General features: G+C 33.5%; 15 protein-coding genes and 1 long non-coding RNA gene across 24 annotated transcripts; 3 read left to right on the top strand and 13 right to left on the bottom strand.

Annotated features, from left to right (window-relative positions):
* Positions 1 to 12,088: 12,088 nt before the first annotated feature.
* On the bottom strand, positions 12,089 to 14,063 carry LOC120344951 (uncharacterized). The gene is made up of 3 exons (XM_039414295.2): positions 13,877 to 14,063; positions 13,281 to 13,547; positions 12,089 to 13,151 (listed from the first exon to the last, which is right to left on the bottom strand). Exons 1-3 carry the CDS (start codon positions 14,032 to 14,034, stop codon positions 12,956 to 12,958), a joined length of 621 nt encoding a protein of 206 aa, XP_039270229.2. The 5' UTR covers positions 14,035 to 14,063; the 3' UTR covers positions 12,089 to 12,955.
* Positions 14,064 to 20,288: 6,225 nt separating this feature from the next.
* LOC120344838 (uncharacterized) lies at positions 20,289 to 21,174 on the bottom strand. The gene is made up of 2 exons (XM_039414153.2): positions 20,930 to 21,174; positions 20,289 to 20,716 (listed from the first exon to the last, which is right to left on the bottom strand). Exons 1-2 carry the CDS (start codon positions 21,133 to 21,135, stop codon positions 20,461 to 20,463), a joined length of 462 nt encoding a protein of 153 aa, XP_039270087.2. The 5' UTR covers positions 21,136 to 21,174; the 3' UTR covers positions 20,289 to 20,460.
* Positions 21,175 to 27,956: 6,782 nt separating this feature from the next.
* Positions 27,957 to 30,858, bottom strand: LOC120345004 (uncharacterized). Its single transcript, XM_039414365.2, has 4 exons — positions 30,689 to 30,858; positions 29,143 to 29,305; positions 28,667 to 28,924; positions 27,957 to 28,279 (listed from the first exon to the last, which is right to left on the bottom strand). The coding sequence occupies exons 1-4, from the start codon at positions 30,738 to 30,740 to the stop codon at positions 28,030 to 28,032; spliced, it is 723 nt and encodes a 240-aa protein (XP_039270299.2). The 5' UTR covers positions 30,741 to 30,858; the 3' UTR covers positions 27,957 to 28,029.
* Positions 30,859 to 33,306: 2,448 nt separating this feature from the next.
* On the bottom strand, positions 33,307 to 39,544 carry LOC120345181 (DBH-like monooxygenase protein 1 homolog). The gene is made up of 15 exons (XM_039414609.2): positions 39,347 to 39,544; positions 38,969 to 39,079; positions 38,653 to 38,805; positions 38,493 to 38,583; positions 37,914 to 38,092; positions 37,445 to 37,522; positions 37,099 to 37,188; positions 36,654 to 36,756; positions 36,343 to 36,512; positions 36,124 to 36,218; positions 35,739 to 35,895; positions 35,354 to 35,493; positions 34,776 to 34,869; positions 34,607 to 34,702; positions 33,307 to 34,410 (listed from the first exon to the last, which is right to left on the bottom strand). Exons 1-15 carry the CDS (start codon positions 39,506 to 39,508, stop codon positions 34,231 to 34,233), a joined length of 1,899 nt encoding a protein of 632 aa, XP_039270543.2. The 5' UTR covers positions 39,509 to 39,544; the 3' UTR covers positions 33,307 to 34,230.
* A 2,270-nt stretch (positions 39,545 to 41,814) lies between these two features.
* Positions 41,815 to 48,598, bottom strand: LOC120345182 (DBH-like monooxygenase protein 1 homolog). Its single transcript, XM_039414610.2, has 15 exons — positions 48,435 to 48,598; positions 48,145 to 48,255; positions 47,852 to 48,004; positions 47,691 to 47,781; positions 46,492 to 46,670; positions 46,027 to 46,104; positions 45,613 to 45,714; positions 45,156 to 45,258; positions 44,517 to 44,686; positions 44,289 to 44,383; positions 43,805 to 43,961; positions 43,391 to 43,530; positions 42,921 to 43,014; positions 42,752 to 42,847; positions 41,815 to 42,512 (listed from the first exon to the last, which is right to left on the bottom strand). The coding sequence occupies exons 1-15, from the start codon at positions 48,594 to 48,596 to the stop codon at positions 42,342 to 42,344; spliced, it is 1,902 nt and encodes a 633-aa protein (XP_039270544.2). The 5' UTR covers positions 48,597 to 48,598; the 3' UTR covers positions 41,815 to 42,341.
* Positions 48,599 to 57,376: 8,778 nt separating this feature from the next.
* Positions 57,377 to 62,076, bottom strand: LOC144423057 (DBH-like monooxygenase protein 1). The gene is made up of 11 exons (XM_078113252.1): positions 61,945 to 62,076; positions 61,513 to 61,590; positions 61,123 to 61,224; positions 60,741 to 60,843; positions 60,091 to 60,260; positions 59,859 to 59,953; positions 59,370 to 59,526; positions 58,992 to 59,131; positions 58,438 to 58,531; positions 58,269 to 58,364; positions 57,377 to 58,115 (listed from the first exon to the last, which is right to left on the bottom strand). Exons 2-11 carry the CDS (start codon positions 61,543 to 61,545, stop codon positions 57,936 to 57,938), a joined length of 1,170 nt encoding a protein of 389 aa, XP_077969378.1. The 5' UTR covers positions 61,546 to 61,590; positions 61,945 to 62,076; the 3' UTR covers positions 57,377 to 57,935.
* A 2,872-nt stretch (positions 62,077 to 64,948) lies between these two features.
* Positions 64,949 to 72,439, top strand: LOC120344839 (uncharacterized). Its single transcript, XM_078113083.1, has 13 exons — positions 64,949 to 65,047; positions 65,282 to 65,443; positions 66,039 to 66,249; positions 67,081 to 67,181; positions 67,422 to 67,536; positions 67,821 to 68,010; positions 68,499 to 68,610; positions 69,170 to 69,317; positions 69,529 to 69,662; positions 70,202 to 70,502; positions 70,662 to 70,919; positions 71,694 to 71,931; positions 72,048 to 72,439. The coding sequence occupies exons 1-13, from the start codon at positions 64,971 to 64,973 to the stop codon at positions 72,167 to 72,169; spliced, it is 2,169 nt and encodes a 722-aa protein (XP_077969209.1). The 5' UTR covers positions 64,949 to 64,970; the 3' UTR covers positions 72,170 to 72,439.
* Positions 72,440 to 73,488: 1,049 nt separating this feature from the next.
* LOC120344394 (3-galactosyl-N-acetylglucosaminide 4-alpha-L-fucosyltransferase FUT3-like) lies at positions 73,489 to 79,508 on the bottom strand. Of its 2 annotated transcripts, XM_039413602.2 has the most exons (4): positions 79,422 to 79,508; positions 78,738 to 78,794; positions 76,316 to 76,908; positions 73,489 to 74,948 (listed from the first exon to the last, which is right to left on the bottom strand). In XM_039413602.2, the coding sequence occupies exons 2-4, from the start codon at positions 78,741 to 78,743 to the stop codon at positions 74,126 to 74,128; spliced, it is 1,422 nt and encodes a 473-aa protein (XP_039269536.2). In that variant the 5' UTR covers positions 78,744 to 78,794; positions 79,422 to 79,508; the 3' UTR covers positions 73,489 to 74,125. The 2 variants fall into 2 exon arrangements, with proteins under 2 accessions (XP_039269536.2, XP_039269535.2); XM_039413601.2 differs by lacking the exons at positions 78,738 to 78,794; positions 79,422 to 79,508 and adding an exon at positions 77,091 to 77,204.
* A 5,147-nt stretch (positions 79,509 to 84,655) lies between these two features.
* LOC120344388 (3-galactosyl-N-acetylglucosaminide 4-alpha-L-fucosyltransferase FUT3-like) lies at positions 84,656 to 87,962 on the bottom strand. The gene is made up of 3 exons (XM_078112740.1): positions 87,740 to 87,962; positions 86,088 to 86,632; positions 84,656 to 85,924 (listed from the first exon to the last, which is right to left on the bottom strand). Exons 1-3 carry the CDS (start codon positions 87,743 to 87,745, stop codon positions 85,102 to 85,104), a joined length of 1,374 nt encoding a protein of 457 aa, XP_077968866.1. The 5' UTR covers positions 87,746 to 87,962; the 3' UTR covers positions 84,656 to 85,101.
* A 3,168-nt stretch (positions 87,963 to 91,130) lies between these two features.
* Positions 91,131 to 96,842, bottom strand: LOC120345042 (3-galactosyl-N-acetylglucosaminide 4-alpha-L-fucosyltransferase FUT3-like). 3 transcript variants are annotated; one of them, XM_039414417.2, is made up of 3 exons: positions 96,708 to 96,842; positions 92,641 to 93,311; positions 91,131 to 92,386 (listed from the first exon to the last, which is right to left on the bottom strand). In XM_039414417.2, exons 1-3 carry the CDS (start codon positions 96,753 to 96,755, stop codon positions 91,558 to 91,560), a joined length of 1,548 nt encoding a protein of 515 aa, XP_039270351.2. In that variant the 5' UTR covers positions 96,756 to 96,842; the 3' UTR covers positions 91,131 to 91,557. The 3 variants fall into 3 exon arrangements, with proteins under 3 accessions (XP_039270351.2, XP_039270349.2, XP_039270350.2); XM_039414415.2 differs by lacking the exon at positions 96,708 to 96,842 and adding an exon at positions 94,733 to 95,014; XM_039414416.2 differs by lacking the exon at positions 96,708 to 96,842 and adding an exon at positions 94,097 to 94,686.
* Positions 96,843 to 98,438: 1,596 nt separating this feature from the next.
* LOC120344594 (uncharacterized) lies at positions 98,439 to 104,876 on the bottom strand. Its single transcript, XM_039413890.2, has 2 exons — positions 104,551 to 104,876; positions 98,439 to 101,851 (listed from the first exon to the last, which is right to left on the bottom strand). The coding sequence occupies exons 1-2, from the start codon at positions 104,555 to 104,557 to the stop codon at positions 98,532 to 98,534; spliced, it is 3,327 nt and encodes a 1,108-aa protein (XP_039269824.2). The 5' UTR covers positions 104,558 to 104,876; the 3' UTR covers positions 98,439 to 98,531.
* Positions 104,877 to 111,660: 6,784 nt separating this feature from the next.
* LOC120344302 (inactive rhomboid protein 1-like) lies at positions 111,661 to 141,653 on the top strand. Of its 2 annotated transcripts, XM_039413443.2 has the most exons (21): positions 111,661 to 111,915; positions 113,546 to 113,649; positions 114,920 to 115,018; positions 115,564 to 115,712; positions 118,753 to 118,848; positions 121,366 to 121,474; positions 126,260 to 126,441; positions 127,437 to 127,539; positions 128,305 to 128,436; positions 129,065 to 129,156; positions 129,225 to 129,440; positions 130,134 to 130,245; positions 131,288 to 131,362; positions 132,800 to 132,961; positions 133,345 to 133,408; positions 134,878 to 134,990; positions 135,427 to 135,524; positions 136,510 to 136,686; positions 137,323 to 137,476; positions 137,816 to 138,007; positions 139,124 to 141,653. In XM_039413443.2, exons 1-21 carry the CDS (start codon positions 111,840 to 111,842, stop codon positions 139,358 to 139,360), a joined length of 2,742 nt encoding a protein of 913 aa, XP_039269377.1. In that variant the 5' UTR covers positions 111,661 to 111,839; the 3' UTR covers positions 139,361 to 141,653. The 2 variants fall into 2 exon arrangements, with proteins under 2 accessions (XP_039269377.1, XP_077968712.1); XM_078112586.1 differs by lacking the exon at positions 114,920 to 115,018.
* Positions 141,654 to 145,345: 3,692 nt separating this feature from the next.
* LOC120345045 (uncharacterized) lies at positions 145,346 to 171,968 on the top strand. Its single transcript, XM_039414421.2, has 15 exons — positions 145,346 to 146,452; positions 147,423 to 147,574; positions 149,953 to 150,137; positions 152,527 to 152,661; positions 155,707 to 155,821; positions 156,695 to 156,844; positions 159,082 to 159,183; positions 159,755 to 159,935; positions 160,072 to 160,168; positions 165,738 to 165,889; positions 166,225 to 166,472; positions 167,291 to 167,423; positions 168,022 to 168,189; positions 168,708 to 168,844; positions 169,488 to 171,968. The coding sequence occupies exons 1-15, from the start codon at positions 145,894 to 145,896 to the stop codon at positions 169,656 to 169,658; spliced, it is 2,685 nt and encodes an 894-aa protein (XP_039270355.2). The 5' UTR covers positions 145,346 to 145,893; the 3' UTR covers positions 169,659 to 171,968.
* A 261-nt stretch (positions 171,969 to 172,229) lies between these two features.
* LOC120344841 (uncharacterized) lies at positions 172,230 to 183,673 on the bottom strand. Its single transcript, XM_078113148.1, has 12 exons — positions 183,176 to 183,673; positions 182,421 to 182,627; positions 181,496 to 181,785; positions 180,645 to 180,879; positions 180,079 to 180,171; positions 178,879 to 179,136; positions 175,948 to 176,400; positions 175,526 to 175,732; positions 174,890 to 175,167; positions 173,731 to 173,965; positions 173,212 to 173,304; positions 172,230 to 172,746 (listed from the first exon to the last, which is right to left on the bottom strand). The coding sequence occupies exons 1-12, from the start codon at positions 183,619 to 183,621 to the stop codon at positions 172,491 to 172,493; spliced, it is 3,051 nt and encodes a 1,016-aa protein (XP_077969274.1). The 5' UTR covers positions 183,622 to 183,673; the 3' UTR covers positions 172,230 to 172,490.
* A 5,494-nt stretch (positions 183,674 to 189,167) lies between these two features.
* LOC144422938 (uncharacterized) lies at positions 189,168 to 191,981 on the bottom strand. Its single transcript, XR_013475460.1, has 5 exons — positions 191,946 to 191,981; positions 191,465 to 191,544; positions 191,313 to 191,382; positions 190,979 to 191,091; positions 189,168 to 189,564 (listed from the first exon to the last, which is right to left on the bottom strand). It is a non-coding gene; the product is annotated as an uncharacterized LOC144422938 (long non-coding RNA).
* A 6,032-nt stretch (positions 191,982 to 198,013) lies between these two features.
* On the bottom strand, positions 198,014 to 255,015 carry LOC120344578 (proto-oncogene vav-like). 5 transcript variants are annotated; one of them, XM_078112807.1, is made up of 28 exons: positions 254,707 to 255,015; positions 254,058 to 254,174; positions 251,711 to 251,766; positions 245,170 to 245,256; positions 244,171 to 244,297; positions 240,866 to 241,015; positions 240,242 to 240,340; positions 239,345 to 239,446; positions 238,391 to 238,486; positions 237,334 to 237,405; positions 236,062 to 236,154; positions 235,287 to 235,418; positions 233,581 to 233,667; positions 231,443 to 231,555; positions 225,022 to 225,155; positions 224,786 to 224,869; positions 223,036 to 223,085; positions 222,841 to 222,901; positions 221,035 to 221,162; positions 216,015 to 216,074; positions 215,426 to 215,446; positions 210,130 to 210,323; positions 206,318 to 206,428; positions 205,677 to 205,767; positions 204,436 to 204,592; positions 202,734 to 202,787; positions 201,763 to 201,926; positions 198,014 to 201,303 (listed from the first exon to the last, which is right to left on the bottom strand). In XM_078112807.1, the coding sequence occupies exons 1-28, from the start codon at positions 254,917 to 254,919 to the stop codon at positions 201,265 to 201,267; spliced, it is 2,892 nt and encodes a 963-aa protein (XP_077968933.1). In that variant the 5' UTR covers positions 254,920 to 255,015; the 3' UTR covers positions 198,014 to 201,264. The 5 variants fall into 5 exon arrangements, with proteins under 5 accessions (XP_077968933.1, XP_077968932.1, XP_077968935.1 ...); XM_078112806.1 differs by lacking the exon at positions 215,426 to 215,446 and adding an exon at positions 214,506 to 214,565; XM_078112809.1 differs by lacking the exons at positions 210,130 to 210,323; positions 215,426 to 215,446 and adding exons at positions 210,852 to 210,973; positions 214,506 to 214,565 and having other exon boundaries at positions 254,707 to 255,014.
* Between the last annotated feature and the right edge of the window lie 290 nt (positions 255,016 to 255,305).

Genomic DNA, 255,305 nt, shown 5'->3' with positions numbered 1-255,305 from the left:
AGATATGATTCAATGTCAAAACTAGGATCGTTCAATCTCATGGGTTCGTTTTTACAATCTCCATTTCTACATTCTGGTTTAGGTTTGCATTGAAATGTTTCCTTTTCCGACTGGATTTGTACAACTACGCATGAAATTAAAATGTATTGAATTTCAGAAAGCCACATTTCGACATGAATATCTATCTCTTTAGCCGTTCTAAAATTAAGAATACTTGCAAAAAACAAAATTATATACTGTGAGTTACAAGAATGGAAATAGGTTGCTTTAATGAAAATAAACTTGTTTGACATTTCTAATACAAATCACAACCTGGACCCAAGCTAACGTAAGCGTGTAACGTATTCTATTATTAATCTGTCTTCAAAATGATAAAAAAGATGAAGAAATTAGGCTTTTTAAATATTCTACCAAGAACTCCAAAATCACCATATTTCAATTTGTTATTGCAACATATTTGGAAAATTTCAACACGATATTTTTAGTGATACAGTGAATCACATCAATCTCTACAATTTTACTGTAACAAATAACCTTTGTTATTTATACACTTCTCCCCTCCAAAATTTTTATCGAATTTCTTCAACGTGAATCTATACCTGATACATGACCATTTCCCACTTACCAAACCATTCATTGTATTGTGGTCAACTCTAGATATCTCAGATTGCTTTGCCTAAGGCTAGTTGATTTGACTCTATTTTATAACATTGCACCTTATCAAAAATTGAATCAAATGGAAATATTCTGCGTCAAAAATCTTGTCCCAAATGATGTATCGTCCGTGGAAGCACCCGAAATACACTCCAAGTCATATGTGCAAATGCATAAACCATATACGCAATAAAAACAATTTTACTCTTTTGCAGGCAAGTCAGGTATTGACAAACTATTTCATAGAGCCAATTAGATTATTACGGTTAGGGTTTTGATTTTTATCAATTCTAAACAAAAACATCGTGTTTTAAAACAAGAGCTTGTTTTAAATCAAATTTTTTCTGTATTTTCTGTCAAAAACGTTGCATTCTGGCATCTGCACACGCAGTAGGAATTATAATTTCAAAAATGTGAGTAAAAAATGTAAGATATCAGAGAGACGTTTTGAGTTATAAAAATCATGAAAATTAGCTCACGAGCCTACTACAAAAGCAATCAGATCAAGTGCAGCCCTTCGGCAAAACGAGTGGGTTGCGATAATGAAGAATATGCTTATATCGGCGGTAATCTACTGATATGAACGATGAGACAGCCTAGCCTATGTTTATTGTAAGAGTCCTCTGATGCAAAGACGCCTCAACTAATCTGTTATGACGGCATAATATGGATTTCGAGTTCATGTATTGACATTTTTCTCATAATATGAAGGAATTATTACAGTCAATACTGTTCGGTTAATTTATGCTTAGCTTATTTGGTTTTTAAGATTGAAGTGATAGATTTTTTCAAAGTTGTAAAAACTCATTTATTTGATTGCATTTCAATTTTCGTGAGGTGGCTTCATCGCAGCAGGGTCGTTCACGTAATGGCTTATCGGTTGCGTCTTACTGCACCAACCACTGAGCTAGAGCTTGACAAGGTGTGTATGAGCCTCTATCGATATCTGTGGTGTTTTTAAAGATTTATTGCAAATAAGAAGTGCTTGGCAAGTATTTACATTCATTTTTCTTTAACCTATTTAATACAAAAAAATCAGTTAGTACAGCCATTTTGAACAAAACAGGCAAAAAAAAAACTTGACTTAAAACAGTTATTTTAAAACAATTCTTTTTGAACAAATCCCTAATTACGGTTGGCGATAACTTGCATGAACCGAGCATGAGCGTTTTTGCCAGTATCTGATTACTAATTTTAAATCTTGGTGCTTTTTGGGCACGAAATGGACACTCATATTGTTTGATTTGCCCAATTCTTGTTATCGTTGGGGGTAATTTTCTTTTCTCTGCAACTAATGGACCAGTCGAGTTCATTGGTTTTATTTCAGTTCGATGGTTCACCTATAATTTGGCTGCTTAATTTTGATTATTCATTTGAATGCGCATTGAGCACATGGTGTATCTATGCAAAACAACATGCAGTTCTAGGAGCAACGAAACCTTCCTGACCTTTGATTGAACTAATTATTAAAAGTGGGCCGTAGGTTAAGGAAACTTACCATAGAATAGAACTGACGTTAGTCATTGTGAAACTACAACAAATACACTGCACCAAAATTTTCAAATGTCACCGGAAAGTAAACTTTTGTAGTTTGTAAATTGCACTAACAAATATCCCAAATGGAATTCCCAAACATCATCATATCCAAACTGTTGTCAACAACAAACATTTTATTTGCTATAGTAAGTTTACATCTGAGTTGGAATCCAATTCTTTGTTCGAAATGTCGAGGAGATATCTTGCTTTGAGAGGTATAATGGTAGTTTTATTGTTTATTTCGTGTCAACAAGATGAAAAAATCGTAACAAAAAAAATATAACGAACAACAAAAAGTCGGTGCACCCCGTCTGCACCTGTTCAGGTAAACTACATTTTAATTTTCTGCTTGCTATATCCATGTTGAAATACTATCGTGATAAAACCAACGTTGTTTGGAAAGTCAAAAGGAGATTTAATCTTGTATTTTCCCTCTTTCCTTCTGTAGGACAATGATTAAGTCGTCTGTTTGTACAATATATGTATGCGGGGAGAAGCAATATCCTTTTTCATCATAATCCGCATTTTGAGTCGTCAAGAAAATGGAAAGATATTTGATTATACAATCAATTCTTTGATAATTATCAAATTATAATTTGTGTAGTATTGTAGATATATATACCTGAAGTTTATGTGACTCAAGATGTCAGGGAAATATCATATAAAGTATTCAGGGATGATATCGGTTTGTATATCTCAAGTATTGTTCTTGGTCCGTTGACGGTAGGATATACAGTTTGCATGCGGCCAAGGATTTACAAACAAGCGTAAAAATTATGGCATGAGTCAAGTTTCGTTTCATTGATATCATGTGGTATCCATTTTGTTTTCACATATTACTTTTCTCGTAGTGGGATGCGACTAGTTTTATTTTTTGTGGTGTTTATTTTTTATAGGTTTGATTATGTTTATTTTTATTAGACACCACCTGTATATATGGATCGTTTTCTTCTTGTCGTGAAAAATTTCGCAACTGATGAATTAATGGATTTCAGTACTTGAAGATGACAGAATTCGCTAGAAGACTACTACTTTTATTTATAGTTCAAATCTAATTTTATTCGACTGATATGTGAGCCTAGATTTCACCCAAATTTTCGCTTTTTCAGATCAATTCATGACAACATCTTATTACATATTATATGGAATCATTTCATTCTGTCACGTTTGTCTGTCGATACTGTGTACTTCCTTGTGACATTGTGTTCCGAACCAGTCCCGAAACCAGTGATCGATCTTTTTGTTATGCAAAAGAAACAGATAGAATTAAATGATTATTTTCATATAGCCTACCAATTTATTTGATCGAAAACCAATATGTTTGAACAAAATGTAAAATTGCTTCCTCGTTGAATTAAATATGAAGGATATAACAGTCAGTTAATGCATCTGTCATTTTGAATTATCGAATGAATTCAATAATTCACCAGTAGGCTAATTCTTCTTCTTCTTTTCATCGTGGTGAGCATTTAAATGCAGTACCATAACCAACCGTTCGGTAATAGTATTCAAATTTGAAAATGGCAACGTGCAGACATGAGTCATGCTGGTGGTGGTGGCGACGAAGCGCAATAAATAAAAAAGGCGTAGCAATAGACTACTAGACCAGTGCTCGTCAACCGGGTGTATAGTACACCCCAGGGTGTACCAAAAAGTTCAAAGGGTGTACCACATCGATAGGGTGTACCAGGGATGTACCGTACCAAATGCTGTAGGGTACACATTAACACATGATAAGCTAATTGCATACGATATGGCAATGGTATGTAATACCTATCTAACTGACCTATACGTGTTTATTTATGCATAACGAATGTCTGGCATTTCTGATATCTGCTTATTCTGATTTTCACGTCACAATACCATTTATATCAGTTTGATACTTTTTTGCGTATGGTATGTATCAAGTCTTGCGCTCTGGTGGACATCGATGTTTGTTTTTAAGTTTAAGAAACTGCGCGTTCTGTTCGACAAACTACTGTGCGATCATCGGCGACAAAACGCTAAGGAAAATTATAGGAATTATTTGGCAACCCAAATTTCCAAATTAGATTTCCTATTTATTATTATCTCTTGACGGTTTTGATCGTCCTTATCGCCAACATATAATAAAAAGTGAACAATATCTTTACTACTGGCTTCGGGGTCGTTGTATTATTCTGTTGTGTTCATGTTATTTTGCGTTAAATACAATAAAACTCATGAAATGTCGTCTCTGCGAATCGGTTAAAAATTATGATAAAATTAACTTAATTAATGGCGTTTTTCCATATTCAAATTTATATATCCTTTCGGAAATCGTAGAAATGTTGCCTTGTGAGTAACTTGTATTGATGTTTGATTGAGCACAACCTGCTCATTTGAGAATTGAAACAACATTATAGCAACTAAAAACAAAAAAAACATTATAACGTGGATATAACACTCAATTTTAACGTATTTGTCTGTTAGCGAAAAGTGTCCGCAAATCCGCAAGTGCGTTGTGCTGTACAAGCGTTTGACTCATCCCCGCGCAAGTGACGTCCCATGTCCAGGCCACCTGTTACCAGACATTGGAACAGTAAACTGCAAATATGACACTCAATTTTGACGTCTTGGCTGGTGTTCAAGTTCGTTATAAACGTTTGCGGGCCGCAATGAATTTCCTCGTGTGAAAGTGGCCCGCGACACTAAAAATGTTGGAGGTCCTGATGCAGATTCTCTAATGCAGTGGTTCTCAGCCGAGCAGCTTTGAATCATTGCAACAATTAACTTTCGAGTTATGCCAGCAACGCTTTCTTTTTATCGTTCATTTCATACTGTATGTATTCGCTGAACGAGTTTATAGTACTACCATAAATTGAAGCGAGACGGGCATGTTTTCGCCCGTGTTGCATTTTACGTCCAAAATGCATTGAAAAACGGCAACGAATGGAGCGTTCAACGGGAATGATCGGCGCGTAGTGAGATGATAGCTTGATAGCGGTTTCATACATCATCTGTTATATGTGTTGATTAATAAACATATTCTACAGTTTTATGGGCCATTAATTAAGTTTTTTATTTCTTCCATACCGCGGCTTTCATTCTTGAGGTTTTGTTCTCCGTCCCAAAAAAAAGAAGTTTTGTTGGTGGTACGCGGCCGGAGTAAAAAAAACAAAAAATGGTGGTACTCCCGAAGTATGTGAACCAAGATAGCGGATACCGGAGCGTAATATGTGTACCAGGTTAGGGTAAGATCATAATTTCAGGTATAAATACTAAGGAAGTCACTTGGCTATTCCCCGAACTCGCAATAGAACAAAAATGAGGAAAATTGGAATAAGATGATGGCCTAAGTCTAACCGGGTACACATACTACGTTGCGGTGTCTGCCATTTTGGTTCACATACTTCGGGAATACCAAAATGTACGTTGTCAGTAAAAGGTTGATAACCACTGCTCTAATGAAAGAGGCACTGGGAACAAGGGTATTACCTCGCTTTGCACAAATGCCCGATGGAATCAAAGAGCAACGTTCACATTGACTAAATAATAACTATTGCGCCGACATAAACATATATATACAACATCTAAAAAACAATGAGTTTTTCACGTATTAAAAATATAGGATGGACGGGGTGTACCAGATTTAGAGAAAGTGTTAAAAGGGTGTACCATTAAAAAAAGGTTGACGAGCACTGGACTAGACTCTAGTCACTAGAGCAGTGTTTCCCAACCCGAGTCCGCGGTCTCAAATGAGTCCGCGGAGCGTTTGAATGAGTCCGCAACGAGCCAGAAATTCGCTGCGGATTGCAAACGTTTTTGCGAAACTTAACTATCAGCCAAGTTACGATTTAAGTTAGAATTTACATAAAATATAAAAGGCAAGTTTATTCACATAACAATATTATAACAGCCAAGTTACGATTAAAGTTAGAATTTACATAAAACATAAAATAGACAATAAATTTATTTCGTCGTGCAAGAAATCACAACACAAATTCAAAATAGGAAAAAGTAATATTGTGTTACAGACTACAGTAACGGATTTCATTGCAATTACCTGAAAGTCGCGAAGGACCAGAGATGGTCATCATAAGTCTGCGACACCAAGATTAAAAACGAGTTAATAAAGAGGCAAGTTTATTCACATAAAAATATTCGAGACAAAATTACTGGTTAATGAGTAGGACTGGACATATATTCGAATACTCAACTATCAGAATAGCAATTTACTATTCGAAAATTTGGTAACAGGTGACGTGTCGCCTGATCAAACGATTGGATTTCCCAACTCACTTGCAGATTTCCGACGAAAACACGAGTCTGCGCACGCTTCGATAGATACCTTAGTGGTGTTTCTCGCGGGTTCAAACAACGAGGAATAATTTTTTTTGGTAGGTGTCAATGGTGGCAATTTAAATTTTTTAAATTGAAAAGCGGCAATACAAAATACTAAAAATAAAACAGAAACACCATAATTTTTGTTTTATTATGGTCCGCAACCGATTAAAAACGTTTTTTTTAAACATTGCAAATCGCAAAATTTCGGGTGCTACCCAGTGGTGGGATTCAAATTTTTTTGTCAGCCGGTTCCATCACAAAAGTCATGTTTTTCGGCCGGTCCTGTTACATGTTTTTTTTTAGCAAGGCTTACCGGTTCGCTGATCTCATAAAATTCCGTGAGACGGTTCTATAGAACGGGGTGGAATCGGCTGAATCCCACTACTGGTGCTACCGTAGTATACGTACCAGGGCATATTTCCTTAGGATTCCTTGCTTTACTGCCTCCACATGGGTACGTACAGTACTGGAGCGCCATAAGTGTTGTACGCACAGCTCAGATTTGTCGAAATTACAAAAATACGAATCAAAACAAAATATAATCGGACACTACCACGCGTTGCTTATTTTTCACAACTGCAGATCGAAATCACCACAATTAAATTAATAGTGAAGCAAGGCGATGAATTTGTATTTTTGATTTACTAATATAGTTTAAATATATTTTTAATGAGTGCTAAATCAAGTTATACTTTCTGGAATTTTATAGCAGATAGTAGGATTTTTCTAGCAGCGATAACAAATTCGCAAGATCGCAAAAAATATGTATCAAAACTAAATATAATCGGGCAATATCATTTTTACATTATCATGTTTGCAGATTGCCGTGGCATTTTAAAGAAGTAATGCTTTCATCTTACGGTAAGTCGACGCAACCGTGGGTTACCATGAACACAGTTAAACTAAAAAGATATTTTATATTCTCGTCGTTGTCATGGATTGAATATTGTGCGACGGAAACGGCCATTATACAATAAAAAAAAGTCGGCTGTTTTAACGAGCACGTAATTGCTTCTTCACACAGAGTACGGTTGCAATAAACGCACCTTGAGTCCGCAGAGGTTTTCGCAGGTGAGAAAATAGTCCGCGACCAAAAAAGGTTGGGAAACGCTGCACTAGAGCATTTTAAATGCATGTTTGCTCAAATCGCAATCACCAGGTTACGATTGTTCGTGACATAACTCTGCCTACTTTTTATCTATTTGCACCCACAGACATTAGATAAACTTACTTTCAGCATGTGAACTGTCAGAACAGTACGAAAACACATATGTCTGTAGGTTATTTACTTTTCGTTTGACGAAGGCAACGAAATGATGAACTTCTAAAATTCGGTGGTTCCCAACCTTTCTACCCAGGCGGACCGGTAAAATTAAATAAAATGAACCCGCGGACCGGCTAGAAATCGAAATTTGTGAAACCCAAAATAATTACATAATATTTAACAAAGTCGTCGGTAACTCGGTAACATGCCCAAAATCCTGCTGTGCATCACCTGGAAAATAACTCTGCTGCCCATGCTTTTGTTGCGTGTCTCGTGACCACATGCAGGGTCGCAACAAGTTCCTATGTTACTGGATGCAAAGCGAAGCCCTGGAATATTATACTGTTCGTGACTGTTATCAAGTTTAAACAGGGAAATTTTCATTTCGGGTGGTCATATTAAACAGGTAAAGCATGAAAAAACAGAAAAACAGAAAAAAACACGCGTGCCGATCTTTAGGTTTCCTATTCTTGCGAGATTTGACGGAGCGCTTTTGTGATGAATCGGAACCGAAAAAACGAAAAGTGTGATTACTCGTGTCCTGGTCCCAGGAAATTTGAAAGTTTAAGTTCCGAATCGAGGTCACTGCATCCCCGAATCGCCATTCAAGTCGCTGCTGTTTTGTGTACACAGTCACATCCGAGTTATATTACACTTCATAAAAAACAGTTGAATGGACAAATATGAGTCAGACTGAAACCAGGATTTTCATTTTGCGTTAAACCGACTCTCATTCGATTCAATCGAAATTGACAACATTCATTAATATTGCGATTTATTTCAAGTCATTGCTGCAACAAGGATGAAAATTTCGGATTTTTTAAATACAACGCGTCGCAGAATAACGACAGTACAGGTCAGGGTGGCCCAAACCCAGGCCCACGGGCCGCATGTGACCCGCCACTAAAACTTATATGTAAATTTTAGGCATTGCGGAAACTGGAAGTACAAGCGGAAAAGAAACTAGAAACATGTAAACTGAAGGAAATGGCGTTAAACAGGATGAGGTCGTTGTCACTTTGTTTCACCAACTTAGCATGACTCAACACTTCTGATAATGAATAACTTTCTATTCATTATGTGACGTATGAATAAAATTACTTAACTTGATTTGAAGAGTCATGAAATATAATATTCAACAGAAAATAAAAAAAAATAAAAATACATTCGAACTGTACAATTACAGCCAATGGAATTGCAAAACCAATCGATGATTGAGAGAGAGGGAGAGAGATTAAAATAATATAACAATATATATATACAAGTATACAACCGTTCTGTTATAATACTTATGGAAATTTTGAAAGATAGATAGCGATCAAAAATATTATAAAATACAGCTTAGTGGTTCTTTATGGAAATATAATAATTGAACGCCAGATTGCCTAAAGTGGATACGCATATATTATGAAAAGCATCTCAACGTACCAAAATATAACAAGTGCAGCTATCAATACCAACCTTGCATCAGTTAATTTGAATGATGGCTAGGATGGTATTAACATATTTATGCCGGAGAACAGGAAATCCGATAAACCATATGTCTGTCGTCCAGTTACCATTCCGTGCCGTCTGTATGGGCTTAATTAGTCAGGTGTTCGTTTTAGATGCATGAACTTGATGGCGGAGGTAGGCGTAACCGACCAACGATTACGTGAACCACCCGAAGAGTCCAGCAATCCTCCCGCACATAATTATCCCCGCAGGATTCGAACCTGCGAATCCACGCAGGGTAATCCGAGCTGTGGTGGCGATTGTATTCTTTGTAACGCTTCGCACGATGCATCGCACGTGGTGCGCAATGGTGTTCAGAGACAATCAAGAATAATGAATTCGATCGCACTTGGAATATATATAAGCCGTAACTTTGGGTCTGACACCGCACACCCCTGTACATATAACCTTTGACCCGAAATAATATAAATAAGTAATAAAAACTGGAAACGCATTTTCAAATGTAGATTGCCACGATTGTCAGTCTCATCGATCCTTTCACCAAACTCGGTGCTCTGACTCTTGCGGCACCTGTACCGACGCGCGACTTTCGTGTCCATATATTTGAGCATTGCTGTCTAGTTTTTTATAATGAGTAAATCATTGCGTTTAATTTTTTCACCCGAGTCGGGTATTTAGAAAATGCGTTTTAGAATTATTGCTAAAAATTAATAAATATGGTTCAATGATGAGGGGTCATGGAGAGGTGAATTCAATCGGTAGAATCATGTCACATACAAATAAACCACCTTACAGTTCGCTAATTTCACTTTCTGCATATTACGCTTTTTCAGAGTGAAATGAATAGATCGTTACTTCCTTCCGACACGACAGATGACTCTTAAGCTAGAAGCCATTATTATGCTTTCTGTATCACGATTTGCTTGGAAGGAACGTAGAGATAACAACGCATTTTCATGTATCTTTGTCAATGACATATTTGGTGGAAATAACATACGGATGATACGAGCATACAAAGTCGTAACATAATATGACGGTTAGCGATTAAGGTTTTTTGCAAGCAAAAATTCTCCCCTTTTGGATTGCCGATGGAATTTCTGGATAATAAAAATAATATTTGATGTTATTGTATTCAAATTAAACGACTAATAACAATATGCTATAGTCATGTCATTTACATCCTTCGCGTCATTTCATTTCAATTTAACATTATTAACACGGTGTTTAGATACATGTAAAACAACACGTGCTTCTTGTATGAGTTCTTCTATATATATAACCAAGGAAAAGGTGGTCAACGGCTTACAATTGTCATAAATTATTATTCAAAGCCTTGGCCAATCTTGATTAATACATGAGACTTTTTGGGGTTTGTCAGAGACATTTTACAAACGTATAAACCAAATTGGAGCATCGTTCTTTTGACATTTGTCAACCTATGACGCAGGGAGTAGGGTACCTTGATTGGCGTCTGATGACGTTGCATGATGTAAATAATGTTCTTCGATTAAAGTCTAAAATCCTAATAATAAGCATTCTTAATTTAGCTGTTTAGTTTCGACTAATATTGAAAAATAAGTATGATTGGAGAAAAGAAATCAAGGCATGACGTGGTAATATTTTTACCATCTGGGTGAAAATAATTTGTTTAAAAGTACGTCAGAACATGGCACCAGACGAATGTAACCTCGTGATGTCGGGAGCATTGCAGTCGACAGTTCATTATAAACAATTTAATTTTATTTTTTGTTGCGTCGATAGTTTTTAACATAGTAATTACACATTAGGAAAATTTTTTACAGAAATAGTTTAAATAAGAGATTGATAATATATATATCAATTCTACTAGTTTCGACATTGGATTTTGAATACATTTGATGTGCACTCAAAATTAAACTAAAGACATTACATCACATCTATGATGCTGGTTAACCGACATGAGTTTGAATCATTACATATGGCGGTGAAACCTTCGAATAATATAGTTAAACCATGTTATGGTATTTATAACATATATATTGTGCAATCGTTTTTTTTTTTTTTATAAATAACAAAGCCAGTAAACAAATTGGTGTGAAACAGCCCATGATAACGTGTTGGACCAATCAAATTACGTAATATGCTTTTTGTGAACAGTTCTTTTTATATGGATTCAAGTTTATCTGATATATTGATTCTAACTACATTTATTATTATTTCAGGAAATGTAATTTTCCAATAATATCAGATATACGTAAAACATACATTTAAAAAAAAAATTCTTTCTTGTGTATAGTGTGTATATATTTACAGGCTTGTCCATGGGACATATTTTTCTGTCCTATCCCATCCCATAGCAAATTTAAGCCTGTCCCATCTCATGGGATTTCCATTGGAAATAATTTTCATTAAAGAATTCTAAATTTAGGTTCAGAGTTTACTAAACAGAACTACATGGACAAAGAGGCATGCAAAACGACGAAATTTATTGACTTTGTTAAATTAAAAATTATTATATAATTAAACTATTATATAACTAACAAGAGAGCCAAGCTCAAACATATGGACATAAAGTCCATAACGAAATGTTTTGCCATCAATTCCCATAAAATTATACGTCATCCTGAACGAACCTGAACAGCAACGGTAACTTACCAGTACCTGTATCAGGGTACCGGTGCGCATACTTTCCTAGCCTTTCCAGGTTCTGTGAATTGAGATTCTATGCTATATGATTCAGATTTTTAAACCGTGTTCCCATGAGTAAAAAATAATACAGCGAAATTTCGGATGAAATATCAGATCTCATAGCATTTATAGAAAATTTATTAGCAAATAAAAGTAATAGTTTAGGAGAAAAGCTATTATTTTTAACGATAAGAAGAGAAATTCGTGTCCCACGTGTCTCCTGGGAAATACAAATGTGTACTGTCCCATCCCATCCCATGGGATGTTTCCCATGGACAAACGTGTCACGAAACAATATTATAATGTGAGTCGCATAAATTAAATTAAAAGCTGTATAAAGTATACTCATACGGAATAAATATCTACTGATAAATTATATTAAATATAGCAATTAATAATTTTTTTAAACAATCATAGAAATACTAAAGGTTGATAAAGCACCGTGTGACATTATTAAATAATTAAAAAAAAAATGAAAGTTCAAAATTTATACAGCTCCGTGTCTTTTGTTAAATATAAACAAACGCAATGAAAATTCTACAATTGTCTCTTGAGGAGGGAAAAAGGGATGGGAACTTGAATCTAGTGCTGCCCGAAACAACAGCGCAAAATACCATGACCCAATCCCAAGTATCCCATAACATATTCAACTGTGAATTAGTCATAATTTCTAAATGAACAGTATCAGTCATTTCATAACATGTCACTGGCTATAGCTAATAAAAGTCTTCATTTTTCAATGCGGTGTCCAACTGCGTTTATACCCCCTGACATTAAAACCTAATTTAGGAAAACAGATAAATTGAGTGCATGAAACTATATTATATATGTAGCAAAATAGTGTGACAAAATACAGATTTTCGTATTGTTACAAAAAATATATAAATTTGCATAAATTAACGACCCATCGGGCATTTGTGAACAGTGTGTGCGAATAAAATATACTTAATTTGCACATAAAAAGTTATATTATTGTAAAAATATAAAATATTGATTGATAAAAAAATAAATTAACATTTTGAATATAAAGATTAATAAATTCGAATGATGATAGAATCGATTAACGTTCCAGGTCTAGGCATCTTCTGTTATGGCAACGGCGCAAGTACATCCTAGATGAACTTCTTCCGTCGTCAGTTTGGAATTTTTCGTAACGGGAACCGTCAGTGGCAAACGAACACTGATTAAATTGTCGACATCTTCTGTTAATGTTCTAATATCGATACATCCATCACATAAACAACGCGTATCAACCATTCTTTGTGGAACTCTGTAATAATAAATTCATCATATTTAGTTTTTAATTTGTTATTTGGCTTGTTTTTGTGAAACTAGAATTTTTACTTATAAAACAATTCGTTCAATACAGCCTTTCTTTATTTTTTTTGTAAAATATTACCTGTTTGCTTTGTAAGTGATGAAAAACGTCCACGGAGAAATGCTTCTTTGCTTCCATGCTTTGTTGTTTTTCAAGTATTCCTCGTTGAAAACGGGGCATTCGTTTGACCCGGCACTTCGCTTCGGTCTGGAGATACCTCCTTCTGATTGATTTGAGTTATCTTCAGTGATGTTTAGAACTTCTAAATCTTTAACAAAACTCTCGTCGGCAAGCATTTTCTCTGACCATTTCACGTATTCGTTGCGAAAAACAATTTCACAATCTTGCCTATGAAAAACGGTACGTTATTGATAAGGTTACAGAAACGATGCGTTATTTTAAAACATTAATTTACACTAATGCGGATTCCAGATGTGCATTGTGATGGGTTTGTTTGACAAAAATGTTATTTTTCTGTTTGTTGATGATTTTAACGTTGCAAATAATATCACCAAACAAACTAAATATTCAGAGAGTAATAATATTGTCGTTACGGCCTGGTGGATTACAGATCTCTGGGTAACTCGTACATTAAAAACGATCCAATCCGAACAGCAATTATTAAAGATTCAAATAAAGCTAGGATTCCAATATCATCTACATTGCACAATTTATACCTTTTATGATATGTGTCCATATTATCCTTTCCGGCTATATTTTGACACTCAATAGGATGATCTTCAATATCTTCTCCGAGTTCCTCTAGTTGAATGGGAATGCATTCATAACATAGAGCAAACGCTAAAACCAGTCCGAGTACCTTTACTGTATTCATTTTGATTCTATTTGATTTTGATTCTAAGTTGGATCTATCTATTCCGTAGTAAATGAAGTTAATGATGAATTGCCGGTCTGTTCACTCTATTTATCCTTTAAATCACTTGCGATGATTGGTTTCCTGCATATTGACGCATAACATGCTGTTTTCTAATACTATCATAAATTGACTCAAAGGACGGTTGTTTCGATGTTCACGTCATCGTGGTGGTGCTTTTTTAGAAAAAAAAATGTTGGTGGTTGAATTCATGGTGGATTAATTTTTGAAATAAGGTAAGGCGCCAATTATATCTCGAAATGTGTAATCAGCATCCAGATATCTTAAAAACTTAGGTACCCCTCTCTGCTAAAAATAAATTATTTGTTGACAATTAATTATGTACCAAAATGTAGGTTTTCTAACCAAATTTTATTCAGCTTCCCAAAACAAAGTAATTCCGTTATTCACTTAACAAAGCTAACTGTCTTAACACGAAATCCATCGAATAATCTAATAAGATTGAAACGTTTAGCATTGGATATAATAATAATTTGAATATAATGTATATATTTAGCTCTAAAACTTAAGTCCAAACGTTATTGAGACGTATGGATGTTTTGTTTTGATACAATTTCGTTGTTACTGGGGCAAACATTACCTGTTTATTTACTTCATTTTATATTACTCTTTTTTGTCATATCTTGCTATCGGATCCATACTTTTTCTTCCAATTTTGCCTCAAGAGCAGGTAAGTTTTTCGGAGTGGCGTGTTTTACTGTACTAGTAACCACGTGTTCAAACATTTCTTCGTTTCCTTCGTGTTATTTTTGCTGACAATTTCACGTCCTTTCAACCTTATTTTGATCTGCTTACTTTTTTACAAACTCAAAAGGTAATGGCAATATGGTATGATTATTAGAAATGTTGCAGGGCCATTCATAATTTGTTTGCTTTCAACAAAAAATAAATAAATGACATACATTACTTTACCAACCTTTGTGTTCCTAGTGTATGGGAACATTACATAAAAGTTGTTTCTAACATGCAGTAGTAATTTAAATCGGGGTTCTGGCTATTTCGATTAAAAAATAAATAAAATGCATTATATGCCTAAAATGTAGGTCATCAAAATCATTGCATTGAGTCTCAATCATAGTTTGGTATTATTACTAGAGAGCAATGCTCAGATATATGGACACGAAAGCCGTACATCGATACCGGTACTGTAAGACCGGTACTCAAGACAACGATTTTTTTGAAGAAATCATCGGAAAGCGTAAAGAAATAAAAATGTGTTTCGTTTTACTTCAGATAAAGTAGCAACATTTCTGGTAAAAAATCAGGAATCATGAAAATCAAGAAAAAAAATAAAAGTAACAGCCTTAAAGTGGCTTTTATTCATTTTTAGGTAATGAAAATTAAAAAATGATTGACCTAATAATTGCAAAGAAAAGCGATGTTTTTTTCAACAACAACGAAAAAATAACAACTAGAATTTTGCCAAACAATTCACATGTAACTTAGTGTCAAATAAGAATTCGGTGGAGGTTAATATCAATATCTCAATCTTTATCGCAAAAATTCATTCCATCGTGCATGTGAAAGAAAAATTCAATTTTTGCCCTTCGTCAATTATTTTTGTTCACCCCTCTTTAAAAAGTAGATACGTGAATTGATGGCTGATTTTTATGAAGATATGTGAAAATTGTACTGAAAGGTATCGGGAATGAAGGCTAAAATCACCACTGACATAAATTTAAGTGAGAGAAACTCATACGTGGAATCCTAGACAATATGCTAAACTGTATTCTTTTGCTTTTCCGGTTTCTCTGATCTGAAACAAAAAAAAAATGCAAGTAAATATTCTCAAAATAGAGTGGGGAATTACAATTTATGATATATATCAATTATCACTCAGAATTGAAAGCAGACGAGAAGGCTATTATTGTATTCCCACGCTAGACTCACGCAAAACGTCGGTTGCGTCAAGTATACGTTGCGTCGGCACGTAAGATGACGCATAATGTAGCTCTGATAGAATTGTCGATAGACATAGAAAGTATAGCTATGGGTTTTATTGTATGAATATAAACCAAGTGAGTCAAAGGAAGTACCTATAAATAACTTACCGCCATTTGAATTGCGACGTATGTTATTTTTAGATTAACTAGAATTTCAAATTTTTATTCTCTAATTATAAATTCCCGATTTCAGGATCGTTGGAAACTCATTTTACGTGATTTTTTTTATGATATCCGGTAGCTTGTCCTATTTTCGATTGCTGCGAGATAACAAAACTTTGTGACTTTAAATCTTTGTTAAAAGATTTGTTTTGTCTTGGGAATAATATTTACAAAAATAACTCAAGTCAAAGACATCTGAAGGCGTTTGAATCGATTCAATACAGCTGACATTTAAAAATCTAATATAACGTATCTTTGGCGCTAATCTACTTATAAATGTACACATATACCTGATAATGGTTCTAACGAAACCTTCCAAATATTGTGGCCGAACGGTTTTTTGGTAGTTTTTACTTCTGTTTTACGTCCCAATTTCTAATGATTGAGCTGAATTTTGTATATTCAAAAAATTTAGTCTTTTTCTTGGAAGCATTTTTTTTATTTTGCGTAATTGTAGTATATGTATCACACACACATAAGGTTGGCTATTATAGCGGTAGCCAAAACAGGAAGTTGTAGATAAAAAAATCTGTCTCTTGTTTGGATTTTATCAGCCACCAAGTGAAAATATGGATCGTTATGTTATATTGTTGTTGTTGTTGATAGTATTTTTCTCGTTGTTGTTTTATTGTGAGAAAATCGATTTTCTCTTAAGCACTGGATTGAGTGCTTTAAAATTTTCAGTTGATGAAAATTGTTGTTAACGCCAGGAGTCTGTCCATAACACTTTAATTTACTCCAAAAGATTTTTGGGGCTCTATGGTATTCATTTTTCACTTTGAAATTTTGTGGGATGAAGTCATCAAAATTGCAAATTGCGCAACGTGTGTCAGTTTCGCGATCGCGTTTCAGCGATCTGGTGGTCAGCGACGTCGGGAGTTTTTTTTGATACCGGACTACCGGTACCGGTATTGTAAAAGATTTGATACTACCTCGTTTTTGTCTACGTGTCAATAAAATTGAACATTGGTCTCTTGTTAAAATGAAATTCTCACAAACAGCGCGAAATTCACAAATATGGGGTGATATAATTTAATGGATTTTTATTTCTAGTTTTGTACATTTTTGTTGCTATTGCTTGTTGCACATTTCACCTGGGTTTGGGTGTCTGGGCACTAATGAATATGAGTGATTGAACCACAGCAAGTGTATAATGTCGCAAAATATCATACAATATTTTTAATACTTTGACCAACTATAGGACACAGAACGCCTAAAGCAATTTCCTACTCTATTTGTATTTTCAATAATTATTCAAAAATTTTAGTTTGTTTATACAGAATGTTAAGAGTATGTGCTGCAGTATTTCTAGATTGACTTTGCAACGCAAGAAAAACGAATACCAAATCAAAAATATATTTATAAATGAAAAATCTCATCGACCTTATAGTTTTCTATTTAATCCAGATATTTCTGAAAAGCTCCATTCATCTATTTTTCAATTGGAAATAATAAGGGGTTATATTAATATTGTGGATTATTTTGGTATCACGAATCAAGCATTTGCTCATGCTCGCGAATGAGAAATACTTTTCCTTTTCCTACTTCACCGGGTGCTTTCCTTGTTACTAGGAAAGCTATTTTTGAGGGTTTTTCGTTCAAGTGAGTAGTGCATGTGTTTGTCAAAATCATTGGATAAAAAGTTGCCAGTAGATAAATATGGCAATGAAAATTATCCATCAGAACGGGTTTCCAGTGAAAAAAAATTCCCCGACGATCGTGATTTCGTTTCGACCATATACTGCAGACTAAACACTTATTTATGAGTATACATATGAGTAATGTATAATTCCGGTGTTTTCTAATAATATATAAAGTAATAAAATAAAACATTCCTCAAACCCACGTAACAAACGTGAGTGGAGTAGGAATATTGTAACTCTATTTTACCAGCGGTTATGGCTGTCGTCCAAGGTTTCAAGGTTCCAAGTTTTCCATCTTATGGAATTTGCATTTCCCTATTTTTAATATCAGTTTCGAAATCGTTATTCTACTCGATTATTATATAGTGCGCTTAGTCTATATTTAAAAAGAATTGAAGAGCAATATCGAACATCTATAACCCATCAATTCTTTGAAATGGCCAGATAAGAAGGATGCCATGCGCTGCAACCGTTAACTACTTGATGATTGTGATTTCATTCTTACAAAATTGAATTTCGTATGCAAGTATTTATAAGAACTTATTTACAGTACCCTGGTTTTTGTAGATGTATGAAACGTTTAAAACAAGTTTACCTTTTGATGAATTTTTTGTTGTAAGCAATTCACTTTAGTGTTATTTTACTAAAATATACCTTGAATCTCTGGTGTCGCATCGACATAGGTGCAACTAGAAACGAGGCAAAAATTTGGATATAAATTATACTTTTATGAAAACTTTTCCATGGGGAAAAGGCAGAAAATTCATACAAATATCGTTTGCTCTAAAAAATTTTTGAAATAACATTATTGGAATATTGATTATCATTAGGTTAGGAGCATATTCACGATCATTGTAAAAACGAGTCGGCAGGTATCAGATATGTCAAGCAGGTCGTCAGTTAGTGTAACATTTCAACATTAGAAAATAATTAAAAATACTCTGGTAAACAAATGTCTTACTAAATTGATTACATAATTAGGTAAATTAGATCAGTTATCGTTCTTTTGTGTATCATTATTTTTAATTACAAAATGCACCCAGCTGATCGTAAAATAATTTAAAATTGCGTGTCACGGCGTAGAACAATACGTAGCACGCGTCGGCATGTTATGACCAACCGGCTTAAATATGCGTAAGTATACAACTACCCTACGTAACCATATGTTGAATAGAATCTGGAAAGTTTCCCTGTCAGCAACTCCCGACAAATATTTTCTTTGTCTGCCTGTCTGTCAGTTTGGCACAAATTGAATCATCGTTTTATCACAATGTATAGGTACTGCTTAAATTTTTTTACGACACAATAAACTAATTTTCACATATTGGAATCAATTTGATAATAAAATAAGCAATAAACCGATAAGATTTTGTATGATTTTTATTTTATGTTTGTACGTCTTTTACCTGGGAGATAGTTTGTAGAGGATAGTTGTTTTTGCTCGTTGCTGATTTCTTGCCGAACACTGCGGCCAGGAAATATCGTTTTTTAGCAATTTTTTTCAATATTTTGATATATATCAATTTTAAACAAAGAGGTGTGTTCACTATGTACAGTATATTACTTTTCATGGTAACATTATTGAGAGAAGTTAAAAAATAAACCATGAAAAATCACGCAATTACTAATAAAATTAATTTTAACCAATGCATAATGCATGACATAACTGTGGGAGCATGCTATGACCAGCCAGCGTTCTAACTCAGCACGCATATACGTAACGATTTCTGATTAAAAAAATCGGGATATTTCCCCTATTGATATTACCCGACATAATATTCCCTTTGTCTGTCTTCTACGGTAGATTAATATGTACGTAAATTGCAATGTTGTAATTACTTTCGACTCTTTTCACATGGACTGATTTCGAGGTTCGTGTAAGACATATATATATATTTCTTTCGTATAAAAATAAAACTCTATGCTTTGTTCCTATGGCCGTTTATGCCATAACTATCCCAATTCATTATTGAGTAAAATATTTTCAATCGACTAGACTAGACAAGACTCGAATTATGAGGGACTGATGCTTCCAGCCTTTATGTAAATCACTCACTGTTTCAGCCCAAAGTTAAATTTAGTTTCTTCCGGGCATTAGATTTCATCCGAGAAAAGGAAAATATTCAAAAACGAACGAAAATGAGGGAACAACAAATGGTTAGTCTCTGTAACGGAATGAGGAAACAAAATGTATTTTGCGAACAATTTAATAGTGAACTTTACAAAGAAATGAGGTGCCATAAAAGAGATACAGCCCGCGATTGCTTGATGGGCCATTTCCTACTCTATTCCTCACTTTTGTCTCAAACATGTTTTAAATTATACCCTGTAAATGGAACAATCCCTGGAGCGAATTCCATTTTCGCATTTCCATGAATGCCTAAACCCAGTCCAAGCACTCTGAAAAGAAGATCAACATTCAACTCAACGACAATACGATGGAATGAATATTCTTTTATGTTTTGGTTGCAAATAATCTAAGCTGGACGAAGAATAATGAAATTTTTTTAAAAGAAAAGAACAAACTAAATAAATGAAAGAACATTTTGTTCAAATAAATGAAAATGCATGTTATATTGTTCTGTTAAATCTTTCAACAATCGTCGCTTTTAACGACATCAGCAAGTTCGGCGATTTCGGCGTTTTCTATATCTACGTCTCCTTCTACGAGGCTTCTTTATGTTAATGTCAAATGTTTTAGGTATGAAACAACCGCAGCCGGCATATACGGTTTCTTTTACTGTCTCGTTGTTTTTCATCACTTTGACTTGATAGGGAATTGGCCCGCTGATGACGCTGTTGTCCTCTTCAAGAGTTGCCACATTAATGCATCCCCGGCAAAGACATCGGCGAGTAACTAACTGTTTAGGAATTCTGAAATAAACCATGAAAATAAATGAATAGAAACAAAAACCCAAGTCTGTGTGAAAATTCGACCTGACGCTGCGTTGAAAGACGATGTTTGACAAATGAAAACCAGGCCCCCTGACTTTTATTGCCATTGGAATATTTAGCATCACATTTAAAGTCTGATCAAAGAAAATATTATATTTTATCGAATTTCATTGTTTTCAATAATTCACAAACCTGTTCGCATCAAAAGTAATGTATCTCTCATACGGCGACGTACTACGAAGGCCCCATGGTAGAGATGTATTTTTGTAATGTTCCTTAGTAAATTTGCACTTCTTTCTTCTATTTGATTGCCGCTGTTCTCTTGATATTTGCGCACCGCCGGTATCCGAAACGTCCACTGTCTCTAAATTCTTAATAAATTTATTGTTCGAAAGCATCTTCTCTGACCATTTGATGTAGGGATTTGAAAGCACAAGTTCGCACTGTCTTCTGTAAAGAGATGACAGATAAAGTGCAATTGGAACAAAATTTGCTACCTTTTGAATCGAACATTTGTGATTTTATACGTTTGTACATGGTACAAACTAGCAGGTGTTACATCATAATTTTTGTTTTAGTACTCAACATCGGCACTACTGTAATGAGCCTAATTTTGTATATTAGTTCTGTGTCATAATTCATACGACGGCGTCTGACAGCGGCATTGTTTGACAAATGTTTTATGCCCAGAAAAGTGGTGAGCAAAAAACTCGTTCCCGTGATGTCACCTAACTAAATCGGGGTTGAACGCAGATATTATACCACTGAATTTAAAGTATCCGTGCAATAACAGTTATTAAACGTTCATGATAATAGACTATTTATGCTCTCTTATAATAAATTAATACCTTCGGTCAGCTCTCTTGAAGGCTTGGCATTCGGAATGAGATTCGACCCCTTTTCGTTTGATCATCTTTCTTCCATTTGGTTTCACTTTTAGCGATGAGCAAATGGCAGCGATCGCAAGTATGATAAAAACCATACGCATTATTATAATTTTCATGAAAACTTCCAAATATATAAAAATTCTTTTCGACAATGTTTACGGATTCTGGCAGTTTATATATAATGTTGATATGTAGACTTCGGCGGATGTATATATACGTTATCAGCAATAAGAATTCGTTTATTACGTTCATGAGAAAATTTCCAAATAATTTAGTGATTGTTCATGAATAAACCCCCAAAAATCAAGGAATTTTGTTTTCCTTTATGCCAGTATGTTTACCCGTCCGATTCTACCTTCGGCGTATTTTTGTGGTTGCGTTGCGTCTATTGTTTCTGGAGCATCCACGGTCACCAATGGTCAAAAAATCACCAACATGGGAATATGACCAGTTAGGAAGGTCATATTATTTCAGTGTTATGATTTTTAATTTTGAAAAGCCACATGAATTTCTTTCGATAATGATAGAAAATACATACCTATATGTACTTTCACGTTTTTATGTTATTTGAATCGAAAACCGATTTGAATTTTCTGGAGTCATGAATATTCAGAATCAAACTTTCGAGCTCAGATTTGTCGATTGAATATTTCAGATCTTTGAACGTTTGAAGCCGAAAACGTTTCTTAAGACAACTTAAATACCAGCCCAGTTTCGATTTACGTTAGAATTCGAGCGTCGCTAAAGTTAGCAATTTTTATTTTCACCTATTGTGAAACTTGCTTTTGATTGTCATTGCTCAACTGTTTAATATCAACGGGTAGTTTTGATACCGCACAACGTAACTGGCTTGTCAAATTGTCGTTCGTCAGCTTACTCCTATATGCTTCGACTTCATAATTTTCAATTTCGAAAAGAAAGATTCGCACAAATATGTTGTTTCGATTGCCACCGCAACACGCATTGCCATTTGTTTCAGGATGGGAAACTTATCTTTATCGATATACTCACTGTAGAATTCAAGTTTCCTATTTCTTTGAAACAAGTGTTTCAGTTCCGTACTTCCGTATTTTAGTTGCATATATTCTGTGACCTCGTCTACCCGAATGTCAAATGGACACATTAAAATTTCAAAGAGACTGTCGAATTTTTGTAAGTAAGTGAATCTCTCTTTAAATGCTTTCAACAACTTCTGTAACATCATATTCTGTGGCGCTCAACAACGCTCTTCTTATGGCGGAGCCACGTGAAATTAAAGCCTCAAAGATTTGATATCATACCAGGAAATTTTTATGTTAAATATGTTTATACATCTGTATTTTAATAAAAACTTCAAGTGGGCCGCACTAAAGAGAAGATGAGATTCCCACTTCATTTCTGTGTAATTTCCAGAATAAGAATTTCCATTCAGAAATAAATCAATAAATCAACCTTTCATATCAATATATATTTATGATATATATACAGAGGCTTGTTTGGAATGAAATGCCTAGAATGACAAAGCACACTCTTCAAGGTCAATACCATATTTATAATACGAGACATCAAATAAACATTTATTTACATGAATGAATTACATAAGATAAAAATTTGTGGCTGCTTACTAAAATGCCATAGACAAGAAAATGTTAAAAATAAATCAAAGCTGATTTGATAAACTGCGTCAGGTATTGTTGTTTTGGGTTGTGGGCAGAAGTTTTCATGTCCATTAAAATAATTTTAGGGCTTAAACGATCCTTCAAATAAGAGGCCTGCTTTTAGTTGAATTGAGCTATCAGAACAGGTTAGTTGGAAAAACTCGATCCGTAGTTTTCTTCTAGTTTCCTGCTTTGGGACCGACCCATCACCGTGAATTCTGCAGTAACCACCAATTACACATCCGCTAGTGTTTAAAAGCACATGTATGCTAATTCTTATATAGTCTTTATATACCGTCAATACAACAAAAGAACTGGTTACAGAATCAGAAAAAAAACATATAAATTATAAAATCTAGATAATTCGAGACAAAAATAGCTATATCACTGGAAAATAAGTTACAGCAAAAGGTCCGGCACAGAGATCGACTATATCTTGACCTCGGTTCGTTATGTTTACTGCAATTCCTAATAATGCAACGATATTATATGAAGATATTGGTATGTATATAAAACGCAGCAGCGTTTGCAAAATGCACTGTCCATTAGAACCAGCATACGGTTAAAAATAAGTACACAGAATGTATAATTGCCTATGCCCTAATAATGCAAAATTACGCGCCGAGTTCTCAGTACCACGTCATCAACGAGACATACTAATTTGATTGACTTTTGAAAATTCGAGTTTCGCAAATCAAGTCCACTTTATGCAAACGGTAAACGTCAAGAATCTTGAAAAATTATATAGAATCAAATTTGCCACAAAAATATTTGCGTGATAACCCACTTTTAAAAATCAATTGGTGTAGCACAGTTTCCGATTGTTTTCGTCAGCTTGACGTGTTATTTAAGCCGTAATAATCTTTATTCCGGTGTTTATTATCCCTAAATAAGAAATTTTCCTCGACATATGTTTCGTGCCGCGAAGACGATGATAAATACATTTTTCGTTCTCGCGTAGAACCATGGTACCTATGAGGAAAACAAGTTTTTATTAAATAATCCTAAGCGATGGGATGCTGAAAATTAGGCTTGCACGTAATTTACGGATTTACGTAATTACGTAATTATTTTGAGTTACGGAAGGGAAGTTACGAATTACGTAAAGTCGTAATTATTGCATTGAAACGAGCTTTCTTCAAAGCAGTCAATTTCGTCGATTGCGAAAAATGAAAGCTCAACAAGTAGAAGTTAGAGTTCCGGTATTCGCAGCCGTTTTTCTCTCTTTTACCTTTCTTGCTACGTAGGTGAAGGAGGGCATGACGCGTTGCCATTCACTAACCTATTATCAACTTCTCTGACATGGCCAGTGTAAATTATTAACGTAGTTAAGGGGGAAGAACTGAGTAGGGCCGTTTGACGCCAACACACCTGGTTTTAACTTCTCCCGTAACTTAACCGTAGATAAGGGATAGAATTGCGTTGAGACCGATTGACGCCACACCTGGTTTCAACTTCTCTCGCATCTTATCTAGCTTGGCCATGGCCAATGTACATAATAACCGTAGATAGGGGGAAGAATTGTGTTAAGACCGATGGACGCTAACACGCCCGGTTTCAACTTCTTCGGGTGAAATGACTAATGAACGCAGGAGATCAATCTTTCAAACATGGTCTATCAAACATTTGTATCCATTTTACTTTTATTTATTATTTACTTGTTCCAGTTTTCCGTTACTTATGGTATATATGTTCCGTTTCTATTTTATTCTATTTTATAGTCACGCGTTTAAATAGTGGGAATTCCCCACCAAGTGTGGATTAGCAATGCTTAACCATTCTTTATTGTTAATATCAACACTTGATATATGAACATGGAATATCATACTGTTTTTGGCTGTTTTATTTTAGACTTGGGGTATAAACAGGAAAATATCCATAACCTTTCAACACGACGATCTTGTGAAATTTAACGAAGAGCTTTCGCGACGAATTAGAACCAAATAAGCGAAAAGAGCGATTGATCACTCGCGCCAATACCTCGCCGTGATAATTAATGTCGCGCTTATCAAATAGCAACATGACGACAAAAGAGAGATTGCGTAATGAACCAACACAACTTCGTCTTCTCGGCATCGGTAAAGCGATTGAGACGGCAGAGAAACAGCAAAACGACGGATTCCTCGCGGACCGCAAATAATTTAACTGCTATCATATAGAATCAAATATGAGCCAGTGTGTTTATTCTGTGCGAGATCCATTTTCTATTACAAAATCTTGATGTTCTGTTAACGGTTTTATCGTTATATATCAGTCCGGATGATGTTATATATCAGTCCGCATGATGTTTTTCACAATTCCTCTCAATATTTCGGCCATATATGATTAACTGTCTTACCAAATGCGCCAACTTATTTTGATTTATCGTCGACTTGAATACCACCGGCACTCGACCAAACTTGTGTCAATCTTGGCCGATAGGATCGCCGACTTGAGTTAGCAAATAAATGTCGTGAGTGTAAAATAAATGTCACAAAATGCATTGTTTTGCGATATAACTTTTGTATTTTCGGAGAATGCATATCATATAAGTTCGATATTTAAATTATACTCAAATAAATAATATTTGTTCTAAATTTATCGCAAATAATGTTATAAACATTCAGTCAGCGAGATGATTAAATGTAAAATGAAGCATGGTAATCGGAATATCGTCAATAAGTCGACATCAATAATTATTATTATAAAATGCTTAACAAGGCAGTAATGTCGGATAATGCAGAAGACGCTGCAAAAACAAGTCTTCGTCGCGAGGAAATCGCAAGTATAATCAAACGAGTGAATACGCTCGTCGTTGGTTAATAAATTAGAAACCCGTAATTTTTATTCAGTATTAAGGTGGTTTTAAAAAACTATCGTTTCCATAAATATCCGTATACCAGTGTCGGTAATGATAAAATAAAATTGATCGCATAAAAATGGGACGGTTAATTTGCGAAGGTGATAAAGGAAAACCAAAGCTAACACAAAAGATAAAAATCAGAATAAAATTCATTTGAATTCACTCCTTGATATTTGTCTTTAACATCTGTCGACGGCGTGTAGTACTGCCAAGAATATGAAAACCCAACTTCAATGTCCCATTCGGAAAAGAAGTGGATTCAATTGGTTGTTATGATAGGTTTAAATGCGTGGAAAAATATCGCAATTACGGGGTCATTACGTAATTGATTTTGCCGTAATTACGGAATTGATTTTTGTCAATTACGTGCAAGCCTACTGAAAATAGAATAAAGAAGTGAATCCCCAACTAAAAATTTCTTGATTGAAAAAGCGAAATTATAAAATATTAAAAATCAAACGAAAAAGGCCATGAGTTTTGTTATGGGATAGACGAGAAAGATTAAAAACACTTTCTTAAACTTTGCAAACCTCAAAAAATTCCTTGTGCCTGTGGCACACCTGTAGTGTTCTAAAACTACGGACTTTAAATAAATTTTACTTCGTGGGAATCGCAAACTTGGGAATTTCTCTAACAGTGATTTCTTAAAATTAATCGAGTGGCAGCATTTCGACGGCGCGGAGTAAGGGTTGCAGGGACAGCTCATATTGGTCTAATTTGCAAGAATATGAATCAAAACAAAATGTAATCGGGCAGTTTACAACACATTTTTATGTCCGCGGATTGCTGTGGTATTTTGGAGTAGTGGTGCTTTTATTTTATCGACGCAATCGCAAATTAATTTATCACAATTAAATAAATAAAGCTACCATCTTAAATATGTATATCGGTCATAGATTGAATATTTTATTCAACCATTACATATTGAAAAAGTCGGGTCCTTGAAGGAGTGGCGTAATCTCAACTACTGACTCAGGATCCGTACCGCGGGGATTCCGAGGAGATAAATATGTAATTTTGATTTACTAATAAACTCTACATGTATTTTCCTTGTAGTAAATTAAATTATACTTTCTGGGATTTTATACCAGATCTTTCTAACGACGATAACGAATTCGCATGAGCGCAATATATATCAAAACTAAATATAATCGGGAAGTTGATTGTTACTGATTGATTGAATATTACTTATAGATTTTAATCGGTAAGTATGTTGATAAGTATATGTCTGTCTGTATGTATGTTAGATGCACGCTATATCTCACAAAAGCGAGATTGAATCTGCTCCAGATTTAGCATGTGCATTCATCATATCTCGGACCAGAAGTATATTGATTTTGGGCGCATTATGTCATATAATTAGCGAGTTATTAATTAATTAGTGATGGGATACAAGGTGTCACTATGGAGTAATAGCGCTGTTTTGGGGGATCCCTAACTTTCGATAGATAAGTCTTCGGTCTCTGACCGATATTCTCATTTTATTATCACATTATTATATATTATATCCTTGAATTGGCGTGGTATTTTAGATCAGTAATGAGTTCAATTTGTCGTTAGTCGACGCAACCGCAAGTTACCTTGGACACAAATGGATTAAAATAGAGAGACATTCTGAAAGCCGGCATTTTTAACAAACGCGGGGACCGTTTCAGGAGTCGTTTCATGGAAATTTCCGATTCCATTTTGTGACCTCTCGCGCGACTGCTGTTTAGCAACCTGTTTCAACAATCAACTCAAGGACAATATCCTCGAATGTATATTCTGTATGTTTCCGTGGGAAATTATCTAAACTGGACGCAAATTAATGAAATTTTATTACAAGGAGAGAACAAAATAAAAAAATACATTTCGTTTAAATAAATGAAAATTCATATTATCAAACTATCGTGTAAAATGTTTCAACAAGTATCGCTGTCAACAACATCAACCGGTTCGGCGATTTCGGCGCTTTCTATTTCTAGGTCTCCCTCTAGGACGATTCTTTATGTTGAATGTTTTGGGTATAAAACAGCTGCAACCAACATATACAGTCTCTCGTACTTTCGCTTTGTTTCTCATCACTTCGACTGGAACTTGAACTCGCTGACTAACGACGTTGTTGTCTTCTTCAAGAGTTGCCACATTAATGCATCCCCGGCAAAGACATCGGTGACTAATTATCCGAACAGGAATTCTGAAATAAGCCACGGATAGGAATAAATAAAAACGAAAATCAAATAATTGCATGAAATTAATACTGCAACATGCTATCCGCACCAGTCCGTGTTATATATATATGACTGTCTTCCAGTGATGCAGTTACTTGTCCCGCCAAAGTATGCATAAATGGGTGGGCACTTTTATGATTAATTTTTTTACCATTGCAGTTTGCTGGATTGCGTTATCTCTAAATTTTTAATATTGTATGCAAATACCGAAGCAAGACTTGAGACGTATGATTTGTCGAGAAATAGTCACAGATGGAAATTAGGCCCAACTGACTTTTGGAATCATTAAAATATTTAAAGATACATCTCTAAACGTATCGGGGGAATTTTAATGTTATTAATATTTCACCAACCTATTCGCATCAAAAGTAATGTAACTCTCATACGGTGACGTACTACGCAGTCCCTTTGGTAGAGATGTATTTTTGTAATGCTCCATGGTAAATTTGCATTTCTTTATCTTTTGTGCTCGTCGCTTTTTTCTTGTTATTTGCGCACCGTCGTTATCCGAAACGTCTACTGTCTCTAGATTTTCGATATATTTATCGTCCGAAAGCATCTTCTCTGACCATGCGATGTAGGGATTTGAGAACACAAGTTCGCACTGTCTTCTGTAAAGTAATGACATTGCGACAAAATTGTTAAATTTTGAATAGAACATGTGTGGTTTTATAGGTTTATACATGGTACAAAATAGCAAGTGTTATATCGTGATTTTTGTTTTAGTTAGACATAAATATTAAACTACTGAACACCGAGTGTCTGTACAATAACATTATTGAACTTCACGATAATAGACCATTTATGCTCTTATATTATAAGTTCTTACCTTTCGTTAGTTTTTTTGAAAGTTCGGCATTCGGGATGAGATTCGGCACCTTTTCTTTTGATCTTCTTCCTTCCATTTGGCTTCACTTTCAGTGATGAGCATATGGCGGTGATTGCAAGTATGATAAAAACCATACGCATTATTATGGTCTTCATGAAAACTTCTAAATATACAAAAATTCTTCTCGACAAAGTTTACTGATTCTGGAAGTTTATAATGTTGGTATGTCGACTTCGAGACGTGTATATATACGTTATAACAATAATATAAATTCAATTACATTCATGAAAAAATTTCTAAAATTTTCAAATTATTCAGGGAATATTCGTGAATAATCCCCCAAAAAATCGAAACTTTCATCCTCACTTATGCCAGTATGTTTGACAGCCCGATTCTACCTTCGACGTTTTTTTGTGGTTGCGTACACATATTGTTTCTGGAGCATCCACGGTGACAAATGTTCAAGAAATCACCAGCATGAGAATATGACCAGTAAGGAAGGTCATATTATTTCAGTGTTGTGTTTTTTAGTTTTGTAAATCTACCTGCACTTCTTGCGATAATGATAGAAATCTGTACTTTCGCTCTTTTATGTTATTGGAGTCGAAAACCGATTTAAATTTTGATTCAGAGTCGAACATCCGAGCTTAGATTTGTTGAATTAGGAGTTTCTTATCTTTAAATGTTGAAGCCGAAAACGTTTTTTGAAAGACAATGCTTGTTAAGTTGCAATTGCAATCTGGGCTCGAGACATAATTGAATATTTGGAAATGAAGTTCAGATCCGAAGTCCTACTTGAAATTTTGTCAAGAATCGGAGCGCGAGTTTCAACATGAAGCTGGTATCGTGGTATGATATGTAATTTCATTTATGCTCGAGAGTCGGAAATTGAATTTATTATACAACTGGCATGATCTGTAATTCAATATGACACTGCATACTGGTTACAAACGAGTCGCAAATTGTTTGTCGTATTCCTTCTGTGGATGGCAGATATTGTAGTAACCGGATACAAAAATTGTAGATTGGCAACTTTCTATAATAATGCGAGCCAGAAGTTGGTAGTGAGACGAGTTTCACTATAATAAATTCTCTATCACTCTCATCTACCTTACACACTTTCTAATTTTCAGGCAGGCCTGAACAAAACTGATACAATTATTCCATCCATCCAATGATTCCATGTTCTATAAGACATCACGTAGATGCGAACATTGTTTTGCAGATCGACTGCCAGCTCAAGCACGTTCGCAATCGTTATTTTGTATATATATGAACATTTTTTCCTAGATCTACCGAATGATTTTTGCTGCTGAACATATAAATATTCTGCGTTCTTTCCAAGTTCTTCTTGATCAAAATTTATGACATATTCGTTTTTTTGCCAAATAGTGACTGATTTACACCAGATATAACATTTCAGCCACACAGGAAAATAGGGGTTTTCGCAATGAACTGACAACACCGAAATTTCCAATGGTCAAAATGTGACTTATTTTTTATAAGTTCAAAATAATAGCCTTTTCAACCTAGTGTATTCTTTCACCTTTAAAGTCGATTGGTGCAGTAGTTTCTTTCCGTTTTCGGCGCAGCACCATAGATAGACCAACATTAAGCAGAAATAGTCTGTGTCAACCACGGGAACCGTATCGTGTTTGCTCATCCGGCGTCTGCAATCGTTAACTGCAGTGTCTCCGTTTAATTGGCAGAACTGAATTCTTCTTACAAAAAAAAAAATTCGTTCCTATTTTAATAGTCTATCCTTCGATGACAAAAATTGATGATAGTTAATCGTCTTTATGTTGAACATAACCACGCAATCGAATACAACAGTTCAGTGCATGAAAAAAAGCGAATCATCGGTGGATATACATTTATTTATATGGACCCTTAGTTTGTTTGAACTTTCACAAAACTCTTCAAATTAGCTATGTTTATTTTTGAGAAAATATCAAGTATTTTGCCTTCAATATCAAGTATGCCCTTAATACAGCGATACAATAATTCTTTATACCTTTCAGTCCCTGATGAATTGTTTTTTCAAATATTGAATATATACCAGTGAATAGTCAAAATTAGTCTATTTCCTACTTCTTATTTTCACTTCTATTGTGTCGTTCTGATCTGCGTAACTCTTATTAGCGGACACAAAAAATTAAATTCATAATTATATATTTTAAAGAATCTAAGCAATGACAGAAAGCATTATTTTAACGAGACATCGACTTATTTTGTTTTGTATTTTTGTTTCCTGATTCTCAATTGTTATCAAACATAAATCGCAATGAGACTTGGTATCAAGTTCCCTGCACACTACAAACATCCATGAAATAAATATCATCTGTTTTCACCACCTGAACTTCCATTTTGGTTATGTATCAAACCTACTGTCAACAATCTAGCTTCTAGATAAACACACTGTTATTTGTAGATCTATAAAAGCAGATGATACTGACCAAATATTTAAACCTTGATTGCCTCTCCAAAGGCAAACAGAGGTTCGTACGAAGACATGGCTTACTACTTAACACTTGACCAATTTTTTGCAAATAATTCCTGGATGCTGGAATAATTAGTCGTAGTGCTGAGAACAAATTTCCGGTTGATATACCGAATTGGGCGGAGTTGTTGATATTTCAGATACCGTATAATCACAGAATATCTATTTGATTCATTTTTCATGTTTTCACATTGTTCAATTTCTGAAAGTCATTGAATTATAAAAAAAAAAGTATTCTTATCTGTAGTGCTGATATAATTGTTCTCATTAGCTAGGAAATCGAAGGTCAGAAATTCCTATAGCTTATATATGCATGCTCGATATATACATTATATGTTTAGATCTGACTACGTATAAACAGATGATCTACCCAGTGACAGAGACCCAGTCTCTTCGTGGACTTTGATTCTAATTTTAAAACTGGATTTAATGTTATTGCATTTGCAAATACAGACCCCTGTTTATACGCCAGTAAGTGCAGTTTTCCATTGTTTTGATAACACTTCACTTCTGCAAACAATCTGATAAGAAGCTTGCTCGGCCGTCTCTCGCCAAATTTTGTATCTTTTCTATTATGATTGTTAAGGATTAATAAAGTATGAAGGATCAGAGTCATCTCATTCAAAAATAAAAGTGCCACTGCTCTGCTGTGATGGTTTTCTGTTGACTTGGAATTAGTGATTTGATAACCCAAAGAGCAAATGCACATTCAGTCTTTTTATCAATGATAAAGTCGTCGCTCATTACATCAGAACATCGACGTACTTTTCCAGATACCGATGGCAATTTTGAAACTATCATTAAATCAATTCGCTAAACTACCTATTTCATTTCAGCAAAATTTTATCTACCAGACCCAGAGTTTGGCGAAAGCTCATTTTTTTTTTCTGTGTTTAATCCATAATCATCAAAAATATCATGGTTGTTCCTGTTGAAACGTTCTGTCCCATAGTTAAATTAACAGAAAATAAATACGACTGGATTTATTTGAATTTACAAAACTTTATTATTTTTAAAAAGTTATTGCAATTGTGCTGCTGTTACCATCACGAAAAAAATATCTTCGATTTGAAATTAACTGACTTCGAAATCGTTTTACTGCACATTTGTAATTACACTAGGTTGTGTTCAAGGAAAGTCTTTTGCTATGTCCATTTCTGTAGTCGTGCCAGTCTTGCGATAATCATTTATTTTGATAAACGCAGTAGATTCATCTTTGGGTAAATGAATTGATTCCTTATCCAAAATTTCATACTAATACTTAATTGCATATATTATTTCCATTCTTTATAACACAAGCGTTCCAAGTATATTTAATTGAGCTAACTTGACTGTCTGTTCCGACGAATAATCTGGCATCAGTGAGTTCTCCCGCAGGACGCTCTCTCTTCTTTCTGTGTTTTTAGTGAGCGCACATCCCCTCTGCTCTGGACTTTTATTATTTGTAGGTTATATTTTTTATGTTTGTTTTATTTATTTAGCTAATATTAGAAGTGATGGTAATTTAAATAGGTCAAATTTTGTGTAACTGCCGGAATAAACTGGCCTACTGATGTCCATTACTGCAATCAACGTCCAAGCAACAGAGGTTGGATGGTTAATTCGGGATCGAGCTTTTTCAGGTTTCTGGTATCACCCGTACATTAACACACAATATCACTCCATTTAAAGTCAGGTGTTAGCACCGCACCAGTTATTATTTACATCATGAATCTTAATATCAAAGTATATAGTTGATTTCAACATCTCCAAGGGTTTGATTTGGAATGAATATATACCGTCAGTGCCTCGATTTGCATCTCGTGCTCGCTGTTATTTGTCCCACAGATGCATACTTCACTTTTACAAATTACTGGCACGTCCACGCATGGCTTATTGTTGTTGTCTCATTTAGGTAGCGCTGCCATGGTCGTCTCGATTTTTTATACCAAATTTCAATAAACAGCATCTAATATTCTGATTGGCGTCTCTTTTCAGGCAAAGGAATGTAGTGTTTCTGTGCAAATGTTACATATACTAAAACGGACTGTGTCCCTTATACGGACTTTTTTCTTTCAATAATGTTTTCAGTTGCCAATCTGTTAATGTATCTACCAGCAGTGCAATTTTTCGTAGCTTGAAACGTTTTTTAGACCCTCAAGACCAGGGATGGACAAACTACGACCATTGGACAGAATCCGGCCTATTGAGAAATTCAATCTGGCCCGCCCGATGATGCCACAACGAAAACTAAAACCAAATTGTGATGTTTTAGCTAAAAAATAGCTCAAAAAATTTGTTGGGATTGCGATGAAACTTTGTTTTATCACGGGGCGTATTGTTTATTGTTTGCTTACTGTTTGTGCAGATGAAAGTAGTATTATAACAATATTATATTTAAACAATACAATCGAGTTGATTGATTTGTTTTTTGTTATCTTGATTCATATATTTCTGCTTTTTACAAATTTAAGCAGGTAACCCAAATGATTCCTAATGTATGTATGCCTCGATATAAGCAAACTACACTTCCTAAATTAGGCATAAACTATAAAAAAAAAAACGATTCAAATGTCATGTTCTCTAGATATTGTATCAGATTTTGGCTTTCAATTGTTGGAGTAACCTATATAGGCGAAAAACAACAACCAGACTATAATGATAAAAAGAGGCGATTTGACTGCATGGCCATGGCTAGTTGTCGTTTGACTTGTTGTAGCAACCAGACATTCTTTCGCTGGAGGAATGTATGGAGTTGTTATATTGGCTGGAACTAACGCAGATACGACCTGAAATGCATATGCCAAATGTTCTTAAATAATCACATGCAACACACTTTTCTACCAAAATGTTCTTGAAAAAAAGATTTTGCTCATTTTCCAATTTTTGTGACGCATTTAGTATATATACAATGGAAATAATTGGAAATTTAGAATGTAGCATTTGTAAGTGATTCAAAAAAAACAAAAAAACATCGAAACTTACTATTTGACTCCGGTTTGCTGGAATACACAACGCCAGGTGCTGTGCTGAATTGTAAAAACTTTCAAAGTTTGTGATGTTTTCCTGATTCCAGTCGAGCTGTAATAAAAGATTTCTGTGACAAATGAAAATATTTCATAAAGTACTCATATTCTAGTTAGTTATATATCACCTCGCTCATATATTCTGAAAGCGTCTTTCCGGCAACCTCTTCTGGACCAGTCAAAATGAAATGAGAAAGATGATCTCCGGCGGTGTTGTTTATTCTGTAGGATATATAGGGCATTATGAGTAGTGCAGTTTTATGTATTTTGTTGCGTCTGAAGTTGCCGCAAACCCAAGGCGGCTGACTTTTTAGCTGCCACAAACCAATGGCGTGAGGCGGGCTAACACGGCAGAAAATTAAAAATCTTGTTGGGTAAAATGCGACAAACCAGGGCACATAGGCTTTAATCAAAGTACTGCCCTTGACGGTGACAAACTTTGGGTAGGTTTTTCATGTGGATACAGTTCTGATGGATTTCGGGTTAGGTTTCAGGTTTATGTACGGTAGATATTATTGCGCATGATAAACAGAAATCTGGTACATGACTTTGTGAATATAGCGCCATAAAACCATGGAGACGCCGCGGCTCGTTCGTGGCAAGAGCCGCCTTGATGTGGTGAGAATTGCGCCTCTATGAAGAAGTGACTACTGTACTGTATTCTTGAAAAACAAACATTGTAATATACGAAAAAAAATGATCTTACTGCTGTATATGTTTCGCATTAATTCCGAGGTATGGCCACGAAACGTATTGACTGACAGTTGATTGACAGGACGTTAAATCAAACTTTGGATAGTACGAAACAAACCCCATACACATCTCCTCCATAGTACCATATCCTCCCTAAAAATAAAACGATATTTCAGCATAAAAAAATATTTAGAAATTCTAGTTCTTGACAACCCACTTAAATATCGATCGTCAATGCAAATTAGATAGAGTGTCGTTAAACATTGTTGGGTTCGTAAATTGTAAAGAGGTGAACGGATGCAAAAGATTTAAGAAGAGATTGCAATAAAACATTTGTTCTCTATGTGGTATATATGAAAAATAATCATCGTAAATGGCTGTCGTATGAAATAACAAACCTCTGTCATTACAGTTCGAGACTTAGTGCTATAATCACACTCCATTTGAAAATAGTCAGTATTTTTCATGATAACTCCTGGATTGAAGAATCGTGCCTCTTGATAATTGAAATCATAATTCTCATCATTGCCTAAGTACGGAAGTTCAACGCCACCTCTACACAAAAACATTTGCATTGGTTGGCACAAAGTTTTCTATGAATTTTATAGATATAGATAGATAGTCAATAAATTTTACTTATTTGATGTGATATCAAGTCGCATTGTATAGTGTGTATAAGAAAGTGCTTTGTTTGGATATGACTATACTTTTTGATCTACACGTGAAGAAAAAATTGACACTAACAACCCATTAATTCTATATATATATATTCAAACTCTCTACCTCATGTGTCTCAATCTTAATTTTCTCCCAGCAAGATGAGAATGTAAAACAACACTGAACACAGTAACGTTATCAACACCAGACGCCGCCATTCTCTGAAATAGGAAATATTTTGATCAAATAATTTGGAAATGTCTCTTGATTGAATTAACGTTATTTAATACAATAAATGAATATTAACCCAACGGTAGATTTTTATTGTTAAATCTGGTAACTTACATATGTGACACATTCTTCTGTACAATGACCTATGCTGTTGAAACTTTCGGCTCCAGGAGGAATGAAATGATGAAGACTATTAACAAGAGTTCCAATTTGAATGATGCCAATTTCATATTTCCTTAATGTCGAAGTGTAAGTAAATCTGATTCCAGAACTGTCACGTACTCCTTTAAATTAAACTTCTGTTACGACTTACGACAAATAAAATTAGAAATTCTCAAGTAAACATATATTAAATTCCACTTTCCTATACAATTTCAGTTATTCATAAATTTTAAAATATATACATTGCCGACTAAAGAATTCACCAGATAGCACATTCGGATTATCGTAGTGTGTTTCCAACTGTACGTACACTGGATCTCCCGGTCCACCCACAGATAAACCAGCTTCCGTTGGGTATATCATTTCCTGAAACGGATCGATTTAAAAAAATTGTTTTTATAACTTATTTGTGATTAAATATTTTTCGAAGTGAATATAAGAAACGAGGACAAATTGAGTAATTTACCACATGTTGCCCCACTTTTTACAATACTTTCAGGAGGTACAAAAAGTTTTATCACTCAATTACGGAAAAAGACAAATGAAAATGACAATGCATGGTGGGTAGGTATAAAATGTGTTTGAAATCGTTGAAAATATATAGCAAAGGCTATATATGATGAGTATTTCAGATCTTTAAATCGTTATTTTGCTACTATCAAACTACCCATCGAAAATCACTTAGCAGTATATAATGAATAAGTTTACCTCTGCTCCGACTGCCCATTCAAGAATAATAACCGTGCAAGAGGAAAAAAGAGCCATATTTGATGTGTAACAACGAGCTTCTGTTTCGTTCTAAATTTGTTTTCAAAAAGATTTTTAAGAAGGAACACTACAGTAGAAAAAATTGTAATATGTTATAATATTATCATAACTTATAGATAACTTGGTTTATAGCACGAGTGGGACAAACTAGCATTTGTCACTATCGAAAACGAAAATTGCATGGACATCGTTTGCTTAATGACGAATAATAAAGTAGGCCCACAGTATTTGTTTTATATTAGTTATTGATTACCGGAAAAGGAATTCAAATAAATAAATAAATCACCGTTTGTATGTCTCCACAAGTGTAAACAATCATGTGATGTACGAAAAGTTCATTTCCAGATTGGATGATCGGTTCCCACTGTAGCGTGAAAGAAAAATTCGTGACGCACAAAAATGTATCAAATTACAGCGATAAAATTAGCAAAATTCACGCAGGCCGTTTCACAAGTAAATCGTGAAAACTCAATGTAAACAATTATTAATAAAACTTGGGGAAAAGTCCAGAGGAATTAAAGTTATAAAATTTATATGTTCGATTCATTGTGAGATTGAATAATGAGTGGATTTTAACTGTGTATAAAATATATATAGAAAACTGTCATGATAGTTTGTGAAGATAGTGAATTGTTCTGACAAATAATCGGAGATAAATAAGATATTAACATCATATTTACATGCAAAAAGACCCTGCAATGTCAAAATATAGTTAGATGGTGACACGTCAATGTCTAATGTAATGTCTGTAATACCTTAACAATATGCTGTTTCCCACCGAAGTCCGGAAGCCTAAAAAGTTTGCAATTGTAATATGTATCTTCTGATGGAATAGTAAATTCTGTTGCACGGACTTCGAACGTGTTGTATTCAGGCCCTACTGGAAAGCCAGATGGAGTTCCGGAAGATTGCAGAAAATACATGCTTTCAGCTCCTTGAAGTAAAATAATCAGAATCAGTAATTATGAAATTTATAAAAACAAATATTAATCAAAATCATGAGTAGTTTGCTTTTGCGAATACAAATAAACTAAAAATTTAGTTGAATAAGTTGAGTACGACTTATTTTGTTTTTACAACAGAATAATACATAATTTGTTGCTATTATACAGCATTCGCATCACCCAACATTTTTGTCCAAAGTCGCCCCATTTCCGCATGCGTGGTTTTTTATTGTTTTTATGGCATCGCACAATCTTTTGTAATCTATGCCATCCCTAGATCCCCAGCTTCACGTAATTTCATAGAAGAAAGTATAATTATATAGTTTAAAGTATCCGTCCTATTCGTTCAGTAAACCTTCAGTAAATTATTCAAATATATATGGATATTACCTCTTTTGGTTCCATGGTAATCACCTGAAGCAAGATCGTCTCCTGATGGATCAGTGTCGCCATACGCCCAAATTATTTTTTCTGTGTTGGACTATATTTAAAAACAAAACTGTTACTTATATCTATTATAATATTGAAAAATAAGAATTAAAATTTATACCGTGATTTCTCTATCGTAATCACTCTCGCAGGCAGCAATCTGACGTGAAAATTTGTACATTGTCCACCCATTTGATTCTGCACCTCCCAGTACTTCAATATTTTGTTCAGGATCAAGAGGTGGGTAAATGTTAGATGAGCCTCCGTGTCTGTCCTGCAAAAGAGAATGGTGTAAAAACTAATCTATTTCAAGACTGTCTCCAATATTAAAATGATCACAATGATAGATTGTCTTTGTGTCGTTTGAAAAGAGATAAGAATAGGAGTAAGTGTTTTAGTGAAGCACAAAGTGTCCAATTCAAAAAATGATATATTACCGTCACTGTAGCGATTCCATTTTTTACCCATCCTACTATAATGTCAGATGCTGTCATAGCTCCGTTTGGTGAAAATCCGATCCCAATCCATCCTGTTGTCTGCCCGATTACCTGAAAAATATTAATTAGTAACAAACAAAATTAAACAAAATAACTTTTTGGTCATTTGTGGGCATTCGACAGATTAGTTTCAATTAAAAGAATCACACAAAGATTGAGTTTTAAGGTAAAAGAATACGTATAAATTATATTTATTTATAAACCACATATATATTTCCTGCCAATGAAAACAAAAATTGCGAATTCTGGAATTCAAAACTAACCCATATAACCTTATTCAGTAAATTTAAAATTAAATTTTATTTTAACGATACTTGCTTCGAAAGTAATATAGATGTCATCAAATTTCCAATACAATAAAATATTCCCAGATCGCAGCGTTGCTGAATGTGTATAACTTTCACTTGGACTCATTTGACATTCTACACTCACCACCGTCAATAACGCAATGCATGTATAAAAGAGCATTAGCTGTACCATTTTTATGCTGCAAGAAATAATATATACATATCGTAAATCAACAGTAGTGAGTAAGTGTACTCTTGAATATTGCATGTAACTGGGGTTATTGATACTTCATAATTTAATCTCGTTATGGTTACCAACCAGTAAACAGATAGCAAGACACTTGAGCAGTCAAGCATTTGGCCGCAATTGCGTTTTTTTCTCAAATACTGTAGCTTGATGCGTGTATCCGGCTGCTTTGGACAGTCTTGTTCAGAAAAAAAGAACATGTGAAGCATCTGCACAGATTTATTGGTCCCTATCAAAAATACGCAATTACAATCTGCTCTGATTTCCGTTCATGATTGTTTGTGACTCTTCAAGGAAAGCAGTAATTACTAAATCTGCAATTGAATTCTTCGAAATACATCAAAACGGATTCGGAAAAAACGGCATTAAATCGTTTGCTAAATTAACAATTCTGATATCACTTAATACAGTAGGGTAGTCCAAAAGCTCACTCATTAATTAAATGATAATTACAAACACTTTTTACCTTGTTCATTTTAAATACAAAAATGCGAAATTAAAAATTAAGTACACTAAATGCGATACCCTGGATAGCTGCAGACTTATATGGTGAAATATAGAATATTTCTCTATTTAAATATACGATTTTTATGATAAAAATGATTATTTTCACATGATTGTTGCTTTCGTAATTAAAAGTATGCGACAAAGAGGAGAAATTCTCCATACCACAAGGATAGATTGACCGATAAACTGTACTCGGCAGTGTTGTTCAGCAAACCATACAAATTGATAAAATAATTTAACAATACGGCCTCGACTCGAAGTATCGACTATTCAACTATTTATTATTAACCGATATGTAAAAGTAAATGCAATAACTGTCCTCAAAAATAACCCCGAGGGCTAATACAAAATTTTCAACAAATTTGTTTTATTTTTTGCGTAAAAATTTTTATAACGAAAGGCACCGAAAGTTACACAGCGTAGCCAAATATCATGCGCATAGTCGTGAAAAATATGAGATCATAGTCACGAGATCTTAAATTCACCAACGTCACTAGACGCCAGTAAATGTTAGGTGTTATATTTTTAGACGGAAATAAGGTAACGGTATGTTGTACAAGTCATTCAAGTTTAAAAAGAGCATGGCAAGTATTCTGATATCAAGATCACGTTTGGTCTTGTCTAAACGAGATTCGAAAATTTGGCAAACATTCAATAAGAACAGAGTCATATGCTTATACATTTGAACTATGACACACTTTCGTCTGAACTTCTTGAATATCGCAAATAATTTGTCAATACAATTTTATTTGGAAATATTTCTACCAAACTGAACTAATATTCACTAAATTATTTATATAAACAGTTGGTTTACTGTTCACACATAATTGAGTTAGTTTGATAGACTCAACTTTGTAATTTGCTGAGTTCAGAATAATTTTGTACCACCTGTTAATGACATAGCAAGGGGAACATGAAAGACTAAAGATGAGAGCGTGTCCCTTATTTAACTTTTCAATAGCATGTTTGTTATATAGAGGCATTGAGACTGGCAAACGATACACTAGGTATAAAAACAGTACGTTTGATAATATTTCTGCAACATTGATAATTTCCGAAAAAATACGCTTTACTTTGTGCCAGTACCTAATCTATTCCATGCATATAGCGAAAAAATAAAAATGTACGAGAAGATATCTAATTTTTATAAACGCATTTTCTCTCCGTCAGTACTATATTGTGCATGCTATTCCTTCTGAAGCTGTGACCCCACGATAATAGGCCATATAGGCCGTATGGGTGCTGCTGTCAATGTTCGCATTGGCAAGCTGAAGATAAACCGTTACGTATACTTTCTTTGGGGTCTCAAATTAGGAATATCGGTTTGCTACCCCATGCCCAGTCACACTCAGCATGAACTAAATTGGGTAGTATGTTATGGAAAGGTCAGAATTTCTCCCGAAGCAGCAAAGACTACCCAATTTAGTTCAGGCTGAGTGAGTGAGTCACACTCAGCATGAACTAAATTGGGTAGTCTTTGCTGCTTCGGGAGAAATTCTGACCTTTCCATAACATACCATGTAGAGCTGCTTGTTTGGAACCTTGTTATCACCGAGGGTGTTATGTATTCCATAAAAATAATTCGTTCAAACAAGATTTAAAATTACTTCTGAGTCGGTTCATCGCCTTATTTGCGCGCTGTATGTCTTCAGGAGAAAGTTCTCCACGGGTTGGATTCTTTAACATTGTAGTTGTTGCATAGCCAAACACATAAGGCACATATATAAGGAGGCTTTATATATTTTTCAGCAAGCATTTATTACGGATGACTTTTAATCAACTGAAACTACCAGATTAGAAAACAACTACAACATCCTATCACAGAAGCAGAATACTACGACACAACCACACATCATGTCAACACAGTACATATCTCTGAGCGTGGAGGTCATCTAACTAAGTGACCATCGACCTAACATGATGACTTTTCATAACAGTTGTGGACCAATTTGGTTCATTGTTGTGATATTTTCTGTAATGACTATTTGAACATGCACAACATAGAAAATAACTTCTTATAAATTTATGCGCAGATGAAAAATTATAGTAATATAACAATATGATATTATAACAATACAATCAAGTCACGTATTTCTTTTTCATCTTAATTCATATATTTCTGCTTTACAGAAATCTAAGCAATTTTTTATCCGAGTAACCTAAATGTTTCTTAATATATGCATGTATATAAGCAAATTGTATTTTCTTAATTAGGCATAAAATGCGAAAATTATTTTTCTAAAAAATGAATATTTCCGGATGTCATGTTTTTTCAGCTAGAGAATAGCTGAAGAAAAAACAACCATATTAGAATGATAACACGAGACGATTTGACTGCATGGCCATGGCTAGTTGTCGTTTGGCTTGTTGTAGCAACCAGACATTCTTTAGCTGGAGGGATGTATGGAGTTGTTATATTGAACGGACCGAGCTCCGATACGACCTGAAATGCAAGAGCAAAATGGGCCCAAATAACCACATGCAACACACTCCTTTACCAAATAGTTTTAGGAAGAAAAGATTTTGTTCATTTTTCTATATTTATGACGCAATTAGTACATATATATAAGTAGAAAATATATCAAAATTTAGCAATTTTATTGAACAATGTAACTGACCTGATTTTCTCGTGATCCCAGGGTTTGTAAGTAATTTTGTTAAAATATATACATCGAAACTTACTATTTGACTTCGGTTTTCTGGAAGACACAACGTCCAGTGCGGTGCTGAATTATAAAAACTTTCAAAGTTTGTGATATTTTGCTGATTCCAGTCGAGCTGCAATAAAAGATGTGTGTGACAGAGGAAAATACTTCATAAAGTCCAAATTTTTTAATTAGCTATCTGTCACCTCGCTCATGTATTCCAAAATCGTCTTTCCGGCAACCTCCTCTGGTCCAGTCAAGATGTAATGAGAAAGATGATCTCCGGCAGTGTTGTCTTTTCTGTAATATATAATACGACAATATCGGTCAGAGACCGAAGACTTATCGATCGAAAGTTAAGGGATCCTCCAAAACAGCGCTCTTACTCCATAGTGACACCTTGTGTCCCATCACTAATTAATTAATAACTCGCTAACTATACGACATAATCCATCCAAAATCAATAGGCTTCTAGTCCGACATATGATGAATGCACATGCAAAATCTGGAGCAGATTCAATTTCGCTTTCGTGAGATATCGCGTGCATCTAACAGACAAACAGACAAATACCTATCAACATACTTACCGATTGAAATTGATAAGTAATAAGTCATTATGAAGGAAGCAGTGACTATTATTGAAAAAAAATGTTATATATAAAAAATATAATCTTACTGTTGTATCTGTTTTTCATTAAGTCCGAAGTATGACCACGAAATGTGTTGAGGGACAGATGATTGACAGGCAGTTAAATCAAATTTTGGATAGTATGAAACAAACGCCATACACATCTCCTCCATAGTAGCATATCCTCCCTACAATTAAAAAATAATTCAAAATTCAAGCATAAAAATAAATATTCATAAGTTCTAGTATTCGACAAAGTATAAGGCTACTTCAATATCCATCGTCACTGCAAATGTGATAGAGTGTCGTTAACTAATGTTGGGTTCCTAAATTGTAAATATGAGAACGGATAAAAAAAAGATAAGAGTTTGCACTTAACCTTTGTTTTTTATGTTGGGGTATATGGAGAATAGATATATGAAGAATGATTAGCATAAATGGCTGATTCCCAAAATAACAAACCTCCGTCATCACAGTTCGAGACTTAGTGTTATAATCACACTCCATTTGGAAATAGTCAGTATTTTTCATGATAACTCCTGGATTGAAGTATCGTGCTTCTTGATAATTGAAATCGTAATTCTCATCATTGCCTAAGTACGGAAGTTCAACGCCATCTCTACACAAAACGTTTGCATTCATTGACATGGATTTTTTTATTGATTTCTTATATATTTATATATATATAGTGAATATTATGAAATTCAAAATTTTGGACTTTATCGATGTAATATCAAGTTGCATTAGATATGGTTCAAAAGAGGGTGGTTTCTTCTGAAATGTTCTGATCTACTTTCTTTCTGACACAATGAATAAAGAAAAATCGAAATTAACAACCGCTTGGTACTATAGCCTACTCAATCCCTTTCCAAAATATATGGACTTCGCGAATTAGTCATTAGCAGGGGAATTGGTCTGATTTTTCCAAAAATTCCAACTACTCTACCTCATGTGTCTCAGTCTTAATTTTTTCCCAACAAGATGAGAATGCAGAACAACACTAAACACAGTAACGTTGTTCAGACCAGATGCCGCCATTCTCTAAAAAAAATCAAATATTTGGATCAATTGATATGGAGAAGTATCTGAATGCATACATTTTTTGTCTTATTTAAAACAATAAAATGAATATTAGCCTAGCGGTAGATTCTTATTGTTAAACTTGGTAACTTACATTTGTGATGCATGCGTCTGTGCAATGCCCCATGCTATTGAAACTTTCGGCGCCCGGAGGAATGAAATGCTGAAGACCATTAGTAAGAGTTCCAATTTGAATGACGCCAATTTCATATTTTCTCAATGTTGAAGTGTAAGTAAATCGGATTCCAGAACTGTCAAGTACTCCTAAAAATTAAACTGCCGTTACCGTTACGACAAATAAAAGTAGAAACTCTAACTAAGTGATTTATGAGCCGTGGTGCAACAAATATATTTCTTAGTCTGAAATAACATTAGAAATAATGAAGTATAATCTAAATTTCTAAAATACTCACAAATCTTTTTGAGTGGACTTGGCAATAAAGTACATATCATGCCAATATCATTCAGAATGTTCAGATAATCATTTCAATATAGTATTCTCCATCGAATAAAGTTTTTTGTCTCGAAAGTAAAATCGTTTTTTAAATAGGATCAAACTTGTTTCGCCCCACTTTGTAGGCAATGCAGAACAGACACAAGTCAAATAGTGAAAATATGTAATTAAAACATTATTACGTTTTCCATTTTTTTTCAGTTCAACTGTCATTTCAAAAGTCTATATAATATTATTAAATTTCGTTTTTGATACTCATTTAATGACAAATAAACTTACCAGAATCCACATTCGGATTATCGTAGTGTGTTTCCAACTGTACGTACTTTGAATCTCCCGGTCCGCCCACAGATAGTCCAGCTTCTTCTGGGTATATCATTTTCTGAAAATGGGCCGATTAAAAATTTGTCTTTGTGGTTGAATATTTTTGGAGTGAATATATCGAAAACAGAGACTAATTGAATTATACACCACATGTTACCCCACCTAATATTTTTATGAAAAACAAAGTTTATTACTTATAGTTACGAACACAAGACAAATAAAAATTACAATATATATGCATGGTGCGTATATGTAAAGGGTGATTAATATCGTTGCAACTATAGGAAAATGAGAAATGAAATATATATATTTGAGTATTTCAGATTTTTAAATCGTTTTTTTTGCTGAGTAAATAAAAAGCGTTCAGCAATCTGACTGCCTGTAGAAAATTACCAAACAGTAAAAATGTTACTTCTGCTCCAACTGCCCATTCGAGAATGATAACAGTGCAAGTGGAAAGAAGAGCCATATTTGATGTGTAACAACGGGTGTTTTGTTCCAATTCTGATTCGTTCTGAAATTAATTTCGAAAAGATTTGTAAGAAGTATTATTATTATTATAAAATATTATATTCATATCATCCATACAATGGACAAAATTGTATTGGGTTAAATTATTATCATAACTTATAAAATAATTTGTCAATGGTATTGCCCAGGTGGAAAAAATTAGTATCCGTCACTGTAGAGAAGGTAACTGAGGAAAATTGCATAAACACCGTTTGCTCAATAAAGAGGATCAAAGTATTGTATCAATATGTTTTATATCGCTCATTGTTTCACTTGAAAAGGGAATCTAAAAATTTCAAATGAAAGAATAAATCACCGCCTGTATGTCTCCACAAGTGTAAACAATCATGTGATGTACGTAAAGTTCATTTCCAGTTTGGATGATCGGTTCCCACTGTAGTGTGAAACAAAAAACTCATGACGTACAAAAATGTATCAAACAACAGCGATAAAAGTTGACAAAAATAACGCTTGCCATTCTACAAGTAAATCGTGACAACTCAATATGAACAACTGTTATTAATAAAACTTGGAGAAAAAGTCGCGCAAAGAAAGTTATAAGATTTATAGGTTTGATGCATTGAAAGATTGAACACTGAGTGAACATAAAATATATAAAAAAATGTCAAGATAGTTTGTCTTTTGTAGCTTGTAGTTTGTCGTGCATATTCTGGAAGATAATAACCTCATGTTTAAATTTACATTTTATAAACCAAGGCTTTTGCGATACCAAAGTAGTTAGGTGATAATACGTTAATGTCCAATGTAATGGCTGTAATACCTTAACAACATGTTGTTTCCCACCAAAGTCCGGAAGCTTGAAAAGTTTGCAATTGTAGTATGTATCCTCTGATGGGATGGTAAATTCTGATGCACTAACTTCAAATGTGTTATATTCAGGCCCGACTGGAAGGCCGGTTGGATCTCCAGAAGATTGCAGAAAATACATGCTTTCAACCCCTGAAGTGGAATAATTACATTCAGTATAAGTTGGGAGTTTAACAACAAATATTAATCATGTGTTATTAGCTTTGGTGAATACAAATAAATTCCGGATTTATTCAAGCATCTCTCGCAGAGATTTTTGCATTAGAGGTGTCAATTTTAGTCTACAATAAATGGTAATTGTTTTTTCACAACAGATTTCGGACTAAGTTCTTGAATTATTTAGATTATAATGTCATTTGATGATTTTCGTTACTTCTGCTATTTATGAATGCTTTTTTTTTGGATCCTTGAAATATATGGGCTTATGATATGTTTGTCTATATGTGGTTGATGCATTTTTTTGTTTTTACGCCCGAAATAATAACGAGAATATTGGTCGTAGACCGAAGACTTATCGATCGAAATGCGGTTTCGATTCATGACTCTATAGTGACACCGCGTGTCCTATCACTAATTAATTAAAACTCGCTAATCATTCGACATAATTCATCTAAAATCAATACGCTTCTGGTCCGAGATATGATAAACTCACATGCAAAATTTGGCAGATTCAACCACGCCTTCGTGAGATATCGCGTGCATCTAACAGACAGACAAACAGACAGACAAACAGACAAACACCTATCAACAAACTTAACGATCTAAAGATCGATAAGTAATAATGTGTCACTATGACTAAGCATTCGCATCACCCCACATTTTTGTCCAAACTCGTCCCATTCTCGCACGCGTATTTTTTATTGTTTTTATGGCATCGCACAATCTTTTGTAATCTATATATCATCCACAATTTGCGGCTTTACGTAATTTCATAGAAGAAAGTATAGTTTAAAGTCCGGAATCAATAAACCGATCTGTTCAATTGATCGTGAATCAAAGGGAAAACTGGGACAAAGTTGAAAATATAACGAGAAAAACATTATGAAATGCAATTCATTTTAAATCACTTCTTATATTATGAGTGAATTATACGCCATATCCGCGCTATCCGTTCTGTAAACATTCAGTCAAATATTCAAGTAAAGAAATTACCTCTTTTGGTTCCATGGTAATCACCTGAGGCAAGATCGTCTCCTGTTGGATCAGTGTCTCCATACGCCCAAATTAATTTTTCCGTGTTTGACTACATTTTAAAACAAAACAACTTGTATCTGTTTCAATTTTGAAAAAAATATATGAATTAGTATGTATACCGTGATTTCTCTATCGTAATCACTCTCGCAGGCAGCAATCTGACGTGAAAATTTGTACATTGTCCACCCATTTGATTCTGCACCTCCCAGTACTTCAATATTTTGTTCAGGATCAAGAGGTGGGTAAATGTTAGATGAGCCTCCATGTCTGTCCTGCAAAAGAGAATTGTGTAAAAACTAATCTACTTCGGCGCGATGACAGATAGTCCTCCTATCATTTGAAAACAGAATAGAGATATGAAGAAGTGTTTTTAGTGAAGCACAAAAATCCAATTTATGAAAATATGTATTACCGTCACTGTGGGGATTCCATTTTTTACCCATCCTACAATAATATCAGATGCTGTCATAGCTCCGTTTGGTGAAAATCCGATCCCAATCCATCCCGTTGTCTGTCCAATCACCTGCAAAACATTAATTGGTGACGAACAAAATATGATTCCTGGTCATTATTGTGGATAAACGACAGATTAGTTTCAATTGAAAGAATCACACAAATATTGAGTTCAAGGGTAAAAAAGTACTCTTGAATTGAGAGTACTTTATTAAATTTAAGTTTAGATTCAATTTCAATGATACTTACCTCGAAAGTAATATAAATGTCATCAAATTTCCAATATAATAGAATATTCCCAGATCGCAGCGTTGAAGAATGTGTATAACTTTCACTTGGACTCATTTGACACTCTACACTCGACGCCGCCAATAACGCAATACATGTATAAAAAAGCATTATCTGTACCATTTTATGCTACAATGTAGAATATATATTTATTCGGAAAAATTAACATCAATTCGTTAGCTAGATTGGCAAATACCCTTTCAAAAATACTATAGTAATGACATACTATCCGAAAATCTGTTAGCAAATAAATGCGACACCCTGGGTATCTGCAGATGCATACGGTAAAGAAGAATTTTTCTCTATTTATATGTACGATTTTATGATGAAAATCATATTCTCACATGATTGTCGCTCTAGTTGTTAAACGCATGCGCCAAGAGTAGAAAGTCTTCACACCACGAGAGTAGATTTACCGATAAATTGTACTCGACAGCGTTGTTCTGCAAACCATAAAAATTGATCAAGTAATTCTACATTGATGTCCGCTGGAGATTCAACTATTTATTATTAACCGATTTGTAAAAGTAAATAGGATAATTCTTTTCAAAAATAACTCTGAGAGTTCCTACAAAATTCTCATTGCGTAAAAATAATGATAACAAAATGCAAATTGAATGCACTAAAGGTTACGTAGCGTGGCCAAATTTCACGCGAACATCATGCGGCATATTCGTGATAAATATGAGATCATGGTCAAGAGATCTTAAATTCACCAACGTAACTAGACGTCAATAAATGTTAGAGGTTATATTTTGAGCCGGTAATAAGGTAATAGTATGTAGTATATGCCATTCAGGTTCATAAAGTGCAAAGCAAGTATTCTGATATATCACAATCACGTTTGCTTTATTTTTACAGGTGAGTGGTGTGATCGTACATTTGAACTATGACACACTTTCGCCTGAACTTTATATCTATATCATTCGAAATACCATTCGAAAATATTACAAACAAACTGAAGTAATATTCACCAAATTAGTTCTATAAAACAGAAATTGGGGTTTAGTGGTTTACGTTTCACACATAATTGAGTTAGTTTGAAAGACTCAAAATTGTAATTTGTTGAGCCCAGAATAAATTTGTACAACCTGTTGTTGACATAGCACGGGGAACACTGAAGACTAAAGAGTAAAAGTATGTCCCGTGTTTTACTTTGGGATCGCCTTCTACTTATATAGAAGCATTGGGGACTGGCAAACTGTACAGTAGGCCTTAACACACAGTATGTTTGAATAATATTTCAGCAACATTGATAATCTCTGAAAATTTTGAAACTAGGGTTGAAATACACTTTATTTTGTGCCAGTATTTAATCTATTCCGTATAGCGAAGAAATGAAATTAGACCATATTTTTTCAAATACTGAAATTACACATCACACAAGTACCCAAAACAACAATATCTGGCGCAGTTTGTCAAAGTATAAAGGTACGTTTCATCATTTTTTTCATCTTTGAGTATGTGATACTTTCCAAGCGAGAACGAGCTCTAATAAATATATATAAATATTTTTTCTTGGTATTCTTCTTGTTGTTATTGTGAAAAAACGCTTCTTTTCTACAGGACCAATTGCGTAACAGTGGTGAACGATTAATGTTGGCGCCTCGAAACCTACTAATTTTTTATTATTTCAAAAAGTCATTGATGACGTCATCTCTAATAAACATGAAACCCAGACAATGTATTCTACCAGTCTTATGATGTTATGCCCAATTTCAACATATTCCATCTACAACATAGCGCTGGAAGGCTGTTCAGTGGGCAATACAATTGAGATATGGGTCCACATTGCAAATTTAAAATGCTGTGGCGGGCTGGACTAAGTAAAGTCAATCAACCTGCGCGTTTTTCATTGTATTTTTTTACACATTTAAATAAAACTGAGATGAGTGTATTCTCTGCTGCGCCTTAACATATCCTCGAATGTCAGGTCCAATGGCAGACTGGGTAATTCAGAGCTGGCTGAGATATCGACATACCGACTCGACTCATCAAAATTATACACGAGTAAAATTTACGGCCTGATTACTCTATTGATCAGTGATCATGTGCAAAAACAAGCGCTGATAATTTCCACAAAGTTGCCTGCATATAGCAGCTGGTACTATGGTATACAACAGTGATCTGCAAAGTTTTTTAAGAGAGGCCCAAATAGTACAATGAAAAATGTTTCAAGGCCCAACAATTTCAATGCAAATTTTTTATTTGTTAATAGACGTTTAATTTGTTTAGTTGAAATGAATGTAATGTATGATCATTTGTCCTGTGAACAAAAACTATTCAGCAAAAAATTTATATGTAATGTTGGATATATTGAACTTTTGGCGTTACTGGCCAACCCACAACTTGTATATCGGTGTTAAAAAAGATATCTTGACAATTGTGCATTCAAGCATTAGGCCCAGTTGCCTTTTTTTCAAATGTTGGAGCTTGATGCGTGTATACGGCTGATTTGAAGCGACATGTTCAGAGAAAAGAACATAATATGAAGCATCTGCACAGATTTAATGGTCCCTATCGAAATCTCAGCATGTAACAGACGTGAGAAATACGCAATTAGAATATGCTCTGATTTTCGTCTGTAGTTGTTTGCGACTCTTCCATGACTAATCACTGGAATTGAAGTTGAATCTTTCGATATACATCAAAAACAGATTTGGAAAAATTGACATTAATTTATTGGCTAAATTGGCAAATACCCTTTCAAAAATACTATAGTAATGAAATACTATCCAAAAACCTGTTAGCAAATAAATGCATAAATGCGACACCCTGGGTATCTGCAGATGCATACGGTAAAGAAGATTTTTTCTCTATTTATATGTACGATTTTTATGATAAAAATCATATTCTCACATGATTGCTGCTCTAGTGGTTAAAAGCATGCGTCAATGGGAGAAAGTCTTCATACCACGAGGGTCGATAAACTCTACTCGACAGCGTTGTTCAGCAAACCATAAAATGTGATGAAGTAATCCTACATTAATGTCTTAAGTATCGCTAGATGAACGTATATGCAGGATAACTCTTTCAAAAATAACCCTGAGAGTTCCTACAAAACTCACAACAAATTTTTTTTGCATAAAAATAATGATAACAAAATTCAAATTGAATGCACTAAAGGTTACGTAGCGTGGCAAAATTTCACGCGAAAATCATGCGGCATATCCGTGAAAAAGATGAGATTATGGTCACGAGATTTTAAATTCACCAACGTAACTAGACGTCAATAAATGATAAGGGTTATATTTTCAGACGGTAATGAGGTAATAGTATGTAGTATATGTGCTAGTGTTCATAAAGGGGAAAACAAGTATTCTGCTATATCATGATCACGTTTGCTTTATTTTTCAAGTGATACAAAAATTTGTCAATCATTAAATAAGATAAGAGTGTTGTGATCGTATACTTGAGCTATGACACACTTTTGCCTGAGAGCTTTAGATCTAGATTTTAGAATATCGCAAAATTTCAGAAAGTCATTTCAGTTTCAAAAAATTCCATTTGAAAAGGTTACAAATAAACTGAAGCAATATTCATCAAATTATTTCTATAAAACAGGAATTGGGGTTTATGAGTTTACTGTTCACACATAATTGAGTTAGTTTGAAAGACTCGAAATTTTAATTTGTAGAACCCAAAGTACAGCCTGTTAATGACATAGCAAGGGGAACATAAAGACTAAAGAAAGGGTAAGAGTGTCTCCCGTGTTTTACTCTTAGATAGCCTGCTAGTTATATGAAGGCATTGAGACTGGCAAACTGTACAGTAGGTCTTGAACGCAGTATGTTTGAATAATATTTCAGCAACATTGATAATTTCTGAAAATTTTGAAACTAGGGTTGAAATACACTTTATTTTGTGCCAGTACCTAATCTATTCCATATAGCGAGGAAATAAAATTAGACCATCTTTTTTCAAATACTGAAACTACACACAAAATACCCAAAACAACAGTAACTAGCGCAGTTTGTCAAAGCATAAATGTACGTTTAACTCATTTTTTTACTTCTTAGTGTGTTATAACTTTTCAGGCGAGAACGAGTTCTAATATCTTATTGTTGTTATTGTAAAAAATCTCGTTCCTCTTTGACTACTGGTCCAATTGTTTTCATTGATTAAACGTTGTTGTTGGCACTGGACTATTATTATAGTTTTTTCAAAAGGTTCCGTTGGCTCTATGTAGTGGCGTGCTTAGAGGGGCCAGCAGAGCCCAGCTGTAAGGTTTACGTTATTACACATGGTTTTCTCGATATGTTTTTATTTGATTAAATGCTGACATTATGTGTTTAGTTTTGTTTGAATGACTGTGGTGATGTTGAGTCAACGATGGATGTTTTCCCGACCCTTGATACGAAAAAAATTCTTCCTATATTTTACAACTGCCACATTTTTGGCGCCTATTTTAAGAGTGGTTTCACGAGTTAGCGTCTTAAACTGGTTTGAATGTTTTATACAACCATTGTATTTCAAAATACTCAACCCTGTTATTAAAAGTACTGTTAGAAAGTTTCTATCACATCTATTTCTAGAATAATTTTTGATTACGGCAATTAAATTATATAAGAAAACAGAATTATCATTGATTTATTTGATTCGTACTGAAATTTCCGGAACACGACCAAAAACTAACTAATAACATGCGAAAACGAGGTAATGTTTACAATCATACCAGAAAATTTGTATGTGCGGCTGCTGAAACGTCTACGTGGAAACATAATTTTTTAAAAGAAAATATGTAAATCTTATCTCATTAGAAAATGCTAACGATTTTCTTGCTTTAATGGTTGAGCTTGCCTGAGATGTTTTTCCAACTTTGTGCATTCCATATTGTTTTTTACTCAGTATTGGCTACTCAATTGCTAGTTGCGAACGATCTTTCTCAAAGTTTTCAAGAACAAAAACATATTTGAAGTCTTCGATGTCAAATTAGCGCCTGTCAATTTATCTTTGATAAGCATCAAAAAGAAATTTCTGACAAGCGAGGTGAAAGAGGCTGTCGTCCAGACATTTGTTGACAACAAAGTAGCAATTGGACATAGAAAATAAGTGACTTGCTTTTTGTTAATAAATGAGTTCGATCTTATACATGTGAGTTTGTTACTTAGTTTGATGTTTATTTGATAAAATAAACCTTCCTTTCTTACTTTACCTTCAGGTCAGGTTCAATGGCAGACTGGTTCAATGGCAGGTTCAATGGCATACTGGGTAATACAAAGCTGACTAGGCTAACGATATCTCGCTGTGTTAGCACACGACTCAAAGAGCGACTTATCAAAATCATACACTACGATTACTCTATTGATCATGTGATAAACAAGCGCTGATCCTTTTCACAAAGTTGCCTGCATAATATAGCAGCTGGTACTATGTTCTATAAGAGTGATTGGCAAAGTTTTTTTGAGTGAGATCTAGGCTTGCACGTAATTTACGGATTTACGGAATTACGTAATTATTTTGAGTTACGGAAGGGAAGTTACGAATTCCGTAAATTCGTAATTATTGCATTGAAACGAGCTTTCTTCAAAGCAGTCAATTTCGTCGATTGCGAAAAATGAAAGCTCAACAAGTAGAAGTTAGAGTTCCGGTATTCGCAGCCATTTTTCTCTCTCTTGTTACGTAGGTGAAGGAGGGCATGACGCGTTGCCATTCACTAACCTATTATCAACTTCTCTGGCATGGCCAATGTAAATTATTAACGTAGTTAAGGGGGAAGAACTGAGTAGGGCCGTTTAACGCCAACACACCTGGTTTTAACTTCTCCCGTAACTTAACCGTAGATAAGAGATAGAATTGCGTTGAGACCGATTGACGCTAACACACCTGGTTTTAACTTCTCCCGTAACTTAACCGTAGATAGGGGATAGAATTGCGTTAAGACCGTTTGACGCCAACACACCTGGTTTTAACTTCTCCCGTAACTTAACCGTAGATAAGAGATAGAATTGCGTTGAGACCGATTGACGCTAACACACCTGGTTTTAACTTCTCCCGTAACTTAACCGTAGATAGGGGATAGAATTGCGTTAAGACCGTTTGACGCCAACACACCTGGTTTTAACTTCTCCCGTAACTTAACCGTAGATAAGGGATAGAATTGCGTTAAGACCGATTGACGCCAACACACCTGGTTTCAACTTCTCTCGCATCTTATCTAGCATGGCCATGGCCAATGTACATAATAACCGTAGATAGGGGGAAGAATTGTGTTAAGACCGATGGACGCCAACACGCCCGGTTTCAACTTCTTCGGGTGAAATGACTAATGAACACAGGAGATCAATCTTTCAAACATGGTCTATCAAACATTTGTATCCATTTTACTTTTATTTATTATTTACTTGTTCCAGTTTTCCGTTACTTATGGTATATATGTTCCGTTTCTATTTCATTTTATTTTATAGTCACGCGTTTAAATAGTGGGAATTCCCCACCAAGTGTGGATTAGCAATGCTTAACCATTCTTTAATGTTAATATCAACACTTGATATATGAACATGGAATATCATACTGTTTTTGGCTGTTTTATTTCATACTTAGGGTATAAACAGGAAAATATCCATAACCTTTCAACACGACGATTTTGTGAAATTTAACGAAGAGCTTTCGCGACGAATTGGAACCAAATAAGCCAAAAGAGCGATTGATCACTCGCGCCAATACCTCGCCGTGATAATTAATGTCGCGCTTATCAAATAGCAATATGACGACAAAAGAGAGATTGCGTAATGAACCAACGCAACTTCGTCTTCTCGGCATCGGTAAAGCGATTGAGACGGCAGAGAAACAGCAAAACGACGGATTCCTCGCGGACCGCAAAAAAATTCAACTGCTATCATATATAATCAAATATGAGCCAGTGTGTTTATTCTGTGCGAGATCCATTTTCTATTACAAAATCTTGATGTTCTGTTAACGGTTTTATCGTTATATATCAGTCCGGACTTGGCCTTGCGCATGATGTTTTTCACAATTCCTCTCAATATTTCGGCCATGTATGATTAACTGTCTTACCAAATGCGGCAACTTATTTTGATTTATCGTCTACTTGAATACCACCGGCACTCGACCAAACTTGTGTCAATCTTGGCCGATAGGATCGCCGACTTGAGTTAGCAAATTAATGTCGTGAATGTAAAATAAATGTCACAAAATGCATTGTTTTGCGATATAACTTTTGTATTTTCGGAGAAGGCATATCATATAAGTTCGATATTTAAACTATACTCAAATAAATAATATTTAATCTAAATTTATCGCAAATAATGTTTTAAACATTCAGTCCGCGAAATGATTAAATGTAAAATGAAGCATGGTAATCGGAATATCGTCAATAAGTCGACATCAATAATTATTATTATAAAATGCTAACAAGGCAGTAATGTCGGATAATGCGGAAGACGCTGCAAAAACAAGTCTTCGTCGCGAGGAAATCGCAAGTATAATCAAATGAGTGAATACGCTCGTCGTTGGTTAATAAATTAGAAACCCTTAATTTTTATTCAGTACTAAGGTGGTTTTAAAAAACTATCGTTTCCATAAATAACCGTATACCAGTGTCGGTAATGATAAAATAAAATTGATCGCATAAAAATGGGACGGTTAATTTGCGAAGGTGATAAAGGAAATCAAAGCTAACACAAAAGATAAAAATCAGAATAAAATTAATTTGAATTCACTCCTTGATATTTGTCTTTAACATCTGCCGATGGCGTGTAGTACTGCCAAGAATATGAAAACCCAACTTCAATGTCCCATTCGGAAAAGAAGTGGATTCAATTGGTTGTTATGATAGGTTTAAATGCGTGGAAAAATATCACAATTACGGGGTCATTACGTAATTGATTTTGCCGTAATTACGGAATTGATTTTTGTCAATTACGTGCAAGCCTAGTGAGATCTAAATAATAAAATGAAATAGGTTTCTTTAAGGCCTAACATTTTCAATCGAAATTTTTATTTCAAACACTTGAAACACTTTTAAGAGACGTTTAATTTGTTTAGTTGAAATGAACGTAATGTAGAATCGTTTGATATATAAATAAAAACTATTTGGCCAAAAATTCATACGTAATGTTGGATTTTTAAAACTTTTTTGTATCAATGCTATAAATGTAATGTATTGGGGGCCCACTAGAAAAGACTCGGCGGCCCACGATTGGGCCACGGCCCACAGTCAGTCGACCACTGGTCTGTAAAACATCGCTACTAAATCACTGAATCTTATTACAATGAAAAAGTTTACAGTTAAAGTATATTTATATGTAAAGACAAATTTTCTTATTCTAGAAATCTGCTCCTAGGTCGAATAAAACATTTCCTTGGGCCGACTGCGGCCCGCAACTTGCCCAGGCCTGATTTAGATGATATAAATATAGGCATTCGGTTAGAGTGGGATTATTTACGGAAAGATATCTAATTTTAATAAACGCATTTTCTCTCCGTTAGTACTATTTTGTGCATGCGATTCCTTCTGGAGCTGTGACTCCACGATAATAGGCCATATAGGCAGTATGGGTGCTTCGGTCAATGTTCGCATTGCCCAGATGAAAATAAACAGTTACGTATAGTTTGTTCGGGGTCTTAAATTAGGGTTATCAGTTTGCTACCCCATGCCCAGTCACACTCAGCATGAACTAAATTGGGTAGTCTTTGCTGCATCGGGAGAAATTCTTACTTTTTCATAACATAGAATGGAAATTCTTGTTTAGAACTTCGTTACCACCGAGAGAGTGATATATGTATTCCATAAAAACAATTCGTTCAAACAAGATTTAAAATCACTTCTGAGTCGGTTCATTGCCTTATTTGCGCGCTGCATGCCTTCAGGTGAAAGTTATCCACGGGTTGGATTCTTTAACATTGTAGTTGTTGCATAGCCAAACACTTAAGGCATATATATAAAGAGGCTTTATATATTATTATTCAGCAAGCATTTATTACGGATGACTTCCTAGTCAACTGAAACTACCAGATTAGAACACAACTACAACATCCTATCACAAAAGCAGATTACTTCCACACATAAGTCAACACAGTACATATCTCTAAGCGTGAAGGTCATCTAACTAAGTGAGCTTCGACCTAACATGATGACTTTCCATAACAGTTGTGGGCCTATTTGGTTCATTGTTGTGATATTTCTATAATAGCTATTCGAACACGCATACCACAGAAAATAACTTCTTGTAAAATTTCTGTGCAAATGAGAAATTATAGTAATATAACAATATAAGATTATAACAATACAATCAAGTCACGTATTTTTTTTTATTTATTTCAATTCATATATTTCTGCTTTTTTACAAATTTAAGCAGGTAACCCAAATGTTTCTTAATGTATGTATGTCTCGATATAAAGCAAACTACACTTCCTAAATTAGGCATAAAATGCAAAAACTATTTTGAAAAAACGATTCAAATGTCATGTTTTCTAGATATTGTATCGTATTTTGGCTTTCAATTGTTAGAGTAACCTATATGGGCGAAAAACAACAACCAGACTACAATGATAAAAGGAGGCGATTTGATTGCATGGCCATGGCTAGTTGTCGTTTGACTTGTTGTAGCAACCAGACATTCTTTAGCTGGAGGGATGTATGGAGTTGTTATATTGGCTGGAACGAACGCAGATACGACCTGAAATGCATATGCCAAATGTTCTTAAAGAAAAAAATTTGCTCAATTTCCAAATTTTGTGACGCATTTAGTATATATACGATGAAAATATTTCAAAATTTAGCAATGTGGAATTTGTAAGTGATTCAAAAAAAAAAAAACATCGAAACTTACTATTTGACTCAGGTTTGCTGGAATACACAACTCCCAGTGCAGTGCTGAATTGTAAAAACTTTCAAAGTTTGTGATGTTTTCCTGATTCCAGTCGAGCTGTAATAAAAGATGTCTGTGATAAATGAAAATATTTCATAAAGTACTTATATTCTAGTTAGTTATATATCACCTCGCTCATATATTCTAAAAGCGTCTTTCCGGCAACCTCTTCTGGTCCAGTCAAAATGAAATGAGAAAGATGATCTCCGGCGGTGTTGTTTATTCTGTAATATATATATATGGGGCATCATGAGGAGTGCAGTTTTATGTATTTTGTTGCGTCCGAAGTTGCCGCAAACCCATGGCGGCTGACTATTTAGCTGCCACAAACCAATGGCGTGAGGCGGGGTAACACGGCAGAAAATTGAAAATCTTGTTGGGTAAAATGCGACAAACCAAGGCATATAGGCTGTAATAAAAGTACTGCCCTTGACGGTGACATACTTTGGGTAGATTTTCTTTGTGGATAAAGTTCTGATTGATTTCGGGTTATGTTTCAAGTTTATGTACGGTAAATTGAAATCTAGTACGTGACTTTGTGAATATAGCGCCATAAAACCATGGAAAGAGGCGCCGCGGCTCGTTCGTGGCAGGAGCTGCTTTGAAGTGGTGAGAATTGCGCCTCTATGAAGAATTGACTATTCTTGAAAAACAAACATTGTTATGTACGAAAAATGATCTTACTGCTGTATCTGTTCTGCATTAATTCCGAAGTATGGCCACGAAACGTATTGACTGACTGTTGATTCACAAAAAGATAAATCAAATTTCGGATAATATAAAACAAACGCCATACACATCTCCTCCCTAGTACCATATCCCCCCTACAAATAAAATAAAAATGCGAAACACCGACATAAAAATAGATATTCATAAATTCTACTAATGCAATATCTATTTTAATTGCAAATGAGATAAAGTGTCGTTACATAATGTTGAGTTTGGAAAATTTGAACGGATGCAGAATGTATAAGATATTGATGTAAAACCTTTGTTTTCTATGTTGGGGTGGGATATATGAAGAATGATTACCATAAATTGCTGATTTACGAAATAACCAACCTCCGTCATCACAGTTCGAGACTTAGTGTTATAATCACACTCCATTTGGAAATAGTCAGTATTTTTCATGATAACTCCTGGATTGAAGTATCGTGCTTCTTGATAATTGAAATCGTAATTCTCATCATTGCCTAAGTACGGAAGTTCAACGCCATCTCTACACAAAATATTTGCTTTCATTGGACTAAAATTTTCTATTGATTTCTTATATACATTTATATATATATAGTGGATAATTATTAAATTTGAAAAGTCAGATTTTTATCAATGTAATGTTAAGTTGCGTTAGATAGTGTTCATAAGAGGGTGCTTTGTTCTGATATGACTATTTTCCGACTAACTTACAAATAGAGAAACTAACAACCAATTGATATTAACTCAATTCCTTTCCAAAAATATGCTCACGATTAAACAATAAACAGGATTTCGCGAATCAGTCATTAGCAGAGAAATTTTGGCTGATTTTTCTAAAAATACCAACTACTCGACCTCATATGTCTCAGTCTTAATTTTCTCCCAGCAAGATGAGAATGCAGAACAACACTAAAGACCGTAACGTTATTAACATCAGCCGCCGCCATTCTCTAAAAATATTCAGATATTTGAATCAAATAATATGGAAAAATATCTTGACTGTCTAAATGTCTTGTTTTATTTAAAACAATAAATTGAATATTATTAGCCTAACGGTAGATTCTTATTGTAAAACTTGGTAACTTACATTTGTGACACATGCGTCTGTACAATGCCCTATGCTTTTAAAACTTTCGGCGCCAGGAGGAATAAAATGATGAAGACTATTAACAAAATTTCCAATTTGAATGATGCCAATTTCATATTTTCTCAATGTTGAAGTGTAAGTAAATCTGATTCCAGAACTGTCACGTATTCCTAAAGATTAAACTGCCGTTACCGTTACGACAAATAAAATTAGAAACTTTAACTAAGTGCTTTATGAGTCGTGGTGCAACAAATATATTTCATAATCTGAAATAATAATAGAAATAATGAAGTATAATCTAAAATACCCACAAATCTTTTTGAGTGGACTTGGCAATAAAGTCCATATCATGCCAATATTATTCAGAATGTTCAAGTAATCATTTCAATATAGTATTTTCCACCGAATAAAGTTTTTTGTCTTGGAAGTAAACTTGTTTTTCAAATAGGATCAAACGTTTTTCGTTTCAACTCCCACTTTGTAGGCAATGAAGAACAGACACAAGTCAAATAGTGAAAACGTTTTTATCTTTATTTTATTTTTTCAGATCAACTGTCAATTCAAAATTCTATATTTCATATAGAAAAAAATTATAGTATACACATATTAAATTTTGTTTCCGATACTTATTTAATGACAAATGAATTTACCAGAATCCACATTCGGATTATCGTAGTGTGTTTCCAACTGTACGTACTTTGGATCTCCCGGTCCACCCACAGATAATCCAGCTTCTTCTGGGTATATCATTTCCTGAAAACGGGCCGATTTAAAAAATTTGTCTGCGTCATTTATTTGTGGTTGAATATTTTTGTTTATTACTTAGTTACGAACACAAGACAAATAAAAATTAAAATATGCACGATGCGTATGTGTAAATAGTGTTTAAGATTGTTGGAACTACGAACAAAAGCTATACTCGTATATAATGAGTATTTCAGAATTTTAAATCGATGTTTTGCTGAGTAAATTCTTCCAGTAATCTAACTGCCTGTACAAAATTGCCAAACAGTAAATAGGTAAAAATATTACCTCTGCTCCAACTGCCCATTCAAGAATGATAACCGTGCAAGAGGAAAAATAAGCCACATTTGATGTGTAACAACGGGCGTCTTGTTCCAGATCTGTTTCGTTAGAATAGTAAGAAGTAATATTATTACAAAGTATTATATTGATATCATCAATACAATGGAGAAAATTATATTATATTATAATATTATCATAACTTATACATAATTATAAATAATTTGTCAATGATATCGCCCAAGGGGGAAAATAGCATACGTCATTGTTGAAAAGGTAACTGAGAAAAATTGCAGAAACACCATTCGCTTAATAACGAAAATTAAAGTACTTTTTTTATATTGCTTATTCATTCACTGGTAAAGGAATCAAATAATTTTAAATAAAGGAATAAATCACCGGCTGTATGTTTCCACAACTGTAAATTATCATATGATGTACGTAAAGTTCATTTCCACTTTGGATGATTGGTTCCCACTGTAGCGTGAAACAAATAAATCATGACGTACAAAAATGTATCAAATAATAGCGATAAAAGTTAACAAAACTAACGCTTGTCATTCTACAAATAAATCGTGAAAACTCATATACATTACTATTGAAACTTGGAGAAATAGCCGTGCTAATAAATGAAAGTTATAAGCTTTGTAAGTTCGATGCACTGAAAGATTGAACACTGAGTGAACATGAAATATATAAAAATTGTCAAGATAGTTTGTCTTTGTGCATATTCTGGAAAATAATAATTTCATATTTAAATTTACATTTCATAAACCAAGGCTCTTGCGATACCAAAGTAGTTAGGTGTAGACACGTTAACGTCTGTAATACCTTGACAATATGTTGTTTCCCACCAAAGTCCGGAAGTTTGAAAAGTTTGCAATTGTATTATGTATCTTCTGATGGGATGGTAAATTCTGATGCTCGAACTTCAATTGTGTTATATTTAGGCCCGACTGGAAGTCCGGTGACACCTTGTGTTAAATTACTAATTAATTAATAACTTGCTAATTATACGACATAATTCATCCAAAATCAATAGGCTTCTGGTCCGACATATGATGAATGCACATGCAAAATCTGGAGCAGATTCAATCTCGCTTTCGTGAGATATCGCGTGCATCTAACAGACAGACAAATACCTATCAATATACTTACCGATTAAATTATTAAATTCGATAAGTAGGCTAATAACCTTTATTATGAACAGGCTCCACAAAAATATGAAACAGAATCTTGCACGAAGTCGCCCGCGAAGACCACATGAGCCACCCGCAAGTCTGTTCTTAAATTAGAAAGTCGTCAAAGTCGCCGTCAAACAACAGCGCTTGTCGGCAAGCTGCATCTAATAATTACTTATCGATCTTTAGATCGATCCAGGTTTCCAGTTAACTGGCGAGATATTCGTGATCCGATAAAAGTGTTTGTAAAATGTAACATTTGGTAACACAAATGTGAAATTCATTTCATCTTTGGCTGGTGCACGGTGTTTGCGCATGGACATTGTGATTTCCTACGATGTTATGGAAGTGATCATTTTAAAAAGTTTAATTTTAAAAACACTAAATTCGAAAATGTGATATTGATATTATAATATTTTCTATGTTAGAATTGTTGATAATTAAAAAAAATATTTACATTATCAGTTTTTCCGTATGGCTAAACACCATTAATAGTAATAGTTAAAGCTTGATCGAGCAAATTGGCTCTTTAGAAGAGTAGCGTACATCAAACTTGTACCCCTTAGCTCAGGGGTTTCCAACCCCCGGTCTACGAGAAATTTCGTTTTGTTGAATTTCTGCCATCTCAATCGCTTTGTCGAAGTCGAAAAGACTAAGTTACGTTGGTTTATCGCGCAATTACTCTTCCGCCGTCATATTACTGTTTGATTAGTGCGGTATTAATGACCCGGCGACGTCCAGGCGCCGAGTAATCACACTTTTCGCTTTCTCGGTTCCGAATCATGGCGAAAGCGCTGTGGTAAATCTCGCAAGATTCAGAAACCTGACAATCAGCACGCGTGCTTTTTCCGTTCTGCATGATTTTTTTCATTAATATTACCATCCAAATAAAAGGTTATGAATATTTCTTTGTTTGAACCAAAAGCAGTATAATATTCCACAGCTTCGCTTTGGCTTCCAGCAAGATATGAACTTGTTGCGACCCTGCAGGCTGACATGAGAACCATGGGCCGTTGAGATCTTTTCCAGGTGATGCGCAGCAGGATTTTGACCCTGTTGCCAAGTTAGCAACGACTTTATCATTGTAATATAAATTCATTTTGTTTCGGACGTCGATCAATTGCAGAAAAATAAATATGATGAACTCTAATTTACAGATTTTTAAAAGAATCACAGTTACAAGTATTAAGCTCTCTTGATAACGAATACCCATCGCTAAGTAATCGAGCAATCAAACTGTTGTCCGAGTATTCAACCAGTCACTTGTACTAAAAAACTTTTTTCACTAATAGCTTTAATTAAGCAAAGATATCGATCGTGAGTCACTGCAGAGCTTTGTGTTTCAAAACCTTTTTTCATGCCTCGTTTGCAATCCTGTATTGGAAACGGAACAGCAGCAAATTCTCACTAGAGGTAATTGTGTTTGTTCATGAATTGGCATGTACATATTTTATGTGAGATATTTTTTGGGTGCTTTTTTACGCATAATGGGTGCCCAGCACTGCATTTTATTACGAAAATATATGTTAATATTTTATGTTCTAACCATTTCAATTTTTGGCCTGCACATCATTTAATATTTTTTCTTCATGTGAAATAATTTCAAGTGAGCAATTTTTTTCTAGAAACATTGAGAGTGCCCGACATTGCACTATATTGCGCAAATATAATATGGTATTATTTTCTGTTCCACTCATTTCAATTTTTGCCGGTCCGCGAGTACATTTTATTTAATTTTACCGGTCTGCCAGTTAGAAAGGTTGGGAATCACTGCCTTAGCTTAATCGGTACCCAAGAAGAAGCTCTCGCTTCATAAAGGTTGGTAATCTCTGATCTAGTATATAACACACGAACATGACGTTGTGTTAGTTGCAAACGTTTTATTAGCGATAAATATATATTGGTTGAAGGCTTTGAAATAGGAACACAATTTCAAAATGTTTAAGGAATATTTACCACCCATGCAATAATGGCAGAATTGCTTTGTCATTAGAAATTGTACAACAATGAGCCTAACCCTTTTGTTTGACGAACCTGTTTGCCTAACGTATGGTAACAATACCGAAACATGTTTTTGCGAATTGTCCAAATATGCATAAGAAAGTAATCATTAACTAACTAGACTCAATAATTCTGTACTCAACTGCGCAACAGAATCACGATAACCAGTGGAATGTTTTAGGAATATGTTTGCACACAAGTGAAAAGTCAAACTCGGTCGTGGTCTAGTTTTTAGCTTATTCAAATTAGAGTAGTGGCAGAAATGTTTTATGGGATATTACTAAGACCTGATTTATAAATTTTTGTATATCGATGAAACAAGACACGTTTGAAATTTGTATACAATAAAATAGGATCAGTTTCTCGCTTTCTCCAGCTTTTGTCAAAACGTGCTTTAGCTAATTTAATATTATCCAAGATGAAATCTTACGAATATATTGATTCTTATCAATAATTTTATAGGGCGTAAATGTGACTAATTTTAACTCCGCATTCCATCTTATAAGACGGTGGCACTCCACCTTATGTCTACAAAAATCACCCACGAATCAGGACGACGTTAAATAGTTTGCAAGTGGGAATGAAAAATGTTTGTGAACCGAAATAAACAACCATACATCTCAATGTACTTTGAATCATTTCTTATTAGATTTTTGCAGAAATAGAGTGAAGAAAATGAAGAACTATATTTTATTCTTAACTCTGATATCTGTATTTACAGTGTCCACCAGCGCTTGTCCTTCACAATGCAGGTAAATTGTTATTGTTAACTTATGAAGTTCACCCTCTATTGTAAAAATAATGTACGAGCGCAGTGAATTACCTTCGTCAAATAACTTATCAAAAATAACTAGGTATGTTTAATCGATTACAACCATCTCTCATAAGAGTGTAAATTAAGAAGGTTTATAACACTGAAAGAGAAAGTATACCATATAACTAATAAGAAATTTATATAACCCGAAAAAATTCTCCTACTGTTTTAGTTGCTTTGGTTGGGTGGGAGAGAGGATCGCTGACTGTGCTAGAAGAAGTTTGACTGAAGTAACGTTCAGCGATTTCGATGCCGATACCACAGAAATTCACCTCCAGTATAACAAAATTGAAACTCTGGATCCAGCGACGTTTGCCAATGTACCAAATCTAAAGTAAGATATATATATATATATAACAAATCTTCAATGTTGGTGAAAATCGTCAAATTAAACGATAGACCTCATAAAAATAGTAGTCTCTATGGATCAAAGAAGCAAGATGGGAAACGAATACCGAAAACTCACGAATTTGGGTGCTGGCGTCTATAGAGCACTAGCAATTGTTTACTCGCCCATTTTGCTTCTTTGTTCTTGCGCACCGGTAGAGGAAAATTTTTGTATTTGAAAGCCAGATGTCCGAACTTTTATGTTTCAAAATGCAGATTTTGACAAGCTGATTTTACAAAACTAATAGCTGCATGTACAGCGCTCGAAATAGCTATTAAAGTATATATATGATGCTAAATACTCCAAAATACAATACCAAGTTTTGTACAACGGTGCCAGCTTGGTGTAATTTGTTTCTTAAAATAGTTTTGAAAATATGATACTTGCTTAGATTGTCTGGATGGTATGGGTGTCCTCATTCTCCCGGCTAAATTTGCTTGCTAATTGTACCAATGCCGTATCGTAGGCAAAGTGGGAAACAGTAAGTAATTTTAAATTGGCGCTCTAGTGACGACATACTTTTCATTATATCATTTTACAGGCATTTGTATTTACAATCCAACAAAATCAGTGCACTTCCCGATGGAATCTTCGACAATTTACCAAATCTTCAAACTTTGCGGTTAAATGGTAACAGGATCGCTGACATTGGTGCGAACAAATTTGCCAACTTGAAAAAACTCATTTTACTATATATTCACGACAATGATATAAAGACTGTCGATGCTAGTGCATTCAATGGACTGGATTACGTAAGTGCGACGAGAATTTACATCAATATTTTCTTCATTATTTTTGTTTTACTAGTTAACGAATTACCACATTTCCGGTAGAATATGTGCTGAAAATTAGTTACCTATCGCTTACTTATAGCAGCGTTCGCAACAAATGAGAAATTCAATGATGTCAGGTCATAATTATCACTTAATATTGGAGTCAAAAATCACACATATATATTGTTCTAAGTGATTACTCAAAAGCAAAGAAGAAGGATAAGTAGTTAGTCTCGCAGAAACCAAATCATTAGCACAAGTATATATTGTTCTTCTTGATTTAGCGTCATAGTATTCATTCTAAAGCATTGTGACGAACGCAATTACCCCTATTCAACAATATTTTAGAACAAAAATTCAATTGAATCAGTTATTGAATCAAAAGAGTGATAAGTTGTATAATTCTGTAAAGATTAGGATTAGGAATGCAACCTACTCGAACAGGCTCATCGCATGCCTAAATAACGCCATACTCCCCCCGATCAGTTCACCCTTTGTGACGTTCGTCGCCTCCATAGTAACCAATTGCAACGAGGAACCCTCATGCGGTTCATTATATTTCAATTGATATTTGTGATACATGTCGAATACTGAATGTCCTATCCTACATTTCCTTATTGTATTAATAAGATTAATATTTGTTCTGCACGAAATGCATTCAATGCGAAGTACTTGTGATATATCCATATATTAAAGAAAAAAAATGCTAAAAGTACCTGGATATGATGTGTGTTTTTATCCTCCGAGCTTACCAACATGGAAATATTGTGAGACTTTTCGTTTTTATTTAAGTTTAATATTATTTAACAGATGGAGCAAGTATCAGTGGCAGGAAATCCTAATTTGAAAGATATTAATGTCGACGCTTTTGCTGGTAACACCAATTTGACCATGATTGACATGAGTGGAAGGTTAGTCATATTTTACTCATATCTAATAAAAGCTACTCATTTTCTTTCAGTCAGCATCACAGAATCAGAGAATATATCTCAACAAACTGAAAACTTGAATGATGTAGATAAATCTCATCAACTCACTATACAAATCCTCTGAAAGCATTATTCAAATAAAATAAAATAAAAAGTTATGTTGACTGTACTACAAGGCATTCAAAATAAAAACGGTCAAATCTATATTTTCATATTTCACAGCGCCCTGACTGGAATTAATCCTCGACTTGTTAATAGAAACGATAAATTGGAAAAAGTTTATACCTATGACATAAATACATTGATATGTGATTCAAGTTTGCAAGTATATCTCACGGTAAGGTTTTTTCACATTACTCAGAAAGTGTTTTAGCAGTATTTTCATAATTTTAAGCAATTTCGAATTTAATTACCACAAAAACTCATTTTTGTAGGAAAATCTGCTACTTTATCATCTAATTTCTATTTTGTTCCGTACTCAAGTCATATAAATGACTCTAAAACGAGAGTTAGTCATCTTCACCGCAACAGCATAATTATATTATCTATATGTATAGAGATCCACTATCCAAAGATGAGTAGTTAGTCCACTGTACTCTTTTCATTGCGTTTCTTTAATAGTGGATGAACACTCATCCCCGTATTGGTTTTGGCCGAGCAACTATGGTGTGTGCAGAGCCAGAAAATCTCAGGGGGAGGTCGGTTCTTTCGATTGACCCAGAACGACATTACACTGATGAAACAACGTGTCCGTTTGGATGTGATTGTATCAAATCAATGAACACAACAATTGTTGACTGTTCAAGCAGACGTAAGAAAATATTTTATTTTTTAATTAGACATCCTTGAAAGATTTTTTACATTTTGATCTTTAGAAACAACATCATTGCCCGATAAAGTTGGAAACCCGCTGTCAGATTTGTTACTGCTATGTGGTGTCACGTCGATAATCCTATACTCACAACTAGTTTTATGCCTTGCCTTAACAAAAATGGCATTACGTGACATGTTAAATACAGTTAACAGTACTTTTGCGTAACCAAGGACCAACTGAATAAAGTAGATAGAAATTGAGATTGGGTTTTAGCAATCTTTAGCAAAACTCAAGGCAATCTGTTAGATTCGGCATAGAAAGTGGGATTTGTGGACAAATTGGGGTTTCGCACAAATGGGGGTTTCGCACAAATGACTTTTCGCGCAAAAGACGTCCAAAAATCGCTCCAAAGAGTATACTTTGAATACTCGAGTGGATGAATAAAGATTATTTTTTCAATTTTAACTTATGTACGAAATGTTTAGAGTTGAACGCGGTGCCTGTTGGATTTCCACCAAGTACAACTGAAATTTTTCTGCAAGGAAATAATATTTCATCACTGCGTAATTACGACTTTCTTCATCTCACAAAACTTGAGTAAGTACATGTTAAATACATTTCATGAACAAAAATGTCTCGTGCAAAACAACAAACGATTAGTGCTTTTTGTGGTAATGATAATAAAACCAATGATATATACTAATTTTTTTTCTAATTGGTTGATATACGGAATATCTTGGTATTTAGCAAGTAATTCCAATTACCGTTTACAGAAAGTTTCGCTCTGTAGATAGACCACTTTTGATGAACCCAACTAGGGTTCATATCTTAGGCTTTTATTAGCTGAAACGAAGACTGCTATCTTAAGCAGCACAACCAAGAGAATGAATTTCACATCAAAATACCATCTTGTCAAATGACAGGCAGTATGCTTCAGCAGAGTCAAATGTCCTCGACATACATGGCGTTGCTATATTTTAACACACACGGCACCATGCCATTTTGATTAACCAGTTCAGCTGATGAATCAGCGCAGTAAATTTATTGAATATAAACTTAGAAAAACTCTTGCCACGTTAGCGCTTTCAAACCAAAACTATTTAGTTTTTAGTCGATGCCGTAGACTTTGATTTTACGTACTCCAAATTTTTTCCAGATACCTGTACCTTCATAATAATAGCATTGATTTCTGGGATATATTTGCGTTCACTGGACCCGAACAAACCTTAAAGCAACTGACTCTACATGATAATCTTTTCGATAATATTCCAACTGGAATTTTCAGAGGAATGAGAAATCTCGAGGTAACGTCCGTTGTCTTGAACCTTTTTTTCGTGAGAAGAGTGTCGACAATGGAAATTCCTTTGGACCATTTTAAAGCAGCTGTAAAACTATATCTTCAGACTAATGCACATGAGTGCCAACCAACAAAAATAAATTCATCTATATATTTTAATTTTATATCGATGTTATATATTATTTCTGTGTAAGTATTACGGTTTTTGATCAAAACAGGTTTTCAACATGAACGACAATCAAGTTTCTGTTATCCTACCAAACGCCTTTTCAGATATGGTATCTGTTATTCAATTTTCAATGAACTATAATTCTATCAGAATAATATCTTCGGACACATTTGCAAATTGCTTGTAAGTTCTATATTCAGCTTTTTATTATTGAATTGGTATTGTGATGAATTATTATAGTTCTTTATTGAAGTTTTCTTTTACATTACAATGTTGTTTTCTTTAAACTTACTCCATACAATGGCGATTAAAGCCGTATATCCATCCCTACAGCTACTCTTAACGACTTGTTATTTACGACAGGTGTCCGTGCCTCGTAAATCCGGTCGGAATCTGTACAATTGAGCAAACATGCTTCTTTTAATCATCATTTTATTCTATACCATTTTTGTACAACATATATTCTTTCATCGGAAAATATGATTAATATTTTTTATTTGTGTTAACGTACTGAACGTACGTACGTACTCACCTTGGCCGTTTGCAACAACTATTTTGATGTAGTCCTTGTGTTTGCTTCGCAATGGGCTATTCTCTGATGTAAAGTCGCGTATTCCTGTTTAAATAATTACTACACGCGGTTTTGATATTCAACACCGTGTAACGGTTAAATATATCGGGAAGATTAATTTTTATAATATCGAGTATTTTTTATATTACAGGAGTTTAAAATATGTTGGGCTGGCATACAACAAACTCTCAAACATGTCAGAAGATGTGTTCAGAAATTCTCCGGATATTTATTATATCGATCTATCCGGTAACGAATTGGACTATCTTCCAATCATCCCACCAGGCGTAACCTTGTTCGATGCTCGAGAATCTCGACTGAAAGCACTCAGAGCCTCCTCTTTCCAAAATGCTAAAAATCTCGAAATACTCAATGTGACTGACAATTATATTTACATTATCGAGGATGAAGCATTTGCTGGAGCTCCTAAATTACGTCAATTGCATTTAGGCGTGAGTAGAATATTTGTGATATTCTTTTGCCGCTGTATACCTTTTTTATGGAGGGTATATACTTTTGTACAAAATCAGATAACGTACAGAGAACAGACCCGGTATCGCTTGTGATAGTCTCAATACTTATTCAACAATTGTTTTATATTTTGTTCAAAGAGCAACAATATGGAAATTATCGACGACAAGACATTTTCATCCGCACCTATTCTGCAGTATATCGATTTAAGTTACAACAGTCGATTGATGAGTTTGTCCGAAAATGCATTTTTCACTCAAAGAAAGACGTTGCGAGGATTGTATTTGAACAATGGTGGATTGAAAACGATGAGTGGGAAGACATTGAGCATTGTGGAAAATCCTGGATTTTACGCAAGGTTATCTGACAATCCCTGGAATTGTGACTGTAAACTGCAGGTACATATTTTCAAATATTCATGAAACTTATTTATTTACACCCGCTATTTTAGAACCGTGGCTACCCTTACTCACTAAAACTGTGTGCGTACACCTAATTTGTGTACCAATTGGAAAAAATACGTGACTTGCACAGCAGAAGCCAACAACAATCACGAATTATCATAGACTCAATGGTGTGCAGAGTAAGTTTGGATGAAATTAGGGCGCAAAAAAGTTTGCATCAATGTTGTTTTTGAGCTTGAGAAGCGCTATTCTCTAATTAGGCCTCATAGACCTTTTGATTTTGAAAAATTCTTCAATATTAAAAAATTATTTATTTTCAGATTTTTTATATATGAAAATTAAACAGACTTGATAAATTACCGCACATAAAATTTATAATTAAAATATCACAATCGCAAACTGATATATGATTAATGTGATACACAAGAGCACAAATATTAATTTGAAATAATTTTTTCACAATATTAATTTTGAGTAGACTGACAACAGGACGTGCTCGTGAGGGGGCATTGAGATTGTCTCGCTTGAGGGTAAAGAGAATTACGCCAAGTTGCGTATTAAAAAGTCCCAATTTTATTTTATTTATGACCAATGACCACTTAGGCGGCCTGTGTAATTTTGTTTACTATTTTAGATTACGGTTAACTGATAAATCGCTACTGTGGTCGCACCTTTAATTTCATTTTCATCTTGCCCGTGTAAAGACACACTGCAAATGATAAAATCAGTATAATGACGGTTACTTATTCAGCAATATTGATTTTTCAGAATCTTGCAGACTACATAAACACCTATCCGGATACAGTTGATAGCCCAACATGCGCCGAACCAAAAGAAGAGATTGGTAAAGAAATATCACAAGTTACATTTGTTGAGGGCTGTGCCATTGCCACACCACAGGACGAGCATCGCGCTCTTATTATTTCACTCAGTATTGTTGGAGCAGTGCTCATATTTGTTGTGGTGCTCGGAGTCATTTTGTATAAATCACGAAAAGACACGAAAGGTAAAACTATTCGATATTTGAAAAAATATATCCTTGTGCTATAGGCCTTGGTGCATTTGCTAATTGTTGTGTAATGGGCGATTAACCTCTGTATGTAATAATTTGCTTTATTTCAGAAGCTATGATGTCAGCCGGAATGACAAATGGCGGTCACGAATCTAACGGAAAAGAAGAGATTGCCTATAAGAACGTCGCTTACGACAATGCCGATGAAAACCCAAGCGGAAGTGCGCTGTAACAGAAATAAAATCCACATATATAACATAATTGAATTTGTATAATTTTTGCCATTAACTATGTTTTACGTGTTGATTTAAACTACATCGTCTGTTAGAGAGCAAACTTTCAGTCTTCATGAAAATAATCCTTTTACTGGAAATCATTCATTTTTTCGTTCATCAATTAAACCCATTTTTTTTTTCAATTCAATTTTCGAAAACTGATTCAGTTGTAATTTTTCACAATGTATTACTGGCCAAAGGCAGAATAAATCGTTAAATCAGTTTAGAGTAGTTTCTGTGTCAAGCATTTATGTTTACGCATATCTTCCGCAATGCACTACGTTCCGAGTTTTGCAGCTTTAAACAATGTTAGAGATAACAAACCGATTGTAAATGCAATTCTGATGAAAATGGATGACGGAATCATTACTTAAAAGCAGGCTGTTTATCTATAGATTTATATTCTCTTCCTATCTTTTTACTTCAGTTATAATTGTACATTGTTCTGAGTCTTCCAACTCTGAGGACCATGATGGTACTATACACTAATGCAGAAATAAGGTGAACATTCAGAGGTTTCTTCTAATCACTTGTGGTAATGAAAAAAAGATTAAACGTTAAGTTAGTAAATTTTACGCTGATTGCAGTGGTGGCTTGTGGTTTATCTATATAGCTATAGGGTCGATGCCCATTAAAGTTCACGGTACAGATTTTGCAGTTTTTAGCAGCCCAACTCAATCATTTGAGCAGTACCAAAGGTCATTTAACTTTCAGTCAAAGATTTCTGATCATATCATACTTCCCACCTATCTGATAGTACTCAATGAGTTTATGCATATTATGGATCGATCACAGCAAAAAACGATGTATACAGTATGATCAGGATCGTGCCAAACTTTTCTACTACTCATGGGGTGTTTCTGATAATGATTCCTCTCATACCTAACTTCAAAAATAATTCGAGGTATAAATAAATTATAGATGTTGTTATACATAAAAATAAATTAAAAAGCAAGTGAGAGTGAAATATTTGTATTACTGCGCTACATCACGCAATGACCAGACGAGCAAATTGGCGGGAAAGTGCAGTCAACCATTGCTGACTAACTACCAACCCAACCAGTCACACAAGACTATACACGTAATGTCAGCCTTTAAAGACACATCGAAAAAACATGTGTAATAACGCGAACTCTACAGCTTGGATCTGTATCCCATTAAACAACGTGCTGCCGGGCGGTTCCCCCTATGGCCCTCCCCTAGGCCCGCCCATGAGTAAGATTCATGCCTTATGAAATATGAATCTAAATTACTCAATTGCAATTAACTCAATATATCCAGCATTATCAATTTATTATTGCACAATCAATAATAACCCACTAGGGAAAAGCATGAATGCATTATTCATTTTTCATAATGCGTTCGATCAAATGATAAAATGTTTTTTAATTGACTGCTACAAGCAAGCACACATTCATTTTGGTATTTGCATTGAAAGAGTTTTTTCAATCAAATTACAAGAAGAAGCAAAAAATGGGAACGGCATGATCGATTTGAAATTTCTCCATGTAGTACATTACTTTTCATATTCGGACAAATGGTTGCTGGCCCCAACAATTCTTTTCATTATGGTAAAATGAATTAAAATAACTGCGCTTTGATTTATTTACCAAGTATTCACATTTTTGGATCTTCATCATGAACACACTTGTTAATATAAAAATTTCTTTTAAGGTTTAATTCTATTTTCATTGCAAACTATCGATAGCGCGACAAGTTCACACCTTTTCTTTGAAATAAGCTGTAAACAAGCTGGCAATGGTACGTAAAGAGCCACAATTTTTAGAAAAAATGGAATCTTTTAGGTCAGAGTTGCGTATCCATTCATCGTTTATATAAATGTAAAGCTTGATTAAGTAGGGTGTATTTATAAAACTTACTTCATGACGACACTAAAAAGTAGTATATACAATTTATTTGAAACAAAGATCATCTGAATATCGTGTTTCATACAACCACTTATAAACGGATGGAATCGTTTTGTGAATTCGTGGTTTTTCGAATATTTTCTTACAAAGTCTGCACAGTGTTGATTTGTGATTTGGTTCAATATCATATTCAGAAATTGTATTGTCAACTGGTCGAAATCTCCAAGAGTGATATTCTTTATATGCTGTATCATTGGTATTCAAATAATTCAAATATTTGACTAGCTTTTCTGGTGTTTCAAAGTCTTCAGTATGAATATACGAATGCGGAGGGGCTTGTTTAGCAACGTCCTCGCGTCGGGGTCCCCAAACTATGGGAACTGCTCCCCCTCGGAAGCCGTTTCTCCAGAATTTTTCCGAAACATAATCAGGGCAGTGAACTGAGTTTTCGAAAGATAGATAAAATCTATGCCGCATTATTTCTTGGGTCATAGTTCTCGATTGATATCTGTTATTAAAACAATCCCCATATGTTGTTAGATTCAGTCCGGCTTCAATTAATGATTTTGCGTATTTCATTCTTTCTGTAGCGCCATATGTACTGTTGCAATTGCTGACAGCCCAAATAGCAAGACCGTTCTTTCGCTTCATTATCTTCTTCAACCAAATCCCGTCCCGATTCTTAGTTTGAAAAAATCTTAGCTCGTACTCAATATTTCCAAAATAATCTATGATATCAGCATCTACACGAAAATTCATTGTCAGATTAAATATGGGATCAAATCGGGGATCTTGTAACGTCTTTCTGAACTTGTATGTTTTTGATGGAGTCTCACGAGACCAGAACGCGTAGATCTGGTCGGGATTTCTGAAAAAGAGAAAACTTATTTATTAGTTAAATAATAAAATAGATTTTAAAAGGGCTTTTTTAAATACATCTCGGGATTTTAAAAAAATATTTAGCCCCGTACGTATCTGCTATACATGTCAAGAGACATTTCTTTTTAAATTCACCTAAGTCGAAAATTTGTGTACAACAACGGTTTGGATTATATTTATATTAATTCAACATTAAATATATTATTATAGTGGGGTGAGGTGTTTGATCTTTGGAAAAACAATATGAAATAATAATGTATATAACGTATGTTCTCGTACTAAAGATGGATGGCTTTCAAGCGGGCGCTCAGGGCATTATTATCGAAGGGCACTGTGTCCTAGGTGCGCTCTGTCATCATTCGAAAAAGTTTGGTTGCTTAGACCTGAGGCCTGCGGGCGAAATGCGCCCCACGAGACGTGTTTTTATTTCAGTTAAATCTGCTTCGTGCGAGCAATTCCAATTTCTTTGCGTTCAATGTATTATCTATGCCTACGACGTTACAATGTCCTAACAGCTAGTTTGTGCGAAGCGAGCAACGCGATTCACAAAGCTGTCGCTTGCTGAGCAGCGAGCAATTTAAGGAGAGTAAAGGTAATGAGATACGGAAGCTAAATGAAGGTGCGGCCCGCGGTTTCACTAAGTTATTTGTATCGGGACCTCCTGTAATGAAGATTGATAGCCGCCGGGATTGAGAGGCCATGCCCCCTCCCTCTCCAAAAAATAAAAAAACTCAACATTTTTTTTTATCAAATGCAATTTTACGGCATTTGCGGTGAGACATAAATTCATACGCCCTTTTCGACAGCATTTTTCTCTATTCTCGAACGATTTACTGAAAACCGGACGTTTCTTGACTTGCTATCAATAATCCTTTCACCAAATGAACCAAACGAAATAGACGAAAATGCGCGCTTATACGCATTGAATAACTTCGACAGCGAAGTACGTGTGTAGAGCGATTCTATAAGATGTTGTTAGATATCAGTGGCAACTTTTATCTGACTTTGTTGGGAGCAAAAGGCACGAGTGATCATCGTATCACTTCATTATACAAAAAATGTTTGGGCTGGCTACGCTCTTGAGTCTAACTCACATTTGAGCGCAAAAGTGTCATTTTTTTAAGCGCTTTCTGTGGTCATATATACTACATACACATAACCTTTTTCCCTCGAGTAGGTTGGATCCCATATAAACTATATATATCAGCATGACCCGAACATACGAATTCAAATTTGATTGTTTTAAACGACAACTTTTATACTTTTATACGCACGACAATCAGTAGCCGGTTGTACATTCATTCTATATGTATGCCCTATGTCCCCAATATTTATTTATCACAAAATTAAACTTACCTGGTTTTTGGATCAGGTACATCCATATATTTTTGTAAATCCGGTGCATTGAAATGAACCAAGGCTGAACATTCTCTAACAAGTGATCTATTTGTCGTCACCTGGCATCCTCCACATTCGTTTGGAGAAAAATATTCCAGATGTTTCTTGTAATTTCTCATTTGATATTCCATGGCTTTCCACACTAAAATAATAGGCGGTCGCGTGTCTTCTAACGAAGAAAAGTTCTCAACTTTTTCCTTCGCGCTCTTTTGCTTCATGTCAATATTTTTAATCGTTTTGAACTTTTCTGTTTTTATTTCTTCAATTATACCATCTTTTTTGTCCTCAACGATAATTTTCGGAGGTCGAATTACATAGTTTTCAATGGCGTTCATATTGTCTGATAAATCATGTTTTTCTTGATAGACTCTGGTTCTTCCAATTTCATTCCTTTTTAAATTTATTGATGGAAAATCACCATGATTTCTAATGCTTAATTTCAGTCGTTTGCTTAATGCATAACATATAATTCCGGATAGAAATAGTGATATAATATTCCGTGTCTTCCATCCACGAGATCTAGCTCTGAAATGGCTTTTCAAACGTGGAATCTAAATGCAAAAATTTATATCTAATTGATCAACTTATTGGAAATCTTTTTACTGCACGTCGACTCGCTCATATATATTAGAATATTTTGACGTTATTGTCGACTAACCCATTATTTGTAGTGTTGAACGGTTAAAAACCATCAAATTTCCCATCCGGACAATAATACCTTATTTTTACTTACCTTTTTTCCCTTTTTCATTGCGTTTATTATTTTGAAGTTTGTCGAAACGAACAGAATCGTTCGCATGTGTTATTGAACACGTTTCATACCGAATCAACGTAATACACATCAAACAGCATTATATAAAAATAATTACCGCCTTGCCGGAGGCAGGTTTTGCGTTAAATCGAGATTTAAAAACTCGATTGACTCCGCATATTATCTTCAGTCAATCTGATTAAAAATCGTCGAATGCTAAAATTCATGTGTACGCTGTACAGAATCCGTATAAGTTTATACCTTTTAGGTTCTCATTATAGCGCATTTGTAATAAAGACCATATTGAATGTTTGATCACCGGGATCAAAGTTGATTTACTCTTCCTGGGTAACTCCACTCCATTTGCATGCGGTCCATTTTTGACTGACCTAATCACTCAATATGTTTTACACTTAAATATGAATGAAATTTGTTTTTATATCAATGATGTCACATTTGTACATTATACCAACCCAAAATATTAATAATCATCGATTCCAATAAAGATATAACCAAAACATTGCCAACGGCGACAAATTTTACTTGTTGTACCACTGTATATATTATCATAAAATGCTAATGCCTTCGATTCCGACACTCTGTCGGATAATTGAGTATTGGCGGTGTATTTCAACAGCAGGCGTTTTGTGTAACCATTATAGATACGGCTACCCCCAAATCCCCAGTATGTTTTTACCTTTCGTGAATAATTGTAAATATATACAAATCAGTGCTATATTAATATATTCTCATCCTGAGTAATACCTTATCTTTAAACAATCTGAATGCCCCCAGAAAATAGTAAGTGTTTCGTAAATAATTGTGAAGCGAATATGATTTTTAGACAGTTTTTATAAATAATATACAGTAAAAACGATATAATCCCCGAGGTCGTTGTGGTTCACATAAGTGGCGTAACCTCTTGACGGTGTTCAATCATTTACGTTCATGCGTATAGTCTTATCGTTTACTCGTCTACATATTTCAATGACAAGATTAGACTGGTTATTTACACCTAGAAATAAATAAGGTTAATTAAGCGAAGAACTACTACCAATGATGAAAGAAATAACGAGTTTCCACGAAAACATCAAATCCTCAAGTCTTCAACATTGCTTTGCAAATATTCAACTTCTATTACTATAACTAAAAATATAAATAAATTCCTAAACAAGCTGAACTTTACGAATCTATCCAACAAACAAAACGCAATTTGACCAAAATCATGAAAAATGCAAATTTGTGCTTTTTTGACCAAGCTTAATGTATTATCAATGTTTGTTTATTCCACATTTGCCGCGTGGAATGGGTTTTAAATAACAGATCTATTAAAGTTGGTTTTATTCAGTATTCTAACCACCGGAATAAAAGAAATCATACAAAAAAGAAATTAGGCCTAACTGAACTCTATGCCAAACGCAACCCTGAACCAAACTTCGTATATTTCGCGGAACAATTTTCTATCAAATGATCAAGCTAAATTGTTATTGTTACATACAGCATGTTATAAAACAAACAATTACAAGATGAAATCGAGAATATAATTTCCGAATACCCAAATGAAAAGGTATCTCGAAATTGCATTTTTTTTAAATTCCGAGAAAAGAAATTAAGAGAATAATATTTTACCTTCATTTTCCCACTTTCATGCTACTCCATGTGCTCTGTCTTGCAACATGTAACTCTCTGAAATAAAACAGATAAACAAACGTGAGTCATAAAACACCATTCCACATAAATTGCTTGAAATTTCCTTATCTCTTCAAAACTTTTGCCTCAGGGATCTGTTCGACGCATGACCCACGCGAGTCGAGCGATATATTGTGATTTACGTGCGTAATTTTTACTTCGCATCGTAGTGAATAATGCAAGGAGGAATTGCCGAACAGATTCAGAGTAAGCAATCTTGATATTATAATTTTCATACCTATTTTTAAGAAATGAGAACCTCAAAATCCATAGGAGTCTAGATAGACATTTAATTTCAAACTATCATTCATTTTGAAATTTCAAGGAGTATTTCAAAATTCAACCGGTTTAAAAAAATTCTAAAACTGAATTTGTTTCAATTTTTTAATTAATTTAATTATTCCAAATCTTTTCCCGTTTAAAAGGTTAAAAAGTAAATAGGGTCGAATAAATGTCTGAATTTGAAAACTTTACCATTTCAACCTTAAAAACTAATTAAAATACTTTTTTAAATTAATTAAATAGTTTTTAACCTCATAAAAACTTACCTCATTGTCACGGTTCCGGTAATTTTTGTCAAAATATAAACATAACAAAAAATAAATCAATAGAATAATATCTTACCTTCATATTCCATACTGCTGCACATGCTCTTATTTGCAACAGTTTGGCGGTTGAAATAAAACCGATAAAGAAGCGTGAATCACAGAAGTCATATCATATAAATATCTTGATAGTTTTTTTTTTATCTATTCATAAGTTATGCCTAGAAGGCCTGTTTGACGCATGCGAGTTTAGCGATATATAATGATTGCCGTGTGTAATTTTCCACTTGGTGACGTATTGCAAAATGAGAGCCACTGTCGAACTGACACAAAGATGAAAATCTTGATGATATAATTTTTATATTTATTTTCATTGAGTGAAAACAAAAACTCTTTGAATTTTTTTTTGCTGAATTAATAAAATTTGATTGTTGGAAAACGTTCACAAATATCTCATTCTCATGACAATATTATTTCGGCTCAAAGTTATGCCGTGTCATTAAAAACATAAAACACAATCACGAGTGGAAATACATGATACCTATATTATTATCTGTTAAACCCCGTTCTACCCGTCCAGGAAATCGTATTCTTGGGTTAGCATCAAGGTGGCCAACTCAAACCATTTTGGGCTTCAAAATTATACAACCTAAAATAAGTTTTCTACCAGCAATGAATTAAATTGGAAAAAGATATTTACGTCGGTCGAATTATCTGCAGAATTTTATATTCTCTACCACACGAGCAGAATATAGGCAAACTCGGGTATCCAGATACACGATGTCAAGGAATACATTACAAACTCGATTGAAAACAATACTCACTTGTAACCAGTTATGTAACGTGATACGCAAGTTTGCATTTTTGCTTTCGTCGCAGATTAAGAGGACAGATAATCACAAAATTGAGGTGACGCGTGAAAATGGTATGCTGAACAGCGACCCTATTGTAAGTACGCAATAACCTCTGAGACCATTGAGAATCAGAGTTTCAAGGCTATATAGTCGCCAGAGTTTCTTGCCGGATAGGGCGCCAAATGATATGGCGCGCATAGCAATACACGAATCCTGGGATTGCAATTATTAAAGCATATTTAAAACTGCCACGGAACACGCCGAACCTTCTTGTTACACATCGATTTTAATCGGTAAGTATGTTGATAGGTATTTGTCTGTCTGTCTGTATGTCTGTTAGATGCACGCGATATCTCACGAAAGCGGGATTGAATCTGCTCCAGATTTTGCATGTGCATTCATCTTATCTCGGACCAGAAGCCTATTGATTTTGGGCGAATTATGTCGTATAATTAGCGAGTTATCAATTAATTAGCGATGGGACACAAGGTGTCACTATGGAGTAAGAGAGCTGTTTTGGGGGATCCCCTAACTTTCGGTCGATAAGTCTTCGGTCTCTGACCGATATTCTCGTTTAAAATGTTTCCAAGTTTTGAGTTTTTCAACTGCTTTTCTATTTCTTTACATTATGACTGTTCCAGAACTAACTGTTATTATATTAAACGTTTCGAAGATTTTGTGAATTTAGTTTCCACGTGTGTGTGTGGTATGGTAATATATGGCGCTTTTTTTTTTTTTTTTGAGTCTTTTGCGCCAGACAATTTAAATCAAAATTTTGTATATGGCTATAGTACTCTCTTGGTAGATTTCACAAAATCAACAAGAGCAGGGGCAATGCTAGGGTCGCGTAAGATAGCTTTGAGTTGAAATTCAATGCCATAATCGCGGCATTTCATCTTTAGTATGCGTCTTTTATTTCTATATGCACGACAGTTCATTAGAAAATGTTCTACTGTCTCTGGTGAATCACAGAAATCGCAAAGTCCATTATTATGGCATCCTATTTTATGGAGGTGCCCAATTAAACGGCAATGTCCCGTCTGAAGTCGAAATAAAATTTTGTCCATTATTCGTGGTGACCAAGTGGAATTCTTGATGCTGTCTTCATTTGAGGGGAAAATGTCTTGTAATGAAACGCTTGGTCACTGTGTATAAACTGTTGATCCCATTTATTAGCGCAAAATTGTCGAATTTGTGATTTGACTTTGTTTTGTGATTGGGATAATCTTTTGTCCACATCGACTTTCGCCGCTGATACCTTTGCTATTTTGTCGGCGACTTCGTTACCCGGAATGCCAACATGTCCTGGAGCCCATAGTAGTGTTATTTTGCATCCTTGTTCCTGTAACTCAAAAAGACAAGTCTGAATATTTGAAGATATATTACTAATTTGATCCGAGTTATTATTTATAGCGTGTATAGCAGACATACAATCCGATATGATAAGTATATTCCCTTTATAGTTATTTTTTGACCATGTAAGGGCACTATATATTGCAAAAACTTCGCAATCAAACGAGGAACAGTCTTTGTCTAGCCTAAAACCCATGCGAGAATTATTATATGGAACATAAACCGCAGCACCGCATTTGTCATCAATTTTTGATCCATCGGTATAGATATGCACGTGTGATTGATAGGATTCATTTATATATTCCAAACTTATAGCTTTTGTTTGGTCGGGCGTATACCAAGGAAAAAGTATATTCGATAATGCATCGTCAATATTAATTTCATCAAATACCATGGGGAAATTTCTTCGGCTTTAATAATACTAATATCCAATTTGTCAATATCGAAAGTCCTTGCAATCATACCAAATGTACGAAATGTTGGAGAGTTGGGAAATATTTCATTTCCCTGAGTGTTCGATGACTTCGTGGCAAGGATGGTCAACAAATGTTAGCAGTTTAGCCTTATATAAGAGGCATAATTGTAGTCGTCGTACACTAAATGGCATCTCATTACAACAAACTTGTAAAGCAATTTTAGGCGTACTCATCATGCCACCTGCAGCGATGCGTAGACATTGAGATTGGATAATTTCGATTTTTCTTGTGGCATTCATTGATGCTGAAAAATAGACTTCCATACCATATTCCATAATGGGTCGAACTAGGGATCTGTACAATGACAAAAGGGGTGATTTGTTAGCTCCCCAGCTAGCCAATAAGCAAACGCAGCAGATTAATCCGTTTACTACATTTTTGTACAACATATTCGATATGTCTCTTATAATTTAAGCGCCTATCGAAATAGACTCCGAGGTATCTTACTTCATTCCTGACTGGTAGTATTACACCGTTTATGTGTAGTTCTATTGGTAGTAATTTTCTCTTTCGGGTGAAGAGTACAACTATCGGTTTTGTGACCGAGATCTTAAAACCCCATTGATTGCACCAGGACTGAATGCAATCCAACCAGTTCTGAGAGGAAATGATTAAATCTACAATTTTGAGCCCAATGTGCCATAGAGCGCTATCGTCTGCAAACAATCCAACATTATCTGATGAAATAGTACTAGGCATATCGTTTATCATTATATTGAATAGCAGTGGACTGATTACGCTCCCTTGAGGAATTCCGTTTTCTAATGAGAATATACTTGAAAGACGACTGCCTACTCTAACCTGAAATGAACGATCCGTCAGAAAAGATGCAACGAAAAGCCAAATTTTCCCGGTGACACCAATGTTATATAGTTTGTATAACAGTCCCACTTTCCATACCATGCTATAAGCTTTTTCCATGTCTAAGAAAATGCCAAGTACAGATCTTTTATTTGGTAAAGCTTTATATATGTCATCGTGAAATTTTAGATATGCATCAGTTGTAGATCTCCTCCACCTAAAACCGCTCTGTTCTCTACATAATATGCCATTTTTTTTCAACAAACCAATTCAGTCTGCGAACTATAATTCTTTCCAAGACCTTACATAAACTGCTAGTTAAAGATATAGGCCTATATGAAGATGGTTGGTCTTTTTGTTTATTGGATTTAAGAATCGGAATTACAACAGAGCGTTTCCAGGTATCTGGAATACTCCCTTTGTTCAAAATCAAATTGAACATCTTGAGTAATATGTCTTTACATTATGCGGGCAATTTTATAAGCATCGCGTAGCAAATCTTGTCTATTCCTGGAGCAGTGCTTTTTCTTGGTTTTAAAACTTGATTGAGTTCTTTCATTGTGATATTTTTATCCAATTTGTGATTAGCCTTGAAGATTGTTACGTCATGTGAGGATTTGAATGCGATCTTTCTTTAAAGAAATTTCGGGGAGTAGTTTTCATTGCTACTGACCTGCCGAGAACGAACTCGCCAGAAGCTCAGCTTTTTCGGAATCTTCGATTGCTGTTATACCATTGTGTTTAAGGCCGGGGATTTGTTTCCGCGGGAAAAACGTCATGATAATTATGCAATCCTGTCACTACTTACTTACGATACTATCTACCAAGAGTTAATATCCTTTAATTTATTTATATTTATTGCTGCATTTGCATGAACTGTTTGCGTCTTTCGATATTCAAATAGGAATTTAGAATTTTTTTACATCTTCGTTTATTAGTGCCCAAATGCGGACTTGAAAAACAGTTGATCCGAACGATGCAGAAGCAGTCTTATTCGGGTGACCTTGTTGGTTAATGTGAGATTTATGCCGGTTAAGTGCAGTTTAATTTTTTTTCGAATATACTGTCTGTTTTTTGTTTAGTTGGAGTACGTTAGCATATTACTCAGAAGTTAGGATATTGGAGTTCTGATAAACATTCGAGGTAGTCTGTAAGTGTAAACTGTAAACTATTAGTTATACAGTTTTATGGTCATATATAATTGAGAGATACACGACGGACTAGGCTAATTCCGTGGTTCTTAAACTGTGGGTGAATATTTTTGTGGTCGCCTATTTCGCTGACAATGAAATACGGTACACGCAAAGTCACATACGGTAACTTAAAAACTGGAAAGTGAAGTTTGTGGAGAACGGGTAGTAGTAAATGCATTAATCAATAGTGTTACGAACTTCGGTGATATCATTTCACTGTTCATGGCTTTTTTAAGTAGGCTATACTGTATCTAAGATTTGAATAAGTAGTTGACCTTGGTCTTGATCTGGAATCTTATTTTCATGGGTGGCTGTAGCAGGCTAAACTATTTTTTCGGCTGTCTGTTATGTACTGGTAACGTTAAGACATAATACCAGTAATTTGATTGACGATTTCATCCCTTCTTCTAGCTACTGACAGTACTGAGCTATTGTTTTTTAGAAATAGAATTCGTTTGATCACACCATATTCGATGTGCACTCCGGCAGTCACATTTCCAAAAGACCCGAAAACGACAGTACCACTTCAGACAAAAACGTAAATGGGTTGCCAGAAATATACCAACAAGTCTTGTTTTCTTGGCAAAGAACAGTTGCAAGAGCACAGCAAATGAATCCAAGTCTGAAAACAATATATTCCGGACTCCGGTAATATATATTTATGTGTTCATTTCAGAAAAAAAACTTCTTTAATTTTGTATTTCATCTCTATTCAACAAATGATAGACCAGTGAAATATATTTCAACACTTGTACATGGCATGCAGATAATGGTTATTGAGATATTCAAACTTCCCCATAAGCTTACATATTTCTCGAATAGAATTGAAAATCCTAAAATACAGTAGTAAGTAGTGATCGCGATTATGACTATTACTTTTACAAAGATGGTTAACGATTCATAGGAAAAGTTCATCCGCTAAATTCAGCGCAAGCCCTTTCAAGTTCTAACTATAACCGTATGAGATGGATCTTATCTCTCAACTACAACATTAGGCGGGAATAAAATAATGCGAAAAGTACCTGTACAGGTATATAACGATGCATAGATTTAATAAAGCATTTTAAATATAATTTAGCCGTTTATTTGAAGCATTTATCATCAACATATCCAGTTTCATAAAGCCACTTTGTTACCGAAGGAATTGTTTGATGAACTAGTGGTTTTTTAGTAACTTTTTTACAAAGTCTACAAAATGTTGAATAATGATTAGGTACAATGTCTTCTTCTGGAATGGACTCATCTATTGGTTCAAAACGCCATGCATGATATTCCCTGTAAGCTGTGTCATTTTTATCCAAATAATTCAAGTACTTTACTAAATCTTCTGGAGTTTTAAAATCTTCGCTGTGAATATATGAATGTTTTGGAGCAATACGAGCAACGTCTTCTCGCGTCGGTCCCCAAACTACGGGAACTGCACCTGCTCGTAATCCATTTCTCCAAAACTTTTCTGAAACATAATCTGGACAATGTATAGAGTTTTCGAGAGACATGTAAAATTTATGACGCATTATTTCTTTGTTCATATCAGGTCCAGAGAAGCGATTATTGAAACAATCGCCATAAGTTGTTAAACTGAGACCAGCCTTGATTAACGATTTAGCATATTTCATTCGTTCTGCGGCTCCATAGGTACTGTCGCAGTTGCTTACTATCCATATTGCAAGAGCGTTCTTTTGCTTGTAGATTTTGTCAATTGCCATGTTGCGTTTGTTCCTTTGTTTAAATATTCTGAGTTCGTATTCTATGTTTCCAAAATAATCAACTATATCTGAATCATGACGAAAATTGATAGTTAGATTGAAAATTTTATCAAATGTATCGCTCTTTAATTCATTCTTGAAATGTTGAGTCTTCGCTGGAGTTTCGCGAGACCAAAATGCATAAATTTGATCTGGATTTCTGCAATATAGAAGCGAATTTTTATATGAAAATAAATGTGTTTTACTAAACATACAAACCAGTTTGGTTTCACTTGATCAAAGTAATAGATCAATATCAGCTCAATTATGAATAAATATGTTTGTAGGACTTAATTAGAAATGTTCTAAAACTTAAACCTCACCTATACTTTGGATCTGGAACATCAAGAAATTTCCTGAGATCGGGTGAGTTGAAATGAACCAAAGCAGCACATTCTTTTACCAATGATCTATTTGTTGTCACCTGGCAACCTCCACAATTTTCTGGTGCATAATATTCCAAAAACGTTTTATAGTTTTTCATTTGGTACTCCATTGCTTTCCAAACAAGTATTATAGGTGGTTTCGTGTTTATTGTGACATCAATATCGTTTTGAATAATTTTTTTGGGACTATCGTGTTTCTCTTTTTTGTTTACGTTTTTTTGAAAACGGTCATGAGCGACTTTTCGTTCCTTTTCCGCTTTTGAAAGTGATAGCTGTCTAACAGAAAATGGAGATGGCGGATTTGTTGTACTTGCTTCCTTTCCAAAATGTCCTAAGCGATAAAATAATCGTAACAGGCTTTCTTTATCGTCGGAAAATTTTCTCCTTGTAATAATTGCGTACCAAACAAAACAGATGATAAATAGCGTTGTCAAATGTTTCATCCTCCACTTGCTCGTTCGCGCCTTGGCCATCCTGAAGACCTGCATGAAAATTGGAATCGATTACTAGTCTTTTTTTATAGAGAATAACTCTATTTTTTAGTAGTTGGACTCGCTTTCATTCAACAGTACCCGATAATGCGGGCATACATGCATTTACAATGGTTACAAAGTTAAAAATGATTCGAACAAGAGAAAAAATTACAACAAAACGTACAAAAACCAAGAAGCTTAATGCGAAGAGCTAAAAATGCAAAGTATTCTATCATTTTTTCAATATCATTGCGTGCTGTCATTATTAGAACAATTGTTCACGCTCCTTCGAAGTCATAGATGACAAACTTTAGTTTTGAGTTGAGTGTTGATAGTTAAAGATATTTAGCAAATGTTTATTTCTGATTCTCAAGGGCATTAACATGATATCTACATGCTTATTCGAGTAACATTATCCTCAAAAACTCTTCAATACAACGATTCAACCTTCCTACAGAGCGTGTATATGAACGCTAAAATGAAAACACTGCCCGAAGCGATTTAAACTAGATCATTTTGAATTGTGGCAAAAATTAAACCCTATGGCTGCGTGGAAGTTCGAAAAATATCGACCTAAACGGATGTTTTAAAAAGATAAATGATGTCCTCAGCATTTGGGATTTTCGAAAATTTGGTATTCTTCACATAGGAAAAAAAATCCATTTTTGGGGTTTTTCGTGAATTAATGCCAGTCGAAATACATCAAAAATATTTTCAAACTCATATTGATCATATCATTTTAACATCTAAACATCATGATACAAACGTACATCATTCCAAGAATCAGAATTGAGGTCTTGTCGTATTACCAGAATGGGTGTCCAGTTTATAAACCAAATTGAATAGTTACGATCTTTAAATATAAGTTCTGTTAGAAAGCTGTCATCTGATTATGTTTATGTATATATAATTCTGAAAATCAGTGCAGCGCTATGTATTTTTCATATTTCAGTCATGTTTTTTATTTAATCAGATTTCATATTCTAATTTCGTTGAAGACTATCATCTAATTAGCATTTTCGACCCTATAGGGCTTAGAGTACATAAATATTTCGTATCTTATCAAAAAAAACTAATTCCATATACATATCAGAATAATAATGTTTTGGTACGTACCCTCATAGACGCTTACTGGTGAATATTTTCTCTTTCAAGTCTGGCTGAATTCCAGTTTAACTTTCACCTTGAGATTAACTCAGACTGACCTAGACTAGCACATGTTATCCCCGCTTACTAATAAAGCTAAATTAACGTTATTGTGTCGAAATTGATCCAGGTTAAGGCGAGAGGATTAGAAAAATAAAAATGTCCGCGAGCGCTAAACGTCATCTATACGTGTACAGTCTGCTATTACCGCTGATTGCGGGCTTATTCCCAACGATCAGCTTTACACGTTTCATTCTGCGTTACCAGACTTTGTTCTTATTGATTATGCGTATGCAAGGAAATCTCGCAAAATCACGATTAAAATCAATCAATAAGGTTGCCTCGTGTTATCCTATCCCAAATTATGCAAGGTTGGTGATGTTATGTTGGTTGAACACAAACTATTCATGAATTTTTATTCGCGTGGGAATGCGAATATTTACTTGACTTATTGCATGGTGTTACATGTAACATAATTACTTATTGATCTTGATCGGTAAGTATGTTGATAGGTATTTGTCTGTATGTCTGTGTGTTAGATACATGCGATATCTCACGAAAGCGAGGTTCAATCTGCTCCAAATTTTGCATGTGCATCCATCTTAGCTCGGATCAGAAGCGTATTGATTTTGGATGTATTATGTCGTATAATTAGCGAGTTATTAATTAATTAGTGATGGGACACACGGTGTCACTATGGAGAAAGACCACTGTTTTGGGGGATCCCCTAACCTTCGATCGATAAGTCTTCGGTTTCCAACCGAATTCTAGTTTATAATACTTGATGCAAAAATTGCATTTCTTGAGAGTGAACTAATGCCATTGCCCATACCTAGCCTCCATTTGAACCACCATTCATTCTCTCATTGCAGTTGTGGCATCGTACCCGATTTCAAACAAAAATCAAAGAAACAGCCTCATGTGGTTGATGTTGAAGTTAAAAGTTGCTACTCGAAGCCTCAAGATTCATGTGTGTAATAAATTAGGAGAATGAACCAGAAAGAGTCGGATTTATCAAAAAAATAGTAGCTCCTTACACATCCGTATTCGCTTGTTCGGAATGAAGGTTCAGAAACGGCCCATAAGAACAATAACGTTAGAAAACTAACTCCAGAAAACACGTTATTAAAATATGGCATGTTTTATTTTCATCACAATGGTCTAAATAAACTTTTACGATCGTCATATTCTGTTAATAATAGTGAGTGACCCTTGGTATGGTGGGTTACAGAACAGATATCGTTTAAGACCCCAGACCATGATGCAATAACTCTGTCGTGACACCAGATTCATACCATCTGAAAATACTTCCTAAAACAGTCAATTAGGCACTTGGTGTTAAGAGGAGTCTGTTGCATGATAACAAATGTTTTCCGGGGTATAGGCGAACGAGTTTATCTACGCAAAAATGGCTAAACAGCAAAATGGCAACGGTAACCAACGACTTACTAACTGGTAACGTTACAATTGAAATGTACCCACTCAGTTTCCAACTAATCAGGCATGCCCAATGCCTAATAGAGTACCAGCCGCTCAAGCACCATTCCAACTCAGAGGAATTTTGAAACATGGTTCTGTATATTGATTCGTTTTCTACTTTTTTACTTGCGTATTCCTAACTTAGATAAGAATGAAGTAACTCAGCGGTCATAGCTCTGACATGAGCAAACTACGGCGCGCGGGACAAATCCGGCCCGTTGAGTAATCCAATCTGGCCCAAATTTTGATGTTTCAGATAAAAAATAGCTGAAGGAATTTATTGAGATTACGATTAAATTTAGTTTTGGCACGAGTCTTATTGTTTTCCACTTTTGCTTTTGTAACACTGTAAATATTGTTCTTAAAATAAAACTTTTTACGTCTCACTTTCATGTCCCGCAAGTCTAAGTGGGCAAAATTTTAGGCCCTTGGTCCAAAAACCTTACCCACCCCTGATCTAGCTGTTCGTAGAAAAATGCGAAACGATAATTTCCGGATACTATCATAGCAGTGATAAAATCCTTATTTACCAGAACATTAATGTCATTTTTTAATTATGTAATGTTAGAGACTATATATATGTATTCTAGCGAGTCAGCTTTGAACAAAAGTTATATTCTCTCTAAATATGCTGCAAATGACCTTCTATACGTTGCATACAGACTTACATCTGTTGCACAAAATTGACAATCACTCACTTGTTTTTTTACTGAAGCACACTTTCTGCTGTCACAACATGTTAATAGCAAAAATAATGTTTTTACAGGCAGAGACTGTTACACTTATTACATTCGGCATGAGTAGCCAATAGCAATAAACGGCATAATCGGTTCATGTTGGTTTGAAGACGAAAATGAAAAGGGCTCAAACGGTGAATACGATCGTTATGTGTCAGTGCTGAGGTAATTCTGGATATCATTTGGGCGATGTTGAACGATTGCTAGAGATTACCTGTAGTTCAAGAAAGACGAGACGGCACCCCACACACCAAACCACACCCTCGACTGTCTGAGAGAGCTATTCCAGAAAAGGATGATATGCAGGAAGTGTGAATGGGCACCTCATTCGTCGGACTTCAACCCCTAAGACTAGGGTTTATATATTATATAAATCCTCAAACAATAGGTAAACTCAAGGCAGCGATTGCAGCGAAATTTCTAGGGAGAGTGATTGACAATTTTGTGCGAACGGATGTAAGTCTGTCTTCAATGACTGGAAGGCCATTGGAACATATTTTAGAGAGAACATAACTGTTGTGCAGAGAGTCCTAGATTACAAAAATTTTTGGGTACAATCATACACTAACAGAATGTCTTGTGTGAACAAAATTGAATAAATTTCCTTCATTTTCTCAGAAGTAATTAATAAATTTATGGATTCTGTTTTTTGGGTCACCATTTATTTTTTTAAATCCAAGCGATAAATGCAAATTGAACTTTTGAAACTAGGCCAATTTAAAGATTTTATAGAAACTTTGGCTGCTCCTTTGGTTTGAATTAGAAGTTTCATAGATATTTTAACACGAGAATAAATTCACCATTTTTGACTAAGCATGAATTTTTTAGACGTGCAGATAAATGTTTTTGCTAATGAAATAGAAAAAGAAGGTCGTCGAAAATGTAAAACATATTTATATATATATATCGGTTCTGGTGACATTGCAACTTGAGATCATACATTTTTACCGATTAGCTTTGACGGGAATTTGTTAACACGATATTTGTGAATTTTGCATTTTATGAGTAGACAGGATGCCGCCGACCTATCTGCCTGACCTACAAGTGCTGATATATATATAGTATGTCCAAGTCCAAATACCATTCTTCGAAGCGGTGACTCGAGTCAAGTCAGACTCTCGAACTGTGATCGATTAACAAAAACCTTTTGAGAAAGATAATTTTTATTTTATTTCTCATTATAATTAATGCGCAAGCATATATATAAGAGCACGTTGATATATAAAAAAAAGCTCATTAATTAGCAAAAGTAACTTTGAAAAATTGTAAATACATGGCGACCTTATACCATGGCATGTATCTGTCCATTCCATGCTTCGATAAACGTGCATAAATTTATATTCATAATAGTAATAGAATATTTGACTCTTCTTTAGACAGTTTTAATTAATTTGAAATTTAATACGAATTCTCGTCTGATTCCTGATTCGTTCGTGTCATTTTGATCAACCTTCTAACAAAAACCAATCAAGCACTAGCAGTTGCACCATATACCATTGGATTGGTCTCAATGTAACACAAGGCTAGTGAGTTATTTCGTGCAGAAATTTTGTTCACGTTTCAATTAAATATTCATCGAAAACACAAATCGTCTGGATATCGTGTTTCATATAACCAGTCATAAACAGAAGCAATCGTTTTGCGAACAATTGGCCTCTCATTAATTTTTTTACACAGTCGACACAACGACGATCTGTATGTTGGTATGATGTCTTCTTCAGGTATCGAATCGTCTATTGGTTTAAAACGCCAAGCATGATACTCCAAATAAGCTGTTTGATTTTTATCTAAATAATTTAAATATTTCACCAGCTTCTCTGGGGTTTCAAAGTCTTCGCTGTGAATATAAGAATGTTTTGGGGCAATTTCTGCAATATCTTCTCGAGATGGACCCCATACTACTGGCACAGCACCAGCGCGTAGACCATTTCTCCAGAACTTTTCCGAAACATAATCAGGGCAATGAATCGAATTTTCTAGGGACATGTAAAACTTATGTCGCATCAGCTGCTGTAACATTTCGCCACCAGTGGGTCTTTTACCGAAGCATTGTCCAAATGCCGTTAGCTTTAGACCTGCCTTCATCAGTGATTTCGCGTATTTCATTCTTTCCGTAGCTCCATAAGTGCTGTTGCAATTACTGACTGCCCATACTGCAAGGCCGTTTTTCTTTTTCAATAATCTCTCAAACCATTTGTTGTCAGTGTCTCTCTCTTTTTCCCGATAGAATCGAAGTTCGTATTCTCGATTACCGAAGTAATCAACAATATCTGCATCCCGCCGAAAATTGATTGTAAGGTTGAAGATTGGATCAAAACGTTTGTCTTGAAGTACATTTCTGAAGGAATAAGTTTTTGCCGGGGTCTCACGAGACCAAAAAACGTAAAATTGGTCCGGATTTCTAAAAATAACAAATAAAAGAAAAGATGATAAGTGAGTATTGACCAACCGAGCTGCCGCAGCAATCGGCGGTTAGTTGCATTTCCCTTACAAATGATGTCTGACATGTAAAAAGAAATAAGTTGAGTGGTTTTTGTAACTTGTTGGCGATAAAAGTAAGAGAACGATGACAAAAGCAAAGCTGCGTTATCATGGTTTACTAGACATACATATACATATTCGTATATATACGACATACGTATAGAAAATTTTTACCTGGTACTGTTATCCGGTACATCCATAAGTTTTCGTAAATCTGGAGAATTGAAATGAACCAGGGCTGCACATTCTTTCGCCAGCGCTCTATTTGTTGTCAACTGACAACCCCCACATTCCTCTCCAAAATAAAATTCCAAATCTTCCTTATAATGTTTCATCTGGTGTTCCATAGCTTTCCACACTAGAATTATAGGAGGCTTTTTCGTCATAGGAGGAGGTGTTAAGAAACCTCCCAATTTCGGTCTAGTTCTTCTACCAGGTGCCTCAACTGGAATAAGCTCAGCCAATTTTGGGTCATTATTCATGTTCAATTTTTTTCTGTTGAACGGATCGGCATCTTCGTCTTTATTTCTGGACTTTTGTTTGGGAGGCACAAGTTTGGGTGATTTATCAGATTTCTGTTTTTCAAGTACGGACGGTTTCTGTATTGCTCTCAAGGTGGTTTTAGTTGCCGTGGTTGTACTCGTCATCATGGTGCTTTTCGAAGATTTTTGTGAAAATACTGGCTTCAATCCCTGAAGTTTTCTGATCAAAGAAGATTTATCTTCTGTGGGAGACCATTTGGAAACCAGAGTGTACCAAACAAAACCTACCAAAGACAGGGCAACGATATGTCTCGTCTTCCATGAATTGTGCCGTGGTCGGAAATGCTTCGTCATTCTGTGGACCTACAAATACAAAACCAGTTCATAGTTATGATCGGACGCTTGTTTAATCTTTTTTATTTTTATCAATGGCTATCCGAAGTACATCGTATATATATAATAATTCTATACATGGATCCAACACAACGAACAATAATGCAGAACGAAAATTCGTATAGCATAGCGAAAATTGACTCGATGTCTAGTACATAAAGTGTTTCAATGTTAGGTTTCATAATAATTATAACCTTATTTTAAAAATTAATTATAACATCCTCTTCTGTAGCTATTCATAATCATCACGTTATTTGAACTCCCTCTCTAATACTTTTATTAACTTGATCGCATCAATTCTCTTTTTAAGTATGTATCTATTACGCTATTATCATAAGTAGTTAAATCGATCATTGTCGATTTAATAACTAGAAATTCCTGGTCGAAAATGTATGATTTGATATTTGCTTTTTTTAACGCCACTCTGGTACTCACTCTTTCTTTGGAAATTTAAAACCAACAATCGAAGAAAAACCCAATATCAGTTGTAGCACATCAGATTTGAATATTAATATAGTTTATCATGAAGCACGGCAAAATGCCAAAGGATTCAAACGTGTGTTAATCAATATCGTATTATCCAAAAATAAATTAAACAAAAAAATGCTAAACTGAGATCCTAAAAATTTTTCTCTGCATTATGTGTTTTATTGGTCACATTTTTTGCATAAATTGATCAAAAAATACTTTGGTGCAGTTTTGCACATACTTCAATCGTACATTTCATAAAACGTTTTCATATGAGGCTAAGTTACCTTCATTTCGTCGTAGCTTTTGTCCGAAATATCAACAGTTTTCAGACTATACATTAAATATATTGCTGTCTTCTCACCAACGAGCTTATATTTCACCGCCTGCGTAACTTTAGAATTAACTGAGACTAAAAATCGTACTTAGCTAAGACAGCCTTCCGCGATGCCCATAGGCGACTTTCTAAATTGTGTAAAAACACGTACTCCGTCTATAATTACAGGTACATTGACTCATTAATTCTCGCAATGATATAATCAGAAGGTTTCTCACAAAGTAATATTTTAAATTTTGTAATTGCTATCAAGAATATTGTAGCTGAGAATTTTAATCACTTTTGTAATCAGTTTGCACTTTGCACAGATTACAAACAAAACCGTAAAACCGCACTTTTAATGTTACTTCGATGGTGGCAATGACAATATAAATATATTTTCGTCAAATGTTGAGAATAACTGCAATTGTTTTACAAAGTTTGTCAGGTTTTACGTTGCCACCGAGAAATATTTTGTACTTTCCAATCTGGATGATACTTTCCAAATGCTTCTGATCGGAACCTTATTGAAAATGAAGGTTTTAGCACATATAACTAATCATGTATTATATTATCACATCCTTAGAAAGATATACTTGCAATCTACCTTTTTGTACTCTTTCCTTCGTTCAAATAACGACAGCTTCAATTTGGCGATAGGTGTTTGACATGACATTTGAATGCTCCTCTTTGAGATTTTCACGTTTTTGTAAACCAAATTGACGTCAAACGCCTTTAGTTAAATTCTGATCCATTGGCTAAATTTTCACGCCTAAGATAACTTATAGCTGGGGGCGATATTTGTATGAAATATACAGTGCCTATTCAATTTTTCAAAAAAAAAAACTACCATCAAATAACATGTACATGCGAACCTGAGTTGTAGTAAAGTATGACTTGTTTATAAGTTTTTATTTCAAAATTGTACCAACGAAAGACTTCCTTATAATTGTGCCTGCGGGGACAATCGACGTAGCCTTGATCATATACTGTACATGCTTCTATCTACAGATTCAATCAGTAACTGTCCAGATTTTACAATCATAACCAATATGACAAGAACGAGGATAGAGGGTCATTTTGCTTAACGCGATACACAGAATTGCGAATCAACACGGTGTCCACGCCTGATCCTTGGCGAGATATGCGATGCCGATGCGGAAAGATTTTATTCTTTCCCAAAATTACAGATTTTCAGTGTGCGATCTGTGACTGAAAAGCAACGTCGATTTATTTATTGAGAAAATTTATCAGCATTCTACGTATTCACATTTTTCAGAATTCTTAATTTTTTGAATTCGCCTCTAAGTGATTTTCTTGATTTGTCTAGTCGGTTATTATGAGGTTATTTCAAACAAATGCACAAAACGAGAATATCGGTCGGAGACTGAAGACTTATCGATCGAAACTGTAATTTCGATTCATGACTCTATAGTGACACCGCGTGTCCCATCACTAATGAATTAATAACTCGCTAATTATACGACATAATTCATCCAAAATAAATAGGCTTCTATTCCGAGATATGATGAATACACATGCAAAATTTGGAGCAGATTCAACCACGCCTTCGTGAGATATCGCGTGCATCTAACAGACAGACGAACACAGAAATACCTATCAACATATTTACCGATCTAAAGATCGATAAGTAATAACTAATAATGCCGACCGTCCAAGTAAAACAAAAGCCTCGAACTGACAGACATGAAAATGCTGATTGTATAGAAATTCAGGATAATGTTCGTCACAAAATTGTGCAGTTACGCAGTCATTCTGATTTTCGCAAAACTCGGGACAGCTTGATGACGAACTCATTGCTTCGTTTGAATCTATATATTTTGAACTTATCTCTTTAGTATTTAAATGATGCCTCATTATTATGTGGTATCCGCGGTATTCTAAGAACAGGTTGTATCTTTTGTGGTGTATCACCGCAAAAGATACAGTTTTGTCATATGAAAATGTTGTCTCGCATTACCTTCAACTTGAAATTCTGCTATTTAACTCTGATCTTTATCTTAATTAAAAGACACCAGTATTTTAAAATAAATATTCGCATTTTTGTGCAATTGAAGGTATCGTAAAACATTTGGTACCGCCTGTGGTACTTCACCAAAGAATATACCGTTGTATCAGATGAAAAAAATATTCAGAAATATAACCGGTTGTTGATTTTTTTTTATATCTTTTAGTTGCTCATAAATAAATGCTGAAGCTACAGATTTTCTGAGGGTCAAGTCTATGTATATTGCCAAAGTACAAGCAAGGCGCTTAAAAAGAAATCCCACCATACGTGTGGTCAAAAACTGATTTTTTTTTAGTTCATCTGAATTCTTTATGCTTTTATATGATACAATTCTTACTTCTCGCTTGTTTTTTACGTTTTGATAATGCATATTTTCTTAGCTGTATAGTTGTTGTCGCTTATTTTACAAATCAGAGATTCTAACATAAAGCTATATATATATATATATATATAGATTTAGCGCCATATGTAAGGAGAAATGAATACTATTTGTTTATTAAATGCACAAGATAGGGACTCCCCCTACCCCTTCACACACTAAAAAATAACTTACCTTTATTCTCCACTTTGGTGTCGACGATGAATAAAGGTGATATGCCATTCCATCAACCGCATAAAAATGTTTTACGACTAATTTTCCTTCTGTACATGCCCTGCGGCCCACAACGAATACCTTGAGTTTATATTTCACCTGGCATTGCTAAGTTGTTGCAATGCTTTTAACTTGACAACAACCCGTAGCGATAGACCATACAAGAGAGAATAAAGTCAATGTGAAAAATGCGCCTCATTAAGGACGTAAACATTTGTTTTAAGGGTTTATGCATTTTTTATGAAGTTTGTGAACACCTATCGGAAAAGATGCCAATATCCGAAGGCGTATATCTTACATTTAAAAAGTGCGAGCCCGGAGATTAAACGGTATTTATTCGAGAAAAAACGTCTGTATATATATATATATATGATTTTTCCAACACAGTTCGTACAAATATGCTTTTAATTTGATTTTCTAAAATTTCTTCTTGCTCAGTTTACAATGCCTCTTTGTTTTTGTATTGCATTAAAGATTAAGAAAGATAAAGAAATAGCATAACTCTTAATTAAGGTTGCCATATTGCCAATAGCAACATTCCAGACAATTATTTTGCCTGGCGCAGTTTCAATCGACAAAAAAACAAGAGACAATTTGCAAAATATCGAAGTTGTTTGTGGCAAATGACACGGTGAGAACAATTAAAAATAGAGCATGCTAGTTGGATTGTAAACAATTATGATCCTTCAAAATTAAATGGATTCGTAAGTACAACTCTAAAAACGCCAATAATTATTTCGAAAGTACTGGCTTATAGGATACAGAATATTAGACATATATTACGCGCTTTTATATTCCGCTTGTTATAATACACTTGTGAAAAAAGGCTTGGCAAATTTGATTCTATATAATTTTTTAGGATTTTTGGCGTTCACCGCTTGCATAAAGTGGACTTCGTTTGCGAGACTCAAATATTTAAAAGTCAACCCTGCCGAAATCGAAGGCAAATTAGTATGTCTCGATGATGACATAGTACGTGAGAACTCGGCGGCGTAATTTTGCTTCAGGTCAAAGGCGGTTTTTGCGTTCTGTTTACTTATTTTAAACCGTTGTTGCGCCGTGCATATTTGGCAAACGCTACAGTGGTTCAAATACATACCAATACGGGCAATATCTTTAATATCAATATCGGTCGATTTTCGTTGGATGGGTTTTAAAAATTCTTAGATAGAAAACTTAGTCGACTTTATGTAAATTGTAAGCGTCACCATTTCCTAAAAATATATAGAATCAAATTCATCGAAAAAAAATTTCCGTGATAATCCACCTTTAAAATTCCAAATAGAAATGTGATGTGAGATTTTTATGATTTAAAAAACATCTGTCTGGCGTAGAAGGAAATTCTTGACAGACACGTATAGCTAAAATAAAACTCACGTAATCATCAAGCAGGTATGTCCCATGGCAAACAGGATACCCATAGCGTTCCGCACGTGACTTTTATATGACAAAAAAAAAATTTCGGCAGTATTTATACATCACATTTTTGTTTGGCGTTATTTATAGCAGCTCCGATGTACACTTCTTTAGACCCACACATGGAATATGATCCTATGCGCACTAACTAAATCCCAAAACACAATTTAAGTTTCACCACAAGCATCTTGCATCCAGTTTCTCAAGTGCATATAGTTGCATTAGACAAGTGGTTTGCAATCTTTTTGGTGGAGCTAAACCCGAATAAAACGTCTTTCCAGAATAAAACCCACGCAGCAGTTTAATTCTATTAAGCAAAAACATTCGATTAATTTTCACAAGGCATTTTGTAAAACAGTCAGATATAAATCAAGATAATATTTTATCATTATCATTCATGCACTTTCCATCTTTTGAAACAAGGAATGGATAAGAAATTGAGATTGGTATATGATTAATCTTTACGCTGGCCAAGTCGTCCTTGTTTTGGTCAACACTTGCTCGTAGAATTGCCAACAGAAATAACCTACGAAAAAGTGAAAGATTTTGTTTTGATTTATCGAACAAATCTACCCAAACCTTGCGTTCAATATCATTCCTAACTTGTCGAAATTCGCGCAAAACGTCAGGTTTTTGTCTGATCCAAGCAAACCCAAGATAAACTTCGTCCATTCCAGACGCGGCGCTCATTAATAAAAAATTTAAAAACACAGTTGCCACATTTTTCATTTTAGGATCTCCATGCTTTTCTAAGAGTCGCAATTGATTTGAATATCGTTCAATCATTACATGGCTATCCAATATCTCATCGCCTTTAGTCATTTTACCGATCACTACTATATTTCTAGCAATAGTAAAGCGCCATAAACCCAAAATACAATGTAATAATGTAATGCAATTTTCGTTCGTTTCTTGCTTATACAGATCTTGCCACTTCACTTTATACTCAGCATGGTATGTTTTGAAAAATGATAACCTAGTTTGGTCAGGCAGATTCTCCAAAATAGCTCGCGCGTTTGCGAGAGTTTCCAAGCCCTCACCAAGGGAGACATCGAAGAATTTGGATGCCGCCAACGCATATCCAATTTGACAATTTTCATTCATTTCTTCGTGGTCCATGTTTTTGTATAGTCGAATTGCCCGTTCTATTTGTTTTGAGGCATTGTCGTAACGTTTGTTTCGTTGTTCCTTGTCGCTTAATAGTATGTACGTATTACCTTTTAGATTCAAAAGTCCAACTTTTGCATCTTTACCTAAATTTTCATCGGCTAAGTATTCGTCGCACTTTGCCAATGCTTCCTCGTTTCGACCGAGCTCATTGAGGCACCATATCTTGTTACACGGGATTATTTCAACTCGTTTGTTTTCGTTCTCGGACATGTGACCAAGAGCAGTCCACATATCGGCAATCTCGGTAATGTCGACTAAGTTTGTCAGCTCTTTGGCGGTCGCAGCATCTCGCCGAAGCCTGTCAATGATCCATATCAGAACATGTAACTGTCCCATTACGAATTCTTCAGAAAAATTGCTAGCATAATCTCTTAATTTCCTCCTTGCTGAAACAGCTAGCTTAATGGCCTCAGAGGGCTTGTCAAAAACTCGCATTAGTTTTGCCAATGTTACTGTCTTGCATATTTCTTCCGCTTTATTGTTGGAAACTTCCCATGTTTGGATCAAGTCATGGAGGTCACTAAACAATGTTGATTCGCTGTCAAATTTCACACCAAAAAAATTGTTCATGTACATCAAAAGGCTAAGAAAATGTTTTGCTCCTCCTAATGTCATTGGGACGAAAACACGAGCGAATCGCCTTATTGTACTGTTCAAATTAGAGCGCAATCCAAGTAATCCCTCTGCTAAGCCTCTAAAACGACAAACGATGGTCCTTACTTCGAGAGGTATCGAAGAGTCACCTAGATTTATTCTTCCGGCGCTTTCAATGCAGATTTTTAGCATCGCCTCGTCAGCTAGAGCGTCTTTACAAACTTCGGCACAGACTTCGCAAAATAGTGCATACATTTTCCATTCTTCCATAGGAATCACGGGACAGATCTGTATTGCTTCGAAGTACAAGCCGGCATTCGCCAAACCTCTCGCCTCTGCCATCTCAAATTTTTCGCCAAAATATTCAAAGCCCTCGGAACGGTAAGAGTTTATAAGGGAAGCTCCTAGTTTAGATAGGTTCAGCTCAGAACATAAATGATAATCATGTCGAATCAAGAGCATGTTCTCATAAAATTCAATAAAGCTCGGTTTACCAATGATTTCAAGTAAAGTTTTCATCGCTATTTTATGTCTCTGATTTGCATATTTTACATATACTTTCATCCGAGCTTCACAAGCTATTGTTAGAGCAAATCTGTATTCCACATAGGCCTTCGCTGAAAGAACCCCTGTTTGGAATAAATCCTCAATAATTCGGAATGACGAAAAATCTCGTATGCTATGCACTCGAGCATGACAAGAAAGAATGACGGTGATTGGCCGATATACGTCTGTTTTAACGTTTAAAATTTTATCTTTCTGGAAATAGTCTTGGTTATTCCTCACTTGTGCAAGAACGTTGGACGATATTAGCTTTCCAACATCTTTATATCTTTGGACTTCCTCCAATTCTTTCCAAACAAAAGACTGAAATTGGTCATAAACCAGCTGACTGCCATTCACAAAACAAGGCCTTGATATAAGTTCACTGATGTAGTAACCGTTGTTCAAATCCTCGGTTGAATTCACGAGTTTTGCCATCTCACTCGAAGGCTTTATAAGTTCAAGGATGTGGCGACATTTCTCCGTTTGGTACTGCCTTCCTAAGGGATTGCCGCAAGCATGTGGCGCCATGCCATCAAAGGAAATGCCACACGGGGTGAATATGTCATAAAACCAGTTCTTTTCCGGGTCATTCGAATATAAATCGTTCAAACTTTTTATACCAACGCTCCGAATGAATGTTTCTCCAAAATTTATCATTATTAACTGAAAGAGAACTGAATACCAACGAAAATATTCTTTTATGTCTTTATAATCCTTACGGCATTCTACGCCGTCTTCCAAAACCAAAACATGTTCAAAATCCGAGTACGGAGTGATTTCTCCACGGGCAAGAGAACCCAGTCCTACGGCGGCAAAGTCACAGGGACTTTCACCGAGTATAATCAGACACTTCTCTGAAATTGTTTTCATTATTGACTTGTATTCATCTGTTACCTCTTGCAATAGTTCTTTTACATAAAACACTTTCATACTTTTGAAAAATTCATCTCCAACTTCGGGTAAATGAGGGATACGTCGCACTTTACTGCTATACATCATTCGAAACTTTTTTATTCTTTTGAATAATTTATTAGAGATTTTGACCAAATCCTTCGTTTTATGAGCGCATGCAGATTGAAGAACTTTTATTCCCATTCTTTGCAAAAGGTCTTCAGTTGCAACGGCCTCCTCTTCCATGTTTTTCAGTTTGAATCTAACTTTTGCTCCGTTTAACAGCGTGCTGCATCGAATATAGGTTAATTTTTGTAATATTCCGGACGTGTGGTCAACCTTCTTCAAATATATTTCACCGAGCTTAAGAAGAACGTCGGCACATTGTGCTAATTTGCTGGCTGACTCTTTTCGGAAATCACTACACAGGTCTCTGAGCTCAGATGCCAATGAATACTCCTTTTCGTCGATTACTTCATTCTCTGGATCTGAAACACACAAAAAAATTTGCACCTGGAACGGATAAATTAATTTCATCAAGATATTAGTCGAATAGAACGTATGAAATTTTTTATCTATTTTAAGATATTGGCAAAACTGACTGAATGATTCCGATTGCTGGTGATATCAGTCGTTCGGGTTTGAGATTAAAAAAAGAGCAAAACTTTTATACGCTGTTTTCCCTCGTCTATAGTCTCTATGATAGATCAGTGATATACGTATATATATATTTATTAGGGCTGGGAATGGTTAACCGGTTAACTTATTTTAGATGGTTAACGGTTACGATTTATTTTAACCGTTAACTGGCATCTCAGGTACTAACCATCTTTATAATGTACAATTACTTCAAAAATGATTACGTCATCGCAAATTTGTATCACGTGGCGTTTAATTCAAAAGAATATCACTAACTGTATTGATAAGGACCCAATAAATGTGAAAACTAATTAAGTACCAAGATTGCTGATTATGAAAGTTTGACAATGATAAATTCAGAATCGGTTTTTGGTCGAAATATATTGTTCACGATTTTATTGCAAAATCGTATAATTATTCAATGTCATCCAACAAGTGAGCAGTTGATGTTGTGTTTATTTATGATGAGTAGATTTTCCCATCCAACACTAAATATTTGTCCCATAAGTGACATTTAATATCGGAAATGGCCTTTACTAAAATACTTCCTTATGTCTGAACCACGCTGCACATCTCCTGTAGTAGAGCGACCAGGGAACTATCTATGGTCTCGCAACCTGTCGCACTGAAAGTGCGAATGCACAGTCTAAATCAGAAAACGTTGCACGTGAGGTGGAAGTTAAAATTCTATGCGTGGGAGACCGACTGATGAGCATTTCCACTATGTAGGGTAGGGCAGATGAGGTAGGTGATTAGCACGTTAGTCAGGTATCCCTGTCCGCATGACGCAGAAAATTTTTGGAAACGATCGGGCCAGAGGAAAGGGGTCAAAACGGGGTTTTTGTGGCCCGAGGCTGTTCATTGGTCAATCAGCTGTCAATCAAGTCACGCGAGAGTGATTTAGGGGTTTAGAGGCTGTTTAGCTAAGTTTCCGGGGCCGGAAAGCGTTTGCCCGAGTATTAGGAATTTTTCCAAGTCTTTTTGGCGGTGGGGGCTGTGCCCCCACGCCCTCTGTGGTGAGAGAACTCGTGCAAAGCCACGCCCACTTAGGTTCTATTGTTTTTAGGCAATTCTGAGGCATGTGAATGGGATTTTGGGCCAAGATTTGCCTAATTCTCAAAGAGTATAAATATTTGAAATTTTCTTTACTGAAAAATCGGTGTTTCCCCCTCCCAATAGCCCTCCAGTGGCGTAAGAAGGTTGCGCACTTAAAAATGGAGCTATTGAGAAATGAAATAGATAGGTATGGTTGGAAAAATTAGTTTAACATTTTTTTGAAGAAATTTTTGTTCTCTTACTCCCCAGTCACGCTTTAGTGATTTTGGCTTATTGCAGGCCTCTGAAAGGACATATTGAGAAAGTGAAAGCATGGGCATATTTGGAAAAATTATTTGAATCCATTTTAAAAGGAATTTTTTTCCTCCAACTCTTCAGTCATGCTGCAGTGATTTTACGTTATATCTCGAGAATGGTAATAGGTAGAGAGGCCATATCTGGGTCATACAAGTTAATTGAGGTCTAATTTATGTCAAAAAAAATTCGTCACGGTTGAGTGATCACGGGCCCTAAAATTAATAAAACTTGATTTCCATTGAGGGTGATCGGTTTCTAACCTGGTATTTAAACTATTTAATGGACTAAAAAGGTCGGGGGCACCGCGCCGGACGAATGCCGCCATTCGTCCGGCGCAACGACCAGGGTCTTCCAACAAAATCAGAACAAACACCTACTTTTTACCTTACTAAACACATTTCTTTACATTTCCCCTCGCGGGTAGCGAAGCGACCGACCCCTGGATTCGGGGATAATATAGAGCGACACCGCGATAAGATCACGCGAAATGTCTTTGTAACCATTGTGACGCAACAAACTAATACGTCACGCTGCGGTTAACCGGTTAAAGTGTTTTCCATGAAATTCCCAGCCCCAATATTTATATATACGTATGTGTTGTGAATGTACTAGCTTTGTCCTTGGTGGTTCAAAAGTCTTGTATCAAACTTTCACAAATTTTGTTTTTGCGTACAATTCTTTACAAGTGGCATCTAATGTCATGCTTTAGTCATAGTGCACACTAACCGACAACATATATCGTTGTGTTTTTTGCAAATATTAGGGTAGTGTCAATTCTCCGCATAATAAGAGATTGAATGTTTGCTCAGATCGCCGTTCTAGCGTTTAAATACACATAATATTACGCATACCACCCACAACTGGCATGTTAATACGATAGGCTGGACGATGCTGGACTAGTCACATACTTAGTTGAGTGGAATCTTTTGCATTCGTTCACTTAAAATCGATATATTCAAATATATCATTTTACCATGGTAATTGAATGTTTCCCCTTTAACAGTCCAAAACTGGCATCATCTCTTAAAAATAGGCCTAAGGGTTTGAAAGCAGAAGCTTAAACACACCGGGACAACGAGAGTTAAATTGATATTCACAGAAACATTGAAATCTTAGTTTAGTTATGGAGCGTTAACCAATACAAAATGCATTGAACAAGCAAACTTTTTCAAAAACTGCACTATTTCATACAAACCTTCCATAATTGTGATCGCCTGATATCCGAGCTGTTCTATCAGTGAAATAATTTGGAAATATGAACGGCAATGTCTACTTTGTCGTTTTCCTTTTATGTTGAAGCAATCTTTTAAATATTCACAATTTCAAAAATGTACCACTTCTCTCCGCAACACTATTTTTTACAACGTCGCCACTTTCTAATTTTGGGCACGGAAGGCCCCCTGATGTCAGAAGCAAATCGTATAGTTCTTCTCTGTATTGAAACACATACATGAAGAAAATTCGTCCGTATTGTGTTCGTGTGACAACTCAACCGTAAAATGTCTTTCAGCTTTACTCAATATCACTTTACCATGAAAGAAAACAATAGGTATAGTACACAATTGAGCCTATTGTAGACTTTTACGACAAGTGGAAAAATTACATATATTGTACTGTATATCTCAGTTTTTTAAATAACGATGCAGTTTAAATTTAACCAACACGTAGATAGAGAGAGAGATTTTATTATCACAAACGAAGTCAACACTAGATAAATTTGAATAAACAGAAAACGAGAATATCGGTCAGAGACCGAAGACTTATCGATCGAAAGTTAGGGGATCCCCAAAACAGCGCTCTTACTCCATAGTGACACCTTGTTTTCCATCACTAATTAATTATTAACTCGCTAATCATACGACATAATTCATCCAAAATCAATAGGCTTCTGGTCCGAGCTATGATGAATGCACATGCAAAATTTGGAGCAGATTCAACCACGCCTTCGTGAGATATCGCGTGCATCTAACAGACAGACAAATACCTATCAACATACTTACCGATCTAAAGATCGATAAGTAATAATTTAATATATGGCAAAAGAAACGACAAAGGGGACAAGAAGCTGGTCTTTGGGTCTCGTTGACGACGTTCTTAAAGACACTGGAGGTTCTGTCGACCACCCATTCATTATTCTCCCGTAATATTTTTATGCCCTTTCTCGAGCAATTAATTTTCCCTTTTCTGTTGTTCATTTTAATTTTTTCGGTTATTTTATGCCTTTTCTCACTCAGTCTGTGTTTTTTCTACTAACAGGCCCTCTCTTTTCTCTCCATGCCTTTTCTAGAGCACTTAACCCTAATCACACTTTGCTGTTGTTCTGTATCATTTTAATTTTTTCGGTTCTTTTATTTTTTTAACATTATAATTTCTTCAGGTTTTTTATGCCTTTTCTCACATTCAGTGTTTTTTTTAATAACATCTTCCATCTGTAGCTTTCCGTTCTCCCCCAGTCAGTCAGTTTTTATTCTATCTACATCTTCGGTTCTTATATTCTGTATCATTTTCAAACCATTTCGGTTCTTTTATGCCTTCATCACCCAGTCTATGTTTTTGGACACGTCAGTGTACATAACGATCGTTTCAATATTATGTTGTTGTTGGACACGTCAGTGTACATAACGATCGTTTTAATATTATGTTGTTGTTCTTGTTATTATTCTTTTCTTTCGTGGAGATGAAATCGCTTTTTTCTTCGAATACTGGACCAATTGCTTTGAAAAGTTCAGTAGTTGAAGATTGATTTTTTTGCCAGAAGACTATTTCTTTTATTTATTTCAGAAATTTCTGTGAACTTTAGGAGATTCGTTTTTTGAGTTCGAAAATGTGATCAGAATAAAAAAAATAGCGGCACTTTGTGGCAATTGCGCGAGGACAGCTGAGAAGCGAACGTAATTCGCTTCGTCTATATATTTGAGCACAGCTCTCTTGTTTCTATTGACATCTTTCTAACCCCCGGACTAGGGTTGGATTATCCGGATAGCGGTTAACCGGATAACCGATTAACCAAGAGGTATTTTGCTATCTGATAACCGGATATTATTGTAACGGTTAACCGGATAATAGAGCAGTATGAATAATGCATATGCGCATTAGTGATTTTAATATTTTTTGTTGAGTGGCCAATGACATCTCTCAGAGCATATAATATTCACTTATATCCACACCACTCCGCATATTTTAGTCATCCGTGTAATGCTGGAGTGAACTTGACTATAGTATTACATCACAAAACACGCAGAAAAATGTGATTATTGCGTATTTGCGGTATAGAAGAGCCCGACTTACCTTAAAATAAAAGCATTTCTACTCTAGATATGAAAATAAATGGTAAGCTGCACGAACAAATCCAATTTCCTATTTTTGCTATCTTGAAAATTCATCAAATTTGAGCTATTATTGCAATTCCAATGAGTATAATTTATTTAGTACAATAAATGCAGATATTAATTAGCTTATAGTTATATATCAACATTTTCGGGAGAAAAGTCGGGTTCAGTTTCGTCGGTATATAACGCCGATAATTGTTTTATTTCGCCCGGAACTGAAATGGCCGCAGTATGTTATCTATCGTCGTATCTATCTATCGTTAAGAGAGTAGATCTGAAATACACATTTTTGACTGACAATAAGGAATTGAATGCTAACGAAAATACCACGACTCTTGATTTATGAGCCAGTGATAGATAAAACAAGACTCTATTTTAGGCGCTGTTGAATCGCCAAAATTTCGTAATAATCGTATTTACTGAATTTACAACAAGGGTAACTTTTCACGGGATGTATCTTTTTTTCAAATTAAAACTGGCATAATGCCGATGTTAATTCCCCAAATAATAACGCGATGCGGAAGAAAACGATCGGCGATGATAACACAATTACCCTGTAAAATTCGACCGCCTTTATTAGTGACGTTTTCGAAAATTTCAAAATGAGGAGGAAAGGCTGTTATTACATTTATGGTTTTCATGGAACTTTCACAAACAAATTTGTTTGCAAAATGGTCTATAATATTTCAGAAAAGTTTAATGTGACAGACTCTATATCGTGTCATGTTTTTCGTTTACTCATTCAGGGTGGTAAGTAAAGTTGTTCAAAAACTGGCGCAGCATTGTTTTGGCTCTGTTAATTTAGTTCAAAAGGTATTCGAATGGAAATAGATTTAAAGTTGTGGCCTAATTAGTACAAACGTGATAATATTTACAGTGACATGTTAAATAAGTGAAGTTTTCAAATTAGAAGAAATTTCTGACCACTTCGGTTTTTTCATAATCATCGATTTGCTTTGTTATTAAAATTTTTGTTCAAATGACTTATATTTTTCTATACACTTCACGGAATTTGTTCCCCCTATATTTTATTTTTTGGATACTTCTCTCACCGAAATAAAATGTTCGAAATGCACGATTTTTTGTGTTCATGATTTCATTTATGTGTATGCTCTTGTGGTATATATTAACAAAGTTTATTTCGTCGTGCAAGAAATCACCAAATATTATAGAAAACAAAATACTATACATGACAATATTAAATTTCATTGCAATTGATAGGAAGGTGCGGATGATCAGAAATGATCATTGTGAGTCTGCGACACTAAAATTTAGTACGAGTCAAAATTTAAAGAAAAGAGGCTCTAGACACAAAAAGAAACTTTTAAAAAACTTTACAATAAAGTAGAAATAATATAAATCTTTACATATTATTTGAATAGGGAAAATAACTTAGCAGTTGGGGGAAAAAAAATTAGGACACAATATTTTCAAAAAATGTTTCATTTCATTATTCCGCGTACATCGGTACGACTACTGAGCTTAAATTATTATTTATTGACACATGCAATATTAAAATGCACAATAATTCATATTCAAGAAAAATAATACATATGTGAGTATTTACAACAGAACTGTGTGGTGGTATTCGTTCAATTCACCGCGAAAATCCTGCGAAATCGTTTCTCTAAAATCAGCAGTAACTATCCGGTTAACCGTATATTTAAAATACGGAATACCCGGATATATCCGTTATCCGGATAGTGAAAATTATAGGTATCCGAACTAACCCTACCCCGGACCTTCCTTTTCTCTCCTTTCCTAACCTCTGGTTTTGCAACTTTAGTCGACCATGGTGTGACCACCTGTAGCTTTCGTTCTTTCTCAGTAAGTCAGTTTTTTCTATTAACTTCTATCTTCCCCGTCCCTTCTCTCTCTATTCCCAAACTCGGTTCTGTCTGTGTCTAATTGACTATGTATCTATCTCTAATCGGGTGGGTGAGTATCATCTAATAATTTCTCTTTACTCGGTCCGTCTGTAGCTTTCGCTGTTCTCTCTCATTCAGTCAGTGTCTCCCTTTCTCTCTCTTTTCCTAACATCGGGTTCTGTCGGTGTCTAATTGTTCCCTACCTTCAGCCGACCATGGTCGCTGGGTATCATTTAATTTATGTTTACTAGGTCCTTTTATTGCTCTTAGTCAGTATTCTTTACTGCCTGGGCTATCCTAGGTGCCTTTCCTAGGCATGGTTCTGTCTGTGGCACCTGAATACGGTCTACCATACCCACACGATTATTTTGCGCAACAGCTACTGATAGGTGCTGTCGTGATTAAAATATTATTTAATTAACAGGTTTTGTCACACTTGCTACCGCTAACTAGGCAGAGAAATGCTGTGTCGGTTGCAACGTCGGTTGGGAGCAGACATTCATCCGGAATATCGCGTGGGCTATCCTAGGTGCCTTTCCTAGGCATGGTTCTGTCTGTGGCACCTGAATACGGTCTACCATACCCACACGATTATTTTGCGCAACAGCTACTGATAGGTGCTGTCGTGATTAAAATATTATTTAATTAACAGGTTTTGTCACACTTGCTACCGCTAACTAGGCAGAGAAATGCTGTGTCGGTTGCAACGTCGGTTGGGAGCAGACATTCATCCGGAATATCGCGTGTGCTATGCTCTTCCGGGGACGGTACCCATCTAATAAGATTTTAGAGTAATTAGAGCCGCGCTCTCCTTCGTGGTGAGGGAAATTCATGCGTTTTCTCAATCTGGCTTCATCTGAAAAAATACAACCTCAAGGGGATGGTTTCGTTGGATTGCGACTACGCAGAATGACGTTGGTGTAGGGCTGTGCATACAATCTTGCTTACTCGAAATTATGAAAATCAACACTAAAATGACCATTCTGATGTAGGCCTACCTGCTATTTATATTATTTATACGTTTATATTCATGTTTGTTTGTTTATGTTTGTTGTGATTTGTTTTCTTTCTTTCCTCGGTGAGTGAACGCGTTTAATAGGCCTACGTTATAAACTTATTTTTAGGTTTTGTTCACTTTTCAGATTCTTCACCATTCTCATGCATCCATCCACATGCTGTGTTGGTTCAAAGCGCGTGCCTGCCTGTATGGAATGCGTTAGTCTGGAACTATCATATGTGTGTTGCTCAACTATCGGATGCGTCTTGTCTCTTTGCGCAATAGTATAATATTCCGTCCAATAACGCTTTCAACACATCTGTTTCCCCCGCCGCTTCTCATTTTCAGTAACGCTGTGAGCTTGGTTTTTGGACACGTAGTGGACATAATGATCGTTTCAATATTATGTTGTTGTTGTTGTTGTTCTTGTTCTTCGACACGTTTTTAAAAAGTCGCTTTTCTCTCCGAATACTGGACCAATTGCTTTGAAATTTTCAGTGGTTTTTAAAGATAAAAATTTTCTCCAGAAGGCTATTACTTTTTTTTTTCGCTATGACGTCATCAAAATTCTGTGACTCTACGTGTCCATATATTTGAGCATAGCTCTCTTGTTTCCTCTCAATTTGCGTGCGATTAACTTTTACTGATATAGGAATAAACTTGTCTTGGCTATACATCTTTTTGTTCGCTTTCCCATTCGCCGTGCATTGTTATATTTCGGTTTGATAGATGAAATTATATTGGAATTCAAAATTATTACGTGGAAAGTTTCCATCCTTATTATAATTATATTATACACGCTAGACACCATACAATTAAGTAAAAAGAAGTAGATTGAAATCAAATTCATTTAGACTCCAGAAGCAGATAACAGCCGAAAAAAATATTTGATAAAAGCGGGCACTGCTTTTTTGTAATTCCGGGAACAGAAGTCCCGGACTGTGGGAATGGTAATAATAAGTATAAGTATAAGTTTATTTCGACTCCATAATCAGCATAACAATACATTTGACAGATAAAAACAAATAAATGAAAACTGATTATGAAATCAGGGGAGCAAACGAACCCTTAGATAAGGTTTATAACGTACAAAATATAAGATGGAAGGTTTTGCCAAGAGGAAGTGGTACGTGTTTACTCACCTAAAATTATTAAGTTATTTCACACAAGCTCACATGCACCCACCAGCCACACACACACACACACCCAACCACTGAGAAGTTATTTAAGTAAGAATAAACACGATAAATTTAGGGTATACTATACAGAAAACAAAAAAAAAATAAAAATAAAGACTAGAAAAAAAAAAAATTATTTTTTACAACATATTGATAATTTTGTAATGGTTGCCATTGCCAAATTGATCGATCTTCTAATCGTTAATTAAAATATAAAAGGAAGATTCTATTGGAAACATATTGCCAAGCTGATTATAGTTGGAGTCAAATGCCAAGTTGCCCAACCAAAGTTGCCAGAATTGCATGAAGAGGTGGGCGAGACCATTTCATTCCCCAAATTAGAGCCTATTATTGCCAAATTATAGTCCAGATTGTAATAAGTAATTAAAGTTACCGGTAACAGTAAAATTACTAAAATTAAGTAAGTAGGATATGAAAATAAATTGGTTACAAAGGGTGTAAGTGAGGTTTTTCATTCTTGGGTATTAATTTCAGACAAGGATATAGGAATAAGATTGTTATTTCACAGGATATCGGAGTCTTTGTTTGATTTTTTCCCTATGTGTTTTACTTCATTTAATCGCTTTAAAGTAACCTGAAAAAAAAATAAAACAAAACTGCGAGTAGATTCAATGATTGGGTGAAGGGGAATGCGCTGAACTAATGCTTCGAAATGTCGAATACCCAAGATTTCAAGATCGGCATTGTTCGGAATCCCAGGCGTAACAGTAACATAACTGTTAATAAACATTTATCAAAAAACAGTCTGATGAACAGTTTGAGTGATAGTGTTTATTCGATATTGTTAAGGATTTTAGTTGGATGTTCGGGATTTCATTTCTTCGAAATTTGAAAAAAACTTATATTAAAGAGAACATTTCTTGCGCATGGGATCAGATTCACAGTATATAAGCGACTTCGCAATGTAATAGACATAGTATTTTTGTTTTTTCTGTCCCGCGTTGCGTTTCTGCGATATTGTATAACTGATTTCTGGTATAAATAGTTCATCAACCTATTTGGATTATGTTGTAATGTTTCAAGTCGAAACGTTGATCTGACGCAATCTGGATTGTGGTGTGCTTAACCACAGGTAGCGCAATATTTCAAAAATGGATTCTGATAAGGAAATAGAAAATGAAGAGGAGGAAGTTGCTGAAAAGGAGAAAGCTGCTCCAGAAAACGAAGGTGATTAACGTTATATTGTTTTTCTGCTGTTCTAAGCTTATTTGACACTTCGACATAACCAACATTACCCACCTTCCATCGTTTATCAGTGAATGAATAAGGCATGTCTGCCATATTTCTGTATTCCAGTATTCAGATATTGCTGTACTGGCCAACATTCAGACATTGCAAGTTCGGGTCTCGTGTAGTTTTGTACGGTACCTAACGTACTTCTAGTGGGCGTAGCATAACAATTTTCTGACATGTCTGCACGTCAATCCTTACACTCACCTGACTACCACATCCAAAAATTATGTCAGTACGACATCACAAACACGTCATAGAGCTTCCCAATTATATGTACGATCGCCCAAAATGGCATCGCCGCCGACGAAAAATAACTGACCAACGACAGTGATCTCTGTCATATCGGGATCGTTGCGATGAGAAAACGAGAGAAATAGTTGCTCGATTTCGGTCGCTCGTCTGCGCGTCTTGGATGACAGTTCGTATAGTTTGAAGGGGTCTATGCTATTACGTCACTGTGACGTCGTATTGACATAATTTTTTGATGGCATGATAAGGTGGTGGTTAGGATTGACACATGAAAATTTTTTTATGTCACGCTCGCACTAGAAGTACGTTAGATACGAAACTACCTGCCCCGCAAGTTCTAGTATCATAAGTTGGGTCTTGTGAAGTAAATGCCGTAACTGCTCAAATAACCCCAAACAAAAATGTGATGTGAAATTTTAATGTAATTAAAAAAAGTCTGTATAATTCAGAAAGAAATTCTTGAAACACATGTTTATTTCAAATCAAAGCAGGTATGTCCCTCGCCGTTAAAGATATTGTGTTCACGCTTCTATTTTCAAAAAAAAAGGAAAATTTGGGTTTTTTTTCACATTTTTGTTTGGCATTATTCAAGCAGTTACGACGTTTAATTCGCAAGAATTTTCAGAAAACCATATTTAAAATGTATGTGAAATAATGCTGTTCCGATTTTGGAAAACACTTGAGCGAATATAAAAATAGAAGACAAAAATAGCTTGCCTCATCATGGTACATTAGTAGAGATGAATGCAAACCACAGAATATTGTAACCAGAGCTGGTGAGAATAGCAATAGCTCTGTACCCAGCTCTAGGGTCACGGTATATTTAAACTGTGACTATGACTTGAGAAGTCAGAACCTCATTTTCTATTTTTGAGTCTGACTTTGGCTCCAGCTCTATAGCCATTGAGGTTTATTGACATGTTCACTACTTTGAAGCTTCAGCTCAAATTCAGTTTTGTGAAAATGGGACTCGAAAATGGCGATTTCATGATGGTTTCAAATTTGAAATGCAAAAATTAAAATTATATATACCCAATTTCAACTTCAAAATTTCTGAGCGGGAAAAGATAGATTTTAATATTTCTATGAGGTGTTAGAAATCCCTCAATGTGAAAAAATTATTAGATAGAAGCTGGAGCCACTAATTTTTCTTCTAGATCCAGTCCCATCTATTTTGGTGAGCTTTGTTCCTAGTTACATCAAAACCTCACGGCTCCCCAGCCCTTATTGTAGCTATAATATGTGACGAAAATCAGTCGATCAATTCTGCTATAGAAATTAACATTCATTCACACAAATTTTATTTTTATTCAAGATGATTCGCAACCTCCACATGAGCCAGTTACGGCTAAGAAATCATCTAGATCAAGTGTTGGATCATTTGAAAGAAGAGGTTCCAGAAATATTTATAATTTAAAGGTATTACGGATTCGAACTACGCCGATTTGGCATCGACTTTATTGCATGTGTTTATTTCTCTTAGAAACTTATAATAAGCATCTCATGTCGACAGTCGACACAATACTTTGGTTACATAAAAAAATAGTTTTTATCCGCGCAAATAATTCATATTCCATTTGTTATGAATTTATATACAGTATTAATTAATATGATAATAAACAATGTACCACACACAAAATTTCACACCCATTACATCCCTGTTTATATCGAATATTTAAAATTCTTCAAATTAATTATTATTAAATTAGATTGCCATTTATAGTCATTCATTGGTCTCTATGCCAAGTGGATGTAATCCGTTTCTATGAACAAAACAATCTTAAAGAATTATCTCTAATGAAATTAGGATTGATTAAAGTAATCAGATTAAATGAAATTCAATGATGTTATTAGTGAAAGGCTTATTTAAAAATAAAAATATTGTAAACATCTTGTTTCTGAATGAGATTTGCTTCATCCACATTGATTTTATTTCTTCTATCAAATGACATATGTTTCAGTTTGTTAATTTCAACATAGGAATTAGATTCAATCATTCAATCATAGGAATTAGATTAATAAAATGTTTTTGTACATTAGGCAAATTGTGTAATTTTAATTATTCTGTGCCTCATCAATGATTGGCAATTATTAACCTTGTTTTTGATTATTAACTTATATCTTACTTTACTATTCAGACTAAAATGCTTTCAAGTTACTTTTCCTTGAGGTCTTGTTTGCATGGAATAAATTGTCTCAAAACTTTTTTATGTTTATATCTTTTAAACATTCTATGAAATTACTTCTCTTATGTGATTACTTTTATTTACTATTAAATGAACATAAATAGGCTGGTTCAATAACTTTTTTTATTTATTTTTGATATCGCCAAAATCTTAATAAATTACTTTCACGGGTGTGAAGAATACTTTTGAATATCCGTTCTATTCGTTTCAAAGTGTATTTTGGATATTTTCATAATGCTGTTTCTCGTCATTGTTATTGTAAATGAATTTGATTCTTTGCTTTTTTATTGATGAAAATCTTTGATATACTATGTCTATATAAGTATATTTGTAGTAATATACAAGATGAAAATTCGTCAATAATAACTTTCAGAATTTCTCTTGATTGCGTAATATTTGTTTGTATTGTTATAATTAACATAGTTATGATCTCTCATATATAACATACAATCTAATATATTGTCATGCATGAACTATCAACATCTTTTCTCTTTTGCTTTCAGCTTGAAATTCCTAAACGTTCCGCATTAAATCCAGTCTCAATAACTCTTCCAGAAGCTCCTGAAACTTCAATACCTTCTCAAGAATCAACAATACCAAGGGTAACAGTACATTTTATTTGGATGTCTAAAGCATGCCACACCCCCAGTTTGTATTTAGGTGTCATTTGAGAAAGTGTTCATTTCAGCAGTTTACATGCCAAATGAGTGGTTTATTAGTCATTGCAAATCGCTTACTGTGAAATCGCCATGAGCAATGCTCAAATAGGGACGCAGAGGTCAAATGACTTAAATTACCAACATGATATCAGCAAAATTCCAGAAAAAAATGTTAAAAGAATTGTACCAAATGTCATATGGAATATTAGTACAATTTGAATGTGATATGAAGATGTGCCTGTAAATTATGAAACCAGCATCAGCAGAAAAACTCCTGTTGATCTTCAGTGAAATTGTGAAAAGTACTAATGTTTTAGTCACTTCTTCTTTCTTTAAGTACTAAAAATCAGAAAATGAGTTTTTTACAGCGAGAGCAGACTGTCAACCACCTTAAGAACAACACATATTTAGTAATGTCCAAATAATAAAATTATCGGTACCGTATGTGTTTTTTCTAGTTAAATCTCAATTTTTATAATCTGTTTTAGATTGCTGGAATACAACCAAGACCTTACGAAAGAAGCCAAAGTTCCTACACGCCTAACATTCCACAAAAGAGGCCAATGAATCCACGTCAACGAAGACAAAATTTTCAAAGGCAAAGTTCAATATTACAACGAGCAGCTATGATTCGAAGGTAGTTTCAAGAAATACTTATTATATATGAATTGGTATTGTATATACCGGAATATAGTAGAGAGCAGGTGCTTTGTTTGGATTCAAACCAGCAATCTTTCTGTCAGTGAAAAGTTCATAACCATTTACTATAATGGATTTTGTAATATTCATGTTTTTCAACATTATTGTTTTGTTGTAACTTTAATTAATCTTTTTGTTCAAAGTTTGCGTACATTAAAATATTTAGTAATTAAAAGCATGAGTTAAAAATTTCGTTTTGATTTAAAAAATTCGACATTTGTTAGTTGAGAGGTAAATTGTATGATAATTAATTATTAGTAACTTCTATTTTATATATGGTTGCAACAGAACCAAATTAGCTTATTTTAAGGTTTTGAGGAAACCGTATTTTTGTAATATTGTGGTTTCAACTTTAATAAAGTGGGCGTAGGCATTATCTAAAATCAAAACGGTACTGCTACGATATTATGTAACTGCAATTTGCCTCTTATAAATTGAGAGTTTATAATTTTTGTAATGATCAAAATTTTGTTGTTTAAAAAAGATACTGATTTTATTACACATTGGGATATGTTTGGTGAATAAGAGCCCTTTTTGCAACACTCACATAATTGATCCAACATGTCAACCAGGGATCATATATCTTATGATATAATCAATCTCCATAATCATGAACATCTAATCTACTTGGCATGACATAATTTTAGTAAGTTAGGAGATTTGTGTTACAGATATAGTAAGTGCTTGTATTTTCGGAAACATTCATATTTAATGAGTCCTAGTCGGTCCTCGACCATCATGACTTGACTTTCAGGAAGTAGTTCAGGTCACAGATTTTCCAGATAGTTACACACTGTTGATGTAATTCGTTGTGGCCCGATATGATAAATTATTATCAATTTTTATATATTAATTGAGATCTCTTAATTTAACTATTTTTAATTGGTATATTTGGAACAGGGCTGTCCAAACTTAAAAATAACATAATCTCTTTCCACGAAATATCAAGTAAGACTATATTTATAAGCTTTCGTTAGTTCATAGTCTACCTTCTTCAGATAAAACAAGATATGGCTGCAAATGATAAAGATCAGTAAAAAGTTAAAAATTGTATGATAAAAATTACAGAAATACATTATACATTGGTTGGTCAGTCAGGTCTACTGTGCCGATTCAGTATCAATTTCAATCAATCAACGTTTATTCTACAATTTTTAACTTTTACTGATCTTTATCATTTGCAGCCATATCTTGTTTTATCTGAAGAAGGTAGACTATGAGCTAACGAAAGCTCCTAAATATACTTGATATTTCGTGGAAACAGATTATGTTATTTTTATTTATCTTTACAATACTATCTCAGTCACGCACCCTTGTGGCAACAGCCACATACGGATCCGGAATAGAAAGCAAACAAGGAGAAAGGACCTGCAGTATCTCATATTGGCTGTCCAAAAAATCAACAAATATTCAAATTGATTTTTAAGTTGGCGAATAATTATAAAGCTTTATTTATCATTTATTTTGAACAATTAAAGCTTTGCTGTAAAACCAAAAAAGCCTTAAACTGTTACAAATGAATAAATTTAACTGTCTTCATTTCCAAATTTGAACTCATCAATTACCGTATATATTCTACCATATGTGTTTTTAACATGAGTTAAAATGATGATTTTAAAAATATCCTTTTAGAATGTATACGCGCAAATTTATTCAATGATCTGGATTGTGTTTTCATTAAATGCATGATATGGTAAAATTATTATGCTGACCACTGACAGGAAATTGGAACCATAGCCCACCAATAACAAACGTGATAACAGGAACCTTACTCAGCTTATATTGCAAACAAATTGACTTGACTCAAAATTTTTTAACTTAACGGAATTTTATTCTTACAGAACTGATATATGTACGGTATATTAGGGGTGGCCAACCTGCTTTCGACCTCAATCGACTAAAATTTTCAAAATAGCTCACAATCGTCTGATGGTAATAATTTTTAATGGAATCGCCACAAAAATTGTACTGCACAAAACTTGCATTTATTAGGCAATTGTATGCTCTGTCGGGCTAGCTCAGACTCAAATACTGTATGTGCGCATAGTACAGTACTTCATTCGTCCTGTTTTAAAACACACAACAGGCACCGCTTGAAACTGGTTCAAGACAATTTTTGGGGTATAATCAGACTCGATTTGATTTTACTCTGGGTGAAGTGGAGGGATTTCTGATAGCCTAAAATTTTTTTGGTATATAGTATACAAATTTGCATACTATTAAATTGAGGTTATGCATATTCTCGCATATAATACGACCCCATAACGGTGAATTTATAAAAATTCTCATTTGTTCATTTTCTTCGGGCCTTCTGTAATATTCCCATGTTTTCCAATGCTGGATGGATAGTGGTGAGTCACCCAATTGCTTTATGCTACTATGGCATGCATGAACCATACTCAATACATAGATACATTACTGACCCATTCTTGATTGGGGTTCATTCTTCGATTTTGGCATCTATTATGCATTACCTCTATCCCCTTTCCCTCTTGGGACGCAAAAGGCCTATCAAGTTTATCAACTTACATCATAGTTATCAACTTGTCTGACCACAGTAAAGCATTTGGAAATTGGATTTTGTAATAATCCTACAATATTGAATTAAGATGATCTCAATCTAAGTTACTAATTCAATTTTAAATTACTAATTTCTATTGATGCGACATTGTGGTAGCTGGTAGGTAGACCAATATTGATTTTAGTAACAATAAATTTGCATACATTAATACTTAATAATGTTTGAAGCGTGTATGTTTTATCAAGTATTCTCTAACCTTGCTCTTAAAGAGTCCATAAACAAGCAGGAATTCATTTACTGAGATATTGAGTTTTAAATCACCAGTTTGCTTTGGCGTAATTTAAAGAGCGATTAAATAAAACTATTTAGTATTTTTAACTATTAACTTGAAGTTACAATCATATCTTGGGCTAGATTCTATATTTCATTTATAATATTCAATCATTTTTTATCACAGCGGATCAAGGCGAATGATGGAAGCTACTGGAACGTTTGTTGGAATAGGAAAAAATTGTAATGAAGATCATGAAAAATGGAGGTTACGTCATTTGAGGTGGGATGAGTGCAAAAATGTTTAGGTTTTTCATTCTAAATGAAGAATGACTTTATAAATTGGCTGAAATCTGAATAGCAAACTAGTCTAATTAAATCTTGAAATATCCCACTCGTGAGGAAAACACTCTGACCAGTAGAATTGTGATTTAGTTAGGTCAACAAAAACCCAAAAATTTGAAAAAACTTGCCATATCATGAATTGTGATTGAATTTTTCAAATCCGTCAGGGTTATGGAAAAAAATACAAAAACCGAGCGATTTGATGGTTGAATCTGGTATCTACACTTATGTCAGCGTCTCAAACAAAAGTCATTAATAAACTTGAAAACATGCAAAAATTGACTACCGGAGTATCAGTATAACATGAAACTTTCTAGCTGGACGAAGGAAAAACACAAAAAAACATGTGCCAATTTAAATAGACCATTGTTTTTTTAGCTAGTTCAAGAAAATTTTTAAAATAACAAAGTAATATAAATTTGAACGTTGATTTACAATTTCCCTTGAAGGGAAATTCCATCCATTAAACTGTCGTATGAATATAATTGATTATCATTCGAAGGTAGACAGTGTGTTATATTGTCATGTCTATCCTGGATGAGAAACGAAATCATTGATCAATCAATGTAAAGTAATATGTCACATGTCAGGGTTTTGAGTAATAGATGATTCAAGGTAAAGTTATATCTACCTGCACTCTTGAAATTTCAACTTTGAAAATACTTCAAATTGTGCTTGCATGAAAATTAAAGCTGTTCATAAATTTAAATAAACCATGATTGTTGAACTGATTTATAAATATATTATATCACTGGATGTTTAAAAAAAATTGAATTTATATTTAAAAGATGTGTTTGTAAAATATTTAAATTGTAATTACCTTGTTTTTCATGTAGTAGAATTCACCATTTTTACAATGATAATAAATTAATTTTCTGCTATGATATCTCATGTAGGCCTACCACCTTGATTCTTCTATAAAAATATTACACATAGACAACCTGAAATATTTATAGACAATACTGGATTATTTAACCTTATACTCCATTGCCGTTACATATTAATTCACATTAATTTTAGGATATTCCTACTTTTTGATTTATTCCCATGGGCACTTTTTGATTAAGATTTTATCACGTTCAGAAAACAGGCGATTAGCGGGGATGCTAAAACCGTATAATCTGGTATTCTGAAATACATTCTAAAATAATATTTTAAAATTTGTAATTTTGTATAGGCTATATTGTAAATTGAGCTAGTCGATGAGTTTTAATTTGAAAATGCAGGAAACTCTAATTAAAAATTATTTGATTGAATTTTGAGTTTTTATATTTTCAGAAATAACAAGCTTCTTTGTTCAAATATTATTAGATATCAATTGTTCAAAATAATAATATTTTATATAAATGATTTAAAATGATTCCTAATATTGATATTTGAAGACCTAATACTAATTTTGAATCCATTTAAATATTCAATTCATTTTGGACTCCCTGAATTTGACTCGAAACATAACAATTCACTTTATTTTGTTATATTGTCTGGATGACAACTGGCAAGTAATAATAAAGTGGGCTAATAACAAAAATAGCCATTTTTTATTAATGGTTACACATACAAAATAAGAACCATATTTTTGATGTGAAATAATAAAATTATGGAGCTAAAATAAAAAATTATGCTTTGTTTGTGTATTTGCTCAGACACATGGAGGCCTATTTCTTTATAATTATGGTAATATCCATAGTTGCTAATGTTATGGCTGTAAGTAAAAACCGTAAATGCTGTGTCTGCACAAAATTTGCTTCATTGCATGTGAAAGTCTCAGTTGGCAACCACTTTCAATCAACCGTAGAAATAGTTATTATCTAGGCATCTCAGGCAATACGAAGACCTGATTTTTGTTTTTGACTATATAGACTATATAATGTCTTTGAACAAGACTCTTCTGGACAAACCGCTGTAATTACATATATGGGGGGACTACTTCCTCTGTGTCTACCAAGTTGAACCAATTATTCATTACGCGCTGTGTGATGTATTCGCCATCCACACGCGCCATTTTGTCATCGGCTCATAAAATAAAAATAAAAAACAGGGTGCTCTCAGAAAACATCACCCATAAATTTCTTAATAACTTTTATGAAAATATTTGATATGCCCAAAAGTTTTAGTCATCTAAGATTCTTTATACAAAAGTTATGTTCTATGTAGATTAGTCTATGTTCCAAGTGACATGAATTATGTTAGGGGGAGGTAGTACCTCCTGTAACTTGTGTCGTTGGCCAAGATTTTAATAAACTTGGTACTTTTTTAGGAAAACCACTTTCGTCTAGTCATAATTAGTTTTAGCTATAAATAGAGTTACCATATATACATCATGGATTATAATTGTTTATAGTACTTATACACTTATACAAGGTTTTTTTTCTTATCAGATAATGTAATCTGTTGCAGTTCTTTAGTTTTTATTTTATATTTTCGAGAAATAAAATTTTAATTTTTATCATCGTAGGTACTGCAGTATGAAATATGGGAGACTCAAACCGCAAATTCAACAAGAAGTTGATGAACAGGAAACACAAAACAGCTTGCCTACTTCTCCTACGGGTTATTTTCCACAGGTATTATTGTTATTATCATTACTACCAAGTATGGCCGTATGGCCTGTGATAGGTCGAGCCGATGAGGCTCGATCTATCACATGCCATGCTCGGTCAAGTACCCAAGAAATTAATCAATAAATCATCATTATTCTTGATAAGATAGGTGGATGACATAGTATGACATAAATTCAACATGACCTTATGGGTAATGGATTACAGTTAGGAGAAAATCTCTTTGTTATGGACCCCAAACTGCCAACATTTATTACACCGAACCACTAATGCGTTACACTTAGATTATATCAACTCATATGTACTGGTCCCGCCAAAAATGTTTTCAGCCGTCTGTTAAGAAAGATAAACAACCTCTTAACGTCTTACATCGAGTAAATTACTGACTTTCACAAAATGAGGAAATCTAGATATACCTGGATGGCATAATGCATCATCTGAATTAATGAGAATATTAGTAGAAGGAAGAGCACATAAAGTCCTCGATTGAGTGTCTGGTGATACTCTCAATTTATTCACTCGTCCAGTAGGTACAACTTCCTTTCTTTCGCCAATGAAGCCATTCGCATTCCGTGTCACTGGTATCAGGATCTGTGTTGAGTTTCTCAGGTTTTTAAACTTTATCCATTGTGGTTGGTTCGTTAATTTCTGTTTAATATATTGTTATGAAAGGTAACTGGATACCGATTCTAGGCTTTATTGAACATAAGAACACCACTACAACAATTTAACACTGTAAACAATATAATACCATGTAAACAGTAAATATCAGTATGACAGAACTAGGGTAATCGATAGTACATTGTGTGGTACTCCCGAAGTATTTGAACCAAAATGGCTGACACCAGAACGTAGTATGTTTACCAGGTTAGAGTTAGGCCATAATTTCAGGTACAAATACTATGGGAGTCACTTGGCTAGTCCCCTCGTAATAGAACTAAAATAAGGAAAATTGGAATAAAATCATGGCCTCTAACTCTAACCTGGTACACATACTACGCTCCGGTGTCCGCCATCTTGGTTCACATACTACGGGAGTACCCGTTGTGTATCTAATAATTACACTGTAAAGAAACACTAACACCACACAGTCAGACTCTATTGATTCTGAGCTCTCACCCGTTTACTGTCAGTGTAACTACCAGAACATTTTTTATAAAGTTATTTTCCGAGAACTTCGATTGTGTGAAATTTACTACCTCATAGCTGTTTTCTTGAGTTTATTGACATGATCTGCTCTCAAATCTAGTCTATATTTAGTGATGCTCACACTCACTCACTCACACATAATCTGCTTCTCAAGTCAGTCTATTTGGTGATACTCATACTCACTCACACAGAATCTGCTTCTGAAGTCAGTATATATTTAGTGATACTCGAACTCACTCATACATAATCTGCTTCTCAAGTCGAGTATATATTTAGTGATGCTCACACTCACTCACTCGCACATAATCTGCTTCTCAAGTCAGTCTATTTGGTGATACTCATACTCACTCACACATAATCTACTTCTCAAGTCAGGGGGACTTTAGTTGTCACCCATAACTTTGCCCCAAGATCAATCTCCTTTGTTTCTGAGTGAGTGCGTATGATCCTCACTTTGAGAAAAAAGTTTTTCAAAAAGGCTTGAAAAAGGTTTTGAAAATTATAAATACTAACGGAAAGTATTTCCTGTTTTTATAACATTTGTGATTACCAGTCATAACTGTGTGCTAATGCTTCATCGAATCTTGATAAAAATCTTTTCATAATGTAAATATAAATATTGTAATGCTTCACTCAAGGACTTATAATTTTATATTTCAAGTTTAAAACAGGCTGAGTCAAGATCAACTATTCCCGTAATTGATATCATTATTGAGCATATTCGAAACAATTTTTTTTTTAATTTTAATTTTATATATTTTGTCCCGCCTTTGTAAATGGGGTAATTATAATCAATTCCGGCTTGATATTGTTAGATAAATGTTTTTTGAGGTTTCGGTTAATGGAAAAATGTTTACCGCGTATCAGTCGACTTCCGAAATGTTTTATTTCGTGCCTGGGAGCTATTACTTAGTGTCAATAAGGAAAGTTTATCCTACTTCGAAATCATGTTTTACCGAGCATGGTTCTGTGTTATCCACGCCTTAAAAGTATTTTTCATGCATAGACCATGTTTGGTTATTATGACCCGATAATTGGTAGACTGCCACTCCTCATATTTTTATGTCTAATGTTAGACATTGTATACACTAAGGTCATTTCTAATCTATAAGATGAATCATTTTGGGACGAGGTCATATGTTTTCAAGCAGAAGATCCATGCCCAACGCAACCCAAGAGAATTCTTTACCAGATAATATTTTGAAATATGTGACAGTTTTCGTACACTTAAATACTATCTGAAAAAATTCTCATATTTTATAAGATGGCGATTTTATAAGATACCAGTACATTCCAAATCCAAATCTGATAATAGGATATCTACTTAAAAAACTTTATTTGTTTGCAACATTTGCATAAGCCAAACTACATTATCCTGTTATATTAAATAAACATACCATTTCACAGTATTTTATTATGATATTTTGTTATGATATGCTACACCTGATTGGAAAATGATATAAAAAAGTGGCACTCCAGAAGTGTGTGTACCAATATGGAGGTAACTAATTTTTTTTGCCTACTTTACATCAAGTTGTGTAAAGGGACTGAAGCCTATGAGCAGGGAGTATATTCACTTGGCTAACACAGACAGTCCCCGAACTCGTAATAGAACTAAGATAAAGAAAATCGGAATAAAATTATGGCCCAACTCTAACCTGGTGCACACACTACGGGAGTACCAAAAAATAGCATTTTCTGTTTTTTGATATATTCCCTATTTAATTGGTTTGAGAAAGCAATGTTTTTTATTTCTATTTATTATGCACATTAACAAGTTGTTTTGTAAACAGTCGATGAAAAAGTTATTATTTGACAAACTCATTAATCGAATCAATAATTTCAGTCTTTTGTAATCTTAGAGAGATGTTTTATGATTTTGATAAGAAATCTATCATGTTGGATCAATAAACAACTACTCCACCAATTACAGATTATATTCTTCTCTCATAACTTGACTGGAATGAGTAGTTTACTCAATTTTTTAAGTGATTGAATGGTTTCTTGTACAAAGCCTTGTTTTGAGCTGAGTTGAAACTCTGGAAAAACTCATCTCGTAAAAGATGTTTCCAATTTTATAAAATTTTTTAATTCTCATCAGTCATCATACATCTGCTGCATTTTAATACCTGTTTTAGATCAGTTGTCTCCAAGCCTATATTCAATATTATATATTGTCAATATTAATCTCCATATTGACATTATCTCATGTCACATTTTAAGGTTTTGAGAAAATCACATTTTTTTAATAGTTTGGTTCTAACAGTCAAACCTTAAAGTTGATTTGTGGCACTTGAAATCAAAACTGAAACATGTACAGCTTAGAAACTGAAACTAAAAGATGGCCCTTGGTTCCTAATGGTAGAAGATAAAAAATTCAACTTCTGAAAAATGTCTGGGATCTGAATTTTAATCAGGTGCCAACTGCCAAGTCGATCATTTGACATTATGACATTGTTGACGTTTTCTGACATGAGTATTTCAATAATGTCTGAAAATTATTAACCAGACATATGAAATTGGAATTTCATTGTTTCGTATAAGCCACAGTTTGTATAGTAGAGGAAATTTGGTTATTTGATAATTGACTTTTCAACGTGTCAGCATTGTTCTTGAATGAATCATCAAGAATTGGAAATTTCTCACTCTTCTAAAATTCCCAGTATCCAAATATGGATATGTAAATGTATTTTACTTTAACAATATATGATGATGGGTACTTATTTACGCATCTGTTACAATGTTTGGGTGTTTATTATGTTTGTTCATAGTCCTTTAAAATAGTTGAGTAATTTTATTCTTTAATTTTGTCATACAATTATGGGCACTCCAGAAGTGTGTGTAAAAGTATGGAGGTAGCTAATTTTGTTCGCCTACTTTACATCAAGTTGTGTGAAGGGACTGAAACCTATGGGCAAGGGATATATTCACTTGGCTAACACAGACAGTCCTCGAACTGGTAATAGAACTAAAATCAGGAAAATCGGAATAAAATCATGGCCTAGCCCTAATCTCTAGTAAACTAATCTCTAGTAAAATCACCATATTATACCAAAATTCATTATTTGTCATAAATCATGGTTTTACGGGTAATATGATAAATTTGTTCATAAATTGGATTACAAGGAAAATTTTGATACTACATGGAGCACTGTTACCAATAACTCAGTAAAATATAATTTGAATTGTTATTTCATTATGTTTGGCATTCTTTACTGAATGTACCAAAACATTGTTTTTTATTATGTTTTATTCAGAACTTGGTTTTAACTAAAGTCTTCCCATACTCCTTTGTAAATATATTTATACATTATTAAATCTTTATCCTAAAAATTCAAAATCAGACACATTTACATTATTTACCACATAAATCTTCACATGTAACATTTTTCCAATTTATTGTCAGTTTGACAACTTATTGGCCATCACATCAGTTTAGGTTTTTGTTTTTAGATGGTTCCTCATAAATAGTACTTGATATATTTTTTATAGCTCTTGCATCCTGGCATGTTAGTTATCACCGGCATTTCTACTTTCAAAATAAGTTCTCATTTCAGTCCGGGCCATCCATTTTTGTCATTTCTTGTGACTTTCCATCGATCTAACATATTTCATTTCTAAATCACAAAATTTTTTTCTCAGATTTTCGACCCGTTATCGAGAGGTCGAGGTTCAAGATACTATGCATCAGCCGCAGGCACTCCGGATGGGTCAGAAATGTCCTCATTTGGAGGAAATTTGACAGGAGGTCCAATTGCAGTCAGTACACCTCCCAGAACCCCAGTCACACCAGGAGCTCGTTCTCTAGGAGCTTCAAGTGTCAGGTACGACATTTTCAGGTTTTTAAAAAAAAAAGTTTGCTCCAAAGATGCCCCAAAATTGAATTGAAATTTAGAATTATACGGAAAAGCTTTAATCAAACTTACTGTTTTTGATCATTTTTAAAATATTTTTTAGCATCAGTATTTGTTTCATATTTTATCAACTTTCCATTTTTTCTACTTTTCTGTATTTCTACTTTTTTGTCTTTATAAGTCTCTAGTTGATTAACAAAAAAATTTCAGTTACTTTTACTTTTTTTTCCATTATTAGTCTTTCATTGATTGTGATCCATTCGTCTTTTGGCATGATACACAAAGCACTTTTGTTTACCCGCACCCTGTCATTTTAAGGAAAACAACACTCCATATTTTAATAATTAATGTAAATTGTCTAAAGCTAATACAATAGGGATCTTTGTAAGCTTTCTTGGCTCAACTTTACAGCCAGTTACGTTATTTTTGTGCGCCAAAAAACGTGACTTCACTAACTTAAAATCCTGTTAAATTATCTGTAATCGAGTTAGATTACAGTTTCAATGTTCTGGTTACATCTACGGTCTGTCCACATAATTGAAGTATTGTTTGCATTTATTTTATTTTATTTAGTTAAAAAAAATAATATAGCTTGGGAGGACAGTAATTTTTTTTGGTCAGCATTGTCTACTCGATTTGTTACACCATGGGTGAGGTGGTGGGTATGGGGCTTGAACCCGAGATTCAAACCTGTGACCCCATTTTAGTTAAGTCGGACCACTGTGCCCAATTTTTAAAGTTTATTTAATTGAAGCAACACAAACATAGTAAACATGGTGGAATTTAAAATAAATTATAATTTCATTGAAACACAGTTAATTTCACTGAAAAAAAATTCCTCAAAAGCTTTGATCATTTTCAGCTTCCAGTCTAAACGCATGAAAAATGGTGTGATTTACTTAAATTTTCTCTGTTGGTATTAAGATATACAAAACTATTATTAAATTGGTTTCTGCTCTCTTTAGGTTCGGCCCTCAGTTATCAACGACATTACGAAGGCAAGAAATGAGACATCGGAAAGATTCGTTTGCAAGGATGAGTTGGAAGGTCGTCAGTGCTGTTGTAAAGGTAAGAATTATGTTCGTTATAGTCTATATTTTATTTGGCTGTAAAGTGTGTGCAGTATTGTGGGCATGGTAGTCAAGTTCGCTTTAGTTTAATGTGTTTAAAAATGTCCAAGATTAGATTTATTCCATTTATTCAACCCAACCTTATATGCCAGTCAATAGCCTATTTTTTCAACATACTGGAAATACACAAATCTACAAACATTAAATAGAAAAAAGGAAAAATGGCAATGAAAAAACCCTTGAGCATCGACACCCACGTACTGTGCCCGAATAATCATCATATCCAGAAAGTTATTCTCGGAAATTCTTTGCCAATTTTTTTTTTTTTTTGTGAAACCTCTTGTGAAATCTACATATTCTAGTATCTGATCATATTAAGAATGTTCAGTTTCTATTCTAGATGTAAAAACTGTTCACAGAATAGACCAGTATTAATATTTAGAAAATCTGATAAAGCAGAAAATGTAACTGGATTGGTTGTAGGGTTGTTTATTTCAACACACGATCGTTATGACTTCTTTAATAACTATTATTTCCATGCATCTGAAACTAATAACTGAACTATTCACATATCTTGGATTGGTAACTGGACGAAGGGCTGTGGTTCGCCATATGATGACATTAACAGTTTTTCTCTCCCCTGAGATAAATTCGGACTATCCTATCTTATCTCTGTACAATATTGAATATAAATTATGCGATGATAATTCTTTGTTTTCCTTTTTTTTTTAAATTGCTCCATAAATTTTTTTGCAACATTCAGGGAAATTCAGTTATGAACGATCTTGTGCGGAAACATCCGGGACCTGACAAAAGAAGTTTTCAACTTCCAAGTTTAGCTGAAGAAGAACCAGAAACTGTTGATGAACTTGACACTACATTCTTTATGCAAGATGTTAGTATGTTTTCCTAATTCACTCGTATCATGTTTGATCAATATCTAATACTTTAATTATCGAAAAGAATACAAAAAATCGTTTAATTAAGTAGCGTTTATATGTGAGTACTGATAGAGATTAATAAGAATATGTAGGTAGCTTACAAATCCTAAATGAATTATTAGAAAACTTTATAAAAAATTTTTACTTGTATTGTGTGGATTTTAAAATTTTAACATTATAAATCTCTACTCAAACAAAGATAAAAAAAATTAATGATTTCTATTATTATTTTACGCTAAATATAGGAAAAATGGTTCAATTCAACAGTAATTATTGGTTGGATTTATTATTTCAGTCCAAGATAAAGTATATCATCTGTTGTAACTTGACTTATATGTAGGCTACATAATATGCAATTCACCATGAAATAAACAGATATACAGGGTGCATAAAGTTCATAAAGTCCTGTTACAATTTCAATTTCGTTATGAAGTCAGTTTTCGATATACCTAAACAATTTTTGTTTAATTTTAATCAGTGTTTAATTAGGTAAATTCCTTCATTAATGCATGAGCAAACAGACTACATATAATGATATGGTAAATACTTTTAATGAACACCCTGTACTTCTACTTTTTCCAGATGCCAACTATTGCCGAAGGTGAATCATTTGTTGACGAAGTTTTCATGACTTCACCTCATGAAGAAACTGCTCCTGGGATGATACATAGGAGGTAATACAAGCATTGTTTTAATTAATAAATCATATAAATCACGTTCCAAACTGCTTTTTCTGTTTTAGGGGTTTAAAAAGTCCTGAAAAACCAGAGGAGAAAAGGCCATTACCAACAGGACGCGGCCAACGAATCGGTGTACAAAGGGTGTTGTCAGTTGCTTTTCGTAGGAAAAAGAGACAATATGGAAAAGGACTTGTTGGAAGATGGTTAAATAGAAGAATGAAAAGAAATAGATTGAATAGTCATGTCAAACAACAATTAGATACTTTTGATGATCACAGGTTTGTTTTGTAACTGTATTCTTAGGAATCTGGCAACTGGTTTTCTGCAAGAATATCCGATTGCATTTCAATTAGTTATATTTGGTATAATAATGTGAAGAATATATATTTTATTTTCATTTGAAAATTTGTCAATTTTCACCATTCGACATTTAACTTCTATGCATAAAATAGACATTATTCACCTTTTACACTGCAAGAATAGGATTGCTTTTTGAGGTTCATTTGGCCATGTTCACTCACTCAGAAACAGATGAGACTACTGATCTCTGAGTGGATTATGAATAAGAGCTATTGAAACTATCAAGTATCAAGCAAAACAATGTTTGTCTAAATTATTCAGCATTACCTTCACTTTGTATCAACTTACATTGCAAATTTTGACATGACTCGATTGAATGGAATATATTAGATATGGATAGAAAATATTATTTTAGTATGGATACATGACAATATATTACTTGGTTTTGGCCATCTCTAATCGTTTGATTGAATTATTTTCTACTGGAAAAATAAACCAATCAAGTAATAATAGCGTTCAATGGCCTAGTGATCGCAGGTTCAAATCCCATTCCCACCACCTCACCCAAGGTGTAGTAAATTGGGGAGCCAATGTCAAACTCAAAAGATTCTTTTTTTTTGGATGGCTATTACTATTACCATCAAATACATTTCAGTTATTTCGTTTTCCAGGCCTTATTTTTCTTACTGGATTAGTTTTGTTCATATCGTCGTTACCATAATATCATTGTGTGTTTATGGCATCGCTCCTGTCGGATTTACAAACTTCAAAGAAAAATTTACGGTATGTGTATTATTAGTTATAATCATAATTGGTACTCCACTCAAGTGCTTTTGATACTGGCCTTTGTTAACATCTAATAGAGATAATATTTCACATAACTACATTCCTTGTAATTGTAAGGATATCTATAATATAATAAAGATATGCATTATCAAAATTTTCAATGGCTTTTTTTGTTTTTTTTTCATGAACAATTCACCAAAAATCGCAATTTTATTGCAATACTCCAAAATTTCTAAATTTTAAAATGATAATTTTGACTGTCTAAATTTTCTAAAAAAACTCCAAATTTCTTTTCTGTCAAATTTTTATTTGGTGTTCTGCTCTTCTACTCTCAATGAGACCCCTTATCAAGAAATCATCGAATTACATATTGGTTGTTGGAAAAACAAGAATTCTTTCAGTCAGACATAGCCAATCTAATTTATTATGATAAATATAAGGCTTGCTATGCTTCACGCTAATAAGTGCCCATATTATCGTTTATGTGTAAAAATAAGCTGACCTATCTCCTTAAGGGTGACCCAAAAAACAGAACCCATAAATTTCTTTATTACAATGAACAAATTTTCTTTAACACTTGAGCTTCTGTTTGCGTTCGATTGTCTCCAAAAATTTCAGTATTCTAGGCCACTTTTTTCTAAAATATGTTACATGACCCGAGTTCTGTATGTGGGCTTACCCTGTAATATCAAACATTTTTTTGACATAATTTATTAATGTTATTAAATTACATTTTCATTCAAATTCGTTCTGTGAGTTTGGAAAGTTTTGGAACCGCTGATGTAGGTCTTCCGCTCATTATACTGGCTTAAAAAAATAAGTGAATTTACCTCACCACATTTTTATTTTTTTCATCTGAACAAAAATTGTCTCATTGTTTTACGATTACGATTACAAAAATCAATTTTAATTAGCCTACATGGCCACATCTTTATTATTATTTTCCTCCAATTGAAATTGGATTAGCAAAGATTTAAAGATGTTTTTGCGTATTGTAAACCTTGATTGAAATTGTTTTTCGTTTAATAATTTATAACAGACAACAAAGAAATCATTATCAAGAGTCAGCGAGGAATTTGTTGAACCTCAAAATTTTTGGATCGGACCTAGAACGGTAAATAGTTTTTCCTTCAAATGATAAAAATAATGATGAAATAAAATTTTTGTGTTATTGTTTAAATTAAAATGATGAAATCGAAATCGAAATATTATAAATTATTTCTAAAATCAAGAATTTAGTTTATTGAATATATCGTAACCACTTTGGAATGTATTTCAACTTTTTTTATTTTTTTTATTGGCAAAATTAATATTCATTACCCAACGATGGTTATTTTGACGTTAGATTGATATTTACAGTTGGCGTTGTAGTTTGAACAACAGCTCTTTTGCCGTTAGTAATTCAATATATGACATTTGGGTTTTCAGACACACACGACAATTTGTTGAGATTAGCCTAGTAAATAAAAACCACATAAATTCCATAGTCTTTGGTTTAGGATTTTGTTGAAATTGTTCTTTACCAAGCATGATCCAATGATGAAACGTGCCTTTCGGCACGCTTCATCAATGGATCATACTTGGTTGAGTATATAAGTCATGAATAAGTAAATGAATATTTATTGTCTGTGCTTTGTGTACATAAATGTCGCTGATATAATTTTGATTACTACAATCGAGGGTAATATTTTTTTAGGTGTTTTTTAGGAATTCTTTATTATCCAATTTGAAATCTGTGTGCGGTGGCCTAGAGGCCACTTAAATATAACGGCATCTCTGGTTAAAATGTCATCCTCACCACCTCACCAAGAGTATAATAAACATGGTAGGCAATGCTGAACGGACAAGATTCCGGTTCTTACCCAAGAACAAAATAGAACTCTCAAATTTCCTAATTACTATCACGAAAGTATTTAGCCCTTGAATTTTTATTTGTATATGATTGTACACAAATGCTTCATTAATCTAGGACAGTGATTTCCAACTGGTGTACTGCGAAACAAGTCCAGGTGTTCCGCGTCAAGTTACTGCTTCAACTTTTTTCTGATTGGCATATTTTACAATATAAAATAATACAAATTAAGAATCAAAGATCACCTATTTGGTTTTAAGATGAGTCTGTTGCGTGATAATGAAAAAGCAACAGTGTGGGTTTTATGACATCATAGTAGGCATTTAATTTATCATTAATATTTGCCACAACTAGGCAGTTTCCCATCGATATCACATTGCGCACCACATGTTATATCAATTACTCTTGTCATGATGGATGTATATTTGAAAAGAAAAACAAAACCTGGAAACGATTTTTTATTTGGTTTTCCGCAAAAAAGGTGGTTCAAAAAAGGTTGAAAATCACTGATCCAGGATATTCGCACAAAAGTAATGTTCATTCTAGAATATGTTTCAAATGACCTGGGTCCTATTTTTTTGTTTGTTGGGGTACCTGTGATACACTTATTTGGAATAATTCTTGAGCGAATGCTGTAGAAGTCAATTCATATATGGTATTGGTCATAAATTGATTCGTGTCGCGCCTTTTTTATAACAGAAAGATTTGATTCATCTTGGTGCTAAATATTCTCCGTGTATGAGACAAGATCCGAAACTTCATGCTTTTCTGGAAGCGGAAAAAAATATAGAAAAGGAATCAGCTTGTTGTGTTCGTAACGACAACTCAGGATGCATTCAGACTTCTCTAACTGAATGCAGTGTAAGTATTTTATTTGAAAAAAATATTGTTAATATAGGAATTTTACGGTATTTTTGTTGTTGTAACATTCCAGCTTCTTCGTTGACTTCGTTGTCACATTTAGATAAAATTATTTTAGGACAAAATTTCAAGATATATATTCCAAATTATATTTCTACCAACTAATGGTTTTAAACCTGCTCTGATTTAGAAATAGACTCTATTGCCTCGCAGAATAGAATATCAAGTCATTATACTTATAGCTATTTTGCTCGTGAAATGTTTTCTTCTTTTTTTCTGAGTAAGACTTAAGGCACCTTACTTTTCTCTGGAAAAATAAAAATTGATATTCAATATCAGATCTTCTTACTCATAATATAACGTAATTTTCCTTTAATATTCAGTCAACCTTTGCAACGTGGGTGAAGTGGCCCGACTTTGATCCTCCAGAATATACAAACGGGAGCTGTAAGTCTTTTATGCTCTTAATTTACTCTTCGACTTCAAACAAGACTAGACAAACAGCTACTTATATAAAGAATTGAGTTGGAATGTTGTTTAAAATTAATATTCTGAAACTGTGATTATGGAATGTTAATTAAAAATACTGTTTTTTTTGCAGTAAATTCGTGATTCATTCATACACAAACAAAAGTTAGTTAAAATAATTTTTTTTTTCGTCGAAGTAAATAAAAAAATTTGGATTCTGTTCGTGAATTGTCTGGGAAATTATCCAAATTAAGCTGATGAAGTAGTCTTATTACAATAAATTCAATATTTATATTCGAAAACGGAAAATAGGATTTCAGAATATGTCATATATTAGTGAATTATTCAGATTTTATTCACATTGGGATTTGGCCATCCCTACTCTGGAAAAACCCTTAATCTTTTTGTGTATTTATCAAACCATGCTTCCTTTCCATGCTTAATAAGCATATAATGACAATATAATATAGTAATTTCCTTTTTCCTGTTTAATGAGTATCAGTGCCTTTTTGGTTTACAGTATGTGACAGGATATTGTTTTATTACTACATTGAAATTTATCACTGGTATATTGGTGTTTAAATTTCAATATATTGAAATAGAAATTAAAAGTGAGTGCAATTATTTTATTAGTTTAACTTTTAGCTGTTTGTGATTGGTTGAAAGAAAAATGCTGTGGAATGACTCATGTATGAGTATCGAGTACTGTCTATGTTTTATCCGCAAGTATTTATGTCTGATGTAAAAACAAAACTAGTTTCTTTTGAAGTTAATTAGATTCGGTCGGGCTTAAATGAAATCGTTGCCTAAATTTTACTGGTAGTGGAATTTATGGTAAGGTTAAAATCTCTCAGTTAGGACTTTCATTCAGATATTAATCACATTCAATCAATGCCTTGTCATATAAATTCGGTATTATAGTAGCGTTAGGGATTTTTGAATCAAATTTGTTTTCTATTCTGTAATGTGACCCAAACATTTTTTAAACTTTCTGCAGACTCATACAAAATAGGTCAATTTACAGAAACAAAATCAGGACTTTCATTTAGATATTGGGCACACCCAGTCAATGTCTTGTCGAATAAATTTGATATTATAGTATAATTAGGAATTTTTGAATAAAATTTGTTTTCTATTCTGAAATACGACCCAATTATTTTTTAAACTTACTGCAAAAACCACACAAAATAGGTCAATTCACAGAAATAAAATCAGTATTTTTTATTCTATTATTAACCCGTTTCAAAGGTAAATTTCTGATGAAAATTTTTTTTGACATTTAAGTCTTGTGAATTAAACTTATCTTTGTATTAAAACAGGCCAAGTTTGAGTCTGGTTCTAAATTATATAGAGAAAGAACATAATTATCATGGTTCAAACTTGAATCGTAGTAGTCTTTTTTGTTGTTCATATAACACGAATTTGACATATTATTGATTGTTTTTCAGACGGTGAAGTACCACGAACTTCCGGTTCAGTTTGCGGTCAAGATCCTAGATTCTGTCATTCTCACGTCACAGGACAAGCAGAGGAATGGCCAGATGATATTACGAAATGGCCGGTAGGTGTAACTGTTAAGAGAATAAAAATACGGACCCCAATATATTCAACATACCTTAGTTAGATCCGTCGTTCTAATCGCTAGGCTTTTTCTAATAACACTCATCGTTAAATAGCTTATTGTATCGTATTTTACGGACCATAAGGGGATATACAAAAGATAAAATAGCTTTTTAGATTGAGGCTTGATGACTAATTACTAACTAAACTTACCACACCAGCTTATAAGGCGCACAATCAATTTTTGACAAAAAATGGATTGAAAGTGCGCTTTATGGTCTGTAAAATATGGCAATATATTACACTCTAGCTGATATGAATATCATTTGCTTTCTACTAGAGTGACTACTGTTCTGGTGATGTCAGTTGTTATTTTGACCAGAATATTTTTTAAGAACATTAACATCCTTCGTATTTATGGTTTTTTTCTATTCTAGATATGTACAGATCCGAACAAAATTGCCAACAATACTCCATATACTCATTTAACATGTGAGATTGTTGGGAGGCCTTGTTGCATTGGCCAGGAAGCAAAGTAAGCATGTTGTATGTTGTTAAATTAGATTGGTTTTAAAGTTTTTCTTTTTGTATTTCCACAAAGGAAATGATTTGGATATTTCGGTATTTAAATTTTAATTCTGTTCCTCACTTACCGGTATATATCGGACTTTTTCACTGCCAAATCTTCTTCATTGGGCCTCACCACTAGAATATACCAGTACTTCAATACATTAAACTTATTTTGATATCTGAACCAGACCAAGAAGTGTAACGAAACATGTGATGCTGAACAGAATAATATGGATAGTGGTGCCAGTCAAATTTAAGATAGGATCGGCTTAATCATATGGCGATCCACGCCTCTCACAGTCCGATTACCAGTCCATGTTGGGTATGGGATTAGTTAGCCTGTTATTTGTTTTTGGAAGCATGGACTTGATGGTGGTGGAAGCCGTAACTAACCAGCAGTTACGTGAACCACCCTACGACGATGAAAAGTTCAGCAATCTTGTTGCAAATAAATATTCCCGCATGGTATTCGAACCTGCGAACCCACGCAGGGTAACCAGCGGTGTGGTGGCGAGTGTAGTCCTAACGCTTAGCAGAATGCGCCACACTGGTATAGATTCATTTTAAAAACTCATATTTTGAGCAATTGAAGTCTCCTAGTATTAGCAAGACGTTTTCATATAATTTCTGAAAACTGAAAAATATAAAACCAATTAGCCTTAATTTTCTTGCAATTACCAATTCAAACTCATTTAACATACATTGACTTCTATATTTTTTTTTTGTTGAATGACCCAATCCTGAATAGTTTTGAAATAGTGAATTATTCAGGTTTGGCTGGCCATCTTTGATTCAGATGAAACGTGCTAGTGATTGTAGTGAAGTCATTGGCTTGGTTTAAATGACTATCAATTTATATTGAACCACAGATTTTTTTGATAACATATTATTAGTCCATTTCTGAACCTTACTAAATACTATAAAAGATACAAATATACAAATATTTTCAGGTGCGAGATTGTTACGAAAGAATATTGTGATAATAAAAGAGGAGTTTTCCATCCTGAAGCAACGTTATGTTCTCAAGTCAGTTGTATGCAAGATACCTGCGGATTGATTGAATTCAGGATACCTGATTATCCTGATCAATTATATAGATTGTGGTTGTCTATACTTCTTCATGCTGGGTCAGTTGGTCACTTAATCATTTAATTAGTTCCATAAGATTCTCTACATATTTGCTCTGAGCAAGGCTTCAAACTAGCAGCCATTCTTGTGTAGTGAAATACTATGTTATTGGAAAGACAGCAGGGCTTTCATATTCACAGGCCACCGTCTGTTGAAAAAATGACACGGTCTTGGATGAGAAACCCAATCGGAAACATCACAACCATTACCTTACTAAAAAGCCAACTCTCACGATGATCGATAACTAAAAAATATGCAAATTTGTGCGCTCTTGATCATATTCCCCATATAAGCTTATGATAAAATTGTATTGTTTATGGTACTTTTACTTTTCCTTCCGGGTGGGATGGGTTTTAAGGGACTAAGGTCTATTCGAGTTTTGATAATTTTCAACTTTTGCAGCAGGCTTCATCATTCAATATCTCTAGTATTTTAACTTTCTTGCGATTTGGATGTTTCCCCGAGCATCGATTCCCTTGTTTGTTTCCGTAACAATGACTAATCAGCAAAAAATCAAAGGTGACGTAAATAAACATAGTTTTGAGCATGTAAATCAGTTTGTGAAGCATCAACTCTCCAAAACACTCACGAAATAAGCATCCAAAACTTTACGATTATAAATATTTGTTTTCCAGCATATTTCATTGTTGCATTTCTGTCATCTTCCAAATGACTGTTCTGAGAGACATGGAAAAATTAGCTGGATGGCTGAGGATATCTCTTATATATGTGTTTAGCGGAATCACAGGAAATCTGGGATCTGCAATATTTTTACCATATCGAGCTGAGGTTAGTTGGAATAGCTACATTGCTCATGTTGTATACCTTTTTATATGAAGCAGCAACTGACTGACTAATATTAGCAGATGCCAAGTTTTTAAACTGTAATTTTCCCCACGTAACCAACATTTTGATACAAATATAAAACAAACAATGAAATTTAATAGAAAATGAAAGCAGTAACTTTTAGGTTTTTGTTAGAAAGGGTATGTTTGTTTACCTTCGGGGTTGGCCGACAAGGCTAGGCTAAGCGAAGACCGAAGTGGGAAGAGGCAGCAAGCGGTTGATAGCTGAGAAAATCAGTTAATTTTGAAGATGCACAATTAAAAAAGTTTGCTTTATTTTTAGGTCGGTCCTGCTGGATCTCACTTTGGAATACTTGCTTGTTTATTTGTGGAAATATTTCAGAGTTGGCAGATGTTAAAATCTCCTGGTCGAGCTTTGTTGAAGCTTGTCGTTATTGCAATTGTTCTTTTTTTATTTGGTGCCTTACCGTGGATCGATAACTTTGCACATATTTTTGGATTTTTATCTGGGCTGGTAAGTTGAGCAATGTCTTTAAATTAGGGGGAAATTAATCTAACTATAATCAACAGTACATATATCAAGTTATCATAAGTGGATTATGGATATTGAAATGGGAAGAGTGGTTGTGACTAGAAATGACCGATGTGACAGAAAAAGTAGAAATTTACCCCAAAAATGTGTTTTGTTTGAAAAAAATGAAATGTGTCGTGCCACTTCATAGTTTCAAAATGTTAGATATTATGTTTGATTGTTATGCAAAAATCATGAACATCCACTTTTCACTCGAACCGATTTTTAATTATCCACCCCTTGGCTGTTTGAGTTTAAAATTTTGCTCCAGACTTCAGGGAGTTTGAGCATTTAACCCCAATATCAATAAAAGTTTTAGACTTTAAACTGTAATGGCCCTATTTCGATATCTTTTAAATTAAGAAAAATAAGGCCAGTCTTCCATGTCAATTGGTTTAGTTCTCCTTCCTTGTTTGATTGTTATGCAAAAATCATGTATATTCACTTTTTACATGAAATGATTTAATTTAACTGGTGCAGTATGAACTTTGTTTTTGTCGCATTATATGAGTATATCAACCACTGCTGCTACAGTGAGAGCTACCGTTATATGAAAATTGTTCGTGCTTATAAGGCTTTTAATAGGTAGCGGTTACTTGGAATGTTATCTTGATCTATCAATGATTTTTTTTCATTGATTATGCCATCTACAAATTGCTTGTAATTCAAAATGGAACATTTAAATCAGGGTTGTGCAACCTGTGGGCTAAATGTGGCCCACAGAAGTGCCAATGGTGTGCGGCCGGCGGTACAAGTTTTCAATTTCGTTTAATCTGGTACATGCAAATAATTTCAGTCTTTTTGCATTGCGAAGCTTATACCCGAGTCCAACTATTTTCTATGTCTATGACTTTACAATACCCCAAATATTTGTGCCTGCGACTACTAGAAAGCCCTGTTAAATAAAGTTTCACCCTCTAATTAGTATCTGGCCCTCCTGGATTAAAGGTTGCACACCCCTGATTTAGATGGATATCGAGCTTCTGAAAGATCCAGTGGCTTGTTTATTCCCCCAATCAGATAAAAGATATCTAATTTATTTTATTATTTCTTTTTCAGCTCTTATCATTTGTGTTCTTGCCGTATATAACGTTCAGCGATTTCGACAGGCGTCGCAAAAGAATTCAAGTCATTACGTGTCTTCTCATTTTCATAGCAGTTTTTGCATTGCTCGTAATATTTTTCTACGTTGAACCACTATCAGACTGCCCTGCTTGCCGTTACCTCAATTGTATTCCAATAACTGACTTTTTTTGTTCAAATCACGGTTTTCAACCAACGGAGCGAGAGCTGTGATCAGCATTTTCAAATCTTGTCTTAATGGCAGGCACACTTGTAGCAACTCCGCTTTTCTTAGTTCAAAAAAGAGGGAAAATGTATTTTCATTTTATTCCAACTTACGGCAGCAATATCATTGATGGTCACTTTGGCTGGGATGTTAAAAAACGATTATTGCATTGGTTATAGAATTCGTCAAGTCTCGTGCCCGTGTATTTTTTTATTTTCAATTAGCTTCACACCACCTAAAAAATTGTCTACGTCCCCCGCCCCACTGTTTGGAAACCACTGGTTTATTGAGATAGATTCCAGAGTTATTTCATATATATCAAATTTTTTGATTTCAAAAACATTTGCACAATCAAAAAATTTGACTTTCAATAAATTAGACACAAACTATGCAGAATAGAAGCAAACGAAAACACTCGACAAATTTCAACTACCGGTATACAAAAATCATATCCTCAGCAATTCTGCACTTTCTATTCAATGTATATGAAACTAGGTTTAATATTACTTTAAAAAGGTCTAAATTTACAATGGGTCCAATTAAAAAAAAATTCTGTACTTGATTTTTCATCAGCCATCATGTTAAGTTAGTTGATTTTCTAAGTTGGAATTAGTTTCTGTTGCTAACAAGTTGTATCTTACTAGGGGCCTGTGGCCCACATACCGTCCTTCTATTTCACAATGTGTCTTCACTTTGTTGAGCATGAATTGTTTCAACATAATGGGATTTGGAATCTACCAATCATCATAACACTATAAATGCTACTGGAATGATGAACAGGGGGGCCAGGAGTGTTGGAAGCCTTCGGACGGGGGCCACAAGCCGTAAAAGGTTTGGAACCACTGTTCTATAAGAAAGAAACATATCTACCCCATTGGGTAGCTAATAATTACTTTAATTCGCAGATCTTTGCCATATTCCTGATGACAACCCTCGCCAAATCATGACACCATTGTCAACATTTTTATTTTTTTTAGTTAATTATATACACAAAATAAAATACCATAAAATTTTTTTTTTTGCAATTTTTTCTTTTTCATCTTAATTGAAATAATCAAATTATGTTGCATTTTTGTCCATTTTTTTTCTCTTTTTATTTTTAGAGTGGTTTAGATTATTTTCATTCTTGTACAAATGAAATATAATTGTTGATAATTAGCTTTTATACATCTTGATGTTGACTTCTAGTTATGTATGGGTTACTTCTTTGCTTATTTTGTACATGCAGCTCTTTGACATCTCTAATTGTGAAACAAACTTTTCTATATTCATATGTATATTTTTTCATCTCACAACATCAGCTGATATTTTGAAGTAATTATAATTTATTTAACATTTGTATCTTTCTCAGATACCGATAATTTTGTATAAATTCTATTAATTAATGAGGAATTCATTTGGGGGGAAAATTTAAAACTGAAAATCTGAAATTTTAAAGTTTAAGACAATTTTTGATTTTCATCGTATGGGGACTAAATACAACATTTTTGCATTTGCAAATTATAGTTGTTGTGACCAGGGCAAGCCAGATATCTGTATTTCCGCTCCAAGAACTCCTATTCTGACTACAAACATGCAGCATAAATTGCAGTGTTTCAAGATAATGTACTTATTTCCTTCTTCCTCGGTATTCGAAGCACTCTTAATCGAACAGCATCCTTTTTTACTACTTTGTCACGGGACTTGGTATTATGAAGAAATATAACACAACTCAGCATTCAGTTTTCACTTTCATCTTATCGGAGGGCTTGTCAAAAGACTTTTTAGGAATTCATATAATTAAAAATATTATTTTGCAGTGGAATATGAAATTTGCACGCAACGGGATTCCATGGTCTAAAACAGACATGTACATATAATTAAAGAAAAATTTTGAACAAAATTTGCTCAAAGCAAAGCCGTAGACAGAATTAAAATGAGAGATTGATCTCTGAGCGAAATTATTGCAACCACTAAAATGCCAAGAGCTAATAAAACGATATTAAATTGTGAAGGTACATTACATCCATTAAATGCTGATATGTACTTAGTGGCTAGTCGTAAAATGATTATTTATTACATTTTTGTACTTATAAATTGTATTTTCCAATTTTGAATATGTCAAAAAATATGAAAGCATATGTATTGCATTGAACAGAGTTGTGAATTATGTATCTAAAAATTTTTGAAGGTCGACAATACAATGCATGGGAACAAGACAATCCAGTTGCTTTGTGTAGTGAGATTTATTCAGCCTTTTCTGTTTTTTGTACACTGCCAATTTTTCTGTTACTATTTTCGAATACATCTTATGGTGATGAATGTTTGTGTTAGAATTTTTGTCTCCATAATAGTTTATATAAAAATTACACAACACAGGAGATAGATGAGCTTGGAACTAAATGCGTTGTGTCACATGAGTCCGTGCTAATGTGATAGGTTGTCTGAAGAATTTGTAATATTTGACATCGGTGACATTGCGATCGCCACGTTCTATTTAGGGGTGCGGCCCACTAAGTCGTTTAGCGTGGCCCCTTTAAACACTTCGATTTTCCCACCGTGAAGAATAAAAAGACGCTCTCGTGGGTAAAGTTTATAATGTTTTTTGCGCTTGTCGCTGCTTTAAAATCTTCCGCAATTTTGTCCGGTGTCTCCATTACTGTAAGACTAAGTAATTTCATTCAGCTTTCCATTGAAAAAATTTTAATTTGTTGTGTACATGAAAAAACCATTTTTTTTTGTGCAGCCTAAATGTCTGACGTTGATTATGTTGCCCACCGACAAAAAATGTTGCAAACGCCTGTTACAAGTAATTGAGCATGCGTTTGTGAGCGTTGTCACGGGTATTTTTTTGAGTGGGGCTCTCTACAAAATTCTTTCTACCGCTTAGCCAAAGTACAAAAGATGAGATTTCCAGTGACAGACTCGGACTTTTCTTGACTCATTCACACTTAGTCTGGGCGGGAATTTTCACGCCATCTGGAATAATCGTACTTATCGGTATTTACCGAGGGCTACGCTGCAAAATATTTTCATCACAACGAAAAATTTATGTTTCAATCATTTCAATAGTTCTTTTCCGATCCGTGAGTACATTGACTCAAACTTCAGGGGGCCGCGGCGTAATAAAATTGCGAACCATCGGTTTAAAGAGCACGGGACCGACTTCAAGACGGAAAGTCGGGAGTCCCGAGTGTTTATCACAAGCCCATGTATAGCCTACCACTCTTCATGAGATTGAAGTTGCAAGAAAGAATGTATTTCGTCATGAGAAGAAGAAGGTAAAGAATCCCTGGGATAGAGACCTTACACCAGTATGCACCCCAGATTTTTGGGGGGGCGTGGGGGGGGGGGCGATAAAACTATTTTGTAACTGATCATCTGCATTGGTCCACATTTTGGATATCCAGATACAATTAAATTCAATTTAGGAATTAAAAATGTGGTGTCACATCTTGAAATTAGGAGGGGGGGGGGTGACATTTTCGCGGGGGGGGGGGTGAATTCGACCAATATTAAAAGAAAAAGTCCTCACGTGAACCTTGTACTTGATTGTTAGTACACTTCTTGTGTAGCTCTCCAAAAACCGGCTATCAAAAATGGAAGCCTGGTATTCGATTTAACGGTTGGAGTGTCTGTTGATGGACTTTTGTGGCTACGTTTGCTGTCCAATGTGCAGAAGGCGAGAATTCTCTCGAATTCACGTAACGAGAGAGAATTATGATGACGAAATAATCACGATAACATGTGCTACGTGCGTTTTGTCTCGGCGGTCGTCCGTGTGTTTCGGTGTCAGTTGTTGCAGGTCATATATTACATTAGTGAGGAGTTAGTTTGAAATCAATATATGCCATTTATTTGAATGGTAACATCTTCTATGCCATGGGCATATAGCTATGAGACAGTGAACACAAAGGAAAGAGCAGAGAATGAATTTCAATAATTTTTTTCTTTGGATTTAATTGGTATTTAAATTATAACAAGCGAGAGAAATAAATTTGGCTAACACGTGTTTGAAAATTGTTAAAAGTTGGTCGGTCGGTTTTGGGACTTCAGGTATCAAGTTGGAAATTGTAAAGTTTGCTTCGCCCGCTATTATAAAACATTTACTGTAATCTTATAGTTTATGTGCAGAGTTGTCTGGTTATGAAATTTAACCTGTTTTCTTAACTTTTGATCGAAATACTGAAATAAATTTGTATGGAAAACATATTCTCAGATGCTTTTATTCAATTGAAGAATATTTTGAGTTTTTCTATTTTGTGTTATAGACAAGCTCCATTGCCATTTCATAAGTCTTGTACAATCAAACAATAGTTAGAAACTCATTCTGAATAGAACTTTGGTGGTTTCATGGTTTGCAACGGCAAGAGAATTTGAAAATAATCAGTCAGAATTACTAGCGATATCAGAATATTTTAATCGATTCGATAAATAAGCACAGCAGTTATGAGAATCAACACAATTGAACAGAATTCTTGACAGGTCCCCTTTTGTATCCAATTTTTGCACTTTTACAGAGGTGAGCAGATCATGACTCAGCAATGTGATTCATCACTTCTCAGTTGATGACATTTTTCGCTCTTTATTTTTTTATTTTTTTCATCGTAGCTACTACAGTCAGACAGTACTATCTAATTAGACCACTGTCATATCATCTATATAATCAAGATAGTAAGAGTGCACATAGCCTGGAATAAAGTTAGATTAGTTGTCTAAAATAACTTTTTAAACCAATTTGGAACATTTATTCTCAGACAGTTCCTATTTTAATTCAGGTTATAAAAAGTGAAAGACGGAAATACAGAAATAAGAGTATAAAAAAGTAAAACAAGAATTACAGACCAAAGTGAATACTTTATAAATGTAGAATAATAACTAGTATATTGAAACTGTAATATTTTTATAATCTAAAAGGAGAAAACAGAATTGCTTGTATCTTATATATGTTGGACTGGTCAGATTTATATATTCAATATAATGCAAATATCCTTGACTGCGCATATGACTGCCATTAGATTTGTTGAACAAGAAAATAAAAAATATATTTGATTCTATATTTTCAAATTTGTGTATGTGGAATGAAATTGCCACAACATTAAGAATATTACCAATATCCTGCATTTCAGAAATAAAAAATCTGAAATATTGTATCATTTATATATACTTTTTCGTATGACCATGGCTGGAATTCATATACATTTGAATCTTTTATTAATTAACTATTGGGATCATTATCAATTAACCAAGTTAAAGTCTGTCTACAATATAACTCATTACTATATTTACAAAAGGAACAATCAAAGTTCATCGATTCATATACAGTGGAATGCCACTTGTTTTTATTATTTTGACAATTTTTTGGCAACTTCCAATGGTTAGCAAATCCCTCACGGCGTTTGCGGCAGTATTTTCCCCGAATTAGTTGTTCCAAATTATAATAAGATATTAAATAAAAAATTTCGTCATCTTTTGAATTTTATAAAAGCTGTCTGTTCTGATGTTTGCTCAGACAATATTTGCTCATTATATTCTGTTTCACTAGGGTCACCTCGTAGACTGTGTTCGTCTGCCAAAAATAGTATGATGGATTTGCCAACAAAGAGATTTGCAACAAAGATTACATTCCCTCTTTTGAATTCTGTTTTTTTTGTTCTATTGTGTATATCTATTTCTGTTCTATGTGATTTTGAATTCATTTTGCTTAAATTGGTGGTAACTAGCTTGCCAAGGTTAGCCTGTTGAGAAGTAGCCATTGTTGTGAAATATGCGAACGTGTATTGGGTCGCCATGATCTTTGCTTTATGTATGGTGTCAAATGATAATATCAATGTCTAAAATAACAATTTTGATTGTAATCAATACTTTCAAGTAAAAGTTATTTTATTGAAACATAAACTTAAGCAAGATTTTTTTGAGGGGAAATCAGAAAATTCGGTGTGATTTTTTTTTCTCAATTTTTTCTTATTCTAATCACTTTAAAATTCCAAACAATAAAAAGAAATGCACATTTTTTATTTATTACAGGAGTTTATACCTATCACTCAATATATTAATATATAATAAAAACATTCTAGCTATTACTGCTAATATGTGTTTTCTTGCCTGAATTTTATATAAACTTTCCAAGATTGAAAAATAAAATCTCGATTGTATATTGTTTGTATGTATCGACAGGGAAAAACATCGATCTCTTAGAGACTCGCTTTCGTTAGCGTTCCAATCTACAAATATGAAGTTGCCTACTTTATGACTGATAATGATGTCACGCCCCCTCTTATGATCCAATCACCTTCTTGAAACAAAATTGTGTATTTTGAGAAATGCGACAAGTTAGTCTTCGTCTTATGATATCTGGAACTTTGAAGATGTCTTCTGCTACTTTCAACAGATCAAAAGTGAAGATTGAATCCGGAACTTTGAAACTTTAGTATATAGTTGTGAAAGGTTTTTTAATGATAACATTAAATTTTTGGTTGAATTACATAAATCTTTTTGAATACATTTTACCAATCTGAATTATTCTGTCTCCAGCTTTCACTATAAGTCCAAAAAAATTAATATGGATAATAGTGAAAATATGGAAGAAGAAAACGGGGGTTCTAATCACGAACAATCAATTTCTCAATTGTTTGCCACATCAAAAGAAACCAACATTGATTTTCCGTCAAAAACAAACAGCAACCCAATGCCAGAAATTCATATTACACCACACACAGAAATCATTGCAAATGGAAATGGCAGTCTGGAACTGAATGGCCATACTCAGTCAGAGGAGTTAGGATCTCAAGTTGTTCAAAACGGGAAAACTTTGGACGGAAATGAAAAAATGGCGAGTGATGAGGATTCGAAAGATAAAGATGGTACTTTTCTCGAAGAAGGAGAAATTCCCTTTTCAAATTATGAGAAAGATGACTCAGAGAATGATATTGACGGCACTGGTGATCATTCCGCTGAGAAAAATGACCTATCTAGTCCAACTAAGATGCCGAACGGTTTTGCTTCAGAGCTCAGAAGAATAAGTTCAAAAGATATTTATCCAGACCGGGAAACGGAAGAATTTGAGACGAGTGATGATGACTCGAGTGACGAGGAAGCGCAAGATGAGCTAGTTACAACTGGTGAGATTTGGAACTTTTTTGTTAGGTTTATCTACTGACTTTATTCATGACTTTTGCTTCGAACAAGGCTCCATATAAGCAATCCTGATATCTAATGATATTTGGAGAGCTACAATTATGTATGTGGAACGACCGTAATTTTTTTAGTTCAGCTTTGCTTATCAAATTCTCGCCCTGCGAGGTGGGCATGGGATTTGAGAATGAGATGTGTAATCTGTGATGCAAACACAGTTAAGACTAACGCTGTAACTGCTAGGTCATCATGCCGTCCTGTAAAGTGAACTAATCATTTAAGGAACTTCTAACTTATCATACTACTTAAATTATATTAGGTACTGGTTATTGAAATATCATGCTTACATATTTTTTGGATTTAATTTGAATGATTTATACCTAATTTAATGTGAACGTTCAAAACTGTCTTGATCTTGTGATAATGATAACAATTGCTACTCAAAACTATGATATTTTCTGAAATTTTGTAGTTTGTGAAAATCTTAACGCATTAGCTTTTCCAAATATTCTTCGAATAATGGAACAAAAGAAATAGTGGATAATTTAAAATGATTATAAAACTAGTTTCGCTTTGATTTCAAGTTCTGTTCCATTTCTTATTGTGGCGCTTGTAACACATTTGTTAACGAAAAATGAGACTCCATGGATTTTCAATAGCACACTACATCTGTTATCTATTTGTTGAAATTGAGGGTTCTAGTGGAGTTCAATTTGAATGCATTTTAATTAATTTCTATTCATTTAATAACATACAATTAATTGAGACCGAAACATTGATTTTCTGATTCCGTAAGGCCCTTCATTTTATTGATTATTTAATGTGCTTAATCGTGTGCATAGTTTACAATAACATTGCATTTTCATTGTATAAAATAACTAGTATCAGTAGATTATATAAGTCGTTACACTGCATAGATTCTGCTTGTTTTTTAAGAGTATAATATAAAATTTTTAGATGTGTTATCAAAGGGAAGCCCTAAGATGAGAAGGAAACAGAAATCAGATTGTTATTCCTTGTTATGGACTGATGAAGAATCTCATGCTTCTACAATGCACCATTTGGATGTTTTTCGTAGAAGCAAACAGTTCTGTGATTTAATTTTGCAGGTACAGTTTTTTTTTTCTCACATTTTTACATGTAAATTGGATTTATGTATTTAGTGTAGAAAAAAAGTTGATACAGGAATATCAGTGGTTCCTAAAGTTGACGGACCGGGGGGTCAAAATTAGAAGCGGAAGGATGTTCACAGGCCGGGAAAGGGGAGGGGCCGATAGCGATATAATTGAATTGTTACGAATATACGCATGCTCAAACTTTGATAGTGACACAACAATTGGCAGTATCTAAAACACAAAAAGGTAAAAACATAAAGTGTTAAACAATTTTACTTAAGTTCGACAATTTGAATTATTTTGTCTTATTCACTCAACAAAACACATAATACTGTATCACATTTCCCTGCTGTACGCTGAGTAGTAAACGATTGTTGACTTTCAACTTTATTGGCATCATTGCCATTGGTTGAAGATTTCGGTTTATAAGTCCATGGTTACCACCATAAACAGGGTGTAATAAACTGGGCAAGCAATACTGAACTTTGAAAGATTCTAGTCCTAAAAATAGTAGTGGCTTTTTAGAGTGGTTTCCTGTACAGAGCCTCATTCAGAGTGAAGCGAGTTATTCTAATAACAATCTTTGCAACTTGTATCTAACAATACAAAGAAACTATTTTTGGAACACTTGTGAAGTGCATTCGTCTTCCGTTACCGAGTTTTTCTGAAACACACTCATTGCAATTGTTCAGCTGCTTTGTATGTGACCTCTAGCCCCTGTTTGGTTTAATTATAAATATCAATGTCAAAAAGAAGTAGACAGGTTTAGACAAAAGCTGCGCTCTCCAGAGGCTCAAAAGAAGTAGAGTGTATCTCTGAGTTACCAATTGAAAATACACTTGAGACAATAGAGGGCAGATGTTTGTCAGTGGCCCAATAAGAGAGAAGAAAGAAGTCCTAATTCAAGTGTTAATTTACTTTAGTCTTATATCCTATGGACCTTGTACACACAACTCAGGGTGTGTGAACCAATTTCCCATAATTGTCGTGAAGTGTTTTTATATCTTTATTAGAATTATTTACTTTGTAAATTTTTGGTTAGTTTTTTGACGGACGCAAATAAACTTTCTTGTGAGAGGTTGTGTTGTGTATAATTATAATACTAACTAACCAGTGAAATGAGTTTTTTTTTCAATGTAATAAATTGGGTGCAATAATTTTTATTTTAAATTTACTTTTACTTCAATGAAGATTGCGTTGACCATGTTATTCTCGCAAAACTAAAAGAAATGACATAATCTCTTCTAAACGAAATCGAATATCCTATTCACATTCAAAATTTGATCTATTCTATTGATATGGACAATATTTTATTTTTTCAGGAATAATATTTTCAGTCAAAATCATAAATCCCAATCAATAAACTTGGCATTAGCCTAGTTCTATCAGTCAAGACGTAATATTTGATTAATTACCTATAAAATTGGAAATTTATCAAAATTTTGACCTTTTTACATTTGTGTATTTTTAGAATCAGTATCTTTATAGACATTTCAATAAGTTTTACATTTTTCATCCTCATTAGTTAGTTAGCTTTATATTCAAGTTTTCAGCCTGCATCAATAAAGCAACTTATTCACATTTTTCCATTCATGAATGTATTGGCAATTGCCTTTGATGACTAATGATATTCTATGTGAATTGCGTTAGTACAATGACATTAACTTTTGATTATCGTGTCATCTGTCATGTCATCATTCTGGAGACATTATCTTCACTCAGTTAATTACATTATCACATGTCAAATGTCTGATTACTGTCAATGATTGGATTGCCATAATCATGAGATAATTTATTAAAGTATCTGACAAATTAATCAAAGTTTATGTTCATTAACACCGTCATTTTAAAAATCTAGTCCAGGGATTGGAACTATTCATAATTTTATATTCTATCCCTAAACATCCATCTCACAAGGCTCTCATCTCACAACAAGGCTCTGGACAGTTAGACCTCACAATGATAGTGCTATATTTGCATAGAATACCACACTCCTTTTATTTCATCCTGGATGAAAAGATTGCTATTGGATTCACCCCAAACTATGTAAAACCCAGCCAGTGTTTCTCAAACTTTCAGGATTCGTGGCCTATTCCAAATATACTTGACACTTATGGTCCCCCTGCTATTTGTTAAAAATACCAACGAATTAAACATATCACTGTCCACATACTTCAAATTCCTTTAAGTTAAATTACTCATTGCAAATGGCGTCTAGCAAATGCTGATGATCGTGGCCCCCAGAGAATAATCCTGTGGGCCCAGAGCCCAGTTTTGAGAGTCTCTAATTTAACCATTATCAACTATTAATCCTACTTGCCCAGATTCATTTGTTCAACCATGAACTTTTTTCCCCCAATTTTTTTCTGAAGGTTGGAGGACGTGAAATACATTGTCATCGTGTTGTAGTCGGCGGAGGTTGTCGTTTCTTGTACAAAGAATTGGTGCAAGGCGAAAAAGAAAGTACAACACTTAGAAGAATTTCCTTGAATCAAATTCAACCACAGTTGTCACCAGATGCAGTCGAGTCTCTTGTCGACTACATGTATACTTCAAAGTAAGAATGTTTTTCATTTTTCAGTTTATCGTCAAATCACCCACGATAGTTTTATTTCTGGTTTAATTTCATTATTCGGATGCATTCAAAATTGGTTACATTCATCAATAGATTAAACTCTTGATCTTCGGAATTCGGATTTAATCCTAGTAGTAAATTGTTTGGTTTTGGGCATCCCTGAATGATTCTATTTTTAATGTCTGATAAGTAGAAATTTACGTAGGCCGACGAACAAGTTTATTTTCTCATAAATATATTTTGTCGCAGTCTTCAAATTTTAAATTTTACTTGAATATTGAATGATTGACCAGAAACGCTACAAAGGCCATTCTTATTTCTGAGCATTGTGGTTAGGTGCAAAGTTCTGTTGTTGACTGTACTTGACTCAATGAATAGAAAGTTCTGAGCAAAAAGTTCAAAGCATATTTGTTTGAATGTAGTCGTGACTCTGTTATTCTGTAAATTTGTTTATTAGAAGTTCATTTCTCTGAAATTACTTTTCTTCCTATGAATTTAGTCATTTCCGCTGCAAAAGAATTGTATTGAATTTTGCAAATTGAAATTAATCATATTTCTGAATTCTGTTGCAATCTGTAGTTCCTGTTTTATTTTTGATGTTGAATTTATTACAAATCATTAACTTGAAATATAGACAATTAGATTCATTATTTATACAGGAGGTTCGTGAGGTCCTGTATTAAATTAGGTAATGAACTTTGGAAAACCATTTTTTAGCAAATTTGAAATTGACCTCTAATTTTACATTTTTCTACGTACAAATTTTTTTTAAATATGACTCACTATGTTAGTATTACCGTAATTTAAATCATGACTTTTTGGGTGAATTTTTCAGAATTCAAATAATTTCAATATGCAGACATTTAGAAATTTGTTGTGGTTTTTTTGATAAAAAAAATTTGCATATTCTATTTTCAATCACTAATTTTTGTCAAATTTGCCACAGTCTCTATTTTACATCTGTGCCAGGTAATTTATATGACATAAATTTTCATTGTCTTGTCATTGCCATGCTGATTCAATCTAACAATGCAATTTCGTCTGCATTGCAAAATGTCAAAGCAGTTTAAGGTGCAATTTTGTTCAAATAACCTGAGAGTGATGCAATTTTATTTCAAATTGGTTGTTTATCATATTAGCAAATAATTTCTTTCAGCTTGTTCGATGATGTAACAAACATTTTTATAACAAAAATAAACAAATCACTTCTGTGGTGGTATGATAACGAATATTGTCTATTTCTGTATCGAAAACACACAAAATGACTTTATTTTGGGTGTGTGATATTTTTGTCCCCGGCGATTATGAATAACTTGTTTAAAAAACTGAGAATGTGGTAAATGTAGATTGCATGTTGTGATTGGTTTCATCTCTCTCTGGTGTTTTTGCAAGAAAGATAGGATCTTGTCGATTACTTTTAATCATAAATAAGGGTTTTGTAAAGTAGGATGTGATAGTCATCTTCTTCGCTATCAAAATGTGTGTTTCTTTGATTTTCAGATAACAAATAAAAATTCTCTATTTCTAGTTAAAATTTGATTGAGTTTATATATTATTATATAATATTATCTTCTAAAAAATTATTTTTCAAATTTGATATTTTTTACTTATTAAAATATGGAATTCTGATATTGATATTTCATTGAAATATTAAATATCAAAATTTTCTTTTTTGGAGTATTTTATTTTCCTTATTTCATCATATAATAATCAAATATATTACTTTCAAATTTAATTGAATTGTTCATTAAACTCTATTTTTTACTACAATCATATTTACATCTTCTCACTGATTTACAATAGTATATGAAGACAGACAGCTGTGTCTATTACTGTAATATATCAGTGTTTACATCAAATATCATTTTTATGATATTTGCTTTGTTACCTACAGGTATATAACCTATATATTGAATCAACTTGCAACTTATTTTGTGTACTTTGATCAGTCATTTTTGAAAGTACCTTAGATGAGTGTCACACTAGTAAATAGGTCACAAAATTGGGTCAATGAGTTTATATGGTTAATATTTTTTGAGTAGACTTTTGTTTAATGAAACTTGTCTGAGTAGGTGTCAATGACTGGTTATTTGCATTCAAGTAAGGTTTTTAATTTTAACTTGAGCATTTATTGATATACGAGAATTTCAATTTTGCAATTAATTGCATACTTTTTTACTTCGTTTTTTCTGATTTCGAAAATTTGCTAATCAACATTTTTGTTCTGTAGTTCATAGTCATAGACTCCTTTCATTTAGCATTTGCTTCTCCTGACGTTGTGTATTGGCTATGCATTGAGCATTTGACGTACGTACGTATGTATTCGAGTTCGACGTTTTTATTAATCTTTTTATATTCTTCTTCGATGCAGGCTCATAATCCCCCAAGGACAGCTGCAGTCAGTGTATTGTGCGAGTGTGAAACTACGAGTTGAAAGAGTGATGCCTGTTTGTCGTCGAAATATCACTAATCGACTTGACGTTGGAAATTGTGTGAAAACTTGGAGGTTCGTTTGAAATATTTACACTAGATAACCTTTAAATCATGTTCCTTATTACATCTTTCCATTTAAAATTAAATATAGGTATGAAATATTACTGGTACGGTACGGTACCGCTTACTGCCATTTAGCTGATGGGGAGTCCTAACAATAATATATAGAAAAAGGGAAAATGTTTTGAAACTTTTTACTTAAATTTAAATTATACTCCATATAACAAAATTTCATCTGATATATCAATTAAAGGTATAAAATATTTTTGTACCCGTTTTTTGTCTTGATTTATATGATGAAAAATCCTCACATTATTTTATTTCAGTGAGCCACAAAAGAATAAAATTATAACTATATGCCCTATAATTATCCCTTTAATCTGTATATGGTAAATAATGTGGTAACTGCAAAAACAACATTACTTTCTCCTATATTAGTCATCACACCTCACAAAATGATGCAATTTTCATTCAATCCATGCATCAAAAGAAATAGCGCCTCTATTATTTATGATTTTGAACACAACAGTATTATGTATGTTTTTAAAAATTACTCACAAGTACAAGGAAACAACATGACGTCATAGAATGGTGACATTTTGTTTGTTTGGCTTGTGATGTGTTGTGCTCAAAAGTTTTCAGATTAATAAAAACAAAGAATATAAGATATTGCAAAACAATGTAATTGGTTTAAAATGATATTTTTAAAATAGTAAAATGATAGTGATAAAGTCAGTAATGATCGGTCAATCCATGTTCAGATTAATCACTCTTACATTGAAATAAATTTTATTTTCTGAAAAATATAACAGATTTTTTAAAAAATAATCTTCGCCTAAGTTTTATTGGTTGGTTAAATTTGTGTAATCTAAATTCCCTCCTCATCCCAACTGTGAATATCTGTTTAATATTGGATTGTGAAAGTTTATGTTATAAACTGTGAAAATTTCACAGACGACAGTGCTTTGTTTACCTGTGTCATTGAGAAAAATACCACTTCTCAAATTCTCTAATCCCACAGTCTTTTTTTGTAAATTTTTAGTCATCCCCATATCAAATTTTCCTATAATAAACCCATCTACTCTTTCATCGCGTTATTTGTAACAGTAACTCAAATCTATTGTTTCTTTGTGGCATAATTCGTTGTTTTTAAAACACAACGGCGTTTTGTTGTGACATGATTAGATTACGCTGTCTGCCTTTGTTATGCCTTTTAATTTCCGTCTTAAAAGAATTCCTATTCAGTTGAAATACTTAACGAACCCACAAACTCGGTGAGTGTCCTAATTTTAAATGTAAGGCCATCTCTAAATTGCATCATGTGCATTGTATATATTCTTGCACCATTGTATGTAAGATTCATTAAAATATTTTTGAGTTTAAATACCGATAATCACCTAATGGTCTTTTTCCCTATTTTGTTTAAACAGTTATCGTACTTAAATTTAAGGTATCACTGGATTTAAAAATATTTTGATATTTGACTTTTTCAAACGGACTTAGATTTTAGGGTTAACAAATTATATTTTATGTTATCACTCTAGGTATTGATAGACAAATAGTTGCGTTTTCTTAGATTCTGTTTTTTTATTTATGATTAGGAATACCTAATTTCGAATTAGACACAAGCATATATATATATATATATACAAATTTACTACTCAAATGCTACTCAAAATAACTTTAATTAATGGCCTGTGAATTTTAGAATTCAAATTATTTTGTTTTGTATTTCTAATATAAATTGTAGCTTTTGTAGCGCGATTGATTATAAAGTAGTGGTAATTGAAATCCCTTCCAACCTTGACAATTCTTTTCTATTGGACCATGATAAGTTCCTTATTTCTAAACCGCAAGTCAAATTCTTGTTTTGTTGATTTGCTTCATCGATTTCAAAGCATGAAAATTGCATTGTTCAACTTCACTAGATGGTATTATTAACATTTTATTGGTATCGTTATGAAAATTTAATAACAACAAATCAGTCAGCGATTGAGATTATAATAATATTTTTTAATTTATTCTGTTGAATCAAATACATGGAAGCAAAATTAAATCCAACTAGCATTATCCAGAACTTTTTTATTGTACTGAAAAAATTTGATTTATCAGAAGGTTTATTGAGAACTAAAAACGATTTAATAATTGGTTTATACCAGAGGTTTTCAGACTCTTTCTCCAATAAGATGACTACACATATGAAAAAAATAAATTCGGTTTGTTGTTATTGAATCATGTTAGGGAAAAATTATACTTTTTCCAATATGTTATCATCATAAATAATGAATAAATGTAATATATCCACACTTTGTCAGTGTAATATGTGAGCTTGTGTCATGAACACATTAGGGATGGGCATTTTCGAATACCTGATGATTTCAGAATCGAATCGAATATTTTTTTCGAATCGAATCTCGAATACTTGGGAGATATTAATTGTATGTAACTGTCTTCTTGTATTTGGTCCTCCAGGCACATAAATTACTAGAAACGTAAAATATATCACTCAGACAGATTGCTGAGCGTTCACAGACAATAAAAAATACGTTTTCATCAATAACTCACCACAGAAATGAGTCATATGTCAGAATTGCGTTGAAAAATATGACTTCCATAAAAAAAAATTTAGAAATTTACCTCGACAATTGGCGGAAAGGAAAAAAACAAAATGGCGGCGATTCGAAATTTCGCTTTGAACCGATTCGAATAATTTACTATTCGATTCGATTCGAATATTCGATTCGAAATGCCCAGCCCTAGAACACATACGATCGTATTGTGACGAAATGACCGATATAGCCATTTGTACCTTTCTCCTTCAGTGTGACTTTCAACGGACTTGATTATTTTCATGCCAATCATTAAAGATTGGATAGGAAGGAATTATTGAAGAATTGGACTGATAGTTCATGAATTGTTCGAAATGTTTAGACGCACTGGCTTTTAAATATTTATTTATTGAAATTTCCATGTTTGAATGTTCTGTTATGTAATGGATAATACATATTATATATGAACAATATTTTTGTTAACATTTTTTTTTTTTCAATTTTTTTAGATTGGCTTGGAATGTGGAAGATCTCGACTTATTGACAGTGCTGAATGAATATATAGAAGAAAATTTTGAAACAATTACAAAGAGCAACGAATTTCTCGCACTTCCGAGAATTAAGGTAACAACACACACTCTGAACTTAACATTAGTATTTGAACTTGATGAAGATTTGGCCTTGATCAAACATAGTCTATGTCACAATAAGCCAGGTTCATTTGCATTGAATTGGATTTCTGCCGTTATGAATGATTGATCAGTTAAACAGTAAAATGACTAGAATTGCCGCAGTTTGCATAATATCATGTCAGCAGATTTTTCATACACATATGCAGTGTGATTCTATGTAACATTCAAGTCAAATAATCAAATGTAATCTTGTTTTTAATCTGGCATTCAAATTTATCATTATTAAATCAAAAAATTTGAATGTAGATAAAAAGATTAATATGTTAATGAAAGAACATATGCATGGTTGTGCACTCAAGTTTAACCTTTGATATTTTAATCGTCATTGTTATCACCTACTTTATCAGAAGTAAATGTTATCAGTATTATATCAGGATGTGATAAGTTTTTATCACTCATTTACGGTAATTGATTTTTCAACCCCTAGTTGTCATTCATTTTTGAATGGTCAGCAGAATTGTTTGATGACAACCAGTTTGGAGCGAGTGCGATCTTTTGAAAAGGATTTTTATGGAAAAGGGTTAAAATACCCTTCTTAATTCAAGAGTTATATTAGAATTTTTCAAGAAAAAAAGAGCAAATACTGAAATTACAAAAAATAAAATTAATATTTGAAAATATTACGAAGTTGGATGTGCTGGTATCTAACCATTGTTCAATATTCACAAGTATTTCAATGAAAAATTCTAACCAAAAAGTTAAACTAAAAATCAGAAATATTAGTTCTCATTTTCTCAAAACAGCCTTTTTGGGTTAATAAAGCCCTCAACATACTGATCATGCCCTATTCAACTTTTAATTTCAGATGGTAGTCATTGCATCGAATCTTCCACTTGATGCTCCTCCATTCCACGTGTTACCCAGGGACAACGCCCTCGGTCAACTTGCTTTGTCATGGGTGAAAGGAATTGTCAAAAAGAATGGTGGTCGATATATGGAAGAACTCACAGAGCAGGTACGTTAACTCACGATCTTTATTATATATTTTGGACTGCTTTCTATCAAATATTTACTGACTGGGTTTGTTTGGGTTTTCAGTAAACGCAGTAACTGTTCCAGTAATAGCATGATGCTAATTCTGCGAAAAATAGTTCAAATTTGTATTTACATCCTGTTGTGAGTTTTAATAAATACTCAAAAATTAAGTAGGGAAATTCCACTGGAAATTTGATGACGAACGGTTGCAATTCCCTTTGCTTAAAAAATATATAGAAAAGCTAGAGAGATGAGGTGAACTCCTAATTATTAGGGTTTTATAGAATTCTTCCGTTTCTAATAAAACACTTCAATAATTAGCTCATTTTTTTGTATAAATATATGTAGGCTATGTAATAGGTTAATAGTATTACCTATACAGAATTATATTGTCCTCTGTTTTACATAATATTTTAAAACTGTGGTATTTGACCATAACCTTTTAGTTCAGCAATACCTGTGCTATTTATAGAGTAGGAAACATGGTTTAATCTGTTTACATCTGTCAAAGAATTTCATGTAATTCCCTAAATATTGTGTTGTTTTTTAAATAGTAACGTTATTCGATATCAAATCTTGAGATATTTTGCACGCAAATGTAATTTTGCTTTTGATGTGTTTGTTGTGACCGCAGGTTTAGCTTGTTGGCATAACTATATCATTTGGGATTGAATTCTGGTTTAAATTTGATATTGAACCCAAGAACGAACCAATTTCTAAACTTGTTAAATTAAATAGGATATACTTCATCACAGGGGGGTACATTACGGCCTGTGGGCTGGATTCAGCCCACCGTAGTATTTCAAAGTCAATTCATCCTATTGGTGTTAAATTTTAATGATAGACTACAAATACATAGTCATTGTTTATTATACGTACGTACTAACGTCACTGCGTTGATTGCTAATGTTTTATTAATTGACAAAATCATGAATAAGCTATTTATGCATGTAAATATTGAATGTTGTAATTACGCAACCAACGCTCAATGATCTGAATATAATTATGCTCTTTCATTAGTGAACGCTGCAATACTTCTTTACGTTATCATTTGTAATTTGACTCTCTGGGGGTGCAGGATATGTATTATTTAATATAATAATTATACTCATGTAATGCCATCAGAATTGGGTATGTGTACTAAACTCAATATCTTATATATATTCAAAATTATTAAATAAAACATGTCAACCATAGGTACAAAAACAATTTCCAATTGAAGGGACTTGTTAATAAAAAGAGTAGAAAAATCTAATCTATAGTTTTATTAACATGATTATGATGCAATACATTCACCAGCACAAATTTATCATTTCCTAGATCATCTATTGTTCTGAAGAAATACATCAAAGCATGATACTCGTTAATTAATATGTACATAGAAAAGTGTAGCGTTACTAGACATTTCTTGAGTCACCTGTCATGTATAGACGCAAAGCGCGATAATGTATATAACTAGCCAATGGCATGAGTTAACGATGTATTAGCAACTTTGGTGGTAATTGGGTCTCCTCATTAAAATGTGGTAGCCCAATTAATTTTTATTAATGAGTTAACACATCTTACCCTTTGCTCCGAATTGTCATTTGACAAAGGATCATCAAATCATACTCGGTTGTGTAATAACACATAAGTATTTCATATTAGATCATGCTCGTCTTTGCTGAGAAACAGTAAGGAATGACATTTTAATGCTGGCACACTTCCTGGTTGCTATATCTTTTCATTACATGATTGGTTGTGTCATATGTTGTCAACCAAAATCATGACATTTGAAATGATAATCATCTTTGATGAGATTGGTATGATGGCTTAGTCAACTAGTGCTTGGCTTTTTCAGTATCACAAGTTTCAGCCTCGATATATTTCGGTTTCAGATCTCTTGCCCAGAGTGGAATGCCCAATTGGAAAGAGTTCGGTCCTTCCAAAATAAACTAGCTCTTTAAATATCAGTAGCTGCTGCTGCAGAGCCTTGTTCAGATTGGAAGACTGAGTGCATCAAATGAAATAAAAATATAATATGAAAATATTTATAAGTGGAAGGAGTTTTAATTGAAGTTAAAAAAGCAACATTTCGAAATATTGCATAATAAGTTGACATGATTAATTCACTGAATATTGTGTTTATTAAATTCAAACAGTCCACAGTTAAATAAATCGAGCGTTGAGTTGGTACCATCTAATTTAAAATCCTCCATTTTATCTGTTCTTATTTAGATTCAACGAATCCCATTAGAAGAATTAACAAATACAGTTCCGTATTCAAATACTTCGTCTTCATCAGCGTCAACGTCTTCTTCTCCTGGTTCAAATAAACAGGTATATTTTATGTTCACTGTTCCTAGCCTAAATTCTAAAATAAGAGTGATAAAGCGGTGTAATGAGTATTTTTGAAAGCATTTGGAATTGGAATTGTAATAGAAGTCACACTTTGTTTTTATTTTATAAATTGAAATATCATGCATTAAAATCATAAAATACGCTTTATAAACCAGTAAAAATGTGAATTTATTACATGCAGCGATATCGAACCGAACTTTCTTTCCCATATTATGATTGTCATGTAATCATTGTAAATTGTAATTTTAAACACTTGAATTTTTCACTAACCTTCCTTAAATATCAAAAATTAGGATTGCATGATGGGGTTCATTGTCTTAATCCGCAGTTCTCTCATTTGGGTCAGGTATAGGAAAGAAGATAACTTTGGCATAGATTACATGCTCTAGAATCTAGATGCTTGAAAAGTAATTGTCGGAAATTGTACTGGAATCCATTGTAAATTGTTGCAAGAAATAAAGGATATTTGTTTTGTTTCTAAGACAAAGTATTGCATAATTTTATAAATTTTGTATAAACTTATTACTAAAATTGTTGTTAATTTTTTCAGGTGCCACCGTCTTTCCCTGTTACCAACGATGAATCGACCACTAAGTCTAGCCCGAAACAACGTCTTTCACGAACTTCTTCCATCGATTCTCTCTCATCTTCAGGATCAGAGAAAAGTACCGGTTACGACCAGTGTAAACCGGAGGGACAATGGACCATTATAGCATCAATGCAGACTGCAGGTATAGCGAGTTTGTTAAGTCAAGATGTCAATTAAGTTTATAATGTAATACATCTGTTTGCCATGTAAATATTCAATATTTGTATTCCTTCTATATCACCTCCTTAAGTACGGTGAATTTTTATTATAATTTTCAGACCATATGATTGCTCTCTGTAATCTTGGAGATGTTCTGTCTACATTGACTCTTCACTTACCAACAAATTTAATCACAAACTCAAACTTCTACGGCATGTAAGTTATTTTTATATTCAATACATAATAAGCGTTCGGGAGCCTAAAACCCAAATACACAGATATACTTCTTTGAAAAATGAAGAAAAAAATTTATGAATTGGAACGTTTGTTTGTCCCCGAACGTTTCAGTAATCTAGAAGGCTTTGGGCATGAGGTTTGAACTCTGTATATTATTAACTAATCGTTTATCCTCGCATATAAGCAGGGTTGCCATACCGTGCTTATTTCTAAGATTTGTGCTTATTTTCTAGCGCGTGTCTTATAAAGTAACGATGTGCTTATTTCTAAGAAAAGTGCTTATTTTTGAGTTACGTGCTTATTTTGTCTTAGAAACATGGATGACTCGTTCATGTTTTGCGTACAAAGCTTCCGTAGAAACGAGGGACCATGTCTTTTCATCATACGCAATGCATTCTCACGCTTCGCTACGTTATTATTGTGACGTAACAATTAACTACGTTCCACTTCACGTCTCGCTCACTCAGCGGGAACTGTTTCTGTGAATGGTAGGGTTTGTGGTATATCCAGACGAACACACAGTTACAATAGACCTTGCTTATCTTTATAGAGACAATGAGTAAGCGTAAGCATGAGTACCGTTACGAATATGAGAAGGAATTTGCTAATGTGAAACAAAGCCGAAAGGGTAAGAGCTATGCTCACTGCTGCTATTGCGACAGCGATATCAACCTAGAGGCCATGGGAAAAACAGCCATTAGTGCCCACAATACTACAACAAAACACAAGAATTTTGCAAGAAGGATTGTAGGAAATCATAGTATGAAAACCTTTTTTACAAGCAAAACCTTGCCGACAAAAATAGACTACCAAGTGGCGGCTTCTGAGGGTGCTTGGGCATTTCATACTGCAAAACACCAGCAATCATTTCTTTCCAACGACTGCACCACGCAACTAATCAAAACGATCTTTCCTGATTCCGAGATCGTTAAGAAATTCTCAAGTGCTAGAACAAAGTCTACAGCCATTGTCACAGGAGTTCTTGCTCCATATGCTCATAAAAAAATGCTGTCAGAACTCGGAGATCAGCCATTTTCAATATCCGTTGATGCCTCCAACCACAACGAAGTGAAACTTTTTCCTTTGGTCATCCGATTTTTTAGCTCCAGAGTTGGAGTTAGGGTGCGTATTCTCGACCTGCGATCGATGCCCTGCGAGTCCTCTGAACAGATAATGAACTTTATTGTTTCTTCTCTTGAGGAAAATGGCCTTGAGTTGGAAAAGGTGACATCCTTCTGTGCTGACAATGCAGTAGTAAACTTTGGGGGTTGCAAAAAAAAGGGAAAAAACAACGTTTTCAATCGTCTAAAAGAACGAACTTCTGCACGGCTGATCCCAATTGGCTGCCCAGCACATATTTTGCATAATGCGGCCGAAAAGGCTGCCGAAAGGCTCCCAGTCGACATTGAAACAATTGTACTTAAAATATGTAGTCACTTCAAAAGCCAAACTGCCAGAGCGGAGAGTCTTAAGCAATTCTGCTCTCAACTTGAAGCCCAGTACACAGCTCTACCTACTCACACGCCAACGCGGTGGACTACATTAGACAATGTGGTGGAAAAGATCATAGATATTTGGGAACCACTCAAACATCATTTTTTGTCATTAAAGTGTCCGCCTCGAATTCTTGAAGAATTTTTTAAATCAGAACAATCGCTGATTATTATAACCTTCCTTCACAGCGCTCTGCTAGTTTTCAAGAAGCCACTATTACTATTACAAAAAACAACTGCATTATTTCCTCAATTGGCTGATATAATCGATTCGTTCAAGGACGCAATTTCACAGCGTCGAAGTTCTGAGTTTTATGGGGCAACAACAGCTGAATTGTTAAAAGGGCTCAAGAATGACCATGCTGAGATGCTTAAATCAAGGTTTCAAGAGTTTTACACAATCACTATGGATTACATTGATAAGTGGTATCGACCAGAAGAGCACCCAGGTAACTTAGACTGGACATTGCTGAGAAATCGGAAAGTGAAATACGAAGAAGTATTAGAAATGGCTAAACAAATTGATCCCCATATAGCGATGGCAGATGAGTTGTTTGATGAGGTATCAGCTCTCAACAGCCTACTGGAAAATATTCCTGATGATGTGTTCGACAAGGATGATCCAGAGAAGAAGTGGATGAATATTTTATCTGAAACCGATTATCTACCGCTAATATACAAGCTAGTCAGCATCGTATTTTCTATCCCTGTTAGCAATGCCTTCGTGGAGCGGGTATTTTCTCTTGTATCAGCGCAATGGACCAATGAGAGAAACCGTCTACGCGAACAAGCTGTCAGAGCCCTGATACAAGTTAGGGTAAATTTAGAAGATTTCAGTTGTCCTGAAATGCACAACCTAATTTCCAGTGACCAGAGACTGCTGAAACAAATTGTTGGTGGCAATAAATATAAATGATTTGACCGGTGTTCAGCTCAATAAAGTTGATATTTAAAATTATGTGTTTATGTTATTTAGAAATTCATTTGTTACCTACATTTTGGGTTAGATGGCTGCGCAGACGCCCTTTGAGTTGTTGTTTCCTGTGCAAGATGTAGAATGCTGGATGCTTATTGTGTGTACCTACCTTTCTGTAGCTTATTACATTTTAGAGGTTGCGTTTGGCTGTTATTTCGTGGTTTTCCATGGCTTTGCGCGATTTCGGGACTGCATGCAACCTTGTTCAAAGCGAATTCGAATAATAAAAAAAAATAATAATAATAAAAAAGTTGAAGTGCGGAAGAGACTTGTGTATGATTCCTTCCTCATTCTCATTCTGCGTTTCTGCCGTTGTTAAGTTCACCCCCCTCCCCCCCCCCCCCCCCCCCGTGCTTATTTTTGGCTCCAGGTCGATGGCAACCCTGCATATAAGCCTTGTTTAAAACTCAAAAAAAAGATGCCAAATTAAGGAGTCTGCTTTTATGCGCGTAGCTCTAAGCACACTGAAAATTCGATGCTACAGAAGTATGTGTACCTATATGAAGGTTACTAATTTTGTTCGCCTACTTTACATCAAGTTGTGTGAAGGGACTGAAGCCTATGGGCACCTGGCTAACAAGGACAGTCCCCGAACTCGAAATAGAACTGATATAAGGAAATTCGAAATAAAATTATGGCCTAACCCCATCCTGGTACACATACTACAGTCTACAGGAGTATCAAATATAAGCGTATGCAACCATTTCCTGTGATAGGTGCGTACACGTGCGTGTTACAATTATAGGATCTTCTTACATGCGGAATTTTTTAATATATCCACTGTATCAGGGCCATTTTTAGGGGGATGGACTTATGTGAGGTGAGGATATGCGGTAAATAACATAGCATGGTTCTACTTGATAAACAATGAGCCTGACTTGCAATCTCATTTATTAATAAAATTCAAATATTCTACAATAATGTAGTATTATTTATTTAGGATATTTTTACAATATTTTGATACAATTTTAATACAGGTATTCAATAATACAATGGCTTTGAGATATGATTTACGTAACGCTGTGGTTATAGTCAAAATATAGTACAATTGGAAATGCCTGGTACGCGAAACGTTGTAATCAAATTCCTTTTCTAATATTATCAACAATCCGAAACCGTGACCTTGAATTCGTGGAATACAGCGTGTTAGCCAGTTCATTCAATGTCAATTTTCTTGCAGAAAACCACAAAGCAAATGAATAATACATAAAGCCTTCTACGTGCTGATTACATTATTCGAGTTTATCGTGATATTTTGCATAAATCTTGAGTTGTAAAGGGGGGACAATAATAAAATATTCATAATCTAATTTAAAATCAATGACCGCATTTTAATTTCTGATATTAGGATTTTACAACTGTCTGTATGCAAATATTAAGTAATGCATCGTAGAAATCTAAAATAAGTATCCGGCCTACTTGTGTCTGTTGAAATTACAGCTAGCTGTTTTTTGTACAGTAGCTTCTACGATAGTCATTCGTAAATAAACGTTTTCATACTGAGTTTTGAGCTTTGAGCAGTTTGTGAAATTGCAGCAAGTATTGTCTACCTCTATGATTACATAATAACATATTCATATATACAGCATATAAAATAAGAAACAAGGCATTTATAATAAATACAATATGTAAAATATTTAATTGTATATTAGTTATGTTTAACACACTAAGGTCATACGAGTGTAACCTAATAAGACTTGTGCTTGTACATCAATAATATTCCAATCTTATTATACTCAATCACCTTATTTATGCTTCAATGTCTAATTAAGCCTGTTATTAATGGACGGACATCATTGATTTTTATCCAATGTCATGTACAATTGATTCATATTGGATCAATTTTTAATTATGTCTTTTAAATTTAGTAATAGTTAAAATGTAATTGAAAACAGTACATAGCACTGGCATTTTATTGTCATTTGATGACAGCTATATAATCTTTCACTTGAATAAAAAAATGATCTTATGGCAATTTGCTATACGCATAGAAAATAAAATTGAATTCAAGCTTACCAGTTCCATTTTAACAATCATTAGGGTTCATTGTGGTTTAATTATGTATTAGACTCGAGGGATTTGCTCATCAGAGTATTAAGGAATGTGATAATCTGGGTTTGTGATTATCGTTGTAATGCCACACCCCTCAGTTATGAATGATATTGATGGGTATCAATCAATTGGGTTTGAATAATCTCATTTAACACTGTATTTTTATATAAAACAAGCTATATACAGTGATACCTTGGCAGTCAAACATAAATCGTTCAGGATTGGTGTTCGACTACTGATTTCTTTAATTTCCGAATCTTTTTTTGCCACACAAAAATGGTAATATTTTAATTCGTTTTTTTGCATTTCAAAATAGCCTACCTAAAATTTTAACAAAACATTACCCAAACAACCATAATTAAATAGCCTTATGAAGATAAAAAAATTTGTATCAGTTTTCGTACAATTGAGCAAATTTCTGTGGGTTCATTGACATTCGTTTTTGTGTACAATGATGTCATCAAAAAATTGCTCACCTTGGAGCGGTTCCGCTTTCGTGTTAGTCAGAATATTGCTGTACCAGTGGTCTACTGTGACAGATTTGCATACTATTTAGTTTTGGCCTTTGTGTTCATTCAGTAGAGCATCCCTCTCTTGTTGAATGATCAAAAGGCAGCCGAGATGCGCCGTTCAGATGACGCCATCTCGCTTGGGTGTTCGAGCACCGAATCATTCTTGACTAGAGTTTTTGGTTGAATGTATTTTATTCTTTATGAGTCATTTTATAAGGTCAGATATACATTGACCCAATCAAATTCATAAATTTTATGATACTGAAAATAGTGTTCCTGCTCCAAACAAGGCTTTGTCTAAGCAGCCGCCGATACGTGCAAGACTACTATCCTTGAAAGGACGACCTAAATCTTTCCAATTCTGCATTACTTACCCAATTTACCCGTGGGTAAATTTTACCGTAGATGCCGTATCTTATACTTCGACCTAAATATTCCCAATTCGCTTTGACCACTAGGCCAACACTCCCACCGAAATTTTCTACATTTCCAACTTGCATGATATTATATTTCAGGTCTGGTAACCCAAGTAACAGTGTTTCCACGTCATCATCGTCGTCACATTCTTGTGCGTCGTCCGTTGGTTCAGTCAGTGAATTGAGTCATTTATCTCAAGCCAGATGTGCTGCAGGTGTCACTGCATTGAATGGAAAGATTTATGCAATGGGTGTGTACTATTCGTTTCCTTTAAATGTTTTTTATAATATTACTAACTTGCTCTGAGTACATAACTGTATCTATATCTTAGGAATAAAAAAGATTTTATATGACTGATACACTTCAAAATAAATTTGTGATTAGTCTTCTGTGGTTTAAAATGCCAAATTGGCTAAACTATCGCACGATGCTATTCTAGGTTAATGTTTTTCAATCTCGACCCTTAGCCTCCTTGAGGATTTCTACAGAGCGATTTTCTGGAAAACTACTCGGAGAACTTATCATTATATTTTTAACCAAAAGGTCCTGTTTTAAAACATTATCTCTATCTACATACATTCATAGGTGGTTACAATCAGTCTGAATGCCTGGACAGTGTCGAATGTTACGACCCGAACCACAATAAATGGACAATGGTAGCAAGGATGCAAGAACGACGAGCAAGATTTACCGCCGCTGTTCTCAACGGACAAATTTATGCCGTCGGAGGTTCCACTGGATCGAAAGATCAACTGTCTGTAGAAAGATATGACCCAGAATCAGACAAGTGGTCTCAAGCCCCTCCGCTGCCCATCAGATGCTGTGGGGTCGCTGTAAGAATTTTATCATATACGTATTCAAAAGTTTGTGGCATTAAATAACCATCTTGGCAAGGTAGATTTTCAACTAAAAGTTTTCATATGTAATCACTGATCAGTTAGGTATGCTAGATCTCTCTCGTAGCTCTGCTAAACTTGAAATTTGCTTGCATATGCATCTCTGATTACCCTCCGTGGGCGTGGAGGTTTGAATTTCGTTTACAGGTGAAGAAATAAATTTTAGGCAAATTTGGATGTAAAATTCCCTACATTATCATGATCTTTAGATAGCCATGATCCAAAATTATTCTCTATCAAGCACGGTCCAGGGATGTATCTGAATACTACATCCACAATCATATTTGATCAAGCGTAGAAATTTAAACACGAACAAGTCTTTCTAACGTTATTTAATAACAACCTGACTCCAAAAAAATCAATTTTAAACACATCAACTATTCGAAATCAAGTTTAGCCAGGTTTTCATTGCCAAATAATTTACAACTGGTGTTGTATTGTTATGTTATATTATTATGTTATTGTTATATCAATTATGATATAAATACCTGACCAGAAATTCTCAAGTTAGGTTCTCACGGGTGAACTTTGTAACTTTTTTTAATCTGTATGTTCCATTTTGCCATTGTAGCTATTTCATTTATTGCTGTGAACTCTGGAATCTAGCAATTTAGTTTTCCACTGTACACTGGTTAGTTTTCATTTGAAAGATTTAATTAGTACTTCAGTATTTGTATCATACTTATGTTAAAAGAATTCAAAATTTAGTACGCTGTGTCTCAGGACTTGGATCTCATACTCTTGTTATTTCACAGGTTGCCGTCATGAATGATAAACTGTATTGCATTGGTGGAGTTCAACAAAGTACAGGTGTTGCTGGGATTAAGTTATGTCATCAGTTCGATCCAGTCACACAGTCTTGGCAATCTATTGCTTCATTGAACACAGGTCAGTAGGGGCTTTGCCCTGTATATTCAAGGATTTTTTCCAAGATAAAAAGGTGAAAAATTTTGAAAGAAAAATCTTTTTTTTTTATTTGAAGTTTAAAGAAAAGTATTTCAATATGAAGTAAGAGATGATTAAAAGTCAAAATTATACATTTTCCTTATTTTCTCAAAGCCGTTTTTTGAGTTAATATGGGATAATAATCAGAATACGCGATTAATGAAATCTGAAGGCATTATTGCCCTCTTTTTCTATAAGGTAATTGTATAGTCTAAAGCTAACAATAAGTCAATCTCATGTAATAAGCCGATCCCTGGAAATCAGAACAAAAAATATGGTCCAGAAAGTCGGCATATCAGCCTTATTATGTCTTGGATTGATGGGTTATATAATTCAACAAGTGTTACATCATATTGATATTGTATATAAAATTCCAAAACTATCAACCATCATCCATTTTATATTGATATCATACAATTTCGGCCATGTCTGTATTTCAAACACGAAACATGAGTGACTCATACCATGAAACGTCTTTGACACACAATCGAGTCATTTTTTCAAGGAACAAGAGCAGCAATTTCCTCTTTTTCCATTGCAGGAAGAAGTTTTGCAGGAGTAGCAGAACTGAATGGAATATTATATTGCGTCGGTGGCACCGATGGTTGGACTTGTCTTACGTCAGTTGAACGTTACAATGGAGACAAATGGATCAGAGGTCCGCAACTCAATGTTCCAAGAAGAGGAGCAGGACTTGCTAAGTTTGGAGGTTGGTTTGATGAAACATGTTTGTAAAATAAGGATGCTATTGAGATTTTTTCATCCATTTCATTTATTACAAAGTGTTAGACTCACCTATCATGGCGTCGTAACTTCTATTTTGCTTAGTGTCCTACCATCAGTTGTCAAATGCTTAAGATTACAAAGAATTTACTATCTACAAATCTTACTAATTTCGAATAGATTTCAAAATTTGATTCTTTCTGGTGCAGCCAAGATGTTTTAAGTGGCGTTTTACCCATGAAGAATGTGTAAATTTTCAATTGACCCAGGGTTTAGAAAAATTTGACTTAGAGGTTGTAAAAAAACTTAACTCTGACTCATTTTTGAGTTTCTGTAGAGACTTTTAATTTCTAATATTACTATCAAAAGTATGGAATTCAGACTTTGGGGAATCCGATGCCTTGACAATTTGAAAATTCGACGCCACCGCAAGTGAACATGCCGACTCTTGACACAAAATCCATCCTTTGAAGCGTTTATTTTTATTACAAATGTTCTTTCTAGATACTTTATACTGCGTTGGAGGATCAGATGGCGGATCCTTTTGGTCATCTATTGAGCAATATGCTCATGAAACTGATTCATGGACGATGCTTCCAACTTCAATGACTGTACCACGTAGTAACGTTGGACTTGTCTCTGTAAGTATATTATCTCATTGTGGAATTCAACATTAATCTATTTTTGCCTTGGTTCGAAAAAAATTTTTGGTGCATTCTGATATTGGCTTCATGCAAGGTCATGTAAATTCACTTAGTAGTTGAGGAATTGACTCAAACAGATTTGATCCTGTGAACATTTTGAATACTTTGGTACTAATCATTGTTTCTTTTCCAATCTTTAAATGTTCATTTCAAATCATGTGTTATCTGAATTAAAAATTTTAACATTGTTGCGTGGTGCTAAGCATTAGGAATGGACTTACCATTGCGCTCCTAAATATCATGGGGATTAATCATATGCGAGAAAATGACTGGAATTCTCACTGCCACAGTGTAGTTCACATAGCCGGTGGTTGGTCTGAAACAAATAACTGTTCCCATTTACTCAACCTTGGCAAGAAGCCATAGTTCGCGATATAATTAAGGCACCTAATCCCCTCTCCCTTGAGATGAATATGAAAATTCCTATTCAAATTTAGTTGCTCATTACCCTAATTTATATTGAGTACCTGTCCGTTACAAGGTCGTGTTATATATGTGCCATGCTTTTTACACATTGATTCTGAATTTTCTAAAATAAATTTTTTTGTGACTTGAAACCTATTTATGCTCGTTATTTCAGCTGAATGGATTGCTTTTTGCCATTGGTGGATTCTCTGGCCGACATTTTCTCAACTCCATCGAGACTATGGACGAGACTGGTGATGAGTGGACGACGCACGATGCCCATATTGTTGCAGCAGCGACTTGCAACAACATAGCATACGATGAGGGTGGAGCCGCAAACTCATAACCCAGGCTCGGGACTGTTCCAGTTCATCGAGCAATTTCTTTTTTTGTGTTTTGCACTGTATATAATATTTTAGCTTGTTTCATCAAGACTCTGTCAAGACATTTTTTCGCTTTAAAAGTACAGCCTGTAGTCAATTGCAGCCTTAATTTACCAAGGCTATGCTCGGGACAAGAGCAAAATGATTTGTTATTGGTGGAAATCATGGATTACTTCGGACTGGTGTTTTGAAATGAATGATTTGGGATTTTTATTATTGAAATCAATTACATAAAATTACGAAATCTTCATCGCTTTTTCAATGTTAAAAATCTGATAATCCAGGCCTATGAATATCACCCACCATTGAAATATTCCAAACGCGATGCCTTTGAAAATTTCGTTTCCTTCATCAAAAGTATCAATATAATTTATTGGAGAGTAATTTTTCAATTCTTTTTGTTTTGAATATGCTAAGTTGTCTCGATATAAGTTCGAAAAATAAGAAAAAATATTTGTGATTTTACAAGGATTTAAATTGAAATTTCACAAAAAAAATTTGAACTTTTTGAATCTCCAAAAATATCTTTTTGAACCTTATATCGTCTCGGTGGCTCAAAATTTGTTAAATGGTATATTTGTTAACATATTTCAAATTGCATCAACAAAATTGCCTTTTTACTGGTAATATAATAGTGGATGATGCGAGACTTTAGTTCAGCTATGAGCTGTAGTCTGAATGTTTACCTTTTATTTGTCAATAGTTTGCGACAATAATCCTTTTCTTCCTTTTTGCTTCAAACTAGCTTATGTTAATCTTTTTGCGATGTTTAATTATGCTGTACTGTGTTGTTTGTTTTTGTCTGTTTTGTGGTGGAAAATTCCATCTTCGCTGGTTTACTATTCTATACATTGCTCTTTTTTGTAGTTTGCCGATTCTTTAGATTAATTTCACTGATATTACCACCAAATAGACTCATTGTCATCCATGTTAATAATTAGTTTATAAAACTCTAAAAATTGTTCAAAAAAATTTGGTATTCTCCTATTAAATGGTTGTTAGTTTGAACAATTTAAACAAAAATTTTAATTGCTTAGAACTACATTGTCATCCATGTTAATAATTAGTTTATAAAACTCTAAAAATTGTTCAAAAAAATTTGGTATTCTCCTATTAAATGGTTGTTAATTTCAACAATTTAAAAAAAAAATGTGAATTGCTTAGAACTAAATTTTCTTAATTATGTTTTTGTTAAAAAGTCGATTATCAACTTATTTTTATTTCCTTTATTATTGTTAGATTCATGACTGTTGTTTACCAACATATTCTGTTAAGTATTGCAAAAATTTAAATTTGGTTGCCATCTTATTCATTTCATTATTTATATAAAACAATGAACAAACTTGCCCAAATTACCGGTATAGAGGCATTAATCTACACCGGATTATTTAGTACATATACCGTATTTCCCGGCGAATAAGTCTCTTTTCTAGACTCAAATTTTTGGCCTGATTTTGGGGGGGGTCGTCTTATTAGGCGAGTATGATAATTTTATTTTTTTGGTGTTGCCTTATTATGTATGAGGTAATGTTTTTTTATGGTGGACGCAATCGCGAGTTGAATTCCCGTAGTTATTATGGATTGAATATCACGCTACAAGAAAACGTCATTATAGGCTATTTTAAGCAATGCGCACATGCGCCGACCGCTCAAAAGGCATTGCATGGTAATTTGAGATTCTGATGTTGATGTGATTTTGCTACCCCGACTTGAAAACGGGCCTTGTCTTATTGACCGGGTAGACTTATTCGCAGGGAAATACGGTAAATGCCAGAAAAGTATCCTTTTTTCTTATAAGTGGTTATAATCTGGGTGTGACCTAGCAGTTAGTAAAGCTATAGTGAAAATAATTTTTTTTATATATTCTTACTGCCTCCAGTTTTCGTTAACAACTGATAAATAACACTGTGCCATAGTGGATCACTATTCATTTAGCAAAAAACTAATGATAATTATTCAAGTCAACATTTTCTCAAATTGGGTATAGGCCTTCGATTGGTTACCACAATTGGCCAGGAATACGTCCATATTGGATTCTGTAAATATTGTCTCTGGACATCCTTTATCAAATTTTGCCCACAGTATTGCTTACCAAAGTGAAGAAAGATCTTACTTTTTGTCATTTCCTGTTCATTAGCTTAATTTATTTGCTAGTATTGACAATGGTGTTCATTTGAAGCTTGGCACTGGATTAGGGGGGTGCTCATGGATGGATTACAAACATTGTATTTTACAACATTTTGTTGACAATAAACTAGCAAAGTACTACTGAATGGGAGTCTTCATTATTGGGGGCCTTTCTCCTCCAGAAGTAAGAACTTTTTTGTTCGGCGTGTCTCGGGGAACTGGTTCAGGAGCTTACTTTTAGCAAGCGTCATCGTTGTTAATCAAGGGTGATTGATTTAAAAGAGAACTGGATTGAAATTACTCCTCATTCGTGTGTATAATTTATTTCACCTAGCGCCGCCCTCTGATTGATTATCCATTTATACCTTAATTAAACCCAATGAGGTAAGAGATGAATGAATGTTGAGTATATATTTGTAATACAATATTTTCACATTCAAAAAATTTTAGGACACACGAAAAAACATTAGGTTAATTGAAAACTGACAAGATAGCATTAGACAGCACCATGAACTTGGAAATCATGGAAAAAGGGAGTTGCAACTGTCACATCAAAACATTGCAGGAATAACAGATTATAGGTAGGTAGAGGAAATGAACACATTCAAATTAAAGAAGTAACAAATAATTTAATATTGCACAGACGAGAAACAATCTTTTATGAAGATTTAAATATGGCGTTCTTTCAATCGAACCTTGATACCATCTTTGGATCTCATTATGATATCACCTACAATATTCAGACCTTCAGTTTTTTCTGTTGATTCTATGATATAATTCCTAATGATATGAGACAGAATAACTTTTTCTTCCATCAAAGCAAATCGTTGACCAATGCAGTTTCTTGGACCAGCAGAAAATGGAATATATGCGTAAGGATTCCGTCCAACTGAATTATCAGTATCAAATCGTTCTGGGTTGAATCTGCAAATAAAATATAAATTTCCCAGATTGCTATTATTATACTATATCAGTTTGTGCGCCAGTGCATTATTCACTTCCTTGTCCAGTGCAATTTCCAAGTAGTTAGTTGAGCGAACGTCACATGTGTCTTTCTAGTCTTATGTCGGTTTACATACAATTTATGTACTACAAGTTATGAAAGTGAAATGAACATCCTTCCAGCTTTTTGATTAGCTCATCAGACCTAACAATTTTGTTGGTGCATGGTTGCAAAACGAGATTCAAAAATTATCACTTCACGCAAAAAGTGCAGTATGGTTAACCAAGTTTAGATTTACAAAAAAACAGAGTAGCTCCATACATATCAGCGCTTTCCAAATGTTTTTGAATGGCCAATTTAAACAGCTAACTATTTTATTTGTTATTTTCTATTTTGAAATCTACAGCATAAGTTAGAGTGTTTGCATTGAACTTGGAGATACAAACCTTGTTGGATCTTTCCAGAAGTTCTCATTATTATTTATAATATGAGTGAGGATGATACATTCTGTACCTACTGGTATTTTGTGGCCACCAATCCTGTAACAAAAATGATAGAAAATCAATGTTTTCAACCCAAATCTTTTATTCGTTTATAATTTGAAAGTATTTTTGACAGTTTTCATTATGCCAATACAAACAAAGCTTTATATCAGTAATGAGATTTCTATTGCAATATATTGGATTGTGTCTCAAATTTCTATTTCCTGCCTTATTCAGCTAAACAATTCCAGTACATGCATATCCGAAGCTAGCTGTACAACACTAATTTGAGAGGGTTTTTTCAGCCATTGCGAGACCAGGAACGTTACGACAATCCTCATATCTAATAGTTATGTCATGTAATGGTATTGAGATCTAAAATACGCTGATTAAGACAGTGGTGGGACATTTTCCATTACGGATACTCTGATATGATCATAGTAGTATGACACAAAGAATATGCACAGAAATGAAATATCTTACATGCACTCAGTTTCTATAGTTCTGCCGATAACAGGAACAGAGGGGAACATCCTCAAACATTCTTTTATAACAAGATCGAGATACGACATCTTTTTTATGTCCTCTGCAGTAACATCACGTTTATTATTCCCGCAAAATATATCATTTTGTTCATTAAATAATATTTGTTGTATGTCAGCATGATGACCAATCAAATGTATTGCCCATGAAATAGCTGTAGCCGTAGTGTCGTGACCTGAGTTTGAAATTTTTTATCATATAGAGTTACAGTTGGTTACATAAATAAATGAGGAAATGGTATAATGAGGAAGTTTACCACAAAATTTCAATGTTCTATTCCAAATTGTTTGAAATTTGAATAGTTAAACCTATCTGAACTCGTATCAAATAACCAGGAAATGCTAATTATGCAGACTTTTCTACAATAATCGGTGAAATTCATATTAAATTGATAAAGTTGACACTTTGGGGGGAGCCGACTCTGATGACCATATGGTCATATCACTCCCCTCTGTGTATTTTGCATCTTTTTATTGCTTTAATGCTTGTTTTCTGGTTGACGAAGCAATAAATCTCTCTCAAACACTGGTTCTAATCACGTAACTTTGTTTGTAAAGTGGATCAGTTTATGGACTGCCCGTAAAATTTTATACACTGTGTTTTTCGATTCAATGTTACATCTAAAAACATTTGTGACTTTGCCTTTGACCCACGAAAGAGAGTTGACAAACATAAAATCAGCTAAGACCTTTAAAGCATTTTCATGTTTGACAGATAGTACAGAATTGATTACATCCTGAGTAGAGGGAATTTATCTCAATGCCAAAAGCTGGTACTCCCGACGTATGTGTACCAAGTTAGGGTTAGGCCATAATTTCATTCCAATTTTCCTTATTTTAGTTCTATTACGAGTTCGGGGACTAGCCAAGTGCCTTCTTGAGTATTTGTACTTCAAACTCTAACCTGGTACACATACTACGTTCCAGTGTCCGCCGTCTTGGTTCACATTCTTGGGATTACCCAAAAGCTAATGCTAAATCACTTTTGTCAACGTGTATACCAAGATGCCATTCACAATGGATTTTTTTTCGGGGGGGGGGGGGGGGGGGGGCACCCTGTAGGGGGGGTCACCCTGTAATAACAACCATTAACTTTTTACCTGCAAACATGAAGGTATCCACCTCCTCTTCCACCCCTTCTTTCGTAATATTCCCCCTTTGTTCTTCTTTCAACAACATGTCAAGAAATGCCAATCTTTTGCAATACTTCAAGTTATCTGCATCAAAATCAGCAGCCCGATCCTTTAAAACTGATCGTGTAAAATTATGTAGAATTTTTAGGTTTTTGTAATATTGTCTTCCACTCCAACTCAGCTTGAAAATGAAGTTTGGCCAGAGCCAAGGTGATTTCTGTCGCTCCTGTATTGCTTCATTCACCCTACATAATATAGATATATGGTAATTATTATCAAAGCTAAACTCGCACACCTAAATTTAGGGAGGTGTTTGAAATTTTAGTGAAGACGTTCACCTCTTAGCATGATGCTTACTAACCTGGCGGGTAGGGTTGGGTATTTCAAATCGAATCGAGTAAATTATTCGAATCTGAACGAATCGCAGCCATCTTGCTTTTTTGTCCGCAAAAAATTGAGGTTTAATTAAGCCATATTTTTAAAATGCAATTTTTACATATGACACTTTTTTTCTAGTGAGTTGCATAATATTTAACTTAATATATATAAATAAATATATAGGGTTAAATAACGTTGTTGCTTTTCATCGTTAAGATTGCTTACCCATGAATTGCTTTGATATAATCTGTGTGTTGATTTTGTTGGGCATTCAAACGTTTCCCCATTGCTGTTTCACAGATTATGTCAAGTGATAACAAAGTAATGGATTCGAAAATATCAAATTCTTCTTGAGATGATGCTCGTTCACATTGAAGAGAAATAAAAATTCTGGATTGTTCATTCATCACACCTAAGAAGTTCTGCAAAACACTAAAAATAGGATATATAAATTTTTAGAAAAACAGAAGAAAATTGCTCAAATCTCGAAACAGTGTTGTAATCGCAAAATTTTGGGGTAAAATAAAAGTAGCAGCCCTCTGAAAATTTGGAGAATGATTTTAACAACAAGACCAATCTAATACCATGATTCATGTGATCACTACATGTCCAATATTCAAGATTAAAAAAAATCATAAAATGTCTACCCTGTGTGAAAAGCTGGGTCAATCAAACGTCTCCTTATTTTCCATTTCTGGCCTCCACCAGTGATAAGTCCAGTTCCAAGCCATGAGTGTAGAAATGAATAGAAATAAGATTTCTTGATTAAAATATTGCTTCTCAGCACTTCACCTGCAACAACAGGACTTAAGATAAAGAGAAGAGGAATTGGTCCAATGTAGAAATGAACAAGCTCAGCTTTGGTAGGAACAATTTTTTTCAGAGTCAACTCAGTGAATTTCTTGAATATCTCGTCTCGACTTCCGCGAAATCTCAAAGCTTCACCAAGAAAGGGGATTGACCATCCACTCGGCCCAGGAATACCTTTAAATTGACCTGATTTTCTTCTTTTGTTTCTGATAAATTTTATAGTTGCAACCAATATCAGCACCAGAAAGAATATAGTAACTATTGTTAATTCCATGATTTGTGTTATTGTACATTACAATATATATATATATTCAATACTTGATATCTGCAAATTGAAATCAACAAAATATTATGAAGCGAATTTCGAGTAATTTATAATTTTATGTATAGTATCACACTTGTAAATAGCTGTAAGCAGGAATTATACAGGGCTCAAAATTTTTAAATGTTTATTGAAGATAATTTGAATAAAATTTCTAAACAGCAAACTAGAACCCTTAACAAGCATCAGCGATTAACAAGCATTATATATGCTGAGATTTTTCTTCGGATCCGGAAACAAAATTTTGTTGAGGGGGAATCTTTTTTGAAATAATTAAATGAAATAATTAAATAAATTAATAAATTTTGAAAAAATTTTTTGAAATTTTGAAATAATAAAGTTTGAAGTCTGTTATCAATTTCCCTAAGCCACACAGCCCTGCTAAAAATACAGTGGGCACTGGGCAGAATAAAATCAGAGTTTTATAATTCCGTAAACTTAGTTGTATTGTTTGTCTGATCAGGGTAAGAATTAGGTACTCATAAAGGGAAAATTTAAATTCCAAAGCTGTTATACTACATTTGGCTCCTAAGTTTTTATTCATTTGTTTTCATGTATAATTTATGGAGTAAGACAATAAGTCCCACAGGATGCACTGGTGGAATTTAATCAAATTAGTAGTAATCCATTACATTAGAAATGTCAAAATTGCCTGCAGTATTTTAAAAAATAGTGCTATTGAACTTCGGAATTTTACATATTTGATTAATGTGACATTGAACTATAGGTAATTCTATGTCACCATGCAAGATGTAATTTTAGAATTTTTTACTTCACTGATTCACAAAGGTTATACAATACGGCGATTTGGATCACTTGAATTAACTCAATTCTTGGAATTTATTTATGGTAAATCGAACTTGAATTAGACTCTCTATGCTATATCTTGTTTGATGTGACATAAAAAATGTTATTTGAAAATACTATTTACCAAACATAGCATTTTAAAATAAATTGCCTGGATACGCTCAATGAAACTAGATTATATACACGACTTCATCAACTAACCAGGTTTTTGGAGGATTTTATTACGAGAAACATTGAACACACAAACAAATTTGTTGGTTCCTGAAAAGATACAAAATTAAAAGGACCTACATTATATATTGTACGTTACAGGAATATAAAAAAACGAAACAGTACCGATAAAATTTTGTTAATTATTAAAAGTTAAAATATAGAATATGTACATAGACTAATTATAAAATCTAAACCAGTGCACAATACTACAATCATTTTGCATATCAAAATTACATGTGAAGAATAATTTTACAAACCAGGAAAACAAAAAATAAAATTTAATAAAAACGACACCACGGAAAAGTTAAAAATTACATTGAAGAAATTGCAGCTGAACTCCTCACCAAGTCAACAATGAACAATTTAATTGTGCATTGTTGAATTCATGTATTTGCACTACTTTAAAAGAATTAAAAATTTTGCAACTATTAAAAATAATTAAAAGGTAGTAAACTGCAACAAAGTACGATAGTGTAGTTAATTATTTAGGTAGCTGTGATAGGTAGTAATTGTATTTGTTGGTTCTGTATACTATTAAAAATTTCAGTAAAATAATATGAAGCATTTTACAAAAGAATTATTATCGCTTTTGAATTCTAAGTAATCTGAATGTCTCTATCCCCCAGAAATTATAATGAAGTATGCTATAATTTATAAGCAAATAGGGCAAACGAAAAAATAATATCAATCATTAGAATTAATATTAAAATATACTTCTTTAAAGAGCATGATTTTAGAATTGCTTAAAAAATTCCTTTACATTACATTAAAGTAGCATGGCGTTGAAGAAGCTGCAGATTGTTACCATATGATGTGGTTAGCTTGTAATACTAATAGTGCAAACAGTAAATATTCCTATGCAAAAAAAAAGCAATTAGTTGAACTTAATAAATGAAACATTCAGTATTGACTAAACTACGGCCACAGAGTAAAACATTGGTATATATTTTTGCAAGTGCCTGAATTTATGAAGGATGACCCCCAAAACACAGAACTCGGGTCATTTGGAAGATATTCTGGTGAGAACATAACTTTTGTGCTAAGCATTCTAAATAACTGAAATATTTGGGTATGATCATGAACAAACAGTGTTAAGTAATAAATAAATTTTCTTCATATTTGTATGAGTAATTAAGAAATTTATGGGTTTTTTGCGGGGTCACCCGATTCATCCTTTACTTCATAAATTGAGATTGAGAGTCCAGCAAATAAAATGTGATTAAAATTCTATGACTTCCAATATTTGCGCTTTGGAAAAACATGTCAATGCAAAAATTTAAAAATGAACTTGCTAAGTTGCTACCATGGTGAGCCTAATTCAAAATTACTTTCTACGAATTTTTAATTATAAAAATAGGAAATGCAAAAGAAAACTACTATATTTTCACAAACATTGTCTTATTAATACATATAACTCCGAAAATACTAATTCTTAACTCTTCTTGATATTTTCACTTTTACTCCATCAGCAGGCCGAAGAATGAGATCAGCCATCATCACAAGATCTTCAGTACGTTTGGATGATTTTATGGAAAATTTGTGCAGGAATTGAGCAATCATGACCTTTTCTTCCATAAGAGCAAACCTTTGTCCAATGCAGTTTCTTGGTCCAGCCGAAAATGGTAAATACATATAAGGATGTCTGCCATCACTGTTCTCAGTGGTGAATCTTTCTGGATCGAACCTGTGTGTAAGGAAGATGGTAAATGGAAACAAAAAATCATTGATGCCGTAGGTTGGGAGCCCATTCATCTGTGCTAGTAACTGAATAACAATTCCCATACCCAACATGAACTGGTAACCGGACAACAGTCCATGGTTCGCAAGACCGTAAACCAAACCAAAATTTTGAGGAGGGCCAAATTTTTGTTGGTGTAATGACGTAATACGACGCTTACTCATGCCTTTTGCTCTGAACAAATTCTGATACAAGCTTCCACTGACATCTAACAATATATTGAATAATCTCTCTGAAGACTCACTTCGCTGTCAAAGTTATCCTAGGTATACAAGCATTCAAGCATGCATTTTCATCTATCTCGGTTGGTTTATTTGATTGGAGAATTGTGAGTGAGTTCTAAGTAAATCGTTCATGAATAGAGTAAAATGGTGTTGGAAAGGGTAATAATTTATGTCTCACTGCAAATGCAGAAAAATTGCATTTAAAAAAATGTTGAATTTTTTTGGGGGCGTGAAGGCATGGTCCCTCAGCCCCCTGGCTACGCCTATGATGGTTTGACCTATGAATAAGCCTTCTCATTGTATTTCATATCTCTATGGATATATATCCAAATCCCATCTTAAATAGGTTGAACAGGTTGCTTCATAAATCACCAATACTACTTTTAATATTAAAGTTGCTGGATTTATATATTAGCTTGGTACCTACATACTTTTAGACTAGCGTAATTATGTTAGTTTTCCATTTTTGTGACAGTATAACTTGTCTATATTTGTGAGAGTTTTAGTTACCCATCTTGGCTGATCCATATCCAGCGAATTCACATGCTTTCATATCATTAAACGTTAACAATTACATAGTACATTACATGCTATTAAAATATTATCATCTATTAAAAAATTTTATTAACTGGAAGTCTGGAATTTTTATAATAACACTACTCACGTAGTCGGATGAGACCAATTTTTGGAATTCCTATTGATCACCTGGGTGAAAAGTATACATTCAGTTCCAGCTGGAACATGATGTCCATCCAAACTGGAAAAAACATTGGATATTATCCGAATATAACCTCATTTTTACAAATATTTGCTCAAAGCAAAGTCACACTAAAGTAAAATAGACTCATCTCCTAGCAAAGTTATGGGTGATCAGTGACATGCAAAGAGCAACTGAAACTATATACGATCATGGTTGCGCAATACACTTCTGTCACAAAGAGATAGTTCTAAGTGTGACAAAAAAATTACGCTCTCATTACTAATTTGAAAGCTATGTTCAGATATATATAGTCTTCCCCCTCATACAAAATATAAATTAATCAAACATTGATTGATCATTATGTATTGTCATCAACAGTTTGCAATTGTTTTCTTATTTGTTTACCTTGTCAGTTGAACTTTGACATAAGATCGCAATAACTTAAAATCCTATTGAATTTTAACATTACAAATTAAAGATTTTGATCCAAAAGTTTTGAATAGTTTGCCAGAACAATACGCATCACTTACACACAATCATGGCTAGTTGTTCTTCCAAACATGGGAACAGAAGGAAACATTCTCAATGACTCCTTTATAACCAGTTCCAAATATTCAAGCTTTCTTATATCTTCCATTGTCAGTTGTTTGTTTTCATCATCACCCATCACACGGTCAACTTCATCTTGAAGTTTTTTCTGAACTTCAGGATGTGAGCCAATTAATTGTAAAGCCCAACTCATTGCAGCAGCTGTAGTATCATGGCCTGTAAAATACATGGTGGGAAATTTTTATAGGACATGCTTTTGCGATATCACTCAAAATAAGGCCCTGAGCCTACTACTGATACAAAAGAATAAATGGCTTGGCATTTCCATGTTATGTATCACTATTTTATTACTGAGTAAAGTCATAAATGACTGGTCCTATATGTAGTTTGGTGTAGTATCATTGTGAATCATATATTATTAAACTTGTGTCGAAATATATGGAGTTTTCATACTAAAGATACAATGTGATCAAGTAATGAATATATGCAAAATAAATGGCCTGGGAACTAAAGCACCTGGGTCCAGGCTTAAGATTTATGGTGTGAATGGATGGAAGACCTGTCTCTGTTTTCTGGACACAATGACTATACTATGTTCATGTTACAGGCCAAAAGATTAGATTCAGGTTGTACACCTCTATACACCGCTTCTCAGATTTTACTAACGGGTTCAACTTCTTCCAAAAATATAATAATCCATATATATATATCAGTACTCTTGCCTTAAGCATTTGTGTTGAACATAAAACATTGCTCCGAGCAGTGCTACTGTTATTTATATGTCAAGAATATATTTTACAATCTTTTCTGTGTGAAGAACATTTTTACTCACCTTCAAACATAAAAGTATCAACTTCCTCCTGAATATCACTAAAGGAAAGTACTGTTCCATCTTGAGATACATTCAATAGCATATCCAAGAATGCAAGCCTTCGTTTTTTGTCTGATTTTGCTTGTTCCCCAGCTTTAAAGGTTTTCATACGATCCAATATAATTCCTTGAGATGTGGAATGCAAAACATTAATATGTTTATCGAACTCTCTTCCTTTCTTTGATAAGTAAAACAAAAAATCTGGCCATAGCCATGGTGAACGCTGGCGGTCTTGAATAAGTTCAGAGCTCCTGTAAAATTGAAACGAAAATTTCATAAAACTAATAGTTTCAAAATTTGACCATTTCCAATGAAATGACAAAGACATTTATTTGGCTGTGGCATTTAAGTGACTCACAACCTGTATAATTTGAAAACAGAAAATGATAAGGAATGGAAAATTATTGCAAACATTTTTGCAACAATCAACTATGTACATTGCACATACATTAAATGATTTCGTTAATGATCACTCATTCTGCAAATATTGCTCTGTTTTACTTGGAGTTATCATCACAAAACTAATATTTACACAAGTATGCAGTTCGTAAAGAGCCTGATGTACAATATGTCGATAGTGAGCAAATCGATACAAAAGATACTTTTAATAACTCTAATGGTGAACCCAAATTAAGCTAACACTCCAGACTTTGCCTGTTATGAAAATAACCTATGCTAAAGCTTGACAGTTTGAATCATGATTTGTTACAGCTTGCTCCGCAAACGAGTCTTTGCTGATAGTTTGGATAATCGGTCGAATATTTCAATATCTGACATGAACTGCCAACCAGAATAGAGGTTTCTTTGCTAAATGAATGAGTCTTTATTGTCTTCCTCCCACCAGATATATATAAAAAGATCTTATTCTATCTTTATTTTTCTTTACCTATAAATAGCAGTAACGTAATCAGAATGGTCATTAACTTGTGCATCCACTGATTTTCCCATTGCTGTTTCACAGATGATGTCCAATGCACACAAAGTAATGGGCTTGAATATATCAAATTCCTGATCATTTTCGGCATATTTTTCGAGCAATTTGACAAATGTCATTGATTGCTCATTCATCACTTCAAGGAAATCTTGTAAAATGCTGTTAAAAAAAACATGGTAAATATTGATAGGAAATCAAAATTTCATCCAAAAATATTGGATGCAAAACACTTTGGGTGATTACTATTGCACTTTAAATAAATTAAAATGAGAGAGTAGGAATTTTGAATAGGAGAACCATATCAACATCTTTTATGATGTCATATTTGTAAATAAGCAATTCACATATTAAATAAAACATGGTCTTATCTATTGGATTGGAAAATAGGAAAAGATTTTAGGACAATAAGGTAATTTGATGGAAAAAACGGCACAGGCAATTACAACCTAATTACAAAAGCTTCCAATATAATCAAAATGCAGTTGAATATAAGCAATGATTTATAAATATACACAAATGCGAAAATTTTAAAAAATAATTAATAAATACAAATATTGGACTTTATTAACTTTCTGGTACCATCCGATTATGACCTACTACAAAAAATGAATTGTGGATGACAATATTTTAACTTGCTAAGTTCTATTGGTTTTTAGTGTTGGAAAGGTCAGGAATGGTGGAGAGTATACCAGATATTAGAAACTCACCTGAAATGGAAAGTTGGTGTCAAAAGACGTCTTCTGGCTTTCCATTTATCTCCAGATGAAGTAAGCAATCCAGTTCCAAGCCAAGGATGCAGGAACTTATAGAAAAATGACTTCTGAATGTGTTTTGAACTATGCAAAATAACTTCTGCAGCATTTGGACCAGCGACCAATACTACTGGATATCCACCAAGCCAGACAAGGGTAACCTCCCTTCCCTTGTCCAATATATTTGACTTTACAACAGCTAAAATATTTTGATACAATTGGATGACATCTCCTCGAAAAAGTTGAGCATGCCCAACAACTGGCAACGGGCGTTCTTCAGGAACAGGAAAGGTTTTAAGTGCTGCCCATATTTGCATACGCCCTTTTGTAAAAAGAAACAACTTGACAATACAAAATGCAAATAGTAATGTCAAGATGATTGCGGAAATCGAGATCTCCATTTAAATCTTCCCACAGTGGTGCTATACAATATAGTTCTTTTCTAATGATAGCTGTAGAGAAAATAGTGTAAAATTTATCATCAAGGCTGGTGACGTTTACGAATTTACGCATGCATCCCTGGAATAGTTCGTAGTAATACAACATAATCAGACATTACGTATATATTTATTTTGATAACTCTCCTACACTCGCTCATACGTAATGGCGTTTTCAATCATTCTGAAGTACCAAATTGTACCACAGTCCACAGATAAAACATTTTCTCTTTGTGGTGGAAATTATTTGACTCGAAGCCACCGTCTAGTAGTCATTACTGGACGAGGTCGCAGGAATTGGCCTGATACATGTCGGACGTCATCAGACAGTGTCACAATCCAGCAATCCGCACGCTGTTAAGAATGTCACGATCACATTATAAATAGTCCAAACATAACTGAAAATTATCTCGTACATATATATGCACATGTAGAAATGCACATTTACAGATTAATCTGACATCAATGGATGTGTGAGTAAGCATACGGAAACAGCGATTCATCTGCAACACACAAATTGCGCTTTTCATTTATAAAACTAACGTGTTCATCAAATCAGACTTCCTCTCGCTGCAATGGTTAGCCTAAATCACCAAGCGCTTCATACACATACCCCACTCATGCTGTTTGGTTTATCCTTACTGCGTTAAACCAATGTCGCGATATAATACGAGGACGGAAATTGGTATTAAACAAATACATTCTCGTTTTCATGCCTCAGTAATTTTAACAAAAGCAAATAAACTATCGAATGTACCGAAGTTGGAAAAGTCATAACGCATGCCGTCAAAAAGACTTATATATCAATCGCATACAGACCAGTTTCGAAATAGGGATAGGATTATCACATTCACGATGATATGGCAAACCGTGGCCTCTCGTCCGGTTAGATTAGAAGTATATGTAGAGTGTGGGAATAGGTATTCATTTAGAATTATATGATGATTTTCGACGTGACCTGGTAGTAGGGTTACTATTTGGGGACTAGATTTAGAATCCCAGGCTCGGGATTTTCGACATCCGATCCCAGGATTAATAGAATTAAGAAACACACACACACACACACAGACACAAATATTATAAGCAGTCATGTTTATTTCTCATAAAACTGACACAAAAACATAAGCAAATCGAAAGTGTCAGCATTAGAATGATTTCTGATTTTGTTGGCAAAAAAATCAAGAGCTAAAAATGCGTGCTCAGCCTCAACTGGCGTAGGTTTGTAGTTTTTGGTGCATCATACAACTTTTTCATGGCCTGGCCTCTCCCTGCTTGTCTCATATAGCAGCATATCTGTCTCAACCAACGCCAATCGACCTCTATAAGCACAGTTTCGTCCCTCTTCGTTTTCATCGCGTGAAACCATCGATAGTGCAACAAAAGCATGAAGCATTTGTCATTTGAGTGTCTTCGCCGTGGCTGCTATCTTTTTGGATCAAATATTCAGATTTTAATTGTTTCTTGATCCAATTCCTCAATACAGAGCAATCTTTGGAGTGTATTTGTCGCCAAGTCCGCAATTTTATGACGACTCACAATGTGTCCATACTGATCAATATCTTTATCAATATATATACGATGTTTTTTTCAGATATTGGAGGCAGTCCAAACTCTTGATGTCCAGCTGAAGGGGAATTCTCGTAGGCTACGAATTCATGTGTGTAAGGGGTCAGTGCGACACGTGCAATGGGTATTATGGGAGTTTAAACATTTTGGAACTTGGTCAATTTTTCGAGGACTCAATCAACTGACTGCCATTGAAACGTACCTCCTGTAATTCACTCAACTTGACTCAAGACTTCAACCCAGATAAAACAGGAACATCATTTGAAATCATAAATGTATATATACTGTATATATAAGCAAACCTACCAAGAACTGAACAAAATGTTTTTAAAAGTGTAGCAAGTTTATTATGTTTAAATTGTTTTTAAACAATGTACATATATTTTTATATTGTCTATACGATTTGAATGTGAGCTTTTGGAACCCCTGGACGGTATCGGCGGAACCCTAACCATGTTGAAAACAACTGCTCTTTTTAAGAAAATTTCTCAAGCCATATGCTCTATGACAACTTATCATTTTTTAATTCAATACCATTTGCATCTATCTAGAAACTGATCAGGACCTTTCTACTTCTGACGTAGCAGAAAAATGGTTGAAACAAACTTTCAAACTCAGTGAAACTGATGCTAGTGTTTTTCGAGCCATAAAAGCAGCCGTTTGTGATTTAACTGTGGAAAACAACCGAACTTTGCCTTTATTTTATATACTGAGAAGGGAAAAAGATATCTTGATTAAGCATTGTATGGGGAAGAACAGCAAACAAAAGGGCTTTGAATAGAGTCCAAATGAAAAATTCTAAAATATAGCGTGCAACATCTATTCTTTGAAATAAATTTATTTTCTGCAATTATTGCTCGGTGTTTAATTACAAGTTTTTCAAATTTGGTTTTCATATGTTATTCTTGAAAATAATACGTATTCTGGTACTGCTAGCATATAATCCGTATGGTATTTGCTAGGCCAGTGGCACACAAACTGACAATTTTAGGGGGGGGGGGGTCTTCATTGACGTAACAGTTTATTTTGTAATCGCCATATTTTCCGCCAATTTGCAGAAAAACTGGGAGCGCCGTGTTCGCATCTAGTTAGCAAACATCGTTACATCACAATTTAGTTGGTCTCGCAGAAATTATAGTAGTAAGTAGAGACATGTAGTCTTCATTATTATAGCTGCAATGAAGGTTAATCTTCTGTGAAATGAAAACTGTTGAGATGGCGCCAAAGAAAAGCTATGGAGAGTTGGTTTTATAATTCGGTTTCGTGAAATTCAAGACTCAAAATCGACTTCGCAACTACAGATGTTTTTGTGTTTGTCTCCAACAGCAATATGCCACCCTTTCCATGACGTCATTACCATTTTTTATTTAATGTCATTCAACCTATTCTTTGCAATGGATTCATTAATTAAAACAAAATATTGGGTAAAGCTTATAATTGACGATGATATGGAATTCTTAGGTTGGATATCGCAGAATCAGTGACATCCTTCTCACTGAGGTTAAATCAAGATGTTGTTCTGATATTTATGGATTCTTATGTTATTGCTGCTATTAAATTTGATAAAATGCACGCTTGGAATTTTATTTTTTATGTTTGGTTGAATTTAACCTATGGTAATTCAATTTTTGGGGAGCACGTATACGGAGCTTATCAGTTTGAGAAAATCAGGGGGTGGCAACATTTAGCTAATTGTGGGCCAAAAATCGAATCTACAACGCGGACAGAAATGATTTTCCTCAGAGAAACCCTTTCCATTTGGCATTGATAGAATGTTGCTACTCGACATATCGTCTCAATTATATTTTAACATACAAACCAACTAACTAGGGGTGTGTGACTTATCTAGGGTGTGGCAAGCATAACTCGTGCCATAGTCACTGTTTGGGCAGGGGCGCAAAAAGAGCGAAAAGTTTTAATCGTACAATGTTTTAATAGAATAATTTGGAATTGGAAACAACTGAAACTCGTATTTCTACACAAAGAATAACGTACATGTATCTCATTCAAATAACCGTCATTATAAATTGTCATCTTACTATCAATGGAGGCGCATTTAAACTTTGACATGGGCGCCATAGATTCGCCCTTGCTAGGGGTAGAAGAATTGCATTTTTTTATCGAATATTTTCAACGAATACGGAATAGTTCTAATCTACAATCGACCAGGACGTGGCGGGTCGATAATGGATCCAGAAATTAAACTTAATTAAAAGTAATTTATATCATATCGTGGGGTATCTATGGATGCTTGCATAGGGTCTTGTTCAAAACGACAAGTATTGAATGAGCATCACATCAAAAACAAGAGAGCTATGCTCAAATATATGGACACGTAGCGCCACCTAATGGCAATAATTTTGATGACGTCATAGCGAAAAAAAAAATAATAGCCTTCTGGAGAAAATTTTTATCTTCAACCACTAAAAATTTCAAAGCAATTGGTCCAGTATTCGAAGAGAAAAGCGATTTTTTAAAAATGGAGACGGAGACAAATAACAATAACAACAAAATTTTGAAACGATCGTTATGTCCATTTCGTGTCCAAAAAATCGTCTGATTTAGTTATAATTGCTGTATGTTTGATTTTTCCTGCTGTCCACACCATAACGTCGGTAGAATATCTTTCTGCTAACTATTATTTTTCTCAATAATGTAGCAGCATATATATATATTAACTCGACTTTATCCACCTCTTCTCATACTTTTTTTCCGAAGACTAGAAGTAGATTTTTGTTCATTCTCTTGCTTGAAGAATATTAAAACTATTGAAGCAATATCCTTCTCCATGCTTATTGGTTGTCGGGGACTGGGTTTTGTTAAAGGCTAATAAGAAATGGGAGTTGGAGCATAGGTGTAAGGAGTGTCCAAAAACGTCATTTTGACTGGTTTCTGCGGATTTCACACTAGGACGTCACAAGGTTATGACGTCACACTGGCTAGCCGCGATTTTATGGGGCGCCCTGGCGCCTGATTCGTGCCGAAACGAGGGTGGTTTTTTTTTTTTATCTCTGGCCGACCGAAGGCCATAGATAAACCGAGTATAATTGATGAAATTTATACACGACCATGCTCGATCATACATGATCCGAATGCAATTTTCAAAATGTTCTATTTTCTAAGGTCCTGACCCCTCGATTTCCTTCATATTCTCTTATTTTGGGTTTTCTCCTTCGTTTTATTTTGGGTTTTCTCCTTTGCGCCGCCCTTCCAGTGACGACACACATTTGACAAGCGGATATTACATTCGCGGGATTCAAACTTTAGTCACCGTCAACAGATCTATGGTCTACCCAGCGCCTTTATTAACTAGGCCAATTAAGAACTTAAAAACAAAGTTCTAAGGTCTAATATTCATGTATCATCTCAAAGGACTCTTTTAAAAAAAAGTTATAAAGTCATTTATGATAAATGATAAATATTAGAACTTAGATCCATGCTCTCACGTTCCTCCGTAGCTTAGTTGGTAAAGGCGGTTGATAAACCTTTGGTTTGTTCAAGGTGACCAAAGTTTGAACCCCGCGAACTTACTTACCCGTTTCAATTTCGTGTCGTTATCAATTGGATTACGCAGATATATAAAGTATGAAGGAAGCTCCGACTTATAAGAAGATAGAAATCCTAAAATGGAGATAATCGATGGGTCAGACCTTGGGAAATGGAGATTTTTGAAGTTCATATTTGGATCAGGCATGATTGTGGATAAATTTCTGAAATTATACTCGATTTATCTATGGCCAATGGTCGGCCACACATAAAAATAAACCGCGTCGTTTCGGCCCGGATCCAGCCCCGGCCTGCCCCAAAATACCGCTGCACGCTAGGGTGACGTCATACGCATGTTGCACACGCCCTTTTCCACATTCCGATGATTGCTAGTTTATCCCGAACAACTATTCGAAACCTGACAAACCAATCCCAGACTCGGTGCAAGCACGGAAATATTTTCTCATCGGTTATATTTATTTATTAATATCCATTAATTAAAGGAATAAAAATTCCTAAATTCTGTTAAAATACCAAAAACTGCAAAGATTCTAGGCACAGAACGACGGAATTTGTGACAAAGTACAGGAACCTTACCAACTTATCTTTCGCTTATATCTATGATATGATAGAGCTGATAGTTATTAGATGGCAGCCCTCACATGTACACATCATCAAGAAATCCCATTGTCCCTAACCAATGAATACCTATCATGACCCACGATCGCATTTGGGGCTCAAATAAAATGGAATATACGATTGGTACAATTATAAAACACTATATCAAGATAAAACCGCCATTCTAAGTCTTCTTCATGTGCGATTTATCATCTTTCACTTCCACCCAGTACGCACCTGAAATATATAAAACTAGTTTAACAGCGTTGGAAGAATATTTCACAAACCACCATGATTTTTATAAACTTCTGGACAAATTGCTACCCCCAATTCCATAATATGCAATTAAAATTACGAGTAAACACCCATATGCTTGGGATTGAATTTAAAAGGCATCACTTGGGATTCGATAACAGCGAAAATCTACAGCATTCGAAATTTCTCCGCAAATATTCTATAAACTTAAGGTGGTTGGCAACCTTTTGTCGCTCGTGGGCCAAAATTAAGGGTTGCAAGTCATTTGCGGGACGCACATGTTTTTAGAAAGTTGAAAACCAAACGGATGATACTTTTTATAATAAGAATCAAGCAAGGATACATCTATCGAATAGAATATACACTTATTTCCTCATTGCATTGCACCTCAAAAAACCTCATTTGATTCCCGTTTGCTGTCCGGATTATATTACTCCGCGGGCCGGATCCGGCCCGCGGGTCGTAGGTTGCCAGACCCCTGCCTTAAAGGCATGTAATGGAGATAGCCATAGACAGGGACGTGCCAAACTTTTCTGCTGCCCAGGCGAGTTTCTGATAATGGTGCCCCTTATATCCAATTTGAAAACGGATTTTGGGATAAACATTATAGCTAGGCGAATATACTAAAATTCTAAACCGCAGCTAAAATTGGATATTAAAGATATTAATAAAGTAATTGGATGAATAACTTTTTTACTATATCTCACACATTTATAAGAAGAACTGGAATAATTACTTGATTTGTAATATTGAGATCGCCTTGATTCGCTGTTCCCGAATTTAAAAATGCAGATTTTTTGACAAGAATAACAGCTATTTACATATCTGTGACTATTTGACTAAGTACGCTGTTATGAGCGACGGGCACACGGCTGTTTTCTTCCCAGTGAGTTATTGATGAAACATGATTCTTATTGTGAGTGACGACTTAGCGAACTGACTGAGTGATGGATTCTATGTTTTCAATAATTTATATGCCTTGAGGACTCATTAAAATAAAAGTATATAAAATTTAAATATCTTCTTTGTAATCAAGATTCGAATATTAGGTTACCAGGTGTTCCAGGCTTTAGTATTTAATGCCAGTTTAGCAGGTGCTCCCGAAGTATGTGCACCAAGATAACGCACAACCTGAACATAGTATGTGTACCAGGTTAGGGTTATCAGTTGTGCGCCATCTTGGTGCACATACTTCTGGAGCGCCGTTTAGAACGACCCAACACGCAGTGGAATGGATCTGTGGATTTGACGTAGTTGTCACGAACTGACTGAGTGATGAAATTAGCAAGTGTTCAAAAATGCCCAGCTTTAGTAGTTAATGTCAGTTCGGCACGACCCAACACGCAGTGGAATAGATACATCGAAAAAAAATTACAAACTACAGCTATCCCGAGACCAAGATATGATTTTTGGAGAATATACGGGTGGAATATTTCGTTCCGGCTCCGTCTTCATATTGAGCATTGCTATCTTGTTTTTGCAAAATCTCATTTCGCAATCGTATGCCTGCTATATAAAAGCATTTGATGTAAGAATATTGTGGTTTAAGGCGAAAGGCAAGTTTTAGGTCAGTGGCATAAAGATTATAGCAGTATATCATTATTCTCCAATCTCTACAATTGTAATACGCAACAATATTGTGATGTAAAAAGTTCAGAGATGTACACAACTACATTAGCATACCCTCAAAGCAGAACTTATTTTGTAACGTTTTTAGACCAACTACCTACCTTTCCATTTACATCGACCAATCGTCACTCGAACACCAGCAGTAACAATATCTTCCTTCTTCGCAAAGCCCTGTAATTAGATTAAAAATTATACGGCTTTTACTTTATAATCAAGTTATGATAAAACTGATTAACCACTTTAGATCAGTTACCTTTCTACCTACATCAGTCGTCACTCCACCATCAATCATGCCAATATCATATATCGGTAGATTTTTCTTCACTTTTAAGCCTGTAGTTTTAAAATAATAGTTATGCTTACTTTTTAGCGATGATACAAAGTTCTTGTTTAAAGTAGGAAAATTATAAACAGCACGTTGACGCGGATTACAACTCACAAAAAACAGAATCAAAAAACAAGACTTGATCCATAAAGAAAAACGTTGCAAAACACGTAAATAAATACACTCGAAAGGTATATAGGAAAAGAAACAAGAACTCAATGCTGAAATCTATATTCATCATATAACACTCAAAATTCTGAATATGACTGAAAAAATGCGCTACCCGATTGTATCGATATAGATTATTATTTATACAATTCAAGTTCTAGCTTATATATGCATAAAAAATGGAATAATTAGTTGACTTAATCATATCTAGACCTTCCCTGCCTTGAATCTGTGAATATACCTGGCTCAGACCAGCGCAGAAACGACCTCACACTACCACGCCCTGAACCGAAATGTGGCACGCGCGCCAAATATTTTTTGGGGGTCAAAAGAGAAAAAAGGGCGGTATCAAGAAGAAACACAAGGGGAGGAGTTGTCATTTTTAATAAAGAAACAAAGATACTGTAATCTCTATCGCACTCTAATCAGTGACCAATGATTGTTGTTTACTATTGGAAATAAAGAACGTTGATTTATTTGGGATGTGACTGAGAGGATTGTCTGATTAAACCACATTCCATGGAAACTTTATCAAGACAATTATTTATTTGTTGTTAGTGTATTTGTGTTTAGTTATAAGCCCAGTCTCGACTAAACATGTTTTAGGAGTCATGCTAGGGCATTAGTGACGTTTACGGAGCTTCATTCCTTTGGGTAATTATAATCGCAATTGATCTTATGCGACGTCTGTTGACATGGTCTACAGTCTACACTCTACAGAACTTCACTTCATGTTCGTAATTGAGTAGGTACACATAATATAAAAATGACACTTTGAAGCAACAATGTTTTTTGCTTTTCCCATAACTATTGAAACAATACAGGATGTCCATTACAATTTCAATTTTGTTATAAAGTCAGTTCTTATTATATCTTAACCAGGCTTGTTGTTTGTTAATCAGTAATTGTTCAAGTATTTTCTACATTTGTGAGGGCAAAATCTATAAACGGCATTGATAAATTCCCTCTGCACTTTTAAAAAAGTTCAAGCTTTTATGGACACCCTATAGGTCCTTTAACCCAACATCATTTAATATCTTGTTGATCCTCAGTCACTTTTTATTGAAATTATTCTTTCCGGACGCGAAAAATGACACCCCTTTGGAATTTCTCTGGCAGTCTTCACCCCTTGTGTCACTATGCACATACGTCACAGACATGCGTTTTACCAAATATCTCAGTGGTAAAATCAGTATGACATCTCACCCATACCGCGCAGTTCACTGTTTGGTAATTATCAAACCACGAATCAAGTCGAGATCATCCGAGCTTCGATTCGAGTCCGACATCAAGTTATCACATAGTTAAAGACATTCTCATAGAATTCGGTTCCTAACTAAAAGAATGAAAAACCAGTGTGAATTACATTCTCACATGGGTATTCTTCCTGATAGTTTACATGATGCTTGTATACCTTATTCATACGAAAACATTTAAGCCCAATTTTGATATGATTTCTTTTTTTATAACTACTTTGTTGCCTCGAACTTGAACACTCGAACAACTTGACTATTGCAGTGACGTTTTAATGCCCCTATGTAGACGTTACTTTGAGTCAATCACCGTTTACATATTTTAAGTAACCAATGCCATTCACTCACATATACACCTTCTCTTATTATTTTAGTCATCAATCAAAATTGTCAAATTCGTTAATATCATAATTGATCAAGCAAGTAATTTGTCTGAACTTATATCTAGCTTATATCCTCCTAAACGCTTGCCAACTAAATTATTCTTCCATTGAAAGTTATTGATGGTATCGGACAAACCTACAATATCACATCCTAGATGTCTTATCACATCTAAAGCCCTTGTCTGTCACGTTATAAATATTGAGTGGTACTGGTAACTGATCTCGATGTCCACATGATCGTATTGATACCAGTTGCTATACAGTCTATACCGAGAATTTGTTGCTTACAATTATATTTTGTCGTGTTATTGTTTTCTGTTTGACAAAACAAATAAACTCTCTACTTAAAATATGAGAAATCTGTTACTATTTCGAGATGTTTAAGACTTGAAGAACAAAACGTAATAATATATCAAACATACCTTCACATCAAAAATTTTATTCAAATTAATAATCGAAAAAATTTCAAAGAAACTTTAAGAATTATTTACAATGTTTAGTTAAATTTAATTAGCTGATTTGGATTCAATTTAAATTTGGCATACGACTCGATCACTCTGCATAGAGAGATTTTGTTATATTTAGTCTCTCTCTCTGCAGAGTGATCTCAGTCGTACGTCAAATTTAAATTAAATCACAATCACTTTGCACGATGACATAAAACATGTTTTTTCATGTCATATCTGTGCATAATTAAGCAACCGAAAATATCAGAAATAGGAAAAAAATTGTTTGACACTATTTGAGAACATGGAAATTTTCTTAAAACAAATTCAACTAACTGTTAAATATTCTGTTATTCGTTTTTCATATCTTGTTTTAAAGCTTCCGACGAACACAAACTTATTTCAGGCAACATTGTACTACAAGATAATAAATATGCAGATGTATTCCATAACGTTGGCCTCCGACCTGTGCCTCCGTTTTTGACTTTTTGAATTTCATTGAATGTTACATCTAGTAGGGCGCGAAGTTCCGAGATAAGATTGTTTCTTTGAGTGTTGACTGTTTTTACAATACGGCGTGCTTAATTCCGAAATTTTGGTCCGTGATCGGTTCCTCATTCATGCAATAAAACACCAGATGCATGCACCATTTCATGAATCACAACTTCCATTACCTTTTCAAGGTTTGTCATCGCCGATTTCATAAATAATTTCTATTTAATTCTATATTTCTTGGCATCAATACCGGTATACCCTCACATCTTTATTTAGGTTGATAGTAATTAACAGAGGCTCAATTGCTACAATAAACATATAAGTACTCGGCGAATTTCATTTTCAAATTTTAGTGATCCTTGATTTCATCCAGATCGCTGTCACTGATTGCGTACCCGCGCCCTACTGCCAGATTTACGGTAATTTGACACTAGGGTTACCAACTATGAAAACTCTCCATAAAGGACATAGATTACCGTCATCATTTATTTTGTAACTTGCAGGAAAGAACAATATAAAACAATGAAATACAAATTATATATAAACAAGCTAAAAAGATATATATATATATATTTAAAAATCGTCATGTGCTTTTCATTTAACATCAAGCTCTAACTTTGCAGTTGCATAAGTTTATAATTCTTAAAGTTATATTTGTTCTGACTCTTTGCTGACTTCAGCAATTGTGGGTCACGTTTTATTTTTTTTGAAAATTCACGACACGTGTCTTCCAAGTTGAAGTATATAAAAAGTCCATTTTTTATTAGTTGTCTGGAGTATCTGTTCCTTTCACTGCGCCATTTAGATGACATTACACTAAAAATGCGTTCAAAATAAGCCTGAGGTTCCGGGAATTGAGAGCACAAATGAAACTATTTCGAAAACATTAACACACTTAAGATTAAGATTTACTGCTTGCTGTTTTGCATTCTGTGAACAGTTTAGTGCTTCGAATCGTGCCAAAATCTTTTTGAATGAGTGTAACTTCATCAAATAGGTCATCCATATTCAAATTAAGTTTGTCTTTTAGCTTCAAATGCTCCACAACTTTTACAAGTGTCTGATACTTTAGAAAAAGATTATCCAAAAGAGATGATTTTCCAAATGTTGAATTTTCATCAGAGTTAAATCTTTTTTCTAAATACGTTATTGCAGAGTTGAGAAATAATTTGAAATCTCCAGTTGCCTCTTGAGCTTCAGCAGCACTCACATTTGCAAGAAGTTGGTGAGCATCATACCCTAAAAATTCTTTATCAGATGGAGATTTTAACCTATTTCTTAATTTAGTACGAATAATGAAAACGTATGCTGTTGAAGTTTCATTTTTTCCAGTTCTTGAACAGGTAATTTGAATATCTCCATTACATATTGTGAGAATATTAAATACATTTCAATAAGCTGAGGAACTTCTGTTGACTCATTGTCAATCATAAGAAGTTTAAGTAATTGTTTGGAACATTCAGCTGGTCTGCTCAAGAAATAAGAACTTGAAGCTTTCCAAGAAAATAAGATTCTTTCGATGCATGGGTGCAAAGATAGCTGCAGAATTTCATGAAATTCCGTCTCTACAAATATATAAAATTCTATAAGAGTTTCTCGTCTTTTTGCTGACATTGAGACTTGACTGTAAATTTTTAAGACAATATTTTCAATGTCAACATTCAAATTTCTTAAAGCTAATTTTAATGTATTGTGTACAATGTGTGCACTGCAGTTAGCCTTAATAATACCATCCTTTAGTGTGCGAACATTAGTATAAAGAAAATGTTTTTCTCCAAGTTTGCAAGTTGCGTTATCTGCACTTAAACAAGAAACTCTTTTTTCCAATCAAGTGATAAATTGTTCATAGTGTTTTTCAAACAAGTGAACATTCCATCCGCACCTTCATCTGCATTCTCGAAGAAATCAATAATATAAGTAACTGTGCCATGTTCCAAGCTAAAATAAATATTTTTTTGGCTATTCAAGCCGGACCAATACGAAATTAAAAAGAATAATTGAAAGCTTCAAATACATAAATGGAGGCGATTTGAGAACGGAACAATATCAAACACAGTACTATCGGACAAAACGATGTTGGAAAAAATAAAGGACAATTATCATCTTAAAAAAGACAAGGACAAAAATCTCAAATAAAGGATTGTCCTTCGAAATAAAGGACGGTTGGCAACCCTATTTGACACGCTCAATCCTATTTTGCTATCTACATTCTGACACGCCTCGACCGTATTTCGTCACCCCTAACCTGACAACACGCAACGACCTTATTTCGACACCCCCAATCTGACACACAACGACCGTATTTCGTCACCCCCAATCTGACACACACCGACCGTATTTCGCCCCCCCCCTAACTTGACGACCCTATTTCGTCACGCCCATTTTGACTCACACCGACCGCATTTCGTCAAACACAGTACTATCGGACAAGACGATGTTGGAAAAAATAAAGGGCAATTATCATCTTAAAAAAGACAAGGACAAAATCTCAAATAAAGGATTGTCCTTCGAAATAAAGGACGGTTGGCAACCCTATTTGACACGCTCAATCCTATTTTGCTATCTACATTCTGACACGCCTCGACCGTATTTCGTCACCCCTAACCTGACAACACGCAACGACCTTATTTCGACACCCCCAATCTGACACGCAACGACCGTATTTCGTCACCCCCAATCTGACACACACCGACCGTATTTCGCCACCCCTAACTTGACGACCCTATTTCGTCACGCCCATTTTGACTCACACCGACCGCATTTCGTCATCCGTATACTTGCTTCAAATGTATTAGACGTCCAATATCGCTGTATTATCTATCTAAAAAGTAAAAAGATAATTGTGGTGAATTAAGTTCAAATACAAAACCACTTTTAACTATACATATATATATTTTTCATATAGTTACCGGAATATACGCTATGTTTGGTATTATATAGTTCCAGTTCAAAACGTGATGCTTCTATTCTGACATGCGGAAATCAAATCACTAAATCCCGGGATTATATTCAAATTAATCCCGGGATCGGGATTGAAAAAAAGCTAAAAATCGCGGGATCGCAACACTATTCGGTGGTAACGTTGGCAGCTGGTATGCTAGTTACGGTAGACGCGTGTAGGGTGGCGCGACGGAAGAGCGCGAGATCGGCATCGTGTTGTGAATACGCTCACCATCGCATCTGAAGACCCTGTGTGCGAGAGAATTGCTGTACTCCCAGCCAATGTTCCCTCTAATTTTTGGTAGTATGTGTGCGCAGAAATTTTGGTGTGTGCGCACTTTTTTGGAAATGACTAATAATTGTGCAAAAACCAATGAAGAAATTTTGGCGTTCTAACCGGGTAATGAGTGGGCCAACAACAAACTTTCTCAACCTGCCAACCGAGAACATTATTACATTACATCGAAATACGTCTGTGTGCAGTAAATCTATGCGTGTGCGCAGCCTCTGAAAGCTGTGTGCGCGCGCACACCTTAGAGGGAACACTGCTCCCAGCCCTGTAGGGGGCTCACGTAATCGCTGGTCTATCAAGAGCTAACCCACCATGAAGTCCATGCATCTGAAACGAAGGACCGGCTAACTAATCCAATGTATGTAAATACTTTCCTAGTGTGGAGCAGAGGGATCGTAGAAACGATGAGAGAGACCTGAGAAATAGCCACCCGATCTGTGGGAGTTGACCGCTTTCCCCATAACACAAACTATACAAAACGAGTTATGCACTCTTTCAAATACCTTGTTTAATTTATTTTATCAGAAACTGGGAACATAATGATAAGAATGTATTTACAAGAATAATATACTAATAAACATGTATATAAACAAATGACGAGAGCAATAACATAAAGATAATCGAAGTACATGAGATGAAAAAAAAATCCATATAAACAAAACCAGTCATCGGACACAAAAAACCTTGGCGTGTGTGTGCACATCACACACACACTGATTGCACATAAAATTTCACATATTATATCGGATATTTTATTCGATGGCCCCTTAATAATTATAAATAACCAATTTTTAACCTAATAATATTCCAAAATATGAATCAAGCGTGTATGAGTTTCAGATTTTGATTAAATGAACTATCCTTAAAGAAACAATCCTGAATGTTGATAAGTGTTTCATCATATCACGACATGACATTCCAATGATGTAATAATTTCTGAACAATGCGTCTTTGTCTAACCATATTATTACAATGATATTATGTATAGTCTTGAAAAGGTTAACTCAATGATTTGTTATTGTTAAATTATGATAACGGGTATACAGACAATGTGTGAGGTTGTAATTGGTTGGTAGAATTAGTTATATCAAGCCAGTTTTCCTTTCAGGGGATACTAAGTTAAAATAAGAGCATTTCTGAATTTTTTTTTCTGAATTTCTGGATCATAAAGTAATGTTGATAATTTGATTGATCTTTCTAATTAGATTTTAGAACCTTGGGTGTTACTGTTCGATAATCTGGTTTGGTTCCCTGCGACCCAGAAAACCGTACGATTATCTCTTTTTCGAATATTTCTTATGATTGTTTACACCTGGCTGGAAAAAAAATAGACTTGACTGGTATTTGCCAAAAATGCCTTAACGAAATTCAAAATATATTTTTTTTTTCATTTGCATTTCCTGCTGACTTTAATGACCTAAGTTCTATATTTATGAGGGAGCATAACGTAGTGTGACTAATTTGAAATCAAATTTCATCATAATGCTTAAGAAATAACAATAAATAGAAAAATAGGACTAAGATATAAATTTGAATTAGCAAAGCGTCCATTCGTCACACAATAACAAAGTTTTTGCCATGCACCTGGCTTCTATTTATATGTTTAAATTAAAATTATAGTTTGTACGAACGAGATGAGAAATTTTTTGAATGAAAGGCACTAAGGATAACCAATAATAAATACGATAGATACTTTTTTTAGGGTGAAATGTCCTTGTATAATATGCAAACATCATAATATTTTTCAAATTTTATCTTCTGCTAGTTAACATGGTCATTGAATAGGACTATATTTTGTTTGTATCAAAGCAAGAAGTGTTTTTAATCTATATTCAATGTCTGGTATACAAGGTGATATATCACATGATAAATGTGATATGAAACAATAGAATAATATGTGATTGTTTAGAATCCCGCACAAATCGCTTACAAAATCATTTACATCACGAGTGTGCGACGTTTTTGTTGGTGGGCCATATATCCAACTTCATATCCAACAGACATCTGTCCGGGTCACCGAAAAAAACTAATCATTGTGATGCAAAACTTCATTTAAACACTTGTAAGTTCTTGCATAGTTTGTTGTTATTAGCTTTGACAGAAGTTAGAATTTTATACTTGATGGGGAAAAATCTGAGTAGTGATAATGGCCACACTAAACGGCTTGGCGAGCAGGGGTTGTGGCCCGCGGACCGCCAGTTGCACACCTCTGATTTACATACTAGTTCTATAGCGATTTATTCAACAGGCAGTTCGAACCGTACTGAGATCGCTATTAGCGTAAGGAACACTTCATAATAAAATTTAGAAAAAAAAAATCAACAAATTACATGAATTTTAATGTAAATCCTAGCAATACTCCTCAAGTTCAAAAAGAAATGGATGATGACCCCTATCAATCAATCATATCTTAAATCATAAACATTAGAACGATTTGGCGATGATGGTTGAGAATTACAAGATGACAGGCTTGATAAAAAACATTAACACTAATGCTGAAGAGATAAAATCTCATATATACTATCATTCTTAAACAAACCTACCAGTAACACAAAAAGTAAAATCTTCATTTAAAATAGAAAGGGCAAGCACAATTGGACATAACTTTAAGAATTTTCGCTAAAAACCAAAAAGTTAAACATAGGTGATTTTATTATAGTCTCGAACTTAATCTCCATTTTTGGGTATAAAAACACAAATTTTAATTTTATGATTGGGGTAAGAAGTTTAAATCAAAAAATTTCATTATTAATTAAAAGAATAGACATATAATAACAAAAAAAATGAAACTTTTTGATGATATATCAAATTTAGAATGATTGTTAATTTCGATAGTAAAAACAGGTTTTCATAATCCAAAAATTTCCTAAAATTATCAGAAAAAGGCATGAGTGCAGAGTGTCGTAACTTATTACCTTATGTGTAAATTATGGCAAACAATACTCAACACTAAAATAGATACATTATCCCATTGAAACATGTAAATCGTTAAAACAATTGAAGGCATGAGCAAACAATAACTATAATACTTTTCGAATGACGATTCAGACGCCATGTAGCTATATCATCAAAAAAAGCTCGATTTTCTCCTACGTTGTATGCATTTAATTTTTGAATTACGTAACTTCAATAAGATTGGTTGCCAGTACATAATTCAAAAAGATTGGAAAATATTATTTTAAGTCCAAAATGGAGATTTATTAGTTCATATATAAAAATTTTTTTTTGAATTTCGCGAATATCTTTATGAATGATTATACTGGTGTAAACATTGGAAAACCTACATGGGGCACAATGCGGTTGGTACGAGAGAAGAAAAAAATTATCATTTCTCAAAAAGAAACCAATATTATTATAATAAGATACAGAACAGTAATAGTACGTGCAGGCCTCCTGTCACCAGCAAATAAAAGCAGAAAAAAAATGAACGAACGGAAAGGCGAAATAAAAAGAAAAGCATAAAACGCTGCACTCTATGAGAAAAAAGGACTTGAGAGTTGGTGCAACAGTGGAATACAGTTGATGTGAAAATTAAAATAAAGTTTTTTCAACAATAAAATTATTATAATAAGAATGAAGAATAAAGTAGAGTGGTAAAGTTGATAGCCGTTGGTTCGAGCGTTTATTAAAACACTCTCTTCTTTCGACAAGCGTACATCACTTGACGAAGCAGTAGTGCATCATGCTCGACCGTGTATACGTTATAAGTTTCATCTAGGCTTGTGTGGAGAATATCGTACAGATATGTATGCTATATTTCGATAACGAACGTGGTGGGAAAATAACCAACCTGAAAATCAAAATATTATATTTAAAACAGAAAATGTACAAAAAAGTATTCATTTAGAATGGAATTAAGAAAATAAGTTTTCAAACAATGAAATTTCATATTGTTAAAATTAGGTATTTATTTTAAGTAAAAGGGTTTACATAAAAGAATCGCATAATAATATAAATACCAAACTATTTGAAAAAATAGAAATTCAGATGAGAAAATGGGAATTTTTACAGTATGATAGTATTTTATTTAGTATAAGTTGTATTTATATCAAAATGCACTATTTTAAAAATTCAATTTGTAGCAAAGAATTTTGAAATACTAAACTATCTGTACGGAATATCCAAAAATCAAAATGTGAAGAGACGATATGATGACTGACACTAAAATATACTTCACATCTGAAAAATCCCAGAAGTGCCACAAAGAGAAAGATCTATACAATGAAACGAACAGAAAACGTCTTCTAACCTGCCCAGAATGTTCTCCTTTCCACCAACCATGCGAACTTCCAGCTTTACTGATAATATTAACGATTTGACCTGCTCGTAAACTCAATTCCTGTTCACTTCTTGCTTCAAATGGAAACTGTGCCCTCGCTTGGCCGATAATATCATACGAACGACCATTAACAGCTAAAAATATATGAATGTTCACATTTAGCAATGGTTAAAATTAGAAAATGTATACATATTATACTAAGAACAAGTGAAGCCAATTTTTGTGAGATTATCATATATACTTATGAATGCACAGATAATACATGTTATTTTGAAAACTTATTCGAAAAAAAAAAAAAAAAATCGGTTTGAAATTGTTAATAATCAAATTGCCTATACCAGGGGTGTGCAACCTTTATTACAGGTGGGCCAGATATAAATAACTGAGTAAAACTGCGGACCGCGTCTTTTTTAACATAGGCCTTCTAGTAGTTGCAGACCCAAAAATTTTGGTTATTGATATTATAACATGAGTTGTCCGCTTCGCACAAGTTAGCTAGATTATAAATTGGAATCTGGTTTAGGCTTGTAACGCAATAGGATTGAAATGACTCACACATACCAGATGAAACTAAATTAAAAACAGGTTTCGCGGGCCGCAATTATTCAAAATTGGCACTTATCCGAGGGCCACACAATTTTTCCTCGCGGGACGCAGGTTGCACATCTCTGGCGTATACCATGATTAAAATTTTTATATATTTGAGATAATTTGCTCAGAGCAAGGTTAAGTGCACTCACACAGAAATAAAGTAGACTCATCTCTGAGCATAGTTATAGGCAACGACTGAAAACCCACGAACTACTGAACAATATAAATTAATGACAAATGACGATTTATATTAAAATTGAAAGGGAAATATGAAACGGTTTCGATTCAGTCATAAATAATTTTAGTTTTATGCATACGTAAAAAAAATCTCAATCCAAATTTTGACTTACTTCTGATATCACTTTGCCAACCATTTCCGTTTTGTGGACGTCTTGATACCCTCTCTGGAAAGGGATAAAAAAAAATTCGATGTAAACCGAGCAACCGAGATAGATTATAGACCACATAAATAGCATTAAATGCTAAGCAAGCTAATGTAGACGTAATAATCTTATTATAATATGTGAAATATGACCCAGAAGGCCACAGGAATATTTATAAAACACGGTATTTGGAGATTTAACATGGCTATTCAGCCACCGCAAATATTTGCGAACGAGTCTACAGAAATTGATCAGATTAGTGAATATTTGACATTTGGCAACACGGGTCAAATTAAATTATTTTTAATGACCGTTTATTTGAGTTATCCGTGGCCTATGTCTTGCCAGAGATAAAGTTCTTTTAGATCTCTTAAAGCGCAAATTATATCATTAAGATAATACAACTGTTATAACACTCATAAATCCAGTTATACGCCAGCGTTATATGTTTGTTTTGAGACAATTATCTGATTATCCATGGTTATATTTAGGTCTTTTAGACCATTTCTCTTATTTTTCTTGGTGGCAAATTTTTCACGCGAATGAAATGATGTTTCAAGTAATAACAAATCAAAAGTACAATAACGATTATCCATGACTTTTCGGTAAAAGACTAGTTTGTGTGTGTGTGTGCGTGTATAACTAAATAGCTTGGCTTCTCACAATTGCATTGAATTTCAGCTGCCGAAATAGCATCATATTTAGCATGTTGGGCATGAAATCTTCAATCGTAATATTTCCGTTAAAGGATTGCCTACCCAGTTTATTAAACTTTGGGTGAGGGGGTGGACATCGGGATAGAACAAGAAATCTTAACCATGTTATGCTCAAGGTCCCACAGATATTATGGGGGAATTATGTGCAGGAGAATTGCTAATTAAAGAGAAGTTCCTATCTTTAATGTTAGGTGTGTATTTTGGATTTTCAGGTGTTTAGTTATTCCCAAATCTAACCTATATTGTCCATCATGTAATTAGGTGATCTCATTGGCAAACTTATCCTACAAAAAATACTGTAAGCCCCTGGTTCCTAACCTTTCACGACTCGTGGCCCCTTCCAGAGGCTTTAGGCACTCAAGGGCCCCCTGATTATCATTCCAGGGGTATGGGCAGGTTATTATGATTGATGGATTTCAAATCCCTGTATGTTTGCACAATTTAAGCTCAAAGTTCAAAAAAGTAAAAACATTGTTGTGAAATATCCTTTTCGAGCAATGAAAATAGAAAGAACAAATAGTTTACTTGTCAAAGGCCAAGTAAAATCGGTTCTGCGCCTAGCATTGTGGCCCTTCCTCCCAACCACTCTGTGGCCCCCTTGGGCCCCCGATTGGGAACCGATGCTATAAGCATTTATAATGTTATGGACCAGTGGTCGAAGAGTAGAACTTAACTATGATGACATCGGAGGTTAAAATCTTGGGTTCGAATCCCATGTCCATCACCTCACATAGGGTGGGCGAAGATTACGATCCTACGAAGAATATTTACCAATGGATACATGTACAGAGGCTCGTTCAGGGCAAAAAACAAGTTATTTCAAAAATAGGACCTCCAAAAGTACGAGTACCAAGATGGCGCACAACCTGAACATAGTATGTGTACCAGGTTAGGGTTCAGGTTGTGCGACATCTGGTGCACATACTTCTGAAGCGCAAAAAAAATGTACTTACGACTTGGTTGAGGAGGATAATTGCTCTGTCTCAACGGTGAAATAGGTGAAGGCATTCCAGGAAACATGACTGGATCTCTGTATGGAAATCGTAATGTTGTTTCCAACCCCAGGAAAAACCCTGATAATGAGTTGTTTTGATAAAAGGTGACCAAATCCTGAAAAAAAAGATTTGAATTATGATTTTACAAAGAAAAAAAGAATATAATGAAGGCTATATTGGTTTACGCTAATAAAAGCTATCATAGTGGAGCAAACAACATTGAGAAAAAATGCTATTTATTTATTTATTTTTCAATAGAATTTGCTCAAAGGTAGACTCCACACTTTATTCAAAAGTACTGTAAATGGACTCAGCCTCTCCAAGTTACTGAAGACCACTCAAACGCTAACGGCTAACTGAAATTTTATGGATTTATGATGGTGCAGTACGCACCAGTAAATATTGACGAAAATCAAATAATGACAAGCTCAAGTAAAATTTAATAAAAACATGAAAAATATCATACAAAACAGGAGAAAAAAATGGAATATATTTAGGAAAAAATAACAAAATCTAGATTAAATTTGAGAAAAGATATTACTTCAAGAAGGCACTACCATCTTTAACAACAACTTTACATAACAAAAAGATGAAAAAAACAGATGCTAATTATCCAGTACATCAAGATATGGGAATATAGCCTGTAACTTCCTGTGATTAATGGTGAGATAAGTTGGAAAGATATCAAACAAGATTGGTATCAGTATTGCTAATGACTTTCAACCTGTTTTCAAATTATTTTGAAAATTAGGATTGATTGATTAAATCTAGTCCAAAAAGTCATGTTTTTTGAAGTCTGCGGGATTGTCTATTAGTCAATACCAATGGCTTTACATATGTTATACATGAAAAATGGGTACTCCCGAAGTATGTGAACCAAGATGGCGGTCACTGGAACGTAGTATGTGTACTAGTTTAGGGTAAGACCATAACTTTATTCCAATTTTCCTTATTTTAGTTCTATTACGAGTTCGAGGACTAGCCAAGTGACTCCCGTAGTATTTGTACCTGAAATTATGGCCTAACCCTAACCTGGTACACATACTACTTTCCGGTGTCCGCCATCTTGGTTCACATACTTCGGGAGTACCGAAAATGTTCAATACGAATTCAAATTATATGAAATCTATAATTCATCAGTAAATGGACAAAATGAATTTAAAATTTACTCATAATGAACGTAAATTATATATTTGTACCTGAACTGATTTGAAGTTTTTACATTCTGCTACATAATGCATACCGTCGTCTGTTTGTAAAATTCTTATATGCTTTATATCTTTTTGAAATCTAAAATAAAAATAATATTCAATATAACATAAGAATATTACTTAAAGGAGATAAACAATGATCAAAGACATGGACACAAAAATAAAGAAGGTTGTTCCGTCAATGTAAACATACATTGGAATTAGGAATTTTTATGCTGTAGGAGTGGAAAGCAGATAAAATGGCCTAATTGTATGATGAACTTGGAAATCTTGTTTGGCAACAAGTCCCTGCCGGGTATGAGAATATTTAGACAGTAATTTGTTTCAGATGCATGGCAGCATGGACTTGATGGTGGAGGAGGCCGTAACCAACAAGCAGTCGAAATATGCACAGACTTTTAGAGACGCTGGATTGGTCAATGCCCTGTTGCTATACTGAGTACAGTGAGAGAGATATTTAATTGCCAATAAAATTTCTTCAATGATAAATGTGAATTTTTTCAATTCCCCAAATGCATATCTTGTATATGAAATAACAGTTTATTACTAAAGAATATACTTTATTGTTTGATGAACAAAATTTCCTGGATAGCGAAACAAAACTTCCATAAAAATAAAATTGATCTTACTTGAGACTTATAACAAGACTTAGAGGAGCTTTTCTCCTTATTAAAAATGTTCCTGAGGGCGTATCCAATAACAATTTTTCTGCTTCATTACGATCAATCTCTCCAGCGTACCTGAAATATGAAGATATATATTAGCAATGATATTAAAAAGACACAAGCTCAAAAGACGCAAAGTAATATTAACTTCTGTATACGAAGTAAGAGGCAGCATAGTAACTCAGTAGTTTCGGCAAGGTAGTTAGATTGTTAGACTTAACTATGATGGCCTCTAATGCTTAAATCTCGAGTTCGAAACTTGTGTCCACCCCCTTACCCAGGGGTTATAAACTGGGTAAGCAAAGACAAATTATAGTAGTTCTTATCTAGCAGCGGCTTCTTCTGGAGGGATTCGTTCAAAGCAAAAGGCGTGTGAATATGCCATATGGAAAAAAAAATTTTGGGACATACTCTGTTTTTCAATCAAAATGCTGAAATGAGGGTAGGTAAGAATAGGTCAATTACCGTAAGACTAAATTATGATTATTAGATTATTAATTCTGTTTTCAAAATTCAGTAGGTTATTTTAAATAGCCAGTAAGTCACTTGCATAGTATTTTGCGATCAACGTACAAAATAAATTATTTCGCTTAATAATCAATATTAATATTCATCTAAGCTAAAAACATAAATCAGTATGCAAAGTTAGTACTTCTAGATCTACAATATAAACAGCACACCTGTACACTAGAAAACTATAACGCATTAAACTTGGACCAATAGTAATCTATTGATACATATATAAAAAGTGTGGATGTGTTATGTAAACGGTTTTGTTCTGTATGTCATGCATGATATGTGATGGTATGTTTGATGCAAAATAATGGAACAGTTGGATATTATAGGACTCCATACACCACCGATCCATCAAGTTGTCCCAATGAGTACCCAAGTCCATCGCACTGAGAAGATGAAGAGAGAGAAAATGTATCAGTTATCAAAAAGCAATCGCAAAGAATAATGAGAGAGAAAAGTCGATAAGAGGTCTCAACCATATAACGAACCACAGTTGAAAAAGAAAGAGGCGCTTGCTAAAATGTCATCATCTGGTGCAAATTGAACTGAGCTATTTAACCTGATCTTTTAATATCATTACATCAACATATGCTGCCATTAAATTTTTCAATGTCTGGTTTAAAAATGTCTGACTGATAGAGGTTATAACGTTGATTCTAACTATAATGGAGTCTCAGTTCAAAAATCCCTGGTTCATAATATGTGTCCACTATCCCACTGAGTGTGTGATAAATATGGCAGGCAGCGCTCCAGAAGTGTGTATACCAATATGAAGGTAACTAATTTTGTTCGCCGTTTTTACATCGAGTTGTTCGAAGGGACTGAAGCCTACGAAAAGGGGGTATATGCACTCGACTAACACAGACAGTCCCTGAACTCGTAATAGAACTAAAATGAGGAAAATCGGAATAAAATTGTGGCCTAACCCTAACCTGGTAAACACACTACGGGAGTACCTAGCAGGCAATGCTAATTCAGGAAGTTATCAGTTCTCCCTATATCAGTAGATGTTTACTGACCCGTAGCTTTTCAGAGTGGAAGCTCGAAAAATCATAAAAAATAAAAAATGTTTCAAAAACTTGAGACTGATCAAATTTTCCATTATGCTTCGAAACAATACACATTTGTTGGAATTTCCAGAAAAATTTCCTTTATTTTCGCTGCACGTAATCATAATCTGAACATCACCATATTGTTTATATACATCTGGATGCACAACATACCGCTTTCCACGCAATTTAAAATTTAAATAAACCGAATCCAATCTATCATCTTATATGTAAAATTTTGACAGTAAGTAGGATAATTCATTATATTATCGTGCTTTTTTGTGAAATCAAATATAATATTATTAATAAGATTTTTAGTTTTTACGATTTTATATTCGTGGTATATATCTGCTTCTAACACACTGCGATCTAACTGGATTATGAGGTTTGGCAAATAATCTATGTATGAAATTGGATTATCAAGTTCTGTTGAAGATAAAATACTTTCCAGAACTTTCTAAATCTTCTTGTATTAATAAGTATAATACTAGATTGTCTTTGGAAAACTTCAAACGTCAAGTGAGTTCAAGAAGAAAAATTGAAAGTGAAAATGACCGATGCGGCACTCCTTTTATTTGATTTGTAAGATGACAAATATATCTTTCTATGAAGAATGATGTCAGTGATAAAACAAGATCGATTTAAAAGAGTAAAATCCAGAACATTCTTTGGAGTGAAAAGCAATTAGAAATAACAAGATTGTGGGAAACATTTAATGGAAAAAATCATGCAACATAATATATTTTCCCTGTAAACCTGTCTAAACTAGAATAATCCGGTCTGACTTTGCCTTTTTCAACTATTCAATGGACAGATATACTTTATCACTTCTATACCTTAAAACATGAGCATTCCAATTATAATTACTGTCTTCAGCTGAAGTTCATTGGAAACATTTATAGGTAAAAAATAACTAATGATGTCTATTTTTATGGTAATTGAATTATATTTTTGTATTTTTCCAAAAGTTTAACCAAATCCAGATTTAACAGTAAACATCAAACACTGAGGATTATAATTACTAATATCTCGCATGGCCCAGAGTTATTTAGACTAAAACCAATTTTTCGATCACTTTTTTTATAATAAAAATCAATTTTATATTTTATTTTAAACATTAGGCTAAAAAGCTCGCCGCTTTCTAAGAAGCAATCTACATACCAAACAAACACTCGATCCTACGCACTAATTGTAAGTTTCAGTCAACAGTTAGTACATGCCTCACATTCCCTGTCGATAGCGTAAAACTATAATATTAACGTACATGTAAATCCATGCTTAATGTTAATAAGCTACTTTGTTAGTAAGTTAATGAATTTTACCGATAATAAACAAGTGTTTTTGATTACTAGATCATCAGATTACAAGACTCAAGAAAAAGCCTATAAAAACCAAGTCCATGCATCTGAAGCAAATAACTGGCTAAGTAATCCTATGGGCTGGTAACCGGACAAGAGGCCGTGGTTCACCATTCGATTAAGTCGTATTATCGGCTTTCCTCTCCAATTTGAGTGCCTCCAACTTTGCTCGGAGATGAATCTCCTTTACTCCTAATATGACAATTATTTGAGGAAATTCTCAAACAGCGCAATTTTGAATGTTAAAATTACAATATGAAAAGTATTATTCTTACTTTATAATCATTTTTTGTATTAAAATATAACTTAAATATAGTGTCCAGGAATGGTTAAATCATCCTACAATAGGAACTACTGGTAATTCTAATCTATTAAAAAAATAATTTTTTAACCTTTAATTAACAAAAATCGTTCAAAAAACTTTCAATTTTTGATATCAGTCATATGTGGACTACTCAATATAATAATTTTTCGAATTAATAATTTTGATTATGCTTGAATATTTAAATTTCTTGAACATTTCTGCGTACCACAAAAAGGTATAATTCAATTTATTTAGTTCATGTTGAATTCAAAATTTTTTTGTTTTTGTAAAAATTGATAGCACTTGTCAAAGCTATAAAGAGTCTATTCAGTACCATATGACTTCAGTATCGAAAGGTGCTATTAAATATCATACCATCATGCATTAAGCTAGCTTAGTATAACATGCTATTCTCTCTCCTAATTTTCAACTAACACTACTAAATAGAAAAGAGAGAGAAGTTAGAAGAAAGAAAGGTATTGTGAGCATTCCACCATGGCAAGAGGATTATTATGCAGATGATATCAGGAGTGCCATGTATATTAATACCAGTAATAGTTCTTTAGCTGTTCAGGACTGGATGGACATGGTTTTGGGGTATCAAAGTTTTCTTCGTGAAGTCGGTGATGACTATTCTCTTGCGTAACAATAACTGTGCTTGTCGTGTTGTTATCAACTCCATGTTGACGCTTGATCGCTTTAAATTGATCCGCATGACTGCTGTAGTGTGCTTGTGATATGTGCTGCGTGTGTCATAAGAGGTAAAAAAAATAAAAAAAAATATATGTTAATATAAATTGAAATTTGTATATTAAAATAAATACCCCAATTGAAGGACATAACTGCTACTATTGTGACGTTATAATAATCACAAAGTAACATATACCAGTAACTTCAATGTTCATTACATTTGCTAAAATGACCGAAAAATGTATCGTTCAAATTTAACAATGGAAACGCAGATTCAAAATTTAGAATTATCCAATCGTAATGCTTCAAGATTGAAATTTGACTAAAATTTCAGTTGGTGTCTCAAGATTCTTTTTAATTTAAAAGCGAGAGGAATGAATAATTAGACCAAATGAGTTATGTTTTTAAGCCATTTTGACATACAGTTCTCAATATGTCCTAAATTAGGAAAATTCAAATTTAGCATTGCGTATAACGACAAATTTTTCAATAAAATCCATGTAAGGCGAAAAATGTAATGGTCATTAACGTTAAAGATTCACATTGAAGTTACTGGTCCTTCTCATGAGGTATTTTCATACCAGGGTGATTCTTCCATGGGCTGATTATTTGAAGAAGATTGAGATGTTCTTTGTCTGGATGGGGTAGGAGGACTTCGTATCTGAGCTTCCATATAACTTTGTCTAGGAGCTCTCTGAGATTGCTGTTGGAATTTTTTGAGTTAGAAATTTGAAAACTCTCATTTGTATAGTTCGCAATAACATAATGATTTCAGTTAAATTAACAATTCATATAAACAGCAATATAATCAGCATCAAAAATTATCACTACTAAAGAATCGATGATATCAAACAAAATTATTTTTATTAATTTAAATTTTTTTTTTGCAATGAAACCATAATAAGTTAAATTTTACCAAACTGCAAAATATAACCAATTATATATTTAATCAACATGACTTGGAATTTGAAAATGTATAATACCAAATAATTTGGACGTACCTATTGGTATGATACAAAAGACAACTATTTTCCATCTCAAATATGACAATTAATAAATATCACTGTTCGCACACACAATATCATTTCATATTCTATTCATTGTCTCAATAAATTGTGTCTGCCATAGACATTGGTAAGACTAATGAACATTTCTTTACTATATTGAATATATAGCCTTAGATTTAGAAAAAGCACCAAAAATTAGAAACACTGAATTACTAGTACTAACAACTACACTAACAACATACAGGCATGCATTCTACACGTATTTAGTATTGTTAATACACAATGACAAATCAAATTCTAAGCTTCAATTTTCCCTGATTAAAATCTATTATGTGGCGAGGCATGACATGGTGAAACTATTTAATATAGTAAAAAAAAAACTAGGGAAAAAGCCAAACGAGTTTAGTTCAACCAACGTTTTGATTAGTTCAAAATATTGGCTGAATTATATCATTCGCTTATTTCCCGTTGTGTATGATTTGCTATGAGTAAGCCCAGCAGCAACCAATCGCTATTATGAACTTCGACCAATTAAACTTCAGACCAGGGTGATCCAAACCCAGACGACATGTGGCCCGGTCATATTTGCTGGAGGGTAATCAAAAAATCGTGTTCGGTGTTGTGTATAATAAAAATTACAAAAAAAATCTTTTTTATATTGTTACATCACTGATGTTATTAAATTTACTTGCGTTATTATGGCTAGCTGCCACAACCAGCGAAGTTGATTGATTTGTTTGGTTTGCCTAAATTGTTAACTAGCTTTCTATCTTTCCTGTTTGTTTTATATTGCGCTGTCACTAATGTAGCCCGCTAAAAATGCGAAAATAATTTTGTGGTCACAGATGCTGAACACCCTGGACCACCTTGTTTTAGACAGGTTTTAGAAATAGTAATTCAATCTATCCATATTACTTAACATAATTTAATTTCCAAAATATTAATTTTTTTATCTTCGATAAAATGCCATAAATTTTCAATTTTTTTTTTACACTAATGATTTCATAATAGGAATTATCTGTAACAATGAGTGATGTATGAGAAATACAAAGCAATACAAACAGCTTATCGATGAAAAATCATATAGGAGAAAAGTACCTTGAAATTTGTAAAGATAATCGTATTACAACAAATTTGAAAAGAATTTTGACTTTTATCAACAAAGCGGTCGAGTTCATTTTACTATTTACTTATTTATTTTAAATCTAGTTATGCAAGTTTTTGATGAATATTTGTAGAAATAAAAATTGTTTGATTGTGTTTCGGATATAAAAATAATCACTATTTCACATCAAAACTGATCTTGACATAATACATCAAAATCTAGAAAATTTAATCCAAATTTGAATGAACATTGAAATTAACAATATTGGAAAAGAAATTAATGAATTTTACTTCAAAGGAAAATGAATTTTACTTTAATAACTTTGCAATAGTTTCAAACTTTGCAAACAATTTTTTCTAATAAAAATTAGAAGCAGGGTTGGAAAAGAGTTGCGTTCCATATATTTATTTATTTCATTAGGATAACGTTAAGTATGTGAATTCAGTTGCATTCAGCTTATTAATTAAAAATAAAGAATTGATGACTATGCTTGCATATGATATATCAATGATATATCAATATGATTTGGATTAAATATATCAATATATCACAAAAAAGTTGAGATCAAACTTGATTCATTGACGAACAAAAACGTATAGAACAATCAATAAGGTATAAGTCACACAGGCGTAAATGATGTACAAAGTTCACTTTTTTATTTTTCAGAAAAATAAATTTTTCTTCTTCTATTTTTTGATATATATGATAGCAAGAAACTTTAGAAAGGCGGAGATATTGAAAGGAACAAGAATATGCTCTTAGGAAAAATCATCTCACATACATTGATTTTGCCGTGAATACTTAATGAAATTAGGAAGAACGTTACTCGCATAATTCATTCATCAATCATAATTAGCTTGTGCAAATTAGGTTTGAGTAAGAGTAACATGGATATCAAATAAAACCAACAAAATGAAGTGCTATCACTTTAAAATATTGGAAAATTTAATTCTTTTTTTAACAGTGTTTACGAAAGCTAAGAATGATGAACTGAAAGTTTGTTATTAAGGTATTAAGATCGCCACCAAGCAAGAAATTGATATATGAGAAAAATAAGCCGAGTGCTGACAGAGATTACAGAGAAATTTGATTCCCAAGTGATTGAGTACAAGGATGAGAAAAGCCGCAGATTCTCATTACCACATTATTATCAAGATAACGTTACGATATCACTTCAAAGTAGAAATGTTTCGTGGAAATTTGGTATCGAAAAATTTTAATCTCATTTTCGACCTGACATGCCACGCGATATACAGGAAATTTTTTTTTCTCTGAAGAATTTTCGAGCAAAACATGCATTATCATTGTATTAGAGATTTTTCTATGAAATAGAATGCCATCTTCAACAAAAATGCTACTAGATTGGAATAAAAATCTAATTCTGATTTATATGTAATTACTACAAATTAGCAGCAAGAAAAATATATATGAACAATTTTGGATTTGAAAAACTTTCAAACTTTTGATAAATTTCGAAAATATAATTTACGCTCGTTAACATAACATTTTAAGAATTTGAGTATGATTGATACCCAGGAAGAAGCGGATGTAAAAATATTTATTACCGGAGTTTCTCGTTCAATAGAAAATTTCTCCATAATGGCTTTTAGCGTTGTCAACAATACTTAAATTACCTTGAGAACGAATACTAATGCGATAATAACAAAATGGCCCTTTTTTAAAATCCTATACTATCATTGCTCGTAAAAAAATTAGAAGTTTATAGCCTGAAAAATCCAGCAAGTTTTTATAACAGGGTGACTCCGAAAAAGAAACCTATGAATTTCTCTGTCACTTTTACCAAAATGAAGAAAATTTATTTAATTTTATTTACACAAGAAACTTCTGTTTGTGTAACCAAAAATTTTCAGTAAACAAGGATATTTCCGGCAAAAGTTATTTTCTCTATAGGATATGTTCCAAATGACATGGGTTCTGTTTTATTTTTAGGTCGCACTGTATGTTTAACTAGAGCTCGATAATTTTAACGAAGTTCAAGCTCAGTTTTATAATAAACTATTTAGGCTAAAAAATTTGTTAAAAAAAGACTAATGCCATCACCACTTTCATGCATTATACTATCACCTACAAAAACTAGTCACCAAATAAAAAAAAATATCTACCGAAGAATCATCACTGGCACAAACAAAAGCTGGGTTTCCCTTTTCTGTATTAACACCGATCTAGACGATTCACAATAAAAACAGAAATAAAATCAAAATTGCAAACCAAAAATTAAATACAAAAACAAACTGGACGATCATATTATGCATTTAAAAAAAAATTTCTAAACCAAAATAAATTCATAAAAATGAATGTCCCCAAATAATTTAAATACTTGAATGATATTTGAAAAATTAAGACAATATGAGAGAATTATTGTAAATATTATTTGAATATGGGAATTAGAATCAAATCATCAATTATGCTAAATCATTATATTTTGATACCACGATTTTACTGCGTAAAATAAAAAAAGTTTCCAAAAAGAACAAAAAATTCAACACTTTGGACATGTTAACTCGTTAGTTAATAATATACAAAGTAAGGAACAACATATTAACAACTACAATATTCAGATATAGTCAATCATATATTACTAAATAGTAAATGGTCAGTGCAGCTAGAACTAGGCATTCACCGAAAATTTGTTATTTACCAAAAATAAGTTGTGATATTTACTGGAAATTTACATGAAAATGGATCGATTTAATATTTTTTCTAATCCAAAATGCTTGAAATATATTATTCTAAATGATTGCCTCCCTAATAAACACTGAATAAAATAAAGCAAATCTGCTTGAGATATATTGAGAACTGAATTGAGAATTGTAACAAATTGATGACAAATTTTTTTTGTTTGTTCATAATAGGACTTTATGAACATCTTGTACTATACTGTTTGTTATACAACAATACAACTCAAAGAAAAAACAGAAAATATGACCCGAATCTGAATATTGCATTTGTGTGATAGACAGGCCTGACATAATTTTACATTTTCATTTTACAACGCTGACACAATTACGATCGTTTCACTCACCATGGTATAGTAATATAAAAACTTGATTGCAAAAAATTAAATTGAGAATTTAATTTTTAACGGAATTTATGTGAAATGTAAATAAGTGCAGATCATAATTTTATAGTGATTTAATTATTTAAAAAAAGATTGTGATGAAATAATCAATTCTAAAAGTGTGGATGACACACAACAAAGAGGATTGCAAATAATTTAAGAAAAATTACTGTGTAAATCTCCAAAAAAATCTTTTACAAAGATAAAAACAGCTATTTTTAAAGTTATATTATACAAGGTATCCCAAAATAAATGAAACCCATCAATTGGATTACCAATTTTGTGGATTTCATTTATTTTTGGACACATTGTATACGCAGAAAGTGACATTTACCATCTATTAAACGCGGCCCAATAATGAAACATACTGACAATACATACTTCTTCTTTGGGCCTTGTGGGATCAGAATGTATTATCACCCTATTCAAGAATGAAGCTTTCGCAGAAATTCATTTCCAAATTTATTTTAAATTTAAATGAGAATCGATTTGATTTGTATATGCAAAATAGTCCAATAAATACCAAAGAAAATTTCATATAATAAAGTCTTACCGGGCTGACATAGGATGCAGGAAAATATCCAATTTTATCGTAATTCGCAAATGATTTCCCCTGTAAGAAAAATAGGTACAATTTAGAAAAATACAAGAAAGATTTCATGAGAGATAATAGTATAAAAATGAGGCATGTCTATAAAAAAGAAAATTGGTGTAAACTAATTTCCCTATCTGATCTTATTTTGTGATATATTGTAGCACGCGAGACGTCCATAACGTATCTTACACACCCGCCTGTAATTTGGAACTATTATTAATAACTGCTTTCTCCTAACGTTTGAAAAGGCTTATTTCGTTCTGAGTTCACATAGGGCTGTAAAGATTTTTGAAACGCGTATTTTGAAATATCATCAACCAGACATGATCCATAGATAAGTATAACAAACAGGCTTATTTTAATAGTATCCCATGCATGGTTAAATAGGATTTTTGACACAATAAACACAACAATTTCAAGATGTTATTGAACCAAAATGTAGCATTTATGATTGTCGTGTTTGGCAATTTACAATTCAGTAATATCCCAACAGAATGTCATATTTTTTTTTTATCTACTATGATTAAATTGACAATTTTCACGATTTGAAACATGAAAACATAATTTTTTTCAATTATTTTTGATAACTACAATAACGGAAAGGTATGCGGCCTGTAATTCTGAAACCGTAATGCCTATAAAGACCATCAGTCACGCAATGTTTAATCTCGTTACTTGGTTACATGAAATAAAATGCGTGAAATTTCTTTGTCAAAATGATTCAGTCTAAACTCCACAATAACAAATTTTCAATTTTTTTGAGGAAAATACAACAAAAAATGATGATTTTTACCAAAAAAAGTTTTATGAAATTTCATGAAAAAATAATTTTTTTGTTAAAAAACAAAAATTTGTAAATAAAAAAAAATATATTTGTGGATTACAAAAATGCCTAAAACAAAGTTTCATTTATGTTTTTATCAAAAAAATGGCATTACTTTCGCTTTTGCAATAAAAATAAACTAACAATAGTACAATCCTAATGACATGATGACCAGATTTGAAATTCGAGTTAGTTATCAGACAAGCGGTTACACGGTTTAATTTTGTAATGAAATATAATACGGGAACAGGATATTGAATTATATTTCAATTTCTAGTTGAACGTAGATGAAAATTTGAAAAAAAAAATGGCCGCCAAAGTTGACAAAACCATCCAACATAAGTATCACCACTAGACTTTATATAAGTGTTGTAATATAGTTAAGCGGTGAGGCTTATGGTCAAAGCGTTAATTAACTATGATGGCATTGCGGGCTAAAATCTTGGGTTCAAATCCCATACCCACCACCTACCCAGGGTGTAACAAATTTGGTAGCTAATGCCGAATTAGAAAAATTCCGTTCCTTCCAAAATATAGTAGCTTTTACCTAGTGTTGACTGCTTGTGCAGAGACTTGTTTGGAGGGAAAGGCATATAAATACGTCACATGAAAAAATCAGAAATGACTTAGCTTTTTGTTAATAGATAAATATAAAACTTTGATGGAATTATGACGTTAAATAATTTTGTATCTTATTTCACTTTATTCTACCTAAATAAATTAATGATAATCGTTTTAAACAAAAAATTTAATTGTGGTAAAAAGTGACATGGAATTAGAGATAACATTGTCCCAACCTACATTTTAAACTGATGAACTTGTCTACGGCATAATTGAGGATGCGATATTAAGATAATGTCAATGTACATAAATAAACACAAAATTTTCGTCTCACAATTTAATGACATTTCATCAAAAAATTATTAAATTTTAAGTTAAAATTGTCACGAAATATTGAAATGAATATTATAATATACTTTTTTTGAATAATTTTGGGAAAAATAAAATGTATATGTTGAATATACTATCTAAATTATGGAAAATGAGACTACTTGTGCTAGTAATACTTGGACATGATTTTGAGTAAAACTAGTATTTTTCTATTTTCAAGTGATATACATACTTCTACAAGTAACTTTTACTAAAGATTTTAAAAAAAGTTAAAGTCATGTCCAAATGACTATGAATACATCTTCTAACTACAAATTTAAACACTAAGTTCTTATACCCCTTCTTAAGGAAATTTTCATACAAATACCTTATCGAGTTCAAATAAACATTTGGCTCTGACTAATGAGGAAAAATTTGATTCTAAAAGTTTGTTTTTCAAAATAAAATATTTTTCATGTGAGGAAATATTATTTCGCATAATGTTCGCTAAATATTAGTCATATAATGCCTGAAAAAACAATGATTTCACAACTTTTTTCAGAAAAATGGAATGTCATTATTTATTAATAACATAAATAAAAGAGAAAGTAATTGAAATCTATTGACTGCGAAATCCTAGTTATATTTTTTAAAATTAACAAGTATTTTACATTAACAAATAGCAGTATTCTTCTCTATCGTAATCCCAGGAATTATTTCGTAATCGTTCGCTTAGGATTTATTTTAAATGTCGGGGCGGGCGACCGGTACCAAACCAGGGTCAAACAATGTTTATAAAAATAAAACCCTGGAATTTCGCTGACTTAGAGAAAAATTACACAATGACGTAGATTGTCATAATTCATTGTTTGTTTTTCATTTAAAAAGGCGAGGTTTCTGCTAATGACTAATACCGTGGTATCCATGAAGATATCACAAAAAGATTGAAAATGAAACACGAAGGAAAAATTTAATTATAATATTCAGATCGCATGAAAAGTATTAAATTAAATATTAGCCAAAATGCGCAATGGAAAATATAGCCTATAACGCATTTTGAGTTTTCCCCTTAAAATATGAAATTTTGATTGAAAAATGTATTTCTAAATTAAAAATAGGTGAACAAAACGACATGTTAAATTATAATTTATCTGTGCTGAATTTTAACTTAAAAATATTGAAATTACTATTCTAGAATCCAAAATACCAAGTTTTTTGTTTTTTTACGAATCCTTTTCTAGCTGACTCTGACTATGCCCCATTATGCGCCGCAATATTGGTTAATTTTGCATCATTTATCATTTTTAATCACATTTTATATATTTAGTTTAATTTAGTTTAAGACTAAGCATGGCATAATATGAAATAAAGACCAATTATACTTTATTTATCAATGGCCAATACTTGATACTGAGTAATAATATAGGCCTACATAGAAATTTACTAAATAAAAGTTTAATCTAAAATGGGCCAATTTTTACAATTGCATTATGTGTTACTTATGTATTAAACAGGCTTGATAGTATTTAAAAAATCATTTTTAAATTGATAACAATGGTTTATTTGTTGCATGTTGTTATCTCTAAATAATAATAAAAATAAAACTCCAAGAATTCAAGAATAACGTGTTGACACGAAAATTGGCACGAACACAAACAAATAAACGAATATTTTAGTGACAGTCTGTATATTTTAAAACTGATTCGATTAGCGTTAATTGTTATTGTTTAAGTGACACCAAGATTCTGAGTAATCTTGAATATCCACCATCGTAATACGAAAAGCCAATTTATTAAAATTCGATTATCTTAGTCAGAGAGGTAGAACGGATGAATTAAATAGTGAAAATGATCGTCAAAATGAAAATTTGGTTTATCAGATTTAAGTTAAAAATGATTCAAAGTTTGGTCGAAAAAAATTGAATATGAATTTACCTCTCAAAAAATTGTACGATTTAGGAAAAGGAATTTTTTAAAAAATCGACAATAAAAACTTTCTATCTCCATTTGCGATATAATTTCCATTAGGGTTTGAAAAACAATTCGTTTCGATATAAAATTTGATACGTTTCATACTTGCATAAGTTTTAACATATCGAGTCAAAAATATTGAACATTCAAATTAAAATGGAGTAAGATACAGTTCCCATATATCCTATCTTTATTTCTATCATAAAAATAAAAAACAGAAAATTAAAAATACTATTTCTTGAATATTTAAACTAATTTGAGATGCTCTTAATAATTTATACAAAAGTTTCTAAATTTTATTTTATTCTAATTACTATTTCAGATAAATTACTAAATACAGATTATAATAAAATGGTGGTATCTATTATTTATTTTCCTATTACAAAAATTTATTATTACATCTCCTACAAGCTACAAGATCGCCATTCGAGTCAGTTTGAGATATAAGAAGGTCATTATTAAATTAAAAGACAGATAAAAATTAAGCGGTGAGGTCGAAGCATAACACAGAAAAGAGAATTTCCTAGAAATTACCGATTGACGCAAACTAAATCTTATCAGAGAGCGATCTTTCAACAAACGTCGATAAGATCGAAAAAAATAATTAAAACGAGGAAACAATGTAAGCTGCCGGTAAACCAAAACATGTTTTTTTGCTTTGTTGGGGCGTATTATCATGTTTGATCAAATTTGGCCTTTAACGTTATTATTCTTATCCTTATCAATATCAATAGATAATTTTGATGCTATCTCCGAGGAAATGTAAATAAACCCCCATATCAGGGGTAATATATGCAGATGGCTCAAAGGAGGAAGGGATTCTTAGTAACCCCAAAAAATTAAAATGTTATTAAAACATGGTTTTGAGTTGTTTTCGCAATAAAGATGCAAGGAATTAATGCATAATAAGATTATCAATAGATGTAATCAGTAATGAAAATTTTTATGCATAATTCTATGTTTTGACACAAATTGTGCAAAATTAAGTTTTAATTTCAGCAATTGCATAAATTTTGGGAAGAAGTGAGAGACATGCTAATTTATTCAGTAATATTTGACCAAGTCATTTTTTCCTGATAAATCTGAATTTTTTTCTCAAAAACGATTTTAACCTATTTTTTTAAATTCCATAATATTCTGTGTAGTGATGTCGCATTTTTTAACCTTACTTTACTGAATTTTCGTTCTGTGTGTCTATGTGGCCTATGGAACTAAAAATCACAGATTTTAAATTTATTAGATTATCAATTCTACAAAATTTGTTACTGTTACATAACAAAAAAGCACAGAGACTGATTCTAGAAATTCTACACACCTTCCACCAGTCTGAAGTAACTTGTTCCAAAACTTCGATCGGTTCGCCAATGTTAAAAGTAATGATAGGAGCATTTGGGAAGGGCGGTGCCGGTGTTCCTGTATATTGTCGATGTGCCTTGTAACTTACTGAAAAAATGATGATATAAAAATGTTAAAAACGTAAATGACAATTTCAATTATAGTCAAGTTAAAACTAAATCGTTTTAAATAAAAATAAACCTAATGAAACCTCACTGAACTGTAAAAATAATGGTATTGTAATAAAGAAATAAGTGAAAATACGCCACAAATAATACAGCCCCAATTCAATGATTTAGCATAAAGCAGGCAGTCAATCTATCAATAATGAATCAAAATGCATATCCTTACTTATTATGGTATTTAAAAAGGCCATTAATTTAAAAAAATTCCCAAAAAATCTAATGTCTTACAAATCTTACTTTAAAAATAGGATAACAAGATAGGCTGCTGTTTAAAACAGGAGGAACAAATGGCAATCGTCTACCTTAAATATATAGTGATAATCACGTTCAATAAATTTTCATTTCGAAGAACCAAGAACATTTCATAATGCTAAAAATTATATTTGACAAGCAGTATACAAAATATATTATGAAATATTGATGGAAAATAAAAATTTTATGCAAACAAATTTCGCAATATTTTTTGCAGAAATTATAAAAAGCGCTCTTTCATACCCATTCATTCGTCTTCATACTTGTCAACATCGAAATATTTTGAGGCGAATTAAAACCAAAGATTAAAATAATGACGCACATCAGATGATTTAGGCCGCATATTTTGTTCTGGAGAATAGGACTGTCAACTTTTAGATTACGATTGATCACTCAAGTGACAGGTTAAGAATATTTATGTGCCACGCAGTGGCCTAGTAGGTAAAGCATTAGGCTTAAACATAGTGGCATCGTCAGGTTCAAATCCCATGCCCATCACCTCACGCAAGGTGTAAAAAACTGGGTAGATAGTGCCAAACCAAAAAGATTCCAGACCTTTGTGAATATAGTAACCCCTTGTTTGTCCGCTTGGTTATCCAGAGACTTATTCAAAGCGAAGGGCATATAAATATGCAGAGAAAAAAACATCATTTCCTATTTTTATTTTATTTAATTTCAACAAAATGTAAAAAATAATACAAATCTATTTTTTTAATAAGACTGCTTCAAATTTAAACAAATTGATTCTTTTATAATGACAATTATTTTTTTAGATCTCTTGACTCCATAAAGTCATAGGGCTTACTTCTTACAATAATGCAGTATATTAATAAGACATAGCATAAATAGATGGTGTCTCGTAAGCAGGGTTTTGAAGAGGTCATAAAGCAATTCAAAAAGACTGTTAAATGCAATCTGCTTTATTATTTTGAAAATCCGAATTTATTATTGCTGCAATAATATGATTTAGATACAATTCGTAAAATATACATTAATATTAATTTAAGTCCTAGCAAAGATATCCGAAGAAAAATCCAATATCGAATTTTTTCATCATTACATAAGGTATTACCAGTATTAAAAATAAAAAAAGTCTGAACTATTCAACCAAAATTCAAAGAAATTGGTTTGATAATAATTAAAATCTGAAAATTCGAAAACAAATGTCTCAAAGTTCACTTCTACGAAATTTGAAATAGAGTCAGTAATAAAGTTTACTGCTGTTAATTAAGAAGCAATGGATTAAGAAAATATCGCCACAACTATTTCATGAACATAATCTTTTCTGTTAACTGATAGCAATCTTTGATAAATCAAAATAAAACAAAGACACGCAACCTTTAACTTACATGATCCGACTGTGATCGATTGACTGCTGGGCGGTTTTTGTGCCTGTGAAGGATTTGGCCTCTGCGAAAAAAAAAACTTTGGTCAAATTTTGTGACTACTAAGTCGCAAAGATAAACACAAACACATGATGACAGACAGGTGCAAACACGAATACATGAAAATTTGCAAATATATATACAAAAATGACGTGTTACCTTTCCGCCACGCTGTGGAACAGGTGGTGCCTTGTCTTTGTTTCGACCAGCTAGAAAAATAATCGAAAAAAAAAATTAAAAAATTAGCAATATACTTCAATTTTTTTTTCATCAAAATGTCATACAGGGTGATTCAAAAAATCAGAATCCATAAATTACTTGATTACATCTAAAAATATGAAGAAAAAAATTATCCGACACATGAAAGCTTGAACTTCTGTTTTGTATGATTGTACCCAAAAGTTTTAGTAACTTAGGGACTTTGCACAAAAGTTAGGTTCTCTATAATATGTTCCAAATGAGATGGATTCTTTTTTTTTGTAGGTCTTATTCAATTTTTTCTATACATTTATCCACGCTTATTGCTCTGGAAAAGTTCCAGTACAAGCAAGCAGCTCCCGCTCACAAAATATGGTCATATTATAATCTTTTATTGTTTTCAACATAAAGATGTTTAAAAATTTAGTATATCAAAAATTCAAACAGTAGAAGGTATCGTTTTAGTCAAAAATTATCAATACTGCAGTGGAATCAAAATACCATGAAAATTTCAACAAATTACAACACCGTTCGGGTGTAGGTAAACTTTTAGAGATGAATTTTTACAGTGCAGAAAGAAACAGTTCCAATTTATATTATTTTGCTACTATGGTACAGTTTTTAAAAAAGAAATTTGTATGAATTTATCTAACTGTCAGATATCAATTCACGTCTACAAAATGAAAATATTCTAACTTTTCTCTCAACTTCCTAAACTACTATATAAAACATAACAGATTCCATAAATGTATTCAATACTCAATTCATTTTTAAATTTCCCTGTATATTACAATATAAACTTTATCATGAATTATTCTCAACAGAATATATAAACTCTTTAAGTTACATTCTTTGAATACTATTATTGATAAATTTATGTGTTTGTCAAAAAGAGATTCACTACCATTCTCTGTGATTACTCTGATTAATCCTAGACCAAAATAAATTTATAGTGAATCACATTATCACAGCTGTATAAGTGTATGGATATAATTTTTGACTGACAAGCATGAAATCTTAATGCTAAGAAATAACCTTACAAAACATCTGATTAAGAGTTGTAAGTAAGGTAGGAATGGGAAATTGAATGGATTTTGTTAAATAAGATAAAGAATACTGCTAAATTGTCAATTCAGATTCCAACTTACTGTCTTTTCTGTAAAATTTGCTATTTTTTTTAAAGTGAAATTTATACTGAATTTCACCAAGTAATATATTTTTATTTTATTATGAAATATATTATGTACTTGAAATATTCAAAATAGGAATAAATCGTGAGATAATATTATAATACATAAGTATTCCGATATGATCTTCCCTAAATTTATTGAAAAAATAGAATTATAAAAATATACATTGAATATTATGATACTAACGCAGATATAAATTTATTTATTGGCTTGGTTTACCATAATACAAAGATAACAGTATCAGATTTTAATTACATTTTCATTCTGTTGAAAGATATTACTTAAAAATATTCAAAATAGAAATAAACGTAAGATATAATACTATAACATCTGGATATTCGGATTTAACGATCCCGAAATGGGCTGGGGAATCGAGTTTTAAAATTCTAATGACACTAACATTTATGTAAAAATTGTGACTTGATTAACAATAATACATCAGATAACTATAAAGTATAAAATAATTTGCTTGGGTGTAATTGAGTGAAACAAAAGGAACATGATCAAGGAAACAGGCATACCTTTTGTAGATGCATCTATTGCTTTATCTTCAATCAATTTGAGAGTGTCAGCGAGACATTGTTTGTGGCATCTGGCATTGGTAACTGTTGAAAAAAACCTCTTGATTCTTGACATAATGATGATCTACTGCTATAATTCTAATTCGACTATTCTATTTAACTGTTTAATATTGATTCAATTAGTTTTATGAAGGTATCAAATTTTCAACATAGCCAAGTAGGAATGACCCCCTCACCGGTGCATTCGTATCCCTGGTAAAATATCCCTTTGAGAAGGAGCTGACAACTGCTGCATGTTGTGGGTTCTGCGAAGGTCTGCATCTCGAAATTGTGCTTCTTCCCCTTTAGTGCCCGAGGGCTGATGTTATCACTAGGTCGAAAAAAGGCCAAAAGATCTTAACAATTGATGGTATCGGCGAAAATTCGTTGAGTGACGGAAAAGCAAACAATTTTTCCATCCGATACCGATCTCATCAAAATAAAAATCGCCAGATTATTTTACTAACGTCACTGGTCATTATCGCGTTACGGCCACAAGAAAGCGGAATGAAAATATAACGATTAAGACGTCATAGTATGCTTTCCTGGAATCAAGAAAACGATTATTTGGATTGTTACATTGATTATTTGTTTTATCCGCCATTATTACGATAAGACATAAATTAGGTCTGGGAAATACGAAGAACAATACACTATTAGAAATAAAATTAAAAATTTTTAAAAAGCGTTTACGCAGAAATGAAAAAAATAAACAAGGTTAATAATAAATACCGAAACTAAATGCTTGTAATGACACGTATAAGTACAGTGTGTTCTCATTGACTGAAACCTATAATTTACTAAAGAGAAAAGGCAAACAGCACGTTCCAATAAAAGTCAGCAAAATGATTCATATAATGAGATTATAACAAGTAATAATAATAGTATGATAAGAATAGTTACATGTTAATTTACGATCACCTACCTTATTGTTCGAGTGGTTGCCGTCCCGTTGCATGTTACATATATATTTAACTCCATCGTTTAAAATTTTAACAAGCCTATTTATGGCTTAAGTTAATCTACTTTACCTGACAACAAAATGGTAAACTGTAGTTGTAACTTATTCTAAAGAGCTTGATTTTTAAACCCTCTGCTTCCAGAATAAGATAAGAGCTCGCCTCTCTCCTTGAGATATTTCAAATGATCAAGCAGAAACATATGAATGACGGTATTCATTATCTGAGCCTGCCTAAGGGCAGAGGATTACGTTCTGGCATCCGAAGCCTGTGACAGTCTTTGGCACTATCTCACTTTTCTATCATTCCTAACTGAAATGAGATAACACTCGTTCTCGTATAATTGTTGATTTGTTTACGACCCGATAAAGAATACGATAAACAAATAACAAGCATCTCTATAATGTCAACGTCGGTATCAAGCAAGAGCGAGGAATTCATGAGTGATGTCATTAGCAGAACGAAAAAAGAACGCCAGCCACTTAGAACTTACAACCGCTAGACCGCGACACTCTAGAAACCTCAATCTTCAATAGGAGAAAAGGGATATGAAGCTCGTGAACTTATAACACTACAATTTAATCCGATTTTCAGAGACCTTCCATGAAAGCAAACACTGAACTGCTTAAGTGTGTCTTACTAATTCATAAAAAACACAAAAAGTTGATGTTATGGTATTAAAAGTGAAACAAGGGATAGGCTACTTAATTTTTGATTAATGTGAAAAATAATACACTAATCTCAGTGTTGTACTAAATTGGCTTTTTTGGTTAGAATAGTGAAATAATTGTTCACATAAAAACGAAGAGGCGTCAATGATTATGTCTATAAAGACAGAAGAAAATCACTTTGGTTACATAGAAACACTCAAGATACGGAAACACAGCAGACTAACCGATGTTTATACCAATGCAAAACAAGACTACAATTTACTGTAACGCATGTATTGCTATTAAAAACCTAATCGAATCAATGTACAGAAGCGAAACGATTTAAGAATGTAGATAGTAAACAACTGACCGTCACCTTAGGCATCAACGAATTCGATAATGGTTCAGTTAGGTACACCAAATAATTAATTTTTATGACCTTGTTACCTCTATAAAACGTAGATGATATAAATATTTACCAACCGCACATTTTTTCGAAACCTTGTTCAATTGATATTCAATAATTACGACTTAAAAAACACTTTCTCACACGAAAACTAACAACAAATAAGTGGGTATTATTTCACAATCGTGGCCTTGACTTAAATCACCAGATTAAACAGAACGCAAATCTTAAAATTCTATAACTCTATTATGTGTACATAGTTGAGCTTCGTTGAAAAGATTCGTCTTTCAATGCGACACACATTTGGCTGATGTATAAGTTTCCGCTAGGTTGCAAAATGCCAAGAACAAATAACGGATTATCCTTACAAAATAAACAATTCATTCACAAATCGAAACGACAAGGAGAAACACAAACAGCACAACAAAAATATTAAAATACCATTCTTGCTGCAGCATAGATACAGAAAATTGCAGCAACAAAGTGTGTGTCTAACTGAACTAAAATTCCGAATGGTTTTACATTTATGTAAGTGAAAATTTTCAAATAAATATATAAGCTTGCAATTTTTTTACACTTATTCACACCTTTTGCTCTGAACAAATCCCCGCACAAGCAGCCACTGATATCTAATGATATGTAAGGAGTTACCATTTTTGGAAGAAACAATATCTATCCTATTCGGCATTGACTACCCAATATCTCACACCCTGGATATAAGGTGGCGGGTGTTGGATTTGAACCCAAGAGATAACTTGCAAAACCATCGCAGTTAAGTCTAACGACTTGGAGACTGTAGTGCTGACATAGCAAACTATGGCCTGTGGGCCAAATCCGACCCGTTGGGTAATTCAATCTGGCTCATCTGATGTTGCCACAACCAACTAAAACCAAATTTTGACGTTTTAGATGAAAAATAGCCCATGAAATTTGTTGAGATTGCGATTAAACTTATGTTTTGGCACAAGGTTTTTTGTTTTCCACTTTTAAATATTGGGTGCTCCCGAAGTATGTGAACCAAGATGGCCGACACCGGAACGTAGTATGTGTACCAAGTTAGGGTTAGGCCATAATTTTATTCCAATTTTTCTCATTTTAGTTCTATTACGTGTTCGGGGACTAGCCAAGTGACTCCCATAGTATTAGTACCTGAAATTATGGCTTAACCCTAACCTGGTACACATGCTACGTTCCGGTGTCCGCCATCTTGGTTCACATACTTCAGGAGTACCAAATATTTTACTGTAAATATTATTCACAAAAATGAAACTTTTTACATCACAATTATTATGGCCCACCAGTCAAGGTGGGCAAAATTGGTGGCCCATGATCCACAAAAAAACTTGCCCACACGCCACAACTGCTATAGTGTCATTGTGGGTTAAAATCCTGTGTTTGTCACCTACCCATGGCGTAATAAATTGGTTATACTATGCCGAACCGGAAAGTGATTATGAAATTTGGTCAGGAATTCCTAAAAAATAAAGGATTAACTATTAAAAAAAAATTAGTTTGTTTATCGCTAAATATCAAAACATCGAGTGACGTTTTTTTTTCAATAAACTATCCACCTTATTAAATATGATAAATGAGGAATTATCTCTAAGGAATGAGAACTGTATATCGTTACGCAATTTACCAAGAACTATTAAAAAAAATAAAGTATTTTAAGGTAATTTATCACATCATTAACAAATCGAATTAAGACTTTAAAAATGGATCATACATGAAATGTCCTATTGAATGTGGCCCATAGATGTTTGGTACAAAAAGAACCTTGTCAACAAAGAATGACAGGAGGTAAGCGAACAAATGTTTGTGACATGTACGGTTCACACGATAGATAGGTCAATAAGATAATTGAAGCAAAAAATTTATGTTATCATTTTTATAATTTCAAATTGATTATTTTGACAATAAACAAAAAAAGTGTAATTAAAATTCTTGCAAGTCAACACTCATAATACAACATTCATAGCTTTATATAACATCAGACAATTAGAAAAAAAAAATTACGCAGTTTACACTTCATCCAAAGTAGATGACATCTACTTAATCTAATATAGTGGGGCGCGCCCCATGTTAGATTTGATCTTGCACGCCTTATTTCATATATTTACATTTTGAAACTTTATTCCATTATTTACGTTCCATCCTTGTTTTTTTGCATAAAACATACTTTGAAATTACTATTCGTTATTTGCAGCTTATTGCCAGCTAGTTATTTTTGAGGGGGGTGTGAGACAAACTCCAAAAAGGGTGACTTAAAAAGTATGAGAAGCATTGATCTAATATTATTATTTTATTTAGGCTAAACTAAATCGCTAATAATAGGATGTAAGACATTCTTTAAAAAACTTCTAATTTATTATATCTCATTTGAAGCACTCTATTTTTTCTCGCTAAAATATCATTTTTATCATTGTTCCGCTGAATTAAATATAGCTGTTCATATTCATTTCGACTGTTACAAAGCTTTCTGGCATTGTTGGCAGTTTGAGTGAGAGAACGTGACCTTCCTTTGAGAAAATTTTGTTGGAATTGGACAAATATTACAGACTTACCGTTTCTCCTCTGCAATGCTGCTACCGTAAATACTATATAAGTGTGCGCAAACAATTTTCAAGTGTTTTGATAAGGGATATCCAAATCGAATCGATACTATATTAATTTTATTTCATATTCTTAATTCCTGGTTTTAGTAATACTTGGTTTCGTGTGTAAACTATCATTTTGAACAATTGTAGCGCGCGTCATAATATAACTAAAAATGCTTTTATAGTTATTTCTGAAAACTGTAAAAACAGAGAACTAATTAAATTCTTTTTTTGCATTGCCATGCATCTGTTTTTTATTTAAAATATAGTACATATTAAAAAAGATCATTTTAGAATTTATTCAGGAAACCAAAATATTTGATTTGGTAATGCCTGGGTATGTAACCGTATGATATTCGCTTTTTCACTTCAAATTTGCTAATTAATTTGGTAAAATAAATGTCATATCCAACATTTAAGTATCATTGATCGTGGTATTATCAATAAATACAGGGTAACGAAAAAACATAAATTTCTTAATTAATTCCGAAAGAGAAAAAAAATTATTTAACACTTTAAATTCAGTTGTGTATGATTGTACCTAAAATTTACAGTAATCTAGAACCCTTCACACAAAAATTATTATTTTCCTGAAGAAATATTTTCCTACTTTTTCGTGATTCTGTTGTTTATGGTCTCCCTGTACATAAGCATAAATTGCAAAACAAAATTTGAGCTATTCGGATGTGGAACTACATATGCTATATAATATATGCTCTCTAGTCTTGGATCTGACTCATTCACACGACCACAGCAAATATCTTCAAAGTTCTCAACTTTTTTACAATCACGAATGAACCTACAGTATTTTCCCTATTTCTACACTACTCAATATACTTACTGCACACGCTATATCAGACTAATCTATTCTTAAACATTATTTTCCACTTTACGATAGAATGAACTCGTAAGTTGTATGAACACACAAAAGAACTCGGAAACTCGAAACCAAAACATGTATCGGGTGAGTGATTCTGTAATTCTACACACTAATGGATTTTCTTAACCTCTTAATAAAGACGATAAATAAAAAGATTCAAATTCAGTAGTATGGTGTGGCGCCGTTGGTTTTTTAATCCAAACGTTTTGGGATTATGGCACATTAAAAACGCTGCGTTTCTCTATTATTTCAGTAGGATTACAAGATTCTCATGTGAGAATATAAATACAAAACAAAGCTTCTACCCATCCCATCTAATCCAAGAATGTCTGCTATCAGATTAGATTTTAGATCATAATATGCAATCTATGCCGACATTGATGTCGAGGGAATTACCGGTAAGCCTAAATAGCATTTAAAATTAATGTTATTAAAACGGGTTTTGTTATTTTAAGAATTCTGACAAACCAAAATTTTCAATGCGATAAATTTTGCTATTCTTGATGTTCATCGGGAATTCAGATCATCAAAATTTTTTTTGCTATGTATTTTCTCATTCTTGTGAATATTATTCTACAAAACAACTTCATACATCATGATTTTAACAAAAAAATGCATTCATATCAATTGCAATGGAAATTTATAAATAAAAAATAAAAAAACTAGAATTTGAAAAAGAATTCAGTTACATCCATTACTGGTCTAACTGTTTGATTTCAAATTGAAACAGACAATATAAATTTTCTTGATGCATGAAATATAGTTTTTCTTCCAAGGAAATTTACCTATTAAATAAAGCAAGGCAACGCGCAGACACTTGAAAACAAAGAAGATCGATCGGCAAGCGAAGTGCTAAAAGCTACTGAAACTATATTGAACTGAGAATTTCGCATTAGTAAATATTGATTGACGAGAAACTTGAAGATCACATCAATACTGTTACCAGAACAACTACGAGGTAGTGAACTCCACTAAACTGAAAGTCGTAAAAAAAATATTTGGATGAAAAATATTTGGATGAAAAAATCAACCCAAATAATCCTACACAAAGGTAAATATACGTGTCAATACAAGCATTTACTCTATAACATTAAATTTTATTATCCATTTGTAAAAGTCAACTTACGCTGAGTCCTTGAATGCTTCCAACCATTTTGCTTTTTCCTGTAAAGTTTTAGCATACAGCATGTAGTTCCGAACGCCTTGTTTCATTGAGAACAACTTCCAAACCCAACTCCACTAAAAAAAATCAAGAATTTTTAGCTTTTTTTTTTTTCAGGAACGAAAAAACGAGAATATCGGTCGGAGACCGAAGACTTATCGATATTAGATCGGTAATTAGTTAATAACTCGCTAATTATACGACATAATTAACCCAAAATCAATAGGCTTTTGGTCAGAGATATGATGAATGCACATGCAAAATTTGGGGCAGATTCAAGCTCGCCGTCGTGAGATATCGCGTTCATCTAACAGACAAACATACAAACAGACAGACAGACAAATACCTATCAACATACTTACCGATCTTAAGATCGATAAGTAATTATACAGTATTATTATAGGACAGCAATCGGCAACCTGTGGCTCTTTGTTCTCAAAGCTCTGGCACCCGTGAATCAAAGTGACTACAGCAGTTTTTTGTGTAAAGCAGTGGAGATTCAATGAAAGTCGGGGGCGTAAAGTTGATTACTACTTACTAATTACACATCACAGCAGGTATAAGTCAAGAGCGATGAAAAAAGATCGCATTTTTCAAATCTGTCAAAACAGACATTTTCTATCCATTTTACGAGTTCTTTTCACTTCGTCATAATCTGAATTAATACATCATTTGCAACTTGTTTGGCTTTTTTCCAGTAAGAACTATATTATTGCATCATAAGTGGTTTTACAAGAGTTTCAATAACCACTGACGTTAGAGTAGATGTTGCGGTGCTGAGTACGTTTGAGTTTGACGAAAAGGATGCCAAATGGCCCTTCAATGCTAAAGATTGCCGACCCATGTTACAGGATGAAGATTAAAGAGTGTGCTAATTACCACTCATCTGGTTACTATTAGTCTACATATTAAAAACGGCGGGGTTTTATAACTTGGATATTTGAGCCAGACTGGTCAATGAATCTGTGTGACCCAAAAATCCTTTCACACACTTATTGACTACAAAAACATGAAAAGTTAAAAATAGAAAAAAAATTGAAAAACAATTGTGAAATGCATTTAACAATACCCATTTAATATTTAAATGAGTTCCCGCGATTGAATAGTGATTATGATATTTCTTTGCATTATTTCTAGATTTTTTATTTTTTTTATATTATAAAGCATTTACGCTTTTTGCTCCCAATAAGGCTTTTTCAAGTATTGCCTGCCATGCAAGAAACTATTCTTGGGAAGAACTGCAACCCTTTCAATTCGAAATTGCACCCCCCCTCCAATTCACTACTACTATCCTGGCAAAGATTCATTTAAGACAATTTGGAAAAATCAGGAACTTTGAAATAGAGATATAGGTCAAGATGGAGAAAGGAGATAGCATTTTTCATATTTATTCAGTCGCAACAATTTTGGTTTTGAGAAGGTAGCGTAACCACATGCCGAACCTTGCTCTCTCATGCTGTTGTCAGGCTAGGCCAAGTATGAAAATACCAAACCATTTTAATTATCTAGGTGTGGGTAACACAGTTCTTACTTACTCTTGTAATTATGTGTTACTATGTGTGTCTCATGTGTAGGTTATGTGTCTTATTTACAAATCTTAATACAATACAATTTTGAAGAATTGTTCTTAGTCTACAATGTTATTACATTATTCTAAACATATCTAAAATTACTTTGCCAGCTAATTTTTCAAAATAATTACCTTATATTGTGTTTTAATTAACTATGGTGAGTGACCCGACCTCAGAAATTTACCGCAATCTCAAATGAACTGAATTAATTAAAACCTAATTGATTGGTACATTGCGCTAAATCTTGTCATCAAGTCTCTGATTCCCCTGTTCGGGTTCGCAAGTTTGAATCCCACAGGAATACCTAAATGTTAAAGGATTGCTAGTTTCCTCACTGCCATGTGGTAATTCTACATAACCACTGGTAGGTTACAGCTTCCCCTACCATCAAGTTCATCCATCTAAAATGAATAACAAGTCTCTAATCCCATTCTTGACTGGCAAAAGGATGGGAGGTCATTGTTCCCCATATGATGAATGCATACTATTGGCTTTCCTCGGCCTAGAAATGCATATGAAATTCAATCTTACTTTTCCTCCAGTTTGCTTTTGATTTGGCATTTCATCAAGCTGCATGTCTTCTAATCGTATCAAATCTTTAAGAATATATGAATCATTCTAAAAATAAAGACACAAAGTTCAAAAACCTATCAATTAGAACAATTGTTAATAATCCACTACTGTTGTTAGCAAACTCTTCTTAACTAAAATACTTGGCACAGAATTGGCACAGAAATTCAAATATCACTCAGCAAAATTTGAGGGTCAATACTGCCATCTTCTGGTTGATATTTATTTGCAACTAAAAGAAAACCAGTTCTATAACACGAACAAAACGTCGATGACCACCATTATAGGGACTTCCAAAAAGGTTTCCAGCAGTGGTCAGGAACCCATGGCTCGCGAGACATATACGACTCCCAGAAAAATGAAATATTCTAAGGCTAAGTTTACTATTGTTACGAGATTTCAATCTCTTTTATAACCAAATTTGGCAGAAAATTTTCCAATTTGCCAAAAGCGCGACCAGCGCATGGATATGTAAGAGAATTACCGGACAGGCATTGTGATGAAACTAGGGAATTCTGGAACATATTTTGTGACATCATAAAGCGATAGAGTCGCGGGGCAATAGAAAAAAGCTTTTCGTCCGTTTGTACATATTTAGATTGGACTAGCAAAACTAATTTTTAAAATACATCAGAGATGCCTAAATGAAGGAAGGGTGATGGGTATCGCAGATTTCAACTTGTGCTGCATGTGAGCAGCCGTTCAAAGGCCACCGCTACAACATGCAGCATCAGAAGTAACATTAAATGTTCATCCATGGCTCTCTTGACCAAAAAGGTTCCTGACCCCTGGTCTTCAGGCTCATTGAATCGGAAAAATGTGCAAAAGTTTGGTTTTGTAAATTTAATGACTACATAAATTTATGACCAATGCAGCAGACAGGTTAAATTAAAAACAGTCAAAATCTATCTTGAATTTCGCCTTTTTAAATCAAGAACATATCTTAAATATTCAATCTCATCGCAAATATGGCTAGATGAAACCCATGAAGCACCCTCTGGTAATTAAATTACAAAATAGCAATTTACAAATCCAGTGGTTATTAAAATTGATTTTTGTTAGCAACACAGAATTAGGATCTATAATATGGTCTCTAAAATGTCTCCAGACCTGTATATTATGAACACCATCTCGGTAATTTGAATTCAAGAGACAATGGTAAACAAAAAAGAAGAAACTCAGTAAGCTAAGTGGCTGTTTGGTTGAAATATCCACACTCTCGACAATTGCACCATCGCTAGACGCTATTCAGAATTCTTGATAGTGTCAGTGGCGTTTTGTATTTTAGTCGTCGCCACAGCCTCGCAAGGTTCAGTCTCTTTAATTTCTGATTTACTTCTTGTGACCTTGCTTTGAGTAAACATTCATACACATACAGTCAAAATTCATCAAATAATGTGACTTGAAAATATGTTCACGCCCACAAGGAATCAAAAAAAACTACATATTTTAGGATGAATCATTAGCATCTTAATAAATTGAAATTGATATAATAAAGATACAAAAATAACAAAAGTTTGTATAAAATAGCCTCATTAACCACAGCACCAGCGGAAATAACATATTTCATGCATGTAAATTTCCATTTTTGACAAGCTGAAATTTGTCATAAATACCAAAATCAATAAAAACAAGAAAAAATTGTAAAACTGATTTAACAGGCCAACCTTTAATTTGGACATGAAGAGAGCTTTGTCGGATAAGAACACGTAGCGGCTGCTGATGTTTTTGTCGTCGGCAAATTTCACTTTGAGTTCTCCGTCGTAGCGTACTCTTCCGTATTCTCTCAAGGGGATAGACTAATAAGATTAAAAAATCTATAAAATGCTTCGGCGAGAAAAATTCATTGCCCGACTTCCTCTTTTAAACGGATATCCGTCTTTAGAGATTTATTTTAATTGCATTAAACTGTACGTATTTCGCCACGAAAGAAGCATTTATATAGAAATATTGCAACCTCAAACTAATGGATAGAAAGAAGAAGGTTACATATAAAAGCTAGGTAGCGTAAAACTATTCTGATTAACATCAATATCATCTGAGTTACAGATTTAAAATCTTTTTAAAAAAAATAACTTTTCCAATTTTTTTGGAAATTTTAAGAATTTTTTTTCCAAGGGTTATTCTATTTGTCCCACAAACAAACAAAAAAAACGGTTTTAAAATTAAATACCGATGAGTCTACAACGAAACTAAAAAGAAATTAGAGCGTACAGTGACAATATCTTCTATCAACAAATACACTGTGTAAAAATATATAGCCTCTTTTTTAGGAGCTCTAAAGGTCCGAAGTTCAAGAAAACGAGATTTGAATAATTAACTATACTATTTCAAGAAAAATCAATTTTTGATTCCAGACTGAATAAATTTTACAGCAAAACGATTTTTATTCAGTTTCAATTTATATTTAATTAAATTTTTTGAAAATGTTTTCTACCATACCTGATCATATTCTTCTAGTCTTGCTTCAATCTGATTTATCTTTATCAATTCTTCGCTGTCTCGTTTAACTTCATTGATGTATAATGATAATTCCTGATAAGATAAAAGAGAATAGATTTTAATTAGGAAATTTGGCTCAATGCAAGTCTATGTGCCCTCACCCTCTTTTAAAAGCTAATGAAACTCTGCTCGGGCGCTCGGCGTTAAGAATACGCTTGTCACCGCATCTATAAGCCCACAAAGCCCCACATATCATAGTAATTAGGGGTGAAAACATTATGAAACTAGTAATTGTCGAGGGAAGTGTATTTTACAATATGACATGATGATCAATGCATTGCAAGTTTGAAAGCCTTGGATTCAAATAACATATTATTATTATTCAGTTAAACTCATGTTGGACATACAGAAATGCTACGCTATTTCCATTTTCACTCGGAAAAAATAAATCATCACACCAAAATAGTTTGCAAGCAAATGAGAAAAAATATCATTCAAATATTTGATCAAAACAAACATGACATGAAAATCCCCTGGAGAATATTGGAAATCTTGTTCTTATAAAAACGCAAAAATGTTCATCCAACATCATAGAACATATGTTATGAAAATTTTCTTTTTAATTCATGCACAGTCAAACAAGATGGGACCTAACATAAATGCACTATCATTAAATTATTATTCAAAGCAGGAATCAGAACTGAGACCAAATATATGAATTAGGAGAATCAGATATTTATTCACAATATTCCCAATTCTGCGAAATTGTCATGAAAAAACAAAAATTGCATTTTCAAAGCATGTTACAATAGCTGACTTACAATATTATAATATCAATAGCCCATGCATGATGTATGTAAAATATACAATAAACTAAACCAATATTGTTGTACAGATATATTTGATGAAAAAAAATAAAAACAAGCTTGAACGAAGATACAAATCTTAATTTAGGCACAACCTATGCTTGATGTATATAAAATGAGAGCGGTGGTACTCAAACTTGCATCCTCCAAGGACCCCTCCCTACCCAAGACCCTCAAACTCAGGGTTCCATAAAGTATTCTACACTTCCCCGTCAAATAATAACGACAACAAATGAAACAGAGGAACAAATATATTACAGTCAAAAAATTAAATACATTTCAATCAGTTTTCTCAATTTATCAAGTCATGGTGAATTGTAATTAGTGAAGACCTTGGCTCAATCCGTAAAAAAAAATTAACGAGAAGTCCGTAAAAAAGTAAAGAGAAAAGACAATAAAAAATTACCTGCATAGATGTGAGAGCTTGTGGCATATTTGGCTTGTCGACGTGACCGTCTGTCGTGTGCTTATTGAGTTCCTGAAAAAGTGAATAGTACCAGGTGATGAAAGAAAAAAAAAATGCAAAGTTGGCAATATGAAATTTAATGCTTATTTGAATAGCCATTGTTAAGTAGTTCAACTCAAAACACAAATTCTGCACAATGCTCATTTTTATAAGAGAGGTCAGTGAAAAGTGCTCCTATTTTAGGAAGTACCCAATTCTCCCCGGGTAAGCGTCGGTTACCCAATTTATTATACCTGGGTGAGGTGGTTGGCATAGGATTTGAACCTGAGATTTGCCCCTGTGGTGGCGTCATAGTTGAGTGTAGCGATTTATTAAGTAAGTCGTTGCACCCAGATTTGACTAATAAATGAAAATATGCATAATTAATAATATAATATCCTTTTTAATATATTTTTTTAAGGTATTTTTTTGCTTAAACCTGGCTTGAGACTCTTCCGCGATGATAATCACTTAGGGAATGGCAATTAGGCCATGCCGATCTAAATTTGACAGGTCGAGTCAACTATGCTCATTATACTGAAATTAAATATGGACAGCCTGGGCATCTTACGCAGTAAGGAGAAAGGCCTTTATGCCGTTCTAATGGTATATTAAGTATTTTTGCTTGAATTTTGGTTATTCCTAATGCAACTATCGCTGTCAAAAATGTCAAATAAGATTTTACAGAAGTCTTGTAGGAACCATAGTTCCATACTACATAACACTAATGGCAACATCTCAGATTGGGAATAATAGAAAATAATTAAAATGACCTTGAAAATGATCATTTATTTAAAAGTCGTTAAATATTTATGCTAAGTAGACTCGATTTTGAAATATTGTGTGTATCGTGTAAACATTTTAATTCGTTTTAATGACAGCATTAAATTTATTGCTTTCAAGTTTGAAAAAAAATTAGAGTGGCAAAAGAAAACCCATCTCCATTTCAATACCAAACTTATGATTAACAAGTAAAAATAAAAAAAAATGTCTGAAATTTCTAAAAAAAATAGCAAACCTTAACAAGCAGATGATATTTTAAAATTCTTTGCATAGGTACGCACAGTAGATCACGTAGTTTAAACTTGTTTCGACTTGAACTCATTTGACACTCCTGAAAAATAAAAATTAAATAAATAAACATATATTTGAATGAATTTTAATAACAGAAAATAGGCCATAAATGACCAGCGGAGCACACAAAATCTGGCGCTCCAGAAGTGTGTGTACCAATATGGAGGTAACTAATTTTGTTCGCCGACTTTACTTCAAGTTGTCTAAAGGCACTGAAGCCTATTGGGGCAGGGGGATATTCACTTGGCTAACACAGACAGTCCCGAACTCGAAATCGAGCTAAAATAAGGAAAATCTTAATGAAATTATGGCCTAACCCTAACCTGCTACACACACTACGGGATTATCCAAAATCCGAATAAAAAAAATTTGAAATTGAGTTTAGAACATACCGGTACATTTTATCATAGAAACGCTACCTTAGCAAGAAATTATGATTAACGTAACACATTCAAATTTATAATTATGCCATTATTTAATAATAATATATTGACGAAATTAGGATGAATTAATTGAAATAAATTGTAAAGTAGAACTGCTCCAGATTATTAACTTTTTGGCAAGGATATAGAGTTGAGTTTGGCAATAATGTACTAGTAATACTATAAGTCGAAGCCATAGCCGTATTTACGAATTAACCAAATCAGATTTTGAGATTTCCAAATAACGCAAGCAGCCGCTGATGTGAACAGAGCTAGGGACAAACTAAAAAAGCCTATAAATGCCTAATGTTCTTGTCACTGTGTCAAAATATGAATCAAAAATGGATAGATACCAGTCTCAAAATTTTTTCTGGATTTGCCAATGTCTCGAAGCGGAATTACAAACGAAACTTTCCTACATAGCCAGGCTATTTTATTATTAGCAAAACTCTTTTGTGATTTCAAAATCAACTGACCTCAATTTTAAGCCGAACTTCTTCATTTTTACTACATTCTTCCAAATGATCCTGAGCATCGACCAAATTACTGCAATAGTCTCCGTAAATCAGAAACTTCTCCTAAAAATAGAATTAAACGAGTGTTTACGCTACATAAAATCGCAATTGTTCAGACAGCAGTTAGCAGAAGACATCCTTAAAACAAACATGTCAACAGGTCTACCGTATATTATAATTGCATATAAACCGAATTTAAACCCCAAAAAAATAGTTGCCAAACTAAGGGGTCGGCTTATATGCTCATAACTCTGATCGCACTAAAAATTCAGCCTATACGCACATAACTCTGATCGCACTAAAGGGTCCGCTTATAGGCGCACAACTCTGATCGCACTCAAACGAAATGACGTTATCTTCTGCAACCATTTTCTGTAAAAGGTGGGTACAACGTCTTACAATTTGTAGGGTCGGCTCATGTGCAAACTTCTATAAATTCACCGTTTTAGGGGGTCTGCCTATATGCGAGGATATACGAATGTGGGATATACGTATATAAGGTGGAATGTAAAAATGTGCTTGTAAAAGTAACAGAGTGAAAGAATTGAACAGGATTTGTCCTGAAAATTGTTAATGTATAACTTAATCCTTTTTCTTAATCCTTCCTTCTCATGGATAGTCTTTCAATTCATCTTGGCAAATATTTGAACATTTTACATATAAAATCCTAAAAGGCCAGCTTTTCAGTCAACTATACGAGTGCTGCGATATCAGACATAATATGGTCAAGATTAAGATATATATGCCACAATTTTGAAATGACACAAAATTATTACATGACATTGTTATTTATGCATACAGATTCTGAATTATAGAATAAAAGTAAAACATTTTCTCTACAAATACCAAAACACTTACCCTATACTGTATAAAAGGTTGGCTGAACTTGGCGTTCTGACCATTTCTCTGTAATTTGACAAGTTCGTCCCGAAAACTGGTGTGAATGGGTCGTAATTGCTGACAATATAAAAAAAATTCATGCGAAATTCGGTTCTTCAGAACCAAGAGTAATAAAGAATTCTAAGCAGTGATGACCAAACGAAATCAAATTTTTGAATATGTTCAAAATTGGTGATATTCGATTGTAAATACAGGGCGACCACAGAACAGCACCCATGTCAGTTGGAACATAGTCCAGAGCAAACGTAATGTGCAAATAATGTCCAAATGTTTCAGTATACTAAAACTTTTGGATACAATCACACACAAACAGAAGTTTTTCAAGTGTTGAACAAATTTTCTTACAATACAAGATAGCAATGATCAAATATATGAAAATTAGGGTTTTGTAACGGTATGAAGCGATACATTATTTGAAGCCCTAACGCAGCACCAAGTTTGCTAAAAAAAATGGAAATAAAATATTTTCATACGTAATAAAAAAGGGTTCTCTGATTAAAAATAATTTGATGAAATGTTAGGTCTATAGAAAAAAAAGAAAAAATTGCCTTACAGCGAATTCTGCTATCTTCAATCACTCACCTCTATATTCATAAAAATGGTTTTAATATCTTGCTCAGATAAACATTGACGCAGTGGAATCATAAATTGTTCAACCATCATAACAAGATGAGTGACATAATTATTTTCAGTCTCAACGATCTCATGGATGCAACATCCACGTTTGTCCAGCTGCAATAAATAGGAGACAAGTTTACAAATAACAAGTTCATTATTCGTCAACCGAAAAGCAAAAAAATAAATAAATAATAGCAAAAGGTTTTCGATGCAGACTGTGTGGTAATTGATAAAGATGCAACCGTGTGGTCATCGAGTGTGTTATATATCTAAACCTTCATAATTGGGAGCAGACCTTAAAAACAGAAAAAATACTAAAATCCATTACTGTAAGTAGTAGGGAGGCTAGACTTAACTATGATGACATAGTACAGTCAAATCTCGGGTTCAATTTCCATACCCATCACCTCACGCAGGGTGTAATAAATTGAGTAGGCAATACCGAAACGGAAAGATGCCGGTCTTTCTAAAATAAATCAGTTCCTTGTATATCAGTGGCTGCTGATTTAGAGCCTTTTTCAGAGCAAAACATGTAGTTGTTATCAAATTATAGAACATTTTGGACACAGCAAACCACACACATACTTTATATACTAAAATGGAAGCACATTTAAAAGCGTCATTGTGAATTTGAATATGGAATCTTTTGAATGATTTAAGAAAACAAAAGTGTAAATTTAATACTAAACCTTCCAAATAAGACAAAATAAACGGCAAAAAGTTTTGAAGAATGTTGAAATATGCGATAAACAACAACACATAATTAATAAACTAATAAACAAATATAATGAGATCGGCAGAGATGTAAATATGGACAATGTGTTTGTTTATTCATTATCTGAACTTATTTCTGTTAAACATGGATTGATTTGCATACCTAGTGCCAAAATATTGTTTTTCAGGCAAATTTTAATTAAAAGATAAAATTTGAATTCTATTTAAATTTGTCATTCAATTCGGCCATCTTAACATTTTCAAACTATCTACTAATCAAAGTATACGAGAATTTAACAAATAAAATGAACTTTGTTTTTCTGAACGTTCAGAACTTGTCCCTCAAAAAAGTTTTTAGTCGTCGAATTTGTATGGCTATTAATTTATTTTTTGCCAATTAAACTCCAATGCAAAACAGAATTTTGATAGATAAATTTTAGTGTCGAATCAGTATAAATTGCCCCAATTTTTTTATGGTTATGATTTATTAACAGTTTCATAATTTTGAACATGGCTATGAATTCCCATCCGCTCTCATTTGTTTATTGTCAGTGTATCTACCAGACAACCAACAAAAAAATTCTATGTCGAAAGTTTTTTCCAAGAACTTTATTTATGTTTATACCTCATTGGTTATTTAGTGACTGTATTGACATAAACTGCCTAAGTCTTGTGTCAACCAGTATATTGCGCAAATCTTCATTGTTATAATTCTTTATAGTCTCTTTAGCTCTTGGCAGTTTAGTGGTTGCTAATAATTTCACTTTATTTGTGAGTGACAGCGCATTTGGGCAAATTATAAAAAAAAATTGTCTAAAAAGCTTAAAAATGAATGATACACAAATAAAGAGAAGATTATCACACTGGGTGTAGACTTACTGCCATTGAAACAGGACATAACAACAAATAAGACGATAATTAACCAGCAGATGCATATTCAGATATTACATAAAACTTACATAGTGAGGTACTGGTTTGAAGATAAACTTCCATAGAAAGCAGAGAAAAATTATATGGATGGGTTATTTATTATCAAATAATTTTACTAATAAAAACCACAATGTAAACACTACCAACATATCAGATTATGAATAGAAATGTTGATATTTGTGAATAATTTTGATTTGCTTCGGGTGACAAATATTAATATTCTAGTCTGTGGTTTAGAACCGCAATGTTTTGAGCAAATTTTTGTCCTGTGTTAGGATTAGTTTGCGAATGAGAAGTTTTGCAAATTTCAAGTCATGTCTTTTATTAAACATCAATAATTGATTCTTTTCAAAATTGCATTGAAAAAAAAAATTGCCAATACCACATAATAATGGTACTAGTATTATTACCCAAATATTAACGCTGGCGGCACTTTCGGAAATTAGATTGAAAAAAAAACATGTGTGACAAAAATAGGTCTTTATAAAATGCTGTATTGAAATTTGTAAAAGAACTTCGATGTGGTTCATGCAGCTAATGGTGGGCATATAAAGTGTATTAAATGAAAAAAAAATTTCAAAAAAAGTCAACACTCAATATTAATAATAAAATAAAATCTGGTTAAGATATATTGGGAACTGACTTTACAATAAAATTTTTGTTTGTAATTTGTAACAGGACTTTGTAAACTACACATTTGTCAGTTTATCAATGAATATAGAATCTTTCATTTGCGAATATTACAGCACATATCTAAACATATGTGTATTATTTAAAGCCAGTTAAAAAAGGACTAAAAATATAAATAAAAATTCATTGATTATTTTTGAGCAATAACAGGGATAAACAACGTTGAACTAGTTAGAAATTAGTCATAAGCAATACCTAAACAGACTGTGACTGGGTGTTCCAGTTATTATCGCCAATAACAGAACGATACTTATATATGAAAGGCCTATTACAAATGGTCAATTTGATCCAATTATATGATAGGTATATAATTCGTTGCGCAGTGGTATCAAGTTACAGAGAAAAGAATATAGAAGTCAGAAGCCTCGTTTTATCAAGACGTTGGTGAAATTAGGGTGGAAATAGTGATCAGATTTACTGAAAAATTATTTAATAATTAAACCTGAAGTGATTATACAGATTGCTCATAGATAACTTGAAATTGCAATGCGATCAAAGAAATATTGTCATTCAAGTTAAAAGATTATATATATAAAATTATTTAGGGCTAAGAATCCTGTACTACTCAAATGAAAAAAAAACTATCTCTGTTGTTTGCAAATCACAATTAAACTACAAATATCCTAAACAAAAGATCATGAAATTTTGTCGCCAAGTTGAATTTTCCAATGTAGGGCACAACAGAACTAATATTTAGTAAATGAAAAAATTATTCAAAAATTTGGATAATGCAAACCATTCAGCAAAAGAGTGTAACACTGCAAAAACATGAGCCAAATTGTATTTGAATTGTAATTGTATTAATCATAAGTCATAACAATTTTTAGTGATTCATGAATCTTTTCTGTCAGAATATTTTTAAATTTTAAGAGAAAATTTGTCCAACCTTAGCTAATTGTACATCGTCAGGAAACAAAAATCAAATTTCTGCTCACTTTTTGTGATGAAGTAACACTAGCATTTCTCTTCAGATCAATCAACGATCCATAAATTCCTTCATCTTTTACTTCTTCAGGTACAGAATCATAAAGATCTTCATCTTCATCCGCCAGTGCTCGCTCACTAAAAAAAATTTGTGAAAGTTGACCTTTTTATTAGGGTTATATAAACACTACTTGAATAAACAAATTTCAAATTTTCAGAAAACTTATTAATTGCATACATATCGGTAAACTTATTTTTTATCAATATCACTGAATCATGGATAATATAATTCAGAATATTAATTAATAATAATAACAAAATGAATGGTAAAAAAATATTGAAAAGCATCCATTTATTACATTAAGCATCACAAGTTAAACAATCACTTTAATATTATCTCATTCAAGCATCCTCGTGGCAACAGTCGCATTAGGACCCCAAGCAGGAAGTAGATAAGGAGAAAGTACTGTCTGAAGTTCAATACACAATATCCTAGTTTCCCCATTACAAGTTAGTAAAGCAAATCATTTCTTTTCATAACCAATTTCTGACTAAAAGATTACTCTGCATTTCCAAGTCATGTTAAACTAGCCTACAGGTTAATAATGTTTAAAGTGACAATTGACGTGTTCAATGTTTCTAAAGAAATTCTATCTTGAATAACAAAATCTTCATGCCTGACTTCAGTCTTGTGAAACTAGTTAGCAATGTTTGATATTGATATACGAACAATAGAGCAATGCTTAAATATATGGACACGTGGTACGAGTATGTAATCTATCACAGTAGCCGACCGAAACCGTACCTCAGCAGATTCTATTGGAATCGAATCGATTGAAATAGTGCATTATTAGTTTTTAGACATCCATCCTCCGGAATTGCTTTCCAGTTTAGTTTTATGAATGGTGAAATTCTTCATCAGTGAAGTATTGTAAACATATAATGGTCAAGCTTTCTGATATGATACAACCCTAAACAATCTTGAAAAAAACTACGGTGTATAATCTCACCTGGCAAGCTCTGGTAGATTCCTGTAAATATCTTCATCTTCAAAACTAGATCGTTGAGTGCTCAACCTCGAGTTTGGATAAAATTGTCTGAAAAGGAGATAACAATTCAATATATCAAACTTTTACGAAACTTTTAAGTAAGTCACCAAGAATAAAATAATGCTGCCAAGGATCACTAAGGACAATGATCTACAGATGAGGAGCCAAGAGTACAATTAAAAAAATAAACAAAATTCGTTAATTTATGTCCAATTTTTAATTATTTTTGACCAATTTTACACATTAAAATAGGACTTCCTATCCTGATATCGATACAGTGAGAAATGACAAAGGAGTATTGGAATACCTCCCGTTCCCACACATTATTGTAATTTAGTCACATGACCTGGTAAAATACGCTAATAGATAGATGATACTACACCATGGCTTTGTATAGTTTGTTATGGCATCAGAATCATCCCATTATTATCACCAGCATTATGTCAAGCCTTGATCCCTTTATTATAATATGTTAGTAATAAATAGGTATTTATAATGGTTAACATTGACTCAGATATTAATTAAATGCTCGAAACTTATCTTAACCTATTTTTATTTCTTTGTCCATTTGCACCACTAAATAGAGATACTCAAGAGACAAATAAAATGTGGGATTATTAGATAGTTTCATGGGAAATGTTTTTATAACCTGGAGGTGACACATATGAATAGAAAATAAAAATATCAAGTCTCATTTCTAAATTTTCCAATGAGTCAAGCACCGGTGATAGGAACTTTTCTTTGGGAGATTTTTTAGCTTCCTTGGTAAAGGTCAACAATATAACTTATGAAACTACAGTGATCTGAAATGTTTATGAATGTACAGTAATCTCAAAATTTTTTACTTGTAAATATTTTCAAATTTTACTTTAAACAACACTTATTATTTATAATATGGGTATATATTTTCATATGAATATAGTAACAATGTACTTATATACCGGTAATTTTGTAAATGCATTCTTAATACATGCATATGATTAGGGCACGAATATTGGATTTTGTATAACTTTCAATTTGAATTGCCGTTGTATTATGGTGATTGATAATTCAATATAACTTCCGACTTGAAGGCCATTTCTCCTCAATTTAAATTTAAGTTGTCAAAAGCAGTTATAACCACACGGTTTTTGTGGCTACAATAGTTGAATTGACAGAAATAACCTATGTTTGTTAATGAATGATATTATAGACTTTCGCTCACAGAAAACAAAGCGTCACTGATATCAGTAGGTAACTGAGACTGATCATTCCAATAATGATATCTTATCAATAACTGCAATGAAAATTACTACGCAGAAATTTTATAACATGGAATGGAATTTTGTATATTGTATGATTGATTTTGATAAACACAAAGGGAACACTGGTTAGCAGGTATGCTGCTGAATACATTCTAAAATAGAACTTATGAATATGGATAATCGAATATACTCTGAGATTGGGTTAGTTTCAACAGAAACACATATGGAAGTCAATGTACATTCAACAAGTTTAAATTTAAAAATGCAAAAAAGTGAAACAAAAGCGATTTGGTTGGGTGCTATTTTTTCCAGAAGGTTGAGATATTTTTGGCCATACTAAATTTATGCTTTTTCAATTGTTAAAAATAATAATTTTCTAATTGAAACAATTTTTAAATACACCTAAAATTAGAAATTTAAAATATTTAATATAATAAATTCCAAAACGATTTGGTTTTGGTCATCCCTGCTGAGGCTGACTAGGTATAGAAATTGTTGTCTCATTCGAAAAAGCCTTTTAAACAAAACATAAAAATTAAAATAAATAAAAATTAAACCACTTTCTATTGTACATGTAAATAATAAAGGTATGTGTGAACTACCAGACATGAGATTTATTAATCATGATGAAAAATCAATCAAAACATGATCTTTGTTCTTTCAAACATAAATATTAAAAAAGTTAAGTGCATAACGAACATTTAAATATAGATTAAATGCGAGTAAAATGTTGATTTTAGAAATAGTCATATATATTTATCAATTTTCAGCAACAAAATCTGACATACAAATCTCCAATTTATTTATTATTTTATTTTTTTATGCTAATGCTTGAATAAGCTGAACTTCTCCTATACTAAATTGCAAGATAATATAATAATTTGAACTATTAGGTCCTCAGAATACGCTAATCCAAATAAATTATACTTGGTATATCTAAAATACTTTTTCAAATAAATTATTTATTGGTATAAATGACCCCTGACTTCTGAGACAACCGAAACTAACCTAACCCAAGGTAAGGCAAAAAGGAGCAAAACCTTGTTATATAAAAAACATATCGACTTATTACCCCCAACCCCAACTAACTGTAATCAATGGGGAAAATGAAAATTTCTGATTTGTTTAAGGCGAAACCATGGTTCATACATGTTACTCATGCAGATTAAAAATAATCGTCAAATCTATGAATATTCACTTATAGGCTAACTTATTAATAATTGATTTCAATTCCAATCCAATATACATATATATATATATATATATATATATATATATAAAATCTAACTATAATATGTATATAATTGAAAATATTAGAAAAAAAAAATTCTTAAAAAATTCGAAAAATCACTTTTCCAATAAAAAATAAAATCCATTCTTTTCAATAAGGAAACTAATTTATTTGACTGAATTTATTCTTCAAAAATGGTATACCATTTGTGATATACCACTTTTTTCAAGATTTACAAAAGGAAAAATATTTGAAAATTCTAGTAATGACATGGATTCAAACAGGAAGAAATTTGTGAATGAGTGAGAAACGAAGCTTGAGAACTAAACGTCAATACAGGAAATAATTGATTTGTTCCGGTACATTTGGCATTTGCACCTAGTGTTCCGGGGCCAATTTCTCCCACTTTGTTGAAGGCGTTAGTTTCTATCGGTCCAATTGGATATAGTAATTGGATGATTATTTAAATTATGGGTCACAAAATATTTTTATATAACTACGAGTGAATAATTTGACTTAAATTGAAGTAAAAATCGTCTAATTCAGAAAATTTCATTTCTTAATATTTCCAATGAAAAAAATAAAAAGATCATATTTGAAAATAAAAATGTAGACTTTGAAAAATGTGACTTTGCCATAATGTCATAAAATAACTGAGTAAAATTAACTTAAACAACAATTTATTCGCTATATAAAGTCACCTAGCTGACTCTTAAATCGTAACTTATTGCTATCAAAATTGAAATTTATTGCAAGACAGCATTATAGAATATCAAAATATTTCAAATATGGAAAATTTTAAGAACCAGCAATTACCAGATTAATCTTTCAGTATGCTACTAAATGAACTATAACTTGCGTGATGAAATGAAGAATAGACAACTTCGAGAAGCCAAGGGCAAAAATTATTTAAAAATTGTCAGATAAGTATAGAAAAAACTAAAAATATCCATACTACAATTTTCAAAGGACCACATATAATATATATAAATTAGGTTTGGTAGTAGTGCGCATCATGAATGGCCTGCACCTAAATATTGACATTTTTAGTGCGATAATCTAGACAAGAAATGACAATATAATATGTCAAAAATTAAAATTTTATCGAACATTATTTTTGAGTTAAATATCAAAACCATGCTTTTATGAGAATCTCATTAAACAGTCTGGTTTTGTTTTACATTCACAGAAAAATTAAACAAGTTACTGATATAATATTATTAATTAACCTAATTAATAGATTAGTGATTGATAAAATTGGTTTTCAAATACCGTTAATAAATGTTGACACATAAGTGTAAAGGCATTTGTCTGAGAGTTTTTTTTTTGATAGATTTTCTATGTACATGTCTGGCCATCTTTAAATGTGGTATAAAAATAGCTTGCAAATTCTTTGTGATGTAATAGAACTAATTTTATGGCATATTTTTGAACAACCTTTATGATTTGATACAATTTTTTACACTGGATAAATTATGGACTTATACAGTACCTAATCATGTATCATTAGGACAACATTAACACATTTTTGAGGGAATCCTTCGTAGACTTTCATAAGTTATAAGCAGCAGTTATCATATTTTACAGACCATAAGGCGCACTGTCAATAAATTGCTTATATTGGGTATTTATCCATACATAAAGCGCACGGCGCATGATCGAATTTTGAAAAAAATAAACAGTATTTGAAGCGTGCATTATGGTTCGTAAAATACGGTACCTCTGAATAATTTTAGGTGGATTTGGAATCTGCTTTCAAAAACTCAATTTCTAAAATTTATATGTTGCTGTGAGTGACCTTTCAGTTTGTATATACAATTTAAAGCAGTTACCGTTACTTGAGAACTAACTTTATGACAATAACGCTTTAATAAGTCAGTGTGGGCGCCCTGCTTTCAGCAGACTTTCACAGAAAAGCAGATGGAAAATGTCAAACATACACCATTTGATGCTGTGATTTCCTTGACCGAATTAATTTTAACAATCTTTAACGATAAATTTGAGTGATTGTTTTACATTTTCTCAGCTGAATAAAATGCATGGACTAAAATTTATATCGAAAATCTTCCCAAATCAATCATTATTCCCAAATCAATCATAAAGAAAAAGAGAATACCAAAGATAGTAGTGTGCTACATTTCTCATATTCAAAAGCACACGCTTACATTATATACCGTAAATGTGTACTTCTTTGTGAAGTATGCATTCTCTTTTTTTTGTTATACATCAAAAGTCCATTTCAAATTCAATTTTCTAATTTCAATTTACCCCCGAATACAGGTAAGTAATGATTAGTAGAAATCGGTTTGTTTGGATTTGTTTTAGTATTCGGATACTCCCAACTTCACTAAAATTACCACAACTTCCCCTTACGTATTGCAAGGTTGAAAAGATTAAAAAAAAATGATGATCAATGTTATTGGAAGCACACCCATAGTTTTATTTTAAGGTTGTAGGTATTTCCAGATACTACAATAAACAAGTTCATATATATGATAGGCATTATCACATAATACAATGGTTGCAAGATGATTTTCATATTATTAACGTGCTGTTAGTCTAAGATAGAGTGACACATTCGAATGGAATGACTCATTACCTCCAATACTTCCTTTAGAACGGTTCAGCAGGGCTACGAAACCGTGTGATGTGATGTAACCCAATAATAACGGTACAATATTATAACATTGTTATGTGCATGTGTGAATATAATATAACCATCTTTTTGTCTGTAGATTTTGGCAGCCTTATTTAACAGTCATACTGCTCGACTATGTGTATACATTTTTGTCACAAAATTATCGCGGTGATAATTTTTTCAATTATCCATTTTGATATTAAATTGCGTCCTGTAAGTAAGCAAAGTGCGAATGTTTCCAACTTTTTGTCGAATTTCAATCTTCTTATTATTAATATTGGAGGAAAAACGGACTTTATTCAATATTCATTCTCAATTATGCACATTAAATAATTTATTTTATACCACATTCATTGTAGTAAATCTTTTTCGGAAAAAATTTATTATTGGTATTACGTCAATCAAACATAGCAGTTCTGAAATTCATCATTTCCAAGTATAATCCATATTTAACCGATCATATCTCGAAAGCATAGTTATTTCATGTATTATACTCGATTATATATATATATGGATTGACTAACATATTATGACAGATATAACGCCCAAAACTCATATATTCAACTAGCAACGTTTTTAAAGGAATAGAATGAGTAATTGCATTGCGTTGAGAAAACAGAAACTGTTCAATGTCTGCATAAACAACCCACGAACAGAAAACATATGGAAGATAGCAGACAACCGCAAAAACATAATTCAAAAGGAGTATTGTTGTACCTCGTTGCTGTGAGGTCTAAACATGCAAATTCGAGTCTTGGAACATTTTTCACTATAATAGCAAGATATCTATAAGATTGTCACAAACAATTTTTGGGACTCCCGTAGTATGTGTACCAGGTTAGAGTTAGGCCATCATTTTATTCCGATTTTGCTTATTTCAGTTCTATTCCGAGTTCGGGGACTGTTTGTGTTAGCTAAGTGAATATCCCCCTTTCCCATAAGCTTTCCCCCTTTTATACAACTTGATGTAAAGTAGGCAAACAAAATTAGTTACCTCCATACTTCTGTAGTGCCCAATTTTTTATGAATTACTATTTTAAATATTTTAATTTTTTATGAATTAATATTTTTGAGGTAAGTAGGTAGATTTTGAATTTAATATTACAAATGCTTTTATTAAATACAGTTACCATAAGCATTGTATATGCCAAGTTGCTAACTTGACTTTTGATAATGGTATTCTGTCTACTGGAAATACAGTGGTAGCCCTTGATTTGCTTAGAGATGACTATGAGTTTACCTCTGAGTGTGTGCATGTTACTTTGCATTGACAGAGTGAATTCTCGTTGGGACAAAGTCATTTTAATATGAACTTATTAAATATTGTTTAAATAATACTTTCAAACATTCCCCATAGAATATATAACAAATTCAAAGAAGTAGACTTACTGGTATCTTGAAGAAATTTCCGGTATACTGGATAAATAGGACAATGCATTCAGCACCTGAAAAAATTAAAATGATAATATTCAACACATAAAATGACACTAAAATGAAAAATATAATAATTATCATAAAAATGATACGTGATAATGAAAGATATTTAAAAATTAAATAATTAAAGTTAGTGACCATGTTCTAACAGCAATATGGTATACATAGTAATCTATACATAGTAACATACTACGTACATAGTAATTTAATTACATTATTAACAACAATTTAACATGAAAAAAATAGGTAGGCTTAGTGTTACTACCATAGTGATTAATTACCATGAACTCGACATGAATAATTAATTGAATTATTCAATTCTAATTATAATGCTGACATACCACACTGATAAAGTATTCGAAATAAACATTTCAAGAAATAGATTTTTTAATATCACAGGTACTGGTGAAAAAAAGATTCACTACACCAACTGCATACTAGTATAATTCCAAAATAATTCTATATAATATGCAATATTCCGGGTATTTCATGAGGTAGGCTATTGTGTGTAACTGAAGGTTTACAATTGAACTTCAGAAAATAAACTGATTCAATGAATTGAGGAAAAGTTAAAATGAAATGAGGAAAAGTTAAATTTTTGGACTGTTAAAACGAATAATATTCTGCTTTTGCCAATTGCTTAAAAATTCAATATTCCATACTTGAATAACATGTCACATATTAATAATTAAATAGAGAAGCGGATAATATATCATGTCACATAAAGCCTAATTACAAGAAAATGTATTTTCTCATACACACAATGATGGATTGAAACTATAGTAGTACGAAAGGAAACTAGAAGCCTAGGTATTGGCAACTGGTTATAAAACAAGGAAGCAACGAGATTGCCAAGAATTTATTCCCAGGCATGTTGTGTCGTTGACTGTTGACTCATGGCTTATAAAATAGAAAGTCAAATTTTAGAAGTGAAGGCCAAGGGTCATATGAAAAAAAAAGCGAATACATTTTTATTCAAAAATAAATCTAACAATATAACCATTAAGATTAGTGAAGTTTTGTATTAACTTATCCCCATGGCTGTGTCAAAAAATTGTCTATACTCCTTATTCCAATTTTTACAGGTTTCGTATAGCATGTTGTCAGACTTTCATGAAACATATCCTAACAGAAAAGACTAGATATGAGATATTGCTATTTGTTGCAACACTCACCCATTGACTGATATTGCAAACATATTTTTTGTGAAATTGAAAATATAGTAGTATCCAGTAAATTTAAAATCTTCTGCTAAATAATATAATTTTGGGCCATCTAAGATATTAGAAAATTTGCCGCAATGTACCCCCTGGTGATATAATTATTAAAAAAATATCATGGGTATACCAAATAAATAATTCAAATTTTTACGTTATCAATTTTCCCATGACATGTTTATGAGGTGTTTTCCTCAGCAAGTAAAAAGCAAGATCATAACCAAGTATTGGATAATGGCATTGTTTCATAACCAACATAGCGATGAACAAAAGTATTTCCTGGTACAGCATAAAACTACTTTCGTTTTGACGAGAGAGTCTTACATCATAAAATAAATATATGTAGAGAAAAATTCAATAATACAGCCAGAACAAGCATGGTCAATATTTGAAATCATGCCCATTCGAACATGATTAGTTATAAAGCTCTTCCAACGATATCAGAATACCCATTTTAAATATGTATTATGTCTGTTTCCTTGAATACAAAATATTTAACCTGCACATGCACGTCACAAATAACTGCTAATTATCATCATGAGTCTCGTTGAGACGTGATCTGATATTGTGTGATAATTGACACATAGTCTACAAAAAAGCATATCAAAATGACATGTCTGTTATTGTATACCAATAATTCTTTTATACCAGTACTTCGAAAACAAAAAAATACAGCATTAAAATAATAACAAAGTACTAACAATTATCAAAACTGGGGGTGGTTTCTAAGCAACCCATAATATGATCTTTCAATAAAAATAAATCAGAATAAACAAAAATTCCAACTCGTAATCTATATTTTTTTAGTTTGACCCAACAATTGGGCAAATTTACCGATTCAGTATAAATGTAATTTGCAGTTGGGTAAGTCACAGTATCAAGTATGTTCGAACATTTGTGTATCAAATTTGATAATAATTACCGTAAATGTTAAATATCAGATTGAAACAAAGATTTTATCTAGATACAATTTAAATCTGGACACATTTTATTTTTTAAACAAAGAGAAATCTTTAGGGAACCCGTATGTGCGTGTGACATTGTAATTTAATAATAAAGACATTCAAAATTATAACTTTTCATACCTTTTCAAAATTTGTCATCTGATAAAGATCTTGGGCATTGAACAATTCAGCTGCTGGGATCCTGAAGTAGCTATGTAATGCTTGGATGACAACCCGAATATTCTGCATGCACAAAAACTAAAAACATACAAAAATTTTGATTAATACTTTTTATAATCATAATTTTATCATCCAGAGGATGGAACTCCAGATAATGTAAATTGTTCTTTTACAGGCTCATTTTTCATATTATATCAATATTTTGTTGCATAAATATGAATTCGGAATTCATAAATCAAATTGAGTTATTAAATTGTATCAATCTGAACCATTGAAGTACGCTCCTAATAACATAGTACTTAATTGCAGGGAAACAGGGAAAATTTGAACCAGACTCCCAGCTATTTGAAAACAACTCTTGCACGGACTGTCAACTTCTGATTGACAATGATTTTGATTCAGACACAAGCTGCCAACTCTGAGAACCCTGATAAAATGCTCAAGTCAATTTTGTTTTCGTCGGAAATTTCGACTCCGATCTATAATTCTTATTAGAAGTCTAAAATTTTGATTCCTCCTCCTAAAAAAAGCTCCATTATCAATAATGATACGTCAAACTACGACTCGCCAACCCATGCTTTATAGAATATTATATATCTCAATACCATACCTCGGACATTTGAGCTCGAAAATTGATTTGAGATTCATCCACAACTCCAGGTGCAATAATATTGAGTGTATTACAGAGTACAACTCCATCTCGAAGAGTTTGTGCCAAATCAAAAACGACAGAATCAGGGTAGCGAGCCTTATGAGTAGGAGGCAAGGCTCCTACCAAGACCAACCATTCCACACACTGACGCCAAAGTTCATCCCGGTTCATCTTTGATTAGTAACACAGTAACACTGCTGAAGTTCTTTTTCACATATTTTTCAAAATTTAATATTATGAGATGACCGAGCTGATTTATGTGATATAAAATATTCAAAATTTAATGTTTAGTGAATTAAAATGTCATGGCTAGCAATTCATATGAGCTATTATAGAATGTGATCAATTTACAAGCACTACATAACTAAATTAATTATTGATACAATTTGTTAACAAGTCACAATTTGTTAACAAAACTTACAGTCATGCTTATTCAAAAGCAATATGCTTTTTACCTCGCCATTCAAGCCCCCCTACCGCGTACAATCTCGGTATCTGCCTTATTACACAGATTTCGGGGGTCAGTTTCACAACACGACGTAAGTACTTCTAGTTGA

The sequence above is a fragment of the Styela clava genome, chromosome 5 (assembly GCF_964204865.1).
Source record: "Styela clava chromosome 5, kaStyClav1.hap1.2, whole genome shotgun sequence".
Lineage (NCBI taxonomy): Eukaryota > Metazoa > Chordata > Ascidiacea > Stolidobranchia > Styelidae > Styela > Styela clava.
Note: the sequence above shows the minus strand (reverse complement) of the source record. Positions and strands in the feature narration are given on the sequence as shown.

Excerpts from the sequence above, each read along its gene's own strand:
- LOC120345181 (XM_039414609.2), bottom strand. The coding sequence starts at position 39,508 with ATGGTACAGCTAATGCTCTTTTATACATGCATTGCGTTATTGACGGTG. Across the intron at positions 39,080-39,346 it reads ACATCTATATTACTTTCGAA|GTAATCGGGCAGACAACAGG; the intron begins GCAAGTATCGTT and ends AATATTTTTCAG. Across the intron at positions 34,411-34,606 it reads CAGCAAACCGGAGTCAAATA|GTCGTATCTGCGTTAGTTCC; the intron begins GTAAGTTTCGAT and ends TATGCATTTCAG.
- LOC120345182 (XM_039414610.2), bottom strand. The coding sequence starts at position 48,596 with ATGGTACAGATAATGCTTTTTTATACATGTATTGCGTTATTGGCGGCG. Across the intron at positions 45,715-46,026 it reads CTTGTGGAGACATACAGGCG|AACGAATCAGAATTGGAACA; the intron begins GTGATTTATTCT and ends AATTAATTTCAG. Across the intron at positions 42,513-42,751 it reads CAGAAAACCGAAGTCAAATA|GTCGTATCGGAGCTCGGTCC; the intron begins GTAAGTTTCGAT and ends CTTGCATTTCAG.
- LOC120344839 (XM_078113083.1), top strand. The coding sequence starts at position 64,971 with ATGAAGAACTATATTTTATTCTTAACTCTGATATCTGTATTTACAGTG. Across the intron at positions 68,611-69,169 it reads CTTCATCTCACAAAACTTGA|ATACCTGTACCTTCATAATA; the intron begins GTAAGTACATGT and ends AATTTTTTCCAG. Across the intron at positions 70,503-70,661 it reads TACGTCAATTGCATTTAGGC|AGCAACAATATGGAAATTAT; the intron begins GTGAGTAGAATA and ends TTTTGTTCAAAG.
- LOC120344302 (XM_039413443.2), top strand. The coding sequence starts at position 111,840 with ATGGATTCTGATAAGGAAATAGAAAATGAAGAGGAGGAAGTTGCTGAA. Across the intron at positions 121,475-126,259 it reads CTACGGGTTATTTTCCACAG|ATTTTCGACCCGTTATCGAG; the intron begins GTATTATTGTTA and ends TTTTTTTCTCAG. Across the intron at positions 137,477-137,815 it reads TTTTACCATATCGAGCTGAG|GTCGGTCCTGCTGGATCTCA; the intron begins GTTAGTTGGAAT and ends CTTTATTTTTAG.
- LOC120345004 (XM_039414365.2), bottom strand. The coding sequence starts at position 30,740 with ATGGTGCTGCGCCGAAAACGGAAAGAAACTACTGCACCAATCGACTTT. Across the intron at positions 28,925-29,142 it reads TTCAAAAAAACTAACGAAAG|AAGACAGTGCGAACTTGTGT; the intron begins GTAAGAACTTAT and ends ATTACTTTACAG. Across the intron at positions 28,280-28,666 it reads ATTACTTTTGATGCGAATAG|AATTCCTGTTCGGATAATTA; the intron begins GTTGGTGAAATA and ends GGCTTATTTCAG.
- LOC120344951 (XM_039414295.2), bottom strand. The coding sequence starts at position 14,034 with ATGAATACAGTAAAGGTACTCGGACTGGTTTTAGCGTTTGCTCTATGT. Across the intron at positions 13,548-13,876 it reads ATGGACACATATCATAAAAG|GCAAGATTGTGAAATTGTTT; the intron begins GTATAAATTGTG and ends CGTTTTTCATAG. Across the intron at positions 13,152-13,280 it reads ATCACTTACAAAGCAAACAG|AGTTCCACAAAGAATGGTTG; the intron begins GTAATATTTTAC and ends TTATTATTACAG.
- LOC120344388 (XM_078112740.1), bottom strand. Across the intron at positions 85,925-86,087 it reads GTTCCAGATCCAAAGTATAG|AAATCCAGATCAAATTTATG; the intron begins GTGAGGTTTAAG and ends TCTATATTGCAG.
- LOC120344578 (XM_078112806.1), bottom strand. The coding sequence starts at position 254,919 with ATGAACCGGGATGAACTTTGGCGTCAGTGTGTGGAATGGTTGGTCTTG. Across the intron at positions 221,163-222,840 it reads ATCGATCACAGTCGGATCAT|TAAGTTACAAGGCACATCGA; the intron begins GTAAGTTAAAGG and ends TCATTTTTTCAG. Across the intron at positions 216,075-221,034 it reads TTACTTCAGACTGGTGGAAG|GGGAAATCATTTGCGAATTA; the intron begins GTGTGTAGAATT and ends TTTTTCTTACAG.
- LOC144423057 (XM_078113252.1), bottom strand. The coding sequence starts at position 61,545 with ATGATAATTTACAGTTGTGGAAACATACAGCCG. Across the intron at positions 60,261-60,740 it reads TAATCCGAATGTGGATTCTG|GAATACGTGACAGTTCTGGA; the intron begins GTAAATTCATTT and ends TTTAATCTTTAG. Across the intron at positions 58,532-58,991 it reads AATGCAGAACAGATACAGCA|AATAAACAACACCGCCGGAG; the intron begins GTAAGATCATTT and ends TATATATTACAG.
- LOC120344394 (XM_039413601.2), bottom strand. The coding sequence starts at position 77,156 with ATGCGAACGATTCTGTTCGTTTCGACAAACTTCAAAATAATAAACGCA. Across the intron at positions 76,909-77,090 it reads CAATGAAAAAGGGAAAAAAG|ATTCCACGTTTGAAAAGCCA; the intron begins GTAAGTAAAAAT and ends TTTTGCATTTAG. Across the intron at positions 74,949-76,315 it reads GTACCTGATCCAAAAACCAG|AAATCCCGACCAGATCTACG; the intron begins GTAAGTTTAATT and ends TCTCTTTTTCAG.
- LOC120345042 (XM_039414415.2), bottom strand. The coding sequence starts at position 94,801 with ATGTCATGTCAAACACCTATCGCCAAATTGAAGCTGTCGTTATTTGAA. Across the intron at positions 93,312-94,732 it reads GAAGGAAAGAGTACAAAAAG|GTCCACAGAATGACGAAGCA; the intron begins GTAGATTGCAAG and ends TTGTATTTGTAG. Across the intron at positions 92,387-92,640 it reads GTACCGGATAACAGTACCAG|AAATCCGGACCAATTTTACG; the intron begins GTAAAAATTTTC and ends TGTTATTTTTAG.
- LOC120345045 (XM_039414421.2), top strand. The coding sequence starts at position 145,894 with ATGGATAATAGTGAAAATATGGAAGAAGAAAACGGGGGTTCTAATCAC. Across the intron at positions 146,453-147,422 it reads AGATGAGCTAGTTACAACTG|ATGTGTTATCAAAGGGAAGC; the intron begins GTGAGATTTGGA and ends TAAAATTTTTAG. Across the intron at positions 167,424-168,021 it reads TATTGCTTCATTGAACACAG|GAAGAAGTTTTGCAGGAGTA; the intron begins GTCAGTAGGGGC and ends TTTCCATTGCAG.
- LOC120344838 (XM_039414153.2), bottom strand. The coding sequence starts at position 21,135 with ATGCTTTCGAACAATAAATTTATTAAGAATTTAGAGACAGTGGACGTT. Across the intron at positions 20,717-20,929 it reads ATTACTTTTGATGCGAACAG|AATTCCTAAACAGTTAGTTA; the intron begins GTTTGTGAATTA and ends GGTTTATTTCAG.
- LOC120344841 (XM_078113148.1), bottom strand. The coding sequence starts at position 183,621 with ATGGAGATCTCGATTTCCGCAATCATCTTGACATTACTATTTGCATTT. Across the intron at positions 182,628-183,175 it reads ACACCAACTTTCCATTTCAG|CATTTTACAAGATTTCCTTG; the intron begins GTGAGTTTCTAA and ends TTTTTTTAACAG. Across the intron at positions 176,401-178,878 it reads TCAAGAAGAGTTAAGAATTA|TACAATAACACAAATCATGG; the intron begins GTATTTTCGGAG and ends TATATTGTAATG.